The sequence below is a fragment of the Triturus cristatus genome, chromosome 7 (genome assembly GCF_964204655.1).
Source record: "Triturus cristatus chromosome 7, aTriCri1.1, whole genome shotgun sequence".
Classification (NCBI taxonomy): Eukaryota; Metazoa; Chordata; class Amphibia; order Caudata; family Salamandridae; genus Triturus; species Triturus cristatus.
Window position 1 is genome coordinate 1403044705 of NC_140590.1, and position 288358 is coordinate 1403333062.

Consider the following 288358-nt stretch of genomic DNA (forward strand, 5'->3'; position numbering starts at 1 on the left):
CAGACTTGTTTGTGCATGGAGGACCTTCAGTATCAACATCTGCCCTACATGGATCTGTCTAAGTCCGCAGACTCCTCACTCAGGGCAGCGGGGGACACAGGGGCAGGGGGTGCGGTGCCTGGCACAAAGGAGACATGCTCCCAAACACGGGAGCCTCCAGGGACCTCTGGGATGGGAGCCGATGGGAGGGTGGTGATGGTGGTGGTGGGGGCGGTGGCAGGGACAGCCTCACTAGCTGGGGTTTGGTGGCTGCTGACACCCGCCTCCACAAGGGAGTCCTCAGAGCTGCTGTGGCCCTCAGCTGGGGGGAATGGTGCTGACGACTCCTCTGTGTGGCTCCACTCACCCTCCATGCCACTGGGTCCCCCCGACTCCTCTCCTTCTGTCCCTGTCAGGCTCTGTGGCTCCTCCTGGTCCGTTGAGCTGTCCCCTACTGTGGCCGTGGATGTATCTGGATAGGAATAGGAAGTAAGAGAACAACATCAGCCACCTGCACTGACTGCACACACCACAGTGAGTACATCACATCACAGGGCAAGCCGTGGCATCATCAGCTGAACACAGCTCACGGTGCCAACACTGTTTAGAATAAGCCAATTGTCATTCTCAACATCAACCATGGCACGCATATCCCTCCTTGACTTACACACATATGTCTGTTGCATGATGGATGCTAATACCCCAATGGCCCGACATGCACCACCCACACATTAGTTGGACATGCAAGTGAACATGTAGGAGTATGTCACTATACACACAGCACATCTCTTGCTACTGACTCAGTACAGGTGTCCAGATGAAGGGATGGGCAGAGACTCATTTCACATGCTTGTGATGCATGCCAGCAACACACACTATGATGTTCTCATGTCCTGATGGGCAATGCCACAATTGGGTGCATGGTGCACACTTGAACACAATGCAGGATCACTCATAGCAAGTTAAATGCCATGGCACTGGCATGCCCTGAAAGTCAGTCAACACTGTCTCCTGTCACAGGGGCAGGGCATCCAGACAACAACAGTATGCACGGTCTCACAATCATAGCTCAGGGGTAAAGCTAACTGCAGATGACAGGTGCAGTTGCCCATCCCCTGCAAACAACATATCCAGGACCCAGAAGACCCCACATCATGCAAATCAGACATATGAGTCTCTGCAAACACAACTCCCTGTACATTAACACATCACAGTCTGCCATGCATGTAACCGAGCTGCCTGAAGGACACAGTTGCAAACACCATTGTGCGCTGTCAGATGATCACACACCTATATGTCACACAGGTCTTGTCTCTCACAGTCACATCGCAGATGTCCTGCTGACCCTCTAAATCATGGACACCCCAGTTGTACGTAACAACAAGCCACACCATAATGACACGGAAGCAGACACCTGAAGGCACATGTCACTGAGCACAACCTGTAATTTGATACACAGGAGTGGGATTACAGCATGTTTCTAAATGCCCTTGAGGAGGCATGACTGCTCAGGTCTACGTGAAACAATGTTTGGCCATGGACAGTAGTCAGGTGGCAAGTGTGACATACTTGATATACATACTCCTGAGGCCCAAAAATTGGAGACTCCTGCTGCATGGGTTTTTTTGGAATACCCCAGCCACATGTGGTGAGTCATGCCAGCAATTGGAACACATCTCAAGGGCACACACAGATCACATGTCAGATCTCAGGCACTGGGCAAACAATTGAACCACCCATGAAACACACAACAGAGTCACGGGAACAGATGCTGTCCGGTAGCTGAAGAATAGCTGACTGCGGGACACAGTGCCCTAGTGACACAAGCAACAGACTGTAGGGGCCACACCTGTGGAACAGATGAGTAGGGTGCATCACACAATTGAGGGACCTGAGTGTTGGACTACAAGACCTACGTAATGTGGAAGTGTGACCAGGCCAAAAGACTGCAATTAGCATGTCAGACATAGTACTCAGATTAGGCATGGACTTATCCCCCTTCCTGCTGCTGTCTGGCCTTCAGCTGCCTATCCAGGTCCAGGAAGACCACCGCTAGGATCTGGAACATGTGGAGGGTCAGGGTCCGGTGTCCGCCCCTCCTGCGTGGAGGTGACAGCTTCAGCTGGACTCTAGCTATCCTCCGGGTCAAGCCCCGAAGGTCCTGCCACCTCTTCTGGCAGTTGCGGATCCGGCACTTGTAGACCCCCACTGAACGAACTGCCCGGGCGATGGTCAGCCATATCTCCTGCTTCTGGTGGGCATCAACCTGTGAGGACGACAAAGTTAAAAGTACATTAACACACATGCCCCATATTAGTGCTGCACACATTTGAAGATACATGTCTTCATCACAATGGGAAATGAGTTATACAGGTAGTACAACCATGGGGAAGGACAAATCACCTGCATGTCTGACATGTTAACAATGCCTGGGAAGTTTAAGCTTGCACTAATGCACTTTAGCAGCAGGACACCTGTTCATTACATGTACCTACACACTTTGGGTGATGAAAGTAGTCAGTGAGAATGCTTACCACTGGTGTACACACTGCTAGTACTGCTAGTCAGACAACATGCACAATTAGTAAGGCAGTGGGCTGCACACTCACCTGCTCCCCTGGTTTCCCATACAGCTTGCTGTACTGTGGAAGGAGCCCGTCTAGCACGGCCTGGTTCTCCTCCTCTGTGGAGGCTGGGGCCCTCTCCAGAGTACGTGCCATAGCAGGAGCCAGAGACAGCAGCAGTGGTAGCAGGGATGTGGTCCAGTAGCATGTAGTGCAGGCATGTGAGCTCCCTGGGGGCCAGCCAGCCTTATATCTGTGCTGCAGAGGCAGAATCTGTGCCATGTGTCCCAAGTGAGAGGTCCAACACGGTTGCATTCTATGAATCTGGCCAATCCATGGAAAAGTAAGACTCGTACACGCCTTCCACATCGTTCAAATCTTCCCCTTCATGAAATACTAGTAATTGCAACATTGTTGTAGGCATCCAACTGAATTTCCAGCGCACAACTCGTACAAGTTTTGAATCCGCATCCGTCTCCATGACAGTCCAGAGCCAATGGGTGCGCCCGGCTCGGTCAACTGACTGTACAACGCGTATTTTGAAAATACACATGCACCCGTCTCCACACGATTCAATGGCCAAGGCGCACGCCTGTCTCGGACCATGCCTGCCCGACGCGCATGCACGATAGTCCCCCACGTCGGTCCTCATTGCAGTCAATGGCAAAGCGTACACACGGCTCGGTCATGAACCGTGCAATGCGTATGCATTGTCACCCACGTTGGACCTCATTGGTGTGACTATTCGACGGATTCAACACACAATTACTTGCCAGGGACACCTGTGCACACCTATCACACTACAGCATTGGCCACACAGTGTCCCATGGCATGTAAGGCTGCATTTCTTGTGTGTTTGGGGGGGCACATTTGGTTTGTTGGGTGGACTTTTGTGCAGCCACTCCCAGGCTGTGCACGTGTACATGGGGGCAGAATCCTTTGTGTGTGGTGCACATTACCACTGTGATGTGCAAATGTACAGTAATGGGCATGAGTCACGGACACAGTTTCATGTTGGATATGTTTGGGCCATGTCACATACACCCTGAGTCCTGGGGGTGATGGCATGTACATCACAGTGAGACCTGTAGCCACAATACTGATGTGCACCCACAGTCTGTGTGCATGTTGTGTCTCAGATGTGTCTGATCAAATGTGCCCAATGGGTGACAGTCTCCACATTCATGTGGTATATGCATCAACCTTGATGGTGTGTGTGTGTCTAAGAGACGTACACGTAGGGCCTGCAGGGACAACAGTGGCCACTACCTGTGGGACTCACGCTTGCTTTGTGGTGTGTACGTGATACGCCATGTCCATGCCAGTGTTGATGTGGCAATACAGGGACCCTGGGTTTCTGCATGGCAAAGATCTGTGACGCCTGCGAGACATCAGGCCTCACTTGTCACTGTGGTGTGTGTTTGGAACGTCACAGCAGTACATAGGTCGGGTGACACAGCCAGATGATTGGCCATTGCACTACATGGGACTCATGTGGACATGTGGAATTGAGATGTGAGGTGATGGTCATGTAGGTGACATATGTGTCCATGCCCAACAGCACAACCTCAGTACATTGTGTAATGTCATAATCTATCATGTGATATTGTGCCTGGTCATGGCCACATGGGTGGATGAACCGACAATCTTCCTTTGTTCATCTCTGTTCTGCAGGGCACCAGCTGTCCATCGACCGTTCCCAGACCTTGCAACCATGCAGGAACGCAACTGCATCCGACGGTACCGCTTCACCAGGCCACTGATTGAGGAGTTGGAGGAGTAGTTGGTGCCACATCTGCTACCTGGCCGGACATACCCTACAGCACTGACCCCATAGGTGAAGGTGATGGCAGCCCTGCACTTCTTTGCCACTGGTACCTTCCAGTACACTGTGGCTACTGCTGGTGGGATGTCGCAAACTATCTTTAGTCGGGTGCTACGCGATGTCTTGGAGGGGATGTTGCATTTCCTAGACCTGTACATCAAGTTCCAGCTGAACTTCCTGAAATAAAGGATGCATTTTATACACTGGGGAGGATGCCGAACATCATCGGATCTATTGATGGGACACATGTGGCCCTGATACCACCACAGGCACATGAGCAGGCATACCGGAACAGGAAACATTTCCACTCAATCAATGCTCTGGTGGTATGTCTTACAGACATGTGTATCACATATGTGTGTGCACGGTTCCCTGGTTCTGCACACGATGCCTACATAATGAGGAGTAGTCACATTGCAACGCTGATGTCACAGATTCCAGCTCAGCATGCCTGGCTTGTTGGTGTGTACTGACTGTTTATCATTGTGTGTGTTTGTCAATGTTGTATTCCGCACTCCTACAAAACTCAGCTACTTGTTCATTTTTGTGTGTGTAGGTGACTCTGGATACCCCAACATGCCGTGGTTGCTGACACCCCTCAGGATTCCTGTGACACCAGCCGAGATGCGCTACAATGAGGCACATGGTCGGAGCAGGAGGGTGATTGAGTGGACATTCGGCCTCCTGAAAAGCCGCTTTCGCTGCCTGGACAAGACCGGAGGGGCCCTCCCATATGAACCTGCAAAGGTGTGCAAAATAATCCTTGTATGCTGCATGCTACACAACATGGCAGTGCGGAAGAAGGTGCCTCTCATCCAGGATGACGGTGACGATGACCAACCTCCGGCACCTGTGGAGGATCCCGGCCTGGGCCAAGATGCCAGTGATGATGAGGATGAGGATGAGGGTGACGTTAGCCTGGTATGTGTTGTGGCTGCTCTGTTGCTGTCTGAGTGTGTCTGTGTGCCACTTGACTGGATGTGTGCAGTGATGTGTCCATTCAGGTGGTGTGTACTCCACAATAGGGTAGTACTGCTAACTTGTTTTTGTGTAGGTTTCTTGCGACATGTTTTGTGCATGTGTATTGCATTTCTCTCCTGTTCTGCTGTGCTTTTGACTGTGTCTTGTGTCTGTCCTTCACAGGGTAATTTGCCTGTTGTATGTTCAACACTGACCCCCCAACACCCAGAATCCGACACCAGTGTGGGAGTAGTCAATTGACATCAAGTGATGTGCCTCACACCCCTGGACTACAATTCTCAGACACTCTGTGACCGTGTGTCCACCGTAACGTACAATTGCCTTGCAACTATTTTTGAATAAACATGTTGCTGATGTGTAATGAACCTGTGCTATGCTTTGTTAGGTGCGTTGTCTGTCTTCCCACATCTGACTGACATTTGCTTACCTCACCTGTGGACTTGTTACCACTGACTGTGGATAGGTGTTGTTGTTGTGCATACCTATGTGTTTCAAGTCAACATCATTGTGTGGGATGAGTAACATGGCCATGGTGAGTATGTGTTGTGGTGCCATAGTGGTGTGTCTCCCTCACATGTGTCACATCACCATGACTCACCTAACATTGGTCACATTGTTGCAGTATTTGGCATGCACTGTGTTGTGTAGCAGATCGACATCTCCATGACACATGACAATTTGCAATCACAACAGAGGCAAGTATGGTGTACTGGTGAGTTTATTTTCGAACATGTGTGAGGAAAGTGCACAGGATGGTGGGTGCTGTACATTGGTTTAGGAATCCAAAGTTCACATTAGAGTTAGAAGTGCTGGTAGATGAAATGTCCAGAGTAAAGACCACAGTCATCTGCTACATTGGCCCAACATGAACCCTCCATGTCATGTGGGAGAGTTGTGTGCGATTGAACAAGGTGAACGGGTTGCGCACAAAGAACATTGTCCAGAACAGGTTTAGAGGCCCTGTGGGATGTGCTGGGACATCTGCCTCTCACATGTCCTTCTTTGGACGACCCCTCTTCTTCCTGGGGGGGATCCTCAGGTGCAGGCCTCTGCGGTGCAGGGAACTCTCCACCAGAGTCCTCCTGCCTCCCTGTGGCGCTGGCAGATGGTTATGCAACAGATGTTGTGGCCACACAGGGAGGTGTGGACAGGTTTGTGTTGATCTGGAGGAGGCATTGGAGTATGTCCCGATGCACCACAGTAAGGGCATCCCACTTGGCCTCCATGCGGGCATGATGGGCAGCCTGCTCCTGTTGCATGTCCTTGAGGATCGCCACTACCTGGCCATATCCTCCGGTGCTATCCTGGTACGCATCTATGATGTGTGCCAGTTGGGGGTCATCATGCAGTCCAGACCCCTCTGCAAGGCACGCCCTCTGCCTCCCTCCCCTCCTAGCACCCCTATCTACACGGGCAGGACCAGCGGCGGGACGCACAGGTGACACTAGGACCTCTTGGGTGGTGTTGCTGGTGGTGTTTGCTGTAGCTTCCGGGGATCCTGTGTCGCTGTGCTGTGGGTGTTCACTGGCCTTGGTCTGTTCGTGTTGGCGGGGGTGCCCTGTCAGTTTCCAGATGCTGGAGGCATGGGTACAGAGGGTGCAGATGTTGATGCTGCTGGTGCTGCATGATGACTCACCGTAGGGGCCAGGTTGGTCGTCGTCATCCGAAGAGGACAGAGACAGAGTCAAACCAGAGAGCTCAGTGTCCACCAGAGTCTGGGCATGGGAATCCTCTTCATTTGGTGCTGGGACCCCAGCACCACCTGTGTTTGGAAGTGACACACGATTTGAGTTATGTTTCTACATGCATCAATGGTTCACAAACATGACATTTTCTACTGTACGAACAGATGCCTGCCTCTCCACTGCTTTTTCCCAGCTTGTCACAGACAGAGTTTGATATTGTTTTTGCCCAGTCCCCAGCATGGCCTTGTGCTCCCCACAACAGAGCCCAGTGGCAGACATCCTGTCAGTCCCTTCCCACTCCCTGTGGGGCGAGTACGGTTCAGTTGGAACTTGCTGGGCCATGTGGGTGGGTGTGGATTGTCTGTGACTGCAACTCCCATCATGTTCTTGGCTACACCCCCCTTCCCAGCATGCCCATACTTCCTCCCTCTTGACTCTACTTCCCTGTGAGGAGGTGTGACAGCAATGGCAATATGGCTGACTGTGAAGTGCTGCTGTTTGTTGTAGCCAAGTTCCCAGCAGGGCCTTGTGCTCCCCACAACAGAGCCCTGTGTCAGACATCTTGTCAGTCCCTTCCCACTCCCTGTGAGGCGAGCATGGTTCAGTGTATGCTTGCTGGGCCATGTGAGTGGGTGTAGATTGTCTGTGACTGTGACTCCCATCATACTCTTGGCTGCACCCCCCTTCCCAGCATGCCCATACTTCCTCCCTCTTGACTCTGCTTCCCTGTGAGGGGTTGTGACAGCAATGGCAAGATGGCTGACTGTGAAGTCCTGGTGTTTGTTGTAGCCCAGTTCCCAGCAGGGCCTTGTGCTCTCACAACAGAGCCCAGTGTCAGACATCTTGTCAGTCCCTTCCCACTCCCTCTTAGGCGAGCATGGTTCAGTGTATGCTTGCTGGGCCATGTGAGTGGGTGTAGATTGTCTGTGACTGCTACTCCCATCATACTCTTGGCTACACCCCCCTTCCCAGCATGCCCATACTTCCTCCCTCTTGGCTCTGCTTCCATGTGAGGAGGTGTGACAGCAATGGCAATATGGCTGACTGTGAAGTCCTGGTGTTTCTTGTAGCCCAGTCCCAGTAGGGCCTTGTGCTCCCCACAACAGAGCCCAGTGTCAGACATCTTGTCAGTCCCTTCCCACTCACTGTGAGGCGAGCATGGTTCAGTGTATGCTTGCTGGGCCATGTGAGTGGGTGTAGATTGTCTGTGACTGTGACACCCATCATACTCTTGGCTACACCCCCCTTCCCAGCATGCCCATACTTCCTCCCTCTTGACTCTGCTTCCCTGTGAGGGGGTGTGACAGCAATGGCAAGATGGCTGATGTTTGTCCAAAGAGAGCCTCTGTGCTTCACACAGCTGCACCCAGTATGGGGTGTCTTTTGATGATGTTTCACAGAGGTGTGGGTCACTGCAATCTACCCGGTGAGTTGTGTGGCGTTTGTGTTGAGGGGAGTGTGTGTCTCCACATGCTGGTAAGTATGGTCAGAGCTGTCAGTTGTCCTTCCCACCCGGCCAGACATCCCACCATGAAACATGCTTCCATTGGAGAGCGTGCAAGTTGTCTTTCAAGATGTCAGTCAGTGGTGTCCTGCTTCTGATTTGCGCACATGCCCTAGCAGGGCCTTGTGCTCCCCACAGCAGGACCCAGTGTCAGCCATCTTGTCAGTCATTTTCCACTCCCTGTGATGTGGGCATGTTTCAGAGAGGTCTTGATGGGCCAATTTTGAGGGGGAGCATCATCTGTTACTACACACCCCATCATGCTTTTGGATACACTCACTTCACCTGCATCCCCACAATTCCTTCCTGTCAGTCAGCTGCACTGTGAGGTAGTGTGTTTGTGGTGGCAAACTGTCTGGCAGTGTCTATTTAGCTTTGTGCCCCTGCCTTACTCTTTTTGTTTGAAGGTTGGTGCATGTCATGACACAGTTCCACGTCACTATGAGATGGCAGGTATTGTGTTTGTCTGACTGGTATACACATCTTGAGTTGATTATCTATTGGTTACTGTAGCTTTGCTTGCGGTGCATGGTTTCACTGTCCCATTGCCACACAATCTTGGGTATGTTGCTTGTGTACTCACCAGGCTCTGGTATGTCTGTTAGCCCATGGACGCTCTCTGGTGGTAGGATGTCCCGCACCTTCTCCTCCCAGGTCCTGAAGTAGACTGGTTTGGCAGGAGGGCCACCGCCGGTGCACTGACTCAGGGCGTGATCTTTTTCGATGAGTTTCTTGACCCTCCTGCACACGTCATACCACCTGTTCTGGATATCGTCCTTTGTGCGCCTTGTTGGTGCTTGGGTGTTCACCATGTCCACAATCCTCACCCACATCTTTGTTTTCTGTGACATGGGGGTCCTTTGGACCAATGTACCAAACAAATGTGGCTCTACTCTGATTATCTCGTCTACCAGCACTTCTAACTCACTATCTGTGAACTTTGGATTCTTCTTTGGGGGCATGGTGATGGGTGGTAGTGGTGAGGGATGTGTGTGTGAGGATGCAAGTGAGGATGGGTTGATGTTGGTTTTGCTGGCTGTATGTGTGTGTGATGTTGGATGAGGTGCTGATGGTGTGTGAGTTGTGTGATGGGTGAGTTGTGAGTGTGTCTGTGGTTGCTGTGTAATGGTGTTTGCTGCTGGCTGTGTCTCCTGTTTGCAATGGATGATGGTAGTGATTGTAGTCCTTTATATATTTGGAGTTGTGGGTGTGTCTTTGTCCCAGGTTTTTTTATTTGGTATATAAGTTTGAACCCAGCCATATGCAAATCAGTCTTGACCCTGTGCCCAATGGGAACAGTCCAGCCCGAACTGCCAGGCTAGGTCCTCCCTGAACTGGAAGCAAGCAACCTAGGACCGGTTTCGGGGTTTCACCACTAATCAGCCAGGATAGCTCGACTCCACTGGCATGGAGAGTATGGGACCCACGTCTGGGCATGCCCGTCCCACTCAGGGTGACAAATGCAAAAATAACAATTGATGGACAGAATGCAGAACAATGTCATACATTCACCCCAGTACAGAGATCTGAGGCTAAATCCATCGGTTTGTTTGCTCACCATGCCATTCCAGTTTGATCCCAGCCATATGCAAATCACTCTTGACCCTGTGCCCAATGGGAACAGTCAAGCCCGAACTGCTGGTGACAGCAAACATTTTATTCCCTGTCTGCACTCTTGCGATCAGGAAAACATAGATTGCTTCTGTCAAGCGGGAGCAGAAAAAATAACCTGTTCCTATTAGGTAGGAAAAAAGCAGCCATGTGGGCCCAGCAGAATGCTGTGTCTGGGGACCACATGCCCCCTCCCCAATATTAAATAAATATTTGCTGGCTCCCACCAGCACCTAGGATTGGTGCTGGCAGGGAAGCTGGCAGAGCTGCGGTGTCCCTGTGGCGCCACTGCAGCCCTCAACAAAATAAGACAACCAAAATATAAATTAAAAGAAAAAAATGTATAATAAACAAGGGGCAGTAGCAGCTCATTTGGTATTAACTGCTACTTGCCAGGAGCACCCCAAGGGCTTTTAAAACATATTTATCCAGCCTGATGGGCTCTTAGAACAGGTAATGGCACAACCCAAATTTTATTTTATGTTGTGAGGTGCTGCAAGGGGTAGAGCACCCCCCTATCAACTTAAAAAAAAACAGTAATTCTCCTGGATCATTAAATCAGTGACCCGAGGAAAGCTTCCCATATTTATTTAGAGCTTTCCTGGCTGAAACACTATGCTATTCAGTTGGAGAACAGATCTCCCTTGTGGCCGGTTCCGAACTTTTTAGCCTGAAAAATATTTTTTTTAAGTCTCAAAGGTGTTTTTTTTTAATAAAGCTTTATTTAAATGACAATCACTTTTATAAAACATTGAGCTGTGTGAGTTAATGAAATATAAATAAATAAAAAATAAATTAAAAGACTTAAAATTGTGTTTTTTAAATAAAGCTTTATTTAAATGACAATCACTTTTATTGAACATTGAGCTGTGTGAATTAATGATATATGATTTTATTATAATTATTGGTCATTTTTTGGAAAAGACAATACCTGTGTTTTATATATGTTGATATTCTGTCATACGTCAATGATGTCATAGAAAATGTAAAGAGACTATAATGGGTGAATATGAGTAAGAGCTCCAGAATCTTATTTAGCACAGGGGACATTTCCTTCCAGCGGCCTGAAGAATCAAATTAAAGAAATGTCAGGGTTTCAACATATTTGTAATTATTTGAAGGGTGTAGTACACTATTTTTAGTGTGTATCACAGCGTGAATCTTTTTAGGGCTGATGAGGTAAATTATTGGCTTGCTTTATGGCTCTTAATAAGCCAAAAACCTTTTTCGACAGTATGATGGTAGATTTGTTATTTTATCACCTCACTGGCCCTCATTGCTTTTTTTGCCCCCAGACTGACTATGTTTGTTTACAGTAGCTCCACGAAAAGAAGTTGCGTGTCTGCTCATTGACCTCCCCAGTTGTTCAGCAGCATTCTTGCTGCCGTGTAAATGAACTCTACCGTGCTGACAAGCAAACTTGCTAACTGGTTCCGTGGCACTACTGAAATACATTATTCTACATACATAATTTACGTTAGAGTATTGGTGTGACTGGAAGAACATGTGATTTACTGTTTATAGCACACGGACAGCAAGCAGGAACTACCTAACACACAAGGTCTGTGAAAACTCACATTAAACCCTGCTGGCTAAACAAAGATCTTTCATTAGCATTTTGCACAAATGTCCCTTTTAAGGTTCTTGAACATATAATCTAAAAATCCCTGAGAATAGAAGGCTCAAAACAACGCTAAAATGTTGCTTTGTTTTACGAATGCTGCACTGCCTCAGCAGAGCCAGTTTGTGTTTAACCACAAGGCAGTTATTTCAGGCGGCTGGATGAGGCCTGTACTGGCTGAGGGGGGTGGGCACAGACGTCACGGGCATGTTCGATTAACAGAGAAGTACTGCAGAGATCCTTTTCTTATGCAAAAAGAAAGCAGCTCAGTGTTTGGGCACGTCTTCCTCAGCTTCCCTTTTTGTCGCAGCAACCAAAACTGAGATTATCGGTGTCATTTGCAACAGACCTTTGCTCCAAAAAACGTTTCACGAAGTGCAGTTGGTTGGCATTTCCTGTAAGCGCATACCACGAGCTCGCGCTGCACGCGCTGTTAAAGAGATAAAACCAGCAAAGCCTCATGATGGTGTTAAGTGAATTGCAGAGGCACTGCGCTATAAGTCACAGTTGAAACCTGGCAGTGTAAAATGGCGTTTAAAAGCTTTACTTTTGTTTAGTTAATTCCTTGCCAGTTTGTTGACCAACATGACGTTTATGTGCTTTGAATTGTGCAAGCCTTCATTTACTAAAGGTAAGTAGAAGAACCAGGGGGACCGGAGAAGAATATTTAAAACTACATACATCCACCACTCAAATTACTTTCAGATTTCACTCTACTAAATTTTAATAGAGATTTATATAGCGTGAACTAGACCTGAAGATGTTGGGTATCAGAGCGCATAACATACATAGCACCAGTTTCGTTACACAAGGACACTTTCATTTTTGTTAGGCACTGGGGTATTAAGTGATTTGCCCTGATTCAATTCAACACTAATTCTTTATGAGTTTTGGAGTAGCGTGCTACTCGCCAAAAAAGCGCTTCAACACCCCATCAGGGGTAACAAGCGCTATATAAATGCAAACCTTTTTCCTTCTTCTATTCCTCCGCTATCCATCTCAATCCAAATACTGACTAATATCCACCACTCAAATTATTTTCATATTTCCTGAGACTGATTTACCACTGATCCTTTATGGGTTCCGGAGTAGCGTGCTACTCGCGAAAAAAGCAACCCCATCAGGGGTAACAAGCGTTATATAAATCCAAACCTTTTCCCCTCTTCTATCCCTCTGCTATCCTTCTCAATCCAAATAACTGACTAACCTATCCACCACTCAAATTACTTTCATATTTCACTATACTAATTCAACACTAATCCTTTATGATTCCCAAGTAGCGTGCTACTCGCCAAAAAAGCGATTCGACGCCTCGTCAGGGGTAGTAAGCGCTATATAAATGCAATTACAATACAATACATAAAGTGAACTAATGAAAAGATAACAAGGAGGCATGAAAATGCTTAATTGGACGTGCATTGTCGCCTATTAATGATATCTTGCAGCTATGTAAATGTATAGGTATTTATATAGCGCCGATCACCACTTTGGGTATCTCAGCGCTGTACTCATACCGCTGAAGGAACCCTTCCTGGCTTTCCATGTGAGATGTCCACTCCTGGGCACCCCCATGGTGAGGCCAGGCATCCCAACGCTGTTGGGGCCATTGTGGAGATTAAGCAAGCTATTGCCCAGAGTTGCAGCGTGGGACACATGATTAGAATAGACACTGAGGCAAGAATATCCAGTCCGCGGAATTTATAGCCCAAGACCCTGCCGCGACGGGAATCAAACCCTGGTCCCGAACCAGTGCTCTGCATCGAGGTCTGCCGCTCTAACCATTGAGCCACACGTCTCCACTGTGTTTAATAGGTGTTGCAGGCCTGTTACCACGTTCTGAAAACAAAAGATTTATTTTATAAAGGGAAATTAGAACTCAAAATTGGAAGAGGGGAAATAATGCCATGAGTGTGCCACTATTGCTTCTGATCACTAGTTTAGAAAATAGGTCCGACAATGGAAAAAGAAATTGAAAATGTTAAGGTAAAAAGTTTCACTCAAATGAAACTTGATTTAGTTGTGGGGCGGGGGAGGGGCAGGGTGGGGGTAGTGGACTCGGACATACGACGGAATGGAGTAAAGTAAGTAAATAAATAAATAAAACTATTTACCTTGCGCTCACTCCATCGCCAATTTCACCTCTTTGGAGAAACAGTACTGCGGAACCACTGTATATAATGTTTTTACAGGTAACATGTTTTATCTTTTTTCCGAAGTGTTGGCAAATCACAAAAAACGCTGCCTTATCCATGGTGAAGCTGACACCAATCAGATCCATCCAGTCTTGAATTTTAACCCCAATACCCCAGTTACCTTTACACAGCCCTTAGCACCTGAATTAGTAAGAGGGAACAGCACACCGGTGTCCTCAGCATAGTTATGAAACAATACGTTACATGCTTGCAGGGTCATGCAGAGGTTTTACTTAAATGTTAACCAAGACAGGAGATAGACTAGGTCCTTCTGACAAGGATACTCGCCTTTATGCCATCCGGGAATGGGAATCATTTCTCAGCCATTTTCAATACCCCGCCACCTTTTGTTAAAATAATAATATAGTGCTGGAGTATCTGCATGAAATTTGAGAACTGGATAGGGAAGTTAAATCAATAACTTTAAGAGTGGACCGGACCGCCTCACGATTCCATCACTTGGTGGCAGGCGTATCCTATTTTAATTGGCTGGCAGAGTAACCAAGCGGAACACACATTTGTCACACGAGCTGCAATTTTATTTCCTAAAAATAATATTCGCCTGCATATGTGTTCGTCTAGGTTCTCTGAGTTTTTGATTCCTCTTTGAATCCATCATGTTCAATAGCCACCCTCTCATCCATTATTCACATCTGCCACTTTTCTCAATATTCTTGAGCCGTAGTCTCCCATTTCATCTCTTGTGTGCCTCACTCTCCTCTTTCTTCTGTCTGGTTTCTCACTCCACCTCTATCCCATTTTATTTATCACATTCCTCATATCATGCTGCCATTCATGTTGGGCCTTGGTCCACACTCTTACCCACTGTGGGTAATTTTCTCCATATTCATCAATCTTGTATCTTATTATTTTTTCTCATCTTTCTTGTGTCTCACTCCCCTTTCTCATCCCCTCCCAACTATGAAGTAGATTGTACCACTCTTTCATCAGTCTTGTACCCTAGTAACTCTGACATCCACACCATGCTTCCACTTTCTCACCCACCCAACGTGTGAATCGTACTCCTCCCTTATCCATCTTGTACCTGAGTTCTCATATCACGTGTACCTCGCTCCACTCTCTTTTCTACTAGTAACCCACTTCTCTTGCGCCTTGTTCCACTCTCACCCATGTTGTACCTCAGTCCTTCTCTCTTGCGTGTCACTCTCCTTTCATATCCATCTTCTGCCTAGTCTACTCCCCCACTAATCTTGTCTCATCACGTAGACCTTCTCACATCATGTACTTTGGTCATCCTCTCTCATTGTTTTACCCCCCTCATCCGCCGCTGTGCTTTGCATGCCCTCCCTTATTTAGCTTGTGCCTTACTTCCTATCTCACATCCATGATGTGTCTCTGTTCCGTTTTTCGTGAGACTTTATTGTTCATAATCTCTACCTGTCACATCTGTGCCAAAAACATACCAGAGACTATATGGGTTCAGAAGGAGCAGGCCGTCAGACTGCATGTAGTTAGATGGCCTGCTCAGTGTATGGCTGAGCATCCGTCTGGACTGCTTTGGCATCTCCAGGTGTTCCTCAATCTTCCTGGATCGCCAAGCATAAAGGGCGGCGATGGAACTGCAGAATCCAGTGCTGGGCAAAGAATGTCAAACTAGGACTTCTTATTCATGTACCCAAACAACATGCTGGTTTTCAGGAAAGTGGCATGATCAAACCTTATTGGCTGCCCTTTACTAGATGGTGGTCAGTCCATAGAATATTATTCGTGCTTCCCTAGCCAAGTTGAGGTAAAGCCTTCTCCTGTGATGTCAGTTCTTGTCTGAATCATATATAAGGAGACATTTCCAAGTGAAGCATGCTTTGTAACACATTTGTTCTCTTTGTGTTTTGTATATAATTTTTTGCCCGCTTGCTACTATGTTTGTCCCTGATTTTTGCTCCTAACTGTTAGAACTTATACCTGATTCTATTTCTGGATTTTGCTGCTTAACTCTTTTCTCCTTCTTGATGCCTGGAGGAGCATGGTGCCTTGCCCATCATTCTAGAATTAATATTCATCTTCTGTCAAGAGCTACAATATTGCCAAGGAAGCTTTTTATGGTTTGGGTTTTTCCTCCTATCCCAGGAGCTCTCAAGGAGACACCTGACACAATTCACATATACTGTTCTGTGGAGGGTGGAATTGTGGCTATTGGGAGGAATCACCCTTCCCTCAGCCAATCTAGAAGAGAAGTTAACAGACCATCTGAGCATTAGGTCCTTAACATTACCTACTTCCAGGAAAGCATTATCTTCTGTTTTTTGCAAAAAAAACAGTGATAAAGATACACCACCAAGCAGCTTAATTTTTTTTTCGAAAAATGTTTCAAAAGAGCTTGTATCTGAGGTTGGGATATCCTTCAAAAACTGCAGCGCCGCTGTAGACCATGGTGCTCAACATGACTGTGAAGAAAACCAAATATGGTAACAGTGATTACCAAACAGACCAGGAGATATGGCAACTCAAAGAGCTTTGCAGTGTCACCCTCAGGCTTTTGAGTACCTCACTAGGCCATACTGTCTACTCATTAACTCTAAGAGACACCACCACCATCGACGCCTCCCCACTCCCACCCCCTACATGAAGTGAAGCCTGCATGCTTCATTACAGGTCCACAGTGCCAAGGTACTGCAATGTTATAAAGTGCACATACATAGGGAACAGTCAAGAAAAAGTAAACAAATGTATTTTTTTTTTTAAAACAGGGCCCACAGACAAACATGCAACATACAATCTGGGGCAGCTCAGTAGTGTTGTGGTGTATATCAGTGACCGGACAAAACTGTGAAGAAAGGGCCTTTTTTCCCTATCACAAAGGAACCATCCTGTATCAAATTCATTTACCCAGCAATAATCTTTAAAACAAAAGGAAAAAAAGCTGCCATATTTAAGCATGATCGAGTTTTTACTAAAATCTCACATGTAAGTTTAAGGACAGAAATATAAGAGAGAATAAGCGTTAGATCTAAATGTGGGTTGTGCCAGGCCGGCCATCAAAAATTGTCTACAGTTTCGCTTGCCTCATTTAGAAGTAATGCTTTTTTACAGGACAGTCACTGGTGAACAAGTTGTAGGAAATCCCCACCTTTTTGAAGGCGTACTTTTGATGACCCAACAATTTTTTCCTAACTGAAAACCCCATGTTTACCATGACTGGAAAAATTTAAGAATTATAAAATCGCACCCCTGCGCACTAAGAGACAACACTCAAGTTAGTCTCATTGGTTTCAGATTTTCTAAGGACGGACTCCTGTTTTGAGGCTCTGCCTTACACCAATGTAGAAAGTGCTAGCTGGTCCACCATGCTTTTTTGACACGGTGGCCTGATAGTTGGTCAACTCTTCCTCCCAAGTGGTCCTGGATATGAAATCCAGGCCAGCTGCTGCACTGAAAAGAGACTGTCGCCCCAGCGCACTCAACCTATAGCAGGCTGTCTAAGCCGTTTGCTAGGCATTCATCAAACTGTGTGGCAGCTAGCCCACCAAATTCAAAGTGAGCTCCTTCCACACCTTATGAGGGAACAACGTTATGGGTAATCTTAAGCACATTCAAACTCTTTTACTAAACCTTCATTCAGACACAAGGTAGAGTAATGGCATGCACTTAATCAGAGCTGGCCTTGCCTCAGAGACTGCCCTGGGCGAAACCAAATTGTGCGGCCCCCTTCCACTCATTCTTGTTAATTGTCTATGTAATTACAATTTGGGAGAAGTAAGAGGAAGATGAGGGGGGCAAGATTACGGAGCGCCATGAAAAAACCCAACATAAAGCAGACAAGGACAATAGTAGCCTTTAGAAAACGTTTTTAAACACACATTTCCTTGGACCTAAGTCGTAGGGAGACAGTTGCAGGGAGCTTCAGCGCCTCTCTGGAGCTAGGTCAGCGCCATAGGCATGGGCCCAGCTCGCACCTGCTAAAGGCTTGCCATGCACTAAATACACTGAATGCACCGTGATAATGTAATTACAGTAAAAAGATGAAAAGACAAGTAAAATACAGGCGCCAAAACTTGCCCAAGAGGAAAAGTAAAATAATTAAAAGAGAAAGAAATCAGTAGAAACAATTGAAAACAAAGGAAGAAGAGGTGAGAAAGGAGAATCAAGACTCAATGTGAAAATGGGAAGAGAAGAAACGAATGAAGTGAAATATTAGGAGGATAATAAACCTGCTTTGCTTATAAATTGATGTAAGAAAGTGGGATAACTCAGTGGGTAATGTAACCACTTTATAGATCTCTGTTTGATCTGCGAGTCACTGTTCCAGTCCTAGAGAGCTATGCATTACCAGATGCCTAAGGGACCAAGACCAGTGAAACAACTCACTTTCATCCAGCTGTAATATTCAGGCTACAAATTGTAATAACAGTGAAAAAACTATAGGAATTAATGCACCTGCTTACTCGCGTGTGACCCGTGGTTTACAACCTAGACTTGTAGTTTGGTGGGATAATGTGCCTACTGTAGGGATCTGTGTGAAACTTCTAGGTTAGAGATTCTCAAATTCAGAAAAGAAAGTTTACTGGATTAGTGCAACTATTGAAGACGTCAATGTGTCACTTGTAAATTGAGAAGTTCCTACCCTTAGTTAGATACCTCCCCAACCCCAGGCAGTGAGTTCCCATGTGCAGCACTATCATGATAAATAGTGAAATATCAGATGCTGCAAATCAAATGACACAATCAATGTATAAGAAAGGGAACCAGACTTCACAACCAGGGGATCAAGTATATCTATTAACATGGTATTTTCTGTAAAAGTGAAACAAGGCAGAAAATAAGACAATGAATGGATATGCATTGGTTTGTCACTGATCACATGCACACACAGCACACGTAACTTCAGACAGCAGGGTAAAGTCCTCAGTGAGAAGCAAGAAAAGGTGAGCCTTATTCACAAAATGTTTGGCATCTAAATGGCACTCAGGTTCACAAATGACAGTCTTTGCGACAACAAATGTAACCTTGCAATTGACAACATTTGAATGTATGCTTGTTACTGAATTTGCTATATAAATTACAACAGTACCGTGTAATTTCATATGCAAATAAACCTGCTTAGAGAGGGAAGTTGTGGGCATTCCGTGGTGGGAACACCTGCAAAAGTTGGCATTGGCATAGCAAGTATTTCATGGGGCCAAATGCAAGGGAAAAATGTAGACCCCCCCCCCCCCCCCCCAGGTTGAATAGTAAAAGAAAGCCCAACATGAAGCCCTGTGGGGCATTGGGAGCAGATTTGAGTTATGGCAGATTGAATCCCATTCATTTGAATTTCAGCTTTTAATTTTGAGGTCTCTGGGGATAGCAATTTGTAAACTTCAGCTATTATAAGGTCTGAATTAGGAATTGCACATATCAATTTACGCACTCAATTATCAATATATATATGCATGCGTCCAGTATTTCTTGGTAAGAAATATGTATTTCAATCGATTTATCTATTTGCATGTATTCTATTTGTTTTAAAAGGTCAATATTTCAATGTTTTTCAATTTGTGACCATTTTGAGGTTGTCAATTTGTGTTTTTACTTCTCAACTATTCAATCTATTTCAATGTTTACCTTTCTGGTTGTCGATTTGGGGTTTATCCCTCTCAAATGCTTAATATTTTCAATTTGTTAACCTTTTAGGTTGTTGATATGGGGGTTTATCTCTATTCTTCGATGTCTACATTGGGGTTTACTTTTCTCAATTTTTCCTATCTAACTTATTTTTGCTGTTTTACAGGGTGGTATGAAGGATCTGTTGTTTATTCCTCTGCCTCTCTGTTTGACATCTTTCTATTCTCTTTCTCGTGGTTTAATGAAGAAGGGAAAAGAGTACTTTTGTGTTCATAACTTTAGGTGGTTTTCTCTCAGTCTTTCTATCTTCCTGTTTCTTTTATGTATTCGTTGGAGAAGGGAAGAAGAAGACCTATCCTCCTAGTATAACTACTTTCTTGTTTCTTTTATGTGTTGGTTGGAGGAGGGAATAATGGTGCCAACTTGTGTTTGTACCTTTCGGTTTTACTTCTCAAGTTTCATTGTTTTATTTTCTGCATTTTGTATTCCATTGTGTTCTCAGAGAAGGAATGTGTCTTGTTTTCTTTGATGATTCCTTTTCTGTATTTTCTGCATGCTGTGCATTGCCTTCTGTCGCATCTGTCTGGCCAGTGGGTGTGATAGAGGGCAATGATTGGTACGCTTTCTCCTTTAGGTGTTTCTATGCTTCTATGTTTAGTTTTCTGTTGTGGAAGAAAAGGAGGTATGTTGTATTCTGTCTATTGCATATTTCTATGTCTGCCTTTACCCACTCAATGCCCTGCTAGTGGAATGCTTCTGCACTGTGATGTACTACGGAATGTTGGGTGCTGGTTGAAGATAAGCCACAGTTATGATGGGGCTGAGCTGCCTGCTGGCTGCTCCTGGTGGGGCTTATTCCAGGCTACTTAACATCTTACAATAAATCTACCTGAAATACCTCAACCAGTCTGGACTACATTACCACATGTTGTTAGCGTGGTAGGCAGATCGGGATCTTCTAACTTGCCAAGTTTTGGGATTGCAGCCTTCAGTTGGAGAAATTTACAAAAGTTAATCTTAATAATGTGGTTCTGATTTTGTAACTCTGCAAATGTCAGTGAGAAGGATGGAGTGCCCCCGTCCATGCACTAGTTACGCCATAATGAAACGGAGGTAGAACAAGCCATCTTTTTCTCAAGTGTAAATTTCTTATCTAATTGTCATAGGGCATATGCCTTGTCCAGAATAATGTTGTTGCAGGACTTCAGTTTTCGTCTTTCAGAGTTAGGTAGCACTTAATGGGAGAGGGGCACCAGGTCATTATCAATGGGTCGACATTGGAGAGTTATGGTTATCTGCTATGACCAAAAGTATTTCCTGCTGGATTAGGTACTATATATGACATTTATGGAAATTGTGAATGGTGACGCCTCCCTTGGATTTCTGGTGCAGTAGTCTATTCAGTGATATTCTTGAATTCTTTGATTTCCAAAGAAACTTTAAAATATATTTGTCTAGTAGTTTAAAAAAGTAATTAGAAATACCTACATACAGGAAGCATGCTTGTTAGAAAGTTTGCTTGATCTTATTTTTATCACATCAATTCATCTCCACTAAGTGATGCTTTTTCATTGTCCATAAGTTGAGTAGATCTTTGGCCTTAATGAGTGAGGTTGTTGTCGTTATGTCTTATAGATTCTTCTAGGTTCATGCTTATGGATATTCTTAATTACTTACATTGTGGCTGCTGCCACTTTAAACTGGTATCATGGGGGTGTGGTCTGGCCACGCGACAAGATGGCGGCTTAATCCCAGAGCTCCGTGATGTAAGGAGCCTCGGACAGCGACAAAATACTTTTTCAGGAGTCTAACCTGCATTTGAATCTTGACTCCAGGCAGCGGAAAAGATGGAGATCACTTTGCGGTGACCATTTTGTTGAATGGCACCTGCAGGTGTTGTTTTTTCTTCAAAGACCTGAGTGTGGTCTGAGGAGCGGGAATTTGTGGTCTACACATACGGGGCAGAAGAGAAATAGCCCGTGCAGAACGCGCCAAGTGCCTTTCAGCTACATTTCGGTCCCGCAGCTGCGTGTTTTGTGGTGTGACGCCTCTTGACTTAGTTTTTCCCCTCAAGCAAGCAGACTGCGCTGGTTCCAGATCAGGTAGGCATATTTGTCTGATCTGACGGGTGGAGAACTCAATCTACGACACATGTATGGAGCTCAAAAGAGACATCTGAGGTGAGTGCACCTAATGACTTTAAACTATACGGTGGCTTAACAGCTGGGTATTTTGTGAAGTGCTGCCTCTTTATTCTGGCCTTTATTCTCTAGAATGGACTAGGCTGCACTGTTATTTACCAGGATAGACTTATTTTGAATAGCCTGACAAGCGCACAGTTGCAGCCTGTGACACACACACGGAATGGAGGTGACAGGCCTGGGGTAGACGTGCCCAGTGTTTTCAGGTTTTATGACGGCCCTGCGGCCGCATATGTGGTGCCGTTCTGCCTCATGAGTCCAGTTCTTTCAAAGATTAACCTGCACTATTGTTGAATTGAATAGGCATATTAAATTGATCTGGACTCTTTGTCTGACCGTCCACTTCAATGCGTTAAGCAGACTGGTGCTACAGGTGAAGAGTTGAATATCCCTGCCTCATTGTATCTTTTCAACGCTGTTATTGTTATTACTGTTCCTGAGATGATTTCCATATTTGTTGGACAATAAATAGTTTTATATTACTATTGAGCTTCATGTGGGTTATTTGTGACTGTCGCCCTCATAGTCTGATTCAACAACCAATTTTAGCTTTGTGCTAAAACTGAACTGATACCCAAATATTATCTCTCTCTCCTTTGTCTACTGGACATATCTATATACTAACATTCACTGACGAATTGATTACAGTCACCAGATCAGTAAATCAGTTATACCTGAGGTTTGACACAAAAGTTTTGGGGATGACATCTGGTAAGACATCTGGAAAACCCACCAAACAGCTTCTTTTCTCAGAAGCCCTAAATCAAGGCCGCTCCAATTCAGATACGAACAGTGTCACTCCCTTGACTGAGAAACCACCTAATCCCATGATGACAGCCTCATCAGATTTCACCATGGAACGGATCCTTCAAGAAATTTCTTCTGTGGGCCAACGATTAGAGGGTATGGAGTCCTCCATATCTACTCTCACAACTGAGACCAAATCCATCCGCTCAGATATAGCTGGATTCCAGACCCGGTTGGATGGCCTTACTACACGGATGGTCGCAGTAGAAAATCGTCTCGACTCAATACCGGACTGCGATCAAGAGCTTCTATTCCTAAGAAGTAAAGTAGTAGATTTGGAAGACAGAAGCCATCGAAGCAATGTCAGTTTTTGGGGTTTTCCAGAACAATCTGGGGGAACAGGCACCAAATCCTTCCTCAAACAAACTCTTCCAAAGCTTACAGGCTTTTTCTTTGATCCACCACTGGAAATGCAGAGAGCTCATCGTATTGGTCTACACAACACAGGGAAAAATATGCAACCACGTCCCCTTATTGTATGTTTCTCACAACAAGAACAAGCACGACAATTGATCATAGCGGCTCATACCCTTGGCCCATATACATTTGAAAGCCATGAGATCACTATAGCTGTGGATTTCTCAAAATAAACCAATGATCGTCGCAAGGCTTTCCTTTCTCTTAGAACCCGCCTAGGTCAGCTTGATATCAAATTTGGTCTATTCGAGCCTGCACATTTGCGGATTACTAAAGATGGGATCTCCAAAGAGTTCTTTAATCCAGAAGACCTTCGGAATTTCTTAGATAATCTTTTTTCTCAGAGCATGGAATATACCACGACCTCACAAGTTGTTGGATCCTCACTTTCGTCAACAAATTGTATGACACCTATGAGCGGATTTTGACATAACCAAGGCTGATCCCAGAGCCGGGGCCCTGATTTAGACCATTCTGTCCGTTTAGGTGACCGAGCCCAGGCCCTTCAGGAAGTTGCTGCCCTTACACAGGAAAGAGATAGGGACAAATCACACTCTCCACTGAAATCCCCTTCATCAGAAGAAAATGTGACCTGAACTGGGTTCAAACTTGCTGCTTTGGTGTCCATTGACAAAAAAGATGTTGACAGAGAGATGTATCTAATATAGGTTCCTCAGATCCTCACGCAATGACACCCTCCACACAGGGAAAGGTCGATACTTGTGTACGCTCTGATGTCTCCTTCCTTTTCCATTCAAATAAGGTATGCTCTGAACTTCAGTCCGATAATGTATCTCTATGAACTAATGATCTGATGAACATTTCCTATCTTCAGACATGGCAATGAGATGATATATATTTAAAATTACCATTTTTCTGTCCTTAAGGTTTTCTCTAGGTCTTGTTTATCTCTTTTATCATTGTGTATTTTCAAACCTTGCACTTCCAAAAACTTAAATAACTAACTATACATCTGAATATTTTCGCTTATTTATAAAAATTGTTATAAATCTGTTATAAATTATAAGTACCACTATATTTTATCTTTTTTAATCTATTTTCACACACTTCTTTAATTTCTTCCTCCATCGAATTAGTATCTATGTAATTAATTAAATTTGATAATATTTATATTGAACTACCCTAATATTTAATTCCGATGTAATTTAACCATACTGTATTGATATTTAGACATGATATAACTTTAATGTGAAAATATATATTTAAGAAACTATTTAATATCTAGTTATTGTTACTTCAAAGTTATGTCATGTTTATATCTCTTATACTTCTTTTATCTTTAACCCCTTCCATGCTGCGCAAATTCCGCCGCTGTGCTGACGGAATCTTGCGCGGGCGTGGTCATGACGGAACGGTTCCGTCATGAGCACAGCTCAACCGTGGCTCATGACGGAACCGTTCCGTCATGAGCACCGAAGGGGTTAATATGTCCTCCAAAACCTGTTTATTTATATTTCTCATTGTATATTGTTAAACTTTATAGGATAGGCAATTTTGGATAACATAAAATATACATGAATAATAGTTTACCTGTTTTTAATATGTCATACATCTGATATAAATTTTAGGCATTATCTCTTCTTTTTTTTCTCGCTATGTTAACCAATAATTATCATATAATTTTACCATGACTATATTTACTATATATTACTTGAAAGTCTTCATATTTATTCACACTATTATTAAATTATATAGTGACATTATTTAGATAAAATAATATCTAACTCTGAAAATATTTATCAATGTAGATTTTTAGATCACGCCTCTAATATTATTGTTATGCTAAGAAAGGTTTGTTTGATTGTTTGATTATTGGATACTGCCTTTTATTATTTACCAAGTCGCTGGAAGGGGTTCCTCCTGTACGAATAGCCCGAAAGCTTAAACCTGCAGTAAACAGTTCTATCTTAGGGGTGCTGTGGTGTCCCTACCCAGTGCATATATCAATCCTTCTTTTATATTTTCATTCTCTTTCTATTCCTTATTCCCCTATTTAAAATATAATTCACTTTTTCATTATCCTTTAATTTCCTTAAGTTTTCTCGAAGACTTACCATCCCTTAACCTTCTCCTTACCCGGTATTTATCCTTTTTTCTTTATTATTCCTCCCTCTTTTCTCCTTTCCTTCACTCCCTCCCCTCACATAATCTCTTGTCTTATCCTTTGTTCTCCTTTTATTCTGTAATCGACCTCCCAAAACTTGTTCAGCCTTTATTTCAATAGTTTACTACTTTATTAATGTTCACCATCCTTATAACATCACCCCTCTTATCATCCATATCAACTTTCTTTCAAATTAACCTTTTTTCACTTTCATTGCACACATGGCAGGGAATACATCCTCTTTCTTTCATCCATTACGCATAATCTCATGGAATGTTAATGGCCTTACGCACTTTATAAAACGTAAAAATGTTCTTTCATATCTAAAAAGAAGAGAACAGATATTGCTCTTTTACAAGAGCCTCATCTAGATGCCCTGGAATCAGCTAAGTTGCAGCGAGATTGGGTGGGAACTGTTATTCATTGCGGGTTCACTTCACAATTCTCTTCTGAGAAGAATCAACCACAAAAATGCGGTGTGACTATCCTTTTACACAAATCTCTACCTATCACAATTGTCAAAACTCGGATTGATGCAGAGGGCAGATATGTATTTGCCAAGTTAAAAATTGGAGAAAAGGTCTTCTGCGTAGGCTCTGTCTATGCCCCAACAGGTGCTAAACGCTCCTATTTTCTCAACCTGAATCGTTTACTTGTGGAAATTGGAGCATCCAGTTACATCATCGGTGGTGACTGGAACCTGACTAGTGATGCGACTTTATAAAGAACAGGCCCCTTGGACAGATGTTATGCTGGGGACAGGGTTTAATAAATGACAACAACAGACCATGGTCTAATAGATCACTGGCGACTCTGGCATCCGTCAGATAAAGAATATACCATTCTTTCCTCTGCTCTAGGATTGACTATTTCCTTATTTGCCATTCAGTAGTTAAAATCACAAATGAATCACAAATTTTAGAAGCCGCTATATATGATCATTCTCCAGTTCTTCTTCCTCTGGAAATAGGTTTAACCTCTCAGGTTGAAAACCATGACGTATGAATATCCAAAGATACCGTTTACCCCAGGGTAAAACCCAAATACGTTCTCACCTCTCTAAATATCTTACTAACAAAAAATCATCAGTTTCTTCTTGTGGAACCGTTTGGGCAGCCGTGAAAGCAACAATTCGCAGACAATTTATGAGAGATGCAGCTATGGCTTAAAAGTCAGTATCCCAGCATCTTACTGAACTTGAGGCCCAAATTATTTCCCTTACTCGTTTATATACTTCTTGTCCCAATGTTACAAATCGTAAAAACCTAGAACTAGCTAAAATGGCACTTAATAACCTATATACTTCCAAAGCAGAATATACCCTTCAACGTCTCAAAGGTAGGCATTATGCGCAAGGTGAGAAAGCAGGTCGATTACTCGCGGCACAGCTAAAACAACGTGAAGCTTCCATGGCTATATCTGCCATACGAACAGATTCGGATGAGATTCTCACTAAACCACAGGAAATAGTAAATGCCTTTGCATCCTTCTATAAAGTACTTTACTCTGCTGAAAATACAGCGACTGAAGATCGAATAACTACATACCTTGCAAATATTGACCTTCCATGTCTTACAGATGAAGGCAGATATCTACTTGGTGATGATATCACTAAGGAAGAAGTAGCTACAGCCATCTTCATATTAGGTGAAGATGGATTACCTGCAGAATACTATAAATGGTCTGGGGTAGAAACAATTGACACTCTTCATTCTGCCTTTCAAGCAGCTGATCAAAAATCCTCTCTGGGTCCTATCTCTAATAAGGCATTAATTGTGGTTATCCCTAAACTGGGTAAAGATCCACTCACTTGTGCTAGCTATCGCCCTATCTCTTTAATAAATTGCGATGTTAAAATTTTGGCAAGTATACTTGCATCGCGACTTAGTAAAGTTATTCCCTCCCTAATACACCATTCTCAGGTTGGCTTTCTCCCAGGTCGTTCCTCTAGAAATCATCTCCGAACATTAGCACATACATTATGATTATGGTCTGCAAGAGAATTGGTGGAAGACTCAATCGCTATTTCTTTGGATGCAGAGATGGCGTTTGACCGCATTAATTGGGTCTACCTGTATACCACTATGAAACATTGTGGTCTCACAGATTAATTTATCTCCAAGGTCTGCTTACAATATGACAATCCTACAGCCCAGGTTAATTGTGGAAGGTTTCTCTCTGACCCCTTTCAAATTCAAAGAGGCACTCGTCAAGGCTGTCCTTTATCCCCCCTTTTAATTTTACTAGCGATGGAACCATTTGCCTCCCTCATTCATCATTCATCTCAAATGCAGGGTATACCCATAGCTGGAGATATATCAAAACTATATATAAACGCTGATGATATTCTTCTCACTCTTAAAGATCTTTCCAATTCCTTGCCTTCTTTACTCGGGATTATTAATGAGTTCTCAACTATCGCTGCTTATAAATCAAACTGGGATAAAAGTGATGATCTTCCACTTTCTCCTCGTACTACTAAAGCTTCAATTGATGGATATCCTTTTTGCTGGATATCGTCCCACCTAAAATATTAAGGAATCTTGATTAACTGAGGTCTAGAGGGGATGGTTTCGGATAATCTCTCACCTCTTATAGTGCAAATGGAAATTGATTTTGCCAAATGGTCGCTTCTAGGCTTTTCCATGTGGGGTAGAGTACAGGCGGTTAGAATGGTTACCTTACCCCGTTTTACTTATGTCCTAGGAATGCTTCTGTTTGTAGTACCTTTGATCACACTTCGTCGCATAGATTCTCGTATTCTGGCTTTTGTATGGGGAACTATGCATCCTGGTATAACTACTGCAAAGTTAATTGATAATCGCTCACATGGTGGCTTAGGTTTGCCATCATTGGAACATTATTCCTTAGCCTTGCATCTTTCAAAATTGGCCTATCCATTACCAGGTGTGACTGATTCTCCACAATGTGTCACAGCAGAAAAATCACTACTCGATCGTGACAATGGTCTTAATTTCCTATACAGTACTCGTAAACTCTGTATTTCTCCTTTGTAACCTGTGCTTCATGCTACATATTAAGCTTGCAAAGAGCACACCGTCTGTTAGGGGTTGCTCACCGCTTGCATTCTAAAGCTCCATTATGGGGTAATGAAAGTATCCGTATTAACGGTTGAGCGCTCTTAAGGGCTGTACGGAGTTCAAAAGGAATCCAAACATTAGATCAGATTATAAAAAATGGTGAATTAAAATTCTTTGATTTCCTTTGTGAAGAATTTGATCTTCCTCTGCATCAAGCTTCGCGACATCTACAAATACAGCACTGTCTGAGGAGATGTTTTGGTCCTTTCCCCTGGTCATTAGAACCCTCACCGATCCTGGACTATCTTCACACTTGGGGTTGGCATAAAGGTGTAATGTCAGGACTATACTGTACTTTAACTAATCATCAGTACTCACAATCACTTCTTAAAGCTCTTCACAAGAAATGGCAGGAATGTCTACATATCACCATAGAGCAAGACACTTGGTCAGACATACTGGAAGCCCTTGACAAAGGTACCCGCAAAGCGCGCCTGAAATTTTGTTTTTTTAAAACTTTACATGACTGGTACTGGACACCATCAAAATTGCAATGTAATCATTCCAAATGTTGGAGATGTTCTGAAGTTAATTGTGACCTTTCCCATATACTTTGCGGATGACCCTCTATACAACACTTCTGGGTGCAAATAGGGGATACATTAAAAGAAACTATTCCTCTTCATTTACCCCTTACCTTTCTATTATTTTATTACATGATCTTGGGAGTTCACCTGACATCACACGTCCTCAGCGCTGACTTTAACATACTGCTCTTTCTACTGCTTAAAATTGTATCTTAAGATTGTGGCAGTCACCCAGTCCTTCCTCCAAAGAGATTTGGATGGTTGCGATGATTCAGACAGCATCACATGAGCTAATAATACATAAACTACAAGATCAAGAAGAAATATTCCAACAAGTGTGGACGTCCTTTCTCCGTGATTCTTGAATACTTCACTCTTATTGCCCTGTCTGTTCTCTTTCTATCCGGGTAGGGAGATGTCTGTCTCTCCTCATATTTTTCCTCTCTTTTCATTGTCATAATTTTCATATTGGGAAGACTTTTATATAGTAGCCATTACCTTGGTTGTGGCTCGATGACCTGCTGCCCGTAATCAAGTGTGAAACTGACGAGCATACGCGCAGCAGGTAATCGAGCCGCAACCGTGGTAATGCCTACTATATAAAAGTCTTCCCATGTGAAAATAATGACAATTTGCTGGAATACACAACGTCTCTGAACACGCTTTCTCTGTGACTCAAATAAGTCCTGAAGAAGTCTCGTTGTGAGACGAAACGCGTTGGCTATGGTCCTTTGATTTTTAAATGAACTCAATAAAGAACAATCCTGTTAAGAAACCTACATCTGGGATTTGAACATCTTCTTGTGTGCTCACTGTTTTGGATATTGACTGTTATAACTGTTGAAAGTGCTGAACCCTTTTGCGTTCAAGCTAAAATATAATTGTTGGGGTTATATATTTAAAGGAACCACAGACTGCGAATGCAATCTTTTAGGACTGTTCCTAAGGAGCACTCTACAGCACCGAGTGTGCTATATCATTTGACCACTGCATTGTGGTTCTATATCACAGTGACCAATAGATTATCAATAAATCCACAGTGCAAACACACATCATGACGGTAAGTATTAAAAATACATGTAGGGAAATATATTACTGGTGTAGGTTAATTAACAATGAGCATAGACCATTAAAAATAAAATATTTTAAATAAATTATTTTAATAAATATAGGAATGCAATACAGGTCGCAGGGTGTACACACAAAATATTCAGTAATCATTTGTTTTAATGGATTTAACTAAAAATAGGTTACTTTTAGAAATAAATAAAAAGATAAGAATACTGTTTCATTTGGATCCAATGAGATACAGAATGAGTGGTTTTCTATTTGTAATTAGAAAATGTATGTTAATTGAAAAAGCTCAAAGAATATTATTAGCATAAGGGAGAAAAGGAAGTGTGTTACGTTTAATAACATTAATTAAGTGCTAGGATTTCTAAGTGGAATATGGCTAGAATTAAAAAAATATTAAAAGTAATTAAAATGCAATTACATTAGGTTAGTAGCAGTATTAGGGGTAGTTAACTTATTATTTATAATTAACTTAATACAATTAAAATAAAAAACAAACAAATAAATACTATAAAAAATAAGTGGTTTTGGGATTAGGTTAGCATATAATATTGATTTACTAAACTAAAATTATAAATAAAAAGAGGCAAACATAGTTTAAGGACTAAGATTAAGGTTAAGAATAAGTCCAGGGATACTCCTAACTATGGCTAATAAAATAAAATAAATGACATTCAAATACATTAGGAATTAGAGTACATATTGAGTTTAGCAACAAGAAAAAAAATAAAAAAGAATGAATACACAAACAGCAGAAAAAAAGTCACAGTTGCTGTTAACAAGAAAAAAATAATGCATTAAGAAAACTAAACATTTTGGAAGAAAAATATGTTGATGTAAATGTAAGGTAGATCTTGTGGGAATGAGATAGTGGTAATTTAATTTATAGACTTACAGTGATGATCTAGTTGTTCATGGTATAGTGCCCAAAATGTAGTTTATGACGATGTGGTAGCATACTAAATAGCAACATATAAATGTCCCTAATTCATTGAAGACATTTGTGTAGTCGTAGTGGTGGTTATACAGGAAATACACAAACCATTGTTTAATTTTGTCCTTGAAACAGAAATAATTTTTCCATGTCTTCACACCTTCATAAAATACGGAAGGGTGTTGAACACTTTCACATGATTCCCCATAGTTTTTGACTTACACTAATGGCTATCGAATAGCTGATGTAATTAATGCAAGAAAGTGCAACAATATTCCTCTTTTTGAAAGTTAGAGAAGTGCAAACACATACATTTTGTCCCATTTTACTTTTAATGCCAAATTATTTACCATGAAAATCTTTCCATTTTCTATGACGTTGTATCTAAATGATTGTTGTGCACATTTTGACAATTACTAAATGACTTACCCCTGATTGAGTCAGGTGAAAATTCAGCAGTGAAATAACAACAAACCTTGACTGTGGATCTAGTTGCCATCCTTGCAAGATTGCTTCACTGGCAGTTTTCTTAAATGTTCAACTGTTCATTCAAATGTTTACATGTGTTAAGCTGTCTTTTGACATAGTTTTATTTATTTGATTCCCAGCCCTATATTACTGGCATATAACTTACACAAAACAACGTAAAATGCCCTTTTTGAAGTTATGGCCTAGGGACAGCCTTTGCTGTTTCACCAGCCTCATGTAATCAAACATGTTTCTAAATAAAAAAAAACCTTCATAGAAGGGTTTTGGGTCAATCTTTCACATCCATTGGTCTGTTCATAATTTTGCTTCCGTCCTCCACAGTATAAAGCAAGGGGCAATGGATCAGCCTACTTCAGCCATTGGCACAATAGCGCTGTGAGTGAAGGCATTTTGCCTCATCAATTGTACCATTTCACCCAAAATTGTATATTATAGTATCAGGCCTGGAGGCCAATAGTTTACTTTGCAAATGCTTTTTTCCCATCCTCTAACATTGTTATTTTTAGTGATCATTGTGCGTTTAAACTATAGCATCAGATTAAAACATTTCAAAGCAAAAAGCACCTTTTATTTCCAGTAATAAAAGGATATTTTCATATGATATGCATTACAACTAACTGTTCTAAGTTTACCTGTCTGATAGTACGCAGCCATACTGTTCAATTTGAATTATATGTAATGATTAATTTTTTTGTATTAAACATATTTTTAATATCTATATGGTCAATTGGTTTGACAGGAGGCATGTTTTCTTTCTTTTTATTTGTACTGTGTGTCATATGTTTCAAAACAGCAAAAAATAACCATTGAACCAGCTTGCCAAGATGACCTATTGGCTGTGCCAATGCTTGTTAAGTATTGTATACCATACAACTGCAATTAGTATTTTTGTCAGCATCATGAGAAGACTCCAAATTAGAAGCCAGTGAAAATCAAGTGAAAGGTTGTCTAGTGGGTTCAGGTGTGTTGTATCCCTTTAATATGTGTATTCCAATATTACATTCCACTGTATTGTTCTGTCTCCATGGTGCTGCTGTTGTCCAGTGGATTCATGTCTGGAGACTCGACTGGACAACAGCTTCACCGGAGTGTTTGCCGTACTGTGTGAGTTTCTTCCTTGGAATCATCTTTCAAATAAATCCTTCTTCAAATTACTTCCTGTGTTACTGCTTAATGTTGTGTGCCGATACAACATTTATTTGGCGACAAGCGGTTTTAGACTGACCCATCGGAAGAATTTACCCACCGGAGAACATGTTACATCTTTTATGACTTGCAAAGCTCTGCATGGAAATTTTGTGCACTCGGCTTCATGTATCGACATGCTTGGCCAATTTTTAGGTACTGTTATTTATTTAATGTGCCTAACGTCGGGAGTCTTGAATATAAACTCACTGTGACAGTTGGAAGCTCATGCGCCTTCCTTCACTCTGCGCGAGGAGAACAATCATTGTTTGCACAAGGAGAATAATCCTGGTTTGTGTTCCATCGGCTCCTTCTCTACGCAAGTAGCATGCACACTCTCAGCGTGAGCATGACACACTCCATGCACGCCCTATATTGGTCCCATTCCAACGTGATTACATCATAATCACTACTGCAAGAAAGACCAGAGCGTTTCTTTCTTTTCGTTTTGCCTGCTTTTAATAGTAAAACGCATCTCCCTGTCATTTTCACTTATTCACGCATGGCTGGATAAAAGACTAGATTTTTACATGTACAGAAGCAGCTAAAACGAATATTCTTTCATTTTCACTGTCCTTTTACAGCAAATACATTTATTCTACAATATTCATGGTTTATCAAGTACAACCTTACCAAATAGATCAATTTCTACAAAATCCTGGAAGCAGTAAAATGGCAACAAAGGTACCAATCTTTTGAAAGCTGTATTATAGCCATTGATAGAAAAGCTTATTCAAATGAACGTAAAAAGCCGTTTTATATGGGTTACTAGGTGATTCAGGTAGAGTTATTTTTGAAAATCTTCCAGAAACTGAACCACCACCAGGCCAATTTCTACCTTGGGATGTTTTTACTGAGGCAAGGAAAAGGTTGGAAAAGAAATTAATCGAACAACCTAGCATTATGGTAGAAAGACATGGATTTAGTAAAAGAAAACAACTCGCTGATGAAGGTATTGATGATTACATTTCTAATTTACGCATTTTAGCAGCAAAATGCGAATTTGGGGATATGTTGGACATTTACCTGCGTGATCAACTTGTATTTAACTGCTACTCTAAAAATATCCAAGAACATTTATTGTCTTGCAGAAACCCAACATTAACTGAGGTTCTGGATATTGCTATAAGCATTGAACGTTCATCTGTCTCAAGTAAAGTAATCACAGGATCTGACAGTAATTCCGAATCTGTCTGTGCAGTATCCACTAAATCTGAAACTCCTGAAATTACAAGAGGAATACCAAATCCTGTTTATCAAAAGAAATTTGTATGCTACCGTTGTGATTCAAAAATACACATTGGGAATAATACTGGTTGTCCTGCTATTGGTCATAGGTATAATAAGTGCAAGAGGCAAGGGCATTTTGAGAGTGTGTTCAAATCTACTGTTAAACACACTAGTACAGTTCCTTTGAGGGTGAATGCTGTTGAGGAACTTCAAGATGACATGAATAACAATTTAATGTTAAACATTAACGTCAATGATTCTGAAGTATCTTTTAAAGCACCCTTAGGATTAGCTTGCATTGGTAAAGTTTCACTTGAAGTAATGGCAGATTCAGGTTCGCCAATTGCTATACTATCTGATGTTATGTATTAAAAAAATGACTTTCCCCAAAAACTTTTCCTTTCAGATGTTAATCCTAAATCGTTTGGCGTACAGGACATTGAAATGATAGGTTATTTTCATGAAACAGTGAATCTTTTAGGCAGATCAGTAGCTACTAAGGTTTATGTAGCTGAAAAGGACGGGACATTGTTGGATGGCATGATCTGGGTAAGATGGGCATCATGCTCAAACCTGGAAGTGATACTCCCATAATATTAGGTGATATGTCTATTGCATCAGTTGATTTGTATGCTAATAGCAAAATACATGAATTAGATGAAATTCTTCAGGGGTGTAAAGATGTTTTTGAGGATAAGATTGGATGTGTCAAGGGAGTAATAAATGATATTAAGCTAATAAAGATGCCTTGCCTGTTAAACATAAGGTCAGGAGTGTTCCATTCAGTATTAGTAAGGATTTAAAGGACCTTTTGGATTGTTTGTGCAAGGACAACATTATCAAACCTACTGATTCTTTAGAGTGGGTTTCGTCTGTTGTCTTGGCTAAAAAACAAATGGACATTTGCGTTTATGTGCAGACTTACGCTAACTGAACGAAAACATTCTTGTAGACTGCAATCCTTTGCCGCTTATTCAAGAAATGTTAATGCCAATTGGACAGGCAACCCATTTTTCACTTATCGACCTTAAATCAGCATGCAATAAGGTTGCCCTGTCAGAAAAGTCACAAGATCTTACGACGTTTGTCACTCCTTTTGGTGCTTTCAAATACTTGCGACTGCCTTTTGGATTAGCCTCAGCAGCTAGCGCTTTCCAGAAACTTATGGAGTCATTATTTGGGAGCATCAAAGGAGTGCAAGCGTTCCAAGATGACATCTTGATATTTGGAAAAGGAATTTATGAGCATAATACTGTTTTGGAACAGGTATTAAAAAATTTACACGATAAAGGTATGACTGTTTCTAAAGAAAAAATGTGTTTTCTTGTGAAAGAATTGGAGTATCTTGGTCATTCCATCACCTGTTAAGGTATTGGCCAAAGAAAAAAATAATTGATCCGATTGTCAAAGCACCAGCATCCATGGATAAGGATTCACTGAGGTCTTTTTTGGGGCTCAATGAATATTATGCATGTTTTGAGAATGGTTATGCCTTATGGGTTGAGCCTCCAAGATGTTTAACTTGTAAGAAAGAAAAATTTGTATGGAAGCAGTGTCACGAAGATGCTTTCATTAACGTTAAGAACATGATTACAAACGCCCCTGCATTACAGCCATTTTGTTGTGGCTTAAGATGTACTGTCACAGTGGATGCAAGTTCTGTTGGTCTTGAAGCTGGTCTTACTTAGTCACATAAAGAATGAACAATTGCCTTTATTTCACGAACTTTGAGTAAAGCTGAATCAAATAACTGCACAATTGAGAGGGAAGCCCTTGCTTGCACATGGGCTGCTGAAAAATGCAAGAGTTATCTGTGGGGTAATTCTTTTGTTTTGTTAACGTATCACACACCTTTAATATACTTGATTAGTGGAAATGGTACAAGTTTGGCATCATCTAGGAGAGTTAGACTCATCTTGAAGCTACAAAAATACAATTTCGAGATTAAACATATATCTGGTGGGGCTAATTTTAGGGCAGATTGTTTGTCTCGTTTACCTCTTAAAGAAACTTTAGACCATACTGACCATTTTGATGATGAATGTGTTGTTTCAGCCATTGATGCGTCTGAATGCGCTGTTGGAGTTATTTCTGAGAAGGACTGGATTCGACATTATGAAAAGGATGAAGTTCTCAGAAAGGTTATTAAGTACATTATCAATTGTTGGCCACCAGTTAGAAACTTAGGTAAATGTCTGGTACCTTTTCAGCAAGTTTCTTCTCAATTAAGTGTTGAGAACAACTTGATCACTAGACATGGTTTATTTGTTCCACCATTTAAACTAACCATTGGTCAAAGCTGCTCATGTTGGTCATCCAGGTACGTCTGGCACTAAGAAATTGCTACGCAAATGTTACTGGTGGCCAGGTATGGATGCCTTTGTTGAACTATATGTCAATAAGTGCCCAGAGTGCTTATTATCCGATAAGCATTGGAAAACTACCAAAGTTCCTCTTTGTGTCAATAAATTGCCAAATGAGCCTTGGGAAACATTTGCTATAGACTTTTCAAGACCATATAATGTTTTGTGCAATGACATAAAATATCTTATTGTACTCACTGATTACTACTCTAAATGGGTTACGCACGATTTTGTTCCTTTTCCTACTACTGATTCTGTGATTAAATTCTTGGAAAAAAAGATTTTGCACTGAAGGTTTTCCTAAAAAAATAGAGTCGGATAATGGTACTACATTTTACATCTAAGAAAATGGTAGATTTCTTAAACAAATACTGTGTTAAACATGAGAAAACACCTTTGTATTTTCCAGCAGCAAATGGTTTAGTTGAGAGATCTAATACATTTATTTCAAGAAGGCATTCAGACAGCGTTGGCATCTGGATTAGATTTGCGTAAGTATTTAAAGGAGAAAATCTAGAGTTATCTCAACACTCCACATTCTATTACAGGTTTTTTACCTCTCTTTTTGTTGAAGGGTAGAGATGCTAAGATGCTTGGATCCTGTTTCTGATAACAAAATGGGTTCACTTTCTAGGAACATTGGATTGGATACTCACAGTTGTGTGGATGAATGTGTTAGAGAAAATTTTGAATGAAGATATAAATATCAAAATTAATTTCCTTCTAAGAGACAGAGAGAATTTCTGGTTGGTGATTGGGTCATTGTCAAACAGCCTAGAAAAATCGACAAAGGTGAATTTAAGTATTCTGGACCTCAACAAATTGCCAGAGTAGCATGTTGAGCTGTTTTATTGAACAATCATGGGTGGTGGGACAAAAGTACTGTTGTAAAAAGTGAACCTTTTTAAAAGGATATTATTATAATGAAAATGCTCGACAAAGAGAAAACTTTGGATTGTTCACCTTGGGATATTGGTAATGAGTTCTCTGTTCAGAATCGTATTGTTGAGCAAAGTAATTCTATTGCTGATAATTCTGTTCCTTCTAGACTTGATGCCAATTTCAATTGTTCCAATGAGGGTTTGTCTGATGATTGTATTGACGTTGGTATTGACAGGTCTTCAATTCCAGGTATTGACAGGTCTTCCTTTCTAGGTTCCTATTCTGTTGTTAGAAAGAGAAGCGTTGTTATTCCTGCAAAGTTTAATGATTATTGTTTGTATTGATGCCTTCTGTTTTTTTTGTACTTATGCATTTCACTGTTTCATTTTTTAATTGCTTTCTTTATTTTGTTTTACAAAGGGAGATGTTGTGTCCCTTTAATATGTGTATTCCAATATTACATTCCACTGTACACTTCTGTCTCCATGGTGCTGCTGTTGTCCAGTGGATTCCTGTCTGGAGACACAACTGAACAACAGCTTCACCAGAGTGTCTTCCGTACCCCGTGGGTTTCTTCCTCTGACTTATCTTTCAAATAAATCCTTCTTCAAATTACTTCATGTGGTACTGCTTAATGTTGTGTGCCGATACAACAAGGTGCCTGCCATTTATACCAAAAAATACCTCTAAAAGAATAACAGTAAAAGGATACAGATACCTTTCTGCTTTCATTTACATAATTCTTTTTTATATTTGGCAGTAATTGTACACACAACTACTTCAAGAGAAAACAAATGCTCTGCTCCTGCCTAGTATCCTGCTGAAGTATCCCCAGGTTACAGGGAAGTACTGCAGCACTTGCTACACCCCTACTACTATCGCCAATTTCACTCTGATGGAGATGTAGGTGACTTTGAGAATCATGGCCTTGCTCCATAGTCATTGAGAAACTTGGAGGACTCAAGCACCTATGCTGACCACCCACATCTTCATTCTGAGCAATCAGTCATGCAACTGCGCTGTGTCCATGTCCCTGCAAAAAGGTACTTGGAATTTTCACCACTAAGTTTCCTTATCCACGCTTAATAGTTGGTTGTAGGCAGCTTCTGATGGCTTTTGGCATGTCTGAAAAAGAATGTACAAGAAGTCCATAAAACTAAAGAGTGCTTATTCAGCCAAGAAGACATTCACTCTTGAGCAACAAAACTGCTTGTTTGAAATACTGGTCCTGCACGTTCCCAAGATTCTAGGGCATAATAAAAAACAGCATTTTGTAGTAAGAAAAGTCCTCCAAAAGTCTATTCACAAAACTATGTGCAGAGTTTCGGTCACTGCGTCTCCTTTCTGTTTCTGTATGGAAATCTTCCCCCTGTCTCCAGAGTCTTCGCACACGTAGTTATACATTGTTGTAGTAAATGGGAGGGACTGGGGGAGTGACTGAAAGCGGGAAAGGGGAGGGGGAAAAGGGAGGAGTAAGGAAGGGTTAAGTGATTGCCAGGGAGGGGTTTAGTGAGGGACATCTACCCACACACAAAACAGTAAGTCCAATGCCATTCACAACCTGCACTTCTAATGGTACTGCAGGCAAAAAGAGATGATAAACGGTAGTAAAGTACTCCTTCTCAGAGCTGAAGTAAGTCCAGCACCACACATGGCCTACCACTGGTACTGCAACACCATGCCAAAGAAATCAATGGAGTCAGAGACTTGAAACCCCACAGGAAAGAATTTTAAATTCATTTAATTTAAATTCATTTAAATAGTTAAAAGATAAATACGTCTCATAAAATGTTAAAAAATATAAAAATAGTACATATTTTTATTTAATTATATAATAATGTAATAACCTTATTTCAACTTTAAAAGTAATGTATCCATAAGTTTTATTAAATATGCTTAAAATTAAATTTAAATAATTGTATCACTTCTAATAATGTTCAATAACTTTTTGCAATTTTTTTCTTTCCGTTTAACTTTTTTATTCCAACTTCAGAAATTGATTTTAAATGTATACATTTACATTAATTAAATATTTAATTAGAAATTACTTGTATAGTGTTGTACCATTTAAAATAATTATATAAAATAACTAAATAACTTTTATTGATATTTATACTAAAAGTATTTGTACAAACTATTCACTAGTTTAATAAATGTATTTACTTTTCCCTATACTTTAGCAAAGGAAGGCTTTGTAGTTGGGTGGAGATGTTCATATGGTAAAGTGAGAAAAAGTAAAAAAATATTATGATATAAAAATCATTTATAAAATATTTTTTGCTCAATATTATTCGGAAAATAATTCACATATTTATTTAAAAGTAGACCAAAATAAATTTTTAAAAAACAGGTAGACTCTGTGTCACACGACTCTAGCCTTGATGCGCTAGTAGGTACAGTGAGAGACATGGTGAGGCAGTGGACGGCGTCGCCGTGCTCCGCTGAAACTGCACCTACCATGATCCTTGTGGCCTGGGCATGCGCGCACTGGAATGACACGCATACCCGAAAGCCACATAAGCTGGGCGGAGGCGCTGGAGCTGTGCTTCTTATTCTGAGGAGATGTCCGATGCCGGAGTTGTTGCCAGAGTTCTACACCCTGCAGAAGGGTTTTTGATCGAGAGTAACAACGCATTAAGGGCGGTAAGGGTGGCGCTGTCACCATTCTTGAAAGCGCATATCTTTGAAGCTAAGAGATCATTCCCGGTGAGTCTTGTTGTTGAGAGGAATTTCGCTATGATAAAGCTGGAGCTTATATCCCAATATATACATTTGTGTTCTAAAGACTTGCTGATTGCAGTTAAACCTGTTTGTAGTTCTTGTTTCTTTTTCTTAGCAGGGGATAGTGGTGTGTATGTAGCAAGTACCCAACCCCTGGGATGCAAGTTTACTTCAACAATGTGGTGGGTAAAGAGCGCGCATGTGTGTGTGTGTAAAGATCTACACAGAGTACGTGTTCCTCAGTATTGAAAGTGTTTCTTTTATGTTTAGTGAGCCTTCAACTGAAAAGGGCTTATGCACAAGACTATTCACACAACGCCAAGCTCTTTTTTTTTATAGGTAGTTATTACACTCAGTATATGTATAAGGGTTTGTTGGAGCAATAAGTGGTTTGAGTTGGACTATTTCCTCATTGTGGCTTTTTGTGTTGTAGGTCTCCCTCCCTGCTGTCCCCATCCTTTCCTTCCCTCACGTAATCACTCCAACCCTCTGCGCTGTGATAGCATTCCGAGGGTGGGGCGATTGAGAGGTGGTCCCATTTGAGCAACGTGCCGATCCTGGGAGTTTGGAATAAAAACCTTGACACTCTGCACCTAAAAGGCTGTTCAATGTTTGAACCTGGGGAAATGTATGCTTCTAAAGCTTAGCTATTGCAGGACATGGAGTTGTTGCTTTTCCTCCTGGTCTTAAGCAAGAACAAACAGTGGTGTCCCAGGGGCAGACTCCAACATTACCTGGGCCTACTCTCAGCTCCTCTTTAACTCCTGAGCTGACCATTCCATCTGGGCCCTGTAGGGAAGTAGAATCTGCTTCTTATGGTCACCCCCACTTTTTGCTTGATGTGACACTGTTTTTGACTAGTCTGACTGGGATCCTGCTAATCAGGACCCCAGTCTATCTGCTTTCTCCCTAAACTGTTGTGTTTAGTTCCTAGGTACATCTCAGATTGGATACTGGAGTATGCTTGTCAGTCCCTAGTATATGGTACCCATATACCCAGGGCATAGGTACCCCAGAGGTCCCCCATGGGCTGAAGTATGCATTATGTCACCCATGAGGGACCATTCAAAATGGACGTATAGGCGTGCCATTACAGCTTGTGTTAGTTGGGGCTTGCACCACCTACTAAAGATGTAGTTTTACTCTATCTAAGGGTCACTGCACTTAAAACCTATAAGTCACCCCTATAGCAGGCCTTTACAATCCTGAGGGCAGGGTGCTTTGTTCTAAGTGAGAGGGTGCCCCTGCATAAGCAGGACAACCCTGCATCCTACGGAGTCCATTCTCCCGGGTTGTCAGTGAAGCAGCCATATATTATATAGAGGTGTATCGTGTAATGACGCGATGGCCATCTCGAAACTGGCTGCAACGCATCCTATCATGTTTGGTATCAAACATGTTGGAATCATACCCCCACCGGTAAACGGTGTGGGAGGTATGATCCCAAGCACTGAAAGAGCCCTCTGTTAGGCTCTCAGTGTTCCCGGTACCAGCCTTCTTGACCCAGACAGTACGAAATGGTTGCTGCCGACCAGAGACACATTTCTTCCCTCCTGCTGCTGAGCCAAGCTCGAGCAGAGGAAGGTGGAACAATGAGCATCCTGTCACAGGGGTGTGTGACCACCTCCCAGACAGGATTTAGCGTATTGGGGCTGGGTGGGTGCGCTTGCCAGCGCCTGAAAGTCTGTATGAGGGGCACATTTGGTGTCCCTGTGCATAGTCCAGTTCAAACCAGTCCTGGGAGCCATTGGCTCCTGCTCTGGCATGAAACTGGACAAAGGACATGGGAGTAAATTCCCCCTTGTCGAGACCCTCCCCTGAGAGGGTCCCCTGAATCTACCCAATCCTTTCCTTAGGGTACTTAAGGGCTTACCTAAGTGTAGGTCCCTAGATTAATCGTGGGACAAGATTCAGAACTGATACCACTGCACTTCTAAAGTCTGGGCACTCTGGACTTCGCTGGACTTCGTTTGGGCCTGACTTCCTCTCCCTTCCAGTCTGCTGCATTGTCTGTGCCTGTGCATCATACAGGAACCTTCCAAGGCCTGTGAGGCATCAAGGACTACCGAAGTAATCTCCTTTGGAGTGAAGGAGTCACTCCCCTGCATTCGCCAGCACCACAACACTGATGACCGGTCTGCTGATCCCGAGTTCCTACGGACTCCAAAGGGTTCAACAACACAGGAGGTAGATTTCCATGTACCGCGAGGCCTGAGCTGTCCTCTTACTGAGTTTGAGGCCAGTATCCCTTGTGGGGGCAGCAATACCCGAACCCCTGTGCAACGCCTACTTTTGAAAGTGCAAGTGCTTGTTGGCAATTCTGCAACAAGTGCATTAGGCTCCAAGCAGCCCCAACCTCTGGTAACTTCTCCTGCAAAGATCTTCAACTACCTTGTACCGTTTGCTCTGTGGCCTGTTGTTTTGGGAAGCTGCACAAGGTACTCCTGCGAATCCAGTGTCTTAAACCTGTGGGTCCTGTGGAGGGTCAACTACGTCTTATTTGGGCTCCCCTGATTGCTTTGGGCTTGCCCTAACTGTTTGTGGCGAGTCTCCTGGACCATGCTGGTCCTCTTCCTGCAACTTCTTGACCTCCTGCTTGGGTTGTTTTTGCCAAGGCATGTTAGTGCTCCCACCAGACACCGACCCCTCAGCACTCCACATCCTTTGTGGGACAGCTCGTATCCGGCTCCTGGTTTCCTTCAACATCGCCTGGTCCCCACAGCTGCAGAATCAAGATCACCGACATCTATCCTTCAGCACCCAACATCAGTGGGCATTCGTCTACTGAGCCCCCTGGTCACTCCCAAGTGACCCAGACTCTGTCCCCTCTGCTTTCAGGTACTCTTCATCAAGAATACATGTTTGGATTCCCACAGACACTTTCTCCTCTTCCAGCAGTGGCACTTTCCTTAAGTCCTCCATTGGGTTCGACTAAGTTTCCGACGCCACTTCACACCTTTGCACCTGGCTTCCCTGGTGTAGGTAACGTGGGTACTAGGGTTTTAACGGGTGGGGTGGCTCTGTTTCTTCAGGGTCCACTAGGAAGGGTCCCTAATCTTTAAAAATCCAACCGCGACTTACACTTAGAGTTGTACGGAGCCAGCGGACGTGTTCTCACACTGCACACATCCTCCAGGGGGTCCCATTCTACTTACCTTGGGTGATTCCTTGGGTCCCCAGTGATTCTACAGCCTCTCGACATTAGAGAGCTTTCTGTGGTTGTGTAAGACCTCTTAAATCACCATAACGGGTTGTCTGGACTAGTGCAAGGTGCCAACTTACATTAGTGGACATCATATACCAGGGCAGCTTCTCACAGGCCCCCAGCTGCGCTACCTGCATCATCTCTTCCTACAAGCGCCCAGCTGGGCCAACTATAGTAGAGGGGCACATCTGCCCCCGACACTCCACAACCCTCTTGATCTGCACAATCCTCCCCCCAGATTCAGTCTAAGTGGCTGCATTCAATGAGGTCATGACACCATTAGTAGATGCTCGGAGACCACTCTCTCTGGACCTCCTGAAAATAATTGGAGAGGTCTGGATTCTCAGAAAGACAGTCTCTGGGCTAGCTACAAAACTTTATTGGTTCTATCACCTCCTTGACTACAGTGATTATGTCTCACCTGTTTCCTTAACACACCCTCCCACCTGTAATCCAGTCTCCCAGTTTATCTTTCCTCTCTGTTTCTCCTACTACTAGTACATATACATGTTTGTCGTCAGAGGATTTGAACATTGATGTTTACAGTGAGAGAGAGGATGGTTGGTAATTTTTCCCTCAAAGTCAATAGCATTTTTTGCCGATTGCCTGTATCATATTTATGGCCACGGCTTGGTGTCTTGCACTCTGTTCATTAAGTGTTCTTAAGGGGTCTTGGTGCATATTTTCTAGGGGTGGGCGGAATTTGCGAAATCCACTTTCGCAAATTATCGCGAAAATGTTTAAAATTATCGCAAACAAGCGGAAATATCGCAAAGATGCGGAATTATTTTTCCCGCATGTTCGCGAGATTTTCTGCATGGTTGTGGGTCGCCAACTTACCCATGTGGTTGTTCGCGGGCGCGGCCATCTTGTTTTGAGTTGTCTCGCGGTGCATGATCGCGAGAAGAAAGACGTGATCGCGCGATGCATGACGTCACTGCGGGCGCGAACTGTCGCGAGACAGCGCAAATGGCTAAAAACAATACAACATCTCATGGAGAACGCGACCGGATGAAGAAAACTTGTCGGCGAACGCAGGGATTCAGGTAAGGCGATCGCGCGAGAATGTATTATTTTACAGCGCGAGCAAGAAACAAATTATCGCCAAGCTGCGGAAAGCGGAAATTTTGACATTTTCGCGCTCTCCGCGGAACGCGAAAATGTCAATTATCGCAATTTCCGCGATCGGAACGAAATTTTCGCCCAGGCCTAATATTTTCCATGTGTCGGTTACATTTCAAAACATTATCCAAGGCAGGCATGGGTCTGACAGTCAATTGTCTCAGGGAGATCCTTAAGTAAGTCTGCAATCTCATGAAGAGTAGTCCGTGTTGCAGTTAATCCTGTTGCACATAACTTTATTGCTGTAAATACTCATCTTCCCAGTGGCCGGCATTAGCCCATGCCACCCGAGGCCCACTTGTGTGGCCATCTCAAATAGCCAGCAGGTTGACCAGTGCGAAAAGGGGTTTGGCATCAGGGGAGTTCGGGATTCATGAATGGAAGAATAGTTGCTCCTTACCGGGGGTGTGCTTTCGCTCTGATTATTGCAAAAGACCAGAGATGCACCTTCAATGAAGGTGTGTGTAGGAGGTTGTAAAGAGAGATCGGTGATATGAGGACTGTGTGGAGGTGAGTGCTGCATAGGCGGATGTAGCATCCATGGATGCTAGGCTAATGGCCTGGGACCAGCAATCCTTAAAAGGGATTTAGGATGAACACTGCTACCCATTCTTGAAGTAGACTATTTAAAGATGTTATGTGTGGGGACAAAAATGCTTCTCCTCTTGAGATCCTTCTCCTCTTCTTGGTGAGCAGTACTGGCTGAAGATATTGTTGTTTGGAGCTGGATCAGATTCTCTCCTTGGATTGCCCACCATCCTCCACTTGTAGATGGTTCCCCATCATTGTCCAGCTTAATGTCCCCTGTACCTGAAAGATTTCGAAGGATGAGAAACATCATATCCAGTTTTATTGTAAATTCTCTGCACATTACTTTATTAAACATTGTTCTGCAAATAAGGAATAAAATTAGTAACATGTAAGACCAAGTCAATGTATGCAATAAGGATTGATCCATGGCTCAGCTTACTATATATCATCAATGAAAACTCATCATGGGGGAGCTAGAAATCCGGCGCACTACAGTGAGGCTCCTGCATTCCGGGCTTTAATCTATGTCTCCTACACTGCAGACGCCTATGGGTACAAGATCGTGTACGATTGATGGAAAACAGCAGAGAATACCTGTGGTTACCGATATATAAAATTTCAGGCTGCCTGCCATGCCGAAAAGGCGGCCAACTGAACGACTAGTGTGCTGAGCGTGACTTCTGGAGTGCTGTGAGTGCTGCCGGGAGGTGCGCCCAAGGGACATCCGGACAAAAGGGTCATCCCATGAGGAGCTGATCGTACCCTACCCCACCCTCCACAAGGGTCAGAACGCCGAGGGTGCTGCACTGAGTGTCCAGCTGGCCATTTCTTGAAGTATCTTCTTGCTGCCCACACCAGTGCTGCTTACCTTGTTGTGCTGCAGTCCCCCGCCGCCGCCATCTCCATCAGCGGCGCAGTGTGGGGACAGGGTCGGACTACACTCCCCAGCATCCTGTGCGCCACCGGACCCGCTGACGCCGTGTTCGCGCCACGAGGCGCTTAAAAGATCGCCGTTGCCTCCGCGTCGCGGGACACGCGCGGGCGGCGCCGGGCTGAGCCCGGGCAGAGGGCGGGCCGTCTGTGGCCGTCCGGGGCCAACGGAGGCCGGGCTGGGCCACCCCCCTAAGTGGACATTATCTGGACTTCGCTAAAGACACCGATGTAAGTTATTGTGACATTTATATTTGCTGGACTATTGACACCTTGCTGCATGCTGTGGATTCTGACGTGTTGTATTACGCTGACTAGGTCTGTGCCCTGCGCATGCTATATAAAGTGCTCCCGTGGTGTGCAGTTGGCCCTCGTACTCTGCACTTTAAGGACCTAGGATTACTGGATTTGCTCTCACATAGAATCCTTACTAATTAGCGTTCAATCTAAGGCATTTTATTTGTGGTATATAACCATTTTTTATCTCCAATGTTTGTATTGGTGGTATCATTTCATAGTAAGCGCTATTTTAACTGGTAGTTATTGTTTTCTTTGTTATCTTTTATTTTTTATCTTAAGGCAGCATGTCTAAGTCAACTGGGACTCCTCGTCCAACTGTGTCTACACTTGATAACTATTTAGTTAAAGTTGTAGACAAGATCAACAAGGAACGTAGACTATCCCTAGGTTTGACCAGTAACTGTGGCCCTGAGATTACGAGCCAATTAGTCTCTGTTGAGATCCATTCTTCTGATGATAGCCAAGTATTGGCTCCTATAGTTTCCCCAGCGAGGGTGGGTGTAAGCGCAATTGAGCCTACTCAGGTTCCCCTGCCCGATACTGATTTGTTCAAGGTTTCTGATATTAGTGAGTCTCCTAATGTTACTGTTGTCTCGACCCCTGTAGTCCCCAAAACGCATAGAGTGTTAAGATCAGGGTCACACCTTAACAGATTTGTTCCACCTAAAAAGGGGGGCCGCAAAAGTAAAAAGAATACGGTTTCTAATGCAGGCTCCCCTGAACATACCTGTTTAATTAATGGTGATAACCCTACTCAAATGAATTTAGCACCAGATCAGCTCGAGTTGTTAATTGGTATGATCGACAGCAAGTTAGATAAAATTATCATACCTCTTTTAGATAAACTTGAGGCTGTATCCAGGGAAGTGAACAGACTGGGTGAACTGGTGCAATCCGGACTTAATTCCTATAATAGCCCTCAACCGATCGCTGCGGTGGGTGGGACTGCGGGCTTATCGGGTAAACATGTGCAACAATCCAAAGATTTATCAACTACTGGACAGATATGTGCGGGTTCTACTTTTCCCTCACAGCCAACGAGAAGGATCAATCCTACTAATGAACGGCAGGGGTTTGATGGTAATTTAACACGACCCGTTCTTGGGGATATATCTAGTGCTATTCCAGGTAAGCCTTCTTGCCCTAATGGTACCTCTCCTAATACAGTTATCCATGATCCGGGGAACACGAATAGGACTCTAGGAAGGGGGAGGTTTAATAATTGTCGCCTCCCCCAACCTAATCTGCCACCTGATTGCGCACCTTATGTGGCAGTTTTGACCAACGTGCCACCCATCAGAGAGGACGGGTCCCACCGGTCTGTGGAATCACATGATTCCCTCAAAAACAAAACCGTGGCATGGCTTAACCGTGAATGCGGCTTTCCTGTGGCTATGGCGGACCAGATTTTGGTTACTACCAGAACCAATTGGATTGGAAAGTCCCCTAAAAACATTCCCGGTGATTGTGTCATTATCAATTTTAGTACCCCCCACCTTGCAACGACAGCTCTGATTCGTGCTACGTCCCGCCCCAGCACTGACCAGGGTATCTTACTCCGTCCCCTTGGCTTTTTCTATAGTCAACATATTGAGCACTTCCCAGCGCACTTGGGGGGAGGGAGACTGCGGGGAGAAGAGGGGTTTAGTTCGACAAACTGCCAGGTAGTTACTGTTAACCGTTTTCAATGCTTGAGCGGGTTGGACCAAAATGACTGACAGGAGATGGGTACCGTCTTAGGGCCAACAGAAGACTCCATATCAATGGATAAGACGGGCCCCCCCGCCGTCTGCACGGAACTCCGAATAGAGGTGGGTGGGGTACCCCCGGAACGCCCGGGGAACCAAGACTTGTTGGCAAGAGGCCTTAATATATGTGTACCAGGGCTGGAGGCGGAAATTCCTGTAGTCTGTACGCCCCAGGGAGAGGAGGGAGATACATTAGGTAACCCTGTGTCTGATAAGGAGATTTTTAATATTGTCCCCTCCCAACAGGGTAGCAACGGTACAAACTTGGGGACAGGTATCCATGCCTCATCTGGTTGTTATATTGTAAGTTGGAATATTGCTGGAATTCGATCGAAAGCAGATAGTCTGGGGTGGTTGGAATTTTTGGATCTTTTTGACATCATCTGTTTACAGGAAACTTGGTGTACTGATTTCAAAGGCTATAGTGGTTTTAATTCATACCAGCTTCCCGCTATTGGTTCTGTATCGGGAAGAGCCAAGGGGGGTTTACTTGTCTTGATCTCAGTTAAAGCCCCTTTATCGGTCATTAAATATGTTCAAGTTGGGGCTTATTCCCAGATTTTATGGCTGCATATAAGTGGACGTAGGAACATTCTTTTAATCAATTTTTATAATAATCGTTTTACCGATTTCAGGGATCAGCCGGTTAAAGATCTTTCAAAGGCACTGGAAGACTTTTTCAAGGACTCTAACGAAGTCTTTGACATGATCTTCGCAGGGGATTTCAATATTACCACTTGTCCTTTCTCAGAGGTTAATGTTTGCGGATTGGTGGACGCTCATGAGGACGGGTTTCTCCATTTCCAACACAATTATTATGGAGACGCCCTAAATACCTTCCTTGCCTCATATAACATGTATATCATGGCCAATGAGAAAAACGCTAACGGGGATATTTGTCCTACCTTCATAGGACGGGGATCGAATTCAGTAATAGATTTTATTTGTATTTCCCCGGGTCTTGAGGCCTGGATTACGGCCCCAAAAGTAATAGATATTCAACTTAGTGACCATAACTGCCTGGTAGTAAAGGCCAAGTTGTGGGAAAAGGATGATGTTAGTATCCCGGGCCGCATTGTTAATAGTATTGAGGCTGAGCGCCCCAACGGCACAAGACTCAGATGGAAGGGGGATAAGGCAGACATTACGTCTGATTTTATTATAACCATTTGCCTGGTAGATATTATCGCGATCCTAGAAGATAATTTAGGTACTTTTTACTCTATCGAGCATTTTATTAGTATTAATGCGGCCATCAACCTAAAACTTACAGGTACTTGCAAACATAAGGAGGATCGACCGCGGGGTTGGTTCAACTCAACTTGCACCTCGGCCTTGAGGGAGCTGAAATCTGCTCTATCAGCTAAACCTAGAGATAAGGGCCTGGTTGTAGATTTAAGAGCCAGATACAATGAAACCCTTAAAAATAGGAAAATGGAACTCCGGCAGGAGGCTTGGGACAATTTGACTAAGGCAGCTGAATTGAATAACTGTTCCCTGTTCTGGAATACTGTCAATTCTCCATTTCTTAAAGATGACAAAATTCCGGAATTAACTTCCTATGTCATGCAGGCAGAGTGGATCTCGCATTTTTCTAAACTTTTCCAGTCAGATGGTACACCTCAAGTTCCAGGGAATCAATGGCCGCACATCCCATTAAATTTTACGGTGCAAGAGGTTTTAGATAGTATACGGGACAGTAAAGGGGGGAAAGCACAAGGCCCAGACGGGGTCCCAATTGATGTGTATAAATTGGTCCCAGAAATATGGGGGCCTCTGCTTACCAATATTTTTAATGCAGCTGTCAGTAACGAGATGCCCCCGACCTGGGAAGAATCCATCCTAATTCCACTTCCCAAAGCACTGTGCACTTTCTTCTGCTTTGTCAGTTGTATAAACATCTCCGGATAGCTTATCTGAAACCCTTGTTTTTAAAATTTGAGGTCAGAACAATACGTGACTGTATGTGTTTACTTTTTAACTTACATCATCCGGTAGTATGTTTTTATACGGCTACTTTTCTTCTTAAATCTATTAAATCTATTAATGCTAGGAAAAGTATGCTTTTTTAACTATTTTATGTTGATGAATTTTTCCGCCTCTGTATTTTAACAATTTTGTTTTTTTAATGTTGTGCTTTTATGAACTTGTTCTATGTTCGAATTAAGCCTTATGAAATTAAATGAAATGAGTGGCCTAATTGAACATTGCATGCAAGCCTGGAGAACTGCCCTGGGATGTCTAACCATGGCAGAAACTAGGGGGTCCTCGGCTACTGAGGGGGGTGATATCATTGCCAAGGTGGAGACCTATTGTGACTGCTGTTGGGCCTAGGCAGCCACTGTGTGCAAGCAGATGGAGGGCGGGCTGGCGTACTCACTAGTGAAGCTCAGGCCAGTGGGTCCTGGTTGCAGTGGGATGTGCTTTCGCGCCTCAGGCTGTGTCTGTGTGGCACAATCCTGGGGGTCTCCACTGTCGGGCCCCATGGTCTGCTTGGGTCACCCAGATGGCCCATGCGCGATTATCTCTTCCTGAGGGTCTGAAACTGGGCCAGCCTTTTTATTAAATGGGTGAAATCACTGCTATACTCACAGGCCGTGCTGCTCCCCCACCTGCATGCCTAAATTTAAACATCAATAATTGCTTACGCTACTGGATATCGAACTAGCTGCGAAGGAGAGAATCTGTCATTTGATATAGTGAAAACAGAAAATGGTAGACATCACATATTGCATTTACACCTGCTAGAGTCTATATTCTATTTCCATTCAGAATGGTGGAGAGGACGACCTTCAGGCAAGAAGGGGGTGAGATGGAGATGGGCTCTGGTTGGTCCTCCAGGAAGAACTTCAGTCAACTCCATCCTGGAGAACTTCTCCTTCACCTTCATCCAGCAGTGTTAAGGGAACACACCATGCTCGGGTTAAAATTGTCAATAAGTTCTCTTTATTGCATCCACCACAACAAGGGCGACCAGTACACCATAAGCCCTCCAGTCATCTGATGTTGCCAAGGCAGCCAACCATTCTACAGATGATGCACACAGGACTCCAAAGAGTTGTATCATGAATAAAGAGACATGAACACATAAGGTACAAGAACAGGCCACAACATCCCCTGCCCCCAGTAATAACAAAAACTATAATACAAAACAAAACAACCCAACAAAACAAAAAAACGATGACCCCAACAACGTGCCAGATTTACAATTGTGTGGCAAAGCAGGAACGAAAGAACCTTGGGAATGACCAAATGGATAATGATGCAGCAACTAGATAATTCAGGGCTTGGAATCACACATAGTCTTTGAGGTATAAAAGGTCCATTCCTAGTTTGAACACCCCTAGTTAAATCAGAAATAGAATCAAACCTTAGTTCAGAACTCGTTCTATCAACACTGTATCCTGAATTCACATCACGTGCACTCACAACATCATGCAAAACATCACTTCCCCTTGACGGTGAAGCAAATCTCACAAGTCATGCCATACTCCACGCTTCACCATTCTCAAGTCTCACCACATTCCTCCTGACTTCAGCAATGCAGAAAGTTCCCAGAAATGTAGACCCTCCTTTAGCACACCACTGCGGTCATTTCACCCACCCACCTTCCATTTCCTGAAAGTGGCTCCATATTTGGCATCCAAAAGTTCTTTATAAGCCAATTAGTGATATAACACTCTGTCCCAGCTGGGACTTCTCAAATTTATCTCCACTCCAACTTCCTAGGGTTAAGTTTAGTGAGCCAATGTCGAGCTACGATCAGGTGACTGTTGTCAAGATGATGCCTATAGTTAGCGCAGAGATAGCTGACCCAGTAATCTTTAGCTCTGAAGATATAGCTAGAGCAAGTGACCTCTTAAAATCAGCTATGGTTCCCAGTCCTAATAAAATACCCGGAGACCTGTACAAAACAGAGCCACTAGTTTGGAAAAGTTATATAAACTTACTTTCTAATGCAATATTGGCAGGTGTTGAGATCTCAGATTCTTGAAGAGGGGCAGAAATCCTCATGAATTATAAGAGGGGAATGTCTGAGCCCTCTCCAACTACAGGCCAATCAGTCTCATTGACAATCTACAAAAGATTCTTGCAAGGTAGGTTTTAGATAGATTATTAGATTGGGTGGAACAAAACCATGTCCTCACTCCAAGCTGGCTTCCGCCCAAAGACTAGTACCTCTGATCAGATTTTTAGGCTTGCCACGTTGTACTGGAAATATGCCCTATTACCTAAACAGATGTTCTTTGTGGCATTTGTAGATCTAAGACCTGCATTTGATCTTATCCCACGTAATAACTTGTGACGAGTCTTGTCAGACATGGGGGTCCCTGAGAACTTGATCCAGCACATGATTGAACCTCACACTATAAACTTTGACCAAGTTCGCTGTGGTAGCAAGGGAGAACTAACAGAACGCATTCCACTTTGAGCGCATTGTGCACCATGGGTGCATTCTTGCTCCAACATTATTTACCCTTTACATGAATGACATAGTATAAATACTGTTGAATAGTAGAAATGACTCAACTGTATTGAACAATAGGAAGGTTTCGATTCTTTTGTTCACGGACGATTCTTTATTTCCAAAACTCCTATGGGGTTAAACTCCTAATTGACATGTTTCTAGGGTTCTGCACAGCTAGAGGTTTGGAGCTCAATGTTAATAAGACTCAATATATGGCGTTTGGGAAGGGAGTGGTTAAAAATTCTGTAATCTGTATTGGTGGTGAAGTACTAGGGAGGGTAAACAGTTTTGATTAGTTAGGGGCTAAATTAATGGAGAAAATTTGAATGGGTAGGACAACTTACTAAAAGCACAATGTTAATTGAGCATAGATTGAATGCTTCCATCAGAAAATATAAGAAAACAAGTTCACGCTCTATATCACTGGCCCCAGAGGTGTACCAGGCCAAAATGCAAGGTGCCAAGCAATATGGTATTGAGATTTGGGGATGCACTAATGTCCATCCACTAAGTATCGCAAAAAAGAATTTCTTGCAAAAGTTTGTTTCTATACCAACTAGCACCCCTCTCATTACCTTATACTTTGATCTAGGATTTAAAAAGATTACTGACTTTGGCAGTACTTAAACCTCTTGTGTATTGGGTTTATCTCTAGTCTACACCCAAACTTAGTGACTACAGAGATTCCCTCAGGGATTTATTAAATGTTACTTGTGCTAAGTCAGTCCCCTGGGTTAAATTTGTTTTTGATTGGTTCAGTAGGTTGGGTCATTAAAGGCTATGGGGTGAGCTGAATACCCTTTGTAAAGCTGAGCTGCATGATTTGAAATCACGTTACTAGGCATATATCCATGAACGATATATTAAATGGTGGGATAAAGGGTCTTCTAACTAACAATTTTTTGGAGTTCAATTCTTATCCATGTTTTCAGCCATTTTTAGATTCAGTTTCTCCACCTCTAGCCAAAAGCTTGTATGTTCACTTTCGGCTAGGCATTCTTCCATTAAGAACATTTATAAATAAATGGAACAATAAATCGACCTCCAGCCTTTGTCCAGCATGAGGCCTGGATGATGAGTCCGAGGCACATATTATGTTTTTGCCTAGAGTATCTTGGGTCTCGCCTCAAATGGATTTGCCCAATCTGTTGTAACTTGGGACTGACCAGATATCTTGTAGCCAAGAAAATTTTTAAAAGTGATATTTCTCCCTTAATTGTTTTTGCTGTCAGCAAATTTTACAGAATGTCCGGTATATGCATAGAAAACTCCTAACAGCAGAAGCTTTGTGATTTATTGTTTATGTCCTTTAATATTTTCTGATTACTAACTAGTGTATATTTTCATTGCCTTTGAAGATTTTCTCGAGATCTTAAAATAATGTGTATTTTGCTCTTTTGCACGTAGTCCTCGGACGTGTTTGCACTGATCTTTTTAAGTATGCCTTTTTTATTCTCATATACGATTATTAAATTATGAAATCAAAATTCGTATTTATTATGAATTTTATGGTTGAATAGACAGTTTTAAAAACTATAAACTGAAGCGGATTATGCTGTTTTATATTTGTATGCATATTGTTAATGTATTGTGTATGTATACTTTGAGGGATCTTGGCAAACCGAATAAAGCATTATGATTAATTGATACTCAACACACCCTAAACATGTCAGAACTCCTGAAGCATGCCTGGGAGAGAATAGCCATTGACTTTTTCGGTCCACTATACAACAGACATCACCTGATGGTGATTGTCGACGAATACTCCATGTTGGAAAACCACTCCCCCACTAGAAGGGGTGGTGGTGGTCTTCCGGACACACTGTGGTAGCTTGGCTCGAGTGGTCAGGAATCAGGCACCGTGCTAAGCATACGACATACCCATACAATAACCATGCGTGCATCCGTTCCAAAAACGACTCTACACCGTAAAAATTATGAAAAATATCTTTCTTTATCTTCTTTTTCTCTTAGTTGCTGATTGGATAAAATAAATAACAATCACAATATACAAACTTTTTGAAAGTGCAGGTCAATTAAATACTGGCTTAATTATTCAATAAATAGGGGTGATCATAAATACTGAAGGCATAAATACAAGTGCAATACAGACAGGCAATTAAATATTCTGAGGCAATAAATACTGTAACCAATAAATATTGTGCATCAATAAATACTGTGGACCAATAAATACAGTGGAACAATAAATAGGTTAAATACAATAAATACAGTGCCTCTAATAAATACTTAAAAGCTGACAGTGACACTCATGGAATCAGATCACTTTTGATTCCTAAGGGCTGATTTGGCCCAGGCACAGCTTGTGGGGATGTGGAAGGCTTGAGGGTGTCTACTCCCTGGCTTGGACAAGGCTGAGGCCTAAACTGAGGTAGATAAAGGGGGAAAATACCAGAGACCTGGCTCTCTCTCTCCACACAACCTCTCTAGATTAGTCCCAGTTCACCCCTGGCACCTTAGAGCAGTCTCTCAGGTCTCCCCAGGGCCTTAGGCGCCCTCTACTCCACTTACTGCCCTTTTTCTGATGCTCCGACGCCGCTGGAGTCGTGTCGATGCCGTGAGGCGGTTCCGGTTCGATGTCGGCGGCCTCGGCACAATGTCAGTTCTTTGACGACGCCGGCAGGCGGCTCCGGTCTCGATGTCGGCGGCCTCGGTTCGATCTCGACCTCCGATTCGATGGCGTCGGGCAGTCTTTACTCGATGTCGACTTCGGGCGGCTCCGGTCCGATGGCGATCTCGGATACGATGACGTCGGCCGGCCTTGCCTCGATGTCGACTTCCGGCGGCTCCGGAGTGCGATCCTCACTCCCGACCTCCGGTGCTCCTCTCCTCAGGTTTCCGGCGACTCCGGAGTGCGACCTCCACTCCCGACCTCCGGCACGATTCTTACAGGTTCCGGCGACTCCGGAGTGCGATCCTCACTCCCGACCTCCGTTACACTTCACCTCGGTCCCCGACGACTCCGGAGGGCGGACTTCACTCCTCCGATGACGCCGCTCACTCGACCTCGGGTGACTTCCTCCTCGACCTCTGGTATTCCTCACGACCTCTGACGGCGCCCTCTCTCGACCTCTGGCGGCTCTGGGTACGACGTCTGCTTTTCCAGTCAGCGCCGCTTCTCCACCTCGGGCTCCAGGTCTTAGGCTACTCGACATCGGACTTCAGGGAAACCAGCTTCCAGGTCAGGATCTTGCTGTTTTCTTGTTTCTAAGGCCTGTTCCTGCTGTCCAGGTCCTCAGGATGGTTTTTCTGACTTCTTCCCACACAGGGCTCTAGGCTGGGCTCCGTCAGTAGGGACTAGTATCAAGGGTGGGTTTATGGACCCCACTCCAGGCACAAGTTTCCACCCCTGCTGCTTCACTCCTTCCTCCTTCAAGTTTGTGCTGCTCACTCCTCACCAGTCAGGTGCCAACTGCCAGCTCCAACTGCCAACTCTCTGTCTTAGCTTCCCAACATTCTAAACCGCCTCCAACTGTCACAGGGTTCTGGAATGTTCTGGAAGGTGCTAGCAGGTTCCAGTGGATGCTGGTGATGTCACAGGTGGCCACCATTTTGTGCTCCAGGCCCTCAGACAGAAGTTTCAGGGGTAGGTAAAATGGCTCCCTGAATCTGTAGCAACACTAAAAAGTCTGGTGGTTCCCAAAAAGGAAAAATTCAAACAGGGTTTGAGGCAAAAGTGGGACAAAATAAATAATGATGAGGAGGGACCACCCAAAGGGCTGACAGGTCTAACACGCGTCCCCCCCAGCTGAAAGTGGGGAGAGCTACCCAACCCCTTGGGAGTTCTCATCACTAAGGCGGAAATACCTTGAGAGACCGTCTGCATTGGCGTGGTCCACTCCAGGCCGATGTTCCACCTGAAAGTCCATTCCCTGTAGGGAAATAGACCACCTCAACAACTTGGGATTCTCCCCCTTCATTTGCATCAGCCAACGAAGGGGTCTGTGGTCGGTCTGAACTAGGAAGTGCGAGCCAAACAGGTATGGCCGCAACTTCTTCAGAGCCCATACCACTGCAAAGGCTTCACGCTCTATTGCACTCCACTTCTGTTCCCTGGGAAGTAGTCTCCGGGATAGGAAGACCACGGGTTGATCCAGACCCTCTTCATTGAGTTGCGATAACACTGCCCCAATGCCATGTTCTGATGCATCTGTCTGGACAATGAACTCCTGGGAAAAGTCTGGGGCCCTTAAGACCGGGGCCTCGCACATGGCTTTCTTCAATCTCTCAAAGGCTTGCTGACAAGCCTCCGTCCAGACTACCCGTCGAGGTTGTTTCTTGGACGTGAGCTCCGTGAGGGGGGCTACGATGGTACCGTACCCCTTCACGAAGCGGCGGTAGTATCCCGTGAGGCCCAAAAATGCTCGGACCTCAGTCTGTGTCTTGGGGGGTTCCCAGGCCATGATGGCCTCGATCTTCGCCTGGAGGGGTTGCACCGCTCCCCTACCCACCAAGTGTCCATGGTACACTACCGACCCCTGCCCGATCTGGCACTTGCTGGCCTTGATCGTCAATCCAGCTTGTCTCAGGGCCTGGAGAACAGCTTGCAGGTGACGCAAGTGATCCTCCCAGCTGTTACTGAAGACGGCTATGTCATCCAGATAAGCAGCAGAGAAACTCTCCATTCCGGTGAGGATCTGGTTTACCAGGCGCTGAAACGTGGCAGGTGCGTTCTTGAGCCCAAAGGGCATCACACAGAACTGGTAGTGGCCATTGGGCGTGGAGAAGGCTGACCTTTCCCTTGCTCCATCAGTCAAAGAGATCTGCCAGTACCCTGAAGTAAGGTCAAAGGTACTTAGATATTGGGCAGCTCCCAGCCGGTCAATCAATTCATCCGCCCTAGGGATCGGATGAGCATCAGTTTTGGTCACTGAATTCAGTCCCCGATAGTCCACACAGAACCTCAGTTCTGGTTGGGCACCCGGTGGTGCAGCTTTTGGTACTAACACCACCGGACTGGACCAGGGGCTGCTAGAAGGTTCGATCACTCCTAGCTCCAGCATCTTAGTGACTTCACTATGAATGCTGGCCTTCACCTTGTCTGACATCCGGTAGATCTTGGACTTCACAGGTGGGCTGTCTCCTGTGTCCACGTCATGGACGCACAGGTGAGTCCTACCCGGGACCAGGGAGAACAACGAGGAGTACTGCCCCAGGACCTGCCGACAGTCCTCCTGCTGTTCAGGAGTTAGAGATGGGGAGAGAATCACTCCCTCCACCGACCCATCCTTCTCTTGAGACGCAAACAGATCAGGGAGAGGCTCGCTTTCCACGTCCTCTCCTCCGTCAGTCACCATCATCAAGATGACTTCGGGCCTCTCGTGGTGGGGTTTGAGGCGGTTGGCATGCAGCACCCGCAGGGGCTGACGAGGGGTCTTCAGGTCCACCAAGTAGGTAGCCTTACCCTTCTTCTCCAACACCTCAAAGGGTCCTGACCAGCGATCCTGGAGGGCACTAAGCTCTCCCGGTTCGATCACCCACACCTTCTGGCCAGGCTCCAACTCCACCGGGTGAGCATTGTGGTCATACCACGCCTTCATCACTGCTTGGCTGGCTTCCAAGTTGTCAAAAGCTTGCTTCCACAACTTAGCCATTTGGCTCCGGAAGGCCAGCATGTAGCTCACCACATCCTGGGGAAGCTTTCTGGGAGTTCTTTCCCATCCGTCTCTCACCAGATTGAGAGGTCCACGTACAGGGTGCCCATACAGAAGCTCGAAGGGGCTGAAGCCCACTCCCTTCTGTGGCACTTCCCTGTAGGAAAAAAGTAAACAGGGTAGGAGGACGTCCCACTTCCTCCGCAGGCTTTCAGGCAGACTTCTGATCATGCCTTTCAAGGTTTTGTTAAACCTCTCCACCAGACCATTTGTCTGGGGGTGGTAAGGAGTGGTGAACCGGTATGTCACTCCACACTCCTTCCACATGGCCCGCATGTACGCTGACATGAAGTTGGTCCCCCTGTCGGACACAACTTCCTTGGGAAAACCCACTCGGGTAAAGATTCCCATCAGGGCCCTAGCCACAACAGGTGCTGTTATGGTCCTCAGAGGTATTGCCTCTGGGTACCGTGTGGCATGATCCACCAGAACCAGGATAAACCTGTGACCAGCTGTAGTCGGTGGATCTAACGGACCCACAATGTCGATGCCCACCCTTTCAAAGGGGGTGCTAACGACAGGAAGTGGTTCCAGGGGAGCTTTCAGCTTCACCCCTGTTTTCCCACTGGCTTGGCAAGACACACATGTCCGGCAGTAGGTATCGGACGACACTTTCATCTGAGGCCAATAAAAGTGTGGGACAAGACGGGCGAAGGTCTTGTCTTGCCCCAGGTGTCCTGCCAATGGTATCTCGTGAGCCAACTCCAGAAGGAAGGCTCGATAACGTTGAGGAACTACCAAGGCTCGTGACGATCCATGTAGGGGTGCCTTGGGTTCACTGTAGAGGAGGCCATCCTCCCAGTAAACACTGTAGTTCCCTTCAACGTTCCCTGCTGCCTGGGCTTCGGCCTGTCGCCTCAGCCCCTCAAGGGTAGGGCACTCCCTCTGGCCCTGGCAGAATTCCTCCCTGGACGGGCCTCCCTCCACGTGCCACTCGGCCGGGATGGGTAGGTCCTCCAGGTTGGTAACGTCCCCCACCGCAGACTCCTGGTCCACCACCTCCGGTGGCCTATCCGTCCTACGGGGTGGGGACTCCGAGGCAGGCTCCTTCTGTCCTCGGTTCTTCCCTTGACTGGCAGCTGGCTGGGCCTTTGTTCCAGGCTCCAGCCGAAATGAACTCCCTCTTCGGGTAGTCGCGGACCTTGTGCTAACACAGGCCCAATCAGGTGTACCCAGCATCTCGGTGTGAGTCCGGTATTCCACCTCCTTCCAAGCGTTGTGCTCCATGTCATTCCCCAGCAGACAATCGACTGGCACGGCAGGGCTTACGGCAACTCGAAGTGAACCTGCAACCCCCCCCCATTCAAAGGGAACCTCGGCCACGGGATAGTGGCCTGTTCTGCCGTCAGCCATCGCGGCTGGGTGGAGTACATCGGGAATTACCTGCTCTGGAGACACCAGTTGGCTACGCACCATAGTCATACTGGCTCCTGTGTCTCTCAGAGCCTCCCCTCTTTGGCCGTTGATGGTGACCCACTGCCCATACTTTGCGGTATTTGCGGGCACCTGGATCTTGGGAACCATCTCCCGTTCTCCCAGGGACACTAAAGTGACACCCGCCCACTCCCTTCCCTTAGTTAAGGGCATCTCCTCCCCGAGCACTACACTAGCTACTCCGGGGGTCTTTCCTCCAGTGGGAGGGGGTGGTCGTTTCAAGCACTTCGGATCTCCTTTATAGTGTCCAACGCCACCGCACTCATAGCAATGGACAACCCTTGGCTGCTGACTCTGGCCAGGATTAGGGTTTCTGGGTGGGTTAGCCCTAGGGGTGAATCCTGTTCCCTTCCCTTGGAAGTTATTTTGGGGGCCTCTGGAGAACTCCTTTTTCTTTTCCCCTCCCTCTTTCTTCTGGGGAGCGCCCTGTCCGGCCTTTTGAGTATCCCCTCCAGTCCCCCTTGTAGACACCCGGGTACTAGCCCAAATGTCCGCCTCCTCAGCAAGCTTCCGGGGACTGGTCAGCTTGCTATCCACCAGGTGTTGCCGCAGTTCAGGGAAACATTTCTCGAGCAGGTGTTCCTTCAGTACTAGGTCAAACAACCCCTCGTAGTTCCTCACTTCACTGCCCTGAATCCAACCTTCCAGTGCCTTCTTTGCATAGTCCAGGAAGTCCACCCAATTCTGCGTGCCCAGTTTGTGACTACCCCTGAACTTCTGTCTGTACTTTTCAGGTGTTAGTCCAAACTTTCTGATGAGCGCCAGTTTCATGGTGGGGTAGTGGGTCTGCTCATCCTCTTCGAGGGCCAATAAAGCATCCCTACCAGCTGGAGGCATGTACTTGTACAATCCCCCTCCCCAGTACTTCTCTGGAACCCCATGGGCCCTCAACGAGACCTCATAGGCTGCTAGCCACTTGGCGATATCATCACCCACCCCATAGCTAGCTACTATGTCCTTTGGCAGGTAGGGTTTAGGTTCCCTGGAGATCTCTTGGGTTTGGCTGCCACCATTAGGAACAGGTTGTGCCCCGATTCTCAGGATCTGAAGATCTATTTCTTTCAGTCGTAATTCATGGGCCATCCTCTGCTCCTCCTTCTCTTTTTCCAGCCTTGCTAAGTCCCATGTGAGCTGTCTTTTCTCCCTCCGGTCTGTTAGCTCCACTTCAGACAAGCCACCGCTAGAGGCACTGCTGCCCTTCCTAGAAATGGTTCTGGGCCCTGCTGACAGGTTCCCCACCTCAGGTTGGTACATCTCAGCCTCCTCGGTGTCAGGCTCTCTATCCCTGTCCTCCTCCTCAGCCTTGCTTTCTCGGCGTGCCTCCCCCCAAGCCCTTAAGCTGGTTTGGAGTGCACCCTTCTTTGCTCCTGGGGGACAGTACACCCCCTCCCGCTGGCAAAACTCCCTGAGTTGGGCCACAGTGTACGTTTCTAGATTTTCTAGTACAAATTCCATCTCGCCCACTCAGGTTAGAGGACAGGTTTTGTGCAGTAACTATGCAGGGGGGTACCTTTAATAATACCTCCTCCCACCACCAGAGTAAATTTGGAAAAAACAAAAACCCACAATTAGGAAGGCCGCTCTTGAGAAAACTCCCGGTGTAGGTCTATGGACTACCCACAGTTATTGTTGAGTATACGTAGGCACAGCTCTATCCCACCACTGAACACCAATTTATGTTGGAAAACCACTCCCCCACTAGAAGGGGTGGTGGTGGTCTTCCGGACACACTGTGGTAGCTTGGCTCGAGTGGTCAGGAATCAGGCACCGTGCTAAGCATACGACATACCCATACAATAACCATGCGTGCATCCGTTCCAAAAACGACTCTACACCGTAAAAATTATGAAAAATATCTTTCTTTATCTTCTTTTTCTCTTAGTTGCTGATTGGATAAAATAAATAACAATCACAATATACAAACTTTTTGAAAGTGCAGGTCAATTAAATACTGGCTTAATGATTCAATAAATAGGGGTGATCATAAATACTGAAGGCATAAATACAAGTGCAATACAGACAGGCAATTAAATATTCTGAGGCAATAAATACTGTAACCAATAAATATTGTGCATCAATAAATACTGTGGACCAATAAATACAGTGGAACAATAAATAGGTTAAATACAATAAATACAGTGCCTCTAATAAATACTTAAAAGCTGACAGTGACACTCATGGAATCAGATCACTTTTGATTCCTAAGGGCTGATTTGGCCCAGGCACAGCTTGTGGGGATGTGGAAGGCTTGAGGGTGTCTACTCCCTGGCTTGGACAAGGCTGAGGCCTAAACTGAGGTAGATAAAGGGGGAAAATACCAGAGACCTGGCTCTCTCTCCCCACACAACCTCTCTAGATTAGTCCCAGTTCACCCCTGGCACCTTAGAGCAGTCTCTCAGGTCTCCCCAGGGCCTTAGGCGCCCTCTACTCCACTTACTGCCCTTTTTCTGATGCTCCGACGCCGCTGGAGTCGTGTCGATGCCGTGAGGCGGTTCCGGTTCGATGTCGGCGGCCTCGGCACAATGTCAGTTCTTTGACGACGCCGGCAGGCGGCTCCGGTCTCGATGTCGGCGGCCTCGGTTCGATCTCGACCTCCGATTCGATGGCGTCGGGCAGTCTTTACTCGATGTCGACTTCGGGCGGCTCCGGTCCGATGGCGATCTCGGATACGATGACGTCGGCCGGCCTTGCCTCGATGTCGACTTCCGGCGGCTCCGGAGTGCGATCCTCACTCCCGACCTCCGGTGCTCCTCTCCTCAGGTTTCCGGCGACTCCGGAGTGCGACCTCCACTCCCGACCTCCGGCACGATTCTTACAGGTTCCGGTGACTCCGGAGTGCGATCCTCACTCCCGACCTCCGTTACACTTCACCTCGGTCCCCGACGACTCCGGAGGGCGGACTTCACTCCTCCGATGACGCCGCTCACTCGACCTCGGGTGACTTCCTCCTCGACCTCTGGTATTCCTCACGACCTCTGACGGCGCCCTCTCTCGACCTCTGGCGGCTCCGGGTACGACGTCTGCTTTTCCAGTCAGCGCCGCTTCTCCACCTCGGGCTCCAGGTCTTAGGCTACTCGACGTCGGACTTCAGGGAAACCAGCTTCCAGGTCAGGATCTTGCTGTTTTCTTGTTTCTAAGGCCTGTTCCTGCTGTCCAGGTCCTCAGGATGGTTTTTCTGACTTCTTCCCACACAGGGCTCTAGGCTGGGCTCCGTCAGTAGGGACTAGTATCAAGGGTGGGTTTATGGACCCCACTCCAGGCACAAGTTTCCACCCCTGCTGCTTCACTCCTTCCTCCTTCAAGTTTGTGCTGCTCACTCCTCACCAGTCAGGTGCCAACTGCCAGCTCCAACTGCCAACTCTCTGTCTTAGCTTCCCAACATTCTAAACCGCCTCCAACTGTCACAGGGTTCTGGAATGTTCTGGAAGGTGCTAGCAGGTTCCAGTGGATGCTGGTGATGTCACAGGTGGCCACCATTTTGTGCTCCAGGCCCTCAGACAGAAGTTTCAGGGGTAGGTAAAATGGCTCCCTGAATCTGTAGCAACACTAAAAAGTCTGGTGGTTCCCAAAAAGGAAAAATTCAAACAGGGTTTGAGGCAAAAGTGGGACAAAATAAATAATGATGAGGAGGGACCACCCAAAGGGCTGACAGGTCTAACACTCCAGAACTACATTAATTAAGGACCTCTCATCCACCACTCAAGGCTGATTCATTGAGAGATTGGGTGGCATCTTTGTGACATGGGGTGTTACAGACATACTAAAATCTGACTATGGCCCGCTTTTTAATAGTCAGGAGTTCAAAGACTTCTCAGAGCATCTGAATAGAAAGCATCAAAAGAGCACTCCACGGTGGACGCAGGCCAGGGGCTGGTTGAGAGATTTATGAGTACACTGAAGAAACCTGTGCAGCGTGTTACCCTTGAAAAGCTCAATTTACTGTGCTAAACTCTACATTGAGAGCTTAATGTTCAACACCTCACTCGACCACTGGTGAAAGTCCCGCAAACATTGATGTTCGGAAGAGCATTCACAACCAAGATACCCCAGTGGATCAGTCAGAGAGAAAGAGATGGTCATGCAATCAGTACGAAGGACTTGGTTCAGAAACAAAAGATGAAGACATATGCTGACCCTAGATGACATGTAAATTACATTGTCTTCCAGAGAGGAGATAAAGTGCTCGCACATCAGATGCAGAAAAGAAAATCTGATGCTCCCTTTAATGCAGAACCTTTAATAGTGGTGTTGACCAAAGGACAAATGGTGACTCCCATGCACCCTGGGAAATCTATTACCAGAGACTCTTCTCACTTTCAGCGTTTAACCTGTCAATCACCAGATCTACAGTTTGAAGGAGGGACTGATTTTGAAGCACCAGTGACTGCTGTTGCCTTTCCACCCTCGCATCAGATCTTGGTTTTTGATGGTGGCAGGTCTCAACTTCCCACGACACGATCAGGTAGTACCATTACAGTGCCAAAAAGATTGATTGAAGAGATTTAAGTACATATATGTCAATCAATCAATCAATCAATCAATCAATCAGCATTTGTAAAGCGCAACTCTGTCACCCCTAGGAGTATCTGGGTGCGGTGTCTCAGTCGAAGAGCCAGGTCTTGAATCTCTTTCTGAAGTCTGCCAGTGAGGGGGCTGTACGGAGGGGGAGGTTGTTCCAAGTCTTGACTGCAATGTAGGAGAAGGAGCAGCTGCTGCTGCAGGTGTGGCGGATGCTGGGGTGCGAGGACAAGTGAAGAGGAGGGTAGGTGTCTGGTGGGTTGGTGGAAGTTCAGTTGATGGTTGAGGTTGGCAGGTCCCAGGTCGTGGAGGGCTTTGTAGGCAAGAGTGAGGATCTTGAACTGGCATCTTTCTGGATAGGGAGCCAGTGGAGGTCTCTCAGGGTGGGGGGAAATGTGGGTTCATTTGGGGAGGTTCAGGATGAGTCTGGCCATGGCATTGTGCATGGTCTTGAGTCTTCTGAGGAGCTGGATGGATATGCCAGCATAGAGAGTGTTGCCAAAGTTGAGGCAGCTGGTGACGAGGAACTGAGTGACCGTCTTTCTGCTGTTGGTTGGGATCCATCTGAAGATTCTGCAATGCATGTGAAGTATGTGGAAGCAGGAGGAGGCGACTGCATTAACTTGTTGTTTCATGGTCAGTTAGCTGTCAAGGATGAGGCTGAGCTTGTGTACGTGATCGGTCGGTGTGGGTCAGAATTCAGCAGACTACCAGCTGTGGTCCCACACAGAAGTGTACTTCCTGAAGATCAGTACGTCAGTTTTGTTGGAGTGGAGTTGGAAGCAGCTGTCTCTAATCCATTTGCCGATGTTGGTCTTTGCGTTGCAGAAGTTGGTTTCGGTGTTTACGGGGTCCTCGGTGAGAAAGAGGATCAGTTGAGCATCGTCTACGTAGGAGATTATGTTGAGACCGTGGGATATGACGACGTCTGCGAGGGGGTCATGTAGATGTTGAACAGGGTGGGGCTGAAGGATAATCCTTGTGGTACACCGCATATGATGTCTTTGGGTGCAGAGGTGAAGGGCGGCAGTCAGATGCTTTATGTGCGTACTGTGAGGCAGGAGGCGATCCACGTGAGGGCGTCTTGGTATATGCCTATGTTATGGAGTCTGTTGACAAGGGTGTTGTGGGAGACTGTGTTGAATGCAGAGAGGTGGAGGAGGATAAGGATCACCATTTCTCTACGGTTGAGGAGTGTTCTGATGTAATCTGGGGTGGCAATCAGCGCAGTCTCAGTGCTGTGGTTGCCCCAAAATTTTGATTGAGAGGCATCCAGTAGGTGGCTTTATTTCAGGAATTCAGTGAGGTACTGGTTGATGGCTTTCTTGAAAACTTTGGCTGGGTAGGGTAGCAGGGAGATCGGATGATAATTTTTTAGATTGTTGGTGTCAGCTGAGGCTTTCTTTAGTCGAGCTCTGGGGTCTGCGTGTTTCCATCTGTCAGGGAAGGTTACTGTGGAGGTGTTGAGGATGCTGGTGAGTTGCATGCTGATTGGGTTAGTTGTGAGGCTGTAGAGGGGGGCGGGGGCAGTGGGTGCCCCGGAGTGTATCGAAGACATGATGGCTGAGGTGGTCAGGGCGGTGAGCAGTGACCAGGTGGTGATGGTTTGGCTGATATTTGCTGGTTGATTGAGCTCGTCTGGGATGATGGTGGCAGGTTGCATGTTGAAAGTGTTGTAGAAGTTAGTGATCTTGCTGTGGGAGTAGTTTGAGAGAATGTCGCAGAGTTCTTGGGAGGGGTGGATGGTGTTCTTTATGGCTGTCTGGTTGAAGAATTATTTGAATATTTTTACAAGCTGCCTTGTGTGGTTGGCAGCAGAGTTGATGCGGGTGGTGATGGCTGCTTTCTTGGCTTCTCTGATGTGCCAGTGATAGTTGCTGAGGGCTGTTTTGTGAGCAGCTCTGCTGGTGGGGTTCATGGTGGCACGCCAATGTTTCACCAGTAGGTGGCAGTTGCGCTTGGTGGTCCTGAGTTCTGGGGTGTACCAGCTGGCATGTTTGGGGCTCTTGTAGGTTTCAATGGCGTGACTGTTGGTGCAGTCGGTGATCCAGGCAGCAAAGTTCTGGACAGCCTGATTGAGGTCTGTTGAGGCTTTGGGTTGGAAGCTGGTGAGTCTCAGTAACCACTGAGTTTCGTTGACCTTGCTCCAACTGCGGTGGGAGGAGATCTGCTGCCTGGTGGTGGTGTGCTGGGCATTGATGATGGTGAAGAGTATGATGGTGTGGTCAGAGCAGGTGAGTTCTTTGGTGTGGCTGAATTTGATTCTGTCGCTGGAGGTGAAGATGGGACCAAGTGTGTGTCCGGCTTTGTGCATAGGTTTAGTGACCAGTTGGGTGAGGCCGATGTTGTTCAGATTCTCCAGGAGGGCGAAGGGGTCCGGGACGTTGTTGGGGTCGTGAATGTGGAAGTTGAAGTCATGGCTTAATTTAAAGTAGAGAAAAACATTATCACAACGTTTCATAGAAACATTTTTCTTCACTTTAAATTTCTCCAATTTAAAAGAAAATGACTGTATATTTTAGTTATATTTTTCAGGCACTGTGCCTACCAGCCACTGGAAGCAAGATGCCTGTTGTTTGTAATTGTGACACTTTGAAAGGGCGAAATTAAAATGAAGAATCAACCTAATCATTAAGTAAACTTTTCATTAAATTTTTTTTTTCATTTAAAATAGCATTCAGAAATATAATTGTGTTCTCGTGCTCCAATATTGAGTTGAGAACAACAATTATTTAAAAGTTAAATACCTCAATGCTTTAATTTTGAACCTCTGTGACTCACATGGGTCATAAATCTGAGTGGAGAACTGCTCATTATCAGGCTCTGCTATCTGCAGCCTGATAATGATGTAAAATAAACACAGCCTTTCCTTAAATTTGAAAGTAAAACTCAACACTTATTTATTGCAGCTCTTAGCTAAAAATGAACTCAAAGCTGGGAGCTACCCTGAAGGTTCCTCCATGCTACTGGTAGCTCACGATCAGCTGGTTGGAGATGCTTGGTCTATGGCTACCCAGATGTACTTAAGTGCTGCCTCTCAGCACTTCACTGTGATGTTGAGGTATGAGCGACATAAGTTGAGTAGTGACCTTTTGTTTCTGATGATTCGTGAGAAGAATCAAGTGTGTGAGAAAGTTTAGGTGTGACTAACGCTGATGGGGCTAGCCTTCAATTTCCTCACAAAACACATAAAAAGGTGACTGTGTACCATAGCATAATCACTTTTTCTTTATCAATCGTTTCCAGGCTTCTACATAATATGCCCAAGATTGTATATCATGACTGTGCCAATTGCAAAGATGTTGCCTTGCATTCATCATGTATGGGAATATGTTTACAGTTAAGTGTACACCCTTCTTTACATATCCATCATTTAGATAATGTTGAAAATTTCCCTGAAATATCTGTATGTCTTCCAATGTGTATATACATCATATTGTAACAAACTCTGGGGGGCATGCAATCATGATACTCTGTTTACATTTTGAAAATGGATAATTCATAAAGGTTGTTCTGAATCTGGTGGTTCTCAGATTTTCAATTGATATCAACAGACCTAAAATGTATTTTATTGGCATCAGTTACAAAGCTGCAAGTTGTCTGTTACATTCATCATATAGGCTGCGATATCACAGAAATTAAAAAGGTGGGAAACTAATTTTAGGATGGTTTGGCTGTTGACAACTGCTGCTTCTATAAATAACTTGTTACACCCTACAAAAACATGATTCTTGCGTGTATAATCAATAGAACTGGTGAAAACCTCATGAAGGACAGGTGTCAAACAACTATTTATTTTGGAGCATTTCCTAAATGTGCTTACACAAAATTTAATTTGTTTCCCATCTCTGATAAACTTCGAATTCCGCTGAGATTTTCTCCAAATGTGACTGAAAGTTTTCTTTACAAGAATAGCTTCAGGAGAGTTTGGGATTTTCATTTGTGTTTCTACTAGCGTGCAAAACGGGATGCCTGCATAACTATATTTGCTGTAAACATTAAAAGATTCTTTCATTTTTCGAAATACTGAAATATATGTACCATAGAGTGTGAATGTGTTACCTCTCCCCATAGTTGAGGGGAATGTCCCAATTTGATATTGGCATTTATGCAGTGGATCACATGCTCAAGTTGGAAGACCACAGAATTAAATCGGCAATTGTTTTTCCATATGCAGAAGAGCCATGATGTAGGTGTTTTTAACGCCCTCTGGCTTTACTTGACATGCCATCAAACGTTTGAGCATTACCCACGCTCTTAGAATGAATACAGTGCAGCGTAGCACTAAGAAGTGCAAAGACTAGAACAGTTCTAAACGGGACAATTCTTTTTCTTGTTGACTACAGAACGGGTGCACGTGGGGAGCAGACATTGATGAGGCTCCTGGTCTAGTAGAGTCGGTTCCCTCTACCTGCCCTCCGCGCACTCCCCCCTCACCTTCGCGGCACTTGAATACGGCTAGGGAGGTGCGCACGGCCAACCGCCTCCAAGCAACGGCCGCATGGGGCGCGCGCGCGACTGCCTCAACGAACTCTTCTTTTCATAGCCCATTTCTCGCTTCTTCCCAAAGGAACTAAAACTTTATAATCGGCGAGTAGGGTATTTCTTTTGTAGTCTGAAGCTACCTGTATTAGAATGTGGCAATTTTGTGTAACAGTCGTTTGACCAGATTGGAGTTTTCGCAAATGTTTTTTTTATTCGGGTGAAGAAGAAGTTGACTTGGCTGAGGCTCGGGCAGGTCACGTGACGTCACCTCGCCGTCTCCTGGCTCGCTGAGCAAGGGAGTCAGTCGTTGGGAGACAGTTTGTCAAGAGATAGGCCCGGCGCGAGCGCGTGCGCAGCGGGCTGGCGGGAGCGCGCCCCGTAGAAAGAGAGGGAGGGGGGAGAGAGGTAGAAGCAACAGCTGCGGGAGGACGGAACATGCATCTGCACTCAGTCGCCGCCGGGGACTCCCGACACCCCCCCACCGGGGCTCAGCAGCCGGTGGCATGAGTGTAGACTCCAGGTAAAATCGGACGTCGTTTGTTTTCAAGTTTTGGGGGCGAGTCTATCCGGCGTTATTGTTTTGCATTTCTACGTAAATGGGGCATGTGCTGGGAGTATACACGAGGCATGTGTAGTCAGATACCTCGGGAACACATGCTCTGGGAGGTGAGGGAGGGAGTGTGTGTGGGAGGTATTCTGTGTGCATGAGGGCGGTGGCAGCAGGTAATTGTTCCAACATTAGAAAGGGTGGGGGTTGGGTGACACGTGCAGCATGGGTAGATTCTGAACTTGATGCTAGGCATTCCCAAATATCACCACCTAGCGCTTTTGTTGTCGAACCCAACCTAGTATTCGACGCCACAACAGCACTCAGTACGAATGAGCTAACTTCAGGCACTTAGCATTATTGAGGATCTCTGTTTTAAACACTCACAACCCAGACTCGTACTCTGTTTATATCGCACCCATTTAATTTCTGGCATGTACTAATGCCTTCTCTATGTAGTGTGCCCCCCCCTGTGATCCTTAATATATATATATACATACCCTAGAACCGTCAGCCTTTAAATGCACTGTTTGGAAAATGCTTTTATCACACAAACATAGCATTATAAATTTGGAATCGGCATTAAAGTAGGCAACCCCTGCTCAAGAACCTTAAAAGTTAAGCATCAAATGCCAATTTCATGAAATAATCAGATACCTCCAACTACTCACTCAGTACATTTACCCGTGTCCTTCTAATAACAATACCGTGCGCATAATCACGGAAATGTAACCGCCCATCGCCCTAAATACAATCGGTATACATGTCTTTATTTGAACACCCCGGTGCTTATTAAAATGCCCATTCCGCCATGCCCCTCCCCCACTTCCTTCTTAAACCCCACGCCTGCCCAGGATTGCGATCTCGCAGAGGTAGGATGGGATGTTGGGACCTTGAGGGCAGGAGCCTTTACATTATGCAAAGCAGCTATTCAAAGTTCAGTGATTCAGATCCTCTTTCACAAGCCAGGTTTTTTCTCTCCCTCTCCTTGATCATTGTTCTCGTCCCCGGACACTTGTTTGCTGCTGCATCCGCGGGTGCAGTGGCTGCTACCAAAAGCCCCGCTTCTTCCCACGAACCCTTGGCACTACCGACCCTTCACCAGCTGGATTATACTCCCAAGTCCCGATAACGAGGATATGGTGAGGGGACGGTTTTTAATGCAAACTTTTTTGATAGGCTATCTTTTCCGGTGTAAAGGGAGATCTTTAAGACCTGCTGAAATGTGGATTATCGTTTGCCATATAGCTTGCAGAAGGATCCGTAACATGTTTACTTACCCACGAGAACCACAAGGGGCCTTTTCATTAACGTGTTTGGCTATTCTTTTCTTGGAAGCGATGTACGTGTAAAATTAACTGGCACGCTCTTCGGTGTTCATTCCGAGTTCAATGCTTTGCATCTTCACACTGATAGAATCCGGATAGGAAGTTCCTGCCTGTTATTATTGAAACAGCTGTTTAATTTCTACAGTGGATTGGTGGGCGGGTGGATGGCTGTTCAGATGTGTCTGTAGATGACCTTGAAGTCCGTGATTTTAATTAATCTTTCGAAGAAGAAGGCACATGAACAGCCCCCTCGTAATAGGAACTCTGCGATGCGCCGATTATACGATGACGCATTTAAAACTAGGTAACAGAATGGGGAGCGACCTTCTCTTTTGTATGTTACCCCTGTTGGCCAGGAGCATGCAGTCCTATGAAAGCTACGACGGGGAGGGGGGTGGGGGCGTTGATGAGTAGCCACTGACCTGCTGCTGATTCATGATTAGGGTCGGTGTCTGCGAAGGGCGAGGTGGGAGCTGCCTGACATAATAGGTGCCAAAAATGCCTAAACGCCATGTTTGGGGGCGCCGACGACTTTGTAAACCGTTCGTATCCACAGTTTTCCCCCCTTGTTCATGTGAGGCGCCGCACACATTCTGTCTATTCAGAACTTCTATTTTTATTTACTTACACCTAAGGGAGGCTGTGTTAACAGTACTGTTTTTTGTTTTCACTGTATGACAAGCTGTGTCGTTTAAATGCAATGTCACAGACTAGCAGATAAACATTTTCTAAAGTGTACATATGTGGATAACTTTTAACGGACACCACATGCATTTTTTTTTTTACCACATAATATTTTACATATTCGTTTTATTTGGATGAATCAGCCATTTCGTCAAAGCAGACTGTTGAATATCTTTTCCTGAGATAAGGCATAACAAAGAAGCGGCAGGATAGCAACAGCTGCCCCCCTCTGTTGGATCTGCAGACACTGTATCGTCAAGGCGCTTATGCCACCATGGTCACTCCGACTTTTATTGTGATTGATCTATACTCGTCCCTGAACCTATAATTTAGCCTCTTGTCTCCCAGCTTTGACTGCCTTTCTTTCTATGTACAATCGTTGTTAGTGATCAGGAAAAAAAACCCTCTCGTACTTCATAGTTAGGACATTGTTCTCGTTTACCGTAGATGCACTTCCTACTTCCTTAGTGTAAGTACTAAGTTGCTGAAGGCAAATGTATTGGCAATTTTCTTCAACGTATCTTTTTTACCTAGTGGTCTTGAGTTACTTGTTGAGTGTCTAGCATTGTTCGAATAAATGGGTTATTTTAGCGGTCAAGTACACTTGAGCCGCCCCCCCCTCCCGGCGAGTGCATGTTATTCAACTATCATGGGCGTGGCTTAAAGTCATTCTATATTTAATGTTTTGTAGAAGACCATTTATCTTTAGTTTTTTTTAAGGGAGTTCTTAATGTGTTTGTACATTTTTGTGTAGTTAGGGGGGTTGGACTGCAGCTAGACATTTTCCCTCTAATACTGGCAAACATAATCCACATAAGAACCCGTTATTATTAGCATAACGAAAACGGCGACCATTGTATGAGGTGTTTTAGGTTGACCTTTTTGACCATGCTAAAATCCTAGGTTTAAAAAAAATATTTAACTTTTTGCAGATACTCTTGCATATGTGACAGCTAGCAGAAAACCTGAGCTGAAACTCGGTCTGGAGAACTTATTAATGTCTCTGTTCAGTTGTAGCCCAAATGGTCCTCATATATAGTAGTGATTTAAACATTACGTTGGCGTAACAGTTTACTGTGTTTAAAAAAAACCAAAACTTATTGAGAAAGTAACGGACGTTACAGCAGGTATGATATTGACATCAGAGACTAGATTCTATAGAATGCAGAGACACGCAGGTCCACCATTTTAACATTGGGTCTAGAACATATCATGTATTGATCCAACCAGGTGCCAGCTGAGCGCTTATTAGGTGTTGGGCCCTCCGCTCAGCGTCTGATCAAGTTTGAGATTCTCGCAATAACAGATAGTATCCGTGAGGATATCAAAAATCCCTAGACTGATACTGAGGATGTAATTTTCAATATATGCATCAAATTGAGTATTACTGTACGCCTCAAAATCAACATGTGTTGGGCACTGTTCTGCTCAACTAAGAGATTGCTATCAGCTGCTATGCTATAAAAGGGCTCTTGCAACAAAATTTCGCTTAGTTTTTGGGAATATTCACTGTGGTCCTCAGGACTGCCAGACTATGGTCCATTGGTAGACATGTAGTCACCATGTTGCTCAGTAGGGAAATATAGTAGCCCAATAAGCACATATTTTGGGACATGTCCATGCCATATACAAAAAGTCCACGTTAAACATGGCACACTTCTTACAGGCTGTTTGACTATTTGGGGTACATTTTTCAATCCTCTCGGGGGTGTAGCAGTATCAGGAGAACTCTAAAATGTATTAGCTTAGGCCTATAGATGAAAGGCATATGGTTAACTTTTGCATTATAATATTGCCATGTCTTGTGTCGCTTACTCTGGTTTCCTTGATGGCTGTGGGTGTAGTGGCGTGTCTTTATTTTTTATTTTTATATATATTTTTTTGTTTGGGTTTTCATGGTCTAACTTGATCGCACCGCTGTCTATCGGAGATTTTGCCACCTCTCTCCTAATGCAAGTATATACTGTTGGCTTCTGCGGAGTACCACCTCTATTACCCATTACTTTTGGCTCTTTGTATTATTCCGTCTCTGGAAGCGATCCCATTGCGACACACAAGGGTGGATTATACATCTCCAAAACTGTAGTAAGTCACACTTTCTCAAATTCAGTCTTTTTATTGTACACCTGGATTCTAAACACAGCATTTATTTATTTCTTTGACTTCAGCAATTTTTTAAATTGTATTTTTATAGCTTAAGTACAACTGAACACAGAAACACTTTAACTCCTTGGCATGTCCATCACAGCTTTACAGGTGTGGCATTTCATTTCACCCATTGATGCAAAATCGGTGGCTTACCCTCACAGCCATACAAGCACAAATCCCTCAGTCCCTTCATGGTGTCGCCTGCCTTAAGTAACCAGCATTAGGCCAGTAGGTTTTGCCTATGCAAAATTTATTGGCTTAATGAAGTATTTTTTATAAATTATTATATTTTTTTTAACATGTTGAGCAGAGTGGGAAAAAAACAACCCTATGATGTTGCCAGCGTTGGCCGTGTCATAGCGCTTTTTTTTCTTTAAGCCATGTTGCCCTGCAGCTCACGTTGCTGTTCAACATGTAAAAGCAACTGTGGGGATGGCAACACATCGGAGAGCAGGAGTAGGGCGGGATGGATTAAAAACAGTGGAGAATTGGGGCAAACAGCGGCGGAGTACGAAGGAAAGTTACTTTTGGACATGCACTCAATAAAAATGCATGTCAAAAGTAGCAGGAGTCTGTGGCCAGTGTAAGGACACTGGCCATAGGAAACTGTACTTAGTCCATGCTTCATGGCACCATCGAAGACTCAAAGCTGATTAGGAAGCTGGAGGGGAAAAGAAGGCGGCGAACAATGGTAAGTAAAGAAATTGGAGAGATGTGCAAGCCAACTAATAGTAAGTAATGGGTGGGCTCTAAGCCCGCCCGCCCCCTTCTTTTTATTTTTAATTAAACATTTTTTTTTTTTTTTTTATATAGCCTTCGGTGACGGGGCATGCACCCTGTATGGGACACCTAAAAAATGCATTCAACTTTCGCCCTGCAGTAACCCATACAATTATTTAAACACACCATCTGTTATTCAACCTTGAATTCCCTCACTAGCGTTCTGAGACAATTAAACAGAAAAAATGGGTGTTTTAATAGATTTACCAACTGCAATTGTGGATGAGCATTGCCAAAGCCAGTAGGTGTGCTTAAATTTGCTGACATATTCAAGCAAAGACATGCACAAATTACATTTAAATTCTCTAGCCCTTTATAGCGAGAACTGTTGGCTGCACCAGTGCTTGTTTTATAAGAAAATTAATTGGAATGCTGCACACCACTGCGTGCTGTACTAAGGTTGGACAGTGTGTGAAGACGCAAGCTTTATGGGGATTGCATGAGCTGAATGATACCTTTTGCATGAGATTCAGGAAGGCGAGTTGAAAAAACTCTTGGATCTGTTAGCTGAATCAAATGACAAGCACACAACATTTTAAAGTCCTGATTATCAGTGGATGAAAACTGTTCAATAAACACAGACTGTGACCCATTTTGATCACACCTTGGTTTGAGGCCTGAAGGTGACAGAGAAAGAATCAAAAATGACAATGCTGGTATTTTAAGGTCTCGCCTAGCGAACCCAGCGCATGAGCGCTGCTTCGCCTTGGCGAGACTATTGTCGGTTTGGTGCGCGAAGGGAGACAAACCATGTGCGCGCACGGACAGGCGATGTGCATGCACATGGCGTCTCCTTTCTGCCTCACACGCTCCCACCGCGCGCTCACAGCTCCCACTGCGCGCTTGTTTAAAAAAAGCTGTTGGAAGTTCGGTGCTGCTATGTGGGTTTTTTTTTTTTTTTTGCACCATGTATATTTTCTAACGTGACTCCTTACAGTAGCTGAGGTATTCTGGAGGGGAAGTAAAAATATGAAGACATAGCCAGGAACAGTATAAGGTTCCAAAGCATGTTAAAAGGAGCATCAGCTAATGTTTGGAATAAAGATGCAGAGATGTATGATAGTGGGAGAGGTGGCTAGTTTCAGATACGCCCACTAGCAATTGAATTGTCTCTAGGCAAATCCCTAGGGAAGAATCTTGAATAGAAGAGAAAGCATGGGGACGATGATCAATACCAGGTCTAATCAGTATCCTATGGTAGCATTTGATACCCCTTGCCACACAATTTCCGCAGACGCTTTGTCTCCTCAATTCACAAAATTCTGCCTATCTGATTTCAAGACCGAATAAGATTTGGTACGGATTAACTTCCAGGAGCATGGCTTATTTTCATAGGTGCTTTGAGCTTACGAGGGGAGCGACTGCTCAACTTTCTCCAGGGTGCTACAGGTCAAGTTCAGTTGCTCTTCCAGCCCTGGCTTAAATTTACAGAGGTCTGTGCTCGCCCGAGGACCTATTGCTGCTAGGCTGCAGTGGTCTAGTCCTTTAAAGGGCAGTGCTGACCATTCACTCCACAATATAAACTTGCGTGATATTGCCTAATCGCTAGTAGTTTTATTTTTTTTTAATTAATTTTTTTAATTTTTTTTTTTTTTACATCAGTTGTGTTTACAACTTTGCACTGAATGTCTGTGTTATCAGGATAACTAATGCACATGTTCTTTTTATGGATATGGGGTGTGTTGTGCTGTCATTAGATAGCACCATGTTTGAATATGTGTTCTGCAGACCTATTTTTTGGCAGTTATGCCATGCACTAACTTTAAGGTACTGTTTTAGGTCGGCACAGGTTGTGTTAAAATCGGAAAGCCTTGTTTTGGTGGTTGTGGGATTTGTAATGGTTACAACTGTCTGTTTTATTGGCCATTGGTTGTGTTATGTAATATACACAGGGCAGGTGCCTCTTTTATGATCCTGTTCAGTAATTGGTAGGCATTGTTTCAATGGTTGTGGGTTGTTTTCTACCGTTGCATCTGTGTGGATAATTGCATGTTTTATTATTGCGCTTATGCTGTTATATTTCTTCCAATAAGAAGACTCACTCACAGAGTGATGAGAACCTCTACAGTTCAATGCAGCTACCTAGCAAAGAGAATGCTAGGTAATGTAGAGGGGGTGTGAGCCCTAGTAGTGTGCCATGCAAAGTAAAATGCCACAGTGTGCATTGAGATGTTGTGCCAGGTTTTTTTTTGGGGGGGGGGTCGTCCTGACTAGATCCCTTGGATTTACAATTTGGGTCGACACCTCAACCTAGGGATTGTCCTTAATAGAATGAATTCGATACATGGACTAATGGATGATGTTTGGATTGAACTTCAAACTTTGTGTAAACAGAAGACATCCTGCTTTTGTACACGTTTCGTATTATATTGTTCACATCGCTTATAAGCACTGCACTTCAGTTAAATATGGCATTAACCAAAGGGATACAAAAGTGCTCTTTCAATGTAGAAAGGCCTCTCGTTTTTTGTTGCAAAGAGTGTGTTAGTTACAGACCTACCCGATGGAACACACATACTAAAACGAGAGCCATGGAACCTTTTGATCTAATTTTGCATGCTATACCCTGGTTCCGCTCTGGACATAGTGTTTTGGTCCTGTGGTTTACTACCATCTTTTGGTGCCCTAAACAGGACATGTATTTGACCTACTACTTCGAAACAACTTTGAATTTCATTACTCGCTATCTTGTCATTTAATCATGCAAGATACTATTGATTTAGATGTTAAGGTCTCGGAAACGGGGGGAGGGGGGTAGGGTGGGGAGAAGGGCACTCACAAACAGCCAAAATCCACCTTGATGAGGCTCAAAATCCTTAAGATGAAACGGAGTAGAGAAAGACCGCATCAGAGGTAGATGTAGGCAGATAGTGGGAAGGATGAGAATGAGAAATAGGTGACATAATGAGACAAATCCCTTTCCTAGGAGTGCCCACGTATTAAAACATCTTTGGCACCTGGTGCTCCTCAACCTGATAGTCCTTTTGGAGGTAAGCTACATGGGAATACATGCTTGTTTGTTGCATGTGAGTCTCCGGAGGAAAGGGGTAGGAACAGAAGGACACACACGTATGACCCTGTGACTTACAGTCTGGGAATAATAAATTAAGGACACTAATTTGAATTCATAACTGTCCCTTCGTGGAATTTTTCAAAAAGGTGCTGAGCAGTCTAGTCTAGTGCGTGTTTTTGGGTTTACACGTTGGCGGTGTAAAAAGTGGAGTGCGGTTGTCAATTATTTTTGGGATATTTCTTGTAGTTGCATTTCTTCCATGGTTTTATTCAATAACTGTTTCTTTTGTCGCAGTTGTTTCTGGTCAAAGGGAGCTGCTAAAATTTTACTTTTAACTTGCTTGGCTGGAATATCTTTTGGATTGATTTTTATTGATCCTGCGGTAGAGAATCATGCCTCTCAAAGCTGGTAAGAAGTCAAACGGCCAGTCTAGCAGTGACGAGTATACAGCAAGGGTGCTGGGGAGATTGAACTTCATTGAGACAGAGTTGTCCTTGCTGCTCCTCTCTCTCTGGATTGGAAGTATGGGTGGCAAATTGAAGGCTGCCCCAGGTAATATGGAGGAGTACCCTAGAAAACCTAAGGTCCCTCCCAAAGCTGCATTTCCTCTTCTGCTCAAGCGGGCTAAGAATGTCGGGTCTGGTAAAGGGACTGAGGCTTAAATATTCCTAGTAATTGCACTGTATTGATTGTACAACAACATCCAAACTCTCAGGATCGCCTCACGGTGGTGGTGACTCTCTGTGGTTGCTCTTGTTGTGTTTCCCCCCCCCCCCCCCCCCCACCTCCCCACAGTCAGAAGTGCAGTGGCAGGCAAAGAGGTGACACGATCCAGCAGCAGAATGTGGCTGGCTGAGCGGTGAAGGAGGCCGCAAGGATGCTGTCCTGACTGTTTAAAGGTGGCCAGGCATACCCCTAGCTGCCTCCATCTAGTGCACCCTCCTCTACCTGGCATTCAGGCCCGTGATCACTGTTGCCTAATTGTCATCCGCACTGTTGCTGAACCTCATCAGAACGAAAGGCCCCAACCTCCATTCTGGGGGCTTGTTTTTTATTTATTTATTTATTACTGTTTCCTTTGGATTGGCTTGAGGAGGGGACTCCAAGCAAGGGCATCCCAAAAGAAAAGCATAACACAACATTTATTTTGGACAGTGATTAAACAAGCATTTGCAATGCAATAGGTCATGCAGTGACGTGAGTTTATGCTATTGGCATTGTAAATTACAATGCCTTTTTTATTTGTTTTTAAAAAGAAAACAAAAGGCATTATTTGCAATGCCAATAGCTCAAACTCGTGTCAATGCGAGACCAATTGCATTGTAAATGCTTGTTGTTGCTATGTTTGCCTCGAAAGTGGAAAACCGATTAGGTCAGGCTTGACAGTGCAGCTCTCCTACTGCACAAACTCAATAAAGAAGGTATGGAACATTCTACATTTTTATTTGGAGTCTTTCACGTTGTTATTTACTGTTGGTGCACATATGTTTTTAAAACTTACCATTCCTCCCGGTACTTGATCCGGTGACAGGGCACCTTCAGGGCTTCCCGTGCAGCAGATTTCTGCACTGACGCGGGGCTCATTTCGTATTGCCGCCATCTCCCCGGGCCACGCCCACTAGCGCGAGGCCACGCCCCCTTATATTCATGTGTTTACCAAGGACGTGCAGCGGACGAGCGCAGCGGGCGCGCCTAAGGCAAGCCCGTCTGCGCCCGTCCGCGCCTGGCTGGGTCTAGGGACTAGGCAGAATGGAGAAAAGTATTGTTACACCGCCCTTGAACTCCGTGCTCTGCAACACCCTGGTCCCCTCCATCTCGATCCCGCCTCACGCGCCTGCCTAAAGGCTAATAACATCTATCCTCTCCATCTAATGCAGGAGACTTCTTCTATCATGTCTCAAGGTTCTAAGTCCACTAGTTCCTCTTCTAGTCTTAAGGCCTTGACACTTCGCTGCCTATACCTTAATACCAGATCTCTGGTAAAACACCAACTAGATATTTTCTTACTGCTTGAATCGGACAGACCTGACATGCTATTCGTCTCTGAAACCTGGCTCACTGCGGACTCTCTACCGGATATCCTTACAGCTTTACCGGCAGACTATTATTTAATGTCAGCAAATAGACAACCAGGAAAGCCTGGGGGTGGCGTCGCCGCCATTATCCATAAAGATTACACGTTCACCACCCTACCTTCCTTGGACCTACCAGACACAGAAAATCTCGTAATCAAATCCGATACAGACAAGAGAACTATGGTGCTGGTATTGATCTATCGCCCACCTAAAACTATGCTTACGTTCCCAGTTTCTCTGACTGAGCAAATGGCTAGCTTAGTAGTCAATTATGATAAGGTTATGCTGATTGGGGATTTGAATTATTGGTATAATGACCTGGAAGCAGGACCCCAGGCCACAGAACTTTTTGAGCTTCTTTCCCATATGAACTTCTCTCAATCAGTCCTGACCCCCACTCACGAAAAGGGTCACATTTTGGACCAGATTTGGTCACACAATGTCTCATTATCCACCCTGATGATAATGCCTTGCGTATGGTCCGATCATCACCTACTGCAATTCTCTATCTCCGTTTACGGCCATTTGAGGGCCCCCATTTCTGCGGGGGGGCTAGTAAGGAAATGGAGTTCTTTAAATAACCAAGACTTTCTGACCACCATGGCTAATTCCATCCCAGCATCTTCTCCAGATATTAACATTATGGATAAGGATCTTACGGAATGGCTCTTGGCGGCCTGCAACGAGCACGTTCCCCTAACCAAGTTCTCACGTGCTCGCCGCATGGGCGCCCATAGGTGGTTCACCCCAGACCTAAAAGAATAAAAACTAGAAGTGCGCCAATTGGAGAGAAAATGGAGACACGGGTACTCTGATGAAGACCGATCATTATATACATCTGCCCGTAGGAAGTATTAGAACTCCATTCTATCTGCGAAGGCAGTTTTTTTTCTCCGAAAAAATCTCCAATGCCCAAAATAAATCGAGAGAAATCTTTAGGGTCGTAAATGACCTATGTAATGATGTCAGAACCTCCCCTTCGCAACCCCCCGCTCAATTGATGTGCAATCAGCTTAATGACTTTTTTAAGGATAAGATCGCCATTATAAAAGAAAGCATCCAGATCAGCTCTACCATGACGGACAGAGTAGATATCTGTAGAAATCCTCACGAACTCGAGGCTATTCCTGTCATAAACCAATCCAGGCTAGCCGAATTAATGAAGCGCGTAAAGTCTGGGTCTCCCAACGACCCCTGTCCCCCACATGTACTAAAGGAAGTTTACTCTACACTCCCCCGAGGAATACTTCCCCTTTTAAACGAGTCCCTATTGCAGGGTGTAGTCCCCAACTCGTTCAAAAATGCTACGTTGGTCCCATTGATTAAAAAACCATGTGCCGATTCATCTAATCTATCGAACTATCGGCCTATATCCCTCCTCCCTTTTGCTGCAAAGATTTTAAAAGCCCATGTGGCCAGTTGTATCTCTAATTTTATAGAGACATCCGACGACTACCTGGAGCCTAATCAAGCCGGCTTTCACCAGGCGCACTCTACCGAGGCAGTGATCCTCGCTGTCCTGGACACAATGAGGGCTAATGCAGATAAGGGCATACACCAGGCCTTGGTGCTCCTGGACCTGTCGGCAGCGTTCGACACGGTGGACCATACCATCTTATTACACCGTGTCGAACAAGCCGGACTACGAGGCGCGGCCCTCAGCTGGGTCAAGTCCTTTCTGAATGACCGATTCCAGGCAGTCAAGCTTGAGAACTTCATGGCGCCCAAACTGTCCACCACCTGCGGCGTTCCGCAGGGTTCGTCATTGTCCCCCCTCCTGTTTAATCTGTACCTTAAGCCCCTATTGCACTCTCTAAAAACAGGAAGGTTACAATATATAATTGTGCGGACGATCTGCAACTTATATTTCCACTAAACTCAATTGACTCTGTCGAGGAATTTCAGGCCACTATGCTGCATATTCAAGGGTGGATGGAAGTGAATCACCTTAAACTCAACCCTGGTAAGACCGAGCTGGTACTTCCGGGTATAAGTGCAACTAGCTGGGGCCCTCACTTCTGGCCATCATCAATGGGATCTCCTCCGCTTCCCTCTCTCGGTGAAAAGCCTCGGAATCACCCTCAATTCTGATCTTTCACTGAAAAGTTAGGTGGGTACGGTGATCTCATCAAGTTTCTTCCAGCTACGGAAGATTAAGAAAATTGCTAATCTGCTCACCCTCTCTGCCCTTATTCAGGTGGTAATCGCCTTGGTCCTCTCCCGCCTAGATTTTTCAAACTCCATCTATTTAGGCCTCCCTTTGACTCTGTCTAAACGTCTGCAAATCGTGCAAAATCAGGCGGCCAGACTAATCTTCAAAAGTAACGGCAGGAGCTCGGCGAAACCGCTGTTGGCCACTCTTCATTGGCTACCTATAGCCCAACGGGTAACTTTTAAAGTAGGCTGCTTGACCTTTAAGGCTCTCCTTGGAAAAAGCCCTAAATGTATCAACCATCTTATAAATAAACATGAACCAACTCGTAATCTCCGCTCTGCTCATTTGTCCCTTCTCACCCTGCCCTCTTTTAAAAAGAAACGTTCTGGCGGATGCCGATTTGCGTATTTGGCCCCAAAGATCTGGAACTCTTTTCCTCTGTCACTCCGGAGATGCACTAATCTGACAGAATTCAGGGGCGCACTGAAGACCTGGTTATTCAAGCAAGCGCACGGTTAGGTCACTGTCTACCTTCCTTTCTCACCATCAGCGCCATGAAACCTCTGGGTGTCCGTGCGCTTAACAAATCTCGAATAACATAACATATACTGTTGCCTCTGGTAGCATCCTTGAGTAGCGGGTGCTTCTAGCTAGTGCACAACACTTCTTTGGAAATTACTTCCTGTGGGACAAGGGGGAAGTGCTGTTTATTGGTCTCGCTGCTCATTTTGTATTTTTTTTTAGTTTTTGTATGTATCTCTGTTTGTTTGAGTTCCCTTATTCAGTGTTTTGTAAGGCTTTTGTTATATCATTAGTAGAAATGTGCACCACTACTTAGAAGAGCTGGAGGTTTATAGGTGCTTAAAAAGGTATTGGTGTAAATGCTGGCAGTAATAATTCTGTCTTGGTATACATTTGAGTTTTACTTGTAGGTCGACTTCTTGAATTCCTTATTGTTCTGAATAGCTAGCTTAAATATCATATAATGCTGGAATGCTAAAACGCATTAAGATGGCAGTACTCCGCATATTGTGAAAGGATTCAAATTTGATATGCATGGTTTGTAGTGGCAGATCGCTCTTCCTTCTTCACCAGCAAAAATAGCAGCTCTAAAAACAGTTTTCCTCCACATCACTCAATCGAAAATAGAGATGTAAAATATGCATCCTTGTATACCACTGGAAATGTCAATCATTCAAATAGCGAGCACTCAGTTGTGAAAGTTTTCCTTTACATTATGCTCGTACCTGAAGACTAAAACACGACATCCTCCATTCTGAGCAGGATTGACTTATAATATCTTGTTTCAATTACTTTTTTTTAATTTTTTTGTTTTTACTTTAAACTGTCTCTTTCTTCCACCCTGGTCTCCTCCTTAATCTATCTGTCCCGGTGGGAGACAGTAATAAACGTAGTCTACAGTGAGCCATTTGAAGCTAATGCCTCTTCTTTCAAATGATACTGTCTACTAACCACTGTCTTCAATCAATCAGTTCTGTCTTCTGCCCAGGTCAGCTAGGAAAGATTGCATCAAGCGCCCAGGCATGATGTACCCGCAAACCAACTTGGCTGCCTAGGCAGTGCACACTCTGTTACGATGCGTATCATGGCTTACCAAGAACACGGGGGCGGGGTTGGTGCCCCCTATTGCTTACTATAGGTTGACTACTTCTACTTCTTCTTTCCTCCGCGTATAAATCTTGTTTTTAACTTTCATGGAGCATTACCTCTCCTTTATTGACTGCCATTACTACTTGTTTTTCAATCCCTTCCCTTTTAACTTTTGTGTGAACCAGTCCGTCTGAGTGCATGTTCTTATTTTTTTTAATTTTTTTTTTTTTTTTTAGCCATGTCCCTTGTGTACGTATATTCCCTGCACTCTATTATTTTCTGTTGCCAGACTTCTCCCCTCCCTCTTGCCCATTGTTTCCAATAAGACACGCCCTCTGTGTACCTTTCCCATAACCACTGCATTGTTTTCGCTCCAGCCACCATTGCTTTTGCATCTCAAATCGTAACCTGAAAAAAACCAGACCTTTCATTTTGTGGACGCACATGCAGGCAGCGCGCACTTACAGCATAATAACTCTTTATTGTATATGATTAATAAAAACCGTTTACAAAGACATTTATAAAATTTCATATTTGATCAAATCTAATTTGTATAAATAGGTGGTGAATACAATTTTGATTACAATTTAAAATTTATAGTATTGTCTTGAACTATTTAACTTTACAATTTTATTGTTCTTTCTTTTCAACTGGCCGTAGGAGTCCTTGATACACTTGCTCCTGCCATCTCGATGTCTACAATGGATAAGAACTTCACTAATTTTCAGTTAAACTGCGGGTTGTTGGGATTAAAACACACAATTGCTGCTTGCCGTCGTGTCCGAATCCAGCGGATGTTACATTCTATTCAAATAGCCTAGCCCTTTCTTGCTGTAGATGCAAGTAGGTGCATATCAGGTGGGCCATGTCCTCTGTTCCATTTCTGCTTAGAAGACAGTCAGTTAAAGCATGCTCCCTTTGCCATGTTGGAAGGTGCAAGATAGATAGCATCTTACCTAACCGGTGTTTGAGAAATTTTACTTTTATGCACCTTGCGCACCCCAGACCGAACTATTTTTGAGGGCAGAGTGTTGTATAGCTATTGATGGTCATCCATGCATGGCGCTGTTTTGCAAATGCGGCTTTATCCTCAACTAGCAATAGAGTCCTGATTGTCTTTCGTATGGTTTCCTTTAAAAAGTTTATGCGAGATCGGGGTTTACAAGAGAACGGGAGCCCTGTAGTTGCCAAACTGCTTTTTAACTAATTCAAGGCCTGCTGTTGTGGGCTAAGCTGTATCTCATTCCATAGTAAATGGTTAAGGGAGCTCTCGGGGACCTCCCTGATTTTATGCCAGCTCGTTAGGTAAGCCCCTTGTCTTGCAAGCTGTTTGTTGGTGAGCCCAAATTCCAGTCTGATCTGCGCCGCTAACGCGGAAGTAGGTATGTTAAAGAGGATCCTGTATGCTCTGATGATATTGCTATCGAGATGCTTGGCGTCCTTCTCCCTTAAAGCTACCAGCTTCCATACGAGATGGCGGGTAGAATTTTTGCATGAATGACTTGAAGTAAGGGAGAGATTCCTGGGACCTGTCAGCTTAGTTTTGAGCTGTTTCAAAGATATTGCTAGGCGCAAGCCCCCTAATTTACTCAAGTTGAGTGGAAAATTGTCCCCCGTTATCAATGATTACACCAAGATATTTGTATTTGTCTTACAACATAATGTGGTCTGTCCCATTAAAGATTTTTTGTTGTTGTTGTGTTAAGCCACCCTCATTGCATTGTGGACGCTTGACAGCATGCCTAAAAACCATTGGCCAAGAAAAGACCAATTGAACACCTTTTATGTAATTGGAGTAGTAGTATGTGTGGTGTTTTTAGGTCGAGCCTGGGCAGCGCATGCGCTGCGAGGCATGCTGTATGGACATAGAGCTCCGCCCACTCCGTCGATATTCTTCATTTGCTTGTAATTGTCCACTGTTAACTCTGGCTTTTTATTGGTCAATAGGCTTAGTAGTCGATCCTTAGTACCTCCTCGTCTCATTTTGTAACCTCCCATGAGGACACACCGCCCGTTGCGTGTGTTACTCAGTAAGCGTCAATTACGGCCTCGGAGTACTATTTTCTTAAATAGCTTTATCCTGCCTGAAGTTGCAGGCAGGACATGCTCTCGCGTAACACTAAAAAAAAAAAAAAAAAAATCTTTATAGCAAGGGCGCTGAAGGCATTTGCAATGCAATAGGTCTTGCATTTACGAGAGTTTGAGCTATTGGCATTGTAAATGACAATGCCTTTTATGTATGTGTTTTAGAAACAACACATACATAAAAGGCGTTGTCATTTACAATGCCAATAGCTCAAACTCTCGTAAATGCAAGACCTATTGCATTGCAAATGCTTATTGACTGATACAAAAAGAAACACGCATATCTGTGCACAAGGAGTAATTAACAGAACACCTTTATATGTGGGTTATTTTTTTTTATTTTTATTAACGGGATAAGGTACTATAATGTGTAGAAAAATCTGGTCCAGGGTGCATTCTTTTACATATGATCACATCAAACCTTAGCAGACCTCTCTAGAACAATTTTTCATGTTCATTAAACTGCATTGTAGTTTATCCACCTCCTTCTGTGCATTATATCCTTAATAAAGATGAATGATTTTTGGCAAAAAAGAGGGCAAAGCAGGCTGTGGTGGAAGAGCCCGCCATGTTTGCACTTGATGCTTGGGAGAATTTACCTGTGTCATACTGCTATATGTTTATCCTACTAACTTAGTTGCATTACTTTTTTTTTTAGGTTGCAGCCTACCAGACAGCATAGCTGTCTGGTACGCTAAAGACATCTTGGGGACTTTCAGAAAGTTGCCCATAGGAATGCATTGCATTGATTGTAGATCACTTCTTTGACAATCATCTTCCTTTTGAACAGTTACGAAAAACGTACGATGGCAAAAAAATACCAGCATGTTTAATAAGCTGCTTCTGCTTCACCACCCATCTAAGTTTCTGTTTTCTGAGTCATTTGTTTGTGTGCTGCTTCCCTTCCTTCCTCTGCTAAAGTACCTGTCACACCCATAGGTACTTGCTGCCAAAAGAGAAACTGTGTTAGTTTGTAGTTTGTCCTTACTAATGCGTGATAAATTCAGTAACTCGCTCTTTTCCTATTCTAGGTACCAATACTCCTTGGACATGCTGCAGTTATTTCACAAATGGGGAAAAAAACATTGTTGAGGCTTTGTTTCTGATACGGAGAGAGCAGAATGACTAAACGAAGATTCTTATTCCTTGTTCCGAGTGGTGACGTGAATATCAAATTACTGTGACTGGGCACTGTGAACATCCAAAGACCCCCGGTAAAACGATCTGCTGTTTGTAAATTTGATAAAAAAATCTGCCATTGAAGCTCTACATAACCCATCACAACTCGTAAATAAATACTGATATAAGGAAAATGCCTACTCAGCCACTTTTGTCCTACCTGGACGGACCTGAAGTGTTAGCCAGTACTGTTGGTGCTCAGATAGAAAATGTTGATTTGTCAACGTCAATAAAAGGTACGAATACTGTTTTACACATGAACCATCAAGACAAATATTTAATGTTTACTGAGGGATGCATGTCTGTGGACTGTATGTTTTGTGATAAAACCTTCAAACATCATGAAGAACTTGGCAAACATGTATTAAACCAGCATCGACCAACACTTTGTGAACCAACAGTGCTCTGCGTTGAGGCAGAGTATCTCAGCCCTCTTGATAAACTTCAGATGAGGACAGACACTCCTGTAATGGAAGATGGCATCAGCAATGAAGAATTATTTAACTGTAAAGTCTGTGGGCAAACACTTCCTGAGACTCTTACTCTTGAGACCCACATGAAGAAGCATAAAGATTCTTTTACTTACCGTTGTGACATTTGTGGGAGAAGATTTAAAGAGCCATGGTTCCTTAAAAATCACAAAAGAACACACGTCAGTAAGTCTGGAGCAAAACATAAGTCACAGCAAGGTTCTGAAAGTCCAATTACTATAAATGAAGTTGTCCAGGAACATGCAGCTGTTAATGTGACAACCCCGTATAAAATGTGTATGGTATGTGGATTTATTTTTCCCAACCAGGATAGCTTAATGGAGCATAGTAAAGTACACAATAAAGGAGAAGCTTCTATTGAAGACAAAACAAATAACGTAGAGGAAGGTACTGAAGAGAAGTCATTGGCTCACAAAGATTTCTTTAATTATTTACATCTTGGGCCTCGGGTACTAGAAAATAGCAAAAAATCTAAAGCATCTGGTAAGTGGATTGGGGAATTGGATCCATTTAACACGTATCAAGCCTGGCAGTTGGCTACTAAAGGCAAAGTCGCTGTTGCTCATGGTCAAGTTAAGGAACCAGGACAAGATGGAAGTACAGACAATGATGATTCAAGTTCTGATAAAGAAGAATTAAGTGAAATTTGGATAGAGGAAAATGGTTGTCAAGTTTTACATTTGGAGCCCATAGGAAAAGTAAAGTCAATCAAAAGTAATAATTATACTGAAATCGATATTCCTCAAGAGAAAGAAAAGAGCAAGCTTACCAGTGGTGATGTTCCTTCAGTGGAGGAAGATCAAAAGTTGTTTCAAAGTACTGACAAACCAACCCATTGTTTAGATTGTGGGAAAGTCTTTAGAACATACCACCAACTAGTCCTTCACTCACGGGTTCATAAAAAAGACAGAAGAAACGATTCTGAGTCCCCTAATACCACTGAGGTGAAACAGTCTAGTGCAGGCTCACCTGAGACCACCTCATTTGAAAACCAAAGTGTAGTTGATAAGACCGAGGATGGTTCCGAAGATGGATCAGAAGACGGACTCCATATTTTTTCAGGTAAACCCATTTAATGAATTGTATATAAAATCTACCATTAAAATAAACTCCACAGGTTTTTCGTTCACTGTAATGATAAATTCTTCCAAATTATCTGTGGCAGTCCTTGTTAACCTGACGCAGGACCAGACTAAAATTAAACGTTCTTACTGCTAGCATAAAACAGTGGAGTTGTAAGGTATTGCATAAATGATGTGACCCCACCGGATGTGCTCCCGTTTGTTCCTTTTTCTGTTCGGCGGGTGTTGGGTTCATAAGCATGTTGTGGACCCTGTTCCATATGTCGCATTTTCCTGAAAAAAAAACGCAATGCAAGCAAGAGACTTTTCTTCATGGTGGTATGGTGCCTGAAGGAAAATGAGGTTTGGACGTTTAGGGTGTTACACATTACAGCCTTTACAATGCATCCCTGGTGTTACGTGATATTGATGCCCCAAATGCTCTCCCCTCCTGCTCTTTTCTGTGACTCCGTATCATGATTCCTCAATACACTGTGCGTCCGGTTTTAACCATTGTGCAGTTTTATGATTTGACTAATTTGAATTTCAGATTTTGCAAGGTAGCTGCCGTGCCTCTTAAGTCCTATCTCTAGTTTGTCTGGGCGTCTTCTTTGAGTATCAGGTATATTAGTTGCTTTCCGCTGACTGTCTTCCCTGGTGTCCTTTGATAACCTGCCTTCCAGCATTTTGCTGCACTCCATCACTTGTTGGGATAACCCCTGACTTTGAGCCATCTTCATCAGGCTGGCAGCCCTTCATTTTATTTTTGACATTACAAGATGACCACCATTTTCCTCATCACAAGATGGCTGCCCTGCCTTTAAAAGTCCCATCTCTATTTCTTCTGAGAGCCTTTGTTGCCGGATTACCTTCGCTTCACAGCCCCACTGGCTTGGTGTTTGATCGGTCCTCGGCGCATACCCATGTATTTCGGGACCCCAGCAAGCTGCAGATTTCTTGCTGCCTCTGATCGGCGGGGATATTTTGTGCAGACCACAGTAATATTCAGGGTTATTTTTGTGGTCTGGGGATGATGATTATTAATATTCTTTTGGGATTTCCCCTCCCTGATACTCGCACCCTTTCCCCCCCCTTTCTGTATAGCATATATTGCTCTTTTAGATTCTGTGTCCCGCTCTACATTTCAATTTGACCAGACTAGTTTCTTCTCATCTCAGTAAGCCTACTTTGAAAAAGTGCACATCATTCGCTTCCAAAAATCCTTCTCTTGAATCCTCCTAATGTCCCTTCTTGCTCTCCTTTGTTCTTGCACATGTACCTGCATCCCCACTTACAGGAATTACTGTATATACCTCAATAGGATATCAGTAATTGTAAGTGTATTCAACCAATTGTTGTCGGCCTTTATTTTAATGTGTGTTTGTGTGTGTGTGTATATGTATATGTGTATATATATATATATATATATATATATATATATATATATATATATATATACTCCCAAACGTTACTGGGGCCTTATAGTTGAGTTTAGATTTTTCACGCTCAAAGCCACAGAAATTCAGCAGTGAAAGTTACCTGAGCTTACTATAACTTATGCCCCCGCAATGCACTGCTTATGACAACACATTACATTACTCATGACATTGTCAGTGACCTCACTGATGACCTCTCTCATGACATCATCCATTGAGTATGAGTGTTTTGTAAATGTTTGTTTGATTTTAAATCTAAATACTAATGTACTACAAAAGTTAAATTAGTATATTTTCTGTACTACTGAGTGATACTATTTCAAACATGCTATCTAAAAGAATGGGTGTCTGTATGAGTGTGTAAGTTGGTGTATGTATGTTAATGGCTGTATGGATCTCTCAGTGGGTGTGTGAGGGACTGTATAGGTTTCTTAGTGGGTGTGTGTGACTGAGTGTGTGAAAGGGTGTATGAGTGATTTTCTGGGTGTGTGAGTGGCTATGTGAATGGGTGGGTGTGCGAGTGGCGGTGAGGGGTTATGCGAGTGGCTATAAGGGCAAGTGGGTGTGTGACTGCCTGTATGAGTGATTGGGTTTGGGTGTGTGAGGATGTGAGTACTTGTACTGGTGTGTGAGTGGTTGCGTGACTGGCTGTATGGATGCAATAGTGGCTATGTGAGTGGGTGCATTGGTGGTTCTGTGGATGATGTCATTGGTGATGTTACTGACCATGTCATGAGTAATGTAATTTGTGAGGTTCTAAGCAGTGCATTGTTGGGGCGTAAGCTATAGTTTGCTCAGGTGGTTTTAACTGCTGGATTTCTACTGTTTTGTCTGTGTGAAATCTGAGCCCAACGTCCCTGTAATCTTTGGGTTTTTTTCAGTTAATTTTAAGGCTTTTGTTAATTAAATTTTTGTACCTGTAACCATAGAGGATGTGGGTGTGAGTCTTAGTGGGTAGGGGATTGTCTAAGTGGGTGCAAGAGTGTCTGTCGGTGGGTCTGAAGGTGTCTGAGGGGTCTTGAGAGTGGATACATCAATGTCTCAGTGGGTGTGTGATGGGTGCATCTAAGTGGATCTGTGAGTGGAGTATGAGAATGTCTGAGTTGGTCTGTGAATGGGTGCAAGTATCTGCGGGTCTGTCAATGCATCTGAGAGTGTCGGAGTGGTTTTGAGAGTCGGTGCTTCAGTGTCTCAGTTGGTGTGTGAGTGTCTGAGGCAGTCTGTGACTGAGTGTGTGTGTGTGTGTCTCTGAGTGGGTCTGTGACTGGTTCTGAGTGCATGATTATCTTGGTGGGTCGGTGACTGGGTACGCAAGGGTCTGAGTCGGTCTGTAAGTGGGTGTGACTGTCTGGGCTTGAGTGGTTGCATCAGTGTCTGGGTGCGTTTGTGTCTCAGTGAGTGGGTTTGTGTGTCAGAGTAAGTGTCTGTGGGTCTGTCAGTGAGTGCTTAAGTGTCTCAGTAGGTCTGTGACTGGGTGCGTCTGTGTCTCAGTGGGTGTGTGTGTGTGTGTGTGAGTGGGCAAATTAGTATAGGAGTGTGAAATGTATTTAATTTCTTTGATACTGCTGGACCTTTCGTCAGCATTTTGATACTGTCAAACATGATGACCTAATTTACCTAGAGCACAGGATGGGGCTGTCTGGGCCTGTTTTCAGCTGGTTCTCGTCCTTCCTTCATAACCGATCCCAAAGCTTCAAGGTGAACCAATCCTTGTCCCACCCTGCACCTGTCACCTTGGGGGTGCCACAAGGGTCATCATTGTACCCCACGCTCTTTAACCTGTTGATGAAGCCTCTGACAAATCTTAAAATTATCCAGCATTCGCGATCATATGTATGTGGATGATACCCAACTATACCTGAAGATTGCCTCCCCCCGAAGACATCCAGTCCCTCAATTCAGTCCTGCTGTAAACGCAAAGATGGCTGACATGCAATCACTTGAAGCTAAATGCTCTTAAAACGGAATTCCTACTGGTCTCACCCCACAACCAATCCCTCGTCATTGAGCAATGGTTGAATCAGCTGACGGCCGTTAGCTGCAGACCGCACCTTGTAGATTCGGCATCATTTCTGGGCATCATTCTAGACAAAAGCCTGAACATGCAGAAGCACATCCGTTCCCTCACCAAAAGAGCGAACTTCCAGCTCCGCTTACTTTGGAAGCTCAAACCTTTCCTCCCTGCTCAAGACCTAAAGGTTGCAGTTCAAGCATTGGTGATCTCAAAGCTAGACAATGGTAGTGCAACACTTGGTGGCCTGCCCAGAGTTAGGACGTCTCCTCTTAGTGCTACCCTCAACTCTGTTGCGAGGCTCTTAACTGGCACAAAAAAATACCACCACATCTCCCCGGGCTTGCGGGAACTGAATTGACTGCCATATGTAGCTCAGACACAGTTAAAAATTGCATGCATGGCTCACAAAGACATCCACTTCAAGACGCTGTTGTACCTTGCGCAGAAACTGGAACTCTCCTGTGGTTCTGGAGCCTCCAGAAGTGCCAGCTCTCTTTTGCTTAAACCTCAAACTCGACAAAAAAAATAAAAATGACCTATAACCGAGCCTCCTCCGGGATTGCTCTGAGGATCTGTTACTCCCTTCCTCCTGAAATCCAGGTGAACCCGTTTACCATCTTCTTCAAAAAAGAAGTCAAAGGGCTACTGGTGAAGAATTTTCTGCCTTAGCCTGGCACCTTCCTTTGATTCTAGGTTCATTCCTGTTGTCTGTCCCCAGCCACCCTGTTCATGAGTCGGTCAGACAATTCTAGACCGCGACCTTTTTGATCCCTCTGTTGTTTATGATGTGTTTTGCTGCGCCACACGAGATTGCTGGATAATTTTGACTTTGAATTTTGTCGTTTTGGTTATTCTGTGTCTATGCCTTTTTACCTTATGATGCATAATCTGTAAATTGCTCTGATCCCCTCGGTGGTCAAGTTCGCGCTATATAAAACTTACTGTGGGTTTCTTAAACCTGTACCAGATTTGAAAATTGTTGACCCTCACTGGTTTCTGCTGGCCTGCCTGGGATATTGGGATTTGCAAATCCTAAAGGAAAAAACGGGGGTTATGGAATTTAATATAATACTTACTTTTCCATTGGGCATGTTGCTTCATAAATCTACTTGTCCTGTAACAAAATCTACTTGTCCCTTTGGTGCCATGTAGTGCGGCGACAAATTACAGGAGCAATCTCATTATATAAGATCTCTGATATAGCCTCTCTGAAAATGCCAGAGCTCATACCTTAGTAGTTTTTTAATACTTACTATCCCCTTATGTTGCCACGTTTCCGCATATCTACATACTGGGGCTGAAGGTAGTGGTAAGCAAAAGTTCCAGGGTTAGAATGCGCTTTGAGTCTGCAAATCTACTAACTTGCATGTTTTAGGGGTTTTCAACAACTCTTTTCTAATCTTTTATCATACTGAGAAATGTTGTAAATTTACTCCTGACCATGGCAGACGTATACCTTCTTCCAACGTTGAGAAATAAGTAGTTGGAGATAATGTGAACTTGCAAGTACTCAGATTTTCGCATGAGCAAATCTACACATGCATATTAGCTTATGCAATTCACAGATATTTTCTAGGAGTACTATTTCTTGTCCTACGTCTGTGAATTCTTGGGAATTCACGAAAGCCGTATTCTCGAACTTAATGCAAGGACTTATACCATGGGTGCGCTTTTGAGACTTACTTTGTCCCTCTAATTTGGCATTTCGTTGACAATGAACATTTGTTATCTCTCTCTCTGTCTCTGTCTCTCTCTCTCTCTCTGCTTCACTGTGAGTGACCGCAATCTGCTCTTTCACAGGAAGCATATCGGCATAAAAAGAAGTTTTTTCAGTGCCAGTAACTACTGTGGCAATGTGTGCTTTCTGAGACCCAAAACAATTTTTGCTTTTGCCAATGTTTTTTTTTTTAAATAATTTTGAGGGCCCGGCAACCCCCACATCAATAAGGGTTTACAAAAACTGTGCCAAAACAAGTCGCACATCAACAAAACTAAAAAAACTGACCACTAATTTCAGACCTACTGGTTTTGCCAATGCTTGTTTATTTTTGTTTCCCATAATCTTATTGAAACTGGTTACACTCATTTTCCATTATGAATATTTTTGGGATATACTAGCATGCGTCAACACATGTTGCTAAATGATGCCGCATAGAAATAGTACCTGAAATTTGACAGTAGTTTAGCAAAATCTTTTTTTACCTGCTTTCAGTTTTAACAACCAAAACAATGTAAACCTTTTATTTTGAAAGCAAAGAATTTTCAGTCTTGCTTTAAAGCTTCTGCAAATATTTGCATCAAATCCGAGCATCCTGGGAGCATCATACATAGCCTCATAGTGCTAAACTTTGAAAACGTGTGTACACATTTTTATACCGGAACCACTGTCAGTAGTGCAGTTGGAGCTTACAACATTTACTTAGAGCGCTTACCCTAATAATTAAGGCTTTCTTTTAATGAGCCATAAATACAAGTTTCAACAGCATTAAAATATGGACCTAAATATTACCTTGGACGCAGACTGTGCCCTTCCCTGATACATATTGTGGTACTTCAAACTGGCAGCCAAAGGGTTTGGGCTGCAGGGGGTTTGGCCTACTTGTCCAAAGGACAAAATACACATGAAAACTTGTTGCCCTTGACTCCAAACAATATGCACTAGGCGTCGGGCTATAGGAATTCCACATCCCTGAAAAATAATTTGGTACACCATAGATGTACTTGACCATCTCCTACTGATCACGGCCTTTGACCGTGTGCAGTCCTGGTAGGCCATCCTTGGAGAGTTGGGCACTGGGCAACTGGTAGATGGGGTATATAATCAGACCCCCCCCCCCCCCCCCCCCCCCCCAAAAAAAAATTCTATGAAATAACAAAGGTTACAGTACCTCACTGTATGTTAAATATAATACTAAAAAAAAGTCTACAAAAGTGCATTCATGGTTACAAATTAAAACCAAACACATTGAAATTAATAAGTTCTTGTTAAGGCTACAATCTGTAGCCCATTATTACCCCACAACATCTATGCCAGTATAGAACATCTAAAAGCACAATGTAACTAAATACCAGTGCGTAGTTGTTTTATAAATACTTGGTTAATGGTTCACCCTTTCAAAAGTGGTGAGGATAGTGTGATACGTAATCTCGTCTATAAGATTATTTACATTTGAATTGCAAAGTTTTAATTTATTTAGTCATTCAGAAGTGTTATTGAAATTGCTAGTTAAAGCAGGTAAAATATATGGATAACAATAGAATAAGTGTTTCAACAGCTCAAATTTTTTTTATTACAATTAAAACTTACCAATATAAATTTGGGTAATTCTAAAAAAGAAAAAAATTGTACCAATTTTGCGTCAACGCTTAGATATTTTTCATATTGAGGCAGTGTCCCAATGCTTCGTTGCAGCTTGTTGGTTAGTATGTGAGAATAATCTGCACTAGGTAGATTAGCAACTCAAGCTGCACTAGAAAGTGAACTAAAGACCAGGGCTGAGCCTATGTCTGGAGAAGGCTTTTAAAAAATCAGTTTAGGCCTGGAGGTGGAGATTTTGGCTCATAGACAGACTTATAAGGCCAAATTTTCTTGAGACCCTTTACTGTGTCCTGAGGAGACCATAAACTGTGAGGCCTAGGGCAGTCTATGCTGTTTGGCCCTGGCAAAACCTTGGTCTCTTTTTAATGATGACTATCATAGGTTAATACACTTCTAGTCTATTCCTATCTCTTTTTAAAGTACATCCTGTAAACAGATCGGCCATGTCTGGGTGGACCGTAGTGTAACATTCGGTAGACTGATCATTGCCTCTGCGTCGTTAATTAAATTGAATCCTTACTTTATGAATGCTAGGGAAATTTTCATTCTGTCAGGACCAGGAGCGAGGTTTAGGCTAATTTAAAGCTGTTCAACCACCAGAGTTGCAATAGAGGAAACTGGTGTGAAGTAGAACCTTTTAAAGATTACATCTGGAGACTAGTCTGCCACATTCAAGATATTCCCCAAACAAGCTCCGAGGATAAAGGCCTTAAAGGCCATAGAGCCTCTGGCAGAATGTGCGCCAAATAATTTTGTATCTGTGCCTACCTCTTGCATGATCCATTGGCTCCATTTTGCAGTGGTGGGAGAAGAGACTGCCCTGAATATTTTTTGAAGGGCTGTGAGCAATTGTCCTTGCAGTGAAGGCCTCATGTGCTTTGATACAACACACCACACACAGTTTCGGGGAACCTGTGGAAACCGGATAGGAGATCAAACGGAAATTAAATTTTGTCCATCTGGAAACATGCAAAGCTACCCCCTTCTGAGGAAAAACCTCCTGCTTGTAATGTCCAAGGCCCGGAAATCAGCGACCCTCCTGCATGAAACCACACAAAAAAGGATGGCCAGTATGACCGGCAGTTTTTTGTTGTTGTTAAAGATGCTTTATTGAAAATTGTAAAATAATACATAGTAAAATGATATACATTTGCTCAAGCATTATGTAAGCATAATATATAAAACTGTGAAATATTCTATCTAAAAAGGATTAATAACTAAGAATAAATAGTGAGAGGAAACACAATGCCTAGAGTCGAAAGAACAATACTGATATAAAACTGTAGCGTTTTCTAAATATTAAGAATGTAGATAAAGGGAGAAGAAAAAAAGAATATTAAGAACAAGGAAGTAGTGACTACTCATGGGGGTCGAAAACCATCCCAGCACGATCCAACAAACCGTACAAAACATAAAAGAAACAATAGGAAAAACATGAATAAGAGTTATGCAAATCAAGTTTTACTGAGTTCCATATCTTCTCCCTTGTGCTCACGTGTGAATTGTTTACGGTCTTTAGGGTCTTCAAAGGTGGTTGCCCTGTCCTTGTAAGTGACCTTGAAGATACATAGATGAAGAAGCCCATACCATGCATTCATGGATCTCGAAACTGGTCTCAAGTCCAAAAACTCTTTTCGCCTTGCTGCAGTGTCCATGGCCACATCCTGACTGAAGACTTTGTGCCCCGACCAGAACATCTGCCTACATTGTTTTAAGGGCTTCCATAAGATCAGAATATTGTGAAAACAGAGTAATATAATAATCCCTCTGTCTGTTCGAAGATGCAGAGGGAGAAAGACCAATCCTATGAGCTCTTTTAATGTTCAATTCTGCAGAAGATTTCAACCCCACAATTTTGGGGATGTGCAACTTGAGAAATGTATTCATATACTAAACTTCTGATTCCTCCGGGATACCATAAATGTGTAGGTTGTTGCGACAATTATGATTCTCCAAATCCTCAGCCAGTCTTTTTAGCTGTGTAACCTCCTAAGTTAAATAGAAAATCTTGGCCGTGACATCTTAAGCGTCACTTACCTGTTGTTCTACCTCAGTGAGTCTTGAATCCAGAACGAACCACTCGTCCTCAAACCGTTGTAAAGTCGCACTTGTCTCCACCATGAAAGGTTATATTTTTTTTTAACTCATCCCTAATATCCCAGGGTAATTGATATTTTGTAGGTGAAGAAGGATCTTTCTTTACTCCTTTATTTGCACCACCTCCAGACTCCTTGCGAGTACCTGAAACCGAAGAGGCCACAGATTTGGAGGAGTGCACAGTATCCATATTGAAACTCTGTGGTGTAGATTCGCCTAGCGAGGATTATTGGGTCAGGTAACAAAAATTGACCAGCACTGGAGGTGTCTGAAAATAAAGAGAAGGCAGTAAAAGATTTGCGGTGAGTAGGAAGTTGAGATATCTCTCGGGGGGGGGGGGGGAGAGAAAATTTATAGAGTCCGTGTGTGCCGTTTAGCAGAGAGAAAATTGAGATTTTATAGGCAAAAACATGCCATTGTAATTATGAAGGCCGGCTGAGGAGCATTCAAATTGGTGGCTATATTCCAGACAAGACCGGAGCAGCAGGCATAGCTCACCAAAAAGATCAAATTATATGCTTAAAAGCTCACCAAGCCACTCCCTGCCATTTCAAATGAATATTCATGCCTCCGAAATGCAAATGTGAGCCGAAACCACCTGACATTACAGAGAAGATTCTTCGGCCCCCACAGAGGGAAATCAGCGGGCAGCCATCTTGTTTGCCGCCGGAGAGCGCTCCACTCCGGCACTTGTTTAAGTGAAGGCTATTTGTGGCTAGGCCAAGATGTAAAAAGAATCATGACCTTAATGACTCTAAAAAACAGAGTAGTGGTTCTCTAGAGGAAGAGAGAAACTGATGCCTGTGAGCAACTTCCAGGCCAGAGGATACTTGTCCACCAAGAGCCCTGCCACCAAGGCATGACCTGCCGAAATTGCTGATCGCAAGGTGTTAACTGACCTGTCGGCCATCCTGTTCGAGGCCAACAAATTCAAGAAAGTGGACAACTTTGGGCCCCACGGAATCCAAATCCCTTTGCTGGTACCAGCCCAGCCATCTACCTCCTGCTGACCGGTGGTGTTTGATTGTACCATCTGCCCAGGCTCTAGAGCGGAGGACCGCAGCTTTTCTCGAAAGCCCTAGGATTTGCCATTGTGACCTGTAATCCTCCATGCCATAAGTTGGAGGGGCCTGTGTGTCACAAGAGCATGGGAATTCCCAAAGGGATTTCCGAGGAGGGTTGGATCTAGGGGTAGGAGGATTGGAAAATCCCAAGAAAGTTTCATCAGAACTGGAAACCAGACTTGAGACCTCCCCACTGGCTTCACCACTACAAGGTCTGCCATCTGCCTGCGAGCTTGTGCCGCCAACCTCATTATCATGGCCAAAGGAGGAAAGGCGTAACTGCTCTCGGTCGACCAGACCTGAAGTAACTGCCTGTCGCTACTGCCTCTGGATCAACCTCCATAGGCTTGTGTCCCATAAAGTGATTGCCAATCCGCACCCGTGATGTTCTGCCATGACCAAGACCTGGTGTGACAGGCAATACACTCCAGATTTCTTGGCCAGATCAGATAGGGCTTTAAACAGACTGCTGCCACATTGTCCACCTTGAGAAGCACACAGCACTGTGCACGTTCCTTGGTCCAACACTTCACTGTAAAGACCCTGCTATTGGTTCCAGGCAATTGATATGGAGAGTGCTCATCAGAGGACCATCCATCCCCTGTGGTAAAGTCCCCACAGCGTGCTCCCCAGCTGCTGCAGCTGACATTTGACTTGATCACGAGATCTGACTGAGAGCCAAAAACGGCTTGTCTGTTCCAGGTCTACTTGTGTGTGAGCCACCAGCGCAGCACGTTCTTGGCCTCTTGTGAAATGGGGACGAACTAAGACTAAGTGAGACCACGGCGTAAGTGAGAGGCCTTCAGATGCTGGAGGGCACAGAAATGAAGGGGGCCTGGGAAGATGGCCTGGATGGAACAGAAAAGAAGACCGACCACTCTGGCAAACTGTTGCAGGGAGGTCATTGACTTGGAAATGGTCCTGCTTACGTGGGCCAAATCTTGGCCATTTCATGAATGGCAGACTCAGTGTGGTATCTACCGAGTTGATCACGAAACCGAGGAGTGTGACATGGGTCCTCTTGTGATCGTAATCTCCATTGGACCCAGTATGGGAGCTGTACGAGGCCAGGCCATTAGGCTGCGGGCGGTGGGAGGTGTAGGGACGTAACCTAGGAGTGCCTTTTAATAAGCATGGAGAATGCATCCCAAGTCAAGCCCGAGGTCTGGGGGTGTTTGCGTGGATTAGGGGGGGGGGGTGCAGCCCTGGAGGTAAAAGGGCCAAGAGTCCTTGGAGATATTCCCTCATCTGGAGGGACTTTATGCACTGCTGTGCAATCTCCAGGAGTTTCTTCTCCAAGGGTGCCACTGCGTCTAAGACCACCTTGTGAATTGAGGCATCCACTACGTCACAGAATTCGAAGAGTAGGTAAGACCACTGACCACAGTTGAAGACCTGCTTGTATAAAACAATGATGACTCCCTTGTCTGTTGTGACTAAAGCCACTACTGGCTCTGCGATCGGAAGCCTACCCAGTGAAATGAAAGCAGTTGTTTTTTTTTTTTCCATTAATGTGAGCCGTAATTTTTGTAATTGCATTTATTTTCAGTCAATGGTCATTAGTAGCAACCACAAAGCATCAGAAGCTTTTATTCGTTTCACTCTTACTTGGATATTCCCAATTGTCAGAAAAACTGCACTCTGTTCTTTATAATTTTGATTGATTCATGTACGAGAATGTCTTTGATGCAAACAGATCATTAAAATTACTATGTGAGATGAGATCATGGGTCGGTTTCAAAATACTAGACAGTTGTCATGACTTCTTTTGTGTGCCTTCCTACCATTGTGTCTGTGAGTGGGTCCGTCCGTGTCATGTGCCGGTGGTTTGTAATAGGCTATATTTGAGATTATATTCAACTGAGTTTCTATCTTGTATGTACTGGAGCATCGTTAGAGCATCTTGGCTGATCGCTGGTTCACACTTTTTTTTTGGGGTGGTGTGCATGCTCTACAACTTCTCGTTTGTGCATGTGGTGTACATGCTTACCATTACTACCCTACAGCTCTGGGGTTATCTGTTTTAATACAGCTGAGACAGTACTGGAAAATTAGCGTTGAGAACCATGAAAGCGTAGTCCATATTTTTCTCTCCATCATTTCTCATCTTAAAATATTTCAGCTTTTTCCTTCTGTCCAAATTTCATCGTGCATGAAAATATATTCCACAAAAACCCATGATCATTATTGCGGCTCAATCCCCTTATTCATCTCCTTTTCTCCCACTGTTGAGATTCTCCTCCAGTTTTTTCTGTTCTCCCTCATTTCCATCTCTCTTCACAGAACCTACATATTTCTGACTGCTTGAGGCCTCTCCTGCTCTTTTACTATACTCTCTCCATTGGTAGTCCTCTTTACCATCGCTGCTTCATCTCCCTCCAGTTTCCCCATTTTCACCCCCCCCCCTGCTTGGTAGGCCTACTGTACCTCCTCAGTTCAGCTTTTCTGCAAAGGCTTCTGGTTTGGACACCCTAACCTATGTACTCTTCCACTTTGAATACATAGGCGTTCTCTGGAGATTCATACAAATTTAGTGCCAGAGTTTTCTCGATTGTATTCTCTACCGGTCAGCATTTTGCCAGCAGTATGGTCTTGATTCACAAAGTGAATTTCATGATTTAAAACACACTGTCTTAAGCCATGTAAAAGGGCCTAACGAATGAGAGAATTCTCCCTAACTCATGACCGGTTTAAGGCTAGCTTAAGACAATCTTAAGACCACCATATTTGGTTTCCCTTATAATTTCTTAAAGCATTTTGAATTTGTTGCATTCTGGTAGCACACATTGTTGAGATTGAACCGACCTTTGTTGATTCTAGTTAAAACTGTGTGTCATAGCTTTACAGTAAAAAAACATTTTTGCCTGTCCGTTTGACCCCCCTGTGGTGCTTTCATCAGGGTTTCAATATTTGGTCTATTTTGCCTGTCTAATCAATTTTACTGTTATGTTTACTTAATCTCCTTGTCTCTGGTCTTTTATTTGCGTTTTTATTGTGTGCCTTTCGATCACTATACTTGGTCAAAGTTCCATGTTGATGCGATGTAGTGTGATGAAGTTGTGCTGATAGAACCACAAACTGTTGGTCGTGGGGCTAGTAGGCCGTTTGCCTATTAAATGTATAGCAAAGGATTTTTGACACTGTCCTCTTGTCTTGGCCATTAACCCATAGTGCATCTTGTTGTACCTATTTCTCCTACTGTGATATTGAAATGCCAAGTTTAGGTTTTATATTGCTAGGAGTAAACACTCAACGTAATGTTTATGTTGTAGTTTTTTTTAGGCACAAATTTACGCAGAAAGATCGAATTAGTTGCAACTTCAAATTCAAGCCCTATCGGTACTGAAATGCACATTTGTTTATTATTATTATTAGTTTTAGATTTATAGCGCGCATGGCTGCCCCAGCAACGGGGCGTCCCAGCGCGGCCCTGACCCAGAGCAGACAACCAACGACAGACACAGCAAAATGCACAATCTATAAAGGCTTAGCAGGACCAGAGAACAACCAAGTCTTTATCGCTTTACGAAAAGGAAAGTGCTGTTGAATAGATCTAATAGCGGTAAGGAGTTCCAGAGTTTGGCGGCCAGGTTCCGAAAGGAACGACCTCCAGCTCTGGCCTTATGGATACGAGGGACACAGACCAGAGCACAGCCCGCCGACCTCAGGGGGCGGCTGGGAGTGTAAGTTGTTAAAAGATTGGCCAAGCTCAAAGGGGCCTGGCTCGCTAAGATTTTATGGGCCATACAGAGAGCCATACAGAGAGCCTTAAATTGAACACGCTTTTCCACCGACAACTGGATACAATTGTATTGCTATCTGTACACGAAAGCATCCGGTTCTTCTCGGATATGGCTGTATGCAGTAACTCTATATTTTTTCTTGTGAATGGTCCTAAAATTTACCTGAACTCAACCTATGCAGAGGTTCTTGCAACTTTTGCCTTTTCGGATGCTTTTGGCCAAGCTTTGTCATAAGTCACTTAACCAATTAGTGCTTTTGATTAGAAGAAGCCAAAGCGAAGGTGATATGCCATTTTACACTTGTGGATCAAGTCAAGAGATAATGCCACCATGAAATATTGAAACTGGATGTGAACTGTCTAAGGTATGCAGGGATGGCAATTGAGAGAACACAAGGGAAGGTAAAGTAACCTTGAACAACTAAGTTCCAAAATATTATATAAAAACTTGGAGGTGCAAACATGAATTGTATTGCTGAAAATAAAATGGAAAATCGAATGTCCAAAGACCTGCGTGATGTAGTAAAGACATTGGTGCCTTTGAAATCATTTCAAAATCTTTATTCGAATACAGAATGTATTTATAAAAGTGCAGTGCAATACAATAAATTACATATAGTATAATTAATTTAAAACTGTGCGTAAGTAAAAATGGAGAACTAAAATAGCAAATCCCGGCATAAAGTGCGCAAAGTACAGAATACAGGTTTAATAATTGCAGTAGATCTATACAGTGTTCTTGGTGCTGTGGGCTCACACTTCTGTTTTATAAAAAAACGCCCATAAATAATCTCTTCTGTCCATTGAAAAAGTAAGTTCAGGGCGGTTCTCAAGTTATTTTTTTTTTTTTTTTTTTTTTTAGCTGGAGATCAAAAAGCGCTTTGAAAACAACGTAAAATTTACAAAAGAACATAAAATGTAACGTTGTTTGCCCAGCATTACCATCACAGGGGCATGGCATAGAATAAAGGTTAATGTTCAAACTCGGTGGCAAATGCTAGAGGTATTTCATTGTGCCAGCCCTGTAATGGAACGAAACATTCAGTTCCCCCCCCCCCCCCTTGATCTGGTCAGATACTCAGCGGCATTGTCTAGTGAAGCTTACACATATGTGGCCACGCTTGCCTCACGACTCAACAGAAGTGTTATTTTAGAAGTGGCCTGGTCCTATGAGGCCTGCCATAGCTGTTTTTCATTAATATTTAAATTATTAGTGGGATAAGTAAAAACCTGCTGTAGGTTAATTGAACGCAGGCTCAGTTTAACGCTAGCAAGCCAGGGGATCTCCATGTCTTTATCACAGCTGGGGCAATCAAAAATAATATCTCTGGTGCATTTATGTTTTCACATTTCCAAGCACAGTTAAGAATATTAGTATCAGTCATTCTTCAATGATCAGAAGTAATGGGATAAAGTAATGACATCCGAGTGGATTTACCATGTAATACTAAAATATAGTTTTCAAGAAATAGAAGACTAGTATTAATCTACCTTCTTTGATATGCTGGCACAGGGAATAAAACCATAAAATATGATCTGGCAAACCTGGCTGCTTGTGGTCAACCATGTCAATAAGAAACCCATTCTAACAAACATTAGTGGCGTATCCATAAGTTGTAGGTTGAATTTCGAATGTTTTGCAGTACACTTTCACAAACAAGTATTTGGGTCCGTTAAACATTTTATAGAGGGAATATAATCCAGAAAAAGGGACTGATGTATCCTGCTTGAATTTCATTTATGACATTTTGCAATTTTCTATCCTAAATGAGACCATGCTCATTGGTGGGGGTTATTGTAGAGATTGAGGGAAAAGCAATACTGGTGCAGCATAGATCATTCTCCGACATCTCCTTTTAACCTATTTTGTTGGCTATGTTGAAAATGCCCTGGAAAGGAAGTTATGGCTTTATGAAGATCTGCAGTAAACTGAATAGGTACATTCAGATAAATGATGTTTACGTGGAAAGTCTAAGCTTGGATTGTGTGGGCAAAATTGGTTATTGACCCCCAAAGGCTCCTCTGTAGACCAAATGAATTTGCACTATTGTTAAACGATGCATTCATGTAAGACTGATTTCCTGTTTAGAACAGTTTGTTTCAGCTCTGTGCATCCTTGACTCAACTTTTGGTAAAGATGGGATGTAAGTGACCATCTTCTTATCAAAGCAACAATGAATTTTAACAGCTGCAGAGTCCTGCGGTTTCTCTATTGCTCTGAACATAGACTCTTAAAGTAATATCCGGTGTAAGATAATATATGCAGTACAGAAGGAATCCATAGAAAGCCTTTTCATCAAAGCAACAAACTGTTTTTGGTTTTGATATGCATTGGACCAAAATCTGACTTTGTTGATGCAGATTAAGACCTATTGAAGCATTTAGAAAATATATATATTTCTGGATTGTATGAAAAGATCTATGTAAGGATTCCCTTGTTAGTTACTCCTTGATGCAACAACTGAAAGGACCTGTTTATTTGGTGGGGCAAATGTAGATCTTTTCACAGTGAGTTTTTTTTCTTTCTTTTTCCTAATAAAAGACAAAAGTGAAGACGGTTCAGAAAAAAGCAAAATGAGAAACCTGGTGTGTTCCAAAGAGTGCAGCTATTGTGGAAAGTCTTTCCGTTCAAATTATTACCTCAATATTCATCTCCGTACTCATACAGGCAAGTGATGCATTTGATTTTCTAGATAATTAGATCAATTTTTAAAGAAAGGAATGTGACTTTTAGTGTTGGCTCTTCATCATAGTTAGTGGAGCATTTGTTTTCCATTTGTTTCTGTGAACTATGTAATTTCAGGTTTCACACCCTGCATTTGGCACTAAATGATCATGCCTTGGACTAATTTGGCATCTTTAATTATACATTGATTAAATCTTCCCCTGATTTAATTGTAATGTGAACCACTGCATCTGCTGTTTTTATTTCACTTTTGCACATTAAGGTTTGAATTTCGAGGTGTAACGTTATTTCTCATCCAGGGGATACTCATCAATAGTCATAATCTATGAATAATCCCCGCCCATGTGCGGGATCCCGGAGCATATAGAAAATATATATATATATAATATTCACTTAAAAAACCATAGGTTTCACACAGGTTATAGTTAGGTGGAGATTTCACTCGTAAAAAACCAATGAAATTCCCCTGTTATAGTTAGTTCAGATAACTATAACTCGCACGCCCGCAATCCACTGCTCATGACGTCACACATTACATCACTCATGACATGGTCTATGGCATCACTGACATCATCCTTGTGATAGAGTGGCGGTCGCGCGAGTTATAGTTATCTGAACTAACTATAACGGGGGAATTTCATTGGTTTTTTACGAGTGAAATGTCCACCTAACTATAACCTGTGTGAAACCTATGGTTTTTAAGTGAATTTGTACGTTTTTTTAAATGCTAAGTTATGTATTTATACATTTTATTTTTTTTTTTAAAGGTTTTTCACCGTGTGTGCACCCCGCAATTTTTTTCGAAAATAATAAAATGTTTTTTACACCCTTGAGGTTCCTTCTGTTACCCCCTGACAACCGCTAGGGGGTCAGGAACTCTCTTCCCTGCCCCCTTTTCACGTTTTCCACCTTTTTTCCACCTTTCCTTTTCAGTGCGACAGACAAAATGGCGGCCGACACTTCCTGATTTCGACCGATTCGAATGTTTACTGACATCTATCAACCAATCAGAATTTCGCTCGCGCACGGCACAGTGCGCGCACGATGCGCCCGTATAGATATTTATATGCTTTTAAATGCTATTTTCTCAGGAAATACTGAACAGATTGACACCAGACCTGCAAAAGGCACTTCCCTGACCTGAGGACTACCTCTCTGCCAAATTTCAAGTAATTCTGTTCAGCCGTTCGGGCTGTAACTTCGACTAAAGGTCCTATGGAAAAATGCATGGGGAAAATGCGTTTTGGGACCCGCCTTTTTTCTCGGCCCCCCCTTGACGAATCACCCCGAGACTTTCCGGGTAGGAGCTGAGCGGAGCGCCCCATTAGTTTTGAAAATTTCGTGAGGATCCGTCAACCGGCGCCAAAGTTATTCAAAATGGAATTTTCAGATTTCCTATGGAAACACGGTCCTAACTATAACGATCTACTGGCGACCGCCAGTAGATTGTGTGTATATGTATATATATATATATATATATATATATATATATATATGTGTGTGTGTGTCTATGTATATATATATTACCTACTGGGGGTCGCCAGTAGGTAGTTATAGTTAGGACCCCTTTTCCATAGGAAATCCGCAACATTCTATTTTGAATAACTTTGGCGCCGGTCGACGAATCCTCGCAAATTTCTCAAAATAGGTGGGGCGCTACGCTCCGCTCCTACCCTGAAAGTCTCGGGGGGATTCGTCAAGCGGGGGCTGAGATAAAAGGGGGGTCCCAAAACGCGTTTTTCCCATGCATTTTTCCATAGGACCTTTAGACAGGGCTACAGCCCGAACGGCTGAACAGAATTACTAGAAATTTGGCAGAGAGGTAGTCCTCAGGTCAAGGAAGTGCCTTTTGTAGGTTTGGTGTAAATCTGTTCAGTAGATTCTGAGAAAATAGCCTTTAAATCAATATATATATCTGAGCCAGCTTACGGTACGCTTACCGTAAGCTTACCGTACGCGTACGGTGGCGTGCGCGAGCGCGATTCTGATTGGCTCTTAGATCTTAGTAAACATTCGAAACAGCCGAAACCAGGAAGCGGCGGCCGCCATTTTCTCTCTCGCACTGAGAGCTAGGTTGTTAAATAAAACCAATAAACATATAAAGGGGCTGTTTAGACAGCTCCCACACACATAGCCATGTTGAGGGAGTCCCCAAAGACCCCCCCCAAGGCCAAAAATGCAATTTTTATTTTTTCGCTAATTTCGCCGATTACGCTTACCGTACGCGTACGGTAAAAAATGTAAAAAAAAAAAAAACACTATCCACACTCTCCCCACCCCCTGTGCTTTTGGTGGCCGCAGGCCTCCAAATGTGCAGGGCTTATTGGGGATGTGGAAAACCACAATATTTTAAACAAAAATAATAAAAGAAAAAATTAACAACACTCTCCACCCCGTGTGCAAATGGTGCCCGAAGGGCACCATTTGTGCATGGCTTATAAAAATTACGAAAAATTAAAATATTACCTTTCAAAACGAAGTGCATCATATGTCCTCCATGTGCGCACGGTGCGCGAAGCGCATCGTGCGTACATGGCCCATCTAGCGTAACGTGGGCACGCTGTGCGCGTAGGCGTAAAGTAACTTAGCATTTAAAAAACCGTACAAATTCACTGAAAAAACCATAGGTTTCACACACGTTATAGTTAGGAATTAGCATTTAAAAAACCTTGCAAATTCACTGAAAAAACCATAGGTTTCACACATGTTATAGTTAGCGGAAATTTTACTGATAAAAAACCAGTGAAATTCCCCCGTTATAGTTAGTGTAGGCAACTAGAACTCACGCGACCGCAATCTTCTGCTGATGACATATGTGTCTTTATGAAAAAAAAATATTTGAAATATATGTATAGCTAAAAATGTATGGAAGAAGACATGGGCAAATAAGTGTCTAAATACAGTATTAGCATCAGCAGAGGATTGCGGTCGCGTGAGTTATAGTTGCCTACACTAACTATAACGGGGGAATTTCACTGGTTTTTTATCAGTAAAATTTCCGCTAACTATAACATGTGTGAAACCTATGGTTTTTTCAGTGAATATATATATATATATATATATATATATATATATATGTGTGAAAACATATACATGCAGCCTAAAATGTTTACAACATGGCAAAAATGCTGACATTACAAGGGTTTGCATTGTAGTACCCCTATTCCATAAGGAAAAAAAGAAGCACTAAACAATTGTCAAACAATAATGCTTTATTGCCATAAAGCAAACTTGTAATTGCAGGTATTAACCTGTAGGCTGCAACAGAGTACTAAGAAACAAAGACAACTGACATCTTGACTTTAAGGCATTAGAGTAGGGGTACCGTGCCTTTAAGACCTGCAGGAGACCCCTTGCTCCCATGATGCACCATTGGTGGCAGTTAGGTCAGTTCTTTTTTCCGGCTCCTTCTATGAAGATCCTGGAGCTTGAGCTCTTCAGTTTTGACTGAAAGTGATTTATTTGATAATTTTTTCTGACTCCTTAAGGCTTATTCTACTGGTTTTTGATCTTATCACTAATTTTTTCCAGTCAGAATGCCTGCCTTATTCAGGAAATGCCCTTCCTGTGGCAATAAGATGGCACTGGCAGATCCACACTCTGTGTATTGTGTGTCTTCCATCCTCACACAATCCTGACCGGTGTCCTCACTGCCAGAAATTTTCCAGGCGGACGCTGCGTGACAGAGAGCGCATAAAACTTCATGCCCAGCTGGAGAAGGACAGAAGCCATCATGGAGGTGACCATGGAGTCTTCAAACCACCTTCTTCAAGCAAACAACACTGAAAACGGCAACATACCACCTCTCCTGAGTCCACAAAGAAGAAGGTAACAGGAGATTCGCCGTCGAAGAGACCCAGACACTCTTCAGCGTCGGGACGAATCGCCATCTCGACATCGAGATTCTCCACCGCATGCAAGTAAGTCGGCGTTTAGGCACATCACTTCGGGCTCGAAGGCTATGGGTCTTAACAGAACTGAAAGTCGACGTCGAGACACTCTCCGCCACCCTTGAGAGGGTCGGCATCGAGAGTCACGATGGCGAACATCTCGCCACAAGTGGGCTTGTCGACGTCGAGAGCTTCGTCGAAGTCCCAACACTCGACGTCAAGAAGATCGACGTCGACTCAGTGCCATGGGAGATAGACGTCGAGATCACCAGGTCGACGGCGGAAGTCGACGTCTAGGTCGCCTCATCAACGTAGGCGATCTAACGTTGAGGTCTCCACATTGCCGTAGGCGATCGACGTCGAGAGCGGGACGGCGTTCCCATAGCAGATCCCCTCGATCGACGCCGATGGTGACGCAGACTTCATCGACGTTGAGGCATTCAAACAAAAGTGCAGCGGCCACAGAGGAGATGTCGTCTGGGGACCAGTCATCATCCCAAGGACTGCATATTGTGGAGATTTCACCTGAGAAATCTTCTAAAGCTGGAATGCAGTACGGTCTGTCGTCTCGCTGGCTGGAAGGTGTTTGGACAGGTGACTGCAAAAGTCCGGGCTCGGACTACTCTCGCACTTACTTGCCTTCTAGGATCTCCCCTCAGAGAAGCAAGTCTCCCCTCAGAAGACCAAGATCGCTTTCCACGCACCGATCACGGTCCAGGGGTTGTCCGTCTCCCCCCAGAAGACCAAGATCACCTTCTAGGCACCGATCAAGGTCCAGGGGTCGTCACAGCTCTCATCACGACCGTCCCCATAAGAGAAGACGCACAAGATCGCCCACATGGTCTTCCTCCACGAGGTCCTCGGTCCGGGACTATTCTCCGACCTTCTTCTCGACTCCTCCATCATGGGTGTCTCCCATCGATGACATCGCAACCTTCTCAGATGTCCTGGGTAGGGGTGCGCAGAAACTGAACATCACTTTGCATACCCCTGTGGTTTCCACATCGATCATCTTCAACACCTTACACCATCGTACAGCTCCTAGACCGCTGCTTCCTTTGCTGCCAGGACTCTTGCAACCAGCTATGGCCACATTCCTCACCCCTGCTACGGTGGGCTCCGTACCATCCAGGATTGCCAAAAAGTATAAGGCCCCAGCCGAGTATCCCTTATTTCTCAGAGTTGATCCACCAGCGGACTCTATCATTGTGGCGGCAGCCATGAGGTCTCACTCAGCGTCTGTGTCATCTTCTGTCCCCCCCAGAGAAGGACAGTAAGCAGATGGCCTCCGATGGCAGGAAAATGTGCAATACGTCGGCTTCTTCCATGAAGATTGCAAGTGCCTCAGCCCTTCTCGGGCGATAGGACAGGTCTCTTTGGGACTCCCTCTCAAGGTTCACCGAAAAGCTCCCCAAAGAAGACCGGCAGGACTTCAGCGAAATTCTACTGGAAGGTAGGCTAGTAGCCAATCAAGTTATAAGTGCGGCAGCGGACGCTTCAGATCTCGCCGCTCATGGTTACTCCCATGGCGTCTGTTCACGGCGCTCAGCCTGGCTGCGCCTCACAGGCCTCAAGCCTGATGCACAGAAAAAGACTCTAAATCTTCCATTTAACGGCTCCTCCTTGTTCGGGCTCACGCCGACGAGGAAATGATTAAAATGAAGACAGAGCTGGATACTGTCAAGGCTGTAGGTCTGGAGAAGCGCAAAGAATACCTGAAGTGCTTTCGTCAGGGGGACAAACGTTCCTTCCAGCAGAGGGTTCAAACCTATCAATGGTCCTCCCAGAACCAGCAGAGGCCCCAATTCCAGCAGAGGGGTCGTGGTAGAGGAAGAGGAAACACCACGCAGCAACAGTCCACCACTAAGCAGCCTTCCAAACAGTGAGGCATTGCTTCCTCTGCACCCTTTCGCCACTCCGGTAGGAGAGAGTATCGTTTTTTACCTGGAAGAGTGGGAAACCATAAGAGACAAATGGGTGCTGAATATTGTGCAGCATGGTTACTTGCTAAGGTTCAAGTCTCCCCCTCCGCAAGTGCCCCCGCAATTGAAGCGCCTTCCTCAACTTCAAAGTCGGCTTTTACAGGACGAAGTATCTATCCTCCTATCCAAGAGGGCCATAGAGGAGGTCCCACCTCTCCAAAGAAACCAGGGGGTATACTCCCGCTACTTCCTAGTCCAAAAGCGAGGAGTAGCCAAAGAGTACAGACCTATCCTCGACCTGCGCCTGCTGAACAGGTTTATCAGAAAGAAAAAATTCCGAATGCTAGCCCTGCATCAAATCCCTCCGCACCTTCACCAGGGAGACTAGATGTGTGCCATCGACCTGCAGGACGCCTACTTCCACATTCCTGTCTCAGTGAAACATCACTAATTTCTCAGGTTTCAGGTCTCTCGTCGCCACTACCGAGTGCTTCCGTTCGGCCTCAAATCCGCCCCACGGACATTCTCCAAGTGCATGGTGGTGGTGGCTGCCTTCCTCCGCAGGCGGAAGATCTTCGTCTATCCTTACCTAGACGACTGGCTCCTGAAAAGCTCCACACCTGTGCTACTACAGAGCCATCTCTCATACTGCCTCAACCTGGTGCATTCCTTGGGGTTGCAAGTCAACTACAAGAAGTTTGTCCTCAACCCGACTCAACGAATACACTATCGGGGCGCCTCCCTGGACTCCGCAGAGGAAAGCGTGTCCTTCGGAGGAGAGGTTATCATCAATGCTTCTCAAGTGCCACACTCTTCTCGACACTGCACTTCCCACAGCCAGGCAAGTGTCTTCACTACTGGGTTCGATGGCCTTGTGCATCTACTTTGTGCCCAATGCATGCCTTCACATGCGGCCTCTACCACAAGCACTCGAAGATCAATGGTCTCAGAGGTCAGGTCGCTGGGAAGATCGTGTCTCTCTCCACCAAGCTGCCAGGGACTCCATCAGATGGTGGATGAAACGTTCTCACCTGCTGCAAGGGGTCCCTTTTCATCAGACGCCTCCAACAAAGACAGTGGTCACAGATGCCTTAATGCAAGGCTGGGGTGCTCATATGGGCCAGCTTCAGGTACAAGGTCTCTGGTCCGAGAAAGAAAGAAGTTATCACATCAACTTTTTGGAGCTACTGGTGGTCCATCTGGCGCTCAAATCCCTGTATCCGTCTCTTCAATCCAGCCACAGTCAAATTCAGACAGACAACACAACAACTATGTTCTATCTGAACAAGCAAGGAGGCACCAGGTCACGAGTCCTGTCTCTGGAAGCCCAATCCATTTGGCAGTGGCTGCTGGTGAGAGGTCTCTCAATCGTCGCAGTTCACCTTCCAGGAACCCTGAACGTGCAGGCAGATGGCCTCAGCAGAGACTTCGTAGAAGGGCACGACTGGGTGCTCAACGAAGACGTCGCGCAGGAGGTCTTCTGGCAATGGGGAGTGCCGGACATCGATCTGTTCGCAGACGCGACAAACACAAAATGCCCCGTCTTTGCGTCCAGATTCCCGCAGCAGGAATCATGGGGGAATGCACTTTTGATCAGCTGGCCGCAGACATTGCTGTACGCTTTTCCTCCGCTCCCTCTAATCCCGGCGGTCATACAGGAGTTCTACAGGACCAACACCAGAATGATCCTGATAGCGCCGGAGTGGCCATGCCAGTGGTGGTACCTGGATCTCCTCCAACTGTCAGAGGTTCCACACCAGAGGCTGCCCTGCCGCCCGGACTTACTGACCAAGAACGAGGGGAGAGTGTTCCATCCCAAACTTCCCTCCCTCCGGTTGAATGCATGGCTCCTGAAGTCATCCAGTACGGACATCTAGACCTTTCGACTGACTGTATGGACATTCTTAGAGAAGCAAAGAGGCCCTCCACCACAAAGTCTTATGCTTTCAAGTGGAAGAGATTTTACCTTTGGTGTAGGAACAACGCTCTTGATCAGACTCAAGAGCAAGTGATTATTCCATACTTACTGCACTTGGCATGGTCAGGCCTGAAGTACCATCAGGGTCCACTTAGCTGCTATCACAGCTTATAGAAAGTCTCCTACCCAGACCTCATTTTTTTCAACTGCCTGTGGTCAAAGATTTCCTAGAGGGGCTTAAGAAAATGTTTCCACCAGTGAGGTCCCCTTCGCCTCCCTGGGAGCTTAAAATTGTCCTCACCAAATTGATGGGTGCTCCTTTTGAGCCTATTCATAAGGCATCTTTGCAGCATTTGACCTGGAAGGCTGCTTTCTTAGTAGCCATCACTTCAGCCCGCAGGGTAAGTGAGATTCTGTGCTGCAAGGAGCCTTACACTGTTTTCCAAGCCAATAGAGTGGTGCTGCGTACCCATCTGAGTTTCCTGCCCAAGGTGGTCTCGGATTTTCACATCAATCAGATTATCACGTTGCCCACTTTCTTTCCTCAGCCAACCACAACCCCCGGAGAGAGCTTTACATTCTCTAGACCTCTGGAGGGTATTGAAGTTTTACCTTGGTAAAACCCTTCCACTTAGGAAGTCTGACCAGCTCTTTGTTAATTATGGTTCAACAAATACCGGGCTGGCTACTTCCAAGATGGATCGTGTCCTGTATAGCCTTGTCTTACCAACTAGCCAACAAGGTTCTGCAGGGCAGACCACAAGCACACTCTACCAGAGGGAAAGTTTCTACTACAGCTCTCCTTCGCAACATTCCTATATCTGAGATTTGCAAGGCGGCTACATGGCGCTCGACACATACCTTTACACGCCATTACTGCCTAGATTCCGATGCACAGGCCGATGCCCAGGTAGGGCAGGCCTCTTTGAGGAATTTGTTTGCATAAGTGCTGTTTGAATGTGATGTTACTTCATGTTCTATATGCTCTGTTGCTTGTCCGCAAGACTTTGGGTATGGGCTTGCTAATCTAGTCATATATTATGATTATGGATGAGTATCCCCTGGATGAGAAGGATTAGTTACTTACCTGTAATCCTAGTTCTCATCCAGGGTATACTCATCAAAGTCATAAGCGACACACCCACCTCCCCGGACGAGCATTCTCTTCAAGTTATTGTTTATTGATTGCAGATCTACTCAGGTGCATATGCACAGTCAAAAAGAACTGACCTAACTGCCACCTGTGGTGCATCATGGGAGCAAGGGGTCTCCTGCAAGTCTTAAAGGCACGGTACCCCTACTCTAATACCTTAAAGGCAAGGTGTCAGTTGTCTTTGTTTCTTAGTACTTTGCTGCAGTCTACAGGCAAATGCCTGCAATTACAAGTTTGCTTTATGGCAATAAAGCATTATTGTATGACAATTGTTTAGTGCTTCCTTTTTTCCTTATGGGTTAGGGGTACTACAATGCAAACCTATGTAATTTCAGCATTTTTGCCATGTTGTAAACATTTTAGGTTGCATGTATGTATGTATGTGTGTATATATATATATATATATATATATATATATATATATATATATATGTCTACTGGCGGTCGCCAGTAGATAGTTATAGTTAGGACTGTGTTTCCATAGGAAATCCGCAACATTCTATTTGGAATAACTTTGGCGCCGGTCGATGAATCCTCGCGAAATTTTCAAAACTAATGGGGCGCTACGCTCCGCTCCTGTCCTGAAAGTCTCGGGGGGATCGTCAAGCGGGGGCTGAGAAAAAAGGGGGGTCCCAAAACTCGTTTTCCCCATGCATTTTCCCATAGGATCTTTAGTCCGAGCTACAGCCCGAACGGCTGAACAGAATTACTTGAAATTTGGCAGAGAGGTAGTCCTCAGGTCAAGGATGCACCTTTTGTAGGTCTGGTGTAAATCTGTTCAGTAGGTCCTGAGAAAATAGCATTTAAATCAATATATATATCTGTAAGCGCGCTCCGTGCGTTTACCGTAAGCTTACCGTACGGTGCCGTGCGCGAGCTCAATTCTGATTGGTGGTTACATGACTGTAAACATTCGAATCGGTCGAAATCAGGAAGTGTCCGCCGCCATTTTCTGTCTCTCGCACTGACAAAGGTGTGGAACGTGGAAAGGGGGCAACGAAGAGAGTTGCAGACCCCCTAGTGTTTGTCAGGGGGGTCCAAGAAGGACCCAAAAGTACGAAAAATACATTTAATAATTTAAAAAAGAAATCGCGGCGTGCGCGTACAGTAAGCTTACCGTACGCGCACGGGAAAAAAAATACAAATAAAATAAAGAAGTAACAAACAGTTATTAAATAAATTAAAGGACCCACAAGGGAGAAAAAAACAAATGTTACTGTGTAAAAAAAGGGGAGGCGCACACGGCATGGACAGAGCGCCCACAGCGCGCGCACGGTGCGCGAAGTGCACCGTGCGCGCAGGGTGTGCGCACAGTGAAAAACCAGAAAAAAAAATACATAACTTAGCATTTAAGAAACCGTACAAATTCACTGAAAAAACCATAGGTTTCACACACGTTATAGTTAGCTGTACATTTCACTCGTAAGAAACCAATGAAATTTCACGTTCTAGTTAGATCAGGTAACTATAACTTGCGCGACCGCAATCCACAATGTGTAATTTCAGATGTCATCATTGATGTCATGGGTGATGTCACTGACCATGTCATGAGTGATGTAATATGTGACGTCATCAGCAGTTTATTGTGGGCGCGCAAGTTATAGTTACCTGATCTAACTATAACGTGGAATTTCATTGGTTTTTTACGAGTGAAATGTACAGCTAACTATAACATGTGTGAAACCTATGGTTTTTTCAGTGATATATATTCACTGAAAAAACCATAGGTTTCAGGGGCGTTATAGATAGCTGGACTTTTCACTTGTACAAAACCATTGAAATTCCCCCGTTATAGTTAGCTTAACTAACTATAACTCGCGCGCCCGCAATGCACTGCTGATGACGTCACATATTACATCACTCATGACATGGTCAGTGACATCACTGATGACCTCTCAAATGACATCACTGATGTCATCCAGTGATATCTCGAGGTCGATGGAAGAATAAATGGGTATATAAGTGTCTAAATGGATGATTTGGTTTTGAAAAATTGATTATATAACTGACTGATTAAGTGTATCTTAGTGAATACATGGCTTAGTGAGTAATGTTTAAATATGTAAATATCTGTATCAGTCTCTCACTTTGTGTATAAGTGGCGGCATGGGTTGGTGAGTAGCTACATGAGTGTCTATATAGGTTATTAGTTGGTTTTTGAGTATCCGTATAAGTGTCTGATGTCTGTATGGTTCGGTGGGGGGGTATTACGTAGTGCATAGGTGCATGAATGAGTGACTCACTGTTTGTATGTGTTGAAGACAGCATGTGTGCAGGACTGTATGGGTGGATGAGTGTGTGCATGGGTGTGTTAGTGAGTGAATGACTGTCTTAATAGTGTCTCTATGAGTAACTACATATGTTTTAAACTAGTATATGTGACTATTGGTGTATAGAAGTGAGTATATGTGAGAGTGAGAGATTGAAAGAGTTCCTGTATGAATAAGTATGTGTTTCTATAAGTGATTGTTTAAAAGACTAAGTATGTGTAAGTTTCTGTAGAAGTAAGTGTGGTGGTGTGTGTATAACTGTATATGCAAGTAAATGGATGTTTGATTCTTTATTAGCATGAGTGACTGTGTGTGAGTAACTTTATGGATGAGTGGCGTTGTGTAACAGGATGTATAGGTGTATGAGTACATATGATGAGTGAGTACATGTATGAGTGACTGTATAGGACTGTTGGTGTGAATGAGTGGATGTGGATCTTACAATTACTGAGTAGGTTGTTGTAACTGATATTGGTATGTCCATTGTTTTGAAAATTTTAATTTCTATTTTTGAATGTGTGTATCAAAGGTTATATTAGGGGGAGAGGAGGTCTGCCACTCTTATCACAAGGATGATGTCATCAGTGATGTCATCAGTGATGTCACTGACCATGTCATGAGTGATGTAATATGTGACGTCATCAGCAGTGCATTGCGGGCGCGCGAGTTATAGTTAGCTAAACTAACTATAACGGAGGAATTTCCCTACAGAGATGGGACATGTGAAGAAAGAAGGAAAAACGCACAAAGAAAAAAAAGAAATGCAGAAAGAAGCAACAGAAGTCCTCAAAGACGAAGAAAAGTGCACTAAGAAGTATAACGTGCAGAAAGAACAAACAGAAGAGCAGAAAGAAGCCTTGTTGCAAAATCATCCTGTACCCTCAACTTTTTCAGACGGATACTGGTGGTAACTGAGTCTGACTAACCAGTCCTAGAGCCAGTGCTATGTTAAAAGACACTCAGAATACAGTGAAAACAGCTACATACACTACGGCACACTATGCGTTGGGGTCCCCCTGTGATTAACATGACCTCCTCTGTAAGCCCCTAGTATATAATAGGGCAGGGGATTAAAACTACCTCTTAAAACGCACCACAGGGCGTGTTTGAACGCGTCACCTCAGGCCCCGTCCCCTCCCTTCACCACTGTGTAAACGCGCCCTGTGGCCGTTCTGAGTTGAAAGATTAAGTCCCCTTGAATCCTAAGGGTCCCTAGGGTCAAACTAGCCCACTAGGTACCTCCAGTAAGCGCCACAGAGCTGCGTTGCATGGAGGTGTAAAAAGGGGCGTGTCCTCAGAATACCTGTCTGCAACGCAGCTCCCTGGCGCATACTGGAGATACCTGTTGGGCTAGTTGGCCCTCAGGGACCCTCAGCATTGAAGGGGAATTAATTCCTCAACTTACAACTGGCCAGGGGGCGCGTTTGCAGAGTGCTGCAAGGAGGGGGCGTGGCCTCCGGCGCGATGCCGGTCTTTTATTTTTTTTTATTTTTTAGGAGGGCTGTGTGGCCCCCTTTCTTTTTCTAATTTATTAGCCCTGGGTACCCCATCCCCCGGGCCATGGCCTAATTTTTTTTTTTATTCTTTAGGAGGGGGCTGTGTTGCCCCTCTCCTCAGGCCACTTATGGCCCCGGGGACCCCATCCCCCGGGGCCGGCCTTTGATTTTTATTATTTAAAAGAATATATATATTTATAGAAACACATAGGACATGCTGGACAAACCGTATGTACCTATCACCATGACGATTTGCGTGATATTCATTAAAAGACGACTATGCATACAATGAATCCACGTAGAATGTATTCACACCGCTAGTGAAGCTCTGACATGTCCGACACTCTACCGTGCCTAATCCCGGCGCCCCCGCTGGTGGGTACTCTCCAAGTAGACACCCTTGTCGTTTATTTATACAAACATGGGTAGCTATTGACGGGCACATTTAATACACATGCACACCAAGCCATTCAAAGGGCATTCGACAAAAATTCGACCAAAACTATGCAAGAAACCCCCTCACGGTTAATAAAACACACATCCACCGCCGGATGTGTAATACTTTTTATTTAACTCTCTGGAAAGGAGACAAACCTCACTTGAGAGTCACAGCGTGCTCCTGGCTGAGCCCAATGCTGTGTTACACCCACCAGTGCCCGCCGAGTGCCACACACCTCTGTGTTGTATTCCACCAGCTAGTGCGTATGCTATGACACTCTCTAGCCCATGTGCACTGTAACACCACCCCGTGAATGTCATGCCACACTTGCCTTCGCACGGGTTATATTGCCCCATCTAACGTGCCTTCCTCGATGCCTATGTTAAAAGCACAGCGCTATGCCATACATATTATAATCTGGGATCCATATCTTTGTCACAGTGCATATGCAATGTTACACTACCCAGCACATATTTTATATTACAACTTTAGAGACTAGTTATGTTACACAACACTGCCCTGTGCATATTCCACTCCAAGGCGCATATCACATAGCAAGCGCTAGTGCCTGTGCTATCTCGCGCTCTCCAATGAATCTGTCATTGCGCACAATGTATTGCATATTATATTTCAAGGCCCGGTTCATCTTATATCACACTTTTTGGTGCATAGTTTATACCATATACTATATCTAGTTTTCATTTTCAATCGTGCTCTCAGGACTATGTTCTATATAACACTGCGTCCACCTACCCTTTTCACAGGCATTACATTTTGCGATGGGGGGTGGAGTGTCAGGGGATGTTTCTGCCAAGTGAGCCCGGAGTCACAGTCCCAAATGTCCTCTTCTTCCTGAATAAAAGTGAGATTATGCTGCATACTTGTTCATATTTTAAGTAGTTCGCACAGACACATATTTTAAAAACAATAAAGTTCCTAATAGCCACCTTCTATGAACAGTTAGCTTGCTGCCCCATCCACCTCCTCCCTATCCTCTGTTGTCTGAATCCATGGACTAGCCTCCTCCCTCCTGCCATGCAGGGTCTGATGTGCTGCCACTGCCCTCCATTTAGCATGATGTACCAGTCCACTCCTCCTGCCCTCCATTGCCCAATTCTATGGCCCATCATTGATCTCCTGCTTAGCCTCTGTGCTTAGCTTGCTGCCCCTATTCTCCTTCCCCCCCGATGTCTTTGTGCATGCCCCTGCTCCATCATTTTTGCCCACCATGTTCCATGGACCTGCCACTCCTATCTACTGAGTGTTCTGTTGAGCTGCCACTCCCCTCCCACCTGCCTAGCATTGTCAGATGACTGTAACCTGTCCCTGCCACCTCCACCCTGCCTGTCCACATGCCATGCCCCTATCCCCTTCCTCCTGTCCTCCATTGTCCATTTTACTGCCACACCCTTCTGCCCTCCCTGGTCTGTTGTGCTGCAACTTCTCCTCCTGCCTGCCCTGCGCGGTCTGTTGTGAGGCCCCTTCCCCGAACTCTCTTGTCTGTGCCCAGGTCCTGACCCTCCTTTATATCCTCCATGGTCCTTTGTGCATGCCCCTGCACCCTCCTTCTTGCCCATCATAGCCATTGTGCTGCCACTTACCCTCCCGCTTGCCATGCATGGTCTTCTGTGCTGCCATGGCCCCTCCCACCTTCCCTGTGTGGTCAGCTAGCTGCCCCTGACTCCCTCCCACCTTCCCTCCATGGTCTGTGTGTATGCCATCATAGTCTCACTGTTGCTCTCCATGGTGTCTTGTTTCTAGTGCCCATCCTGCCTGACCTCCATGGTCATCTTGCTGCTCCTGCCCTGCCCCCTTGCCCCCAGCCCTCTGTTTCCATGTGCAGACCCCTATTCCCTCCCTCCTGGCTTGTCGGTTCCATTGTAATGCCCCTGATCCGTCCCTCCTGCCCTTTATGGTCTGTTATGCTGCAGCTTTCTCTCCTTTCTGTCCATTATGGTCAGCTAGCTACCATTGCCTCTTTCCCCTCTGTTGTCTGTTGTCCATGTGCATGGTCCTGTCCCCCTCCTTATTGCTTTCTATGGATTGTTGTGCTGCACTCCCGTCCCGCATGCCCTGTGTGGTGTATTGTGCTGCTGCAAACCCTGATGCCTGCCCTGTAGGGTCAGTTTGGTGCACCTCTCAATGTCCCTCCTGTCCTCTGTTATCCGAGTCCATGTCCCTACCCTAATTCCTCCTGCCTATCATGATCCATTGTACCATACTTGCGAACAAAGAGGGAGATTTTGAAATAAAACTGGGGTATTGATTTTCCCCTTTGAGTTACATTGAAAAAGAGGAGATTGTAGACAGGAGACAGATCAAATAAAGCCCATTTGAGCTTAAAAACATTGGACGTTTCCTGGCTGAAACGGGTCTGTTGGCATGTATGGTTGTATGACCGCTGCCTCTTCCTTCTGCCCACAATGGTCTATTATATTGCCACAGCCTCTCTTGCCAGTCCTGTATTGTTGGTTTGTTGCCCCTGCCCCCCTTTCCACTGCCCTCCATAGTCTGTTGTGCTGCCACTGCCCTTCCTGCCTGCCTAGTGTGGTCAAATTGTTGCCTCTGCACTCGCCTGCCTGCCTTCAATTTTCGGAGTCCGTGCACCTGGCCTCTGCCTCTCAACAGTATCCCAATGAACAACTAGATTGCTAACATTCTATATTTATTACAAAAGTGTGGAACGCCTGACGTCATCTTGATGTAATCAAAACCGTAATGCCTAGAGCATTTCCTTTAGAAATTACATATATGAGAGGGTCTTATTTTCATCAAAATTTATGGTTAGTGCTCTAAAAAACTAAAATGAGGACATATTTTCTGAGTTTTCAAATAGCGACAAAGCACTTTTAAATTATTTGTAATCTTAGTTTTTTTATCCAGTTGACCACTTGATTAAATGTTGAATCCAAGGGGAGAGGGTGTGTTGTTACTTCCAGAGCTGCAGACTTTGCAACTGGGGAACCAGGTAGAGTTTCTGCTTCAGCTCAACATTCTGTGATTCTGGTCAAATCACTTAATCTCCCCATGTCTACAACCAAAATGAATTTGATCTTGTGTGATGTAACCGATGCTCATGTAAAGCACTCCAATGCCTGACAAGTCTGCACTATATAAAACTGCAAAAACACAAAAAATAAGTGTTTTGCACACTTCTGTCATTGGGCTACAATTGGGCTCTTTTGTCTCTGGTGGCCATTTCAGGAGATTTATTTGTTATGAAGTTTCCTAATTTCCTCATTTACTGCAGTCTCCTCAGTAGGAAATACTTTCAGTTTTTTACTGTGATTCCATCAAGAAGACATTCAGATGTGTCACACATTTTCTATAAATTCTGAATGTTAGCACTCTAGTTGCTCATTAGATCACTGTAGTAAAGCTACTGCTCACCAGGCAAGTCTGCTGCTGGTATTCAAAGTGCATGTTTCAGTCTGCATGTCAGAATTTTTTTATGAAATAAAAGAGGATTTCAGAAGTCAAAATGTGCCCTAGTTTTTCTTTCTGCAGCACTAATCATAATTTATATGGCAAAATGAACCCCCTCATTTTGTTCCTTTGTAAATTAAATGTTTTAAGTGTTACCACTTTATTCCAATCAAGATGGCTTCAGGTGTGCCATACTTTTGTCATAAGTAAGACTGTTAGCGCTCTAGTTGTTCTTTAGAGCACTCTGGGAAGCTGCAGTAGAACACAAAGGAATCAACTGACAGTCTCTGCCCTTGTTGGATGTACATGTTTTACTGAGAATGTCAGACTTCATTCTTACATGACTGAGAAAGATAATGTGAATTTACAGAAAATATGCTCTCAGTTTAGCTTATAGATCCTCTGTGGGAAAAGCATGAGAAAATAGTTTTCTCTCAAACATGGTTCATGATATCACAGCAGAAGGCTTTTTCACCTGGTAAAATCACCTTAGAACATACCACAGTTCCTAAAATGAGTATGGTACCATCAACAAATGATTTATAATGTAACTAAAGTCTTAAAACCTTCTATTAACTGCAATGCTTTTTAATGAGGTGCTATCATGTATATTGGTCCCAAGATGGCTGCCAACACTTCTTGGATGAAGTACTGACAGCCAATCAGATCTCACGATGAGATGTGTCGTTAGGCTCCGCCCAGATATATATGTGATTTTACTTTTGATTTTCTCAGGAACTACTGAACAGATTGACACCATATATGCAAAAGGCACATCCCTGAGCTGAGGACTACCTCTCTGCCAAATTTCAAGTAATTCTGTTCAGCCGTTCGGGCTGTACCTTGGACTAAAGGTCCTTATGGAAAAATGCATGGGGAAAACACGTTTTGGGACCCCCCTTTTTTTTCTCGGCCCCCGCTTGACTAATCGCCCCGAGACTTTCAGGGTAGGAGCGGAGCGCCCCACCGATTTTGAAAAATTTGCGAGGATTCGTCAACCGGCGCCAAAGTTATTCCAAATAGAATGTTGCGGATTTCCTATGGAAACACGGTCCTAACAATAAATATCTACTGGCGATCGCCAGTAGATAATATACATGTGTGTGTATATATGTATTTTCTATATGCTCCGGGATCCCGCACATGGGCGGGGATTATTCATAGATTATGACTTTGAGTATACCCCTGGATGAGAACTAGGATTACAGGTAAGTAACTAATCCTTTTGGGCTATGTTGCCATTAAAAGATTACAGAATGATTGGAAGAAAGCTTTGATAAAATTTATGCAAATTTGGTTTGCCATTAGGTAATATATAGTCATGTTTTTAATAGACGTTTCTAATGCTTAATCTGAAATTTAGTTTTTTTTTGTTTTTTTTTTTCAGGTGAAAAACCATACAAGTGTGAATTTTGTGAATATGCAGCTGCTCAAAAAACATCATTGAGGTATCATTTGGATCGACATCACAAAGACAAGCACACTGATTCAGTGAGGGAAGTTAAGTGCGATAATAGAGAATTAGTATTGATACATGACTCTGAAGACCTCTCATCAGAAGGAAATCAAAATATTAAAATTTGCAAAACGTCTCCGGGACAGTTAGATGACGCCAAAGAAGTTGACTATTCATCTGCTGAATGGCAAAAGGATGACTTTCCTGTTCAAGGCTCTAAGCAAGTTGCTGTTAATCCTGCTGTGAGAAAAGAGGCCCAGATTGATAACATACATTCAAATCGGAACAAAAGAAATATATTTGCTGTTTCCCAAGTGGAGCCAAAAGTGGAGGCAGTTGAAAATATACTAACAAGTGCAATTACACATGATGCTTGTATGGAGACTAAAATAAAAGATGACCAAAAGCAATCAATTCCAAGGGCTCAGAATACTGCTGATGCAATAATCAACCTGGTTAATTGCAAACAAAGAGCTAATGTTTGCACACAAGAAGTACCTTTGAACCTCTGTATCCGGACTGGGGAGGAAGGTTCTGCGGTTACTGTCACGAGGGCACACTTGGCAATCAGCACATGCCCATTTTGTACTTACAAAACCCTTTATCCTGAAGTTTTAATGATGCATCAAAAATTGTTGCATAAATATAATCCCTGCCAGACCAGTAAAAATGGTTTAAAAAATAAGAGTGATTCAACTAAAATCCGACGTACTGGGTGTCCACCATCTCTTCTTGGGAAAGACGTATCTCCTTTATTCTCTGATTTCAAGACCAAGGGTCCAATAGCAACACATTCGAAATCACATAGCTTTGAAAGGGATAAGCAGTTCAAGACTTTGGAAAGCAATATTCCTTCCTTACCAGGGCAAGACTTTAACAAGTATTCAGACTCCAGTAATTCTAAATCTAATCGATTGCAACGGAACAATACTTCACAAATGACCATTTATCAAAAAGCTGAATTGCACCACAGAGGAACCATGCCTCAAATATTCGACCGAATGAACAGGCCAGACGTAAAGCCTGTGAACATACCTTCTTCTAACATCTACAGCAATATGAATTGCCACTTTGAGTATCCCTTTGAAAATGGACCTGCCTTGTTTGGTGATCTACACAGAGAATACTTTTATGATAAAGCTATGGATAAAAGCAATTTTGAATTTGGCGAACCTTCATCTAAGAAAGTTAAACCAAGCTTTGTGGGTCATGAAAGAGGTAATTCAGAAATTGGTTTGGTTAGAAGAGGAGTTGATATGGGAAGAATGTATCCAGCCCCAAGTGTTTTACAACGCGAAAATGTACCCTCCAAAAATGCATCTATATTAACGTCGAAGTCTGGGCTTCTCAACACAAGTTCTGTTGATCCTCGGTGGGATGTGTTTAAGACCTTTGGCTCCCACAGTAATGGCCAGCTTTGCAGCAGTTATGTAACTGGCAGAAGTCCGATGTACAGCCCGGCGATGGAAGGTAATGCACTTGTTGTTATTGTTATTAGATTAAAACTGTCATGGCTATAGATCTGTAATATGTTAGGTTTAAGAACCAAAAGTGACTGAAATGTGTATTGGATGCGTGGTTATATAGAGTTGCTGGCTTATTTTCAATGATGCGCCCCCCCCCCCCCCTCTTCTTTGTTCGCCTAGCTCTAAATATTTACGGATGGGATCCTGACGCCACGGTTTGTTAGGCCTGGAAAATACTCCTTTCAAAAAAATACCGGCTGCAGCTAACCTTCTTGAGGCACTGCATGCATCGTTCACTCCTTAGCAATAAATTGTGTTTGCCTTAACTTCTCTGTTTTTCTTGTGAGTTTCCTTAGTGGTACACTCTACTATATGGGTTTTTCAAGCTACATTTCATTTTCTGTAAGTAATCTGTATTGAGTCTGAGCCACCAACTCATTGCATGCCTGCCTTGTGCCAGAGCGTAAAGCTGTACCTCAGATTTGCCTCCAGCAGATGTTGAATAAGTGGCAACTTAAGGACTTGGGATTTCATCTCCTTTGTAGAGCAGGTACATAGAAAATAGACCATTCTGTGTTGGCAGGCCACATGGTATGTATTGTTGTTATAGTTATTATATTGTTTGTTTTCAGAATTCTTTCATCACATAAAGACCGGTAATAGTTGATAATTGGGTCTTCTGTGATCTGTTTTCTTCTAAATTTTGCAGGCAGAAAAGTTTCGGGACTGATTAGGCTTGATGTGGTCTCTGTTGCTAGAAGATAACTGCATTCTCCCTGTAAGGAAGAGAGTATGTCATGGTCCTGTGCATAATCCACAGGAGTTATTAGACGTGTGAACTGTCCGGACAGATTTTCCTGGCATATTATTTCAAACACTCTTTAGTGCAAATTCTTTGCTGTAATGCATGTGCCCTGGATTAAATTGATGGTCGTTTCTTCATATACACTGGCACCATGTGTCTAATCAGCGCTCTGAGCGTATTTGTTGCATTCTAGAACATTGATCCTTCATGAGTGCCCCGACAACACAACTGTGTTTATCTTCTTGCTCTCTAGTTGTATTTTTTTGGTCATTGTCTGTGTGCCAAAGTGCTCCTTAGCGTCCACGATCACTGTATAAATAACTGAAATGACATCTTTGCTATTGGATTTTGACCAGGTGCATTAATGCTTTCTCCTGATCGATCGAATGTTGTACCTTCTCTAATTACACACACAAAGGGGCGAGTTGGTACCCCCCAAAGGGGGGGGGGGGGAGGGGGGAGTACCTTGCTGTGGGCTCAGCTCTAATTTGGGAGTGCGGTATAATGTTTTCGTTGTGGATAAGTGAAGCGATTCGGTTACATTTTTACTATTAAAAACCTTTGATATACCATAAAAGATATCTCTGTACTCAAAGGGTACCCAGGTCATACTTTAAAAACAAAAAAGCGTATTTATTAAGACCCCCAATGATTCTTACATCGGCAAAAAAACACGTAGTTGCTTACATATTGGATCTGTTTACCAGCCTACCTGGGTCCATCAGCTTTCTTCGGGGCCTATAAACTTCCTGCCTAAATGTTTCACACTTTTTTTTAATTTTTTTTTTTAAACATTTTATTGGTTTTCAAGGTCTCGTAATACAAATACCAACATAATAATAGTTTGTAGCAACCTCATTCCTTACATATCTCACAGTGGTTTATACATAATACAATCCCGTCGCTTCATAGATAGAGTATTTTGTACTCTGGGATAAGTGTTCCAGAAGCAGAGTCCTGTCAGGGTATCAACCCCTATTGTTAATGATATCTTCATCATATTTATGCATTTAAACAATCCCCAACTCCCCCCCCCCCCCCCCCACCCGTTCCTCCCCCGTCTCACTTGTATGTCTGTGTCCTGTCCTGTGCATTTAGCATCTTCCACTGTATACTCATCCCAATCTGTGTATACTCATTATACAACACCCTTCCCGTGTACTATCAACAAAAATCAGGCGCCCTTCTGTACGGACAGTAATGCACTCTGTGTAGGGTCTTAGACTTCGTCTACCGATTTTATCGCTTCCATCATTATATCCCATTCCAGCGCTATTGGTATTTTTCGCAGCCCCTTGAGTTCGTCTGTACGTAGTGCCGCGCTTTCTGCAGCGCCCCATTTCACCATTTCCGTATGCCATGTCTGTATGTCTGGGGGGTCTCCGCGATTTCCATCGCATAGTGATATTACGTTTAGCTAGAATGAGCGCTAAATCTATAAAGCGGTATTGCACTTTGTGTTGAGGCTTGTTTGTGGAGCCCTAAGATGCATTCCTCCAGTGTATTCTGTATTTCCCGGTTCGTCGCTTCCCCTATCCTCTGTCTGATAGTGTCCCAGTATCCCCGCACTTTAGGACAGGCACATAGCATATGCATTATGCATGCTCCCTCTAATAGGCATCGCGGGCAGTAGTTTGGGGTATGTGGGAACATTAGATTTAATTTATGTGGGGTAAGATGAGCACGGTGCAATACCATTGTCTGTATGAATTTGAACTTTGCGTTCCTTGAAGTCTTCCTTGGGTATTCCAGTATCCGTGTCCATTCTCTATCCGTGATGACCCTGCCTATGTCCCCCTCCCATGCAGTCCTCAGTGTAGGAAGTTGTCGGCTCCCGTATGTGAGCTAATACCTGTATAGATCCATCTAATAAGGTGTCTACCTCTCCCCATATAATATATCATCCTAACTAGCTCGTTGGTAGTGGGTTCCTGTCTTTGCGGGGCCCAGTGCGTCCTGATGTATCTCAGCAGTGCAGCATGTATTATATATAAATATGCCGGGACCCCCGTTTCATCTACGAAGGTGTCATGATCTAAAAATATTCCATCGCCAAAGAGATCTGCCATCATGCTAACTCCTGCTTCCAACCAGTGCTTCAACCTGCGTTTCATAAGTGTGCCTCCTGGTAGGGGAGTCCCCGGTAAGGCAATGTTACCTGCATATGCTGGGGGTGCCTGTGTGTAGTGTAGCGCTGCCTTCCAGCAGCAAAGCGCCGTGGCCAACAATGGGGGAAGATCATTCCGCGGTCTACTACCCGGTAATAATAGCTTATGTAGTACGCCTTTGTCTATGTCTGCCATTGTGAGTCCTATTTCCTGCAGGTTACGTTCCGCCGTCCAGTATGATAGCCCTTGTAATTGGCTTGCATAATAGTATGCTCTCAAATCCGGGACACCCAGGCCTCCCATTCGTGTGCTTACTTGTAGCTTCTTTAGACTTGTACGTCGCCGGCCAATCCCCCAAATAAGTTCAGTGAGCATCGTGTTCAGTAATTTGAATGTGGCCTGCGGCACTTTTAGTGGTAAGTTCGTAAAGTAGTACAAGAGCCTCGGCAGCACCACCATTTTTGCTATGGATACCCTCCCCATTACAGAGAGTGACAGTGTCGTCCAGAACACTATGCTCGACTGCAGGGTCCGAATTGCTTTGTGCAAGTTTCCATCTAACATGTCTTCATGAGCCCTGTATATTTGTATGCCACGGTACTTAAAAGTATTCTGGGCCACCTCCAAATGAGCATCCCCAAAGGCCATACTGTTGATTTCCGCATGGTCTGTGAAGAAGAAAGCATATGATTTCCCAACATTGATGGCCAGCCCAGATATTAGTTCAAATTGTCAGAACATGTTGTGTATTGAGCCCAAAGGCACAGTGAGGTCCCGTAAATACAATAGGATGTCATCTGCATATGCCGAAAAAAGATGTCGCATTCCCCAACACTATGCCCTGGTCTGTGAAGTCTTTACGCAGTGCTATTGCTAATGGTTCTAAAGCTAGTATGAAGATTAGAGGGGATAGAGGACAGCCCTGTCTGGTCCCTTTATGTATGGAATATTCCTCCAAAATATGATTACCAGTTCTTGCTCGTGAAGTAGGGGCTTATAGAGTAAACGCAACCAGGCGATATACCCCTCTGGGATTCCAAACTTCGCCAGGGCCTGGAACATGTACTCCCAGCTGATAGAATCAAAGGCTTGTCTTCGATCAAAAGAGAGACAACCTGCATGTGGGTAGAGGATCGGAGCTTCTGTCAGTAAATGATGTAACTTTCTAATATTTAATGACGTGCTACGTGTCGGAAGGAACCCTGTCTGGTCAATGTGAATTAGTCCAGGTAAAGACGGTAACAGCCTATTAGCTAGCACCTTACTTAATATTTTATATTCCGTGCTGAGCAGGGACAACGGCCGATAATTGGCCATATCCGTGTGGTCTCTTCCGGGTTTCGGAAGGGATATTACTAACGCTTGTGCCATTGTATTCGCTAAAGATCCCTTGTCCCATGCTGCTTTATATAACATTTCCAATTGCGGTACCAGGGCTTCTGCATATGTGCTATAAAATTCCGCGGGGAGCCCGTCTAAACCAGGGGTTTTATTACGCGGAAGTCCCTTTAAGGCTATTCGAATCTCGGATTGGGTAATGGGTCCTGTGAGATCTTTCAGGGCTGTCTCTGTGAGTCTTGGGTACGTTAGGTTAGAAAGGAAGGCTTCTGCATTGGGTGCAGGGGTTTGGTCTGCCATGGTGTATAATGCAGTGTAATGTCTAAAGGCTGTGTTGATATCTGCCTGCGTAGTGACCTTCGTCCCATCTGCCAGCGTAATTTCAGGTATAACCACCGCTGGGGGGGGGGGTCTCGGAGTATCTTGGCAAGTAGCGCCCCAGATCTGTCTGCTTCAGCGTGCGCTCTTTTCGTGTATGCTTGATAATCCATGACCCGCAGAGACTCCAAGAGTTCAGCATGCCTTATTCTCACTTCTTGTAGCGGGCCCTTGGAGTCCACGTTTGTTATGACCTCCTGTTCTAATTTACCCATTCTGCCTTCTACCTCCATCAGTGTTCTATGAATTTCCTGTCTAGCACCCACTATCGCTTTTCCCCGGATCACGGCTTTGAAAGCGTCCCATTCTACGAGTCTGCTCGTCGCCGTGTCGCTATTTTCAGCAAAGTACTGCTCGATGGTCGTCGCTATGTCGCTACGGAATACAGAGTCCTCCAGTAGCTGTCGCCATAGTCTCCATGTGGGCACCGGTGTAGGAACCCTCCCCCACGCTAAGGTCATTTCCATCGGGTTATGATCCGAGAAAGTTTTTGGCAAATATGTAGCCTGTAGCGTTTGCATTGCTATCATGTCGGAGCAGCATGTTCTGTCTATTCGTGTATGTAGGTCGTGTACTGTAGAGTAGTAGGAGTATTCCCTATGCGTGGGGTGTCTCATCCACCAAACATCGCATAAGTTCCACCCGTTTGCCCAGCTTCTGCCTGTCTATGAACACCTGCTCCGTGCAGTGGCGGATGTGACCTATCTAGCGCTACATCCATCCCAGCATTGCAGTCCCCCCACCCCCCCACCCCCCACAGTATCCACGGTTGCGAGTCCCATCCTACCAGTGCTCCACTTACTATATCCCAGTATTTATCTTGCTCAAAATTCGGTGCTTATACCGTTCCCAGGACTATTGGCTGTCCATCTAGCATCCCTCTTACGAATATGTATCTTCCTAGTTTATCCACCCTCTGTTCCAACGCTGTAAATGGGACTCCAGATCTTACCCAGATGGTGGTTCCCCTTGCATAGCTAGAGTAAGAGGTGGAGAAAATTTGCCCCCTCCATTTTTTACGCAATTTTGCCACCTCGCTGTCGCTCATGTGAGACTCTTGCAAGTATACTAATGGCCGTGTATAGCGCCTTCGCCATGTGGGGGCCATTGCTAGCGCCCGTCACGCGGTGCATTCAGCTAAACAATAAGACGGTGGAGCTTCTACGGACCCTAGGTCAAATCATTATACCACATTGTACGTGAACCAGTAGAACTGCTTAGTGTATATCAAAGCCCTTTGATTAGTTACATTACATATATGCATTCTTATACTTGCGGGTACAGTCATCCATATAGATCTTTGATAACTTGCGGGATCGCGGATGGAAACCGAGCCAGGCTGCCCTCTGAGTCCGACTCGTGTGTTGCTTCTTCTTCCGAAGAGGTCTTGGCCGTTTTGCTTGAGTCTTGCGTGAACGTGGCCGCCACCACAAGTGCCTGAGATTTACATCTGCTGCGTTGTGAGGCATTGCCGTGCAGGAGTCCGTGTCTTTGTCGTTTTTCGCCTTGGGGATCTCCCCGGTCCCGCCGTAGTCTTCACAGTGGGGTCGAGAGGCCGGCGGCGTGGCGTGTGTCAGGTCCATCACCTCTATCCAGTCTTCTGTGCCACCGGGGCTTTCAAAGAAGTAGGATTTTTTTGGTCATGTTTAACTTTCAAGCGGGCCGGGAAAAGCAGTGCATATTTCAAATTTAAGTCTCGGAGTTTCTTTTTGACTGCTAGGAGAGAAGAGCGCTGTTTTTGGACCATCATTGTATAGTCTGGGTATAGGGAGATTTATGTGTTCTCGAAATTTATAGGGGATGTCTCCCGAGCTTTCTGCAGGGGGGTGTCGCGGAAGTTCAGTAGTTTCACAATTAAGGGTCTAGGCGGGGCACCCGGCTTTGGGCGGCCCGTAGGTATCCTGTGCGCTCTCTCAATACAATATTGTGTGGAGAGTCCTTCATTATTGACGTGGTCCCGGAACCATTTCTCCATATACATGGTCGCATCGTTCCCCCTCACTTTTCTCCGGCAGCCCGATGACGCGGATGTTGTTCCGCCTGGCCCGCCCCTCTGCATCCTCCTTCCTGTCCAGCAATGTGGCCACTTGGTCCTGTAGTTGTGCAATCTTAGAGTCCGCTTGCGATTGTCGAGGAATCACTTCTTCTAGCGTTGTAGCATTTTCTTTCACTTTGTCCGCAAGTTTTGCGTGGTCCGCTTTAAGCAAGTTAAGGCCAGTGGTGAGCGTTCCGATTTGGAGCTCTATCGCCTTCCGAGATTCGCGTACTTCCTGCAGGATGAGATCCAGCTTGTCCGCGTGTATCGGTGCAGCCAGTGTTGTGGCGTCACCAGGATTGCGGTGTGCCGTCGCCATCGTCTCTGGGACTGCGTTGTGTTCTCCTTGTTCCTGAGGCTTCACCCCTTTGCGTCCCATTCTGCCCTTCGCTCCGGCTATAGGCAGTATCAGCGCAGCGGTCCTCAGGCCCCGGCCCGGGGCTCCTTTAGGTCGATCGCGTGCCCCCTCCTTCTTTATCCCGATGCTCACCAAGCTGAGGCACTGATTACTTCCGTCACTGGCCTTATGCCACACAGTATCCCGCACTCCGCTGCCTCATCCACGCACACTCGCTGCGCGTTGTGTCTTGCGTCAGGTCTTCGCCGCCCCGTGCCGCCGCTGTGCACGCCGCGCTGGTGGCACCGTGTTCAAGGCTGCTACATCATTCACCGAGTACAACTTTCTCTGCATGCACCAGGGGTATAAGGGCCGCGGCAGTGCAGGGCGGCACGGCAAACGGCCTCACCGGGGTTCCTCTCTGATCACTCACGGGTTGTCCTGCCCCGGGGGCCCGCCAGATTACCTGCTGCCGCGTCAGTCCTACAATGGGTTTTACCTTTGTGTGCTCTTCTGTAGCCAGTGACACCAGGGGAGCTTCCTCTCCTTGTTCTGTTGTCCGGACCCGCTGGGCTCCTCTCGAAGGTCCCAAAGCAGATATGTACACTCCTGTCTTCTCTCGCCCCGCTACGACCAGGATCAGGCCGCACTGCAGCCGCGGCCTCGCTTAGCTGCCATGTCCTTTGCGCCTCGCTCGCCGCGGCACCTTATGCAGGGGGGGGGGGGCGTTCCCACCGCCCTACGCAGCTCTACCCCGCGGCAAGGCAATAGATCCCCAGAGCTGCGGCCGCACCGCTCCAGCCCGGGCACGGTCTCACCATCTCGCAAGCTCAACGGAGCCCTGTAGCCAGCACCACCGCGGGCCCTCGCAGGCAACGGGCCGCCTGCGTCACGGGGCCGTCGGGGGCATATCTCGCGCTGCGGGTGTCCCTCCGACTTCCCGACTTCGCCGGATCGTCTCTGCCGGCCCCCGCTGCTTTCCTCCGAGTGTTTTGGGGGCTTTCTAGGTCGTTTCAGCCCACGCTCATAAGGATCGTGGTGGTCCGGGTCCGGAGCTCCTCTATGAAGCAGCTGCCATGCTTGGCTGCTAGCCACGCCCCCACCTAAATGTTTCACACTTGTGTGAAGAATATACTCAAAAGCATGGGTATAAGGCTTTCATACCTGTTATTATTTATGTAAAGGAACCTATGAAGTAGATCAAAAATATTAAAATAATTACTTTCCCATATGTTTTAAAATCATAGATGTGTGCAACAATGTGAACACAGCAAAACAACGTCGCACAAATTGATGACTTGCCTGACATGGTTGCTTACATCGTGTACTTGGCTAGGAGGAAGCATGTGTTTCCCTGTAGACTAACTCTTAAATGTAAAGTAAAAAAATAAATAAAGTGTTCCATAATAATTGGTTATAGATTATTTTTATAAGCCATTCCTGATTGAATACATGCATGACCCTGCACTCGACAACGGGCAATTTTTGGGTGAGAGGTGGCTTCAAACCATCTAACCGAAAGGAAAAAAAAACTAACATACAGTGACCAAACCAAAAGGTTTTTTTTATACAACCCATTGGTATTGGTAACTCTGATGGTCGTTTCAAAATGTGGCCCATGATCCTAGTATTTGTTGTACAAAATCTGTACAGCATAGAGTCCAGCAAGTATTCTCCTCAACATGCCAGAAAGGCACATGGAGACAGTACAGACCTAGCGTTGTACCAAACTTTATTTCAGTCTGCACTCTCGCTATATTTATATTGTGTGCCAAATTCTGGGACTCAACATGGTTATAGTACCGATGTTTGTACTGTTAAGGTACCTATTAGTTCTTTCACATACCCCAATCCAACTTGTATTGTGTGCTTGTAAAGATGTATCTGGGTTGTGTGACTGCCCGCAAGGGAAGGCAGGGAGGGATGTGTAGGTTGGAGAATCACTTACTTCATCAAGGGTACAGTGTAGTGCTCTGTATGTACAGATGCTCACCTCTGCAACAATGGACAGATTGATGCAGTTTGTTTCAACAGCTTTTTGACCTGAGGTTCGAAAGTTAGATGGGCGGGAAGTGTCAGATGCTTATTCCCTGGGAAGTGTAGTCCCATGTCTGTTTTATAATTTGTTGAATCCCAGCCTGTGTATTTTTTTGCTATTGTATTATAATTGCATTTATGTAGCGCTTACTACCCCTGACTGGGTGTTGAAGCGTTTTTTTTTGGGGGGGGGAGTAGCATGCTACTTCGGAACCCATAAAGGATTGGTGGTGAATTAGTATAGTGAAATAGGAAAGTAATCTGAGTGTTGGATGATCTGTTAGCTGGTTATTTGGATTGTGAAGGGTAGCAGAGGGACAGAGGGGGGTGTGTGTGTGTGTGTGTGTGTGTGTCTGTCTGTGTGCCTATCTTTCCACTCACGGACCCCTTAGAAGATTCTTTAATTACAAGGACGCGTTTAGGCATTCTGCCTTCCTCTGCTTGTTTAAAGACAGCGCAACCTGTCCTGCTGGTCATTTGAACGGGCAGAAGTTCTTTCATTGGTTCTTGCTGCTAGGCATCAAAGAAGGACTAGTTTTCTCGGGAAAGACGTTCCCTTCCCCTGAGATGTATTGTTGGATTGGAAGGCCAAGCGTGTTCGGGGGGGGGCGATAGTTGATCATCACGTTCCCACCGGCCTCCACATGGACATAACCCCCACGACCATGTTTCACAGTTCTGGGCAAATATTTTCCATCCCACTCTGATGGGATGTAATTAAATGTGGACCCACTTCCACAGAGTTGCACCCGCCAGAAAGAGTGCACATATTGCCTGCAAGTGGACTTTGGAGCTGTGATCTATATATTCACTGAAAAAACCATAGGTTTTAGGGAAAGTTATAGTTGGTTGGACATTTCACTCGTACAAAACCATAGAAATTCCCCCGTTATAGTTAGTTCAGCTAACTATAACCTGCGCCCCCTCAATACACTGCTGATGACGTCACATATTACATCACTCATGACATGGTCAGTGATATCACTGATGACATCTCAAATTACATCACTGATGACATCTTCCAGTGACTGTGTGTTTCTGTAAAGTTTAAATATGTTTAATGTATATAGGGAAAGGCTTATTGAAGAATGAGTGGGTGTAGAAGTGTCTGGATGATTTAGTAGGTGCGTGACTGACTCTATAAGTGAGTGATTAAACGTATCTTACTGAATGCATGGGTTAGTGACTAAACTGTGTGAATGTCTGTATCCGTCTCTCTGTTGGTGTGTAAGCGGCTGCATGGGTTTGCAATTAGCTACATGAGTGTCTATATGGGTTATTGATTGGTTGTCTCAGTATCTGTATGGGTGCCTGAGTGTTTGTGTGGGTGGGGTGTGTGTGACTGTGCATAGATGTGTGAGTGGGTGATTCACTGGGTGTATGGTTTCAATAGTGCATCTGTGATGGACTTTATGGGTGGGTGAGTGTATGGGTATGTTAGTGAGTGAATGTATATTTCAGTGGTACATGTGTGAGTAACTACATATGTGAAAAGCAGTATATATGTATGTTGGAGTACATAAATGGCTATAAGTGAGTGTGATAGTGGCTGTATGGATGAGTGTGTGCTTGTATCAGTGATTGTATAAGAGCTTAAGAATGTGGTAGTATTTTTATGAGTAAGGGAGCTGGTGTGTGTAACTGTATAGGTGAGTAAATGGCAGTGTGATTAATTATTTGCCTGACTGACTAGGTGTGGGAGTACCTCTATGGATGAGTGGCGGTGTGTGTGTGTCTATATAGGTGTATGAGTGCATGTGATAGTCCTGTACTGAGTGACCATAAGTATGAGTGACTGTATGGGTGAGTGAGTGGATGTGTGTGTAAACCTAAGAATCAGTGAGTGGGTATGTAGTTATTGGTGTTGGTGTGTCTATGGTTTTGAGAATGGCAGTCTGTAATTTAGAGTGGGTGTATCAAAGGTTATATTAGAACGTGAGAAGATACATCAATTTATCACATGGGTGATGTCATCAGTGATGTCACTGACCATTACATGAGTGATGTAATATGTGACGTCATCAGCAGTGCATTGCGGGGGCGCGAGTTATAGTTAGCTGAACTAACTATAATGGGGGAATTTCTATGTTTTTTTGTACGAGTGAAATGTCCAACTAACTATAACATTCCCTAAAACCTATGGTTTTTTCAAGTGAATTTCCCAGGTTTTTTAAATGCTAATTTCGAACTATGCCTACAGAGGTAGGACATGTGAAGAAAGAAGAAAAAACGCACAGAAAGAAGCAAAAGAAGTGCAGAAAGAAGCAAGTCATGCAGAAAGAACCAACAGAGGAGCAGAAAGAGGCCTTGTTGCAAAGTCATCCTGTGCCCACAACTTTTACAGACTGGTACTGGTGCTAAATTATTCTGACTAACCAGGCCCAGAGCGAGTGCTATGCTAAAAGACACTTAGAATACAGTGAAAACACCTACATACACTAGGGAACACTATGCGTTGGGGTACCCCTGTGATTAGGATGACCTTCTCTGTAAGTCCCTAGTACATAATAGGCCAGGGGGATTAAAACTACCTCTTAAAACACGCTACGGGGTGCGTTTGCTCAGTGGTGAAAGGTGGGGGGTCTGAGGTGATGTGTGCAAACACGCCTGTGGCACGTTTTAAGTTGGGATATTAAGTCCCCTTGAATCCTGACGGTCCCTGGGGTCCAACTAGCCTACCAGGTACCTCCAGTAAGCGCCACAGAGCTGCGTTGCAGAGAGGTGTAATAAGGGGCGTGGCCTGGACCACCTCTATGCAACGCAGCCCTGTGGCGCTTACTGGAGGTACCAGGTGGGCTAGTTGGCCCGCAGGGACCCCCAGTATGGAAGGGGAATTAATTCCCCATTGTAAAACGCGTCACAGGGTGCGTTTGCAGTGTGTTGCTAGAAGGGGCCGGGTCTCGGAACGATCTGTGTATTTTTTATTTAATTTGTTTTTGGAAGGGGGGGGCTGCGTGGCCCCCCTTCATTTGACGTTTTTTGGGCCCTGGGGACCCCATCCCCCAGGACCTTACCCCCATTTTAAATAAAAAATTGAACGGGAATGGGGCCATGTGGGCCCCCCTCCCGTGGCCAATTCCAGCCCCCGGGGCATGCCCCCCCTCTTGAGGCCACTATTGGAACCGGGGCCTGGCCTTTACTTTTAAAATTTTTGGGGGGAGGGAGGCCGCGTGGCCCCTCTCCCGGGCCACTTCTAGCCCCGGGGATCCCATCCCCCGGGGCTGGCCCTCTCCGTTGGGGACCGTGGGGGGAGCCCCCATGGTCCCACCGGCTCCCCACGTCTTGCGGGAGCCGGCATTGCTTTTCCACATGGGGAGCGCTTACATGCAGCTCCCCTTGTGGAAAAGCAATCTGCTTTGCTTCATTGAAGGGAAAGCAGTTTGCAATGATAGAGCGGGTGCCACGAGGCTCCCGCCCTGTCATTGCACACAGCAGTGTCCCGCGGGTGGATACCCTGGGACACTACCGGAGCCGGCCTTGGGGGGTGGCGGTCCCCAGGGCCATCATTGGCTCCAGGAGGGGGAGGGGTCGCTCGGGCCCCCTCCCACCTATTGCACAGCCCCGGGTGGTGGTCCTCGGGTCTGTTACGGACCCCCTGTTTTGAACATTAGTGCCCCGGGGTGGTGGCGGTCCCCGGGGAGTTCCTCCGGGACTTGGCCCACCCGGGGGCTAAAGAATAACGAAGTGCGGGAGCCCACGCTTTGTTGTTTTTCTTTATTTTTTTATTTTTTTTTTTTGCCCGAAATTCGTGCTGGGTGTGCGAATTTCGCCGTTTTTTTTTTTTTTTCTTTTTTCTTTCTTTGTCTTTTTTTTTTTTTAAAGCTTTTTTTGGGCCCTTGGGGTCCTTGTGGTAACCCCTGAGCAGCCTAGGGGGCCAGGGTGTTTCTACCCTGCGCCCTTTTTTTATCTTTTTTTTTTTTTTTTTTGCATTTCTTTTTCTGTTTTCTTGTGGGTTACCGAGGCACAAAATGGCTGCCAACACTTCCTGGTTTGGAGTGTTGACAGCCAATTAGAATGCACTCGTGATCGGGAGGATGCGCGGATCCTCCGCGCCTCTAAATATCGAAACTTTTCTTTTTGATTTTCTCCGTAACTACTGAACGGATTTGCACCATTTTTAAAAAGGTCGCTTTCTGAGCCAAGCAGTACCTTTTTGCCAAATTTGGGGTAACTCCGTTCAGTAGTTTCGGCTGTATCCTTGCCTAAAGTTTCCTATGGGAAATGGATTTTTTTTTTTTACTCTTATATTTAGAATTTCTCAGCAACTACTGAACGGATTCACACCATTTAAAAAAAAAAAAAAAGGTCTCTTTCTGAACCAAGGACTACCTTTTTGCCAAATTTGGTGTAATTCCGTTCAGCAGTTTGGGCTGTAGTCTTGTCTAAAATTTCCTATGGGAATTAACATGGAGAAAACATGTTTTGGGACCCCCCCCTTTTTCTCGGCCCCCGCTTGGCGAATCACCCCGAAACTTTCAGGATAGGAGCTGACCGGAGCGGGACCAACGTTTTGAAAATTGCGTGAAGATTCGTCAACCCGCGCCAAAGTTATTGGGAAAAGAAAAAACGCTTTTTGAATAGAAACCAGGTCCTAACTATAACTACCTACCGCCAGTAGGTAATAAAATATATATATATATCCACCAAATGAGAAGCTCCTTCCGGATCTGCTGGGACCCTTGAGAGGTGGCGCACACGCCGGCGGAGCACGCCGGCAAAGATAATATCCACACGAAAAGCAAGTTAGTTGGTGCGCTCTCAGTAAGAAACAGGTAAACAGCGAGGTAGGTAATCCAAGTGTTTAATTCACACTACGCGTTTCGGCGACAAGCCTTGATATTTTATTAATTTTATTACCTACTGACGGTAGGTAGTTATAGTTGGGACCTATTTTCCATAGGAAATCCGCAACATTCTATCTGGAATAACGTTGGCGCCGATTTACGTATGTTCGCGAAAATTTCCAAACTTTTTTCCAGCTCCTATCCTGAAAATTTCACGGTGATTCGTCAAGCGGGGGCCAAAAAAAAAAGAAAAGAGGTCCCAAAACGTATTTTCCCATAGGACCTGTTGACGCAGCTACAGCCCGAACTGCTGAACTGAATTACACCAAATTTGGCAAAGAGGTAGTCCTCAGTTCAGACTCGTGCCTTTTGCTTAAATGGTGTAAATCCATTCAGTAGTTCCTGAGAAAATTAGAGTTAAAAAGAATGATATATCTGGGCGGAGCCTAACCACACATCTCATCGTGAGATCTGATTAGCGGTCAGTACTTCATCCAAGAAGTGTTGGCAGCCATCTTGGGACCAATATACATGATAGCACCTCATTAAAAAGCATTGCAGTTAATAGAAGGTTTTAAGACTTTAGTTACATTATAAATCATTTGATGATGGTACCATACTCGTTTTAGGAATTGTGGTGTGTTCTAAGGTGATTTTAGCATGTGAAAAAGCCTTCTGCTGTGATATCATGAATCATGTTTGAGAGAGAACTTTTTTCTCATGCTTTTCCCACAGAGGTTTGGAAGGTGATCTATAAGCTAAACTGAGAGCATATTTTCTGTAAATTCACATTATCTTTCTCAGTCATGTGAGAATGAAGTCTGACATTCTCAGTAAAACCTGTACATCCAACAAGGGCAGAGACTGTCAGTTGATTCCTTTGTGTTCTACTGCAGCTTCCCAGAGTGTTCTAAAGAACAACTAGAGCGCTAACAGTCCTACTTATCACAAACGTATTGCACACCTGAAGCCATCTTGATTGGAGTAAAGTGGTAATTCTTAAAACATTTAATTTAAAAGAACAAAATGAGGGGTTCATTTTGCCATAGAAAGTATGATTAGTGCTGCAGAAATAAAAATTAGGGCACATTTTGACTTCTCAAATCCTCTTCGATTTCATAAAAAGATTCTGACATGCAGACTGAAACATGCACTTTGAATACCAGCAGCAGACTTCCCTGGTGAGTAGTAGCTTTACTACAGTGATCTAATGAGCAACTAGAGTGCTAACATTCAGAATTTATGGCAAATGTGTGACACATCTGAATGCCTTCTTGATGGAACCAAAATAAAAAACTGAAAGTATTTCCTACTGAGGAGACTGCAGTAAATGAGGAAATTAGGAAACTTCATAACAAATAAATCTCCCAAGATGGCCACCAGAGACAAAAGAGCCCAAATGTAGCAAATATCACCCAGATGTAGCCCACATGTAGCCCAATGAAGTGTGCAAAACACTTATTTTTTGTGTAATTGCAGTTCTATATAGTGCAGACTTGCCAGGTATTGGAGTGCTTTACATGAGCATTGGTTACATCATTTTGGTTATAGACATGGGGAGATTAAGTGATTTGACCAGAATCGCAGAATATTGAGCTGAAGCAGAAGCTCCAACCTGGTTCCCCAGTTGCAAAGTCTGCAGCTCTGGAAGTAACACCACATCCTCTCCCCTAGGTGCTACATTTAATCAAGTGGTCAACTGGATAAAAAAACATAAAGATAACAAATAATTTAAAAGTTCTTTGTCACTATTTGAAAACTCAGAAAATATGTCCTTATTTTAGTTTTTCAGAGCACTAACCATAATTTTGATGCAAATAAGACCCTCTCATATATGCAATTTCTAAAGGAAATGCTTTAGGTATTACCGTTTTGATTACATCAAGATGACGTCAGGCGTTCCACACTTTTGTAATAAATATAGAATGTTAGCAATCTAGTTGCTCATTGGGATACTGTTGAGAGGCAGAGGCCAGGGGCACGGACTCTGAAAATTGAAGGCAGGCAGGAAGGGCAGTGACAGCACAACAGACTATGGAGGGCAGTGGAAAGGGGGGCAGGGGCAACAAACCAACCATACAGGACTGGCAAGAGAGGCTGTGGCAATATAATAGACCATTGTGGGCAGAAGGAAGAGGCAGTGGTAGTACAACCATACATACCAACAGGCCCTATTCAGCCTGGAAGCGTCCAATGTTTTTAAGCTCAAATGGGCTTTATTTGATCTGTCTCCTGTCTACAATCTCCTCTTTTTCAATGTAACTCAAAGGGGAAAATCAATACCCCAGTTTGTTTTCAAAATCTCCCTCTTACCAGGCTCAAAATCTTCGCAAGTATGGTACATTGGATCATGGTAGGCAGGAGGAATTAGGGCAGGCATCAGGGTTTGCAGCAGCACAATACACCACACAGGGCATGCGGGACGGGAGTGCAGCACAACAATCCATAGAAATCAATAGGGAGGGGACAGGACCATGCACATGGACAACAGAGAACAGAGGGGAAAGAGGCAATGGTAGCTAGCTGACCATAATGGACAGACCGGAGAGAAAGCTGCAGCATAACAGACCATAAAGGGCAGGAGGTACGGATCAGGGGCATTACAATGGAACAGACAAGCCAGGAGGGAGGGAATAGGGGTCTGCACATGGAAACAGAGCACTGGGGGCAAGGGGGCAGGGCAGGAGCAGCAAGATGACCATGGAGGTGAGGCAGGATGGGCACTAGAAACAAGACACACCATGTAGAGCAACAGTGAGACTATGACGGCATACACACAGACCATGGAGGGAAGGTGGGAGGGAGTCAGGGGCAGCTAGCTGACCACACAGGGAAGGTGGGTGGGGCCATGGCAGCACAGAAGACCATGCATGGCAAGCGGGAGGGTTAGTGGCAGCACAATGGGTATGATGGGCAAGGAGGAGGGTGCAGGGGCATGCACAAAGGACTATGGAGGCTAGAAGGAAGGGTCAGGACCTGGGCACAGACAAGAGAGTTCAGAGGAAGGGGCCCTCACAACAGACCGCGGGAGGAGGAGACAGACATGTGGACAGACAGACAGGCAGGGTGGAGGTGGCAGGGACAGGTTACAGTCATCTGACAATGCTAGGCAGGTGGGCGGGGAGTGGCAGCTCAACAGAACACTCAGTAGATAGGAGTGGCAGGTCCATGGAACATGGTGGGCAAAAAGGATGGTGCAGGGGCATGCACAAAGACATCGGAGGGCAGGGGGAAGGAGAATAGGGGCAGCAAGCTAAGCACAGAGGCTATGCAGGAGGTCAATGATGGGCCATAGAATTGGGCAATGGAGGGCAGGAGGAGTGGACTGGTTCATCATGCTAAACGGAGGGCAGTGACAGCACATCAGACCATGCATGGCAGGAGGGAGGAGGCTAGTCCATGGATTCAGACAACAGAGGATAGGGAGGAGGTGGATGGGGCAGCAATCTAACTGTTCAGAGAAGGTGGGTATTAGGAACTTTATTGTTTTTAAAATGTGTGTCTGTGCGAACTACTTAAAATATGAACAAGTATGCAGCATAATCTCACTTTTATTCAGGAAGAAGAGGACGTTTGTGACTGTGACTCCGGGCTCACTTGGCAGAAACACCCCCTGACCCTCCACCCCCATCGCAAAATGTAATGCCTGTGAAAAGGGTAGGTGGACGCAGTGTTATATAGAACTTAGTCCTGAGAGCACGATTGAAAATGAAAACTAGATATAGTATATGGTATAAACTATGCACCAAAAAGTGTGATATAAAATGAACTGGGCGTGAAAGATAATGTGCAATACATTGTGCGCAATGACAGATTCATTGGAGAGTGTGAGATAGCACAGGCACTAGCGCGTGCTATGCGATATGCGCCTTGGAGTGTAATATGCATAGGGCAGTGTTGTGTAATCTAACTAGGCTCTAAAGTTGTAATATAAAATATGTGCTGGGGAGTGTAACGTTGCATATGCACTGTGACAAATATATGGATCCCAGATTGTAATATGTATGGCATAGCGCTGTGCGTTATTACATGGGCATCGAGGAAGGCACGTTAGATTGGGCAATATAACCCGTGCGGAGGCAAGTTTGGCATGACATATTCACGGGGTGGTGTTACAGTGCACATGGGCTAGAGAGTGTCATAGCATACGCACTAGCTGGTGGAATACAACACAGAGGTGTGTGGCACTCGGCGGGCACTGGTGGGTGTAACACAGCATTGGGCTCAGCCAGGAGCACGCTGTGACTCAAGTGAGGTTCGTTTCTATTCCAGAGTAAAATAAAACGTATTGCACATCTGGCGGTGGATGTGTGTTTTATTAACCGTGAGGGGTGTTTCTTGCATAGTTCGGTCAAATTTTTGTCGAATCCCCTGTGAATGGCTTGGTGTGCTTGTGTATTAAATGTGCCCGTCAATAGCTACCCATGTTTGTATAAATTACAAGGGTGTCTACTTGGAGAGTACCCACCGGCGGGGGCGCCGGGATTCGGCACGGTAGGGCGTCGGACACGTCAGAGTAAATACATTCTATGTGGATTCATTCTATGCATGGTCGCCTTTTAATTAATATCACGCAAATCGTCATGGTGATAGGTACATACGGTTTGTCCAGCATGTGCTAGGTGTTTCTATAAATGTATATATTTTTTAAAATATTAAAAAACAAAGGCTGGCCCCGGGGGATGGGGTCCCCGGGGCCATAAGTGGCAACGCAGCCCTTCTCCAAAAGATTTTTTTTAAAAAAAGGCCATGACCCGGGGGTTGGAGTCCCAGGGGCCGATTAAGGCCTTGGGAAGGCCAAATTTATTTTTTTCAACAAAAAATTAGAGTGCAGGCCCTGGGGGATAGGGTCCCCAGGGCCAATAAATTAGGAAAAGAAGCAGGCCACACACCCCTCCTCTTAAGAATAAAATAAATAAAAGGTACGGGGGTGTACTCCCTGTACTTTTTAATACCAAAAAAGGACGGGTCACTCAGACCTATATTAGACCTGAGACCCCTGAACCGCTACATTCTCTCCGAGCATTTTCACATGCTCACTTTACAGCAAGTCCTCCCGCTGCTCAAACAGGGAGATCCTGGCCACACTGGACCTCAAGGATGCGTATTTCCACATACCCATTCACCCCTCACACAAAAAATACCTCAGGTTCACTGTTCAGGGGCAGCACTACCAATTCAAAGTCCTTCCCTTCGGCGTGACAACAGCACCCAGGGTTTTCACAAAGTGCCTAGCTACTGTGGCGGCACATCTACGGAGGCAGCACATACACGTCTACCCTTACCTGGACGACTGGCTCGTTCACGCAAAGTCAGCCCAGCAATGTGCCAGCCACATGTCTCGCACCATTCACCTCCTTCACAGTCTGGGATTCTCACTAAATTACCCAAAATCCCATCTCCAGCCCGCACACGTACGACAGTACCTAGGTGCGACTATAGACACTCTGGCGGCCACAGCTCAGCCAAATTTAGTGAGGATCAACAGCATGCAAATGCTGATTTCCAAGTTCAAACCCCAACACTCCCTTCCTGCGCGAGTGTTCATGCAGTTGATAGGCATGATGGCCTCCTGCATTTTCATAGTCCCACACGCGAGACTACATATGCGCCCGCTTCAGGAGTGCTTAGCACGTCAGTGGAATCAGGCTTAAGGACAGCTGAAAGACCTAGTGTTGGTGAGCGGTCGGGCATACAACTCTCTGCATTGGTGGAATCCACAAAACCTTTGCAAGGGCCGACCGTTCCAAGAGCCTGTTCCACTAATAATACTGACAGCGGACGCGTCTCTCCAGGGATGGGGAGCTCATGTACTCCACTACACAGTGCAGGGACTATGGACAGCACAACAGAAGAAGATGCACATCAACCTTCTGGAACTGATGGCAATCTTCCTGGCAATGAAGGCATTCAAAGTACACTTGTGCAACAAAGTCGTGTTGATCCGGACGGACAACATGACCGCCATGTACTACATACAGAAGCAAGGAGGAACACACTCTCCACAGTTGTCTCATCTGGCTCAGAGCATGTGGAAGTGGGCCATTCAGAGGAACATGTTCCTCATGGCAGAACACCTCCCCGGCAAGGACAACCAGATGGCGGATCTGCTCAGCAGACACAGCCACCAGATGCACGAGTGGGAGTTACACCCATCAGTACTCCAACCGTACTTCCAGCAGTGGGGTCATCCAGAGATAGACCTATTCGCCACAAGCGAAAACGCAAAATGCCAAAGCTTTGCCGCCAGGTTCCCACATCCGCAGTCGCAGGGCAATGCGATATGGATGAACTGGTCCAGCAGATTTGCGTACGCTTTTCCCCCAGCACCACTGATACCGCTGGTGGCACGCAAACTCAGACAACACTCACTGACACTCGTCCTGGTTGCTCCAACGTGGGCACGCCAGCCGTGGTACACCACCTTTCTCGAACTTTCCGTGGTGCCGCATCAAAGGCTGCGGATCAAACCCGCGCATTTGACGCAGAACCATGGAGAGATTCAGCACCCAGATCCGCAACAGCTGAACCTGGCGATCTGGCTCCTGAAGTCCTAGAGTTTGGCTACCTAAACCTGCCACCTGACTGTATGGACATCATTAAGGAGGCCAGGAGACCCACTACCAGAGCTTGCTATGCAGCCAAATGGAAAAGGTTCGTCATTTATTGTACTAATAATGACATTAACCCGCTAGACGCATCCATACAAAACATAATTTGTTACCTCTTACACCTATACCGATGCAATCTGGCGTACACCTCTATACGTGTCCATTTGACCGCAATATCAGCCTATCTGCAGACCAGGCAGCACCTCTCTCTATTCAGAGTGCCAGCCATCAAAGCATTCTTGGAAGGACTCAAACGAGTCATTCCACCAAGCCACCCACCGGCTCCAATGTGAACCCCTCAACTTGGTCCTCACACGCCTGATGGGTCCACCCTTTGAACCTCTACACTCATGCGAGCTTCAATTCCTTACCTGGAAAGTAGCTTTCCTAGTAGCGATCACTTCTTTAAGAAGAGTTAGTGAACTCCAGGCACTAACCGTTCAAGAGCCATTTATACAGGTTCACGCCAACAGGGTCGTACTACGTACCAACCCCAAATTCATGCCCAAGGTGGTATCGCAGTTCCACATGAATCAAACTATTGAACTGCCTGTTTTCTTTCAAAACCCACAAACTGTCGCAGAAAGAGCACTCCATACACTAGATGTGAAGAGAGCCCTCATGTATTATATCGACAGGACTAAGATCTTTAGGAAGACAAAACAACTTTTCGTTGCCTTTGCGCCACAACACAAAGGTAACGCTGTCTCCAAAGCAGGTATAGCCAGATGGATCGTTAAATGTATTCAAATTTGCTATCAAAAGGCTAAACGCACATTAACGATTCCCCCACGAGCCCACTCAACACGTAAGTTAGGGGCCTCCATGGCTTTTCTAGGAAACATTCCCCTGCATGATATATGTAGAGCAGCCACCTGGTCCACTACACATACATTTACCAAACACTATTGTGTAGATGTGCAATCAAAACAGCAGGCAGCTGTAGGACAGGCTGTTCTCAAAACTTTTTCAGACCGCTGCAGCTGGCACTGGTAGCCGCCGCTAATAGAGGGCACTGCTATGTATTCTATGCACAGATATGAATTCAGCAGCCCACATGCCTCGAACTGAATATGCTACTTACCAGTATGCATCTGTTCTTGGCATGTAGGGCTGCTGACATTCATATCGCCCTCCCTCCTCCCCGGCGCCTGTAGCAGCTGCAGCTCTCAGAATTACTGTAAGCATGGTCATCACTTTCTGTATCTACTCCATCACTGCCACAATGGCGAAAAACAATCTGAGGATGGAGAGGATGCCCATGCGCACTGTAGTCCAGGGGAGGAGTCACCTATCCCAGGATACTTCGAAGACTCTTCCAGGACAACAATGTGCAAACATCCGGACCCAACACTAGGCGGCGATCTATGCACAGATATGAATGTCAGCAGCCCTACATGCCAAGAACAGATGCATACTGGTAAGTAGCATATTCATTTCGGTACATAGTTAATACCATATACTATATCTGGTTTTCATTTTCAAATGTGCTCTTAGGACTATGTTCTATATAACACTGCGTCCACCTACCCTTTTCACGGGCATTGCATTTTGCGATGGGGGGTGGAGGGTCAGGGGGTGTTTCTGCCAAGTGAGTCCGGAGTCACAGTCACAAACGTCCTCTTCTTCCTGAATAAAAGTGAGATTATGCTGCATACTTGTTCATATTTTAAGTAGTTCGCACAGACACACATTTTAAAAACAATAAAGTTCCTAATACCCACCTTCTCTGAACAGTTATCTTGCTGCCCTATCCACCTCCTCCCTATCCTCTGTTGTCTGAATCCATGGACTAGCCTCCTCCCTCCTGCCATGCATGGTCTGATGTGCTGCCACTGCCCTACATTTAGCATGATGTACCAGTCCACTCCTCCTGCCCTCCATTGCCCAATTCTATGGCCCATCATTGACCTCCTGCTTAGCCTCTGTGCTTAGCTTGCTGCCCCTATTCTCCTACCCCTGCCCTCCGATGTCTTTGTGCATGCCCCTGCTCCATCCTTTTTGCCCACCATGTTCCATGGACCTGCCACTCCTATCTACTGAGTGTTCTGTTGAGCTGCCACTCCCCTCCCACCTGCCTAGCATTGTCAGATGACTGTAACCTGCCCCTGCCACCTCCACCCTGTCTGTCCACATGCCATGCCCCTATCCCCTTCCTCCTGTCCTCCATGGTCCATTTTACTGCCACACCCTTCTGCCCTCCCTGGTCTGTTGTGCTGCAACTGCTCCTGCCTGCCTGCCCCACGCGGTCTGTTGTGAGGCCCCGTCCCCTGAACTCTCTTGTCTGTGCCCAGGTCCTGACCCTCCCTTCTATCCTCCATGGTCCTTTGTGCATGCCCCTGCACCCTCCTTCTTGCCCATCATAGCCATTGTGCTGCCACTAACCCTCCCGCTTGCCATGCATGGTCTTCTGTGCTGCCATGGCCCCTCCTACCTTCCCTGTGTGGTCCGCTAGCTGCCCGTGACCCCCTCCCACCTTCCCTCCATGGTCTGTGTGTATGCCATCATAGTCTCACTGTTGCTCTCCATGGTGTGTCTGGTTTCTAGTGCCCATACTGCCTGACCTCCATGGTCATCTTGCTGCTCCTGCCCTGCCCCCTTGCCCCCAGTGCTCTGTTTCCATGTGCAGACCCCTATTCCCTCCCTCCTGGCTTGTCTGTTCCATTGTAATGCCCCTGATCCGTACCTCCTGCCCTTTATGGTCTGTTATGCTGCAGCTTTCTGTCCATTATGGTCAGCTAGCTACCATTGCCTCTTTCCCCTCTGTTCTCTGTTGTGCATGGTCCTGTCCCCTCCCTATTGCTTTCTATGTATTGTTGTGCTGCACTCCCGTCCCGCATGCCCTGTGTGGTGTATTGTGCTGCTGCAAACCCTGGTACCTGCCCTGTAGGGTCAGTTTGGTGCACCTCTTCATGTCCCTGTCCTCTGTTATCCGAGTCCATGTCCCCCCCCAATTCCTCCTGCCTACCACGATCCAAGGTACCATACTTGCAAAGATTTTGAACTTGGTAAGAGGGAGATTTTGAAAACAAACTAGGGTATTGATTTTCCCCTTTGAGTTACATTGAAAAAGAGGAGATTGTAGACAGGAGACAGATCAAATAAAGCCCATTCGAGCTTAAAAACATTGGACGTTTCCTGGCTGAAACTGGTCTGTTGGCATGTATGGTTGTACTACCACTGCCTCTTCTTTCTGCCCACAATGGTCTATTATATTGCCACAGCCTCTCTTGCCAGTCCTGTATTGTTGGTTTGTTGCCCCTGCCCCCCTTTCCACTGCTCTCCATAGTTTGTTGTGCTGCCACTGCCCTTCCTGCCTGCCCAGTGTGGTCAAATTGTTGCCTCTGCACTCTCCTACCTGCCTTCAATTTTCAGAGTCCGTGCCCCTGGCCTCTGCCTCTCAAAAGTATCCCAATGAACAACTAGATTGCTAACATTCTATATTAATTTCAATTTAGCCTTATTTGATAATTGCTATCATAAAAGCTTTCACAACCATAAAATCAATATTATACATTTCAAGATTTTTGATAGTTAAAAAAAGTATATAAAAGTTTTTAAAAGACTGTGGCACCAGTAGATAAAACAACAATTCATAAAAGGCAAGTTCCCATTAAAAACGAATTACTGGTGTCAACAGGGAATCTCACAGGCATAGTTCATTCCTTACCCTCTTGCACAAAAAAGTGGATTCTAATTTGTTAGGTAGCAGCATTGACTGATTTTATAGCTTTAGCAATGGCTTTCATTCAAATAATCCAAGCACAGCCCAAAAATTTGGCAACTCCACACACAAAGACTGGCCTGGACGCATCAGATCTCAAGATGCGAAGTGCAACTTGATAGTTCCTTGATCCTAGCTGGACACAAATGGGTTTAAGCCATTTAATCCTGGCCTGCCGATAAGCCGGACATGCAAATAGGCAGTGAGCGATGGTTTCATGCAGGGCATAGCAACACGGACAGCTGGAAGAAAGATTTTTTGCTGGGTCCCTTTGACCCAAACCGCAAAAGTATGTACAGCTTTCTGTCCATAGGGACTTGAATGAAATCAAAATAGGGTTCCAAATGGCCAACTTGCTTGTGCTGTAAGAAATCCTCTGATAGTTTCCCATGCCTCGGGTAGCACAGGAGCCTTTGTTGTATCCAGTTCCAATAGATCTTTTTTAGCTCAGCCTTGGATAGCTGTGCTTGGTTCCCCCATGCATCAGCTAGACCCAGAGACAATAAGAGTTCCTTAAGTTCGTTGAGCCAATACAGAAGGGGGAGTAATCTAACTGTATCGCTCACCCTGTGCCTCCCCATATCGAGGAACAGAGGTGTTAAAGGAGTGCATTGGGGGACAGAGACCAAGTCTCTTATGAACTTGTTCTCTGACTTTTGGATCTCTGCTGTTTGCTCAAACCCTCAAAGTCTCCATAAGTTGCCGAACTTACTGCTTTTCCCTCATATACGACCAGGACAGGGGAGACCAGTCTAGAGGTGGACAAGCGCTGCTCTCTTAAGATTGCCCCTGCTGCTCTTTTATGATTAGGAGCATCTTACTCAGGTGGGGTCCCCATGACAATTTATCCGATAGCCTCATCCCCAGGTAATCAAAGCAATGGACTTGCTCAAGGTATGAGCCATATTTATTACAAAAGTGTGGAACGCATGACGTCATCTTGATGTAATCAAAACTGTAACACCTAGAGCATTTCCTTTAGAAATTACATATATGAGAGGGTCTTATTTGCATCAAAATTATGGTTAGTGCTCTAAAAAACTAAAATGAGGACATATTTACTGAATTTTCAAATAGCGACAAAGAACTTTAAAATTATTTGTAATCCTTATGTTTTTTTATCCAGTTGACCACTTGATTAAATGTTGCACTTAGGGGAGAGGATGTGGTGTTATTTCCAGAGCTGCAAACTTTGCAACTGGGGAACCAGGTTGGAGTTTCTGCTTCAGCTCAATATTCTGTGATTCTGGTCAAATCATTTAATCTCCCCATGTCTACAACCAAAATGAATTTGATCTTGTGTGATGTAACCAATGCTCATGTAAAGCACTCCAAAAACGGACAAATCTGCACTATATAAAACTGCAAATACACAAAAAATAAGTGTTTTGCCCACTTCTGTCATTGGGCTACATGTGGGCTACATCTGGGTGATATTTGTGCTGCATTTGGGCTCTTTTGTCTCTGGTGGCCATCTTGGGAGATTTATTTGTTATGAAGTTTCCTAATTTCCTCATTTACTGCAGTCTCCTCAGTAGGAAATGCTTTCAGTTTTTTACTTTGATTCCATCAAGAAGGTATTCAGATATGTCACACATTTGTAATAAATTCTGAATGTTAGCACTCTAGTTGCTCATTAGATCACTGTATTAAAGCTACTGCTCACCAGGGAAGTCTGCTGCTGGTATTCAAAGTGCATGTTTCAGTCTGCATATCAGAATTTTTTAATGAAATGGAAGAGGATTTGAGAAGTCACTCAAAATGTGCCCTAATTTTTCTTTCTTCAGCACTAATCATAATTTCTATGGCAAAATGAACCCTCTCATTCTATTCTTTTTTAAATTAAATGTTTTAAGTGTTACCAGTTTATTCCAATCAAGATGGCTTCAGGTGTGCCATACATTTTTCATAAGTAAGACTGTTAGCGCTCTAGTTGTTCGTTAGAACACTCTGGGACATTCTGTCATTGGGCTATACTTGGGCTACATCTGGGTGATATTTGGGCTCTTTTGTCTCTGGTGGCCATCTTGGGAGATTTATTTGTTATGAAGTTTCCTAATTTCCTCATTTACTGCAGTCTCCTCAGTAGGAAATGCTTTCAGTTTTTTACTTTGATTCCATCAAGAAGGTATTCAGATATGTCACACATTTGTCATAAATTCTGAATGTTACACTCTAGTTGCTCATTAGATCACTGTATTAAAGCTACTGCTTACCAGGGAAGTCTGCTGCTGGTATTCAAAGTGCATGTTTCAGTCTGCATGTCAGAATTTTTTTATGAAATAGAAGAGGATTTGAGAAGTCAAAATGTGGCCTAATTTTTCTTTCTGCAGCACTAATCATAATTTCTATGGCAAAATGAACCCCCTCATTTTGTTCCGTTGTAAATTAAATGTTTCAAGTGTTACCACTTTATTCCAATCAAGATGGCTTCAGGTGTGCAATACGTTTGTGATAAGTAGGACTGTTAGCGCTCTAGTTGTTCTTTAGAACACTCTGGGAAGCTGCAGTAGAACACAAAGGAATCAACTGATAGTCTCTGCCCTTGTTGGATGTACATGTTTTACTGAGAATGTCAGACTTCATTCTCACATGACTGAGAAAGATAATGTGAATTTACAGAAAATATGCTCTCAGTTTAGCTTATAGATCACCTTCCAAACCTCTGTGGGAAAAGCATGAGAAAATAGTTTTCTCTCAAACTTGATTCATGATATCACAGCAGAAGGCTTTTTCACATGGTAAAATCACCTTCGAACACACCACAATTCCTAAAATGAGTATGGTACCATCAACAAATGATTTTTAATGTAACTAAAGTCTCAAAACCTTCTATTAACTGCAATGCTTTTTAATGAGGTGCTGGTCCCAAGATGGCTGCCAACACTTCTTGGATGAAGTACTGACAGCCAATCAGATCTCACGATGAGATGTGTGGTTAGGCTCCGCCCAGATATAGCTATCTTTTTAACTCTAATTTTCTCAGGAACTACCGAACGGATTTACACGATTTAAGCAAAAGGCACAAGTCTGAACTGAGGACTACCTCTTTGCCAAATTTGGTGTAATTCCGTTCAGCATTTCGGGCTGTATCTGCGTCAACAGGTCCTATGGGAAAATGCATGGGGAAAACGCGTTTTGGGCCCCCCTTTTTTTCTCGGCCCCATCTTTTTTCTCGGCCCCCTCTTGACGAATCACCGTGAAATTTTCAGGATAGGAGCGGACCGGAGCTGGCCAAAAGTTTGGAAAATTTCGGGAAGATTCGTCAATCGACGCCAACGTTATTCCAAATATAATGTTGCGGATTTCCTATGGAAAATAGGTCCTAACTATATCTACCTACTGGCATCCTGCTGACACAAAAAAAACGAAGCGCGGGCGCTTCGTTTACAATTAGTCCCCGGGGGGCAAAGTCCTGGGGGCAATTTTTCATAGTCATGGGGGGGCCCAGAGGGGCCTCCCAGCCCCGGGGACTGCCACCCCCGGGGCTTGTTTTAAAAATATTATAATGGGGGGGGGCCAGATGGGCCCCCCAGCCCTGGGGACCGCCACCCCCTGGGGCTTATCTTAATGTATGCGGGGGGATCATGCCCCCCCCCCCCCCCCCCCCCCCGCCCGCAGCCCAGGGGACCACCACCCCCGGGACTTGTTTTAAAAATATTATAATGGGGGCCCAGACCGCCACCCCCCGGGGCTTATCTTAATGTATGCGGCGGGGCTCATAGCCCCCCCACACGCCCCGGGGACCGCCACCTCCCCGGGGCACTACATATTTATGCCCACCCCCAGGACACTGCTGTTTGCAATGGCAGGGCGGGAGCCTCGCGGCTCCCACCCTGCCATTGCAAACTGCTTTGTTATTTGGAAGAGAGCGCAGGGAAACCTGCTCTCTCTTCCAAATAGCAAAGCAGATTGCTTTTCCACACGGGGAGCAGCATGTTAGCTGCTCCCCATGTGGAAAAGCAATGCCGGCTCCGGCAGGAGGCGGGGAGCCGGCGGGGCTGTGGGGGATTGGGGACCCCCACACGGTCCCCAAAGGAGGCCAGGCCCCAGGGGATGGAATCCCCGGGGCCAATAGTGGCCCGGGAGGGGGGCCACGCGGCCCCCCTCCCCAAAATAAAAAAATGCCCCGGGGGATGGGGTCCCCGGGGGCAAAAGAGGCCACAGGAGGGAGGCAAGACAGCCCCACTCAAAAAAAAAAAAAAAGGGCCATGCCCCGGCGGATTTGGTCCCCGGGGCAAATTAAGGCCTCGAAGAAGTTTAAAAAAAATAGGGGGCAGGCCCTGGGGGATGGGGTCCCCAAGGCCAAAAAATAAGAAAAAGAAGGGGAGCTACACAGCCCCCCTTCTTAAAAAGAAAAAAAAACTGGATCGGGAGGAGGCCACGCCCCCTCCTTTCATCACTATGCAAACGCGCCCCCCCGGCGCGTTTGCAGAGGGGGAACGAATTCCCCTTCAATACTGGGGTCCCTGGGGGCCAACTAGCCCACCAGGAACCTCCAGTATGCGCCAGGGGGCTGCGTTGCAGAGAGGTGTAATGAGGCCACGCCCCTTTTTACACCTCTCTGCAACGCAGCTCCGTGGCACATACTGGAGGTACCTGGTGGGCTAGTTGGCCGCCAGGGGACCGCCGGATTCAAGGGGACTTAATCTCCCGACTTAAAACGGGGCGCGTTTGCACAGTGGTGAAGGTAGGGGGTGGGGCCTGAGGTGATACTATGCAAACACGCCCTGTGGCACGTTTTAAGTTGGGAAATTCATTTCTCTTCAATCCAGAGGTCCCCTAGGGAACAACTAGCCCACCAGGTACCTCCACTAAGCGCCACGGAGCAGCATTGCAGAGTGTTGTAAAAAGGGGTGTGGCCTCTGAACACCTCTCTGCAACGCAGCTCCCTGGCACATACTAGAGGTACCTGGTGGGCTAGTTGGACGCCAGGGAACTTAAAACGCACCACAGGGCGTGTTTGCACATGTCACCTCAGCCCCGCCCCCTTCCTTCACCATTGTACAAATATTCCTCTAAAATCAGCCGAACTACAAATTTTGATTTACTCACCTGTTATCAGGAGAGAACCCATGCTGCATCTTTTAGCCAAGCACTGACCCTGAAAAGTAAATCTAACCGTATTAACCAGTAACTTGTATTTCCGTCCATAGGAATCCATTGTGTGGTTTTCAGCAGAAAAGTTTCGAAGTGTCTATTTTCACAAACTAAAAATATTCCTAAAAAATCGTCTGTATGACTTAAGCACATTCTTTCAACTGTGTACAGAAGGTTGGCCAGTGCTGGATCCAGGATCCACCACTGAGTAAGAAAAAGTAACGATAACACTACTTACCTGCTTAGTGAATTTTCTGACATAGGATAACATTGGTGATTCTATGTGAAATTTTTTCTAAGTGTCTGCTTTTAAAATACAATAATATTCCGTAAAAATAACTACTGTAACCAAAGCGCTTTTACTCAACTGTTTACTGGAGATGTCCAAGGACTGAATCTAGGATCCAGTCCTGTGGTTAGAAAAGTAATCCATAAAGTAACTAATTGCATTTAACTAGAAATTCACATTGAGCTCAATGTTGCTTTGTGTTTGAAATTGAGTTGGCCATTGCAACAACTGTAACTACTGTACTTAAAAGTATGTTGCCTATTTGCCAAGTATTTAAACTAAAGTAATTCATTCTGAGAAAGTATATTTTGTATTGTAATGTATAATTTAATAAAAAAAAAATCTAAAAATAAAGTTTAAACAATGTAGTAAATCAGTATCAAAAAAATCAGTTTAACAATTAATACATTAAAAATTGTCATTTACAAAACCTTTCAGGCCTGATATAGTTAGGAATTAGCATTTTTTAAAAACCTTTGAAATTCAATGAAAAAAACCATAGGTTTCAGGCCTGATATAGTTAGGAATTAGCATTTAAAAACCTTAGAAATTCACTGAAAAAACAATAGGTTTTAGGGGTGTTATAGTTAGCTGGACATTTCACTTGAACAAAACCATTGAAATTCCTCCAATATAGTTAGTTGTACTAACTACATCTTGCGCGCCCGCAATCCACTGCTGATGATGTTACATATTACATCATTCATGACATGGTCAGTGATATCACTGATGACATCTCAAATGACATCACTGATGACATCATCCAGTGAATGTGGTTTGGTTCGTTATTTAAATATGTATTATTGATGAACCAATCATGCTTGTACTTTTATGATATTTTATATTGAATAAAGTATTCTACTACTACTTTTATTGATGTATATATATTTGCATTGAAGAATGAGTGGATATATAAATATCTGGATGGAGGATTTAGTAGCAGTGTGATTGACTGTTTACTTGACTAATTTATAGTGTCTCACTAAATATATTGGATAGTGACTAAACTGTGTGAATATCTGTATCACTTTGTAAGTTGTTGTGTAAACTGCTGCACCAGTTGGTTACTAGCTACGTGAAAGTCTATTTATTGATTAGTTAACTGAGTATTTGTATGGGAGAGTGAATGTGTGTGTGGTTCGGTGGGGGGGGGGTGACTGCCCAAAGAGATGTGAATAGTTAATTCAGTAGGTATATGAAGTTAAAACTACATGTTATAACAGTTGTTTGGGTGAGTCAATATCTTTATGGATGTGGTGATGAGCCAATACATGTCTCAATGGTACATGTACAACAAACTAGGAAAATAAAAGCCAGTGTATGAGTCAGTTGTTGTATACAAATAAGTGTATGTATGTAATATATATATATATATAAATATATATATATGACTCGGTGATTGTATGAGTGACTGTATGGATAACTGTATACTTGTAATAGTGTTTTTATAACACACTGTTAGACCTGTCAGCCCTTTGGCGGTTCCCTCCTCATGTTATTATTTTTAACCCTTGTCCCCTTCTCATTTTTTTTTCTGTCTACCAAGCTTTTAGGGGTGCTGATGTAGAGGTTCTGGGTGTCTTTTCCACATCAGGTGTGGGAAAGGCGCAAGGTGCTCCCCTGAGGTAGATAGGTGAGGAAGGTAGGATTCACAAAATGGTGGCTCCAACTGTCACCTCAGCGCCCGGGCTATGACTGCCATGGGAGATTCCAGAACCTTCTGGACTCCTCTGGCAAGTCCAGCCCAAGGTGATAAATAGAGGTGGCAGGAGGGCGGCCATTTTAGAGTCAAGGTAGGCGGTGGAGTAGGCAGGAGTGAGGCACCTGAGTGGTGAGGTGATTGCGCGGGATTGGGAGAGGACAGACCCTAGGGTCTGCGCGAACCCCCCCTACCTAGTCGACATCACCCTCTATCATTTGACCGATCCCTGCACTCAGCCAAAGACCCTGGGAGGCATTGTTTCCTGGTCAAGGGTCCCTAGCGTAATCTGGAAGCCTGAAGAGGAATCCCAGGGAGGAATTGCCGTTGGGACTGCCTTAACCTCCATGGTTGTCATTTGGGAATCTGACCTCCCCCAGTGACGATAATGACGGCACACCATCGTGGGCTTTAGGGCAGTGAGCTGTGCTGAATACTCCCCGGGCTAGTGGATCTGCTCTTCTGGTCTGCCGTGAGCCATGCCCCTTAATCTCTGCCTACAAGCGCTGGCCCCGATCTAAGATCCTCACCTCCAGTCATTCCGAGGGTGGGCCTGTCTGCGGGCCCCCGGTGGAGGCCTGAAGGAGCAGTGGAGTCTGGTGGGGTGCTGGGACTCTCCGGTGTGGCCTGCAGCCATCGCGCGCGTCAGCTGTGTGGAGAGCTGTCAACGCGCCGATCATCTGTCTTCAGAAGCGGCGGCCAGGAAGCCGAGCCGGGGCTGGCCTGGAAGCTGACACCCGGGTCACGTGAGACGGGCCATCAAGGAAGTACCGCCCCTCCCAGCAGCCGTGAGACGAGGCCGCACCCCCCACGAGTCGCGCTGCGTTCGGCAGCGGCGGAAGTGCCTGACGGAGACAGGGTTGCGCTCCCGCAAGTCGCGCTGCGGTCGGCAGTGGCGGGAGCGCCTGACAGAGTGAGAAAGGCCGGGAAGTGCCCAAGAAGAATTGGATCGGTGAAGCTCACCTCACGGGAAATTCCTTGAGGGTGGGGGGTAGTCTATAAGTGGTTTTCCCTTAACCCCAGTCAGGAAGCCCCCCCCTTGCTGTGGAGACTAACGAGCCCCGCTGCCGGTGGAGGACCTCGAGCCTGGATTGAAGTAAGCTGGGCTTTGGAGGGGCGGGGAGCCTGGATTTTGACTAAGGGGCCGGGAGCGCTGAAGTATCCTGACGCGGGACTAAACTCTGGGGAGTACAGATCTCCTATGCTGAGAACAACCGTCCCCAGTCCAGTAAAAACAGGGACTTTTAAGATACCGCCAGAACGTCATGGTTTCGGCCCTATGCCACAGGTAGACTACAGGTGAATTGTTGGAAGGGTCCCCCTTGGTTGCCAGCAACAAGCAACCGCCAGCTGAATACCTCATAAGCAGAGATTGGATCGGGTTGGCAGGATAGGAACAGGGAGGTTTAGCTGTGAGGGGAATGTTTAGAGGAGTCTAAATGTGGTTTTGGAAATGTGGTTTGAGACTCACCAAGTAGAAATGTAAATAGGTCTCCAGATTCAAGGCGGGAGGAGAAGCAAAGAGTGTTTTAGAGACAATTCTACGAACTGTTTTGTTAGAATATTAATGTCATTTTAAATGCATGTGAAATGTCGATTTCTGTCATGCGGAACTGAGAATACCTGTAATGTAATTATCTGCTACACTCCAAAGTGAGGAACCAGAAAACTAAGTTTGTTAGGAAAAGATAAAGACTTGGAGTATTCCATAAATTAAATCGGTGTAGTGTTCTTTTTGGGTGATGTGACGCAGGATTGCGAGCTGAGTGGGATGCAGGCCTGAAAGGCCAAAAGGAGTGTTCAGCCAAGTGACTTGAGCCAAGCTACCCCCTTAGACGTAGGTCTAACACACACCAAGTAGGATTTATTATCTATATGAATAGATGAAGTGGTGTTTTTATAAGTGTATAGGTAAGTAAAAGTAAGTATGATCCATTGTTTGCATAAGTGAGTAGGATGACTTCATAAGTGATTAGGATGTGTGCTGGTGTGTAATGTTTTTTAAATGCTAATTCCTAACTATATCAGGCCTGAAACCTATGGTTTTTTCATTGAATATATATATATATATATCTCACTCGTTGCCCCTGATGGGGTGTTGAAGCTCTTTTTTGGCTAGTAGCACGCTATTCCGGAACCCATAAAGGATAAGTGGTAATTTGACTGCTGGATATTAGTTATTTATTCATGTGCTCCTCCATCAACTTCAAAGCCACCAACCCAAACCGCTTCACTCTTCTTGAGGCCAAGTTTTAGAGCGGTATCACTGGAATTTTTCAACGCTAAAAAAAGTGTATGTCTGCGGAGCATATATGAATTGGTCTATAGTTCTTCTCTAAACAAGACCCTTTTTCTCTGGGTGAGTGCCAGCCTCGTTTTATTGTGGTTTTTATTGAGAATTCCCCTTCAGGGGGCCTGCAGATCTGCCTTTTTACATAATGAATATTAAGGTTTACAGAATGTTAGTGGGAATCAACTATTTCTATTTACGGTTATGAAATCCAAAATCATTCCGGCCAAGTCCATTTTGTCCCAGATTTGTTTTACCCATGTGTATTTCATGTATTGCTGTTTCTTTTGGAAGTCTCATTGGCTCAGCCCTAGTTTGTCAGTTTCAAATCTATCATTGTTCATAATGGAGTAGTTTCTTGGTAAAATTGTAGTATTCTTAAGTTGTTTGAGAATGAAATGAGATAGGTGGGTATAGACAGAGTGCCCCGACTCCAGAAAAGTTTTGTTTTGTGTTGATTTTTCCGCATCTTACTATATTTCTATGTTCAATTCTAAATTTTACTTTCTTGTTGTCATGTCTACAAAATGTAAGTTACATGAGCAAGAGAATATATATAGCTTTGGTCAATACTAATTCTGAAACTATTGACACAACTTCCTGGCTGCAACTCAACAGTGGGTTCTAGAAGTGCAAGACCTGCAAAGCGTGTACCCATGGTATTAACACAAGTTTTTACTGATCCTTTTAGCAATAGACAATTCAAGATCAACAAGCTGTTAACGTGTAAAACTGAATATGCGATCTATGTCCTCACCTGCCCATGCAATCTTAGTTATGTGGGTAGCACAAAGTTAGCAGTCCACAAGCGGGTGCTGCAACATCTACGCGCTATTTCCAACCAAGACAATACCTACCCCATTGCCAGGCATTTTAGAGAAACCCATAAAAGTGACATCAAGGGACTCGGTTATTATGTCATTGATTCTATTGAGCCTAGCAGGAGGGGAGGGGACCATGAGTTAAACTTGCGCAGATTGGAAACACGCTATATTCTGCAATTGAATACTAAGACACCATCGGGTTTAAATATGACGGAGGACCTGCATACATGTTTGGGCTAAATTGGCCCGTGTATACTTGTACAGTTTGTCTATTCTTCAGCCTTATTGTCTATAAGTAATGACTCTTATCTGGTGATGACTGTATATTTATTTATTTCTTATTGGATTTTACCTTGAGATATATATATATATATATATATGTTCCAACAAGCACCACCCCTCTGCCGAACTCCTTATGCGACGGGTGCCTCCTTCGTACAAGTGGCATGCACGTGTAAATAAACCAACAACAAGGTCCCTAATATGTGGCACTATGAGCTTAACGCTGTCATGTGAACAAGGCTCCAGGGGAGCCGAAACGTTATGGCTGTCGCTCTGGGCAAATAAACGAATGAAAATTGCACCTTTATTTGGTTCGTGTACTTACTTCGCAAGCAATAGAAGGACTTTCGAAGCTGGTGGAAGTGGTTACTTGGATATATATATATATATATATCACATTTTGTGAATTAAAATTAGTGAGACCTCAAAAAGCCTAATTCTAACTCTGTGGTTTTTAGTGTTCAAGCACGCACGTTGCAATCCCCACTGGGATAATGTACCGTGATTGGTGGGTTGTTCCATAATCAATCCGTGCCTATGTTGGCTTTCATATTTCTCTTCTTTGTCCTTGTGTGAATTATCATGTCTATGTTTTACAGCATGGAAAACCTAGTTCTAACCAGTTTATGTAGAGGACGTGGGCTGAATCCACTTGCTTTCTGTGAAGAGCCGGGTTGACATCCGACTCCAAGACCCTTGATGTTGAAAGATGACTAGACATTTAACACCACCTAAGAAGTCTGGGAGATCTCTGTGCAGACTAGTCTGGATACTTCAGCGGTGGAGGATTCCTGCAACTTCTGATGTGGATTATTCTAGAGCATAGTCTCCTCTGGATGTTATTTTGCTGGTGAATATTTAGATTTTCTCCATCTCCTTCTAGTTTCTTTGCTCCCCGTCACACTTCACCACAAGCCGCTTCCTTTTGCTCTAATTCTAACTACAACACACAAGCCACTGGAGCTCCCAGTTCGGCCTCAGGAACCTTCTCCTCCCACTAGAGTCTTAAGCGATGCATACAGTGCGTCATGCTGACTATCTATGCCACAGACTTCATTCCAGCTACTGTAGTTTCATGCAAAGATCACCCTTCCATCACAGATGATGCATACTGAGAACGCTCTCTAGTACATATTTTTCACAGTACAGAAATAATTTGCAAACACTAGCCAACGTCCATGCAATCAATGGTGTTCTCTATTGGTGACCTCACCATGTTCAATGTAGTTTTGATTGGAGGGACAGCAAAACTCCATATAGCGGCGCCTATGGTTACAACTCCATCTCCTGTTATTTTTTACATACTTGTCATTCAGCAGCAAGGCCATTATTTCCTTCTGGGCCTGGGGGCCTGGGCTTCTTGAACTGGCCAGGGAAGTTTTTTAAACATCTTAATGAACAAATCGGCTTCTGCAAGACTGCCGAAGAAATACTAGGTTCTGGATCCACATTAATTACAGACTGAACTCTAACAAGATTTTGTCAATGTTTCTGCAGCTACGAAATGCTATTCTTCTGCACTAACATCTACATTAACTACTGAAAAAGAGAGTATGCACCCTATTTCTGTAGGAAGGAAGATGTGTAGCACATCTGCTACTGTTATGGAAGCTGCAAGTGCAACAGCTTTACTTGGCAGATGATAGATCCTTCAAAGATTCATTACATCCTTTCTCCAGTGGACTTCTTGCTGAAACCAAAAGACTTCTGGCAGTTTTGATAGAAGGGGTGATGGTTTCAAAACAATCAAGTGCCACTTGCAGATTCTTCAGAACATTGTGCCTCATGGCTACTGCGATAGTCTCACTATGCGTAGGTCATCCTGGTGGAGGCAATCCGTCCTAATACCTTAAGCTCCGCAATGAATTTTAAATCTGCCTTTTTCTGGTACCTAGCATTTTGGCTGTCATGCATAAGAGAAAATGCAGAGGATGAAGACCGAAATGTGTAAACTAGTTGCTAGAATTTGGTGTATGGAAAGCACCACAGGCCTCATGATAGTTGCTACTTTCAGTCCTCTGAATGGCCTCCTGAACATCATTTCCAATACAAAAGTCATACGACCATAAACAATCTTCAAGAGTCAGAGCTAGTCAGCAGTAAGCAGCGGTCGCAGGAAAACTGCCTGCAAGAAGTAGACAGTGACTCTTTCCTTCCCAATTTTACATACCTAGGGGGAGCATCTTGAAACATTTTAAGTGTGGAAAAGCAATTGTGGCAGATTTATTGTGCAATAGTGCTATTCTCGGAGAGTCGCATCTCTAGTTGTTTCCCTAAAGAAGTGAGCTCATTTCCAAGTGAAGAAGCTTCAACAGTAGGTCAACACACTTCTGGAGAAACAGCTGTAATACTTATCCAGCCTTCCTGGAAAAAAGGATAGGTACGTTATTCTCGTTCCATTCTGGATCGAAAAAAGAGGCCAAAGATTTAGTTAATGCCCAGCTTGTTATTTGAGATTATCAAACCAATTTATAAAAAGGGAAACATTGCAGATACTAGTCTTCCACCATAGCTACTCTTAAGTTATAGTAAGGAGATTGGATATGTGCTGTAGACCTTCAGGATGCATATTTCCATTTTCCTGTAATAAATAAACATTGAAAGACTTGGAGGTTGATTGTTGGAAATTAAAATTACCACTCCAAGAATATGCTCCCAAGTGTATGGCATCAGTGTCTGCTATCTGTGGAGACCAAGAATATTTGTCTCCCATGCTTGGACGACACCTGACATAAGGTCTCCACACCTCAAGGCTTGTCTCATTTCCAGGAAACATGTAAGCATTCTAAGCAAGCTGTGCCTTGTAGTCAGTCACACGAAATCCAGTTAATTCTATCCACTCCTAGAGAGCGGGTCTCGACATGCACTTGACAAACCTGTAACCTTTGAATGAGAGTCTTATTTTTTCGACAAGGGTGTCAATCATCTGAGGATCTCAAGTGACTGTTTTCCAGCTCCCTTCACTACTGGAGTACATGTTGTACTGCATTTTCTCATCTGCACATGAGGTCTTTTCAGTGGGATCTCTATGATCAGTGGTGCCAGTACCCTTCACAGGTGTGAATAAAAACGGACAGTAACCCCAGCAGCAGTTGAATCACTGTGGTTGTATAACCTAGAACACCTTCTCCAGCGGTGTCCATTTTTCAAGACTTTACAACTTTCAACATAACAGATGTCTCCCTAATCATTTGGGGTGGCTTATTTGGATCATCTCCAATTGCAAGGCACATGCCCCCCCCCCCCCCCAAAAAAAGAAATATGTACCATTTGATCTGGTGAAAAGGAGGGCATTCTGCCTGGCACTAAAGGATTTGTTTTCCTTTCAGCAATAAGAATAAGTTAGCTACTTATTAAAACTGTGATGCTTTACATGTTCAAGCAGGGAAGGGCGAGGTCCAAACTACGCTCTCTAGAAGTGCAAGCAGTTTGAAAATGTCACAGAACCAGAGACTTTCAAATTATAGTGCTTCACTTTTCTGATTTTCAGAATGCAGAAGCCTCTATCACAGCAGATTTATCCAGGAAACGCACAAATGGATCATTAACAACAAAGTGCTGCATGATGACTTTGATACCGATGGGTATTTTTAACTGGATGTTTTCACAAACTCGGGAAATACCTAGACTTCACCCTCTGGTACTATCAACTAGAGATGAAGGGTATGCCGTTTGATCAACCAGTCCAGAAAGATTCTGTACCAGTTTCCACAAATCCTCCTCCCCGCCATCATGCTGTCCTAGTACAATGCAAGGATAGTCTCATAGGATCAGAATAGCCACAGCATTAGTGGTTCACTAACCTTCATTTCTTTTTCCCAGCGAAATCACGCGAAAGGTTGTAGTGCGAACCAGGTCTCCTAAATTAGCAGGCCAGATTCTTATACTGCAACTTAAAATCCTTGAGTTTGTCGGCATAGCTCCTTTTCAACTTAAATATGTACATTCAAACCTTCCAAATACTATATGGACATCTAAAGGAAGCCAAAAACCCACTTACTATACCTTCCTGTGCCTTCTATTGAAAGGGATTCTGCTTCTGATGCATTGAATGAAAAACACCGGTCCAACGAAGTGTCTGGAAGAAGAAGCACTGCTTACCTCTCTGTTTGACCAGGTGAGTTGCCGTTGTCACAAAAGTTATATTCTGCTGATGTCACTGCATATTAGAAATATCATTCACAAGTCTCCGGTTTCAGAGTCACTGTTGTTAAAGACTTGTGAAAGGCATTATACACTTTTGCCACCAATCAGAAGGCCTTTGTGGGAAAATTGGTTCTTTTAAATCTAAGAGGCACCCCTTTTGAACTTATTCCGTGGGTCACCTTGCAGTATACCTTATTGGAAGGCTCTATCAGCATGTAGGGTTAGTGAAATTCAGAATTCATGTTCTCCAGTAGTGTATCTTTTATAGATTCACATGCTTGAATCTTCCCCGTCGTCCTGGTAGGATTCACACGGTAACAGTAAAATAGCAGTATAAAAGCTTAAAGGATAATCTCCCTTGAAAATCAATAGCATTTTGTAACTAGTTAACCTCATTTAAAGAAAATTCCAAACTCCAGCCAATCAAATCACAGACCCAGAGTATCCATCCCCTGCAGGGCCACCATACCTCGGATTTCTTACCGCACGTTGTGTGTTAGGGAGTCTCCCTGAGCTCTGCTCAGTCAGTGTTTCTACCTTGAACTTTTCAACTTTGAGCTATCCGTTCCTTTTTCTCAACCTTCTCTTCAACTGAGGTGCTGCAAGAAAGTGAGTTTAACCTTTTCTTTCTGTATTTGCTGCAGAATGTCAGTCTAAAAAAGGGCTGTTGAGGCCCTGCAAGACTTGTGGAAAGTCCAGGCTCTTCTCTGAATATCCTCCTAAAGAGTGCTTATACTGCCTTTATCAAGATCAAAAGCCTAGAGGCTGTAAGCACTGCTGGACTTTTTCTTCAAAAACCCTCTAAGATCGGGAGGGAATACCTCTACTCTGGCTTCAAAAGAGAATCTGTAAAAGATTTTGTCTCAGAGTGAGGAGAGGCCTCATACCTCCTCTAAGAAAAGGAAGGAAGAAGATCTCCTTCTGTCCAGAGGGATCCAAAGAAGTAAAGATTTAAGAGCAAGGAGTCTTCTGTGGGGTGGAAAAAGGGTGAAAAAAGACCAATCCGGCTCATCTCCGGGCCAAAAAAGATCTGGTTCTGCTCCTCCTTCTGCGCCACACACACCCTCTCAAAAAATCCGCCCGTCGACGAGGCATTCTACGGCTACGACTGTTGAAGCAAGGGCTTCATCGGTGGTTTCTTCAGAGACATCTACCAAGTCGACGGTAAAGACTACGACGGCTGTGGTGTCGACGAAAACTGAAGTGGTGATTATGGCGGCTTCTGTGAGGAGTTCAACGTCGTCAAGAGGTTTGCCGTCGACTATTCCGTTGGGAGCTATGTCGTCGATGAGCGTCTCAGCCCTGTCAACTGATATTTTCACACTGTCGACGCAGTGTCTAACGACGATCCCGTCATCAATCTCGTCGATGAGGAAAATAGACATGCCAGTCTCTAAACAATTCCTTCATTGTTGCAGGACTTGATTTCTCCTCTGTCTCCTTCTAGCCTCCTGGATTTCCAGGAATCTGAGGAAGAAGGTTCTTTTTGGCCCTGCTTACAGCCCCTCTCAACTTAGAGTAAAGTGCCAGGAATCATAGGACGAAGACCAACCAGATGACCACGTTTCCCTGATGCTAATGTAGCGCAAAAGCCAGTTCCTCGACAGGATCAAGAAACTCCACCTGCTCCACAAAAATAGAAGTCCTTACCTCTCCTGCAGATTCATGCCTGAGCATCAGACATTGGTGAACAACAATTAGGAAGAAGGGGAGCTTCAAGTGAATTCTGATGTCTGTGATGAATGGATGGATTAAATGTCACACACCACCTTCTCCCACGATGCCAGTGGCTGATTCTCCTCCAGCAGATGTCGGCGGCTTCCATGACCTTCTCGAAAGAGCGTTGAAATCCTTTGACCTTCAGATGCCGGTAAAGCAAGCGGAATACTTCTTATGATTTCAAGGCTCCCACGCAGCGTTCTTTTAAGGCAATCCCTATTGTTGACTTCTTGTGGCAAGAAGGCATTAAGTTGATGAACAATCCTGCTTCCTTTCCGGGAGTTATTCCAAAACTAGACAAGAAGTACTGGACGCCTGAGTACTCTCCTGCATGTCTCATTGGCCATCCCAAGCCTGATTGTGTAATAATGCAGGCTGCTCAAAGGCGATCTAAGAGCCCTGCTTCACCATGTTCTGCTCCACCAGACAAGGAAGGGTGCAGGTTAGACCATATTGGGAAGATATTTTCTGCGCTGGCGGCAACAGCCTTCAGAGCCTCCAATGCCATGGCCATCCCAATAGGCAGATGTGGTCAGACATTGCTCCTTTTTTGGAATTTCTGCCTGAGGCTAAGAGAAAAGAGGGGAAAGAAATACTCTGGGAGGGAGAGAGAGCGCCTCATCGGAGTCCTAGATGTGGCGCTGAACATCTCTTCTACCGCCTTTAGGCTTTTGGCAGGTGCTGCTGTGTTGCGCAGGCAGGGCTGGCTGACTGCAACGACATTTCGCCCTGATGTCCAAGCTAAGGTGCGTGACATGCCATTTGACGGGGAGTATCTTTTCGGTAAACAAGCTATCAAATCTGACACTGATACGGTGAAATCTTTAACCAATGTACAACAGAAGAAGTTATCTTTTCGAGGAAGGAGCCAATTTACATCTCCGCTCCAGCAGCGTTTTCAGCCCTACTTCCAACAATATTCTGCACAGTCCTTTCTTCAGACGCCCACACCAACTTACACGAGGGCTCCGGCACAAAGGCGCCTCGCATCTGGAGGAAAATCCCATGATACAGGCAGAAGTGAATGAGAATGCCACCCCAATCCCACTTCAATTGGCTCAAATCTGCTCCAAAATCTTCGCTCAGTGGATCTCCATTTTGTGTTACAGATGGGTGTTGGACGTCGACAAACCATGGTTGCACCCTGTAATTTTTTCAACAACCTCCGAATTTCCCTCCAGGAAGGACTGCTCAAAAGGGAGATAAAGCTCATTCTCAACAAACAGGCAGTCGAAGTAGTGCCACGCAGTCAGCACATCTTCGTCTTCTACTCTCACTTTTTTCTGATGAAGAAAAAGACTGGAAAATAGAGGCTGGTTATGGACCTCATGTTGTTTGAACAAGTTCATCAAAAACCAGCCTTTCAGGATGTTGTCGCTCCAGGAGATTCTCCTTCTCTTGGATACAGGAGATTACATGACCTCCCTGAATCTTCTGGACACATACTTATTCCCATTCATCCAAAGCACCGTTATTTCCTCAGGTTCCAGGTGGCCGGATGCCACTACCGATTCAAGGTGCTACCTTTCGGGCTAAAGTCAGCACCCAGGGTTTTCAACAAGTGTTTGGCGCCAGTAGCGGCCTATCTTCGGCGTTCCGGACGCTAGGTTTTTCCCTACCGGGATGACTGGTTGCTCAAGACCCCATTTTTTCAGGGTGCAAGGGAGTCCGCAAGTGCCTGTATTCATCTTTTTTGCTCTATGGGTCTCAATCTCAACAGAGAAAAGTCTTAGCTCCTCCCTTCCAAGTCTCTGGTGTTTCTGGGAGCAATGTCTGATACCAGCCGCTCAAGAGCTTTTCCCACAGAGGAAAGAATTTCTCGTCTTCAAGAGATGGTTCAGTCCTTTTTATCAAGAAGGTGCGTTCCTGTGATTGTTTGGGATGAGGTCATCTTTCATCCTGTTAATTCCGCACTGTCACTTGCGGATGAGACCTTCAGGAGCAGCTAGAGTGCCAATGAATCCAGGCTCGATGCTCCTTCGACACTGTGTCAATCGCACCAGAAATGATCAGGGCGATGTCCTGGTGGACTTTCAGAAGCAATTTCTCACAATGCCTATCCTTCCTCCCAGCGAAACCTTTGATGATAATAACTGATGCTTCCATGGAAGGTTGGGGAGCTCACCTCCAGGAACTTCAGGGCCAAGGGAGGTGGTCGGATCATGAGTCTCTATGCCACATAAACCTGTTGGAGCTTAAAGCAGTCTTCCTAGGGCTCTGTTCCTTCCTACCAAGGATAAAGGGTTTGTTGATTCTCGTCCCCACAGACAACACAACCACCATGTTCTATCTGCAGAAGCAAGGGGGGGGGGGGATTTCCGGCTCTCAAGTTTGGGGCAGCGAATTTGGAATTGGCTGATTCACCAAAATATTTAGTTACAAGACCAGCACGTTCCAGGGGTGTTAAAGGAATGGGCCAATGCGCTTAGCAGAGACACCAAGCAGTGTCACGAATGGGAGATGGATGCCGTTCAGCTGGGAAAAATATTTGTGTTGTGGATTTCCAACCCTGGATCTGTTCACTACATCACTCAACAAATAATGTGAATACTACACCACCAGATTTCCTCAGCCAGGTTTTCTGGGGAACGCCTTCCACTTTTCCTGTGAAGGGGTGTTTGCTTACGCGTTCCCGCCGTTCCTACTAATATCAAAAGTTCTACAAAAGATAAAACTGGAGCCTTGCTGGATAATTCTCGTTGCCCCGTCGTGGGCAAGGCAATTCTGGTTCACAGAGCTGTTTCGCCTAGTAGAGGCTTCTCCAATACGCCTTTATCCTATAGAACGCCTACTTTCCATGGACCAAGGCCAAGTGGTTCATCCGCAGATTCACTCTCTTCACTTGTCGGCCTGGCTCCTCACCACGTGCAGTTTGGTGACTTAGCGATCTCTGAGGAGTGCCGTTCCATACTTAACAAGGCCAGTGCTCCCTCCACTGTCAAGTGTTACTCGGCCAAATGGAAAACATTCTGCTCCTGGTGTGCAAAACATTCTTGCCATCCACTCTTCTCTGGAAGATGTTTTGCTATATCTCTTATCTCTGGCCAAGGCTGGCCTTTCCCACTCTAGACTAAAGTTCATTTGGCTGCAATTTCGAGGTATAGGAGACGTTCAAATCTGTTGCCCCTGTGGTCCTGCAGTCTAGTGAAAGAATTTATGAAAGGTCTTTTTAGAGCTTACCTGCCAGTTCGACCTCCTCCAGTGCTCTGGCAATTGAACATGGTTTTGTCTCATCTCATGAAATCACCTTTTGAACCTATTCACAAGTGTGATTTCAAATACCTCTCTTGGAAAGGGGCTTTTCTCTTAGCCAGCACGTCTGCTAGACCTATTAGCAAAATGTAGGCTTTTATGGCAACGGAGCCTTACCTACAATTTCAGTAGGACGGAGTGGTGCTACGCGCTAATCCTTCGTTCATCCCGAAGGTACCTACCACGTTCCACCTGAATGAACCTGTTGTCTTGCCTTCCTTTTTTCCTGCGCCGTCTACCCCGGCGGAGAGAGCTCTCCATTCTTTGGACATCAAACAATGCTTGAAGTTTTACCTTCAAAGGACAAGACCTTTTCGTAAATCTACCCAACTCCTCATCACCTTCTCCGCCTCCTAGAAAGGGTCAGGCTTTGACTAGAGCTTCTATTGCATGTTGGATTTCTTCTGCTAAAGTGTAAAATGAAAAGCGGGACGCCCGCTAACATCTAAAGTAACTACCTATTCCACTAGGAAGATGGCAATGTCCTCAGCCTTGTTTGCCAGACTGTCTCTACCCGTCATCTGCAGGGCGGCAACATGGACGAGCGTCCATACCTTCACAAGGCACTACTGCCTGGATACCTTGAGGAAGACGGATATTGCGGTTGGTAAAGCAGCTTTACGTAGTCTGTTCGCTCATGGTAGGCCTCATTTTATTGAGGTTTATTAAGAGTTTATTATCTTTATTATTACTTTTTGCCTATAGCACTATTCTGAGATTGTTCTTCTCTTGAGGTTTTGACAGATGTTATATGTATATATGTTATATTTGTTTGCTATTCTGATTATCATACTATGGTCGCATGGTGGGACGGTTCACCTGTTTTTCCCACCTCCTTTATCCATTATGTACTGCTTACTAGTCTGATTCAAGCATGTGAATCTATAAAAGATACAATACTGGAGAAAAAACAAGTGACTTACCTGTTCACTGTGGTTCTCCAGTATTGATATCTTTTATAGATTCACATGAGGCCCTTCATCCATTGCTTACAGGTGCACCTTTCCATACCTCTAATATTTTGCTAATTATACTCGTGTTCGAAATCTGAGGTATGGTGGCTCTGCAGGGGATGGAAACTCTGGGTCTGTGATGTGATTGGCTGGAGTTTGGATGTTCTTTAATGAGGTTAACTGGTTACTAAATGCGATTGAATTTCAAGGGAGAGTATCCTTTAAGCTGTTCTACTGCTATTTTACTGTTGCCGTGGGGCTCCCACCATGACGGCGGGGAAGATCAAGCATGTGAATCTAAAAAAGATATGAATACTGGAGAACCACAGTGTACAGGTTCGTAACATGTTTTTTTTTTTTCCCTTGAAGCCTACACAGTATTTTATAAGCAAGGTGTTCATTAGGACTTGTCCATGTATCCTTCCCAAGGTAGTCTCTGATTTTCAAGTTAATCAAACCATTTATCTTCTCATATTCTCTTAGAGTCATCCTTCAGGTGGAAGGTTTTTAAATGGGCCTTATGGAGGAAGTATGCTCCAATTCAGTCTTTATAAGATGAGACATCCACCGGACTAACTTTCTATTTATAAACCATGGGTTTCCATGATGTGATGCTGGTGGAGTTCGTTTCTCATCGCCTTTCTTTACTTTTCTATGAAAATGTGTCTGTTGTTTAAAAGAAAAATAAACTAGTCTATACAACCTACAATTTGCTGTTGAGATTGTTTGACATTTTTTATAAGGAAAAAAAATGGCAGATTTTGATTAAACTTGCCCTCAAGAAGAACTAGAATTACAGATAGGCAACTTTCTTATTGTGAAAAAAGCCTTTACTGAAATTTCCTACAGCACCAGAGCAGAAGCTCACTACTAATTAAAAAGAACAAAGTATTTAAGCAATCTGGTAGAGGTAACACTATAGTCTAGCCAAGGATTCAAAATCCCAATGCTGAGAAAAAAACTAGACTATAAAAGATGACTGTTAATCAGCAAGCCTCATTTAAGGACCTAAGAACTCAGTCGTTTTAACTCAGTGTTTTGTTGAGGCAATTTTGAAGAGCTAATTTATTGACTGCCTATTCACTTTGCCTCACCGTTCTCAGATACTATTCCTTGCCAGTCTGCCAACTTTTCGACCCACACGCATCAACAAGACCTACATCTTTCAGAGCACTTCATGCACTTTTGACAAAAATGATTCCTTTGGAAACAACATGTACATATTCAGTATTTTTTACCTTCCTTGCAAATGACTCACTGGCCACAGGACTTTTGGATGGGAGGTGGGATTTAACAGGCAGTACACCTTGTAGTATATCTGCAGTAATTGTGAAAGCGGTTCAATAAAAGGCTGTTTCTATATGGAATTCCTACACTAATCAAGACTAATTAATGAGGTGTGTGACTCCTGTTCATTCTTTGCTTGAAGTTAACTATGCTAAGCCTTTTTAGTTTGTTTGGTTAGGTTACAAATGGCCACAGAATATATAATTAGGATTTGTTTGCATAATTCTTAGAATTTTTTTTATTTTTTACATTAAACAATATATATATACTTGAACTACAATTGATAAGATCTACATAACCCATAATCTGCATAGATAATGTAAAGTAATATGAAATAAAATATTAAACTTTTATTTACTCACATGCTAGAATAATTCCCTGTTTATCAGGCTGGTAATCCCAATATATTAAAATAGCAGTATATACTGGAAAATGGCCTGAGGCCTGAAGCAACATTGTACATTTGGTTGCACATTCACCTTATTTTTAATCACCTAAAAGTCAGCCAATGAGGTGGAAGCTTAAGATATCCTACTACTCTAGGGACCACCATAGATCAGGTTTCTACCGCACGCCGTGTTTGAGGGAATCCACTGACCGAGCTCAGCTCAGACCTTTCAGTGAACCTTAAATGCACTTTTCTTGATCTGTGCTGAAGATGAAGCGGATTCAAATCTAGGGCAGAATCCCACCCAGTTGTTTATAGGGGAATTGTATAAATGTGTGGGCTAGGGAGATGTTTTTACTGGAAAGCCAACTGTCCCCATAGCTTACAGACAAATCTTTTCAAGGTTTATTCATACCATGGTCTGAAAAAAAGATTTAAACTGAAGATCGTCATTTACAGTGTATTTAGTGTCTGTATCCGAAATATAAGGAATCTAAATGTGACATTTGTAGGAGTTTTTTTTTTTAATCAAACTCTTAAGGACCAAACCTCATTTCTCTCTCCATAAGAGTATCTGAAAACAAAAGAAAATATTCCTCTTTCCAAAGGGGATGCCCCATCTTTGTTAAAGATTCAGTGAAAAGTGCTCCTTCAAGCAGTTACACAACTTATTTAGTTTCCTGATTTGGACTGCACAGCGCTTGCAGCCATCCCTTCAACCCATAAACAAGGAAATGCACTGAAGATCAGCCTCTAAAAAGAAGAAAAAAATCAACCTCCTCGACTAATTTGTTGTGTCCCACAATACCGTCGACGACTAGACTATCAGCATCGACACAGCGGCTTGTTTTTTTTTTAGTTCAGAGGCTGAGCCACCTTGGCAGTACTTTTGGCCATCTGACATCCTAATTATCAAAAATCTGGTGGTGGAAAAACTGGGCTTTAAATTTGATGGTCAATTGCTATTCCATTCCCAAGTAAATTCTGTGGTAGGCACTTGTTTTGTCCGTCTTCGACTTCTTTGGAAGTTTCTGTTCTTATTGTCCTTTGCGGCCAGACCACAAGTGATTCAAGCCCTGATCATCCCACGTCTAGTCTATGGGAAAGGTCTTTGTACAGGCATGCCCAAATACCTGACTGCTAGGCTGCAGCTGGTCTAGAATGCAGTGCCCCGGACTATCTTTGAGCTCTCCCACGACTCATGTGTCAGGTCTTCTTAAGAGTCCTCATTGGTTGCCGGAAAGGAAGAGGATTATCTTTACGACTCCTCTTGTGACCCATAAAGCACTATACAGAACTAGCCCAGGCTAGCAACAAAACAGAATTAAGTTCTATGCCCCCCAGAGAAACTGTCGCTCTGCGAATCTCTGCCGTGCCAGAATCCGGCAAATCTGGAATGCAAGGTATGGGGCAAAGCCCTTTCTTTCTTTCTTGGGCAACTCCCTCTGGAACAAACTGCCTTTGACCCTCCGATGTATAAATGCAGCGCCTGTATTTTGTAAAAAGCTTAAGACATGGCTTTTTTCCAGACGCTAGTTCCTTTCTTCTTTTTTCTCCGCTGTCTCCCTTTCAGCAGTAGAGCCATGACACTCCCAGGAGTAACAGTTGCACTACATAAATAACCCCACATAGACTCAATGTGAGCTGTCCATAAAGAAACCTGCGCAGCAGTGCGTCAACCGTGACAATGCCGTCAACTGTAGAAACTATGCCGATGACTACAATACCCTCTATGACCATTCCGCCGACGTGATCAAATGCAGTTTTCACACCTCTGCATTCACCATTGAAGGTATCTGCATTACCACTGACTTAGATTTTGCAATCTGATCAGGAAGATGAGGCTAGTGAATATGGTTTGCAAACTATGTATAGCCCAACACAATTGAATGTGAAATATGTCCCTGTGTTTGGAGAGGACGTGGTAGAAGACTACTTATTCAGACTAAGATTACTGTAGGAAGCTGACTTTTAATGTGGTAGTTCCAATGTAGGGGCACACGGTTGAAAAAGTACAGCCGACCCTTATTGGTTTACTGGGTTAAATTAATAATCTCAAGTGCTCTATTTGTATTCGTGTGGTCTAGCAGTTTAGGCTTATCAGAGGGTAGAGTTAAGCATTTGTTGTACACACAAAGTCATTAAATGAGAAACACACTCTAATAAATTTGAAACCAATTTAAAATATCAACTCAGATTTTTATATCAAAGTCAAAGTCAAAGTTTGCTTTATTCGGTTAAAATTTAAAACCATCAAAGCACAAAACAGCAGACAAAATAGAGGAAAATGCATTACAGAAAAATTATTAACACAAATAATAAATACAAAACAGATTGGCGCAATGTACAATAAAATAACACTTAGAGAATTCATTCCTATAGCTAAAAACATTGTAAAATTGCATAATGACCTTAAAAAACATTTCATCTACGACAACGTAGTGGGCACAATAATCATTATCAGATAACTATGTCAACTGGGCCCTATTTCTGACTCTCAGGGCACCCACTATAAAGCAGGCAACCCCAAAACAAATCAATGGAGATTCCAACATTTGTAAATAAGCCAAGGCAGGCCTAACTTGCTTAAATTGGCAATTTTTTAAAATCGGCAAGATATATTTTTTCCGCTGTACAATTTACAGAAAAATATCATGTGCAACAAATTTTGTTCAGAAATATTATCACAGGGACAGGGCCCCAGAGTTCCCTCTTTAAAAAATCCTTTCGGGTATGCCAAGAGCCAGGGAAGCAAACCATGCTTAAATCTTATTAGCAAAAACATATGGAAAGGTTTATTAATGTAGGTTAGGTAGGGCTGAATCTTGTTCCCTAAACTCAACATCACAAACCTCCTCACTGTCGGTTTCCCCAGCTCATCACTTCTCTTGACAACATTACTCTTGACAAAAATTGGGTCTTGATAGCTTTAATTTGCTCTTTACTAATCACACAAGGACTAGAGAACAATTCCGAACACCCTATTGAAGTCAATTTATTTTTGATGTAACTTAACCAAGGAATAGACAGGGCTTTTTCCAAGGACAGACAGTCCTGAATAATTTGTTGGTTTAGGTTTGGTGGCTGTTGTGCCCAAACCCTCAGCCAGCCTAGTAGCGGGGCCACTGCTATTTGGTCACTGATATAACCCATCCCTAAGTCCTCATGAATATTAAAAGTGGGGGCAGAGGGGGGTAGAGACAGCAGTTTCCGAAAGAAATTATTTTCAACCACTTGGATATTAGGAGAAGCCTTGTAACCCCAGACCTCGCTACCATAAAGTGCCATGGGCAAACACTTCGCACTGTATATTTTTAATAAAGCGGGGAGTGGTTTACAGCCTAAGCGCTTTGCAAAGCCCAACACAGCGCCTGTGGCACTAGCTAAGATATTCTTTTTTTGAGCACGTTGTGTGACCCAGGATGATCTGTCGTCAAATGCTACCCCTAAATATGGGAACGTCTGGACTTTCGTTAATTCCTGCCCATTGCAGAAAAATTTCACCCTTTTTGCTTTCCCTGAACCAATCGACATAGAATGCGATTTTTTAAAATTAATTAATAAGTCTAAAGAGACCATAAAATCATAAAATCCATTTAAGAGAGCTTGCAATCCTCTCGCGGTTCTGGCCAACAAAACTGTATCGTCCGCGTATAGTAGAGCGGGAATCATTTTGGACCCGGCTTTCGGGGTGTCTTTACAGATCGAATTCAGAACCGGTCCCAAATTATTGATGTAAAGCGAGAAGAGTAGGGGAGCAAGAATACACCCCTGTCTTACTCCCCGCTTTACCTGCCAGGCATCAGTCTGGCTTCCATCATCCCTGTAACGGACGACTGCGGTTGTGTCGTCATGGATTACAGCCAGGAAAGAGATCAAAACCGGGTCAAGCCCCAAACCGGCTAGTAATGCCCATAATTTTTGCCGATTTACAAGGTCGAAAGCAGTGGACAAATCCATAAAAGCTAAATGGAGGTCCCCCTGCTTAGCGACTGTATATTTTCCTATAATAAGGTGTAAATTGAGGCATTGGCCCACTGTGCCCCTTCCCTGTCTAAACCCATATTGTAGATCGGAAATGATGGATTGCTCCTCCAACCACACAGTTAAACGAGCAAGAACAACTTTGCCCATGACTTTCATGGCAGAATCAAGGAGAGAAATAGGCCGGTAGCAAGCCGGGTCTTCTCTTGAACCTTTTTTAAAAAGTGGAACAATAACGGCTTTTGCCCATGATCTAGGGGCACCGACCACAAAAGCTGCGTTAAAAACACAGGTTAAAAGTTTCGCCCAAAGCTGTGGATCTGCCCTATAGAGGTCCGCTGGGACACCATCCGGACCAGGGGCTTTACCAGACGCCGTGGCCTCAATGGCCTCCCGGACTTCCTCCTCCTTAAAAAGGATTCTTGAAGCTAAAGTGTAATCCACGTAATTTGTGGGATTAGCTTCTTGTATCTCCGAATAGAGACCACTGAAGTGAGCCACCCATTTGTCTGGCGGGATAAGACATTCTTTGATGGTATTCTCCGTCTCATTAAAGAGGGGACTATTTATCACCTTCCAAAACTGGCTGCTATTTTTCTGTATGCTTGCATCCGTCAAATCTTCCCATGCCTTGGACTTTAGCTCGCGTTTCCTATCCTTTATAGCTTTTTTATAACCTTTTCTTGCCTCAATTATCTTACTGGGGGTGCTCCCAGATTCTTTAAGTGCCAGTAAGAGAGCAGAGTGGGCACTAGAACAGGCATGGTCAAACCAGTTTTTAAACTTCCTGGGTTTAGGTTTCCCATGGGAGGTGAGACTCCCCTGGGCGTGTTTAGTGATTCTTTCAAAAGCATCCAGAATCACTTTCGGTTCCTCCCCTAAAGAAAGACACAAGCTAAAATCCTCTTTTTTGCTTTCATATAAATTGACGAGGAAATCAGCCGGGGTAATGACATCCCATCTAAGTCGTCTGCCCTGGCTTGTAGGCTCAAGATTTGAATTAGAGATCAAAGGCTGAGGAACATCTTTCCTCAAAGCCTTAACTTTGATTTCCAAAATTAGTGGGTTATGGTCACTTAGGCCATTTTCTGTAACACAAAACGTGCCCAATAGGTACAGCATGTTACGTGGTACAAAAATATAATCGATTGTACTACCGTGGCCATGACCAGTAAAAGTGTGAACCGGGTCCGACAAGTCTTGAACCGGCATGCAGAGATAATAAGACGATACTATATTCTCTAGAAAGATCCCGCCTTTAGTGTGCTCAAAGTGGGTCACTTCATTTGGGCAAAAATCTAAATAATTATTTGAGCAACAGTTAAGATAACATAAGTGTATATTAAAATCGCCAAAAAGTAAAAGAAGATAAGGTTTTTCATTCAATGCATCAAACTCAACCAAGAAACTGAGTAGTGCTTTGAGATGTTCCAGTTCTTCCGTCCTAGTAAATGAATTGTAAAAATTCACCACCAAAAATGATGGCAGGTTAACACATTCCATTTTCACTGCTAGGATGTGAGGAGAGTTAGTTGGTAATAACTCAATATTATAACGAAGCTTTAGGCTGAATAATAACAGGAGGCCCCCTCGTGGTCTCCCCATATCCGAGGGTGTAGCATATTTAATAAAAGATTGGTAGCCATCCATAAAAAAAGGATCTTTGGCCTCCCATGTTTCTTGTAAGGCAATTATATGATATGAGGAGAGAAAAGCCAACCAATTTTGATTGCCTCGTTTGGACCGAAGACCAGCTATGTTCCAAGATAATGCAGAAATTAAATCTGCAGCTGGAAGGTCCATTATGTGCCCTTGATCCTTAGTTAGAGTGTTAACCAGGTTAGATAAACAAGGTAATGGAGCAACCTCTACACCATTCCAAGGTAAGTCCACGCCCATGTTTTCCCCATTAAAAATGGGCGCAATTCCTTTCTCGACTGCATCCTCAGATTGTAATGGCAAATTATTAACTAGTGCAGTGGAAGGGGCATTATTCGCCGTGACGGGAAACCCAGCAGATAAAGGCTCAGAAGAATTAGAAACGTCTATACTAAAAACATCATTATTTAAATAAGCTCCATTATCACTAAGTCAATCGTTAGTATCTAGAGTGCTAAGGGCTTCAAATCTATTTGATAACAACAAAGGATTACTAGAAGGGGCGTACTGAAGGGGACGCTCTCTCTGTCTGCCCTGACCTGCAAGAGATGGTGGATAAAAGAAACCCAATGGAAGAACGTTAATGTGGTCCTGATGAATTCTAATAGACCCTGCTTGTCTAAAAATGTGATCAACTATATCAGGGGTACTGAAGTTCACCACAACACAATCGCCCCTCAGAGACTTATTAGATTTCCCCACCCACGGGACCCTTCTCACCATTTTAAAACAATCATAGAGGTGACTCCCCAGGACTGTCTTTCCTGCCAAAAAATGAAGGGTTTTGTTTTTCAGAGTAGACCAGTGCTCTTCTTTACCATCACTAGTCTTAGGAACGTTGGCCAAGATAACGGTGTAAGGGCAGGCTTCTGGGGGCAAATTTAATGAGCGTCCCTCATATGCCAAATGTCCCTGAACTCTTCGGCTTTCAATAATGTTCCTCGGGCCTAGACTGGTACCGTTAATGCTCGGGGCAGGTGGTAAGGGGATTGCTGGACTTGCAACAGTAGTTGCCATGATGTCAATCATATCCCCTACTCTAGTAGTAACTTCGCCGAGGGGTAGTAAATCAGAGGGATTAGACCTTGGCACAGGGGCGCTTTGAACAGCAATGTGGCGCTCAATAAGAGTAAGTCTATTATCAATCTCACTGAGTCTATCCAAGACTGGGGATATACACCTGCTCAATCGTTCATCCAGCTGCATAATTACATCAGCTAACATGTCTCTAAAAATAACAGCCCCCCCCCGGGCAACAGACTCCATAACACCGCTACCTGAATGAGGTGTGGTCGCGACCACTGGGCTCTCTACCGGGTGAGTCACCCCCTTAATAGGATCATTATTTCTGGATTGTTTAGCGTGATGACGAGGTCCGTTAGGAGCGTGAATGGCTTTCCTCTTACCTTTAGAAGCTTTAACATGGGCCACAGAGGAAGCTTTTGGCTGCCTAGTACGTAAAACTGGGGGGGAAAGAGAAGGAGAAGGACTGGACACGTTCAACGATGATTGAACGCTGGGATGATAGAACTCAGGTGCGGGCCCAGAGAAAATAGAGTGAGAAGTCCCAGAGGGAGCAGCCAACAAGGGTTGAGAAAGAGACTCTAGAGACAACCTTTTTTCCACGATCTCAATTTCTTTGGAGACAACATGTTCGGCTTTTTTCAAAAAGGCGTCTAAAGTTCCAGGACCTCCCACTATCTGAGCCTTGTTGAAGTTCTTAGCCATGACTTGTGCTGAACAAATAGATCCTTGCCGTAGACTGTATATGACAGCCCCTAATCACCTTGTAACGTTCGTGCAGGATAAGGGGGGTGGCCCAGCTCAGCCCTGTCCAGCCCCGGACGGCCACAGACGGCCCGCCCTTTGCCCGGGCTTAGCCCGGCGATGCCCGTGCGCGTCCCGCGACGCGGGGGGTGAAGCTGTTTTTGTAGCGCCTTCAGGTGCGAGATGCCGTAGGTCCGCTTCCGCTTCCGGTGGGCAAAGGAGCCTGGGAAATGAAGTTTCCTGCTCCCTCCGCGCTGCGGTCGCCGAAGTCACCGATGCGACGGCGGGAGGGAGAGACGATCCGCACAGCAACCCCCAAAGGCCAAGGCAGTAAGCAGGTAGGCACAGCGTTTTCAGACAGCCCCCGCTCTGCCGGGGGTGAAGCTGTTTTTGTAGCGCCTTCAGGCGCGAGATGCCGTAGGTCCGCTTCCGGTGGGCAAAGGAGCCTGGGAAATGAAGTTTCCTGCTCCCTCCGCGCTGCGGTCGCCGAAATCACCGATGCGACGGCGGGAGGGAGAGACGATCCGCACAGCAACCCCCAAAGGCCAAGGCAGTAAGCAGGTAGGCACAGCGTTTTCAGACACAGATCATCAAAATAGAGTAAGTACTTTCTGAGTTAGATTTTTGAAGATCTAGAAAATACAGTTGAATAACGGTTTTGAGGTATTGTTATACTACGGGAGAAACATACTCTGCACAAATATTTGCAAGGAGTTTTTGAAGGCTGCCTTTTTCATGTATTTCCTAGAGCTCCATTGTGTTTTCTCCCTTATGTTAGCCGAACTGCATGTAATAGACAGCATTTGCTTTGCACACGTTCCAAAATACTACAGTTGATTTGTGTTACACATTTATTTTTCAAATAGGCTATACATGTTTTGTTAGTTAGTTCTTCTGCTGGGTTTCTGACTGAACCTTTCATACAAGGTCAAAAAAACACTGTGCTCTGTTTTCTCTGTGGTCGGACACTAACCCATAGACACAATAGACCAATACAGCCTCTGTTTTGAACATGCAATTCGTATATAAGCATGGACTTGTCGTTTTTGAATACCAAGAGGACACCCTCTCGCAGAGCAAAAGTCCAGAGACGAAAGAGAGCTCTGCTACCTTAGATGTAAAACTACCTATGTATGCAAGGGATGAGGGTCCCCTACTAATCACAGAGATCTATAATATAACAGTGTTGCATTAATGAGGGTAGGCTTAGGCAGGTCTGTCTTTCAATATAACAGCTGTTTATTATGTGCAGTCAGTTGATTATGATCACGTTTTTGACCTGTATATCTTTTAATTGCAGCACAGTTTTTACAAAATAGAACATGATAGTTCAATAAATATTGTAATCGTTCTTAGTGTCTTTCAGTTCATTGCGGATATGTATGAGTGAGAGAACAAAGGGTGATCGCCTGCTACCACGATCCCTGAGAGGGTCTAGAGTGTTGTATTCTGGGGTGCCAATTCACTTGTTTCTCTGGGTAGTTTAGGAGAGTAAGTAAGGCACGATGAGCCGGTCTGGTTTTTGGCCCACTGGTACTGATGTGGTATGGTGACTCAGTTCCTACCTACTTATGTTTTCTGTAGTCCCAGGCATAATTCTGTTTCTAAGCAGAATCCCGGCAACATGGCGCAGCCAACGTTTGGTCTGGTATTTGATTTGCGGGTCTCCTGAGTAGTGCTTGTGCATATTCACAGTACCCTTACTCCTACCACCAATTACATCCTTGGTGTTTAGGGTTAATGCTCCACGATTTTTAGGAAGTAATTAAACTGTTGGTCAAGTTTCTAAGTTTTAAGGGATCAACCCCAATTTTTGTGTTTCACTTTGTTTTCATTAGTGTTTGTTATGACTGTACCACAGCCTATTGTTCCTATAAATTGCAGACCTGTTGTCAATGCACACGTATCCTAACATGAACTTACTAATTGCAAATGCATACACCACAGCTGCAGCGTCATATCTAAATAAACCTTTTACACTCATGGAAATATCATTGTCTTACTGGGAACACCATACTTGGTTGCTTGGCTCCCTTCCACATGTACCTATACCTATACACATGGTTCCTCTCAGTAATGATGGGGCGACCTGGCTGGCTCAAGCTGGATATAAGTCTTATCCTAATATGGCGGCTGCTATCCCGGATTTCGGTGAGAATGACTCTGAGGCTGCTGGACCTCATGGCCTCCTGCATCCTGCTGGTACATCATGCCAGATGCCATGTGCGGGCTCTGCATTGGGACCTGAAATTCCAGTGGGCACAGCACCAGGGGATTCTTTTCCAACTACATCCAGATCTCTGAGGGAACTGCATCTTAACTTCAGTGGTGGTCAGCAGACGAAGATTGGGTCCGAGGCAGATACCTCTCCCTTCCCCAACCAGAACTAACAGTGGTGACCGATGCGTCACTGCTCGGATGGGGCGGCCATCTGGGAGAGGCGGAGATCAGAGGAGTCTGGTCTCCGGTGGAGTCCGGGCTCCATATCAACCTGTTGAAGCTGCGGGCAATCCACCTTGCACTGAAGGCATTACTGGGTGAGGTACCTTTTTATTTGTTTTGTCAACGGCGATTTTGACAACTTCCACGTCGACGAGGATGTCGACGATGGTGGTGGCAGCGACTACATCGACCGCTTCCAGCCTGGTAATGACGACGGTCCCGTCCACGATGGATTTCTCGTCGTTGACGTTTCAGACATCATCGCCGGCAGCTCCGTCGACTACCTCGTCGTCGATACATAATGTGGCAATTTCTATCAGGAGACGTCATATTACTCCGGAGATGACTTCTCCAAGGAAAGTGACACCACTGCCTCCGGCCCTCTTTTAGGAAGAGGAGTTTTCCGAGGACGATGAGGGTCCTTATGGTAATGCACATAGCCCGTCTCAGCTGAATGTGAAATATCAGGATTCGGACTCTGAGGATTATTACATGAAGCAGTAGAAGTTTATGCCGCAATCCAGATCTCAAGATCATTTTCAACAGGACATGGTCTGTATGCCATCTTCCCTCATTTCAGACCTATAGTCCATGCTCTCGGATTACAGGAAGAGGTTTCCAACTCAATTCTCTGGCCAGGAAACACAGCAAGTGCTTCCAACTCCACTTGCTCTTTCGGTTACACCTCAGCCTCAACAGATTCCATTATTGGAGTTACCAGACCCACAGCGGAATGTGGTTACAGTACAGGACGACACATCTGATGATGATCAGGGTGCTACAACGATCCCTGACCTGGACAGAGAATGGGATGACCACGTTATTCCTGACCCGGCATCTCCTGTTCCGGAACCGGCTGATTCTCCTCCAGCAGATATTGGAGGTTTTCACAATTTAATGGAAAGGGCGTCTAAGCGTTTTGATCTGCCTATCCCATCAGTGCAGACAGAATGTTTTCTATATGACTTTAAAGAGCCTTTCAAAAGATCTTTTCGCTCAATCCCTATTGTGGACCATGTCTGGAGTGAGGGTATCAAGGTAATGAAGTCGCCGGCAACGGTCATCCCTGTGCTTCCTCGGCTGGAAAAAAAGTATAAAGCTCCGGACGATAGCCCCGCTTGTTTTGTCAGCCATCCGAAGCCGGATTCAGTGATTTCACAGGCGGCCCAGAGAAAATCTAAGAATCCAGCGGCTCCTCTTACCACACCACCTGATAAAGAGGGACGGCGGTTAGATAATGTGGGCAAGAGGTTTTCTTCCATGTCCAGCCTCTTGGTCAGAACGTCTAATGCTTTGGCTATTCTTGGACGATATGATCGCCAGATGTGGTGCGATCTCTCTCCGTATCTGAACCAGCTGCCTGAAGATGCTAAAGCAGAGGCAAAAAAGATCCTTCAGGAAGGGGAAAGAACATCTTCGGAAATTGACTGTGCTATGGACATTGCCACTACAGCGTTCCGCTCCCTCGCAGGGGCAGCGGTCCTTCGACGCCAAGGTTGGCTTTGTGTCACTTGGATCCGGCCGGAAGTCCAGAACAAGATCCTGGATCTTCCCTTTGACGGTGAAGCGCTCTTTGGGAAGCACATTGATGATGCGCTGGAAGATATAAAGAAGGACACGGAACTGCAAAGTCCCTTGGAACTCTGCAATACCGCATGGTTCCCTTCCGTTGAGCAAGAGGTTGAGGATTTCCTATAGGGGCAGATATCAGCAACAACGCTACTCTTCTTATTCGCAGCCTTCCCAATCTTACCGGCCGCAGTATTCTCAGAGACCAGGCCAGTCGTCTTCTTTCTCTCGGTCATCTTCCAGAGTCAGACAAGGGCGTCAAGGGAGGGATTCCTGTAAGCACCAGGGGGGGGGGGGGGGGGGTGGCAGGATAACCCAATACTTCCACAACTGGCAATGTATAACATCAGATCGGTGGGTTCTCAATATTGTTCGGTCAGGCCATATTCTGGAATTCCAACATCAACCACCATACAAAGCTCCTCGCGCCACCGAATCCAAACACCTGCACCTTCTACGTCTAGAAGCCCACCAACTGCTTCTCAAGGGGGGCGATAAAACCGGTTCCCCTATCCCAACGGGGAGAATAATTTTATTCCCGGGTCTTTCTTGTCCCAAAAACCGTAGAAAAATGGCCCCCCTAATTTTAGACCGGAGGGAGCTAAACGCCTATCTTATAAAGCTCTCTTTTTGGATGGTCCCTTACAGGACATTTTACGGCTCCTCAATCCAGGAGATTACATGGCCACCCTGGATCTAGAGGTCGCTTACTTCCATATCCCCATCCACCAGGCCCACAGAAAGTTCTTCCGCTTTACAGTAGCTAAGAGCCACTTTCAATTCAAGGTCTGCAAATTTTCACAAAGGTTCTAGCACCAGTCGCAGCTTTTCTCCGGAAGCAGACGCTTCAAGTTTTTCCTTACCTGGACGACTGGTTGGTGAAGGCTTCGTCTCATCACGCAACAGAAGAAGTGGTCAAGTCGTGCACTCAGCTCTTCCGGCACCTGGGTCTTCAGCTCAACACAGAGAAGTCGGTCCTGTGCCCATCCAAGTCTGCCAAGTTCCTGGGGGCCATTCTGGACACGTCTTGTTGCAAAACGTTCCCATCAAAAGAGTGGCAATCAAAACTGATAGCCTCTGCCCATCGATTGCAAAAAAGAGCGTCACTTTCAGTTCGCCTCTACAAATCCCTTCTGGGGTCAATCTCGTCCTGCATTTCCCTTGATTCCAAATTGCAGGTTACGGATGCGCCCACTTCAAGAGCAACTGGATTTGCAGTGGCGCCAAGCAGAGGGCTCTTTCGAAGACAAGATCAAGATAACTCAACCTATGAAGAAGGCATCCAGGTGGTGGACGATCAAAGACAATATCTCTCAGGGTCTCCCCTTCAGAATCGCACAAGCTCCTCTAATAATTACAACGGACGCCTCTCTAGAAGGCTGGGGAGCAGTCTTGCAAGATCTTCAGGTGAGCGGCTGCTGGCTGCCCCAGCATCGCCTGCTCCACATCAGTCTTTTATAACTCTGAGCGATTCGTCTGGCCTTGCAGGCTTTCCTTCCGCGGATCCGACGATCCACTGTCCTGGTCCATATGGACAACGCGACGGCCATGCATTGTGAACAAGCAAGGTCTCGTCCTCTCTCCAAAGAGCCCATTTGGGAATGGGCTATCCAAAGGAAAATTTCACTTTCAGCGGAGCACCTTTCAGGTGCCCTCAACAAGACAGCAGACCCGCTCAGTCGTCTCAAGTCGGTGAGCCACAAGTGGGAATTAGACCAACACACTCTGGACAGGATTTTCAATCTCTGGGGCACTCCACCCATAGATCTCTTTGCCACTCCAGGCAACAAGAAATGCAGATTCTGAGCAAGCATGGAACATCATCCGGGATCACTGGGGAATGCACTTTTGATGGCCTGGTCAGGCGCCTTTGTTTACGCTTTTCCTCCAATCCCACTAATTCCCAGGTTTCTCAGGAAACTCAAAGCGGCACCCTGCAGAATGATTCTGGTGACCCCGGCGTGGCCCCGCCAGTTCTGGTTTAAGGAAGTTCTCCTGCTCTCCCTGGATCATCCAATTCATCTGCGCCCAATTCCATCTGTTGATGATGTCCCAGGGCCAAGTGGGTCATCCGGATCCGGGCTCACTTCAATTAACAGCGTGGCTCCTGAGCACTGAGAATTTCAGAATCTAGATATCTCGCCAGAGTGTAGAGCGGTGCTGGCTCAAGCCCAGGCACCAAGTACGAACAAGACATATCGCTTAAAATGGAAGCGTTTCTGCCTGTGGTGCCAGCAAGAGAACATTCATCCTTACTCGTCTGCCCCTAATCAAATTCTGCCATATATTTTGGCATTGGCTAAGTCAGGTCTCGCTCATTCCTCTGTCAAGGTGCACCTGGCAGCCATTTCTAGATTCAGACGAACTTCCTCTGGACCTTCCCTGTGGTCAGCCAGAATCGTAAAACAATTTCTTAAAGGACTTTTTAGAGTTTTTCCAACAGTTAGACCTCCACATCCTCTGTGGCAGCTTAACTTAGTCCTTATTCAACTCATGAGGATGCCTTTTGAGCCAATTCATAGGTGCGGACCTTAAATTCCTCTCATGGAAGGTGGCCCTCCTTCTCGCCTTAACTTCGGCCAGGCGGGTAGGTGAACTGCACGCTCTCACTATCAAGGAGCCCTTCTTACAGTTTAAAAAGGACACTTTGATTTTAAGAACGAATCCAAGATTTATCCCGAAGGTCCCTTCAGACTTTCATTTGAACGAACCAGTGATTCTCAAATCTTTTTTTCCTCGACCCACTTCTCCAGCGGAGAGGACTCATCACTCGATGGATGTTCAAAGGTTTCTGAAATTTTACCTTCAACGTACCAAGGGCTTCAGAAGACCTACACAACTATCTGTTGCTTTCAGTGCCCCTAGCAAGGGCTTCCCTCTTTCGAATCAAGGGATTGCAAGATGGATTGCCAGCGCGATCCAATACTGTCACCAAGCGGTAGGTAAGCCCCTAGAAGGGCGAGTCCGGGCGCACTCCTCAAGAGTCATCTCTTCTTCAGCTGCTCTCTTCGCCGGAGTGCCAATCAGACATTTGCAGGGCAGCAACATGGAGCAGTGCCCATACTTTCACGAAGCATTACTGCTTGGACTCCTCCACGCAGAGTGACGCTGCAGTGGGACAGGCTGTCCTGAGAAACCTCTTTCAGCAAGTGGTGAGCTTTCCCTTCTAACCCTCCTTCCTTTTATTGGTTATTAGCACATTTTGTAAATCATGATGTTCACGGACTACTTTTTTGATATCTTGTTGCTTTGCTGACTGTATGCATCTCGCATGGTTTACAACGTTGTATTATAACACAAAATGTGCGTTCTTACTGTTAGCTATTCTGATACAAGCAATGGGAATCTATGAAAGTTCCAATACTGGAGTAGGAAAACAAGTTACTTGCCTGTAACTTTGGTTCTCCAGTATTGGTAACTTCCATAGATTGCCATGCGCCCACCCTCCTTCCCTGGGAAAGCTCAGCCTTCTGCATATTCTATTAAACTGTTACACAACGGCTTCGAAAATCTACGGCTCTCAGGAAGGTTCTATGGGGTGAGGCATTTCTGATTGGTTGTTCATTACGTTTGGTCTCTTTTACAAAAAGAGGAGTATATGCTACAAAATGAGATGATGTTTATGCCTTTTTTCTTCTTTTGTACCTACCTCTATGGTATTTTTTATTTACCGGGGACTCCCGTCTCGACGACGGGGAACGATGCAAGCAATGGGAATCTATGAAAGTTACCAATACTGGAGAACCAAAGTTACAGGTAAGTAACTTTTTTTCTTCCCTTGTATAGCGCGATGCTCCCCGGGATTCCAAGTGTAGGATCCCTCAGGTACAACAACTCCATTGATAACAGGCCTACCAAGAGCGAATTGTATTTATATCTTACCCATCCCCTTTACCTGCCAACACATGTACTATTCTCATTCGCTTGCACCTTACCCTCCCCATCTCGGTTACCTAAGATGGTGTCGGCATTCCCAACCATTATCGATTATCTTCCAGACATTGAACTGAAACAACATTCATCATCGTCTGTACATCAGTGACTTTCCAGCAACTGCCTGGCCTCCACAGGTTGTTCAAAGAAATATCTCGTCCCTTGCCAATTAACTCTTAAACGTGCTGGGAGAAGCAAAGCATATTTGCCCCTTAAGCTTTTAGTTTCCGTTTAACTTCTACACAGTGACCGGCCAGAGCTTGGTTCTGAACCAAGCTCTGCCCAGGCCTCCTATACACAAGTCAGCCCAGGGCTATTCTTTCATGTTGTAAATGTCACTTCACCCTGGGCCCTTCCGTGTATCTTTCAATGGGTGCATCTGTAAGGGCTCTAATGTCCTCTCACAGCAGTGCAAGGAAAAATAAAGCACCAACTGTAGAGAGCAAAAGAGAAGGCAAAATGGTGTAGAGGTCACCTAGCTCGGATCCTACCCCACCAGTGGATCAACTCAGCTGCCTGGTTGCTGCTGCAGTCCCCAGGGCTAAATACTACCCTAGTCAGCTATAGAAATCCGTTCTGTATGGCCCCTCTGTGCTCACCGCACATTCCTCTAGCAGTGATTCTCGCAGGCCATGCAGGAAATTGGCCGTGCAGTCATCGTATTGCCAGTCGTCTTAAAGACCTGGGGCACTACCGCACATTGACTGGCTCTTGACTCTGAGTAAGACGGGGGTATTATTATTTATGATTACAGTTGCAAAGTCTATGGGTCATAACACACTTACCCCGATCTTTCAATGCTGAATCCGTCGGTTACTCCCCGGCTCTGTCCGTACGGCCCCACGGCTATGAGCGGGTCTGCGGGTACTTTCCCTGCGACAGTCATCTGCAGTAGAGTTGCGCATCGGCACCATTTCTTGCCGCTGTTTAATGCCGCCTCGCTTTCCAACTGGTCTTGCCTCTCCTCAGGCTCCCGGATTGTGCTCTTGGCTTCAGTCTTGCTACTCCTTCCTGTCCGCTCCAACTGCTTGGATCAGCATGCCCAATCTGGCCTGCTCGGTCACCCCTTCCAACCGCTGCAGTACAGGCTCCCAGCCAGCATCAATGAAGTCATTGGGGATGGCCTTCGGATTAAGTCTCCCTAATTACAGAGAACAATCTGAGTCAGAGGAGGGGTCCCACGAACTGCCGGTTGCCGGAGTCCCGATCGAGCACGTCTGCTCAGTTGACTATCTTGGTTCCAACCTGCCAAATGTAGACAAATATTTTTAAGGACAGTATGCGGTATTATTAATCATCTACTGGAGCAGAATTTCAGGAGCGTATTTTAATAATGGATTAAAGTTTGTTTATTTTTTAATTGCTGCTTCATTTGCAAGCTGTGGTGCTACTAGAGTTTAACACTGTTTCAAAATATGAATATTTGATACAAATGTGTATCAAGAGAGTCTGTTGATGGTTAGCTTTAATGGACTGGCCATTTGCGTTTATTTTATACCCAGTCATTTTTTTTAAAGTCATTGTTTTTGTGTAATAAGTCTAAATTTCATGAACTTTCTTCCTAGTATTTGATATTTTTCATTTAGTTATATTTTTATTTCAGGAAAAATGACAAATGCTTATCAACATTTACCACATGGTATGCTACCAAAGCGAAACTACGAGGGCCTTGTTAGTAAAGCACATTATGGAACAAATGATAAAAACACGTGATGAATTTCTTCTCAAACAATGGTATGTAAAAGTTTTATATCTGCTGCTAAGAGTATTTGTGTTTTTAGCTCCACTTATTTCAAACTTGTGAGCCGGGTCACTTCATCCAAACCAAATTCTGTCTTGTGTGATAGTTATCAGTTTATCCAGTACAAAGAATCACCTCACCTAGAGTTTCATCTTGTGGACATTGTTCAATGAGGACATGTTAATGCTTTCACTGCAAAAGAGAGGTACCTTCATTACAAACCATTTGGAAATAAATATACGCCTTATCTGAGCCTAACAAAGTACTCTGCAGTTTATCAACTTGAAATGTCCTACCATTTCAGAGAACCCTCCTGTTGAGAATGTCCTTATTTTGGGGCTGGAAGTGTGAAGTGTTTGCCTTTCAAACTAGCATGTTTCTTCTCTCACCTTGTGTTGGTAGTAAATTGTAAAAAGAAACCTGCGTCAAATAGCCTTATTTGTTGTGACCTTGGTAAAATTGAGGACTTTGTGAGATATATGTTCATGGCTGTTGATTAACCAGTAGATGGTTCATGTTTGTTATGAATAACCTATAGTTACTTCAGCAGGAATTGTTGCACTCCATTGCAGCTAAATGTTTGGTGGACAGAGTGTGGTTTGAGCATAGTTACTTTGAAGCAGACAGTCTAATTCGAAATTCTACCTTTAGTTTGTTTAAACACCGACTTGAATCGTGTTTCTAAATAGTGAAGTGTTTGAAATATATGGCCAAGGACTAAAAGCAATCCCTGGCCATGTGTGTATTCTCATACTGGGAAAGGTTTCAACTGGTCTGGAAACTAGCCTAGTATTTCAGCTTGCCATCTCTGCTGTGTTTCCTGTTCTCATCTGAAATACCTACACTAGATGATACCTGATCATGACCTAACAAAGAGAAAATGTATTTGAAACTGTTGATGCCCAAAAGAATTGAGATTAAGGCAGCAGGGTTAAGTATCTGGCAGGCTTTGGTGGATAAATCCTCTGATAGACTGATCTTCTTTGAAAAAGGCTTTGAATTGTCATTATATGTCTAAAAAAGAACACTGCACTTTTAAGGATCCAACACCACCAGTATCCAATCATGCGTCGCAGGTGGCAGTTACTTCAGTTCTTTTTTACGGCTCCTGCAGTCAGGATCCCGTAGCATTGAGCTCGACCAGAAATGTTTTTTTCTTCAAAAATTCTTGATTGAATTTGGCTAATTACTATTTCTCTCCTTGCCTGATTCTGTGTTTTTCTGGCAGAAGTTACATGCATTTTTTTTTTAATTAAAAGGCCATCTCTTTTTGACAGGTGCATAGCCTGTCGGAGAAAAAAGGCCAAGGCAGACCCACATTATGTCTGTATAATCTTTATTCCAGAGGACCATGTTCCTGAGTCTTGCCAACACTGCTGGAACGTTTCCAGACGCACCCTGAAAGACCAGGAGATGATTCGCCTTCATGGGACGGAGGAGCAAAAAAGGCTGCAATCTGTCTGACGATGGGACCTCAGGGCATGGAGAGGGTAGAACCTCCTGCCAGGTCTCTGTTACCAGCCTCTAGGGAGTGTGCCGAGAAGAAAGGGTCTCAAAAACAAAATCTGTCCCGGCCGATGTCGAAGAGGTACGGCGCAAACCTGGTCGCTGTCGATTCAAGATAGGACGTCAAGCAAGTGCCGAAAAGCCACGTCGAGGCCAGGTTTAGCGTGGTCTTTCATTGCCTCGTCGACCTGCAGGCACCGTTCTACATCGAAGACTCCATTAAGATAGCCGTCGAGGTCCAGGTCGCCGTCGTGGCATCGACGTCAAGGTATACTCGAAGACCGACGTTAAGGCGCTCTTTGACGTAGAGACTCCGTCGACATCCACCCATCAACAAGCAAGTAGAGGATCGTCTACGTCGAGAACTCTATCAACGTTGCCCAGGCTTAAGGATACTAGGAAGAAGAGAAGGCGCATTTACTCCTCCCCTGAGACTGAGTTTTCCAGAACATACTCCCAGTCTTCTGAGCATCATCCAGCACCGCCTTCAAATCCGCCACCAACTCCTCCGCCACCTCCACCACTACCAAAGTCTCCTCCACCACAAACTCCAGTAACACCACGGAGATATAGGTCAAGTTCGCACCATCATTCTAAGCACCATCACCATAGCCACAGCTCACGACATACTTTGACTTCTTCTCAACAATCTCATCATTCACGCTCCAGATCCTCTATGTCTACTGGTTGTTACTCTCCAACGCTAACTGACTCTCCGACACCATGTATTTCACGGGTAGATGATGTCTCCACTTTTCAAGAAGTTCTAGTGAGGGGTGCAACAAAACTTAGTATTCCTTTGTCAGCTCCAACACCAACATCTGTCATTTTTGAGACCCTGCAACAGAGATCAATAGCTAGGCCCATGTTACTGCTGATACCAGTTCTCCTTGAACCGGCCATGGAGCTCTTTCTCACTCCAGCCTCTGTCAAGATAGCGCCTTCCAGGCTTCACAAGAAATATCGTCTTCCAGAGCAGGATCCAGCTTTCCTCCGCACTGACCCGACACCTGATTCTGTGATTGTGGTAGCGGCAAGGAAGCAACATTCCACTACTTCTCCTTCTAAAAAAGTTGTGAGTTGGACTGTGTGGGTCGGAAGATGTGCGGGACGGCAGCAGCTTCCAGTAAAGCAGCTAGCACCACTGCCTTACTAGGCAGATACGACAGGGCTCTTTGGGAGTCCATGAACCCGTTTGTCAAATATCTGCCCAGAGGAAAAAAAGAAGACTTCATGGAGATCCTTAATGAAGGTCTAATGGTCTCAAATCAAGTAATCAGTGCTGCAGCATACTCTTCATTAAAACGCTCACGAATACTGCCACGGGATAGCTCCTAGACGACAATCTTGGCTGTGTCTTAACCTCTCTCAAGCCAGAGGCGCAGCAGAGAATTCTGAATCTGCCTTTTTCTGGTACTACTCTTCGGGGCTCACGATGACGAGGGAAAGTCAAGAATGAAGGCCGAAATAGAAACTCTTAAGGCAGTCGGCCTAGAGAGGCCCAGAGAACAAAAAATCTTTTCGGCCTCATCAACGCAGTTTTTCTTCTCACAGAGGCCAGCCTTCTTCATGGTATCAAAGCCGCCAACAAGGGGGTGCTCAACAACTGCACCAGTCGTGTCAACGAAGACTGTCTAGAGGGAGATCTTCCCAGCAGTCTGCTCAGATGGGAAAACAGCCTTCTGGTCAGAAACCCTGAATCATTACTCTCCCACCCCCCCCCCCCCCCGGTCCTGTTTCAAACTCCTGTGGGGGATGGGGGGGAATCACAAGTCACTACCTGGTAGAGTGGTTAAACATAACACAAGACTCCTGGATGATTAATATTGTTTGCAATGGATATTGTCTACAGTTCATCAGTCCTCCGCCTACAATTCCTCTGAAACCATCCATTTACCATCGTCCTCTGTTACGAGCGGAGGTCAACATCCTTTCACAGAAGTTGGCGTGGAGCCAGTCCTCTTCAACAGCAAGGAACAGGCATTTATTTCAGGTACTTTCTTGTCAGTAAACTAATTCAGACCCATTCTAGACCTCAAGACAGCCAACAAGTGGATTCGGCGAGAAACGTTAAGGATGCTGGCATTACACCAAATTTATCCCCAAGTACATCAAGGGGATTGGCTTTACTCAATGAACCTACAAGACGCGCGCTTTCACATTTCAATCGCCAGAAAGCATTCCGCATTTTTGAGGTTTGTGGTAGGACGGGACCATTAACAATACAGAGCCTTCCCATTTGGTCTGAAATCCACACCGAGAACATTCTCCAAATGCATGGCAGTCGTCGCTGGCCATCTCCGTAGACACAGAATATTCGTCTAGCCATATCTAGATGATTGGCTCGTCAAAGCGTCCTCGGCGCAAGAAGCTCAGCTTCATTACAACTCTTACAGAGACTGGGCCTTCCAATCGATCATAACAAGTCCATCTCTACCCCAGTACAGACCTTGCACTATCTAGGAGCTTCCTTCGACATGGTAAAGGAAAGTGTTTTCTTCAGAGGACACTTCACCATAAAAATCACTGTATTTTAGTGCTTAAGACAAGTCGCATAATGTACAGTAGTGGGTACTTCAGAGGAGAGTGTTTTCTACCCATCGGTCTGAAGCTTTAGACATGAGATATCTAACAGCCCACCAAAATAAATCACCCCTGTACTCATTGGCATCCTTAATATTTACTTGGTGGTGTCAATGAACCAATCCACCAGTCCCCCGAACCAGTGCGTCCCAAACTTTTTAGAATGCCAAATTTTCACAGCCCCCCTTGTTTTTATGGACATTAAGCGGTTGAGTTATTTATTTAATATAACTAAAGTATTGTGAAGTAGTGCACTCTTTTACATACGATTTTCCATTGAAATGGCCACTAATTTTGCACAGACACTTCTGCTGATAAAATGTTATTGCACACAATTATTATGTGTGAAAATAGGATTTCAGTGAATTTTTCATTTGTAAATCACCAAGTAAAGTGTTTTGATTTGTTTTGATCCTATTAATCTTTGTTCATTACACTTCAGACGTAAGCAAAAACGAAGCACTTTTTTTTAAAAGTAACTGCTAATTGTAAACAGTTCATTTACAGGTGTATACATTTTGTTGTGTTACAAAGAAATTGCATCCTACATCATTTCCTTTCACACTCCCTCTACGGTAGCAAAAATTGTCACAATTCACTTTACTCTTCTTTCTCTTGCTGCATAGTGAGAGGTGTTGGTGAACGCCAATCCCCATGTAAAAATAAATAAAATAAGCAGCAATTTGTCCGACATAGCTTGATATTTGACCTCTCTTTAAAGGGCAGCTAATTACAAGAGAAACACAGAATTTAAAGGAATCTTTATTTATTGCTTGGACTTTCGCAACCTACCAAAAATGGGCTTTGAACCCACAGTTTGGGAAATACTGTCCTAAACAGTGTTAATTTCTTCCGGACATGCCACCCTAAACGATCGTGGAAACTAATTACCCAGTGGGTTTTGGTGCTCCAAGTAGATCTTTTTCAAGCACTTTGGGAACGTGGACGGAAAAAGAAGACTTACCCTATCAACTTGATAAGGTTGAGAGCAGTATGGTCTTTCCTGTCGAACTTCAACAGTGTTTGGATGTGGTCTTGATGCTCCGGTCCTGAACGCCGAGGACGTCCTGCGGCGAAAGGTTTTGTGCAATATCTATATCATATCCGTATTGGGTGGGCTAATCCTTGCCTCAGTGTCCTCAATAGAATTTAAACTTTCCGTTATGTTGTCTAGGAAATTTTTCGTTCTATGTCAGGACCCGGAGATGAGGATTAGGCTAGTTCAAAGCTTTTAAACCACTCTGGTTGCCAGGTCAGACACAGGTTTAAAGTAAAACCTCTTAAAGGTTGAGTGCGAGGATCAGTCCACTGCATTAAGGATGTACTTCAGTCTACCCCACAAGGCAAAGGCTTTGGAAGCCATAGTTCCCCTCACTGAGTGGCACCAAAACGAGAAGTGTCAATACCTGCTACTTGCATTATCCACCTGACAATCATAGGGGGAAAAAACGCCCTATAAGGTTTAAGTGCAATGAGCAATTGTCTCTCGCCATGAGGACGTAGTTCCACTGTTACCACCTCGTACCCCTTATGCGTCGTAACAACACACAATTTGGGGACTTTATGAAATGAAGCATAAGACACCATTCTTGAGTTGTATTTTGTACTACTAACAATGTGGAAGGAAACTCCGTCTGGGGTGAATACTCTGCATTTTATCTCCAGAGCACGGACATCCGTGACCCTGCGACATGAGACTAAGCATAATAACATTGCCAATTTAGCAGATGGCTGTTTCCTAGACAGATATTTATTGGACGGCCAGGATTTAAAAAGGCCAAGGACCTTGTTCGCGTCCAACAATACTGAATACCTGTGTTCCAGGGTATAGACAGTCTGATGCACCTCCGAAGTTTGCACACCAAGGGATGTTCTTGCATTGGATGACTAACCACTGGCAAATGGCCTGCAGAGATCGCAGATAGGGTATTTATTGATCTGTACACTAACCCTGAGGAGGCCAGATGTGCCAGAAAATTCAATATATAGACCACATCCGCCCCCATATGGATTCAGTTTGAGTCGGACCCATAAACCCAGCAATTTGAACCATGATGAACGATACCTCCTGGAATTTTTCTGCCCAAACTCCGAGTAGTTTGGCAGCTTCTCCTGACATTTTCCACCATTCCTGGTACTCTTCCGGGCCATCAAGACGCAGTGAACCGTCTAGGACCAACGGGTGCTGGTTGCCTTGGGGATCCCGGAGAAGATGCGGAAAGAGGGGTAGAGGGATTGGAAAATCCTAGGAAAGTTCCATCATCACTGGACACCAGGCTTGAGACCTCCAAACCGGGGTTACCACTACCAGGTCTGCTCCCTGCCTGCACACCTGCGCTGTTAACCTCATTAGCATTGCAAATGGAGGAAATGCATATGCCGTCTCTTTGATCCAATCCTGAAGGAAAGCATCCTTGGCCACACAACTGGGGTTCGGACGCCAACTGAAATACCTTTGCAGTTGGAAGTCAAGGCGAGATAGGAAAAGGCCCAAGGAGAAGGGGCCTCATCTCTCCTGGATTTGTTTTAACAACCGGGGATGTAGTTTCCACAAGCTGACTTCCCTCCAATGATGGGAGTGCCAGTCCGCCACTTGATTGGAGCGACCAGGCAGATGTTCCGCCGATGGCGAGGTCTGGTGGGCTAGGCAGTTATCCCAAAACGTGCACCCCAGGTCTGAGAGGACTTCGTCCCCCCTAGATGGTTGACATAATGGACAGCCGTCACTTTGTCTATCTTTAGAAGGACTGAAAACTGGACTTTGTCTTTCGTCCAACACTTAAGAGCGAATGAGCCCGCCATTAGTTTCAGGCAGTTTATATGCAGTGTCTGTTTGGTAACTGACCATTCTCCTATAGTAAACCCCACACAACGAGCTCAACAGCCTGATCCGCTGGCGTCGGACTCTATCACCAAGTGTGATTTGGAGCCGAATATTTCCCTACCATTCCAGGCCTCAATGTGTGCAATCCACCATTGCATTTCCTTCCTTGCTTCCATTGACAATGGAGCAACTTGGGAGTATGTCATTCCTTTCTGAAGGTGAGACGTCTTAAGAGGAGTTCCACAATCCGAGCAAGTTACCATATGGACACCTACGGCTTGGTCAACATCCTCCTGAGCTCGTTTTTGATCTTCGCCATCTTGCGTACCGGCAAACTGAGGGTGGCCTTAACTGACTCTATGAGAGAACCTAAAAATTGTGTGGACTGATAGGGAATGAAGGCAGACTTGGTCGTGTTGTTCACAAAATTCGAGGGATTCCAGCAAATCGATAGTCCTCTGCGGAGACGCACCGGGCAATGTTTCATGATCAGTATATTATCAAAATAGACGATCATCCTCACCCCTTAAGTCCCTAAATATTCGACCACCAATCTCATTAGCTTGGTAAAACAAGGAGTATAGGCCAAACGGGAGGGAGGCGAACTCAGACACTTGAGAGACCTCCATTGGAACTGTAAAAACTGCCTGCAAGGGGGAAATATGGAATCGCCAGATAGGCGTCCTTCTAATCTATTGCCACCATCCCGTCGCCCACCAGAAGGACATCCCTGAGGTGATGGATGCCTTTCATTTTGAAGTGGAGGTTGGCCGACCACTCGTTGAACTCCCTTGAGTTGATGACTGGACGCTGGCCACCTCTCTTCTCCACGAGGAAAAGATGTTTCAAAAAGCCGTTGGGGTGTAAGGTGAAGTGAATGATCACTCCTTTCTCTAGAAGCTGGGACACCTCTAAATCTACCAATCTGGCTTGGTCCAGGGAGGAGGACAGGGGTCTGAGTTTGTGAGGTTGGGTTGGAGAACCAACACATCTGTGGAAAGAGCCTCACAATTGCTCAAAAATTGCATCACTCTGCCCCCCTCCTGTAACCTTTTTGAGTTCTGAACTCTCACCTTGGGAGGCTTTGTAGTGGCTTCCCCTGGAACCTCCTCAAACACCTCTGCACCAGGGTTAGGATTGTGTCGGGTAGAAGTTCGCTAACTTAGAGCAGTCCTGCCACTGACCGCGGCGAGACTGTCCCCCCTGCTGGAAGCTTAGTGGAAATTGTGGCCGGTCGAGCGCCCCCGTCTACCCGTTCCAATAAAAACACGAGGTGTAAAAACACGTTTTATCGAGGTCTGGTCTTTGTCTTGAGAAGTGAACGTATTGAAGAATCTGCGGATGAACGGATCCCCAAATAAGTTACCCTGAGCCACTGCGGTAGCAAGATTCCCAAATTAGAGTTTTATCATAATGAGTGCTGTTCAGTTGAAATCGCACAGTTGGCATTCCCCAGAAAGATAATAGCTCTTTGGTCCCAGCTGTAAAGCGCATCATGGGAAACCAGCGCTGCAGATGCTTTCACATCTTCGGTCATGTCCAAGATCTTACCTAGGGGTCCTGCCACATCCAAAGGTTTATCCTGGCAGGAGTGCCAGGACCTGTCAATTCCCTTTAGGGTCGCAGACATTTGGCGAGAAAGGCGGCCATCTTGTTGTCCGTCTCCGGTGTGAGAGCTACTTTGCCCTCCAACGAAGGCATAGGGCATTCTGCCCGGAGGCAGCTCCTCAACTCTTTATCAAGGTATTTCCTGAGCCTAGTTGCCGTGTAGGAGGCCACCTTGTGTGCTGGACACCATTCTGCTGAACGTGGATGAAGCAGATCGTTCGGGTCTTAAAAAATCCGCCTCATGGGTTTTCGCTGTATCTGTAGCCGGGACAAGGGGGGGCGCAAGGAAGTGGTGGACAGGCACAACAGGCGTCCCGAGCCCCCCTCTCCATTCGACGTATTAGTGGAGTCATCAGCATCTCTTGCGTTGGGTGGCGGGAGGGAGAGAGGGACCTCTGGGGTATAATGAGCTTGGGGTATAGTTTGTGGGGACTTGGACTCAAAGGCCTATTTATAACACTCGAAGGCATCCAGATCGACGCCTTGCTCACTGGGGCGCTTGCGCTTCTCCAGTATTGGGGTCTCTTTCATAGATTCACATGCCTGAATCATTCCCCGTCGTCGAAGTGGGAGTCCCACAGTACATAAAAAAAAAAAAAGCAATATATATGCATAAAGAAACCATATCATAGGTAACCTAGAACCAGGAAGTAAAGTAGCCAGTAATCAAAAGGAAAAAATTCTCCACTATCATGACTCGTCCAAGTCATTATATATACTCCAAACTACAGCCAATCAGGCGACGGCACCACCCAGAATGTTCTCCACAGGCTCTCATATTTTCTGGTTTCTTCAGGAATTCTTCATTTTATGAGGTCTTCAAAGAAATCTCTTTCGACCTTGTGAATCTTGTGGGAAGCTCAGACTGTTTTCAGAACATCCCCACAATAAGTGCATTTACTGCTTGAATCCTGACCGCCAGGTGAGAGACTGCAAGATCTGCATAACTTTCCCACAAAAGACTCTGATGGACAGAGAAGGGTGGCTACTTCTGTGGCTACAGAAGATTAAAGATCAGGACAATCCCTTATCTGAAGTTGGGAGTATTGCCTCTGCCCAGACTGCTTCCTCTAGGAAGAGGACGGCTGACACGGATTTATCTTCTCCTGGGGCTAAGGTGTCGAAAAAACAGCACACTTCTTAGAGTGCTAAGCTGCCTTTCACTTCAAAAAAGGCTCCTCCACCTTCTAAGAGTAAAACTCTTCCTTCTACGCCCCGAACTGCCAAGCCATGCCTTCCCTGAAACCGGTCCTAGGAAGCTTGTTTCCAGTCCAGGGAAGGCATGGCTTGGCAGTTCGGGCTGGACTGTTCCCATGAGGCACAGGGTCAGACTGATTTGCATATGGCCATGTCTGAACTGGGGTGGCAGAGTGGGCTAAAGAACGGTGATGGATCAAACCCAGATCTGTTGACTGGGTGTGAGTGTTTGATTGGTTCTGATGCTCTGTCCATCACCACCCCCTTTTTGTACCGCTTTGTTCGCCATAAGTTGGCAGGGTATGCTCAGACGTGAGTCCTTTGCTCACTTTGCCACTGGATTCAAGCAAGCCTGGCTGAAGACGGCTGAAATGTCAGAAAGCGTTCCTAGGAAGCTTGTTTCCGGTCCAGGGAAGGCATGGCTTGGCGTTCGGGCTGGACTGTTCCCATGAGGCAAAGGGTCAGACTGATTTGCATATGGCCATGTCTGAACTGGGGTGGCAGAGTGGGCTAAAGAACGGTGATGGATCAAACCCGGATCTGTTGACTGGGTGTGAGTGTTTGATTGGTTCTGATGCTCCGTCCATCACCACCCCCTTTTGTACCGAGATTATTGATTCGGCTGTGGATGTTGCGTCTACAGGTTATCGATAGCTGGCAGGTGCCGCAGTCCTGCAGCATTTCGCCAGGAGGTTCAGGCTAAAATAATTGATATGCCTTTTGACAGCGAGTCTTTTTGGTCAGCATGTGGACGAGGCCCTCCAGGCCATTAAAAAGGACACTGAGACAGCAAGATCTCTCGGTCCTCTTCAGTTTCGGAAACCGCCTTTTCGTGGCGCTAGAGGCGTGGATCCTTCTCTGGTCAAGGAGGCTGTAATCCGCAAAGACCATATCCGTCCTATCCGAGTAACCAACGTTACTCATCTCAGCGTCTACAATCATTCAGGCAACAACCAACTACCTCTTATTCGCAAAACGGAAGAAAGTCTTCCTACCGCGGACGTGATACGTCTAATAAGCAGTTACAACTGCCACCTGCTCTACCGCTTACCCCTTTAAAAGTTGGAGGAAGAATCTCCCGTTTTTACTCTAACTGGTCAGCTATAACAACAGACAAATGGGTCTTGGACATTGTGGCTAGAGGTCATGTTCTAGAAATTGTAAAACTTCCTCCGAATACTCCTCTCAAAGGACCACCTCCTGCTCACCTCAGAGTTTTTTTGCAAAATAAATGTGATGTTACGAAAGGGAGCGATCGAGGTAGTTCCTCAGTTGCGAAGAGGAACCGGTTTCTATTCCAGATTTTTTCTAATAAGAATGAAATCGTGGGGGAATGGCACCCCATTTTAGATCTTCACTCCCTCAACAAATATCTAAAAAAGTTATCCTTCCGGATGCTCGCTCTTCAAGAAATTCTTCAACTCCTCACGGCGGGGGATTACATGACCACCCTCTACCTCCAAGACGCTTATTTTCATGTACCAATTCTCCCCAGACACACAAAGTTCTTGCGGTTCAGAGTGGCTGGCAGGGACTTCCAGTTCAAAGTCCTTCCTTTCGGACTACATTCTGTGCCCCGTGTCTTTACCAAGGTTTTAGCACCGGTGGCAGCTCACCTTCGACTGGAGGGAATTCAAATCTTTCCTTATTTAGAGAATTGCCTTATCAGGGCGAATTCTTTCACAGTCACAAACGCCCATACTCGGAGATTGTCTGTCTATTTTCCAATCTCTGGGCCTCTCTGTCAATTTCGACAAGTCTCGCCTCAGCCCATCACAAAGAACGTTCTTGGGAGCCACCATAGACACTCTGCTGACACAAGCTTGTGTCTCAAACGAAAGACAACAAACTTTGCAAACTTGCCCAACTGTTGCGATCAAGAAAGTATGTTTCAGTCCGGCAGTTCAAGTCACTTCTGGGGATGCTGTCATCCTGCATTCCCCTGGTCCCCAACTGCCCTCTCAAGATGAGACCTCTGCAAGAGGAGCTCAACGAACAGTGGTTGCGGGTTTCGGGATCCTTCGACGATCGCATCCGCATCACTTCTCGGATTCGAAAAGCCTTACACTGGTGGACTTGCACAAAGAACGTGACAGTAGGCTGCTCATTTCTAGTGGAAGCTCCAAATTTCGTCATCACCACGGACGACTCCCTCGAAGGATGGGGAGCGCATCTTCAAGGGCTCACCGTCCGCGGCAAACGGGATGCTCAACAACGGACTTGGCATTTCAAGCTTTTAGAGTTGCGTTTGCTAGCTGTCTTCCTGGCCCTAAAGTCTTTTTGCACCATCATTCTCGGATCAACACTGATGCCCGAACGGACAACACGACAAGTATGCATTACTTGAACAAACAAGGAGGGACAAGATCCGTTTTACTGTCTCAGCAAGCCCAGCAAATTTGGGATTGGGCGATCCGACATTGGATAAGTCTAACAGCAATCCATGTCCCGGGAGTTTCCAACGTCCTCGCGGATTCCCTCATCAGGTCGACCGTTTCCAATCACGGGTGGGAGCTCGCATCAACCACTTTGAATCGTATTTTTCAGAAGTGGGCTCAACCCGATCTGGACTTGTTCGCGACCAGTCAGAACCGCAAATGCCCATTCTTCGAAAGTTGGCTTCTCCACAAGGGATCGTGCGGGAATGCGCTTTCGATGAGCTGGTCGCGGATTCATGCCTACGCTTTTCCACCGATACCGTTGGTTCCCAGGGTTCTCCGGAAAATGAAGAAGGAACCTTGTCGCCTAATACCCGCCAGTTCTAGTTCACCGAACTTCTCCTTCTCTCCAAATGCGATCCCATTCAGTTGCAACCAATACCGAACCTTCTATCCATTCAGAAGGGACAGATCTGCCACCCGGATCCTGCATCTCTGCGCTTAGCGGCCTGGCGCCTGAGCACCTTGAATTCGCTCACGTAAACATTCCTTCGGACTGTAGAGAAGTCTGGGCCAATGCTAGAGCGCCTTCCACAATAAAGACATACAGGCTCAAATGGAAACTATTTTGCCTGTGGTGTCAAGCTGCCAACATTCATCCAATCCATGCAAAACTGGAACAAATTTTGCCTTTCTTTTTACTTTTGGCAAAATCAGGCCTTTCCCATTCTACTCTTAAAGTATTGTTAGCGGCTGTTTCAAGATTCCGACAGGATGGTTCCAACTCTCTGTACTCCTCTAGGGTCATTCAGCAGTTCTTCAAAGGATTGTTTCACATGTTTCCTCCCATCCGCCGTCCACCTCCATCCTGGCATCTTAATTTTGTGCTCTCGCAACTCATGCGACACCCCTTTGAACCTATTCATAGGACAGATTTGAAGTTTCTTTCATGGAAAGTGTCTCTGCTGTTGGCTCTCACAGCAGCTAGGCGGGTCAGTGATATTCAGGCCTTCACTATTAAACCGCCCTTCCTTCAGCTCACTAAGGACTCGGTAGTGCTACGCACTAACCCCGTTTTTATGCCTAAAGTACCTTCGGACTTCCATCTCAACGAACCGGTCATTTTAAAGACTCTTTCCTAATCCTCAATCACCTGCGGAAAGGGCTTTACATACTCTTGATGTCAAGAGGTGTCTCAAATTCTATTTACAGAGGACATCTTCAATACGGAAATCTGATCAGCTATTCATAGCTTATGGAAAGATGCGTACAGAACACCCAATATCCAAACAGTCCATTGCTCGTTGGATTTCTGCTACAATTTGTCATCATCATTCAGGCAGACCATTACAGACAACTCCGAGAGCACATTCTACTAGAGCAGTCTCTTCCTCTACTGCTCTCTTTGCTGGTGTGCCTATTCATCAAATCTGCAGAGCTGCTACGTGGTCCAGCAGACACACCTTTACCAAGCACTACCGTCTGGAAGCTGCCAGCGATGCCGACACGTTTGTGGGACAGGCGGTTCTCCGTAATATTTTTAAATAAGGTGAGCCTCTGTTCTTCCCTCCTCCTCCTCTTGCTTTTTTCTGACATACAGATCTTCTATGATTGTTGGTGTGTGTAGAATTTATGTATGTATGTATGTATATATATCTATATGTATGGAAATATCTGTGTGTGATTACATATTGCCTGTGATATGCTTATGTTGTGATCATAATATCACTACTATTGTTATGGAGTTACTGCTCTCTACTCTGATTCAGGCATGTGAATCTATGAAAGATACCCCAATACTGGAGAAGAACAATAGTTACTTACCTGTAATCTGTGGTTCTCCAGTATTGGTATCTTTCATAAATTCACATGCAACCCGCCCACCTCCCCTCAGAGGCTCTTCTAAGCTCCTTTCATTCTGGATCACACTTGTGCGAGAGAACTTTCTGGGTGGTGCTGTCGCCCGATTGGCTGTAGTTTGGACTATATATAATGACTTGGACGAGTCATGAAAGTGGAGGATTTTGTCCTTTTGATTTCTGTCTACTTTACTTCCTGGTTCTAGGTTACCTATGATATATGCATATATATTGCTTTTTTTATGTACCGTGGGACTCTCACTCCGACGACGGGGAATGATTCAGGCATGTGAATCTATGAAAGATACCAATACTGGAGAACCACAGATTACAGGTAAGTAACTATTGTTCTTCTCAGTCATGTTTAGCCTGTTGCCCTGGAGGTATGGGGGCACTAGGCCCATAGGTGTCTTCCCTTTGGGGAAGGGATCTCGGTTATTGTGGCTGGAACTGTGAAATTTCGCTCTCCAGGGTGGCTACCACCTATGTTATAGCCCTAAAGATGGGGAGGTATGTGATCTCCTCCATAAAGCCCTCCATGTCTTCAAACTCCTCCATGTAAAAGGATTAAATACTAGGAACCAATTAATCACAGGGAGAGGCCTGTAAGATTTTAGTATCCCAGTGGGGAATTGTATTATCACCCTTCTAGGGGTCCTGGGACCTGCACCCATACTTTAATAGAGCAGTTTGTCATCTAAGAAAGGTCCCACACTTCTGTCTCATGAGGCAGTCCTTCCAGCGATGCGGTGTTCATCTCCAGGTGGTGGCTTCAAATTTATATAATTTGGGTATTGCTGCCAAATACGGGCAGGTTGACCTATTTCTTCCCACGATCTCACCAATGTGGCCGGACGCTGGGTGCGGAACTCCGCGTGTGAAGCAGATGCGTCCGGCTCACTTGGGGGTAGAGACATGCTGAGCACTTAGAGAACAGGTGTGCGGGCCATCTAGCAGCCGGCGGACCGCACCACTCAATGAAGCTGGCAGCGTGACTGCATAGGAACACTAACGTTCCTGCGGTCAGAAACCAATCCGCTAAGTGGTCGCTGCAGGAAAAAGCAGTTGAACAGAACAATAGAAGCCAAATAGGCGTCGCCTAAAGCAAACTTCGCTTACACGCATAGGAATAAACAAGAGACACTTCTCTTAGTGCTGCTGGAACAGCAAAGAAAGAGGAAGGTAGAGAGGCGACGAGGAAAGTTATAGGACGCTCCAGTCCTCCAATTGGATGACATTTTTTCTCTTCTTTCCCAAGGACTCATACGAAATGTAGTTTGTTTGCAGATGGATTTTATTTAAAGGCTGCTGGAAAAAAATAAAGTAAGGAAAGAGAAGCCTAATCCTTGCCTCCGGGTCCTGACTTAAAATCAGTATTCTGTCGGCTTCCTAGATCATTTGGCGCCTGTGCCACTGCACCTTCGGTACCATTCAAATAATGGCCCTAGTGCCTGCAAGGAAACATTGGGAAATAGTTTATATCCGTTAACCCCTTCGCCGCGGGAGTAATTCCTGCGCGGGGGTGGGGGCGGCAGCGGCGCTGTGCTTGTGATGAGCCCAGCTCGTCATGAGGCACAGTGGAGCTGTGCTCATGACGAGCTGGGCTAGTCACGACTCTGCCCACTAATTGATTCTCCCGCACAGGTAGGGAATCAATTACGCGTGGGAGTGGCGCGACCATTATGACGAGCCCAGCTCATCATGAGCACAGCTCCACTGTGCCTCATGACGAGCTGGGCTCGTCATGAGCATTCAAGGGGTTAATAAAGGTGTTACGAAAAATGCACAATTGCAGACTGAATACAAAATTATTTTGTAGCTAAACATAAACACAAAAGCTTTCATAAAAAGTGCCTTTAAACTTCTCCAACCCTCAAAACAAGGTGCCACAAATATAGCATATGCTCAACCCATCAAAGTGATAATCGAGCATTGTTAAAATGTGTTACAATAAGGCTGGTTCTTTCCTGTGGAAAGATCTTATCCTGTGCCTGACAGTGAATGGACCATAAACAGTGTGAATTACGAAATTGCTTTTGTACTTTGTTCCTAAAAAGACTGTTACACAAATTAAGTGGACTCGCCAAAGAAGAGTAATTTTCTAAATAAAGTGCAAATGATTTCTGCAGCTGAAGAAAGATACCTTTTGAGATGGCTATGTCTAAAATAAAAAAAAAACATTTTTTAAAAAGGGCACAAGCAGGCTTCATGGAGAAAGTACCATTAATTCCTCTTTCCTATAAATACTTTCTTTGAAGTCATCCGAAAGCAAAATAAACACCGGGCTCCCACGAAAACACTGCTTGGCATTTAACATCTGTCTGAGTGACCAGCAAATGTAATGAGATAACAAGATTTAAAAGGCCTGTTTGTTAGAGAAAACAAGTTTGTGGCAGAATCCTGTAAACACGACTTTAGCATATGGAGGTACGAACTTGCGCTGTACAGCTGATAGCAAAGCCAGCAAATGCAGAAAGTGTGGGTTACAAAGCCAATAGCAAGCAACGGACCCTATGAGTGCGTAGACTTCGATGGTGATGGCTCCGTGACCTTCCACTTGACCGGGGCCTCGAACGGCACTGAGCGGACTGCTGTACCTCCAAAAGCTTTTGGGACTGCTCCCGCAAAGACTTCGGGTTTAGGGACTGGCAGTCTGAGCACGACTTCGGGTCGTGCTCCAGGCAACAAAGGCACACGAGGTGTGGTTCATGACTGGCATCAACTTGTGACAGGAGTCACAGAATTTGAAATCGGGCTGACGACTAGACCTCGCTCATGCAACAGGAGCCGCAAGACTAAAAAAAATGCCGACAAAAGTCGAGAAAGTTAGTAAAAAAGTGACTAGGAGCACGCTCTCTCTGGATCTGCGCTAGCTGGCGAGGAAAAGGAAGAACTGATGTCAGTGCGCAGGGGCGGCGTCTAAGTAGACACCGTGACGTCGTCCCTGCGACCACAACGCTGACTGCGGAGTCGACTGACGCCACCTACCGACGTGCAGGGGTACTGCTACGAAAGTTTCTCCAGATCCAATCTGACACCTGGGGGTAATTCTAAGGTAAGGAATCTAGAACTACTAATGTCTCTTGCAGATGCATCGTTACCGAAGGTAAGTAACTTGTTCGATAGATGGATTTCCAACATTACCTCCTAGCTTCACCTATCTGTCTTCGTCAAAGATGTCCTTACAAGATTGGAAATATCTTTCACATGGAAGTTTTGCCCCAGTTGATGAATAATAGTTCCCCGAGCAATGCTTCAGTTAACGAGCAGTCCATAAAAGGGGAGAAACTTAATGATTGCTTCCTGTGTTATTTTTATTTTTTATTTGTTTTAAAAATATATATATATATATTTTTTTTTTTATGTGGAAAACACTTGCCTCAACTGATAAAGAGAAGTATGGCATTGTTTTTCTTTTTATGTTAATGATTCCTTTTTTAAACGGGAGATTGCTGTAGTTAATTAATATCCTGACTTGGAGTCATGATTGTTACCATCTATCTTGGTTAGGCAGGTGAGCTTCATATGCAGCAGATTATTGGACTTGTTTGAGCCACCTCCATTAATGCAGATATTTTCAGCATAACCTTAGCCCACTGAACATTTGGAGGTTTTCTTAATTTGCCACTACTTTGTATAGGCTTGGTTCACAAAACTTTAGCCTGCCTAGTAGAAGAAGGCGATTCCCTCAGGATTAGGCGCAATATTTGGGTTGCATTGAAAATCAGCTGAAGCAGGAAATTGTGGTTGGTTTTTGATCTTTGAGTGCTCTAGTCACAAGGGAGATTCTACTTTTTCAGCTGGCAGCTGTTTTGGGAGAGTACCATTTGATAACTCTGCTACCTGGTGGCAAATTATTTCTTGGCACACTAACTCTTAGATGATTCAGCGAGTGATGTTGCTGGACAACCCGCAGAGGTTTGAACCATGGCCAATTTACAATGCATGATTAAAGCAGCAGTTGAGACGGCCTTCAGAGATCAAGAGGCCCCCCTTTCTGCTTAGGTTACAAAGGTTTAGAAGATGCTCTGTCTTTGGAGGGATGGAAAACTGGACTACACAAAGCGTGGAAATTCCCATGTGTGTCTGGCCAGAGGGTGTCCACAGAAAAATTACAAAATATGGCCAGTGTCAATACAGAGGAATTTTCCTCGAACGACATTGAGACTCACTCTATTCTCTGGATGACGAAATTCGGACCTACTGAAGTTCCATGTCCGCTTTGGCCTGGGAGAAGGGGAGGGCTGGTGTTGATGCAATAAGCCTTTATTATGTGATCACAAGGTTGCGTTAAGTGTGGAAATTATTTGTGAGGGTCCACTTATGTGTATGTGGCCTTGTTGCTGATTGATATGTCTGAGATAAAATCAATAAAATGTTGCATAGTAAAAGAGGTTTCTAGGGTTTAAGAGGCTGGGGATACAACCACTGACCCTGTTGAGGAGAGGGTATAGGATGATTTAGTCAGGGTCTGGATCTGACAAATTTTCCCGCATTTATGAGAATTAAGGTTGATCGAGCCTTTCTTCACACAAGTACCGGCTACAGCCAGATCAGTTCCATTGCTTGGAGCCATTTGCTGGGTGCTCTCTCACTTTACCCAAGTTTATTCCCAGATGCTGTCATCTGGTTAAGTTTACAGAAGAATGCAGTAGTTAAGGCCTACTGGATGGTTAGTCTTATCGCAGGGCAGCATAATTTCAGGAGCTTCCTTGCCACCTGATAAAAAGTGGGGAGTCCGTTAGAGATCATATGCAGCTTCCACTGTTCTGTGAGAGCAAACATTCTATACCACCTGCACTGTCTAAACTCTTCTCAGATTTTCAGTGTCTTGCAGGTCCGTTAAATGAGTGTTGACTAAACACACTTATTTTAGTTCCAAAAGTGATAGTTCACATGCTATAGTCATTTACAGTCAAAAGATTAAACATTAAAAAATGACAATTTCTGACCATCTGGAGACAAACTGTGTGGCGCATGTCACCGTGCCTTGTCAGAAACAGACCCCCATGTCATCTGCTTGTGGTGCCTTGAGCGCGACCACGACAAGAAGTCTTAGTCTAATTGCCTTCCCATGGCTCTGAAAACCTTGCGGGAGCGATCTTTGAAGCTTGTTGCGGCCCAGCAGACACTGTCGAGCACAACTCCTTAGAGATCCCGGTCCCATTCGAGGAAGATAAGGTCAGGGTAATGCTCCAGGAGCCCTAACTAGATTTATTCTCACTATAGGTCCTCTGGACACTCTGGGAAGAGTCCCAAAAAGAAGTCCAAACGGACGAGACCAGTAAGGTGCATCTACGCTCTAGGGTACCTGGTTCAACTCCGTGCCTCGCCCCATTTCCGGGAGCCGAAGCGAACCTCGCTCAAATGAGGGAGTTTTGGTAGGCCATGCGCTGTATATTCGAGCGGGCCGCCTTATGGCTCTATGGTTTCGGAGGAGGCCCCACCAGATTCTACGCCATCGCCCATGACGGGGTTTCATGGAACCTATACTTGGTCGACGCCAGTCCTGCCAACATGATCTTCTCTGATGTCTGGCCCAAAGTCGATGCCGCTGGCCGCACCAACAGCACCCTCCCGTCTTGATACCCGACGACTCTTAGTCGGATCAAACTCGCTCAACGCCAGCAGAGCCCAGAGGTTCTACGTCTGCCTGTGTGTTTTGAGGAAATTTCAGGTATGAGTGCGGATTGGTAGGGGTCTATGAACCCCTTTAGAACATTTGAACATTCCTGTGGAAGAATTGCACTGGTATGAGGATCTTGGGGAAGCCAATGGACTGGACACATTTTCAGATACTGGTATGCTCTCTCTACCTAGTGTGGCTACGGAGAAGTGGGCATCATATGTCACAGTGGTGAGAAGGGCAGCAGAGGTCCATGGCCTGGAGCTGCTGTCTGTGCAGGTCAGGAGTCTCTTGACCAAGGTGCTTCAGCCTGGGGCTTCCATGTCTGAACCCATATAGCCCTTTAATGAAGCACTAAGAGGTCCCTTCTAGTTACGTGGTCCAAGCCTAGTACAGGGGTACCTGTCAACAGGAAAATTGCACACTGCCATCGCCCTGCGATGGGAGATCCAAGGTTCCTCAGCCAACACCCCACCCTTGGTGGATTAGGCTTTAACGTCACATGGCTCATTCCCTTCCACTTCTCCGGATAGGGAATCCAGAAGACTGGACACATTTGGGAAGAAGATGTTTTCTTCTACCAGCCTGGCATTGCGGACTGTGAATACCGCATGATTATTGGGCCTTTTTTCGCACACCCTTTAGGAAACCATTGCGCAACTGCTGCCGCAGGTCCCGGAGGAGGCCCATGCCATGCTGTTTCAGGTAGTGAAGGATAAGAGATGCAGCAAAATTTACCATTAGGTGTGGCATGGACACGACTGACTCACTGGGCAGACCGGTTTTGTCGACTGTAGCCTTGGCGCCCTGGCTAGCTGAGAAGATCTGGCTTCCTAGGTGATGTCCAAGCTAACCTCATGGGCATGCCCTTTAACTGGGCTTGTCTTTTATGTGTGAAAGTGGACTCGTCCTTCCTTGAGGCGCTTCAATGAATCTCAGGCTGTTGCCAGATCCTTGGGCCTCTCGATTACACCTCGTGGTCAGTCTAGCTTTCTACCCTTTTGTGGCAGTTGCGTCACTCCTGGGATTAGGCGGCTATCTAGGAGAGGTGGAGATCAGGGGACACTGGGTTCCATGTCAACTTGTTGGAGTTTTGGGCGATCCGGCTAGCTTAGAAAGCATTTCTTCACTCTGTCAAGGGGAGGTTAGTGCAGGTGGTCATGGACACCACCACCACCATATGGTAGTGCAGGGTGAAGTGGGGCCTTGGACTCTTTGTCAAGAGGCCTTGCATCTCTGGAAGTCTCTGAACATGGCTGGAACAGCAGGGCATAACCGTGGTGGTTCAACACCTGGCAAGTCTCTGAACACCAGGATGGACGAACTGAGCCGTTGATGCCCATCGGATCACGAACGGCGTCTCCAAACGGAGGTGGTGCAAGGTCTTTTTCAGTGGTAGGGAGAGTCTTGGTTAGATCTATTTGCCTCCGAAGAGTGTGTGCAATGTCAGCAGTTTTACAAGGCAGCTATTGCTCGTCGACTCTTACCGTTGAGAGTGGAGCTCAGGCCTCCAGTGCGCCTTTCCGCCCATAAAACTTCGGCCCAGAGTCCATTCTTGTGGCACTGGACTGGGCATGGTGAGTCTGGTATTCAGAGTTTCTTCAGATGAACATCGATTCTGTGATCAGGCTGTCCCTTCGGGGGGGGGGGGGGGGGGTCTTCTCTTGCAGCAGCAGGGGAGAGTCCTCCACCCAAACCGGTCAACTCCCACATCCTTGCATGGAGATGGAGATTGAGCAGCGACCGTTGATAGCTTTCAACCTTCCTCTTGAAGTATGTAATGTTATTTTGGCGGCCCTCCACTATGACGTTAGATGCCTGCCATTGGCAAATATTTTTAAAATATTGTACAGAAAGGTGTATTGATCCTCTTTCTGCTGCTCTGTCTAATATTCTCCTCTTTATTCTTACCCTTGACCAGCAGGGCTCTGCTTTGGATACTTTCAATGGTTAGATTTCTGCTCTGTCTGCTTTCTCTCTGCTTCCGGACCAACCCTCTTTATTCAGGTTCCCTTTTGTAACTAGATTCTTAAAAGACTTGTACATGTGTTTCAAACTAGTACCTTTGTCATGCCATAGTGGGACCTTAATTTAGTCCTCCCATTTCTTGTGTGCTCCCTTCGAGCCGTTACATAACTGTCCCCTCAGGCTGCTTACCATGAAGACAGCCTTTCTAGTGGCGATAACCACTTCCCCAGAGGGTGAGTTAATTGCCTGCTTTATCATGCAAGCTTCCCTAATTGATGACTTCTGTGGATAGGGTGGTGCTTTGCACCTATGCTTACTTCCTACCAAAAGTTGTGACCCCCATTACATCTGGGTCAATCAGTCACACTGTCCACCTTTTTTGCTCCCCTGTATCCCTCTAAGGAAGAGGAGCGTCTCCACCGTCTGGACCGTAAAAGAGCGTTATCATTCTACTGTGACCACACAAAAGAGTTCCGGGGGGATGACCAACTCTTTGTGGGTTACGTGGGAGCTAAACAAAGTCATAGTTCAGAAACTAACCATTTTGCACTGGGTCGTTACTTGCATTAAAATCTGTTACAGCCTGAATAGGAAGCAGCCTCCTGAGTGATTACGGGCCCATTCTACCAGTGGAAAAGTTGCATACATGGCGTTGGTGCAGGATGTCCCAGTCCTGGGCATGTACCAGGCAACAACTTTGGCATCGCTGCACACGCTTGCCAAGCAGTACTGCCTGGACAGTCAGGCCAGAAAGGATGGGTATTTCCCCTGTCGGCCCTACAGGACCGTTTAATGTAGAAGATCTGTGCACAGCCCACTACCAAGATAGTTTGGCTTGGGTATGTATTCAAAGGTAAGGAAATCTGCAGCTAGAAGTCCGTCAGATGAGCAAGTTATTTACCTTCAGTAACATATTATCTGGTAAAGACTAGATCTAGCTGCAGATTTCTTGCCGACCCACTCATGCCTCTCAACTCTGCTGAGTCATTTGATAGGGCTAGGGTTGCCCCCTTTTCAGGGCCCAAATTGTGACCCACACAAGTCGGTTCACTTCATGGCTGTGTTTCTGGTGTTGAAATGTGAAAAGAAACTGACTTCCGCACGCCTGGGTGGTAAATAGGTGACCCCAAAATCATGACCGACGCTAAAGACACTGCTGACGTCACACAGAGCCTCCCAAAGGCACGCAGGGGTACTGCTCACACAAAAGTAATTGGATCCAGCCTGGGGAATTCAAAGGGAAGGAACTTGCAGCTAGATATTGTCTCTACCAGATAATGCGTTACCGAAGGTAAGTAACTTGTTCATCGTGTTTGGCAAAATTGTGAATCGTGGTGTCGTAGCATCATAAGTGGTGGTGGTAAGATTCCAGCTGTCAATTTTTTAAATATTTTTTTTATATACAAGATGGTTTCATATCTGGTCTAGCTATACCCTGAATTGGGAACCAACTAGCAGCTTTATGGGAAGACAGTGTTTCCAAAGTGGATCCTCTAGCAATATGTCTCCTAAGGAGATTCTTTCTCCAAAGGTCCATTACCTAGATGGCCAGCCTGCTTCAGGGTCTTTTGTTGTCCACAGCCTGTAGCCCTCTGTGTCTAATGATGTACCTCCACCATACCTCTGCATGTGCATACTAACTAGAGGATACTGTCCACGTGCAGATACACATGACACTGGCACTGTGGGGCTTGTGTCCTGTTGCTTTATATATTGTTTTAGAGCATTTAGATTTGCAAATGACAGAATAGACACAAAAAAAGAAATACTAGCTTGGTGGACAGATCACTGTTCTCGATTTTGAGCAACAGTGTATGGAGACTGTGTGACTATTACCCATTAGCTTATCTTGCAGATTCTTATCTGCACTTCTTGCATTGTTTTGTACTAGTATTGTAGACCTATCATCCCACTGACCTGTCAAAATGAACTGAGCCTTCCTGCCGCTTTACTGCTTTCTTTGTATTGGAGAATCCTTACTTGGATATGGTGCAGTGTTCCTCCCTAAGACCTGTAACAATCCAGATAATGGCTTTACTGTCTTTTTTCTATTTGCCTGTATGAAAACATCATATTCAGCCTTCTTTCCGATTTTAAACTGTGTGAAATATTTGAAAGGAAAATTGCCATCCAGCCGTGTTTCAGCATGTAGCAAATGATCACAGATATTAAGGGCCTAATTACGACTTTTGGCGGAGCGGTGGCGCGACTGTGCCAACCATCGCTCCACCAAAGGTCCCTGCCGCAAGCCAAATTTGGACCAATTATGTGGTCTGGTGGCAGGAGGCGTGGCGGTCCTGCTGCAGTGCGTCTTTCAAAAGCTGTGGTACCTTTGAAAGAGGTACCGCAGTGAGAACAGCATATGGGGTTCCTGCACAGCATGGACTCTACAGTCCATGCAGTGAAAAACTGCGTGCATGCACACAGGGCGGTGCATATTGTGCCCCCATGCATGCATCTACAGACTGAGTGGGCACATTTTCCGTACCGTCAGCCTTTTAATGGAGGAAAGACCTCCATGAAACTGCTGGCTGTCCTAAAAATTGTAATATGCATGGCGGTGCCGCAGTGGCACCACCTGCATATTATATAGCCCCTGACCGCCGTGCCACAGACTGGGAACGATGGCTTCCTGGCGAGCTGGAGGTCCAATTATGAGCCGACTGCCCAAGTCTTAATAGGGCGGTCGGACCGCCAGTGCGGCGGTGGCCAGACTCCTAATTTGACCCTTAGTCTTTATGAACTTAATTAAGATATTCTCACGTTAAGTATGCACGTAGCATCTGAGCTAGGGGTCTTCATAATGGTCTCCTTTTTACTACCTATATGTATGTTAGTGTCAAGGGATCTCAACCCTTTAGAAGAAAAGAATTACTATTTTACAAAATACAAAAAATGAATTCAAATCACAGACTGAAGTAACCATGAAGTGGTAATTTCTCTAAATACCACGGTTCATTGATCCATAGTTTCAGTTAAGTAGTTAACTGCTTGTAGGAAATATGCAATGTCGGTATCAGCAAGTAGTCTCTTGCATTTAAGGTGGCTGCCTGTTGCTCTGCAATGTGTTCTGATACTGATAGAGAAAATGACACCTTTCATTGCTTTTGTGAGATTGGATACTTTATTGCTATCATAACGGTTCATCCTACAACTTGAGATGCCAGAACATCTACTCCTGAAGACAGGACTGAAAAGTTGGCTTAAAAAGGATTTTTGGGAGTTTAGACAACCAGATGAGCCTTCCACTGGGTTGAAGATTACCTTTCATAGATCATGGTGCTGGCAACTAACATTGCTAAATGTTTCCTGTCCTCATGCCATTGTAGTTAGTAGCTTGTTGTTTTCAGATATGAAGAACTTCTGCGATTTCTGCCTATTTTCCTTCGACAATCTAAATTAAATTAATTTAGATCATTTCCCATTGAAGTCAGTCATTGATGCCAGCGTACACTTGTGGAGTGGTTGCTCATTTGATGATGAACAAGTTTTAGTCACTCTTCATTTAGATGAATGATAAACAATTTTGCATGCAGGTTGACAAAACTGTATTTTGTTGAATGCCTTTTAAAGTAACGTTGGAAGTTGTGATTTATTCCATTTGTAATATTTCCCGTTGACCAATGTATTTTCTTTCAGGCATATTGATGCTGAGTATTGGCAGTGGAGTTCTAAACTTCAAGATGGCACATTGAGGGACAACTCAAGAAATAAGCTGTGATTGTACTCTACACTTGAAGAACACTACAGTTTTATAATTTATATTTTGAAATTCTTACCATATGGCAATAAATGGTGTTCTGAGCTCCTGAGATGTTACTCCTGAGTATATAAGGGCCTTCCTTGACAGACGTTTTATTTATAATTGACCCAAATAATAAGGCAAATTGCGTGTTTTTGTACTTGAGTGCTGCTGATAAACTGTCTGAAAGAATATATTTTATGCATCTCAGGTAACTATAAATATCAGTTAGAGAAATTTAGAAATTATTTGTGAATGGTTATCTCAAATATTTTGAGCAGTTTTTGATATTTTACTTTTATTTTCTTAAATTATATGTTTTTCCTTTTGCAGACTGTCTCCAAATAAATTCCATGTTGCATACTATTAGGACACCGCTTACTACATTGTTTTCTTTGAAAACATTGATGTGAACCCCTTCGTAGCTCAATGTTGTGCGTTTATCACGGCGTGGTGTTTCTAAATTGAAGCCTACCGGTGTTGACACTGTTAATAGTTATTGAATGTTTTGCAACACATTCGTCATTATTTTAGTGTGCAGTTTTGTGATTAATGCTACATTTATTCATCTGTGGACATGCAAAATAAATCAAGTGTATGTGTGCAAAGCAAGTGAGCAAATCGATTTGGTGCATTACACAGTGATAAAACTTGCCAAACATTTTGAAAATGTATATTTTGGTACTCTTATTGTATTTATTATTTTCCAGTCCACTAACCCTTGACAGTGATTTGGCTTTTAAACCTAAAACTTGCTATTCGGTGGATCTTGCACGTACATTCCACTTCAGCAATAAATGCTCAAGTTTAGTTTGAAGTCTTAAGCCCTGCATACTTAATTTGTGTTGGAACTAAATTAACAAATAATGCAGTTTACTGGTCTGAAAATGAGAGCAACATGGTTTTGATAAGCAAATGCAATAAAATGTGTAGTTCTGGTCCACCATGGTTTTGCTATGATTAAGTGCCTCTTTTTTCTCTGAAGACCCTGAAAAATTAATGTCAGTTGTTGGCACCGGAATATTTAATTTGCACTGTTGGTTTGTATACTCATCTTTTACAAACATTAAAGAGTTCAAGTAGCAAAGCTAATGGAAAATGCTTTAATTATGCAATATGGTACCAAAAATGGTAAACCTCTTACTGTCCCCTTGAAATACCACCTGATGTCGATATCTTACTGAAGATAGCCATATATCTTATTGCCCTTACTTCATTTGTCAGGAAATTAGATTTGCCACTTTCCTGTTCATAGGCTGAGCCATGTGTACATACCAATGATTGTTTTGGGGGTTTTGCACTTTTGTATACCTTGTTTCAGAGATTAATACACTGGAAAAATGCTTGATGTTTTTGGCTGTTCTTTAAATGAATATTGTGAATTTAATACTATTATTTGTAAATCCTTTGAAAATACCAAATCTAATAGTAGCATCCTAATCTCCCTTTTTTTACAGCTACTAAGAATCTAAATTTTGTATCTTCCCAAACTACACACTCCTTTGAGTATTGATTTATGTTATGGGAGATTTTGTTTCGGAGTTCTGTAAACCAGTTTTTCATAATTGTTTTCATCAGTATTAAGTTTTGGATTGCTACTGTTCTGTTTCTGGTAAATACTGAGTGTATAAAGATGCAAGTTATTGTTTTGATTGTATTTATATACTTCCACAATGATTTAAGATTTTCATACAGTAGACAATTACTCTTACTTTTTGATGTATGTCAATTCAGTAGACGTGTTTGTGTATATGAATGTAAATATAAATTTCAGGTTTTTCAATTTTGTGATTGATTGTTTTCTTTAAACATGAATGTATTGTGATTGGAATGTAAACATAATGCAATTTCTTAAACTGTATAAGACTGAATACCAAAATAGATGAAAATTAAGTGAAAGATAGCAGAAAGGCAGTCTCTTCCATTGGTTACAATTTTTGGAGCCGCCATTTAAAGGGGGGGATGTCGGACATTAATACACGCGCTACCATATTGCAACACATTTGCTGGACTCCAAAACACATTTTCAAAGTAACCCTATTGACCGATAGAAATTATTTATACAGGAAAATGTACCTTTAAGAGGCAACATGGTCCCCATTGTATGGTCTAGTGTGACAAATGCAACAAAAGAGTATACTTCGCTGAAAACACCACTGTCTGATATCGAAATTCTTTATAACTATTCTCAGAAGAGTCCACGTTCAGACAGCATTGAAACAGATGTTTGGAGTAGCCAGATTGGATTGAGGGTAATAAGAGATTTGTGAAGAATAGCAGGGAACGAGATCTTTAAGGGCACAAGAATTACCGAAAGCCCAGCTAATAAATGGTAGAACTATTGGTTGCATAACAGGAAATGAAAGGACTGTGGGATTCTCTCGACTGCGTTCCTTTTGTATTTGATGATATGGCGATGTTAATCTGTAAAGAAATCAAGCACAAATCATGCACACTCTTATGTACCATGTGTACAGTTTTTCCGTGCAACCAACTGCATAGCATAATAACTTTGCTCAGATAGTTCAGCCTATCATCCTCCACATTTTTACTGATCCTTAACATATATATGTTCAGTGGATTGGGATAGGGACTGGGGTAGTCAAGCCTTTTCACCTCCACAAGCTGAAAAATTCTGAATCAAAAATAAACTGTCCTTGCCAACGTTTTCAAGTTCTAAATTCTTATCTGCATTTGATGTCAGTGACACTGTTATGGTCAAAATTTGTATTTTGTATTTTATATCTATCTATACTGTAGCATGCTTAAATCATGTTTTGCTTGTAATACTTTTATAAGGCTTTAAGTTGGAAAAACAAAGCGCTATTGTCAGACACTTTTCTTGCTGCTCATTCCGCAATTTTTTAATATTCCCAGGCGACAGACTGTATCTGAAAACTTTGTTTTTAGTACCTCTGTGTTAGAAGGTAGCGTTGTGCGGCTCCACACTGATTCTGTTCCGCTATGAAAGTGCTATAGGGACCAATGTTGCCATTTGTGGCCATACGTAGCTTCAATCAACTCAGTTCTCTGGCAACATCTAGTCCTCCCTAATGGACCTGCCCTTCGATGAGATGCCTGTTTGGGGTCAAGGGTGACTCTGCCCTTGAACGTTTCAAGGATAGTCCACTACCGCCTGCTCCCAGCCTAGCCTCCCCAACCACTCCAATTCCACTAGTCCTTTCTTGGCTTTGCCCAAGCGTCTCTTACCACCAGCCTGTCCCGCCTCAGCAGGGAACTCCGCAGTTTTGCAGGAGAGGCCGAGGTGCCCCCTGCACCCGCGGCCAAGGTCACCATGCCTCTCTGGTGTCCACCACCCCTCGCACACCCTCCCATCAAATTCCTTCAGTGTACCATTAATGAGTCACAGCCACCCTGTGGGAGGCTGAATCCAGTGATTCTATCCACGTTGGCAAGTAATCGCGTCCGACAAGTAGGTCATACAGTTTGTCCCCAAAGATTATGCTTTACCATTCCCTTTGTCTCTGCTGCACCTTCCATCATCCACCCAGCAGCTGATGGAGGACCATCTCTCTATTTTGCGTTAGGAAGTGCAAGCTTTTTTGTGCAAAAAGGCTGAGACTGTGCCCGCACAAAAATAAGAAAGTGGTGGTTATTCCTGCTACTTTCAGGTGCCAAAGAGGAACAGAGATCTTTGGCCTATTCAAGATCTGCACCTGCTTAATGCCTTTCCTTGAAGGAGAAATTCAATACTCCCCCTGGCCCAGGTTTTGTCTGCCCTCAACCCTGGAGACTGGATGGTTGCAATGACCTGCAGGATGCCTATTTCTATATTCCCTATTTTTCTGTGCTCTCTTTTGGCCTCTCCAGTGCCACTCTGGTGTTCACAAACGTGACTACGGTGGTAGTAGCTCATCTTTGGTGGTGGGGGATGCCAGTCTTCCCCTACCTTGACTGGCTGCTGCTGGCGGTTTCTCTCTAGACAGACATCAACCACCTCTAGACTATGATCAGCTTCCTGTCATCTTTGGGATTCGCAATCACCGTACCGAATTCACACCGAACTCCTCAGATGCTCCCTGTCATTGGAGCAATTCCGGATATGATTCGGTTTCATGCCTTTCCCTCAGGAAAGAGTAAAGGACATTGAGGCTGTGATCTGATCTTTCAGCCTCGGTCCTGGATTTCAGTGTGGTTGACTCTGACTCTGAAGACTGATGGCCTCCTACATCCTGCTAGACTAGCATGACAGGTGGCATTTGCAGGCTCTGTAATGGGATCTGAAGTCTGTGGGCCCAGTCTCAAGAGAAACTCTGCCATTGTCCAGATTTTGAACAAGACTTTGAAAGATCTGCAGTGGTGGCTACTGGCATCCAATTAAGTCAGTGGCAGACCCCCTCTCCCGTGCCTGCCCAGAGCTAACCTCAGTGACCAATGCATCGTTTGTGGGCTGGGGCAGCCACCTAAGAAATTTTGAGATGAGACCTCTGGTCTGTGGCAGAGTCCCTGCTCCAGGTCCGCTTTCTGGACCTGAGGGCCATTTGCTTGGCGCTTAAAGCTTTCCTGCCATCTTAAGAGAGGCTGGTGCAGGTTCTCATGCACAATACCAATGCCATGTAGTATTTCAACAAACAGGGTGGCGTCAGACACTGTGCCAGCGGCGCCTTGCACTTCTAGAAATGGCTAGACCCCAAGGAATTTTCCTGATGGCGAACCATCTGGTGTGCTCTCTGAATGCCACTGTGGTGTAAGTCAACCATCTGTACCTAGTGGATCACAGGTGGCAGTTATTTCCAGATGTGGTGCAAGGTCTTTTCCACAAAAATGGAGAGCACCTGAACTCCCATTATTCGCCACCATGAGAACGTGCGGCACTTCTGCACGTTGGTGTTTCCAAAGTGTGTCTCACTCTGAGATGCGTTCCTCCTCAGTGAAACTCTGGACTCCTGTATGCCTTTCTGCCTATACCATTTCTGACCAGAGTTCTCAAGAAGAGCTGGACAGATTGGGCCCATGTCATCCTAGTTTCTCTGGATTTGGCACAGAGAGTAGGATATCCAGAACTTCTGGGTTTGAGCATAGGTCATCCGGTCCGTCTGCCCCTGCAGGAGAGCCTGGTGTTCCAGCAACAGGGCCGGGTTCTCACCTGGGCCTTTGCAACCTCCACCTTCATGCGTGGAGACTGAACGACAACTGAACACCTTCGACCTTCCTCAAAGGTGGTTGATGTTATGGCAGCCATGTGTCCCTCGATGAAACTGTATATGCCTGTCATTGAGGCAAATTTGTGGTTTGGGGCAGCACTCTTCAGATTGACCCACTTCAGGCCAAACTGTCCGACATTTAGTTGTTTCTTCTGTCTGTTGTTTCTTCTGTCTGTTGCCCAGGCAGGTCTTGCTTTAGGCACACTTGAGGGTGATCTTTAGGCCCGCCTTCTTGTTATTGTCAGATCAGCCCTCATGGTTTGTCTCTGGTTGTGATGTGGTTTTTAAAAAGGCTACACCGTTTCTCCCTTCTCCGTTTGTCTTGCTCCAATGGAACCTTAATCTGGTTGTGACTGATCTGATGTGTATTCCGTTTGAGCCACTTCACAGCTGTCCTTTATAGCTACTTACCACCAAAACTGTGTTCCTTATTACTATCCCCCAAGTAGAAAGAGTGAGTGAGCTTCAGGCTGTTTGTGTCACTCCACCTTACACCACCTTCCCAGACAAGCTGGTTCTGCGATTGCAGGTATACTTCCTGCTGAAAGTTGTCAGCCAATTCATCACCCTTCCGACCCTAAGGGAATAAAGAGACTCCATCGCTTGGACCCCGAAAGTATCGATCTTACCAAAGACCACTGAGCGGACTATTTGTTCTGTGTGGCAAAAAAAGGCAAAGCAGCGGACTGTCTACCTCTGGATCGTGCTCATTCAACCAGGGCCCAAGCTGATAACAGTGCGATGGCACACTGAGTCCCTGTCCTAGACATTAACCAGGTGACTACATGGGTGTCCCTCCATGAGTTCACGATGCACTATTGTTTGGACAGTCAGGTTCCCCAAGAGGGGCATTTTGCCCTCTGTCCTGCAGGACTGACCAATTTCGCTTGCAGACCAGCCTCCAAAGAGATGCTGATTTAGTATATATTGAAAAGGTGAGAAATATGCACCAGAAGTCTATATAAGAAGACCAATTTATTTACCTTCCTTAATGGTAGAGACTCTGTGTACCTCCCATTCTCAACATTCTGCCATTGGACTCTATCCATTATAAAGATAGCAAGCCTAGTCATGTGCACACTGGTCTACTAATTTGCTTTTGGGGCTCCATGTCTGGAGGCACGGATAGTGTCAAAAGCACTCTGGAGGGACACCTTTATAGGCCCACGCTCGTCACTTCCGGAGCAGAACTGTCAGTGCAAATCCGCACTGCACCACCTTCTGGGGCACAGGAAAAAAGTTTAAGGATCGAGTCTGACGCCTGGGGAATATCCAAAACGTGATGAATCTATTGCTATATAGAGTTTCTGCAAGAAAGAGCGTTACCAAGGTATGCAACTTGTTCTTCTAGCCGAGTCCTCATGTCCATGTAAATTTGAGCTACCCCCATTATTATGGTGGCTATTCTAGTCCTGAAGTGCAGAACCAGAGATCTTGCACGCCAATACAAGAGCAAGAAACAAAACTAGTAACACTCTGTAACTAGCTAGAATACTGGGCGTGAAGTCCTGGGCTGGCCTCCCTCCGCGAGTTTCCAAATTTGCCACTGCTTTAAGCATGTGTCTTATAATTCCATACAGACTAAAGCCCATGGAATGGTGATTTGTTGGTGTTGAGGTGCTCCAATTCATTGCTCATGATGTGTTGCTTGTCCCACGATATGACCTTTGCAGACTACACTGTACGCTTTGGCAGAACCACACTGCCACAGGGCTGTTTAATTTTGGTGCTCAGAATCTTGGTCCACACCACATTGCTACTATGAGTGGTCGTCATAAGATTTGATGGATCAAGAAATGTGGTGTGGCTACTATTGGAGCACAGATTTTAAAAGCAAATGAAAGTGAGGTAAAGCTATTCTTGCACATAACTGTAAAGCCATCAAACAGCCTGTCAATTTTAAAAACAAAAGGACTGGAGACTGCCCTTTCTGCTCATGCCCTCCAAGAAATCAGTCAGCTGATTACTGCTCCAAAGACAGAAATCACAAACACTTCTGCATTACTCAGAGGCTTTGTTTTTTAACTGAGAGCTCAGTATTTCAGGACCCCTTCCCCCTCCCCTTGTCTATGAAGCCTGCTAAGTTTTATTAACTTTTTTCCCAATAGGTCAGGGTAGTTTTCACCTATTCTGTAGATGTTTTTATAGCCCTTTTACGGTTTTCATTTTTGCTTCCCCTTATGTATTTGAGGGGGTGGGAGAGAAAAAAGTATGAGGCAAATTGGTTTGCAGTGTGGTTTTTGTAAATTGAGTGAATTCCTTACCTTAGAATATTTCCCTGGCATCTGACCAGATCCAGAAAATTTTGAGCAATACCTTTGCGTGCCAGTAGGCGGCATCTATCTCATCTGTATAAGCGCCAGAAGTGACGTGCACAATTCTTATATAGGCACCACCCCAGCGTTTTGACATCAGTTCTATTTCCCCACCATAAGCAAAGTTCCGGAGAGAGCTACCCCGGCCCTTTTTAGGACAACATTGTTTAACTTTTTATCGAAACTCTTTTTGCGAGAAGCTCCAAGTATGCATTGGGGATGTCCTCTAAAAATCTTGTAGGGATTAATGCCTGTGAATCCTCTCACTGGCAGATGTCTGTGACAGACCTCGTCCTGATTTGCTAGTGGTGCCTGGAGCTGGGCATCAACTCAAATGCCTCCCCAGACTGTTGAACGATTCACCCCAAGGCAGTCCTGACACCAGACTTTGCACCGCTCCAGGTCCTGGTTGCGAGGAAGACCCCAGGCCATTTCTTGAAGTCGTTCATACCAGTCATCGTCGTGCCTCAAATCCTTGTCAGGTAAGCCCTTCAAGAAAAGCTAAATCTAAGAAGTCGAAGCGTTCTTCGGCTTGCGCCACTCCCAAGTTATCAGGCGACGCCCGGGAATTGCAACACAAATCTAGGTCTTGCTCCCACATGTCAGTTACGGAGCACAAGTCTAGGTCCGTTCCCAGTCTCCCAGAGCTCCCAGAAGCCAGAGCGACCCAGGGCCAGCTAAAATTATTTTATGAGGCCATGTACCTCCTATTTGAACAGACCAACCTCCTAGCACCTTCGGGCCCCACGGGTTATGCATGTGACACAACTGAATTTCAGTCGGCAGGGTTGCCTTCGGCACCAATTGAGCCCTTTCGGCCTGTTCCTGTGTCTAGATTGGCTCTTATTGGGAGTCTGCAGCCTTCTCTGAGTCTTTTTCAGTGGTGCTGCTTCTGACGATGCTGACGACTTCATTATGCCCGGCTCCAATATGGAGCCAGACTAGCATGTCAACTGACTGGACCAAGATAATCTGGGACCGAGACAGTACTTCCCTTTATTGACCTGCTTTAAGGGGAATATGATTGGCGCAGATCTGAGGATCCCCATCATTGTCTCATCTCCCTGGAAGAGCCCTTGGCAGAGGCTACCAGGTTTGAAGAAGTTGCAGATCCAGTGGTCTGGATACCTTTTGACCCTGGCCTAGTCTCTCCTCCTTGTGTAGCTACAGAGGAAGGGGCTTTATTTGCCATCGTGGTGAGGAGGGCGGCTGAAATCCTGAACCTTACGCTGCCCTCTGTGGCAGTTAAGACTGTCTTGACAAATGTGCTTCAACCTAGGACAGCTCCCCCTGAACCTCGTCTCCCCTTTATTGAAGCCCTCACTCAGGTCTTGCAGAGTTTGGGACTGTTGCACAAGTGATGCCTATGGCTTAGGAGGAGGCCCGAGCTATTCTGTCCCAGGCTGTCCCTTCACTGCCAATGGCAGTGATGCAGCAAAGTTCACAATATGCTGAGCACTGGACACAACAGACTTGCTAGCTAGACATAACAGGCTCACTACGTCGAGCAGTTGCTTAGTTGATGATACTCCACTGCCACGCCTAGCTGAGGTCACCTGGCTTTTTTGAAGAGGTCCAAGCATCCCTTCTCATGGGTAACTGCTCAGCGGCAGAATCTAGTACTACCTACCCCGATGGCAGCAGATCACCTCGGACAACTTGGTGCTCCAACTTGTTCAGTTGGGTACTGGCCTTCCATTCACAGAAACCCCGCCACCCATTTCACTGTCTTTAAATCGGTTGACGAAGCACCACCTCCCTCTTTCTTTTGGAAGTACAGGCTCTTTTGGCCAAAGGAGCTATTGAAAGGATGCCGACATCAGAAGCAGGTTGTGGTTTCTATTCCTGCTTCTTTCTGATGCTGTAGGATGAGGCAGGCCTCCGTCCTATACTAGACCTAAGCCCTCAACTACTTACTGAAAAAGACATTCACAATGTTCACATAGGCTTAGGTTCAGTGTGCCCTGGATACTGGATGGTAGCGGTTCATGGTTGGCCAATAGCACTTCCAGTTAATCATGCTCCGCTTTGCCCTTACCAGCACCCCTCAGGTGTTCACAAAGGTGATGGTTGTGACTGGCCTGTTGAAAGTGAGTTCGCCGCATCCAGTCGTCTCCCACCTCCAGCATTCCCTAGGGTTTACTGCAAACATGCCCAAATCACACCTGATTCCTTCAAGGCACTTGCTTTCAACCGAGCCATTCTGGGCACACTACATTTCTGTGCCTACCCTCTGGAGCAGCAAGTCCAGGATATTCAGGTTTTCATTCTGATGTTTAAGCCTCTATCCTGGATTTCAGTGAGGCTGCAGAGTCTGATTACCTGCTGGTAAAGCATACCCGATGGCATATGCAGGCTCCTCAGTGGACTCTGAAATTCCAGTGGGCATAGCATCAGAGAAATCCTCTGACCTGGTTCAGATATCGAATGGAACTGCAAAAGACCTGCAGTGGTGGCTGACAAACTGCAATTGTCAGTGGTAGAGCCCTCTCGCTTCCCCATTCTTACTTTACAGTGATGACAGATGCATCCCTTGTGGGTTGTGCGGCCATCTGGGCGAGGTGGAGATGAGATGACTAGTTCCATGCGGTGTCTCAGCTTCACATCAAATTGTTGAGAACTGAGAAGATCTGCCTGGCATTTAAAGCCTTCCTACCCTCCATCGAGGGGAGGTTAGTTTAGGTGTTCATGGACAACACCACCTCCATGTGTTATTGCAACAAACCGGGTGGGGCGGGATCATGGGCCCTGTGTCAAGAGGCCCAGCATCTCTGAACATGGCTGCAATGTCGGAACATTTTCTTGGTCATACAACACCTGGCGGGCTCTCTGAATGCAAGTGAGAATAAACCCATTCATTGATGCCTAGTTAATCACAAATGGCATCCCCACCCGGAGGTGGTGCAAGGTCTTTTCCGTGACGAGAACATGCAGTGTCAGCACTTCTGCACGCTGGAGTTTGCAAAGCGGCTGTTGTTGAGGTGCATGTTGTCTCTAGTAGCGATCAGGACTCCTGTATGCCTTCCTGCCGGTACCACCCCTCCCTTGATCATCAGGACTCGCAGTCCAAAGTCACCCTTGTGGCTCTGCATCAGGCATAAAATTGTGGTATCCAGAACTCCTAAGCATGAGCAGCAGTCTTTAGTCGGGCTATCCATTCAGAAGGATCTCCTGTTGCAGCAACAGGGCAGGGTTCTCCACCCAAATCCGCACAGGCTCTAGCTACATGCCTGGAAATTGCATGGAGATTGAGCAGCCACCGTTGACAGATACTGGAAGCCAGGCATCCATCAACATTGACTGTATATGCTTACCGTTGGGCCAAGTTTGTGGCTTGGTGTGTTAAAAAGCATATTGACCTTTTTCTGCACCGTTGTCTAGGGTATTATTTGTTTTTAGCCCCAAAAGGCTTTACCTTGGGCACAGTTAAAGTGTATCTTTTGGCCATTTTTGCTTTCTTGCGGTCGACAGGTCAGCCCTCCCTGTTGAAGTCACCTGTTGTGACTCAGTTGCCGGAAGGACTTCAACACGTTTCCACTTAAACCCTTCATTATGCCCTGATGGGACCTTAACTGGTTTTGACCTTTTTTTATGCATAATTGCCCTCTTTGTCTCTTAATGATCAAGACTTATCTTGGTGACCATTGTTTCGACCAGAAGGGTTAGCGAGCTCCAGGCGCTCTTTGTACACCCTCCATGCCCCAGTTGTTCCCAGAGAAACTGGTTCTCTGCACTCGTGCCTCTTTTCTGCCAGATGTGGTGACGCCTTTCCACGTCGTCCAAAGCATCACTTTGCTGACCTTCTTTGCTCCACTTCACCGCTCTAAAAAGGAAGAGAGACTCCATCACTTGGGCCCAAAGAGCATTGTTCTACATCGATCATACCAGAGAATACCAAGTGGATGAGCAACTCTGAGTTCACTCGAGCGAAAAAAGGAAAAGCAATGCAGAAACGGACCATCTCCAAATGGGTAGTGCTCTGCATTAAGCACTTGCCAAGAAGCAACCTCCGCAAGGCTTGTGGCCTCATACCTCCAGAGCCAAAGCTGCGACCACTGTTAGCTTTTGGAGTCCTTGTCCTGGACATCTGTCATCCTGTTACAGGGGCTTCTCTGCAGAGGTTTACAAAACACTACTGCCTTGACAGTCCGGTCCATCGTGTCGAACTTCTCCAGGACTGTTTTGTCTGAACCAGTTGCAGTCTCATATCTTTTAGAGAACGCCCTCCCAGTACAGTTACGTTCAACAATCCTTGAACTGATTAGTCCTTGCTGCTCCAATTTAAGAAGAGATTGTCAATAACCACATCACAAATTAATACCACAGTGGTAAAGAATCCTCACATCAATGTGTGCATCATATTCATCAAATGAAAGGAAGTAAAAAATGTGAACAGTTTGAAAGCACCTCACGTGCGCAAACCCACAGGGCTACTGGATGGTACTCGCCAGTGTGCCCACGTTATCATCATTGGCTGCTTTCTTAACCTTACCAAAAAAGAAAGAGAAAGGAAAAGAGGTGTGTGTTAAAATTCCACAGAAGTGGAAGGTCAAAGCAACATAGAAAGTGTGTGACAGACAACACTGAGGCTTTGTGATGCACTCAGTGTTTAATCGTCCCCAACCGTGCAAAGAGAACAAAGTTCTCAACGGATTAACAATGAGGTATCACTCACAACACCACCTTTAGTGTATCTGGCCGCTTTCATTTGCCAATGGCCAACATGTTTCGTCGCCAAACCATCTAGACAACTTAGTCAGGGCTGTTGGTGCACCAATTATCTCCTCAGTCCTTTTCACATCAAATCTGTGGTTCTTGACGAGATTAAAAAGAAGAGCGTGCTAGTCATAAACAATCCTCCTTCTAATTGAAATTATAACCCCTTACATCCAGGCATATAATTACCGAGTGGTTGCTTGTGTCCAGCGTACCTACAACCACCTTCAGTACAGGAACCTCCCCCAAATGGTTCCACTTTGAAGACTGCAATTGTCAGTCCCCTCCTGCAATCACACATACAATGTATTATTCGTAATAGCCCACATGACTTCACACTGCCCCATAGTGAACGTATTGCACTCGTCCTTATGTACACTATCCACTATTAATAATGGCGAGACCCTCAAATGATAAAAGTAATTGCTTTCTCAAGTGGCATATTAATATAGCAGCTGGTATTCTCATTTGACTTCCTCTCATAAAGCAGAGGTACCGCTACTCCACCACTATCGCTGTACTGTCGCCTAAATATAACAAATTTCGAGTGATAGTATATCCAACTATTTAAGCATAAAGACCACGTTACAGCTCTCTCGCCCTTTCAGAAATCCACCCTCATTTTCCAATGCATCGGCCCGCTCATTCAGGCCCATCTTTTGGAACCCCCTTACCGCATTTGTGTGCTCGTTGCACTTCCTTTTGTCCTGCCCTAACACCCGTCCCCCGCGCTAGTGGTGTTTTAATGGCGCCCGGGACCACGTGACGCGGAAGGGAAGTGCAAAGATTGATGTTAGTGCGGCGGCCATCTGAAAACGGGAAGCACACCCATATAAAAAGGCAAATTTCAGCGTTTCAAATGCTGCGATCGATGTGTAAAATGTATTTCGGATATAAAATACAATTAAACAACGATTATTTAATTGTAATATGTGTAATTTGAAAGAGGAAAAAAATTACCCAAAATCGCCATGGGCATATGTACATTCAAAAAACAACCAGATTGGCGGCCATTTTGAACTGTTTTTTTTATTTTATTATTATTTATTTATGCTGGGCTCCTACACTTTAAAGAAACCTCCCACCTAGGTACTACTACATCGATAGTTATTTGATAAGTCTGTAATCCAACCAGACAACACCCAATTTAACTATACTTCCTGGATGAAAAATATTACAATGCATAGAATGTGGCATCAATTTCTGGATTGATTTACCTATTGGCACATTACAAGGTATGAATTTCCCTACAAATATACACATTTGCTTTCCTTGCACACAATCAAGGCAGCAACCCATTTTATTCTTCACACCCAACCTCAGTTATGCTTTTCAGAAGACGGATCAGTTTGTCCACAAAGGCGAACATTATTTTCAGACTAAATCACCAGATGGAATACCAATAAATCCTGACTTCCCTACATATATCACTGCGTATGACTCCCCAGCATTAGATCAAACATTAACCTATCTTATTCCACTCCATGGAATCATTTAGACCCTGGCGATCCACTTTCTCAGTGAAAATCCATTTTGCCTCCTTCCTAGCCAGGATGTTGTCGTATTTCTCTCCTACTACCCTCTCCAACACTGTCCATCTCAGATCCCTGAGATCATGTTTAAGAATCACGAAAGTGTTGGACAAGGTGTGTAGTAAGCTTTCCTGCTTTTAAGGTGTTTAAATGCTCTTGTATCTGTACCTTGACCTTCCGGGTTGTGAGGCCTATGTAATGCAACCCACACATGATCCTGTAGATCGCGTGTGTGGTGTTGCAGTTACTAAACTCATGGTACCATGTGTTCGAGGCATATGAGCTGCAGATCACACACTTAGCATAGATCGCCATGTGGTGCTGGGCCTGGATGTTTGCACTTGTTTTTGTCCTGGAAAAGTCTTTGGAAGTCACGGGATAGGTGACTTCTCCTTTGAACTATAGTGCGCATGGGCATCGGCTCCATCCTCAGATTGTTTTTTTCCGCCATCGGGTTCAGATGTGTTTGTCGTGCTCCAGTTCGGAACCGTTACCGATTCCACTTTCAACGTGCAATCCTTCACCCTTTCGATGGTATTGTCTCGATCGCGAACCCTAATCGTCGTGTATCTCTCCAAATCGAGGCCTTCCCCTCCAGAGGACACCATGGGCTTTACAGACCCCATAGAGCAGGATTTTTTAATGGGTATATTTGACACCACTCAAAGATCCACCTCAATACTACCTATGCTAAAAGGGGTTATTAAGCATGCACCTGAAGTCTTAAAAGATCCTGTTGGGGCTCGAGTCATTAACCCCAGGATCGACAAAAAATATAAAGCTGACCCAGCTTACATTAAAGGCCCAGTACCCTTAGACTCCCTGGTAGTTTCCAATGCTAGGAAAAGGGCCACTTCTCAGACATCAGGTGATGCTGCACCACCTGACAAAGAGTCTAAACTCTTGGACGCCTCTGGCAAAAGAACAGCCTCACAGGCGGCTAACATATGGCGCATCGCCAACACTTGAGCGCTGTTAGCCAGGTATGATATGACACGACACATTATGATGAACTAGAGTCCATAATGCAGCACCTCCCAGATAAGTACAAAAATAGGGCCAATGAACTCCTACAGGAGGGTAAGCTTGTCACCAATACCTCCATTCGTTGCGCTCTCAACGTGGCAGACACCGCCTCCAGAGCAGTAAACACAAGTGTCCTTTTGCGTAGGCATGCCTGGCTACGCATCTCGGGTCTTAAACCTGAAGTTCAAAGTTCCATCCTCAACCAGCCATTTGACCAGGAGCACCTATTTGGCCCAAATGTAGATTCAACCCTTGAAAAGATGAAAAAGGATACAGACACCGCTAAATCAATGGGAGTCTTGCAGTTTCAAGCTCCCAGACGTTCCTTTCGTCGCTCACCTTACAAGGGCACCCCCCCGAGGCTACTCAGACAACCCCTCCACCTCTTACAAGGCTCCCGCCCAGTCTACGTTTACCAGAGGTTACCAGAGAGGAGGCTACAGAGGCAACAATAACCAAGGCAGAGGCAAGACCAACACCCGCTCTGCCTTCACCCCTACCCAATGACTTTCCTCCAATTCCCCCAGACCATTCCACTCCGGTCGGGGGAAGACTACAACAGTTCCTGCCTGTCTGGACCAGCATCACTACAGACAGGTGGGTGCGAAAAATAGTTCAATCAGGTAACTGTCTGGAACTTACTTCTACCCCCCACATATACCTCCCAAACAACGCCCAATGTCGTCAGAACATTTATCTCTGCTAAAGCAGGAGATGATCTCCTTCCTACAAAAGGGTGCAATAGAACCAGTTCCCCTGCACCAACAAAAAACAGGAGTTTACTCCCTGTATTTTCTCATACCAAAGAAGGATGGCTCTCTCAGGCCTATTCTAGACCTCAGACCTCTAAACCTGTACATACAGTCACACCACTTTCTCATGGTTACACTCCAGCAGGTCCTTCCTCTTCTTTCACAAGTCAACTTCCTTGCTACTCTAGATCTCAAGTACGCCTATTTCCATATTCCCATTCACACAGCTCACAGGGAATATCTAAGGTTTGTAGTGGACGGCCATCTCTATCAATTCAAAGTACCAAGAGCACCACGGGTATTCACCAAGTGCCTAGCGGTAGTGGCAGCCCACTTAAGAAGACAACACATTCACATCTCCCCATATCTGGACGACTGGCTCATAAAAGTCAGCTCATACAATCAGTGTGTACATCACACTTGCACCACTTACCAACTACTCCACAACTTGGGGTTCACAGTAAACTACACAGTCTCGCTCGTATACAACCGTCCCACAAACAACAATACCTTGGTGCCACAATAGAAACCTCAAAAGCATTAGCCTATCCCAACCCAGCCAGGATAGCAAGCATGCAAGCTCTCATAACCAAATTTCACCCTCAACCCTCTCTCCCAGCACGAGTGTCCATGCAGCTAATAGGGATGATGGCCTCTTGCATACTTGTAGTACCTCATGCAAGACTCCAGATGCGTCCTCTCCATGAGTACTTATCACGCCAATGAAACCAGGCTCAAGGTCAGCTAACAGATCTGGTGTTGGTAGACGGTCGCACTCATCGATCTCTGCAATGGTGGAACACCAAGAACCTTTCCAAAGGGCGACCGTTCCTAGAGCCAGTTCCACAGATAGTCATGACAGCGGACTCCTCGCTCTCCGGCTGGGGGGCGCACCTATTACATCACACCATGCACGGCAGGTGGACTCCTCAACAAAAGTTACTCCACATCAACCACCTGGAGCTACTAGCCATATTCCTAGCCTTAAAGGCTTTCCAAAAACAAATATCTGAAAGAAACACGTTAGTTAGATTCCTTACCTTAGAATATCCCCAGGCGTCAGGCTATATCCGGAAAGATTTTTGTCAGCAATACCCTTGCGTGTCGCTAGGCTTCGTCTGTGGCTCCGCGTCCGTCGTGATCGCCGGGATGACGTCGTCTTAGTACTTAGACGCCACCCTCGCGCGCTGACGTCAGTTCTTTTTTCCGCATCAGTAAGCGCAGATTCGGGAAGAGCATACCCTTTCAGTCACTTTTTGACTAAACGTTTTGAAATTTTTTGGTTCCTACTTCGAGTCGACCTCGACTCCTGGTGCCGGTAGGGATGCCCGGGTTCAAGCCGTTCGACGCCTGTCACCGCTTGATGTCGGTCACGGATCACCAACGCTGGTGTCTCTACTGCCTTGTGGCCAACCATGATGCCGAGTCGTGCCTCGGCTCCGCGCCGCTCCAGGTCGAGGAGGAGGTCGAAGAACCGGTCGCAGAGACGCAGCCATCACTGCTCGTTGGGGTCCAAGTCCTGACATTCTGGTAAGTCGAGGTGAAGTAAGAAGTCGAAGAGGCGACATCGCTCTTCTGACTCCCCTCGCCGGTCGAGTGACTCGGCCGAGGGTTTGGGTGGCACCACCCGCGCGGCTCCGTCAGAGCCTCAGGGTCTCATCCGGCCCCATACCCTTCGGTCCATGGGCCTGATGCGACTCCGACGGAGTTCGGAGACTTCCTTGTGGCCATGAGGAGTCTCGCTCCGCCGTCGAGGCCTGCCGGCGCGCCTTTGGGCCCTGCAGGCCGACTGGGTGGCCTAGCGACCCGGTGGCCCTGGCGCCGTTGTCGACTTCAGTCCCGACGCCGCAGGTCCCCGTGGGATCCAGGCTTGGATCCCGGTCCACGCCGGTCAACCTTATGACCCCTGCGCCGACCCCTTCAGTGCCGCCCCTGGCGCCGATTGACAGATTCATCTACCGCCCGGCTCCAACCTTTCCGCCTGTCTACCAGGAGTCGGATGACGGGGACAACTGGGAGGGGTCTGAGGACCCTCTGGCACAGCAGTGCCAGTTAAGCCAGGACTGGGCAGAAGAGCTGGGGGATGCCAGTGGTCTTGACACCTCCCCTGACACTGGCGTCATCTCTCCTCCCTCTGTGGCTACGGAGGAGGGTGCTACCTATTCTGTGGTGCTGCGCAGGGCTGCCAAAGCCCTTCATCTGGAGCTTCATGCAGTGGCTGTGAGGACTAACCTCACCGAAGTGCTTCAACCGCCAGTAAGCTCCTCGGAGCCTCTGCTGCAGTTCAATGAAGCACTGACTGACATTCTGATGGGCACCTGGTCCAAGCCCTCCACAGTCCCTCCTGTGGACCGGAACGTGGCCCGGCGACCTCAGCTTTCTGTCATTGCACCCCACCCCTGAGAGCCTGGTTATCCAGGCCTCTACCTCCCAGACTGCCTTCCCGTCCGCTCCTCTGGATCAGGAATCCAAAAGGTTGGAACAGTTTGGGAAAAAACTGTTTTCCTCCCTTAGTTTGGGGTTGCGGTCTATCAACACTGCGTGCCTTTTGGACTGTTACACCCACTCCTTGTGGGATACGGTGGCGGACGTGCTGCCCCAGTGCCCGGAGGAGGCCCAGATATGGCTCGCCCAGGCCCTTGCCGAGGGGCGGGATGCAGCACGGTTCTCGAAACGATGTGGGCTTGACACAACGGAGTCGCTAGGTAGGGCAATTGCGACCACGGTGGCGATTCGTCACCACGCCTGAAGTCCACGAATTTCTCCAGGGATGTCCAGAGCTCCCTCATGGACATGCCCTTCGATGGCCGTTGCCTTTTTGGCGACAAAGCGGATAGTGCACTGGAGCACTTTAAGGACTCCAGGGCTACAGCCAAGTCCTTGGGTCTCTCGGCCCGCAAACTTTCGCTTTTTGACCCTTTCGTGGCCAAGGAAGGGGCGCCCCACACGTCCCGTCTAGCCAGAACCAGAACCAGCCTCAACGTGGTCGCGGACGAGGATTCCGCCGAGGCGGAGCAGGGGGACAGAGCCGGTCAGCCCACATCTGCCCCAGCAGCATCTGCCTCAAAGCCTTACTAGTCGGAGCTTTCAGGCCCATTCAACGTCAGTGGGAGGCAGAGTTCGCCATCACCTGCTCCACTGGTGTACCATCACATCGGACAGGTGGGTGCTGCAAATCGTCCGAAGGCGCTACTCCCTCCCCTTCGAGGCGACCCCTCCAGCCATGCCACCGTAGTACCACCGCATGTCGGGGGATCACTTGCGACTTCTGCAGGAGGAAGTTACGGCCCTCTTGGCCAAGGGGGCCATCGAGCGCGTTCCTGGCCCAGAAGTAGGTTGGGTTTGCTATTCCCACTACTTCCTGGTTCCCAAGAAGGACAAAGGGGGCCTACGCCCTACCTTCGACCTCAGGAGCATCAACGCCTTCCTCCGGAAGGAGAAGTTCAAGATGCTCACCTTAGCTCAGGTCTTGGCTGCCCTAGACCCTGGAGACTGGATGGTAGCAGACTTGCAGGACGCATATTTCCACATCCCCGTCCTGCCGGCCCACCTTCACGGCCTCACCAGTGCCCCTTGGGTGTTCACGAAAGTGATGGCGGTGGTCGCAGCTCATCTGCGCAGATTAGTGGTTCCAGTCTTCCCCTATCTCAACTACTGGCTGTTGAAGGCGGGCTCGCCCCAGACAGTCCTTTCCCACCTCCAGACTACGGCCGACCTCCTGCATTTGCTGGGGTTCTCCATCAATGTGCCGAAGTCGCATCTGAGTCCCTCCCAGAAGCTCCTTTTCATCGGAGCGGTTCTGGACTCTGCGCATTTCTGGGTCTATCCTCCGGAACAGCGGGTTCGGGATATTCAGGCTCTGATTACGATCTTTCAGCCTTTATCCCGGATTTCGGTCAGGTTGGTGCTGTGTCTGATGGCCTCCTGCATCCTGCTGGTACATCACGCCAGACTGGACTTGGCTGGAACATCAGGGCATCACCCTGGTGGTTCAACACCTGGCAGGTTCTCTGAACGCCAGGGCGGACTAACTCAGCCGCCGGTGCATGATGGATCATGAACGGCGTCTGAACTCGGACGTGGTGCAAGGCCTCTTTCAGGAGTGGGGAGAGCCTTGGTTAGATCTATTCGCCACCGAAGAGTACGCACCATGTCATCAGTTCTGCGCGTTGGCATTTCCAAGGCGGCACTCGCTCAGCGACGCTTTTCGTCATGAGTGGAGTTGCGGTCTGTGGTACGCCTTTCCGCCTATACCACTTCTGCCCAGAGTGCTGAAGAAGATCAGGCGCGACCGGGCCAAAGTCATCCTTGTGGCTCCGGATTGGGCACAAAGATACTGGTATCCCGAGCTACTCAGTCTGTAAATCGATCCCCCGATTCGACTGCCTCTTCAGGGGGATCTTCTGTCGCAGCAGCAGGGGACGGTCCTCCACCCGAACCTGTCCAGCCTCCATCTCCATGCGTGGAGATTGAGTGGCGGCAGTTGATGCCATTAGACGTGCCCACTGAAGTCTGTGATGTCATTCTTGCAGCCAGGCGTCCCTCCACTAAAACGGTATACGCTTGCAGTTCGAACAAATTTGTGGCATGGTGCACAGCAAAGGCTGTGGATCCCCTTTCCGCTCTGCTTTCTGTGGTTCTCCTCTTTCTTCTTTCCCTGGCCCAGCAGGGCTCTGCTCTGGGCACCCTCAAAGGATACCTTTCAGCTGTTTCTGCTTTCTTACGACTTCCTGATCAGCCTTCTCTTTTCAAGTCCCCTGTTGTTGCTCGATTCTTTAAAGGCATTACTCGTATGTTTCCTCCTGTCCCTTTCGTAATGCCTCAGTGGGATTTGAACCTGGTGTTGACCTATCTGATGTGTGCTCCTTTTGAGCCACTTCATAATTGTCCTCTTTGTCTTCTAACTCTTAAGACTGCTTTCCTGGTTGCCATCACCTCTGCTAGACGGGTGAGTGAGCTCCAGGCTCTCTCTTCTAAGCCTCCTTTCCTCTCTGTCCATCCGGACAAGGTTGTTCTCAGGACTTGTCCTTCCTTTCTCCCTAAGGTGGTAACTGCCTTTCACATCGGCCAGTCTGTTACATTGCCCACGTTCTTTTCACCTCCGCATCCCTCGAAATAGGAAGAGAGGCTCCACCGTCTAGACCCAAAACTAGCACTGTCTTTCTATCTGGACCGTACGAAACCGTTCCGGGTGGACGACCAATTTCTTTGTTGGCTACGTGGGCGCTAAGAAGGGGTGGGCAGTGCACAAGCGAACCATCTCTAGGTGGGTCGTTCTGTGCATTAAGACCTGTTATTCCTTGGCTAAGAAGGAGCCTCCTGTGGGGCTGAGGGCCCATTCCTCTCGGGCCACAGCTTCTACTACTGCCCTGGGTCGGGGAGTCCCTCTGCAGGACATTTGTCAGGCAGCTACGTGGGCCTTGCTGCACACGTTTGCTAAGCATTACTGCCTGGACAGCCAAGTCCGGAGAGACGGCTTCTTTGGCCGTTCTGTCCTCTAGGACTTCCTGGTGTGATCTTGGTTTGCAGACCCACCACCGGGGTTGGTATTGCTGGGGTATCTATTCTAAGGTAAGGAATCTAACTAACGTCTTTCTTTCAGATGAACAAGTTACTTACCTTCGGTAATGATACATCTGTAAGAAACATTAGTTAGTTAGATTCCTTACCGCCCCACCCATCCTCCCCGTTCTGCGAACTGATATCTAGGGTTAAGGACATCCCTTTCAGGGCCCTAGATTTATGGCACCAGTGTCCGTCTCTTGCATGGCTCTGCTTTCCTGCTGCGGAAAGCTATGTACAAGAACTGACGTCAGCGTGCGAGGGCGGCGTGTAAGTACTCCGACGTAATCACGATGACGGACGCGGAGCCGTAGACGACAAATCACTACTAAAAAAACCACCCAAGCATCCTCAGAGGAAAGCGTAGTCTCGGATTCAGATATTGACACTCAGAGAGCATCCCTTAAAACCACTACCAGTTCGAAAGCCACTAAAAAATTACCAGAAGAAAGTTCTTCAACAGCTATGCCAAGTACTTCTGGTTCATCTTCTTTTTTGGACCCCAGCACAGAACACGGGAGACCACCAGACAAGAGCCAAACCAAAACAACCAGCGGCATCGACAAACAAGGAGAGGAAAAGGACAGAGAAAAAAGCAAAAAGGGTCTGAGAAGTCAAACGAAAATCTCATAATTAACATTTCTTCTCTCAAACTGACTCCATTTGAAGAAAACGTACTCAATAAAGGCATGTCCTTTGTGAGCACTTATCACAGCACAGAATTGGAGACAGAAGTAGCACTTTACAAATTCATGAGGATACTGAGATTGCGGAATTTTTTTACTAACATTTGCCCTCAAGACTCAAGTGACAATTCAAGCACAGTACCAACATTTCCAACCTTCAAGCCTAAGAGTACCTTTGTTGCTCCAGCGTCCCACAAAACGCTGGACACATTCGAATTATTGGTACAACAAGATCTTAAAAAGATTCAATATTCTAGCAAAATAAACAACCTGAGCAGGGCTGAAAAAAGTGTACTCACTAGACTAGCCAGAAATCCCACAATTGTGATATCGAAAGCGGACAAAGGAGGAGGACTAGTAATCATGAACTCCGAACATTATCAAAAGAAAGTCCTTGAACACATTATGAACGAAGCAATCTATGGAAAACTGGAAAAAGATCCCACAAAGGAAATTTCTAAAAATCTCAATCTAATACTAGAGAAAGCAGAAGAGCTTAATTGGATTGATTCTTCTACTAAAAAATTCCTTATGACGGACTTTCCACGGAGACCCAAAATCTACCTACTACCAAAGATCCATAAAAATCTGATGGATCCTCCTTTCAGAGCTATCGTCTCTGGATGCGATTCTATATTTGAAAAACCTGGCCGCTACATTGATACTTTTCTGCAATCATTCGTCCAAAACTGGAACACATATATTGAAGATACCACGGACTTCCTGAGAAACATACAAATGTTGAAAGACCAAAACACAGAAAACTGGATTTTATGTACCATAGATGTGGTAGCATTATACACTTCGATACCACATGCGAACGGAATTGAAGCAGTGGAATGGGCTTTATTACAACAAGAAAACACACAAATACCCAAATATTTCATTCTACAATTACTAGAGTTTTGTCTGCAAAACAGCTATTTTTGTTGGGATGAACAATTCTACATACAACTTAATGGTACATCCATGGGCTTTCCAGGAGCACTAGTATACGCTAATACGTACATGGCCAAGTTCGAACACGATTACATTCTTCAGGATCTCACATGGAAGGAAGGTTTGATATTTTTTAAACGTTTCATAGATGACATCTTCCTCATTTGGAATCAGTCAGAACCAGCACTCATCAACAACATACGAACACTCAACTTGATTGATCCTCGAGTACAATTCACCTACACTATAAGCCGCAAATCAATTTCATTTTTAGATGTCTGGATAAACGTTGAACAGGGTGAAATCCACACGAGTGTGTACAAAAAACCTACAGACAGAAATAATGCTCTACTTTTTAGTAGCTTTCATCCTCCTTCATTGATTCGGAACTTACCAGTTTCCCAATTTATGAGAACTAAAAGAATTTCTTCCACTGACACGGCATGTGAATCTACGTGGCAACAGCAGTTTAAGAATTACACAGAAAGAGGGTACCCTGAGAACATATTGAGAGAGCAATTAAATAAAGTTAAAACTCGATCACGTGATGAACTATTGAAGAAAACTCCTAAAAAGACCGGTACACGAACTGTCTGTGTTTCCAAATATTCGACGGCATCCAGGAAGATCAAACAAATCATACACAAACATTGGAACTTACTTCAACTTGAAACAGATTTCAAAGAACTGTTCAAAGACAAACCACTGTTTGCCTATACAAGAGCTCAAAATCTAAAAGAAATGTTAACTAAAAGACAGAAACCAACACGGACTCTTGAACCAAGTAAAGGTACCCAAAAATGTTGGAATTGCACTCATTGCAACAACGTGATCACAGGAGATATCTTACTGCATCCATCTACGGGCCAAAAGATCAAGATACATAGCAGTACAACATGCAATTCTGAAAACGTCATCTACACCATTAAATGCCCATGCGGATTATTATACGTCGGCAAAACTGAGAGAAAAATGAAAATTCGACTAACAGAACACAAAAGCAAAATACGCACCAAAAGCACGACTTCAAGCATCGCAACACATTGGGAGGAATCACGACACCAAATCGCCCAACTGAAATTCCAAATCATTGAAGAAGTACCAAAACGCATAGATCGCGACAACTCAAAATATCTACTACAAAGAGAAGCATTTTGGATCAAGAAACTGAAAACCCTTACTCCGCACGGACTCAATGATAAATTTGAGATGGCTTGCTTTCTCTAGACAAACACCACTATTTGATAATCAGACCCCACCTCGGGATCCCAACTCATTTTAAAATTACTCCTATTCAAAACGCATTCATCCCATACCCGAAATCCCATACATTACCACATCTAACGGTTATGATTATGGTATCATAAGATTTGTTTCAGATTAGTTAGTACTTATATGTTTACATGAAAATGAATTATGTACTTTGGTTAAAGATGTTGAATTCATGTAAATATGAAAATCACCCATGTATTTCATTGAAAGATGTTGAAATAATGTGCAAAAACTCTTCAACAACAGGGTAGAACCCATATAGTGAACACCACAGCATAGAATAACAGCCATCTATCTTACTTAGTTTCCGTTTATGAGAATCTTTTTTTCGGCACACAACTTTATTGAGAAGCCTCCACTCACACTGGATTATCTCGTCACGTTTTATATTCTTTTAAATCCCTAGCATAAACTCGGAACATTCACACGCTTTAATCTTTTTTTAAAATAAGTCTACCATCGTAGATTATTAATTTTACAACAATGATTACGATTTCGTATCTCATTGTTAACAAGCCCTGAGTCTTTCTTTAATGTCTACGCCTATGGCGTGACGTTAAACTTCCTGGAAACTGATCAGTTAGCACACCGCGACTGAGAGTACCCGTGGATGCGTACAACGTTTCTCTGTTCCGTTGATTCGGTAAGCAAACCTCCCCGTTTTCTTTTATTTTTGAAACGGGTTTAAAACCTCGACTTTAGCTGAAGCGTACGGCTTTTTCTTTATATTTCAGACACTTTACAGGCAACGGTCCACTTATTTCTGATCTTGGTTCCTGCGAAGCCAAACGGTTTTCGCACCATTCGCACTTTTTTAATCAAGGTGAGCTTCGTTTTTATTATTATTTTCAGCGTTTACCACCTGTGACTCTATACACAGTATGGCTAAAACTTAGTTATTATTTCCGCAGACCTGATATTGTGCCACATCATGCTATACAGAACCATATACAACCGACCAGGTATGAATTAGGGTATTTCAATGCGCTTTGAATTGAACTAATAATTGGAGAGATGAGTTCTCCTCAACTTCCACTTTCATGCTATTTTTTAGAAAATGAACACGCTCACTAGCGAACACCAAAAAAGGTACCGTATACCTTACTTTAAGTTCAAACTACTATCTACTGATCACGCAATGTGCAAGATTTTGATATCTTCTCCTTTTCTTCTTACAGTTTACCCCTGATGAAGGGACCACGAATGTCCCGAAATGCATTGGGTGCATGTATTGTAATTTTGCAATTATTGTTTAACAATTGTGTATAAATGTATATACATTGAATGATCATGTATATCCAGTAACCACTGAAATTCATATTTAAAAAATGTATATGACCACTGTCAATTGATGAAAAAAGAATTAAATGTTTGAAATAACCACACAGCAGTGCATATTGCAGTCCTAGTTACATTTATACTAGGCCACCCCCCTCATTCATTTCACGTGCCACGCAAGCATATGGCAATTTTGCACGCTTACCGCTAAAAAATCAGCTTTACAATTTAAAACGAGTGCGCTCACCACCCATTTTTCACATTTTCATATTTTTGCGCTTCTTGGTGAACTGCACCACGACAAAATGTCTTTTGAATCCATTGCCAACATAACTGAAAACAGAGCCACAACCAAAGTCTATACAACTGAAGATGCAAATGAAATTTACAACTTAATAAAGGAGACAAAATCATTTGACGCACAAAGCGGATCAGTTACACAACAACTACGTCAGTTGGAATATCTCACCAGAAGAGAGCTAAACCAACGCTTACATGCCTCTACATTAATCCAATACCATCGAGTTAAACGGATCCCACGTGGCTTACGATTATCAATACGTCCTATGCTGTTTAGGCTACAGAACAACTCACAATTCATGGAGAAATGGTTTTCCATTTTAAATAAATGTTCACTGGATCTGATTTTGCTGATAATTGAGGAACTGTCTAAAACAATTCATGACTTAGAAGAAGAAATAAATACACTAAAAACTGATTTATCCACAAGAATGGAAGCTGAACCTTGGGGACAATTCCTAGAAAATCTCAATTTAAAATTAGACAAATACGGCAAAGAGCTACAAGAAACAAAACTGAGAAAATTTAAAAGAGACACAATTGATTATAAGCTGAATGAAGCTTACACTTGGGCCGAGGTTTACGCACAACGCAGATTCACTACTAAAAAAACCACCCAAGCATCCTCAGAGGAAAGCGTAATCTCGGATTCAGATATTGACACTCAGAGAGCATCCCTTAAAACCACTACCAGTTCGAAAGCCACTAAAAAATTACCAGAAGAAAGTTCTTCAACAGCTATGCCAAGTACTTCTGGTTCATCTTCTTTTTTGGACCCCAGCACAGAACACGGGAGACCACCAGACAAGAGCCAAACCAAAACAACCAGCGGCATCGACAAACAAGGAGAGGAAAAAAATCTCAATCTAATACTAGAGAAAGCAGAAGAGCTTAATTGGATTGATTCTTCTACTAAAAAATACCTTATGACGGACTTTCCACGGAGACCCAAAATCTACCTACTACCAAAGATCCATAAAAATCTGATGGATCCTCCTTTCAGACCTATCGTCTCTGGATGCGATTCTATATTTGAAAAACCTGGCCGCTACATTGATACTTTTCTGCAATCATTCGTCCAAAACTGGAACACATATATTGAAGATACCACGGACTTCCTGAGAAACATACAAATGTTGAAAGACCAAAACACAGAAAACTGGATTTTATGTACCATAGATGTGGTAGCATTATACACTTCGATACCACATGCGAACGGAATTGAAGCAGTGGAATGGGCTTTATTACAACAAGAAAACACACAAATACCCAAATATTTCATTCTACAATTACTAGAGTTTTGTCTGCAAAACAGCTATTTTTGTTGGGATGAACAATTCTACATACAACTTAATGGTACATCCATGGGCTTTCCAGGAGCACCAGTATACGCTAATACGTACATGGCCAAGTTCGAACACGATTACATTCTTCAGGATCTCACATGGAAGGAAGGTTTGATATTTTTTAAACGTTTCATAGATGACATCTTCCTCATTTGGAATCAGTCAGAACCAGCACTCATCAACAACATACGAACACTCAACTTGATTGATCCTCGAGTACAATTCACCTACACTATAAGCCGCAAATCAATTTCATTTTTAGATGTCTGGATAAACGTTGAACAGGGTGAAATCCACACGAGTGTGTACAAAAAACCTACAGACAGAAATAATGCTCTACTTTTTAGTAGCTTTCATCCTCCATTGATTCGGAACTTACCAGTTTCCCAATTTATGAGAACTAAAAGAATTTCTTCCACTGACACGGCATGTGAATCTACGTGGCAACAGCAGTTTAAGAATTACACAGAAAGAGGGTACCCTGAGAACATATTGAGAGAGCAATTAAATAAAGTTAAAACTCGATCACGTGATGAACTATTGAAGAAAACTCCTAAAAAGACCGGTACACGAACTGTCTGTGTTTCCAAATATTCGACGGCATCCAGGAAGATCAAACAAATCATACACAAACATTGGAACTTACTTCAACTTGAAACAGATTTCAAAGAACTGTTCAAAGACAAACCACTGTTTGCCTATACAAGAGCTCAAAATCTAAAAGAAATGTTAACTAAAAGACAGAAACCAACACGGACTCTTGAACCAAGTAAAGGTACCCAAAAATGTTGGAATTGCACTCATTGCAACAACGTGATCACAGGAGATATCTTACTGCATCCATCTACGGGCCAAAAGATCAAGATACATAGCAGTACAACATGCAATTCTGAAAACGTCATCTACACCATTAAATGCCCATGCGGATTATTATACGTCGGCAAAACTGAGAGAAAAATGAAAATTCGACTAACAGAACACAAAAGCAAAATACGCACCAAAAGCACGACTTCAAGCATCGCAACACATTGGGAGGAATCACGACACCAAATCGCCCAACTGAAATTCCAAATCATTGAAGAAGTACCAAAACGCATAGATCGCGACAACTCAAAATATCTACTACAAAGAGAAGCATTTTGGATCAAGAAACTGAAAACCCTTACTCCGCACGGACTCAATGATAAATTTGAGATGGCTTGCTTTCTCTAGACAAACCCCACTATTTGATAATCAGACCCCACCTCGGGATCCCAACTCATTTTAAAATTACTCCTATTCAAAACGCATTCATCCCATACCCGAAATCCCATACATTACCACATCTAACGGTTATGATTATGGTATCATAAGATTTGTTTCAGATTAGTTAGTACTTATATGTTTACATGAAAATGAATTATGTACTTTGGTTAAAGATGTTGAATTCATGTAAATATGAAAATCACCCATGTATTTCATTGAAAGATGTTGAAATAATGTGCAAAAACTCTTCAACAACAGGGTAGAACCCATATAGTGAACACCACAGCATAGAATAACAGCCATCTATCTTACTTAGTTTCCGTTTATGAGAATCTTTTTTTCGGCACACAACTTTATTGAGAAGCCTCCACTCACACTGGATTATCTCGTCACGTTTTATATTCTTTTAAATCCCTAGCATAAACTCGGAACATTCACACGCTTTAATCTTTTTTAAAAATAAGTCTACCATCGTAGATTATTAATTTTACAACAATGATTACGATTTCGTATCTCATTGTTAACAAGCCCTGAGTCTTTCTTTAATGTCTACGCCTATGGCGTGACGTTAAACTTCCTGGAAACTGATCAGTTAGCACACCGCGACTGAGAGTACCCGTGGATGCGTACAACGTTTCTCTGTTCCGTTGATTCGGTAAGCAAACCTCCCCGTTTTCTTTTATTTTTGAAACTGGTTTAAAACCTCGACTTTAGCTGAAGCGTACGGCTTTTTCTTTATATTTCAGACACTTTACAGGCAACGGTCCACTTATTTCTGATCTTGGTTCCTGCGAAGCCAAACGGTTTTCGCACCATTCGCACTTTTTTAATCAAGGTGAGCTTCGTTTTTATTTTTATTTTCAGCGTTTACCACCTGTGACTCTATACACAGTATGGCTAAAACTTAGTTATTATTTCCGCAGACCTGATATTGTGCCACATCATGCTATACAGAACCATATACAACCGACCAGGTATGAATTAGGGTATTTCAATGCGCTTTGAATTGAACTAATGATTGGAGAGATGAGTTCTCCTCAACTTCCACTTTCATGCTATTTTTTAGAAAATGAACACGCTCACTAGCGAACACCAAAAAAGGTACCGTATACCTTACTTTAAGTTCAAACTACTATCTACTGATCACGCAATGTGCAAGATTTTGATATCTTCTCCTTTTCTTCTTACAGTTTACCCCTGATGAAGGGACCACGAATGTCCCGAAATGCATTGGGTGCATGTATTGTAATTTGATTTGCAATTATTGTTTAACAATTGTGTATAAATGTATATACATTGAATGATCATGTATATCCAGTAACCACTGAAATTCATATTTAAAAAATGTATATGACCACTGTCAATTGATGAAAAAAGAATTAAATGTTTGAAATAACCACACAGCAGTGCATATTGCAGTCCTAGTTACATTTATACTAGGCCACCCCCCTCATTCATTTCACGTGCCACGCAAGCATATGGCAATTTTGCACGCTTACCGCTAAAAAATCAGCTTTACAATTTAAAACGAGTGCGCTCACCACCCATTTTTCACAGCCTTGTACTACATACAGAAACGAGGCGGGACACACTCTCTGCAGCTCTCAACTGGCACAGAGCATATGGAGATGGGCTATACCCCAGAACATCTTTCTCCTAGCTCAACATGTCCCAGGAGTCCAAAACACCATAGCCGATCTGTTAAGCCGTCAAACGCAACAGATTCACAAGTGGGAACTTCATCCACAAGTTCTTCAGCCATTCTTTCAAATGTGGGAGCAACCAGAGATAGACCTCTTCGCCACGCACAAAAACGACAAATGCCTAAGCTTCGCCGCCAGGTATCCGCACCCATTGTAGAAAGGCAATGCGATATGGATGAATTGGTCAGGCAGATTTGCGTACGCCTTTCCACCTCTCCCACTCATTCCAATGGTGGTGCGCAAACTACAGCAACATGCACTGACTCTCATCCTAGTTGCTCCAACTTGGGCCAGACAACCGTGGTACACCACATTACTGGACTGTGTAGTTCCGCACCAAAAACTACACCTCTCCCCACGCCTCCTAACCCAGAACTGTGGAGAGATCAGACACCTGGACCCAGCTCAGCTCAACCTTGCGATCTGGCTCCTGAGGTCTTAGAATTCGGTTACCTTAACCTTCTCCCTGAATGCATGAACATCATTAAAGAAGCTAGACGTCCCACCACTAGAGCCTGCTATGCAGCCAAGTGGAAGAGATTTGTAATATACTGTCATACCAACAACATCAATCCCCTAGACGTGTCTATCCCACACATCATAGGTTACCTACTACATCTCCAAAGGTGCAACTTAGCCTACAGATCCATTAGGCTGCACCTTGCTGCCATAGCAGCCTATTTACAAAATAGACAACACCCATCACTTTTCAGAGTGTCTGCCATCAAAGCCTTTAGGGAAGGCCTCAAAAGGATAATTCCCCCCAGGGTACCACCCTCGCCTGTGTGGAATTTAAACCTCGTTCTCACAAGACTAATGGGTCCTCCCTTTGAACCTCTACATAAATGTGAGCTCCAATTTCTAACATGGAAAGTTGCTTTCCTAGAAGCTATCACTTCTCTTAGAAGAGTTAGTGAACTGCAAGCGATAACTATTCAGTAACCTTTCCTACAAATCCCTCACAATAAGGTTCTCAGAACCAATCCAAAATTCCTCCCTAAAGTCATTTCTCCTTTCTACCTCAATCAGTCTGTAGAGTTGCCAGTGTTCTTCTTGCAGCCACAGACTGTCGCAGAAAGAGCTCTTCATACCCTAGATGTCAAAAGAGCATTACTTTATTACATTGAAAGAACACAACCTTTTTGTAAGACGAAACAATGTTTTGTGTCATTCTCACCACCACACAAAGGCAACCCCATATCAAAGTCTGGGATAGCTAGATGGATTGTTAAATGCGTACAAATTTGCTATCACAAAGTAAAACATACTTTATCTGTTCCTCCTAAAGCCCACTCTGCACGAAAGATAGGGGCTTCAATGGCATTTTTAGGGAACATTCCCTTAGATGACATCTGCAAAGCAGCTACATGGTCTACACCGCAGACATTCACAAAACAGTATTCTTTGGATGTGCAAACAAAACGACGAGCTAGTGTGGGCCAGGCTGTACTCAAAACATTATTTCAAACTACTGCAACAGGTACTGGTGGTCGCCGGTAGGGATGGGTACTACTATACAATCTATGCTAAGTGTGTGCTCTGCAGCCCATATGCCTCGAACAGAAAATGGTACTTACCAGTATGCATCTGTTCTTGACATGTAGAGCTGCAGATCCACACACGCCCACTCGCCTCCCCGACTACCTTTATCTGTTCCAGTGCTATCTTATTTAGATACAGCATACATGGGCATCTTTCTGTCTCTTACAAAACTCCATTTCCCTGCTGGCGAAAAACAATCTGAGGATGGAGCCGATGCCCATGCGCACTATAGTTTAAAGGAGTCACCACCTATCCCGTGAATTCCAAAGACTTTTCCAGGACAAAAACAAGTGCAAACATCCGGACCCAACACCAGATGGCGATCTATGCTTAGTGTGTGGATCTGCAGCTCTACATGCCAAGAACATATGCATACTGGTAAGTAGCATTTTCCTTCCCCGCTCACAAGTTTGACACTGTCGGTTCTGTGAGTCCACATACCGAGCAACCACCACACCTGTAGTGCCCCGTGGGTAAATTCAATTCCTCCTTCTTCTGTTCTGGACGAGTATGGACCAACTTGTCCTTCAAATTGGGAGCCCTCTAAAGGCAAATCTTTGGGGTGGCATTTTTTTGCCCCCAGTATCCAACAATGACCAATGTTTCCATATAACTTATCGGATTTGGGTCGAACGAGGATCAAAAGTTGTTACAACTGGTACACACTGATCCTTCTGTTTGTTAACCCTTTCCGGAAGTGCCTCCTGTGGTGTATTCAGTGCACGTTTACGGGCCCTTTTAATCACGTTATTGGGGTATCCCTTGTTCTTAAGTTTCACTACTAAATCTTCAGATTGCTCCAAAAACGATCCCGTTGAGGAGCAATTTCTTTGATACCTCAAAACTGCCCTACAAGCAAATTGTCACGGAGGGCTCGCGGGTGAAATGATCGATAGTGTAATAGCGGGTTCCGGTCAGTGGGTTTGTGATGTAAAGAAATTTCTCGTAAGAGCAAGTTCAATGCACTGTAGTACGAATGTTTGGGGTACATCATAGAACCATTCCAGTGCCCCAAGAGCACGTGCTGCTGCCACCAGCGTGGCATCTTGGGGTACACTGGTATACAACGATTCAATGTCTATTGTGACTAACAGCTGTGTAGACGGATTGTATTCTACTGTCTTCACGATATTTCACACATGTGTGGTATCCTGTACGAATGATCGTTGAGTAATAACCGATTCCCTAAGGAAAAAATCAGCAAACTGGGACAAGGGTTCCAGTACTGATTGTAGCCCTGAGACAATTAGGCGGCCCGGTGGAGGACGCTGGGCTTTGTGGATCTTCGGCAGGGTGTAAAATGCCAGCATACTGGGTCTTACATTCACAATGAAGTCTGCCTCCTTGTGAGTTATCCATTTCTCCCTAGGGTCCACCACCAGGGCCCCAATAGTCTCTTTGAGTTGAAGTGTAGGATCACCTGTCAATGGTTGGTAGTTAGTGCGGACCTCAAGAAGCCTCAGGACTTCTTTTTCGTAGTACTGTGTGTTAATGACTACGGCCGCACCGCCCTTATTGGCCTGTTTTATTGTTATCGATTTTGTTTTCCTGCAATGATTTAACCGCCAACCAGACAGTCCTATTCATATTACAAGGGTGAGATGTTTCATGCACCTCTTCCAAAGCTTCAATGTCCCAAAAGATACGTTGGTCAAACACAGCATTCTCAGGGCCCACTGCTAACCTAGGAGGACAAAAGCGAGATGGCCGATGTAGATTCATAGAGAATATTGATGGTGTTTGATTCTCTTGATTTACAAAGAACTTTTAGATCTCAATCTTTCTCATTAGTTCAAATAATTCAGTTCTAAACTTAAAGATGTCATGCTTAGGTGTTGGAAGGAACCCTAAGCCCTTATTCAAGACCCTTGATTCCTCTACAGAAAGTGAGTAGTTGGAGAGATTTCCCCAGTGTCTAATGCAGGAGTATGCCCTACACCTTGTACTCTATTCATAGCATTGATTACTGCGGTGTCCTGCCTCTGCTGCGCGTTATCTGAGGTGAGTATGCCTGGCATGTTTGTTGTACTTGATTGGTTCTCCCCCTGCCTCTTCCCCTTTGCGCGCCACCTCCCCCTGTTGCCTATCTGGTTTGGGCCCAAAAAAAGATCATAAAAGAGCCCCTAGATCTCCACTGGCTCTGTTCTGTGTTGTGAATCTAACCCTGTTCTGATTAGATGTGGAAGGCTGTGTCGACCATCTCGCTTTTGTCCTCCTAGTTCAGCAGTAGGCACTGGGATTGCTGTGTTTGAGCAACGTGTCTTTCGGGACATTGAGGCTTTGGAAGAGCTGCATGAAACATCTCACCCTTGTAATATGAATAGGTCTGACTGGTTGGCGGTTAAATCATTGAAGGAAAACAAATCGATAAGAATAAAACAGGCCAATAAGGGCGGTGCAGTCGTAGTCCTTAACACACAGGACTACAAAAAAGAAGTCCTGAGGCTTCTTGAGGTCTGCACTAACTACCTACCATTGACACGTGATCCTACACCTCCACTCCAAGAGACTATTGGGGCCCTGGTGGCGGACGCTAGGGAGAAGAAGTGGATAACTCACAAGGAGGCAGACTTCCTTGTGAATGTAAGACCCAGAATGCTGGTGTTTTACATCCTGCCGAAGATCTGCAAAGCCCAGCGTTCTCCACCGGGTCACCCGATTGTCTCAGGGATGCAATCAGTACTGGAGCCTTTGTCTCAGTTTGCTGATTTTTTCCTTAGGGAATCTGTTATTACTCAACCATCATTCGTACAGGAGACCACAGATGTGTTAAATATCCTGAAGACAGTAGAATACAATCCGTCTACACAGCTGTTGGTCACAATAGACCTTGAGTAATTGTATACCATTATACCCCAAGATGCCACACTGGTGGCAGCAGTGCGTGCTCTTGGGGCACTGGAATGGTTCTATGATGTACCCCAAACATTTGTACTACAGTGCATTGAACTTGCTCTTACGAGAAATTTCTTTGCATATAAGGATCAGATTTATCTCCAAGTGTCAGGGACATCATTAGGGCCCACATTCACGTCGTATCTGGCCTGCATTTATGTGGGCCAGTTCGAGGAGAATGTGGTATATCATTCCTCCAACACCTTCCAGGAGAATATTTCTCTCGAAGAGGTTTATAGACGATGTCCTCTCTATATGGACTGGATCAGAGGACAGACTTTCAGAATTTCTCTTGTGACTCAATGCACAAGATGAATGTCTTTGGTTCCCTTGGAGTGTGAGCAAATACACCGCTGTATATCTGGATGTAGATATCACAGCAGAGAGTAACGGTCTGATGACGGCTGTACATCAGAAACCCACTGACCGGAACTCACTATTACACTATCGATCATTTCAACCTCGAGACCTCCGTGACAATTTGCCTGTAGGGCAGTTTTTGAGGTATCAAAGAAATTGCTCCTCAACGGGATCATTTTTGGAGCAATCTTAAGATTTAGTAGTGAAACTTAAGAACAGAGGATACCCCAATAACGTGATTAAAATGGCCCGTAAACATGCCCTTAATACACCACGGGAGGCACTTCTGGAAGGGGTTAACAAACCGAAGGATCAGTGTGTACCGGTTGTAACAACTTTTGAGCCTCTTTCGACCCAAATCCGGCAAGTTATACGGAAACATTGGTCATAGTTGTATACTGGGGGCAAAAAAATGCCACCCCAAAGATTTGCCTTTAGGAGGGCTCCCAATTTGAAGGACAAGTTGGTCCATACTCGTCCAGAACAACAGAAGAAGGAATCTAATTTACCCACGGGGCGCTACAGGTGTGGTGGTTGCTTGGTATGTGGACTCAGAGAAACGACACTTGTGAGCGGGAAAACATGGTACCTTAAGTTTAGTAATTGCAACACCCCACACGTGATCTACAGTATTATGTGTGGGTTGTACTACATAGACCTCAGAACCCGGAAGGTCAAGGTATGGATACAAGAGCATTTAAGCACCTTAAAATGAGGAAAGCTTACCACACGCCTCGTCCAACACTTTCGTGATTCTAAACATGATCTCAGGGATCTGAGATGGACAGTTTTGGAGAGGGTAGTAGGAGAGAAATACAACATTGGCGACATCCTGGCTAGGTAGGAGGCAAAATGGATTTTCACTGAGAAAGTGGATCGCCAGGGTCTAAATGATTCCATTGAGTGGAATAAGATGGGTTAATGTTTGATCCTATGCTGGGGAGTCATACGCAGTGATATATGTAGGGAAGTCAGGATTTATTGGTATGCCATCTGGTGATTTATTCTGAAAATAATGTTCGCCTTTGTGGGCAAACAAATCCGTCTTCTAAAAAGCATAACTGAGGTTGGGTGTTAAGAATAAAATGGGTTACTGCCTTGATTGTGTGCAAGAGAGGCAAATATGTGTATATTTGTAGGGAAATTCATACTTTGTAATGTGCCAATAGGTAATCAATCCAGAAATTGATGCCACATTCTATGCATTATAATATTTTTCATCCAGGAAGTATAGTTAAGTTGGGTGTTGTCTGGTTGGATTACAGACTGTTATCAAATAACTATCGATGTAGCAGTACCTAGGTGGGAGATTTCTTTAAAGTGGAGGAGCCAGCATAAGTAAATGAAAAATAAAAAAATAGTTCAAAGTGGCCGCCGATCTGGTTATGTCTTTTTTTAACTTACATTTGCCCATGGCGATTTTTCCTCTTCCAAATTACACATATTACAATTAAATAATCATTGTTCAATTGTATTTTATATCCGAAATACATTTTGCACATTGATCGTGGCATTTGAAACGCTGAAGTTTGCCTTTTTATATGGGCGCGCTTCCCGTTTTAAGATGGCCGCCGCACTAGCATCAAACTTTGCAATCCCTGCCGCGTCACGTGGTCCCGGGTGCCATTAAAACAACACTTGCGCCGGGGACGTGTGTTCGGGCAGGACAAGATAAAGTGCACGAATGCGGTAAGGAGGTTCCAATAGATGGGCATATGTGAGCGGGCCGATGCCCAGTGTTGGAACATGCGGGTGGCTTTCTGAAAGGGCGACAGAGCTGCAACGTGGCCTTTATGCTTAAATAGTCGGATATAGTACCACTCGGAATTTGTTATAAGTAAGTGACAGTACAGCGATCGTGGTGGAGTAGTGGTACCTCTGCTTTATGAGAGGAAATCAAATGAGAATACCGGCCGCTATATTAATATGGCACTTGAGAAAGCAATTATTTTTATCATTTGAGGGTCTCACCATTATTAATAGTGGATAGTGTACATAAGGACGAGTGCAATACGTTCACAATGGGGCAGTGAAGTCATGTGGGCTATTACGAATAATACATTGTCTGTGTGATTGCAGGAGGGGGCTGACAACTGCAGTCTTCAAAGTGGAACGTAACCATTTGGCGCAGGTTCCTCTACTGAAGGTGGTTGCAGGTACCCTGGACACAAGCAACCACTCAGTAATTATATTCCTGGATGTAAGGTGTTATAATTTCAATTAGAAGAAGGATTGTTTTTGACTGGCATGCTCTTCTTTTTAATCTTGTCAATAGCCACAGATTTGGTGTGAAAAGGACTGCAGTGAGGATTGGTGCCCCAACAGCCCTGACGAAGTTGCCTAGATGGTTTGGTGACGAAACATGTTGACCTTTGGCTAATGAAAGTGGCCAGATACATGCCTGATTTTTTAACTGGGGACGCTCACAACATTGAATAAAGATGGTGTTGTATGTGAGTGATACCTCATTTTTAATACTTTGAGAAATTTGTTCTCTTTGCATGGTTAGGGACGATTGAACATTGAGTGAATCACAAAGCCTCAGTGTTGTCGGTCACACACTTTCTATGTTGCTTTGACCTACCACTTCTTTTCGTTTCTCTTTCTTTTTTAACGTTAAGAAAGCAACCAATGATGATAACGTGGGCACACTGGTGAGTACCATTCAGTAGCCCTGTGGGTTTGCGCACGTGAGGTGCTTTCTAACCGTTCTCACATTTTTTACTTTCTTTTATTTGATTAATTTGATACACACATTGATGTGAGGATTCTTTACCACTGTGGTATTCATTTGTGATGTGGTTATTGACAATCTCTTTTTAAATTGGAGCAGCAAGGACTAATCAGTTCATGGATTGTTGAAAGAAACTGTACTGGGAAGGTGTTCTCTAAAGGATATAGTAACCCCCAGGAGTCTCTAACTTTTGTGACTGACTGCTCTTGGAGGTCAGACCTAGTTCTGTATATAGCTAAATAGTCTCTACCAGATAAGGTGATACAAAACTTAATTAATGTTTTCTTTGAAGCCATTGATTCGTGTTGACCCTTACTTAGACAATTGCATTAGTGAAGGTAATCACGTTAAAAAATGCCAAATGATCAAGAAACTAATTACAGCCCATTTTCAGGTGGAGATTCTCAATGTGAAGAAATTGTTCTCAATCTGGTCTTAGCAGGTTTTCATAGGTACAGAATTGGACACAGTCCCATACAAAAGAGTGCCTCGATTGCAGTTACTTTTACTTGAAAACACTATGACAGTGAGTACCGTATGGAGAATTATAGGAATGATGGTGTAGGAAAGAGGAGTATTATGTGGTGTGGGGGTTAGTCCTCACCATGTAATACTATCACAATACCCCAAAGGTGGTCATTAGATTCACACTAATAGATCCTTAGTTCAGTCCTGGTAGAGTGGCAAAGAGCAGTCGGGCTTTACTAGAGGACCATGTGTTAAGCATTTCAGAGTATGAACAAGGGCGATAAGTAATTGTCCTGACTCAAGAGAAATCAGACAGTTTATAAAATATAGTAATCTGAAAGAAACATGTTAGTTAGATTCCTCACCTTAGAATATCCCCAGGCGTCAGGCTGGTTACGGAAAGATTTTTCGTCAGCAATACCCTTGTGCGTCGCTAGGCGTCATCTGCGGCTCTGCGTCCTTCGTTGGCGTTGTGTGCCGGGATGACGTCGTCGGAGTACTTAGACGCCGCCCTCGCGCACTGACGTCAGTTCTTTTTTCCGCACCAGACCGCGCCGATCTGGGAAAAGCATACCCTTTTAGTCATTTTTTGACTAAACTTTTTGGACTCTTTGGTCTATTTTCGTCGACTCGATTCTGGTGCCGGTAGGATGCCTGGTTTTAAACCTTGTGACTCCTGTCACCGACTGATGTCGGTTACGGACCACCACCGCCGGTGCCTTTACTGCCTTGGGGCCGACCACGATGCCGAGTCGTGCCTCGACTGCCGGGCCTTGACTTCGAAGGCTAGGTGGGAGCGGTCCCGCAAGCTCCTCGAGCTCTGGCAGTCGGCTCCGTGGGACCGGTCGCGGAGCCGCAGCCATCACTACTCGTCCGGTTCCAAGTCTTTGGGTAAGTCGAAGCATAGTAAGAAGTCCAAGAGGCAACATCGCTCTTTGGGCTCCCCTCTCGCGCGACTCGGCTGAGGGTTCGGGTGGTAACACCCACGTGGCTCCGTCAGAGCCACAGGAGTCACGTCCGTCCCCATACCCGCCGGTCCCTGGGACTGACGCGACTCCGGCGGAAATCAGTGCCTTCCTCTTGGGCATGAGAGGCCTGGCTCCGCCGTCGACGCCTGCCGGCGCGCCTTCGGGCCCCGCACGCTCGACTGGGAGGCCTAGCGAGCCTGCTGCCCCGGCGCCGACTCCGGTCCAGACGCCGCAGGTCCCCGCGGGATCCAGGCCTGATCCCAGTCGGCGCCGGTCGACCTCATGACCCCTCTGCCGGCGCCGACTCCGGTGCCACCCACGGTGCCGCCTTCGGATGACTCCGTTCCCCGGTTCAGTCCTGGTCCGGGCCAGGCGTCGGAGCGGCGCCATCCGGCGCCACACCCGACGCCATTCGGCGCCGCACGCGATGCCGATGGGTGGCAATTTCATCTTCCGACCGGCTCCGATCATTCCACCGGTCTACCAGGAATCGGATGATGGTGATGACTGGGAGGTGTCTGATGACCCTCTGGCTCGGCAGGGCCAGTTATCACAGGACTGGGCAGACTAACTGGGGCATGCCAGTGGTCTTGACACCTCCCCTGACACTGGCTTCATCTCTCCTCCGACAGTGGCTTTGGAGGAGGGTGCTGCATTTTCTGTGGTGCTGCGCAAGGCAGCCGAAGCCCTTGGGCTAGAGCTACCTGCTGTGGCCATGAGGACTAACCTCCTCACAGAAGTGCTTCAACCGTCAGCAAGCTCCTCGGAGCCACTGCTGCAGTTTAATGAAGCACTAGTGGACGTTCTGAAGGCCACCTTGTCCAAGCCCTCCACAGTACACTCCTGTGGACCGGAACGTGGCCCGGTGCCACCGCCCTGCTCCAAGGCGACCCCAGTTTTCCGTAGTGTCCAGTCCACATCGGATTGCATTGCCTAGGTAGGGCAATGACTACCATGGTGGCGCTTCGTCGCCATACCTGGCTGCGGTCCACGAGTTTTTCTGGGGATATCCAGAGCACCCTCATGGACATGCCCTTCGATGGCAGTCCCCTTTTTGGCGACAAAGCGGATAGTGCGCTGGAGCGCTTTAAGGACTCCCGTGTTACGGCCAAGTCCTTGGGCCTCTCGGCCCCGCGCCCGCAAGCTTCCGCTTTTTGCCCCTTTCATGGCCAAGGAAGGGGTGCCCCCTCACGTCCGCCCAGCCACAGGACCAACCTCCACGCAGAAGTGGATTCCGCCGAGGCGGTACAGGGGGGCAACGTGCCGGTCCATCCATATCTACCCTGGCAGCATCCGCCTCAAAGCCATACTAGTCCGTGCTTTCAGGCCCATTCCACGCCAGTGGGAGGCAGAGTTCGCCATCACCTGCTCCACTGGCGTTCCATCACGTCAGACAGGTGGGTGCTGCAAATCATCCAACGGGGCTACTCCCTCCCCTTCGAGGCGACCCCTCCAGCCATGCTACCGCAGTACCACCGCATGTCAGGGGATCACTTGAATCTTCTACAGGAGGAAGTTACAGCCCTCTTGGCCAAAGGGGCCATCGAGCACGTTCCTGGTCCAGAAGTAGGTCGTGGTTGTTATTCCCACTACTTTCTGGTTCCCAAGAAGGGCAAAGGGGGCCTACGTCCTATCTTGGACCTCAGGAGCGTCAACGCCTTCCTCCGGAAAGGGGAGGTTTAAGATGCTCACCTTAGCTCAGGTTCTGGCTGCCCTAGACCCTGGAGACTGGATGGTAGCGTTGAACTTGCAGGACGCTTATTTCCACATCCCCGTCCTGCCGGCCCACCGGCGTTACCTGCGGTTCACGGTGGGCCAGGAGCATTTTCAGTTTACCGTGCTCCCCTTCGGCCTCACCAGTGCCCATCGGTGTTCACGAAAGTGATGGCAGTGGTCGCAGCTCATCTGCGCAGATTGGGGGTTCCAGTCTTCCCCTATCTCGACAACTGGTTGTAGAAGTCGGGCTCGCCCCAGGCAGTCGTCTCCCACCTCCAGACTACAGCCGACCTCCTGCATTTGCTGGGGTTCTCCATCAATGTGCCGAAGTCGCATCTGAGTCCCTCCCAGAAGCTCCTCTTCATCGGAGCGGTTCTGGACTCGGCGCAGTTCCGGGCTTATCCTCCGGAACAGCGGGTCTGGGATTTTCAGGCTGCGATTCCCATCTTCCAGCCTCTATTCCGGGTTTCGGTCAGGTTGGTGCTGCGGCTTCTGGGTCTGATGGCCTCCTGCATACTGCTGGTACATCATGCCCGGTGGCGGATGCGGGCTCTGCAGTGGGACCTGAAGTTTCAGTGGGCCCAGCATCGGGGCAACCTGTCCGACCATGTCTTGATCTCGGAGGGCACTGCAAGTCAGTTGCAGTGGTGGCTCACAGACCGTGATTGGGTCAGTGGCAGATCCCTCTCCCTACCCCAACCGGAGCATGTAGTGGTGACAGATGCGTCCCTCCTGGGATGGGGGTCCACATGGGAGAGGTGGAGATCAGAGGACTCTGGTCTCCGGCGGAGTCTCGGCTCCATATCAAACTTTTGGAGCTGCGAGCGATCCGACTTGCACTGAAGGCATTCCTTCCCTCTGTCCGGGGAAGTGTAGTGCAGGTGTTCACAGACAACACCACCGCCATGTGGTATTGCAACAAACAAGGCGGGGTGGGGTCGTGGACCCTTTGTCAGGAGGCTCTGCGCCTCTGGACATGGCTGGAACATCAGGGCATCACCCTGGTGGTTCAACATCTGGCGGGCTCTCTGAACGCCAGAGTAGACAAGCTAAGCCGCCGGTGCATGATGGATCACGAATGGCGTCTCAACTCGGACGTGGCACAAGGCCTCTTTCAGCAGTGGGGAGAGCCTTGGTTAGATCTATTCACACCGAAGAGAACGCGCAATGTCAGCAGTTCTGCGCTTTGGAGTTTCCAAGATGGCACTCCCTCGGGGATGCCTTTCGTCGCGAGTGGAGTTGTGGTCTGTTGTACACCTTTCCGCCTATACCACTTCTGCCCAGAGTGCTGAAGAAGATCAGGCGTGACCGGTCCCAAGTCATCTTGGTGGCTCCGGATTGGGCACGAAGATGCTGGTATCCCGAGCTACTCAGTCTGTTGATCGATCTCCCGGTACGACTTCCTCTTCAGGAGGACCTTCTGTCGCAGCAGCAGGGGACGGTACTCCACCCGAACCTGTCCAGTCTCCACCTCCATGCGTGGAGATTGAACGGCGACAGTTGATGTCATTTGACTTGCCTCCTGAAGTCTGTGATGTTGTTCTGGCAGCCAGGCGTCCCTCCACAAAATCGGTATACGCCTGCAGGTGGAACAAATTTGTGGCATGGTGCACAGCAAAGGCTGTGGATCCCCTTTCTGCCCCTCTCTCTGAGGTTCTCCTCTTCTTTCTTTCCATGGCCCAGCAGGGCTCTGCTCTGGGCACTCTTAAAGGTTATCTTTCTGCCATCTCTGCTTTCCTACGGCTCCCTGATCAGCCTTCTCTTTTCAAATCCCCTGTTGTTTCTCGCTTCTTTAAGGGCATTACTCACATGTTTCCTCCTGTCCCTTTCGTAATGCCTCAGTGGGATTTGAATCTTGTATTGAAATATTTCATGTGCGCTCCCTTTGTGCCCCTTCATAATTGTCCCCTTCGTCTCTTGACGCTTAAGACTGCTTTCCTGGTAGCCATCACCTCGGCTAGACGGGTGAGTGAGCTCCAGGCTCTCTCTTCTAAGCCTCCTTTCCTTTCTGTCCATCCTGACAAAGTTGTTCTCAGGACTCGTCCTTCCTTTCTCCCTAAGGTGGTGACTGCCTTTCACATCGGGCAGTCTGTTACCCTGCCCACCTTCTTTCCGTCTCCGCATCTTTCGAAAGAGGAAGAGAGGCTCCATCGTCTGGACCCAAAACGGACGCTGTCCTTTTATTTGGACCTCACCAAGCAGTTCCGGGTGGACGACCAACTCTTTGTTGGCTACGTGGGCGCTAAGAAGGGGCGGGCAGTGCACAAGTGAACCATCCCTCGGTGGGTCGTTTTGTGTAGCAAAGCTTGTTACTCCTTGGCTACAAAGGAACCTCCTGTAGGGCTGAGGGCCCATTCCACTCGGGCCACAGCGGCAACAACTGCCCTGGGCCGGGGAGTCCCCTTGCAGGACATTTGTCAGGCAGCAACGTGGCCTTCGCTGCACACGTTTGCTAAACATTATTGCCTGGACAGCCAAGTACGGAGAGACGGCTTCTTTGGCCGTTCTGTTCTCCAGGACTTTCTGGTGTGATCTTGGTTCGCAGACCCACCACCGGGGTTGGTATTGCTGGGGTATCTATTCTAAGGTGAGGAATCTAACTAACATGTTTCTTTCAGATGAACAAGTTACTTACCTTCGGTAACGATATATCTGTAAGAAACATTAGTTAGTTAGATTCCTCACCGACCGACCCACCCTCCCCGTTCTGCGAACCGATATCTAGGGTAGAGGTTATCCCTTTCAGGGCCCTAGAATTTTTTGGCACCAGTGTCGGTCTCTTGCATGGCTCTGCGTTCCTGGTGCGGAAAGCTATGTACAAGAACTGACGTCAGCGCGCGAGTACTCGGACTACGTCATCCCAGCGCACAACGCCGACGACGGACATGGAGCCGCAGACGGCGCCTAGCGAAGCGCAAGGGTATTGCTGATGAAAAATCTTTCCGGATCCAGCCTGATGCCTGGGGATATTCTAAGGTGAGGAATCTAACTAACTAATGTTTCTTACAGATATATAGTTACCGAAGGTAAGTAACTTGTTCTTTTAATCTTCATTTAGACAGCAAATCAAACTGAATAGTATGCATATAACCTGAGTTATATATTTTAGAAGCAATTGAAGATCAATGCAAAAAAGAAAAATTAACATTGCAGTCAATGACAAAAACCACTAGTGACAATCCGTCACTGGTAGGTCGAGTTACATTGTACCCTTGTAGGGTAAAAGCGATTAAAGTCCCAGGACCAATCCACAACGGTTAGTAAAATGTTACCTGCCCAGGTGCAGATCTGTCCATGGTGCTGAACAGGAGGCTCAGGGGAGCTGCTGTTACCGCTGAAGTGATGCTGTGGGGTTGAGATGCAAATGGATTACAACGGATTCTGGTTGTTGATGACGGTCACATGTCAAATAGAATCCCCTCTTAATGCAGTGTTGAGTAAAGGGGGTCTGTTTTCAGACTGGCGACCAACAAACCTTGGCAGGGTTAAGTAGTGCGAAAAGTAACTTTGACATCCGGTGGTCCCAGGGAACGCAGTAGCTGCATGTAACTTTGTGGAAGGCAGGACTACAGATTTCCACAATGGATTTGGACAATCTCATGAGCAGTCCAATGGTCAGCGAATCGTCAGATATGGATAGTTTTATTCCTGCAGGTTGCAGGGGATTAGTGCCACTAGTCCAGGGGAGTGTGAGGCAGGGGCGGTGCGTCCATTAGGGCGTTTGGGCGTTGCCCCACTGAGCGTTGGCATCACTCTCTAACTCTGACTCTCTCACTCACACAATGCAATCCCTGTATTCGATTCCCAGGCCGCCAGAGCTGGAGGCAGACGGCTTAGAAGGGGGTGGGGCAGCACTACAGAAGTTCAGCTGCAAGTCAGTGTCTGATTGACATCCACCATAACACGTATCGCAGGTGGTCGGCCGGCGGAGCGCACAGCAAGAGTCCGCGTGTTCTGTTTAGGGCTTAAACATTTTGCGACCAGCCCTGCACATGCGCACACTAGGCTGCTCATTAGAAGAGCGAGGGTTGTTCCATGCCGCTCTTCTAATGAGCAGCCTAGTGCGCATGTTCGGGCTGGTCGCAAAAAATGTTAAGTCCTAAACAGAACATGCGCACTACTGCTCAAGCCAATCCTGGCGCTGCTGCTGGAGCAGCGTTTGTATTGGCTGAGAGCAGGTGGTACTTGCCAACGCGGACCCCGGCCAAGGACGACTCGCAGAGGCGGCGCGCATCCGGTAAGTTTAGTTTGCTTAATAATTCTTTTAAAATCCGCCGAGCGTGACCCCATAACAGCCCCACCTGCGCGTGCGTGTATATTGGAGCGCGAGCCGCGACTGGTTTCGACTGTCTATGATGTCAGGGAAGTCAAGTCTCGAATCTGCATAAGCTTAATCAAACCTCATTTCAGCCACATTTTAGCTTAAATCAGACAGACCAGTTAATGCAGGAAGCAGGGCGGAATGGGGCTCCGAAGAGTAGTTCATGCAGATTTCGAATTCTTTTCTCGCTGTTAATAGAGCAGCCCGAGGCTTTCCTAGTAATGCAGAGAATGAACCAGCAGCTACCTAAAATATTAAAAGCTAGTCATTAATGTATTCTAATGCCCATGAATCAAACTTTTTATCCTATGTTTGTCTGCCTCTTCATTGTCGGGGACAGTTTGCCACAGAAAGTATTCCGTCTGTGCGCATTCAGAACAGCATGTCGCTCGAACCGTTCCCTTAGGACTACAACTGACATTTGTTGAACAGAAGAAATAGGTTATGCAATGTGCTGCGCCGTGGAATTGCCCATGATGCAGGACCGCTTTAATTGTGCCCAGCTGCAAGCTTTAGCACTCAGTGTAACTCAGGATAACTTCCAGCAAGGCCCAACAATGCCAGCACGCACCCTGTCTTCGATCACCTTGCGCTCAAGAGTGTGCTAATACAAAAATATTAATCAATAATCTCAATTTTTAATACTTAAAGCCAACAACTAAAATGTCTCCTACAAGAGTCATTTTGGGGCGAAAAACTGCAAGAAAAAGCTAGTTATTACTCATTATGAATTGGGGAGCATAGGGTGGTGCACAGGAGGGATGGAAGAGGGTACTGAGGGCAGAGAGCCCTGTGCACATGAGATGGAAGAGGGGTACTGAGGGCAGATGATCAGAGTGGTGTTCTTATCCTTACATCAGTCGCTGTGCTTATGCGGGATCTCTCTCACTTCATTTATTTATGTATTTAATTGAATTGTTGTGTGCTGACTTTTGGCTGGTGGCCACTTTGCAATGCTGTTTTGGATATTGAGTCTAGGTGTATTTCATGTGTAACCAAAACCCCTACATATGCACAGGATGAGCAAAATATGACCGGCTCAGGTCACTTGTTCTTTACTCAGTTCACAGAGCTCCTCTTTAACATTTTTCAGGGACTTTTTCCTTGCATGGGATGGGAGGCATCCTGTGAGTTTTGTAGAGGGCTAGAAAAGCCTCCTTGAAGAGGCAGGTTTTAATTTTTTCCTTTGGCACTGCCAGGTGGGAAGGATCCTGAGTTCTGGGTAGAAAGCATTCCAGGGCTGTTCTTCACACCTTCTGGTTTGCTTGAAAATGCACCATTTGCCCACTCTTCTTTAAAACATTTCACGGGGGGAGAACCCCCCCAAACTCCCTGTAAGTGATTCAGGCTCGCTCGCCACAGTGAAGTACGACAATTGTTTTACGCCCACCACTTTCAAATGTCACTAGCCGCCCCTGGTCTGAGGGTGCTACAAGCTTCCACAATAGTTCCTCTGCCAGGGACTGCATGGGTCCTTCTGTCAGGGTCTGTTCTGGGTCCTTTGTTGATGCAAGTTTTTCAGATCTGAGGATTTGATTTCGAGGGGGTGTCCTTAAAATCCTGGATTTAGTGCTGTGGGAGCTAATAGTCAATGATAATCTGCCCCTGAGGTGACCACACCTGGGGATGTAGTTCACCTTTTCTACTCAGAACTCTATTTTGCTACTCCTAAAGATGTCAGGAACCAAACTGGTGTACAGACCAGGCTGCTCACTTTGGAGTTGTGGCTAGCCTTCTGGGGGTTTACACCTCCCTGCATAGCTAATGTCCCGCCTGTCTGGATGCCAATGTGCCTGGGGCAGGTGGAGGGTTGTGTCCTCCACTGAGAGTCAGCCCTGATGCATATCCGAGTCAGCGTATCTTTGGAAGCTCACCGTCATGAGGTGCCACGTCACTAGCCTGCTCGGGGGGAGGGAAGTGTGACCTTCCTGCACAAGCCTTTGTTTCTGACTCCTGGGAGTGATCGCACTGCCTGGCAGGAGGTCAGAATCCTGTCTTTGTGGCTGCAGGCGCAGGAAAGAGCGGTCTGGTCAGCCAGCACACAGAGAAGCTAGGGCAACCTCTAAGGTGCCACCTTGGTGCATGCCACGTCATCCAGGATACGAGAATAGTGTTGGGTGTGAGAAGGCACATTGTTTGATACCAAGCATGACATATTTTAGTGGTACCATCCTCGAACAGCCAATCTTGAATGCCCAGTTGGCAGCCAATGTTATCTTATGGACAGCTAACACACAGTAGTTTCCAATGGGGAACTCCACAACCAGAAAATATAGGCTTGCCGTTATGTCCTCACCTTTAATATACTACATTATGCCTCCTGGGCTGAGGAGGCCTACTTTAGGGGTGCCTTTCATATATTGGAGATAGTGCACTTGACGGTGCCACACATGGTGAAGGCACAGTCAAGTTAAAGTAGTTTGCACTGCTCCTGCATTGGCAGGCCTACTGTCAGTAGTTTGCATTGGTTACCCAGGCTGGCACAAAAATGCTCTGGGTTCCCCTGGTACCATATACTAAGAACTTGTAAGAATTAAAAAAGTATTTGCCAATTTGGGATCACTAAGTTAAACATAACAGTTTGGGAGAGAGCACAGGCACTGAGGTCTGGGCAGCAGACTCCAATGCACTATCGGAGTCATAACCATCAGCATTTTGAGCAAAAAGTGTGTGTGTGGGGGAGGGGTGACCATACAAAAAGGGGCTCTTTCCTACAGATGGTATCATGATAATATTGGCCTGCTCACACGTAACCCATACAAGAGTGGGTCATGAAATCGCAGTTACAATTAATAAGGGTGTGAAAGAGATCTGTTGGCTGTTGCAGAGCATAAAAAGAAGTGGTATTTTACAAAGGGGAATATGCTGAAGGTTAGAGACTTCAAAAATCCAATACCCACACTGACCACTACGACAGATTAATCATACACCGGTTTGGGAGTTGTAAACTTCTGCATCGTAGTATGCGCATTGATATACCTAAATGTGCCACTGAGTGGGTATCTTGGGATACGTTCTCTTTATTAAGCAAAAACAAAAAAAACTTGATTTGTCCTGGACTGGTGGCAAACATTGAAAAATTTTAAACAGCAGGTCCCACCGTCATAGTATAGTTAGGCCATCTTTTTCTTACCATTTTTGTCTGCTAGAAAGGTGCCATTGAAGCATCTGACTGAAACTGTGATAAATATTAGGACAAACCTGTAAACCCCCGTATGACAGAGTGAAAAATAAACGAAATGGGATCTGCAGGTGAAAAGAGCACAATGTTGAATAATGTACACTGCTTCACTTTGGCTGCACAGTACTGGCATCTTATCTCACAGCTTTAGTGTTTTTTTCCTGGCTCCTTCTGAGTGACTGTAAGAACACTTCTTGGGTTTTCCATCCTATTTCTCGAGGATTTCTTCTCAAAATCGATTTATTTGACATCATAAGCATTTTTGAGGCTTTTCGTTGTATTTGTTACTTCATGATCAACATTTAGGTATTTGCTATCTAGTAGATCTACATTGAAGCAGTCAATGGCATTGGGCTTCTCAGATTCACCTTATGGCCACTTTTCCTTTTCTGCTCCACCACTATCATCATTGCCATCAACACTTCAACTGCAGAGGTCAGGGGTTCTAGTCTCCCCCCTACCTTAATAACTGGCCTGTTGAAAGGGGGGTCGCCTTAGCCTGTCTTTGCCCACCTCTGGTCTACAGCTGACCAGTGTTCTTTGGGATTCACAACAAACGTTCCTACAGAGGATCTTATCTAGGAACCCCTTGTTCCTTTGGATCTTTCATCCAGATCACTCCTGATTTGCTGGGGCACGCCGGCCTCCCATTAGACAGATGCCTCTGCTGCCAATGCATCCTTTGTTTTGTTCTGGTGCTCTGAATCACCCAACCAATTGTTCCTCAATCCTTTCTTAGAAGGCATAAAAGAAGGTCTCAATCTTACTTCCAGACATCTTTCATCCAATTCCTCTTCTCCATTAAATATGAATACATCGGCAACAAGATCTTCACTTGTAGAATACATCAACACCTTCATGATGTTCTTCTGAGGGGAGCAGAGAAGCTTAACGAGCTAGTGAAATCTCAGTCTACTATTTCTGTCGTCATGGAGATATTGCTGCGTAGGTCTATTCCTAGGCCACTCCTGCTTTGGTTCCTGGGTTTGCAGACCTTGCACAAGAAATATTTGTGTCTCCAGCCATAATGAAAATGGCAACCCAAGACTACTAAAAAGTATACTTTGATGGATATGTCTAACTGCAGATTCCTCACCTGTAGCTTTTTACCAGGTTCCAGGCTGGATCTGGAGATCATTAACTCCTTCACTGCTAGGCCTTCTCTCCACCTGTGGTAAGCCTTTTTTTTTGTTGCTATTTGGGGTAGTTTGCTCTTAGGCCTCTGTAATGTTTTGACTACATAAGGTATCCACACCAAATTTGCGTCCTTTAAACATCAATGAGATTTTAAAGGTACCCAGGGTTTGTTGATTCCCTGGAGGGGACCCAGAAATTAGCCAAAATACAGATACATCTTGTAGTCTGTTTTTTTAAATGGAGAAAAAAGTGCTGCAGATGAAAGCACAGTTTTCCCCCCTGAAAATGGTATAAACAAAGGGTTTGTTGTGCTATAATCACCATCTTCCCAGCTTTCAGGGACCGGCAGAAAATCAAGCCTTTTTCCATAGTTTTGGCACTTTACTGGGACATAGCCTATTTTTTGTGCTTTCAACCTCCTTCCAGTTAATGGTAGAAATGGGTATGTAAGCATTAATGGATCCTGGAAAGCTATACATTTAAAACAATTAGACACAATTCTGAATTCAGAAAGGGGTCTTTTGTGTAGATCCTTCAAGGTTTTTTTTAATAGAAACTAACAGTTGAAAATAGGAAAAATTGAAAATGAATTGAAAAAAACAGTCATTTGCGCCAACGTTTTCACCTGTAACTTCTTCTAAGTATGACAGATTTTTTAAAGCAATATATCGTTACATTTGCTGGATGCTTCTGGTTGTGTGTATGTATAGGACCTGTAGGTTCACCAAGAACCCGACGAACCTGGAGCCAATGACTGAGCAGCGTCTTGCAATGGTTTTTTATTGTGTGCCTGGTATATAGCAATTCATTTGGGAAAATATAAATAGTGAAAATGCGGTATGAAAGACACCTATGTATTTCTGAAGTGGGAACAAAATGTAGAGTTTAGAAACAGTAGCTATTTGCACATTTCTGAAATTATGGGTACCCATACTAGCATGTGAATAATAGGATGTTTTTCAATGTGATTTCTTTTTTACACATTGTCTTACATTTGGCAGGCAGAAATGCATTGAAAGTCAATAGGTAATAGCAGTAGCTCTACAATTCTGTGTTCCCCTAAGTCTCCTGATAAAAGTGGTACCTCACTTGTGTGCGTAGGCCTAGTGCCAGTGACAGGATATGGCCCAAAACGCAACATGGACACACCACATTTTTAGAGGGAAAGCTGACCCTTTTTTTTTATAGCAAAGTGCCTAGCTGTAGATTTTGAACCCTATCTCTCCGGCACCTAGGGAAACCTCAAACTTTGTCAAAAAATAAATTTTCCTCACATTTCTGTGATGGAAAGTTTTGGAATCTGCGGATCCACAAAATTCCACCCACACTGCATTCCCCAAAGTCTCCCGATAGAAATGGTACCTCACACGTGTGGGTGGGTCAAGTACCCTCAACAGGCAAGGGTCCTAAACTTAATGTGAAGACTTCAAAATTACCTATCATAAAACGACCTGGTTTGGCGGGGGGTGGGGGGGGGGGGGACCTGTGTTTTTGTCCCCGGGCTCAGCAGCCATGTAGGGAAACCTACCAAACCCACACATTTCTGAAAACTAGAGACCCAGTGGGGGTCCAGTGAGATATGGCTTGAGTGGATCCCCAAATGTTTTCCTACCCAGAATCCCCTGCAAAACCTCAAATGTAGCTGAAAAAAAACAAATGTTCCTAACTTTTGTGTGTGAAAGTTGTAGGATCACTGGGCTGACACAAATTTCCACCCACGCTGCATTCCCCAAAGTCTTCCGATAGAAAAGGTAACTAACTTGTGTGGGTAGGTCAAGTACCCGTAACAGGAAATGGACCAAATCGTACTGTGGAGACTTCAAAATGACTTATCATAAAATGACCTGTTTTTTGCAAGGGGAGGCACCTGGTTTTTTGTCCCGGGCTCGCAGCCATCTAGGGAAACTTACCAAACCCACACATTTCTGAAAAGTAGATACCCTGGGGAGTCCAGTGAGATATGGCTTGCGTGGATCCCCCAACATTTTCCTTCGAAGAATCCCCTGCACACCTCAAATTTAGCTGGAGAAAAAAATCACTTTTCCCACACATTTTTGTGTGGGATCACCGTGCTGGCCCAAATGTTCTACCACCTAGCATTCCCCTTGGTCTCCCGAGTAAAATTATACCTCACTTGTGTGGCTGTCCAATGCAGAATCAGCTTAATCAGCTAAAATTCACGGTGCTATACCATTAACCCTGTGTTTTTGGCCTTTCCCTGTCACAGGCCTTTGGCCCACCCACACAAGTGAGGTATAATTTTACTAGGGAGAACAAGGGGAACGTTGGGTGGTAGGACATTTGTGCCGGCATGGTGATCCCACACACAAACGTGTGGAAAAAGTGATTTTGTTTACAGATAAATTTGAGGTTTGCAGGGGATTCTGGGTAGGAAACCGTTGGGGGATCCATGCAAGGCATACCTCACTGGACTCCTCGGGGTGCTCACTTTGCCACTGGATACAAGCCAGCCTGGCTGATGAAGTTATTACCCAGAAACCGGTCCCAGGATGCTTTTTTCTGGTTCAGGGAAGACCTGGCTTGGCAGTTTGGGCTGGACTGCTCCCATGAGGCACAGGATCAAGACTGATTTGCATATAGCTGGGTCTGAAGTTATGTTATGTCATATTCCACTTGTAGCGCGCTCGGCTACTCACGAGTATCCCGGCGCGAAACCTGAGGCAGACAGAGGAAATCAGACAAAGAGAAATGTTTTAAGCTTCCTTTTGAAAGCAGCGAGCTCCTGAGTGAGACGAAGATCAGGGGGGAGGGCATTCCAGGCCCTGCTGGCCCTGACCACCAGAGAGCAACCTCCAATCCTCTGTAGTCTAAACCTGGGGACTAGGGCCAATCCCAGAGAAGCCGAACGCAAGGCCCGTGCGGGGGCATAGAAGGAGAAACGCCTCTGGAGGTAGAGGGGACCCTGACCATGGAGGGCGCGATGAGCCAGAACCAAAGATTTATATTTGATTCTAGCCGCTACTGGTAACCAATGTAGGGCGATCAGGTGAACTCAACCTGGAGGAGAGACCCAGTAGCAGTCTGGCCGCGGTGTTCTGGACTACCTGCAGTTTCTTGATGAGGTATCCTGGAGAGCCAATATAGAGAGAGTTGGCGTAGTCCAACCGGGAAAGAATCAGAGCGCAGGTGACTGTAACTCTGGCTGCCTGCGGAAGGAGAGGAAAGAACTTTCTCAGAGTTTTAATAAGTCCAAAGCAGCAGCCAGCAGTTTTCTTAACCGGGGTGGAAAACAGCAGATTCTCCTCAAACCATACGCCAAAGTTCTTAGTGGGCCGGCCCTCGTACGAGGGGAGAGGAAGCTCCTGAGGCCACAGCTGATGACGGAAATCAGAGGGAAAAGTGCCGAAAAGCAGAATTTCCGATTTTTGGTCATTGCACTTGAGCTGAGCCCCTGCCAGCCAAGAGAAGATGGAACGAAGACACTGTTGAGCCTCCAGAACTGAGCTGGAGGCCTTATCCCAGGTGAAAAGCAGCTGAGTGTCATCAGCGTAAGCCATCACCTTAGCACCAAGTGCTTCAGCCAGGTGGATCAGAGGCGTAACATAAATATTGAAGAGCAGAGGGCTCAAGGAGGAACCCTGCGGGACACCTGTGGTAACCAAGCGGGGGGAGGAGTAGCAAGGAGGGAGCCAGATCTGCTCGACCCTTTCCTCCAAGAAGGACCTGAGCCAACCCCATACAGCCCCTGACACACCGATCTCAGCAAGGCGGATCAGCAAGAGATCGTGTGGGACCGTATCAAAGGCCGCCGAGAGATCCAATAAAATCAGGGCGGCCCTACACCCAGCATCAAGGCACATCCGGATGGCCTCCACAACCTCGACAAGGACTGTCTCAGTACAATGGCCTGAGCGGAACCCAGATTGCGAAGCGTGAAGGAGAGCCTCAGCCTCCACAAAATCAGACAGTTGTTTAAGCAACACCTTCTCACAGATCTTAGTCATAGCTGGCAGGAGAGAGATGGGACGGTAGTTGGCAGGATTAAGCGGGTCCAAAGTGGGTTTTTTAAGAAGTGGCAAAATCTTAGCCTCCTTCCAGACTTGAGGAACCGCCATAGTCTGAAGGGAAAGATTAACAATCTGATTGACTTCTAAATAGATATTTTCTGCAACAGCCGCTAGAAGTCGGGCCGGACAAGCATCAGCCGGGGACCCCGATTTGTGACCTCTGAGGATTTTCAGACTATCCAGAGGGTGAACTGGGGAGAAAGCGGACAACAAAGTAGATGGAACCGGCCGCGCAGGTATCAAGTCTGGCAGAACACACGAGAGGGGGGGGGAAAGATGCCTGAATAGCCAATATTTTATCACTGAAGGCACCAGAAAGAGTGTTGCACCAGTCAAACGAAGAGGGAGCCACGCAAGTCTGGGCCACCGGAGAGGTAAAACTCTGGGCTATAGAAATTTTTTCCTTAGAGTTGTTCCTGGCAGCCTCGATGCGGGAGGTGTAGAAGAGACCTTTAGCCTCCGAGATGGCGGCATATTAAGATCTCTGGGCAGTTCTGAGCCGGCTTTTGGCCTCCAGGCAATAATTGTTACTGCGCCAGTCGCGCTCCAGAATTTTACACTCCTGTTTAAGCACCTTAAGGGCGGGAGTAAACCAGGGTTTCGAGGGGGTAATTCTGGCCGATCTTATAGGACGAGACGAGGTAATGGAGTTCACAGCCCCAGACAACCAGCCTGTAAACCCAGATATACAATCCTCCAGACCCCCGGACATCGAAGGTCTGGCAGTGTCCAGAGCATGAGCCAGTTCCAGAGGGTCAACTCTCCCCAGCGTAGGTTTCAGGAAGTCAGGAGCCTGAGCCTCAGCCCTAGAGACAGACCAGGAAAAGTAAGAAAGAAAATGATCAGACCATGACACAGGGAGGGGCTCTTGAACCAGAATGGGGAAATTGGAACAGATCGGGTCCAGTAAATGGCTAGCCAGATAGGTGGGGACGACGACATGCTGGGCAAGTTGGGCAGTATGCAGATTGTCCAGCAAAGCGGCGGTCTCACCAACCCATGGCATATCCAAGTGAAAGTTCAGATCGCCTAGGACCAAATAGTGAGAAAACCTGGCTGCTCTAGATGTAAGAGCATCTCCACATGTCAGAACAGAGGGGCCAGGGGGCCGATAAATCAGGGAGACCCCAAGTGTGAAGTGGGCTGACAAACAGGCACTAAAATCAAGTGCTTCACAGCCTACCCAGTCCTGCTTTGTTCGCCCTAAGTTGGCAGGGTATGCCCAGACGTGGGTCCCTTGCTCACTTTGCCACTGGATTCAAGCTAGCCTGGCTGATGAAGGGTGTTACGCAGAAACCGGTCCCAGGATGCTTGTTTCCGGTTCAGGGAAGACCTGGCTTTGCAGTTCAGGCTGGAATGTTCCCATGAGGCACAGGGTCAACACTGTTTTGCATATAGCTGGGTCTGAACTAGGGTGGCGAAGTGAGCTAAAGAACGATGATGGATTCAACCCAGATCTGTGGCTGGGGGTGAGTGTCTGAAAAGTTTCAGCACTCCGTCCATCATCTCCTTGTGTTAACCTTGAAACTGAACCAAAATGTTTAAACAATACAGACCAGGCAGTTCACTTTACCACAGATATGCTCCCAAAAATGATTTTGTGATGATACATTCTAAAACAAGCAGGCACACTCCGCGCAGGGTTAGAAGGGCACTCGGGCAGTACATATGAGTCTCCTTCCGCGTACCTCTTCGCCAACACCAATGTATCCTACTGGGAAAGTCTTTTGAGGGCGTGGGAGGAATGTGATCAGGAAAGTGGCGATCTTTCTATCTAGCCACATCCTCCACCACTCCAACTCTAGGAACACTTGCCTGTTCCACTACAACAATGCTGCCTATTATAGATTCCTGAAACTTAGCAAAAGTTATCTTTGACTCAGGACAACAATCCTTAAAAACAACAAAAGCATTAAAGGATGCCAAGTGGAAAAGATGGATAGCCAACTTTTTATACCAAATCTAGGCGTTACGAAGAGCAGTGTAGGGTTCCTACCTCTGATGTACTCTATCAACGCCACCCATGTGCCTAATATAGTCTGGGTGAACGCATCACTGGGCACACAATCCTTGACCCCGCCAGAGCCCCGCTGAGGCACAGGAGACTCACCATCAAACGCTCCAGTGCCGGCCGGGCTTTGCGGCTCCTCCCCCTGAACGCGTCCGGGACTGGGACCACAAGGACCAGCAGCCCCGCAGCAACGCCCCCGCCAGCGACATCGTAGCGCGCCAGGAGGCGCTACAAAGCAGCGACTGGGGCCGAGTCCCCGCGGTGAACGCATCACTGGGCACACAATCCTTGACCCCGTCAGAGCCCCGCTGAGGCACAGGACACTCACCATCAAACGCTCCAGTGCCAGCCGGGCTTTGCGGCACCTCCCCCTGAATGGGTCCGGGACTGGGAACAAAAGGACCAGCAGCCCCGCAGCAACGCCCCCGCCAGCGACATCGCAGCGCGCCAGGAGGTGCTACAAAGCAACGACTGGTCCCTCCTCCCACGAGGTCGCGCGCCGGGAGAAGCCCGGGACAAGGGCGGGACCGTCTGAGGCCATCGTGGGCTGGCGTAGGCTGGGCTGGGCCACGTCCCTGTCATTTGCCATTCCCCCTCTGCGAGGTGTTACGACCAAAGTCATCTCACGCATTGTCCACTCAGACCATACAGGCAGTAACTCCGTGAGTACTTATTGGCCTTTGTTCTGCTTGTTCTAATAGGTCTGGTTATTTTACTTCATTTTAAAACTTTGCTACTGACTTATAACTCGTATAAAAACTATGGAGACGCGCATTTGCTCCGCGGGGACCTTGGATGCCTACCTTCTGCGGGCCGACTCAATTTTAAGCAACGAAATTCATCTCATAGATCGTAGACTCTCCATCGATCCTTCCCACCCGTTCCCGCCCAGCCACCTGTCTCACAGCACCGTCTCTTCTCCACCTAAAATACCTCATTTTAGCTCCCCATCCGTACCTTCCTCTCCCACTACTCAAACTCTATCAGCCAACAGTGATACCCACCCTCACTCCGTTATTTCCTCTTTAAAGGGCCCACAAACGCGAGGAAAACTGAAACATCCTCAAGTCACGATCTCAGGGAATACCCAGAAAAAGCCCAGGGCAATTAAACAATGTAGTAACCCTATCAAACCAAAAATGCTAACTCAGGGCACTCAAACTGACCAAGGGGAATTTTCCCCCATTGCCCAGTCCACCTGTAAAGTAACTTTATCTGGTTCTAACCCACTACCAACCGTCAACCTCCCAGCAGAAGAACTGAGAAATATCCTTGATCATAAACTCGACGCTATGGCCTCCAGTTTCCTTGCTAAACTGAACGAAACACTCAGCTCCTTCGAGATCAAGCTGATCCAATCCTTAGAGACTAAAGAGTCACCCAGCCCACAACCCTTACTTTCTGACGATCCTTCTACTCTTCTTACTGACGTTACTCGTCTAAATGATCCATCTTGGCAACACGGAAAAAACAAACCGCATAATGGTATTCCGCAACTACCTCACAGTTTATCAGCAAGCAGGAGTTTGTCAGATAAGAACTCATCTACGACACATCTTCCACAAAAGAAACCCCTCCTATCTAGCTATCCCAATAACCCCACCACTAGGTCTTATTCAAATTTAGACCGCCCAAACCTGCCGCCCGCCACTTGTCCATATATAGTAGTTTTAACTGGCGTGCCACCCTTAGACCAAGGAGCGACAGAATCCTGGCCCTCCTTACGAAATAAAGTGGTGGATTGGCTTGTTAAACATAGACATTTCAATGTGCATAACACAAATCAAATTATCATGGCACGAAGAGCAGATTGGAATGGTCCCTCACAAAAAACTATTCAGGGCGACTGCATCATTGTTAACTTTAGATCTCCCAGACTTGCCCGTTCCATTTTAGCACAAAAAGAGGATCCTTCGTTCAATCTAACCGCAATCTCTTCTCTTCCTCTTGGTTTTTTCTATCGTCCACCCACCCACCTATCTAACCCAACGAAAGGCTCAATTTTAACGCAAAATAGATTCAACTCTCTATCACAAATTGAGGAAGTTGATTGACTATTCTCGACTGCAAAGTCCCTCCACACCCCAAAACCTGTACAAGTTATCAGCAAAAAACTGCCCCAACCAAACCCCCATTCGGATGTAGCGTTCCCCTCATTGAGTAACTCATCATCTCCATTCCCCTCCCATCCCCTAATATCTCCCATTTACCCTCAACCAATCCCATCCGTTCTCTTAATTTCTACAGACACTCAAGCTAACCCACAAATTATTCCTCACATAGACTCCAATCCAACCCCAACCCCCGAGGTTCCTCTTGTTACCCAAACAACTTTACAACCCACTTCATTAAAAACTCCAGTAAAACTTCCTTCTCGTTACTCACTCAGGTCCATCTTTTGGAATATTGCAGGGCTTCATTCTAAAATTCACCATGAGGGTTGGCTAGCATTTGTAAGGCAGTATGATATTCTCTGCATGCAGGAAACCTAGGCTCTTTTTCCTACTCATTTAAACGGTTATAAAACTTTTTTCTCTTCTGCGCTTCCCTCACCCTCAGGCCGGGCCAAGGGAGGCTTAGTGATCTATATCTCTAATCTTATTTCAGGTCAATTTATCAACGTTTTAAAATCTGAACCAAACTACCAGATTATATCCATAATATTAAACAAACTCACCCCCGTTCTGATTGTTAACTTTTATAATAATCTGCAAGACTCAAAATTGATAGGTTTGTTGAAAGAAATTCGTTTTTTTCTTATGGAGTACTCTAACCAGCCCCAAGTTAAAAATCCCATTCTAATCTGGGGGCGGGGGGGGAGATTTCAATTTACCACTATGCGATAAAAACAACACCACCTGTGGTTTCATGGATTCCAACGAATCCCCCTCTACTCATTTTACCCATTCCATCAAAGGTTCAATGATGAATGAATTTATGTCCTTTTTGCAAATTACCTTTTCTAATGAATTATTAACCCCATCCATCAAGCTAAGCCCAACATATCATGGTAGAGGTGCTATGACTTGCATAGATTTTATACTTCTGTCTCTCAGTGCAGTCAATTTGATTACAAACTTTACCACCCACGACTGCATGTATAGCGACCACTTCCCTATTTCCATCACACTGGATTTACCTGGTTCTCCCACCCATGCAATTAACTCACTTCACCAGAACAATCTCACAATGAACCGACCAAATGGCTATGCCCTAAAATGGTCTCGTATCAACCCTGAAAAAATTCTGAAAGAGGTCATTACAGGGAATAGGGCAGCCTTTAAAACTTGCTTGGCGGACTCCTCTTCCCCCCTCGAGGTACTAGCAAACTTTAATACCATTATAATAGAGATCAATAAGGCCTTAACCATTCCCCTCAAACCTAAAAAAAAATCTACATTTAGCTGGTTTAATTCCACCTGTTCTAAGGCTCACAAAGCACTCAAACTGGCATTAAAGAAAGTTCCGAGAGTCAAAACCGAGGTTTCCCAATCCAGAAAATTCTATCACGAGTGCTTAAAGAATCGCAAGAAACAATTTAAAGAAGAACTTTGGTCTGCCCTTAGCTCCAAAGTGAAGGATTCCTCAGCTTTCTGGGAGGTAATTAATTCATCCTTCCTTTCAGGCCCAAAAGATCGCGGCACCCTAGAGGTGGCCATAACTGAGCAAGAATGGATCAATCATTTTTCCCACATATTCGGTTTAACACACCCTCTTCCATCATCTTCAAATCCTTCTGTCCAGAACATCCCAGCCCTTACTTATGCGCCGAACTCCACTCCTCTTGAATTTACCCTGGCTGACATCACTTTAGCTCTTAAAGCCAGCAGGGGGGGAAAGGCACCAGGGCCGGATGGGGTTCCCGTAGACCTATATAAGTCCAACACTGATTTGTGGGCTCCCCTCTTATCTTGAGTACTGAACGCTACTAGCGAGACTGGACCAATGGACTCATGGTCCGAGTCCATTTTGGTTCCAATATTCAAAAAAGGGGACCACAACAGCCCGATTTGCTACCGACCCATCTCGTTGCTTGACTCCCTGGGCAAAGTGGTGGGTCGTGTCTTACTTGATTGGCTACAATGCTGGACAGAACATAATAGTATCATCTCTGACCTCCAATACGGCTTCAGGGAGGGTCTGGGAACAATTGACCAGGTCCTGAATTTAGTTTTGCTAAGCGGAAAATACGTGAACGCAAAGGGAGGTAATTTCCACATGGCCTATGTCGACCTCTCTGCAGCGTTTCACACGCAAAACTATGGTCCATTATGCTAGACATAGGGGTGGATAAGACCATAGTTAACTACATCCGAGAACTTTACTCCGAGTGAGGTTCGCTACAGGGGGCCAACTCTCTTAATCTTTTACGGTAGAGCGGGGAGTAAGACAGGGCTGTGTCCTGGCCCCCTTCCTTTTCACCATCTATACTAACGGCCTGGAGGCAGCCATGCTGGAAGGGAGCCAGGACCTACCTCTGATCAATACCTGCCCAATTCCCGCATTATTATATGCTGACTACGCAGTAATCCTCGCTCGTACCCCATTAGAACTCCAACGCTCCCTGACCCGCTATTACAACTTCATGTCCAACCTTGACCTAAAAATTAATCCACACAAAACATTCATCATGTCCTCTGGCAAAACATCATTAAAGGGTCCAGGTATCTTTATCACCACCACCAAGATAGAACATACAACAACCTATCCCTATTTAGGAGTGGTGATAGATAACAGGGAGACCTGGAAAAGGGCAATCGAGTCCAGAAACCATCACTTCGTAAAGGCCACAATGGCTCTAGTGACCTTAACCCAGAGACTCGGAAAGAGATCCCCGAAGGAAATTCTGGAAATTTACCGCCCAAAATGTATCACCACTGCTATTTTCGGTGCGGGTATATGGGGTCATGCCCGAGTAGATTCCATCCAAAAAGCAGAAAACACCTTTCTGACATATTTACTATCACTCCCTAAATCCTCATGCACCTACTCCTGCCACCAAGAACTCGGCATGCCATTTATCACCGATCTTATCCGACTGCAACCAATCTTGCTGTGGCACCGCATCTGGACCTCAGAAAAGACGTCTTTAACCAAAGAAATCATCACCGATTGTCAAAAACTGGACCATTCCGAAAAAATTCCTTGGTTACATTACGTCCACAACTTCCTAATTTCTACTCTGCTCCACATGACATGCTAAGGATTTCCCGCAAATCACTCAAGGCAAAATGTCTAAAACATCTTGACGATCTCCGGGTTAACAACAGAAGCCAACAAACCTTCTGTTCAGCATTCTTTATTAATCCAAACTTCTTTTAAAATTGAGCCCTATTTGTCCTCTTGCTTCCCAATTTACGATGTTTTCCTACTTACTAGATTCAGATTTAACAATTTTCACCGATTAATCACCTTTCCTAACCCAAATGACTGGTCAAGGGTTCTTTCCACATGTCCCTGTGACGATATTTCTTTACAGTCCCTTTTACATGTTACCTTCTTTTGTAAATACTTTTCTGAACCTAGAAAACGGTGGCTGAAACCTGTTCTGCAACAATTGTCTATACGCGAATGCCGTCCAGCATTATTGGCACTACAAATGCTGGAGTCTCCCGCATCATGGTTTAATATTGCTATGTTTTTAAAATTCTGTATAAGGCACAGATCAAATCTTTAAACTTTAAACATCCAGATGTTCTGATTGTTAGCTGCACGCCAACAAATCCCATAAAATACAAAAAACAGTGCTCCATAATCATTTCTCTAAATTACTTTATATATGAACTTTGTCCTTAATCAAGATACCTTTTACCTCTGACATGCTTTGCTTTCCTTGTGATTAATTGTTTTTTACTTTGAAAGAGACTGGTTTGTCAGATTCTTGTATGCAATATCACAACAGGAATTTTATTAATTTGTTGTATTTGTTGTATTTGTATTTTGCTTTTATGGATGTGCCTTGCTTCCGAATAAAGCTTTTATTGATTGATTGATTGATTGATTGATAGTCTAAAAAGCACACAGGTTTGCGCACTTTGGCAACCTGACCCCAAACAGTCACAGGTGAAGTGCTTTTATCATGGATGTTAGTCAGCATGTAGACATCTCTCCTGTCTGCAAACTTCACACCTAGGAGTTCCTCGCTACGCAACGCACTGCACTGTCCCCACACAAGCTTTTGACAAGTTCTTTTGGGAAGCCTTTATGGTTAGAGCAGATTGTGCCGCAAGCAACAGTGTCCACTTTGGCCACTTTGGCCACTTCCCTGAACAACTGCACACCAGTGTAGAAGTTATGTACATATAAATGGTGACCTTTGTTAAAAAGTCCTCTACTAAGTCCCCACACAATTTTCTCTGTCACTTCAAAAGTGGACGGACAACCAGGGGGGTCTATCCTAGAATCCCTACTGGTTTACACCCTGAAATTAGAGACCTATCCAGTCCTACTGTCACACAGCATATAAATCTCAATTTCATAGCGTGCCCTCTTGCTAGGAATGTATTGCCTAAAAATCAAGCAGCCCTTAAACAAGACCAAAGACTCATCCACAGCTATTTGTTTCCCTGGGGCATAGATTTTAGAAAATCGATCTACACAGTGATCAATGACAAGCGGAATCTTAAAAAGACGGTCACAATCAGGGTGATCTTGTGGCAATGCTAAACCATTATCGACAAAATGCAGCATCCGAAGCAGAAGCAAATACCGATCATAACTCCCGAAAAAAAAGTTGTTGCCATCAAGGGACTAGTAGACCGATATGAAGACATTGAAGGCTTCCTATGCAAGCGCATCAAAAAAGTTAAACCCAAGAACTTCTTCATCTCTTCCAGATTTGTGGGAGTCCACCGGGTAGTTCTAGTGCGAGGCCTAAGGCTGGCATTGTTGTCCCTAAAATAACTGTTTGGCATACAAATTAGTCTGCTCAACAATCTCTGCCAAAAATACGTTGTCCATAAACAACTGAAAAAATATATAGGCAAAACGTTTTCAGTATCCACTCTATACCCTGGAACACCAATAAAGTCTGGCAATGTCAGCTGCACCATGCCTAGGGCAACCCAGAGTTCAGAACTTCCAATGGGAGACCTTCCTTCCAATGTTCCTTCTAATTTTTGTTCCTCTGCGTGCGGCAGTATAAAGTCTCTGTGCGCTGCAGCCAAGGCTATGTACGCCAAGAACCCAACCGCCTGTGTGGGTGCAGTGCCAATTATCAGTGCAAATATCACTCAAACATTTGCATAATAAAGAGAAAAGACAGTTATTTCTACACACAGCACCACATGAAGGGTCTTAAGGCAGGTTTACAACATATAACAAACTTAACAACCATTTGCAATGCAATAGGTCTCGCATTTACGCGAGTTTGAGCTATTGACATTGCAAATAATAATGCCTTTTATTTTGTTTTTTGCTATAAAAGGCATTGTTATTTACAATGCCAATAGCTGAAACTCGCGTGACTGCAAGACCTATTGCATTGCAAATGCTTGTTCTGGTAGGTACGAGGAGATTAAGTGATTTGCACAGAATAACAGGAGGTTGAGCATCCCTGCCGAGACTCAAACCCGGTTCCCCATATTCGAGGTCGACCGCTCTAGCCCTTAGACCACATCCTGCCATTGGGTTGCTGAAATTGTCACATAGACAATGACCTGGAAGAACTGACATGGGACATTGACCATAGGACGCGGACACCATGGAACTAACACTGGGAAATCGATAAAAGGGGAAATATTAGCATATATTCTGATACCGGAATTCTATCACACAGATTGAAACCGAGGGACACGGACATGTATGCACTAACACTTACATAGGAACACTGAGAAGTACATAAAAATAGATAAAATTGGGCCTGCGCCCTTCCCTAGGCCTGCGTGCATACCTCATCCAGCTTGCGCCCATAGATAAGGATGCGTGTACCAGCAGCAGCCAAGTTTCCATACTTTTTCCTTTTTTTTTTGTTATCTTTGCTTTTTATTTGTTGCCGATGCTTCAAAACTGAGTTAAAAAAAATAGCAAATCCAAAAGATTCATAAAGCAAGACTTTATGGCTTTACCAATGCTTGTTAGAAATGGTTTGAGAAAAAAAAGTTACCGTATATTTACAATGCTCTTTTATTCGAAATATTTATTTAGCAAAAATGCATATTTTGAACTCATTGAAATGTAACAATAAGGGCAAATAGTCCCAACAGATAGCTCCATGCAGCCATAGGGCGATAGCTGCCACACTGCCCCATATCTTTAGACAAAACTACTTCTCATTCTGAGACTCAATGATTTGCATTTTTTCATTCCTAACTTGGGTTTAAAAATCACAACACTGCTGTTGGTTAAGCAGTCGGACGTAGCTTAGGGTGTGACACATGACATGGGGCCACTTAGCAGGCGTGCGTGCAGAACATGTTTGCAAGGTTTTGTTGCTGCTTAAAGTATTTACAGCTCTCCGATCACCAAGAGTGCATTGCAGACTCCAGCGTGAGTGTACAGAAGCAGATAAAAAGAGCACATATGACTGACAAGGATGATAGTTCAGGAGTACTGCGTGTGTGTCGAAATGTACAAGTCAATCACGGGTTGAACCCTGTACATTGAATGATTTGCAGGCACCTTAACTTAGCGCCTCTCGTTAATTCTCCTTGTGTTTATGCTATAGATGGGGGTCTCTCAATAATTCTGTGGTGAGACGAGAATATTTTCTTTCCACAGACCGCTGGCTGCACCGCTGAGTTCAGTTCAGGTGTATATAGAGCGCGTGCTTGAACTGCCTGGCCTTGTCACACCACCTCTCCTGGTGCACTCTGTGTAGGTGTCCCTCCCGCCGACGCCTGACCTAGCCTCGTGGGGACCGACGACTCGCAGTTCTATGAAGCAAAGTAATGAATCTCCGAACTTCGGGTTCGCTCCGCCATGCATGTGGGTTCGATTGACTCCAGAGTTTGCTTGTTTAACCCCTATGCCGTTTAATTGCTGGGCCTGAAATGCTTTCCACGGTTTAGAGTGAATTCGGGCAGATGCAAGCCAGCTGCCAGCAGCAGAGCTGTGGCCTTGGTTGGAAAAGCCGAAGCCATAGAGCAGAGACCACGCCCCCTTTCCACCTCTGCTGTGAAAGCACCGCTGGGGCAAAGCAAACCTGACGATGCCCCCCATCTCAGAGAGCCAGGGCGGCCCCCGCACTGCTTGACACAGAAGTGTGAAGCCACACGGTAAACTCAATGGTCTTGACAAGAGCCACAAGCTCTAACAAGCTGAATAGCAGAGATGCCTGCTGCCACTCACAGGTAAGGTTCAGTTGACAACGCCCTTCTGAACTGCTGCCTGCTTGTAAAGTGTGCTTGTATTTCTCGGTACTTACTGAATTTAGATTGTTAAAACGGCGCGTGCACTGAAAGAGAGCCGATAAAAAGTGTGCAACGTTTTATTTAGCGCATTGATATTTGTAATTTTAAAAGGCTGACGCCATGCTACCAGACACATAGTACTAAATCACACTTTACACTAAGTCAAACGGAAAACACAGTGCCACGCATGGAAACCTTAATAAAAACAAAGTAAAAAGTAATATTTTGAAATTATTTGTTTTACCATTTAATTATTCTTGCACCACAACTTCCTCAAACATCGCATTTTAGGAAACAATTATAAATACAGAAATATTGTCATTTAAAATTCTGTCAACATTTTCTTATCAATGTAAACAAAGCAACAATTACTTGACGTGAAAAATGCTTTAATTGTACATACGAATTTGACACGCGCGTCAATTATATTTTGTTTAATTAGTCTAAAGTGAAACATCAAAAATACAAACTCGTGGCTACAGAGCTCTGACCCGAAGCCACTTCGCTACAATGCTTGCTATATTGTCCTTGTTGTGTTTGACACGAGCTCTGAGCGGCACCCACTAAAGCCATCTGTAGCCAGACCTCAGACATCCCTCGAACTTCGGGAACAGCCCGCTATTACTTAATAATTGGTCAAATGAACACTTCGAAGGCTGTACGCCCTCCTCCAGAAATGCGCAGAGACAATGGTGCCAATCACGATCCGGTAAAAAATATCCCCGTGCGACTCGTATCGGGTCTTTTTACCGTACGAATCGTACAAGTGCCGTACGAACTGGCAATCACGATTCGCATGGGAAAAAGTCCATACGAACCGCACTGGGAATCAGTCCCCACACGTCCTCGGGTCGGAAAATGTGTCCGACACGTCCTCGGACGAATTACCTTACAAACGTGAAAAGCCAAGTCCGACCGAGGAATCACGATCCATCCCGTGCGTCCGAGCGTACAACCGTATGGAAAAAAACACCGTCCGCACCGAACATCCATAGCAACCATGGAGACATGTGCCCGCATACGCGCCCAACACTCCCCCCAGCCCCCGTACGTACGACACGTACCCCCGTGTATGTATACCCCCACCCGTCTAGGTACACCCCAGTACGTTCCAGTCGTACCCCCACCCCAGTACGTGTCGTACCACCGTCAATGTACACCCCCCCACCCCTGTACGTGTCGTACCACCGTCTATGTACACCCCAGTACGTTCCAGTCGCACCCCCACCCCTGTACGTGTCGTACCCCCGTGTACCTACACCCCAGTACGTTCCAGTCGCACCCCCACCCCAGTACGTGTCGTACCACCGTCAATGTACACCCCCCCACCCCTGTACGTGTCGTACCACCCGTGTACCTACACCCCAGTACGTTCCAGTCGTACCCCCACCCCAGTACGTGTCGTACCACCGTCAATGTACACCCCCCCACCCCTGTACGTGTCGTACCACCGTGTATGTACACCCCAGTACGTTCCAGTCGTACCCCCACCCCAGTACGTGTCGTACCACCGTCAATGTACACCCCCCCACCCCTGTACGTGTCGTACCACCGTCTATGTACACCCCAGTACGTTCCAGTCGCACCCCCACCCCTGTACGTGTCGTACCACCGTCAATGTACACCCCCCCACCCCTGTACGTGTCGTACCACCCGTGTACCTACACCCAAGTACGTTCCAGTCGTACCCCCACCCCAGTACGTGTCGTACCACCGTCAATGTACACCCCCCCACCCCTGTACGTGTCGTACCACCGTCTATGTACACCCCAGTACGTTCCAGTCGTACCCCCACCCCAGTACGTGTCGTACCACCGTCAATGTACACCCCCCCACCCCTGTACGTGTCGTACCACCGTCTATGTACACCCCAGTACGTCCCAGTCGCACCCCCACCCCTGTACGTGTCGTACCACCGTCAATGTACACCCCCCCACCCCTGTACGTGTCGTACCACCCGTGTACCTACACCCCAGTACGTTCCAGTCGTACCCCCACCCCAGTACGTGTCGTACCACCGTCAATGTACACCCCCCCACCCCTGTACGTGTCGTACCACCGTCTATGTACACCTCAGTACGTTCCAGTCGTACCCCCACCCCAGTACGTGTCGTACCACCGTCAATGTACACCCCCCCACCCCTGTACGTGTCGTACCACCGTCTATGTACACCCCAGTACGTTCCAGTCGCACCCCCACCCCTGTACGTGTCGTACCACCGTCAATGTACACCCCCCCACCCCTGTACGTGTCGTACCACCCGTGTACCTACACCCCAGTACGTTCCAGTCGTACCCCCACCCCAGTACGTGTCGTACCACCGTCAATGTACACCCCCCCACCCCTGTACGTGTCGTACCACCGTCTATGTACACCCCAGTACGTTCCAGTCGTACCCCCACCCCAGTACGTGTCGTACCACCGTCAATGTACACCCCCCCACCCCTGTACGTGTCGTACCACCGTCTATGTACACCCCAGTACGTTCCAGTCGCACCCCCACCCCTGTACGTGTCGTACCACCGTCAATGTACACCCCCCCACCCCTGTACGTGTCGTACCACCCGTGTACCTACACCCCAGTACGTTCCAGTCGTACCCCCACCCCAGTACGTGTCGTACCACCGTCAATGTACACCCCCCCACCCCTGTACGTGTCGTACCACCGTCTATGTACACCCCAGTACGTTCCAGTCGCACCCCCACCCCTGTACGTGTCGTACCACCGTCAATGTACACCCCCCCACCCCTGTACGTGTCGTACCACCCGTGTACCTACACCCCAGTACGTTCCAGTCGTACCCCCACCCCAGTACGTGTCGTACCACCGTCAATGTACACCCCCCCACCCCTGTACGTGTCGTACCACCGTCTATGTACACCCCAGTACGTTCCAGTCGCACCCCCACCCCTGTACGTGTCGTACCACCGTCAATGTACACCCCCCCACCCCTGTACGTGTCGTACCACCCGTGTACCTACACCCCAGTAGTTCCAGGCGCACCCCCGACACAACCACCTAAGTACGGAGCGCACCCCATGCCCCAACATCACAACCGCATGTACGAGTCGTACAAAGCCACACACAAGGACATCATCGTACAACCAAATGGCCCATGTACACACCGTACACACGCTCAAAACGCACGTACACAACCAGGACAAAACAAAACAACACAAGAATACACCATTCGAAAGGCACAAAGCCACTAAGCATGGCCAACAACCACTAAAAAAACACTATCACTGACCTGCAACTGCCAAAAACAAACAGAGGCCCAATACACCACCACTCCTTATAACACACCCACCCAAACTTCAAACACTGCCACACCCACCCAAGGACCAATAAAAAGGGCCCACACACACAAACCATGAGCCTTTGCAACAGACTCACTGCTGCCAGACACCACAGAACCACACTACAAGCTACACCACACCTTACACTTGCACACCTTTACACAACCACCCTCACAAACACCCTCTCATAACATTCACACACACACACACAACCATCCACCCACCCCCCCCAACATCCACACACCCCCCCCTCACCATCCCCACCCACACCCCTCACCATGCCCACTACCAAGAATCCAAAGTTCAGTCACCGAGAGTTGGAGGTCCTTGTTGATCAAATCCTCAGAGTCGAGCCACAGATCTTTGGAACATTGGTCAGAAGCACCAGCCTGGCAGCCAAAACAGCCATGTGGCAGACCATCGTCGATGCTGTGAATGCTGTTGCGGACACCAGGAGGACCAAGCAGGATTGCCAGAACAGGTGGTACGATCTGCGGAGGAGGGTCAGAGCCAAGAGGCAGGAGGAACACGACCAGGCCAACATCACCGGAGGAGGGCCCTCCCGCAGACCCGTACAGTACCATCCCTGGGAGGAGAGGGTGATGGCCATACTGCCGGTGGAGGCAGTCGAAGGATTAGAAGGACTCCGAGACCCGGGTGAGTACACAAACAACGCACCTCACATGGGGGGAACTGCAACCACAACCAAAATTACCAACCGGCACGCAACCACCACAAGCCATCGCATGACTCAACCACACTCCATGAGCAGGCACATGCCACTGCTGCCACCATGCCCCATGCACCCAGCTGGACAATGTCAAGTCACAGGCCACAGAAGACAACAACACATGACACGGTAACCCGGATGGCGGGAGGCTGGGCACCAAAAATCACATAGTGCGACTCCAAAGCAGACAACAATGCCCTCTGCCCATATGGCCTAGGTCACAGCCAGACAAACAGTGTGTCCCAACACAGGAATGACTTGCCAGCAAATGGCGGACGCCTTGCATTCAAACATGGGGGTGAAGGCACTGGTTTGCACATGACGGCAGCTAATGATCAGCCAACATTGTGAAAGAGTGGCAGCACACACCACCACAGCAGCAGCGCACACACAGACACTACACCCAATGGGTGCCTGGAGATCTGAAACAAACTCACATCAACAAGCCAAGGGCCATTCAAAGATCTGCTAACAGTCTGTGCCCAGGAAGCTGGGCCGATGTGACAGAGGGTGACACACAGAGGGAGGGAAAGGGGGACAGAGAAGGAGGGAGAGGGGGACAGAGAGGGAGGGAGACACAGGAAGACGGACAGAGGGAGGAGGCTGACACACAGAGGGAGGGAGAGGGGGACAGAGAGGGAGGGAGACACAGGAAGACGGACAGAGGGAGGAGGCTGACACACAGAGGGAGGGAGAGGGGGACAGAGAGGGAGGGAGAGGGGGACAGAGAGGGAGGGAGAGGGGGACAGAGAAGGAGGGAGACACAGGGAGAGCAAATCAGTCCTTCGGTGTGTGGGAATGTCTGCTCGTCAGCAGCTGGACTGCGTGCATGTAGACAACGGTGGCCAGTGCCAGAACCCCCCCTCTTCAACATGGCAAAATGCAGGGCCATGTCACAACCTGTACACGAGCACAAGGACAGCTACCTGCATCATATAAGTGTGTGGATCCACTCCATGTGCACATGTACAGTGCTACAAGGAAGGCGCAAATGCATGGATCGCCACACCTGCACACTCCACTGCTGACTGCAGTCACACGTGACGCAGCAAGTAAGACTGTGCCACACATAGTTAAAGGTTCCAAATTGGTGCCCAAGGGACACACCCATGCACAAGTGCACTGTGAGTGGAATGCAAGACAGATCCTAATTCCACGAGGAAATGTGCCAAGTGTGAAACGGATGAAACATGGATGTTGCATGGACCAAAATTAACATTGTCTCTCTCACACACAGGTCAACGTCGTGCTGCACCCCCCAACACTGGGGGGGAACACTCACAGGACCCGGATCTGCAGGAGACCGATCCCACCGGCAGCGACCACTCTCACCACTCTGCGGACGACCCCGACCAACCTGGCCCCTCTGGTGTCCAACCACCTGCAGCACCTGCGTCAGGTACAACTGTGCCAACCACCACCCCCACTCCTGCCACATCCCAGGAGACACCCAGGATCCCTGCCCCAACACCACAATGCAGCCAGGCTCGCCAGGAGGGACACGGTGTCCCGGGCACCCAGGAGGAGGCAGGCGACAACGCCAATGCCACCCCTCAGTGGTCCCGGAGACCCCATGTGCCCACAAGGGCAGTCCAGGCGCAAGTGGGCAGGGGTGGTGGGAGTGGAGGACGGCGGAGGCACGAGCCTGACCAGTTGGCTGGGGATCCCGCATTGTCCCATGTCCGTAACATCCTGGACACATACCGGGAGGACACCACGGGCATGGCCCAGGTTGTGTCCACCCTCAATGAGATCAAGGGGAGCCTCGATGAGATAAAGACCCAGCAGGCCCAGCAACATGCCTGTCAACTGCAACACCAACGGAGGATGGAGGACAGACAGGCTGAGCAAGTGACGGCATTCCAGGGGATTCACGCTACACTCCGTCGGATGGCCGACACCATGGCCGACCCTCCCTGTGCCAGAAGGCGGAGAACATCACCACCCACAGGGAGGGATCAGGAGGAGGAGGAGGAAACATCCGACGGAGCATCCCAGACGTCGTCACGGCCTGCTGCTGAGGTTCCCCGCAGGAGGCCGGGTCGTCCACGGAAAGGACCGTGAGGGTGGCTGCTACATCACCATCTCCCAGGACACCTGGCCTGGCACCTGGCCCACTGGAGCAACAGCATCACAGCATCAAGAGACATTCTCTACCACATGGCCCTGCTGGTCACTGGCTGACCAATGTTGACAAAGACTGTGGCATGGACTCTGAGGATTTCCAATGCCAAGGCCCCCAACTCCCCTACTGAACTTTGGATTCATACATCCCGGATAGACGCTTACTTGCCCCCCCCACCCCCACCAATAAATCACACTATGATGAGTAGATGCCTGCTGGTAGCATTATTACCTAACATGTGTCTTGGAAAGTCTAAACATGCCTGAGTTATCTGTTCTCTTCAACCATCCACACCCTGGGGCCTGAGTCTGCCACAGGACACATGGGTCACAGTTGATTAGGCAAGACAGACATGGAGCACCATACACACCCGTGATGGGCACAACCAGCTGAGGGGGTGGCCGAACAACCGTGCTGACAGACACATTTAGTACAGCAACAGTCATGCGCAGAGGTCAGGGATCCTGTCCAGTGTCCTGGGTGGCACCCAGGTATGTGTAGACAGGTGGCAGAACCATGTCCTGCAAGCTTGAGTCCGGTGGATGCAGAGAATGGGGGCCTGTCCAACGTTGGATGCATGGGGATGTCACATGTCACAATACCCACGCAGTCATGGACATCATGCCCAATACACAGTGTCAGCCCACACACACAGCTTGCATCTCGCCACTCGACACATTGACACATAGCCACAATCAGGGAATACCATGCCAGACATGCAGGATGCACCGTGCCAACACACCAGCATTGACTGAGAAGGGGCACCTTGGAGGCATAGGGACACCTTTATTAGTCATGTGTTTGGGATAGCAGAGGCAACTTGAAGTACACATGAACACTTCATGTGGAGTAACATGTGGGTCCAACACTGGCACCCCCCTTCTGCAGCACAAATGCGTGATAGCCATGGAACTGGCACACAAGCGTCGGCTAACAGCTAAATACCCACAGCTGCACACGGAGAGCCTGCCATACACCATAGATCCGCTGATGTGGAAGTCCCACGCCATGTCAAGCCAATGTCAACCGTATGTGTCCGAGGGCAGTGTCACACACATTGATGCCATCATCACAATCCACCATCCCATCACTGATGACTGACAACCAGGCAGCCCATCTATTCTGGTGTACACAGCTGCATGTCGTGTCCCATGGGGATGCCACATGACTGCAGAGGAACAAAACCCCGACCTGGGCAGTGTGCACACATCGTGAACAACTGCCACACCCAATACACCCCAGATGCATCCCTTACCCCATGGAGACTTCCAAACGTGTCCGTGCCTGTAACGCTGAGTCAGCCCACGATGCCATGTCCATGAGGAATAGCAGTGCCACAACAATGCAACCAGCAGATGGCATGCGCAGGTACCTGGGGAAGAGAGACACACAAGAAGTCAGCCACAAAAAGCACAGCCACTTGCATGTGCATTGACTTGACACATGTATGGATGACCACATGCTAGGTTACAATTATGACTGGGGAAATACTACCATCACTGCCACCATCACTCCAGTGACACACCCACACACACCTCTGACTCACGTGCCAGACATGCAGGTGGAGACACACATCACAACACATGCCACACGGGGACCAAGGCGTGCACACTCAGACACTGGTACTCACCACTAAGCAAAGAAGTCTCGTATGAGCCGAGTCCAGATGTCCTCTTGCGGCTCCACATCCTCCACATCACTAGCCCCATTGCCAAGGCCTTCGTCCTCCACGGGTGGATGGTCCTCGTCATGTTGATTCAGGATGAGTGGCACAGCTCTTTCAACTGCCATGTTGTGCAGCATGCAGCAGACCATGAAGATCTTGCAAACCTTCGCCGGGGCATATGGGAGTGCGCCGCCGGTCTTGTGGAGGCACCGGAATCGGCTCTTCAGCATGCCAAACGTCCTCTCTATCACACGCCTTGTCCGTCCATGGGCGGTGTTGTAGCGGAGCTGGGCCGGCGTGATGGGGTTGCGGAGAGGTGTGAGCAGCCAAGGCATGTTGGGATAGCCAGCGTCCCCTACATGGAAAGCACATGGATATCGTTAGAACTGGCGAAGCGGTCGTGCTGCTCGGCTATACAGAATACAGGACAGACAGACTGTACCCACCAACAACACATGCCCGTTCGTTGCGCAGCTGCATCATCATATCAGGCATCCCGCTACGCCTCATGATGTAGGCATCGTGTGCTGATCCTGGGAAACGAGCACAGACATGTGAAATCACCATGTTGGACTGACACACCACAAGGGCATTGATGGAGTGGTAGTGCTTCCGATTGCGGTACGCCACCTCCCGTGCGTGTGGTGGTACCAAAGCTACATGTGTCCCATCTATGGACCCAATGACATGGGGCATCCCTCCCAGGGCATAGAATCCACGCTTGACCTCTGTCATCTGTTCAGGGGTTGGGAACTTGATGAAGTCATCCAGGTGAATCAACATGGCCTCCAAGAAATCATGCAGCACACCGCTGAACATGCTCTGGGACATGCCACCAACATGAGCTATGGTATTTTGGAAGGTACCCGTGGCAAGGAAATGTAGTGCAGCCATTACCTTCAGCTGGGGTGTCAGTGCCGTAGGATACCTGTGCTGCGGTTGCAGGTGTGGTGCCAGTCTCGCCGTCAGCTCCAGAATCAACGGTTGGGTGAAGCGGTAGAGCCGGATCCTGTCATTATCCTGCATGGCAGCCAAGTCTGGAATAATCCGGGCAAGAGGCGGTGCTCTGCAGTAATGAGGAAGTGACAAGGAAGAGTGAGTGCACTACGACAACAACTCATGTCTACTGACCACATGTAAATCTGGCAATACACACATGCCACATAGGGAGTCAGATATGTGCTACATGCCCAGGACACGTATGGATGCAAGGTGACACTCCTTCCAAGACCCAGCTACACACGGAGATTGAGAACCTCCCCATGCCACGCAATGGCAATAGCTGTGTCCCAGTGCAAGTGAACTGCCAGACGCAACACAGGAGTGACATACACCCACACATCAGCAGAAGTAGGATGCCGATTGCAGAGACTGGTAGCGGAACACTAGAGCCACAGGTCACATGACATTACACTAGGACAGCCCACACACCTTGCCATGAAGGTGCACATGTCATGACTCACCACACATTCCTTGTGAGGATGCTGACATGGCCTTGTCACGCTACTCCGTGTCCCATGCATACATGTGCACCTCACATACGATAACACATGTGGCATGGTGTGCGGAACAGTGTTCAATGACAATCTACACACAGACACATGTTGGTTGCTGCAACGGCTGCAGCTTTTGAGGGTGCTACTACATCAACCTGATGTAAATCCCGGACACATATATGACATGGTCACATTGTGCACTGTGGGCAGTGACAAGTCATGTGTCATGACCCCTGTACCGGGCATCATGGGACACTTCCGTGTGTTGGTGTCCGTGCCATGCCAGTGACGCTCACCCCAAGTGCGCAGTACGACATGCACACATGTCATAGGAGTCAAGGGCATGCCTGGCACACATTGCACCCTCACACAGTACACCTGTACACATCTCATCATACATCTGGTGCCTCCTCCACTCAGGTGTCATGTTCCACATCACAGCCTGTGACACCTGTGCCCCACACATGTAGTAATGCACAGACGATGCCTTGATGTCCATTCCTGGACAAGTATGTCCATCCATGGACATGTATGTGCGCCCTATTCCTACCTGTGTGTCGCCTCTCACCACAGTGATGTGTACAAACCGCCGTACTGCTGCTAAGAGGGCCTGTGTATGTTTCCAAATCACTGTGGGAGTGCTGACGTATGTGTACCCATCGTGATGGCGAGCGTACAGGCATTTGTACGGTCCGTACCACTACGAGTACGCATACGCGTGCTGAACCATAGTGAGAGGGCCGTACACTCGCATGTACGCTTACTATCACTATGGGTCTGCACGCGTATGCGTACACGTAGTGGTAGGGACCGTACACTCGCATGTACGCTCACTATCACTATGGGTCTGCACGCGTATGCGTACACGTAGTGGTAGGGACCGTACACACGCATGTACGCTCACTATCACTATGGGTCTGCACGCGTATGCGTACACGTAGTGGTAGGGACCGTACACACGCATGTACGCTCACTATCACTATGGGTCTGCACGCGTATGCGTACACGTAGTGGTAGGGACCGTACACACGCATGTCCGCTCAACATCACTATGGGTCTGCACGCGTATGCGTACACATAGTGATGTTGAGCGTACATGCGTGTGTACGGTCCCTACCACTACGTGTACGCATACGCGTGCAGACCCATCGTGATAGTGAGCGTACATGCGAGTGTACGGTCCCTACCACTACGTGTACGCATACGCGTGCAGACCCATAGTGATAGTGAGCGTACATGCGAGTGTACGGTCCCTACCACTACGTGTACGCATACGCGTGCAGACCCATAGTGATAGTGAGCGTACATGCGAGTGTACGGTCCCTACCACTACGTGTACGCATACGCGTGCAGACCCATAGTGATAGTGAGCGTACATGCGAGTGTACGGTCCCTACCACTACGTGTACGCATACGCGTGCAGACCCATAGTGATAGTGAGCGTACATGCGTGTGTACGGTCCCTACCACTACGTGTACGCATACGCGTGCAGACCCATAGTGATAGTGAACGTAGGCATGCATGTACGGGCCGTTGCCATGCATTTTGGGTGCCCTAGGGCCCCGAAACGCACCGTACCTGTGTGTGATTCTCCAAATTACATGGGGGACAAGTATTAAGGCCTACATGCATGCTGGTTGTCATGGAGACCAAGTTCAAATTTCAAAATTGTTCTGGAAGGTGCACAGCAGAAGTCAGTTGGAATTGTTCTACTTTGTTGCAATGTGTTTGTGGGGCTGACATCATGCAGGAGAATGAAACTGATAGAGAACCCACAGACTGCTTGGTTTGAAGGGATTGGTGGAAACATAGGATGCAAATGTGAGTGACCAATCACTCTGTACTCCTGTGCATGAGACTGGGCAGAAGGGCACATATAAGGCAGCCAGGTCCCATGAGGGAGTACTTGCCTGCACATCTTTGCATTTGTCGACCAAGCTGCTGCTACTGATTCCCTGGAACCATGTCAAGGGCTGTGGAGAGGTCACAGCCATTCACCCTGGAGGAGAACATGGCTCTGCTGGATGTGATCCTCCCACAGTACCCCATGCTGTATGGGCGACCAGGGTATCAGGTGAGTGCATAGGCCACTGCCACAGACTGTCCCTATGTTCTGACTGTGAATTCCGGCATTGTGTCCTGGTGTGACACACATGCCATGTACTGTCGGGGGGGTACCGGGGGGGGGGGTGCCTGATTCCTCCCAGCAGTGCCCTGAGACAGGAGGGGTGTGTGCAGATTCCTCCCAGCAGTGCCCTGAGACAGGAGGGGTGTGTGCAGATTCCTCCCAGCAGTGCCCTGAGACAGGAGGGGTGTGTGCAGATTCCTCCCAGCAGTGCCCTGAGACAGGAGGGGTGGGTGCAGAGTCCTCCCAGCAGTGCCCTGAGACAGGAGGGGTGGGTGCAGAGTCCTCCCAGCAGTGCCCTGAGACAGGAGGGGTGGGTGCAGAGTCCTCCCAGCAGTGCCCTGAGACAGGAGGGGTGGGTGCGGAGTCCTCCCAGCAGTGCCCTGAGACAGGAGGGGTGGGTGCAGAGTCCTCCCAGCAGTGCCCTGAGACAGGAGGGGTGTGTGCCTAACACTCCCAGCAGTGCCCTGAGACAGGAGGGGTGGTTGCAGAGTCCTCCCAGCAGTGCCCTGAGACAGGAGGGGTGGGTGCGGAGTCCTCCCAGCAGTGCCCTGAGACAGGAGGGGTGGGTGCAGAGTCCTCCCAGCAGTGCCCTGAGACAGGAGGGGTGTGTGCCTAACACTCCCAGCAGTGCCCTGAGACAGGAGGGG

At 45.5% G+C, this 288358-nt stretch overlaps 1 protein-coding gene across 2 annotated transcripts; it reads left to right on the forward strand.

Moving 5' to 3' along the window:
- Positions 1 to 68345: 68345 nt before the first annotated feature.
- ZNF217 (zinc finger protein 217) lies at positions 68346 to 213499 on the forward strand. 2 transcript variants are annotated; one of them, XM_085619129.1, is made up of 6 exons: positions 68346 to 68513; positions 85451 to 87151; positions 103365 to 103490; positions 121410 to 122948; positions 186288 to 186418; positions 211614 to 213499. In XM_085619129.1, exons 2-5 carry the CDS (start codon positions 85732 to 85734, stop codon positions 186395 to 186397), a joined length of 3195 nt encoding a protein of 1064 aa, XP_085475255.1. In that variant the 5' UTR covers positions 68346 to 68513; positions 85451 to 85731; the 3' UTR covers positions 186398 to 186418; positions 211614 to 213499. The 2 variants fall into 2 exon arrangements, with proteins under 2 accessions (XP_085475255.1, XP_085475256.1); XM_085619130.1 differs by lacking the exon at positions 68346 to 68513 and adding an exon at positions 69481 to 69682.
- Positions 213500 to 288358: the final 74859 nt, after the last annotated feature.

Bases quoted from the DNA above. Each gene is read 5' to 3' on its own strand.
- ZNF217 (XM_085619129.1), top strand. From the start codon at position 85,732: ATGCCTACTCAGCCACTTTTGTCCTACCTGGACGGACCTGAAGTGTTA. The intron at 87,152-103,364 runs GTAAACCCATTT...TCCTAATAAAAG, and splicing joins CGGACTCCATATTTTTTCAG to ACAAAAGTGAAGACGGTTCA. The intron at 122,949-186,287 runs GTAATGCACTTG...TTTTTATTTCAG, and splicing joins GTACAGCCCGGCGATGGAAG to GAAAAATGACAAATGCTTAT.